At 39.7% G+C, this 288,358-nt stretch overlaps 1 long non-coding RNA gene, 6 other non-coding genes and 1 pseudogene across 7 annotated transcripts; 1 reads left to right on the forward strand and 7 right to left on the reverse strand.

Annotated features, from left to right (window-relative positions):
* Positions 1-73,526: 73,526 nt before the first annotated feature.
* LOC148580678 (uncharacterized) lies at positions 73,527-216,516 on the reverse strand. The gene is made up of 2 exons (XR_015883390.1): positions 214,707-216,516; positions 73,527-73,609 (listed from the first exon to the last, which is right to left on the reverse strand). It is a non-coding gene; the product is annotated as an uncharacterized LOC148580678 (long non-coding RNA).
* Positions 90,514-92,280, reverse strand: LOC148580679 (uncharacterized; annotated as a pseudogene).
* Positions 109,512-109,617, reverse strand: LOC148580680 (small nucleolar RNA R71). Its single transcript, XR_015898259.1, has one exon. It is a non-coding gene; the product is annotated as a small nucleolar RNA R71 (small nucleolar RNA).
* Positions 185,223-185,329, reverse strand: LOC148580681 (small nucleolar RNA R71). The gene has a single exon (XR_015896949.1). It is a non-coding gene; the product is annotated as a small nucleolar RNA R71 (small nucleolar RNA).
* On the reverse strand, positions 193,629-193,735 carry LOC148580682 (small nucleolar RNA R71). The gene has a single exon (XR_015896198.1). It is a non-coding gene; the product is annotated as a small nucleolar RNA R71 (small nucleolar RNA).
* Positions 209,615-209,718, forward strand: LOC148580683 (small nucleolar RNA R71). The gene has a single exon (XR_015899547.1). It is a non-coding gene; the product is annotated as a small nucleolar RNA R71 (small nucleolar RNA).
* A 35,979-nt stretch (positions 216,517-252,495) lies between the features above and the next one.
* Positions 252,496-252,603, reverse strand: LOC148580684 (small nucleolar RNA R71). Its single transcript, XR_015895540.1, has one exon. It is a non-coding gene; the product is annotated as a small nucleolar RNA R71 (small nucleolar RNA).
* A 16,152-nt stretch (positions 252,604-268,755) lies between these two features.
* Positions 268,756-268,863, reverse strand: LOC148580685 (small nucleolar RNA R71). The gene has a single exon (XR_015899668.1). It is a non-coding gene; the product is annotated as a small nucleolar RNA R71 (small nucleolar RNA).
* Between the last annotated feature and the right edge of the window lie 19,495 nt (positions 268,864-288,358).

Genomic DNA, 288,358 nt, shown 5'->3' on the forward strand with positions numbered 1-288,358 from the left:
ACGCCCAGGGTCTGGCGTGCCAAACCCCTTTGTGAATAAGTGATTCCTCTGTTTGGCCTGCCACGCCACGAACTCGAGTAGCACGCCCCAATGCTTCTTTGCTCTCTGAATGACACTGGCGTGCCACGCCTGGGATTCAAGTGGCACACCTAAGTGAGGAATAGTGAATGGCGTGCCATGCCTTCGATACCAAGTGGCACGCCCCATGTAATTGGCCTCCTTCACTCTCTCTGGAAACTTATACCAGCGTGCCACGCCTAGAGGCTGGCGTGCCATTCCCATGATCTTGCCTTAGTTCTAGTAGCTGGCGTGCCATGCCTTAGTCTTCAAGTGGCACGCCATAGTGAGATTCTTGGGTTGGCGTGCCATGCCTTCGACATCAAGTGGCACGCCCAGCCCTTTCTTTGGTTTCTTTGTGCATTGGTGAGCCACGCCTAGTCGCTCAAGTGGCACGACTAAGTGAGATTGGGAGGTTGGCGTGCCACGCCTTCGACCTCAGTGGCATGCCCAGTCTTCAATTGCCTTCAGCCCCTTCTCGGGATTATTGGACCAGCGTGCCACGCCATGCTGCTCAAGTGGCACGTCCATAAATTTGTGAACTCTTCATGCTTGGCGTGCCACGCTTGGATCCTCAAGTGGCACGCCCAAGTGACATTTTGGAGTTGGCGTGTCACGCCTTCGATACCAAGTGGCACGCCATAGTGAAAGTTGTTCCCGGAGTGGTGAGTTGGCGTGCCACGCCCTTTGGCTCAAGTGGCACGCCCATAGTAGCTGATGGGTTAGGCGTGCCACGCCCAACTTGGCGTGCCACGCCCCTTCAGTGTCCTCCATAGTTGCTCTCTGGTACTTTGTACTAGCGTGCCACGCCCAGTCCCTGGCGTGCCACGCCCCTTTAGTGTCCTCCATAGTTGCTCTCTGGTACTTTGTACTAGCGTGCCACGCCCAGTCCCTGGCGTGCCACGCCCACATGCATGGTTGAACTTCTCCTCTGGAATTTAGTACCGGCGTGCCACGCCTAGCTCCTGGCGTGCCACGCCTAGCTCCTGGCGTGCCACGCCAGTGCATTTTTGTGGCGTTTGCTCCCAAGTGGCACGCCAGTTTTACACGCCTAGCTTCTTGTTGCTTTCTTCCCATTTTTGATGCCTTTTTCACCTGAAATTCAGCACAAATCAACTCAAAGTAGTGTACCATAATATTCATCAAATAATGCATGAATTGTAGTGATCAAAGGAGATTTATACTCTTTTATGGTCCTCTTTATGCAAGAAAGAAGGGTAGATGATGCGAGTCATCAATTACAATCATAGAGAGAGAATAATGCACACAAGAATGGGAAATAGTGGTTAGAAGGTTGATGAGCGGATAATTTATACGCTTTTTGGCATTGTTTTTAGTAAGTTTTTAGTAGAATCTGGTTAATTTTAGGGATGTTTTCATTAGTTTTTATGTTAAATTCAAATTTCTGGACTTTACTATGAGTTTGTGTGTTTTTCTGTGATTTCAGGTATTTTCTGGCTGAAATTGAGGGACTTGAGCAAAAATCAGATTCAGAGGTTGAAGAAGGACTGCTGATGCTGTTGGATTCTGACCTCCCTGCACTCAAAGTGGATTTTCTGGAGCTACAGAACTCAAAATGGTGCGCTTCCAATTGCATTGGAAAGTAGACATCCAGGGCTTTCCAGAAATATATAATAGTCCATACTTTGCTCAGGTTTAGACGATGCAAACTGGCGTTCAACGCCAGCTCTTTGCCCAATTCTGGCATCCAGCGCCAGAAACAAGTTGCAAAGTGGAGTTCAACGCCCAAAATGGCATAAAAGCTAGCGTTCAACTCCAAGAATGACCTCTGCACGTGTAACATTCAAGCTCAGCCCAAGCACACACCAAGTGGGCCCCGGAAGTGGATTTATGCATCAATTACCTACTTCTGTAAACCCTAGTAGCTAGTTTATTATAAATAGGACTTTTTACTATTGTATTAGACATCTTTGGATTATCTTTTGATCATTTTAGATCTCTAGACCTCCATGGGAGGTTGGCCACTCGGCCATGCTTACCCTCTATTATCACTTATGTATTTTCATACGGTAGAGTTTCTGCACTCCATAGATTAAGGTGTGGAGCTCTGCTGTTCCTCAAAGATTAATGCAAAGTACTACTATTTTTCTATTCAATTCATCTTATTCCACTTCTAAGATATTCATTCGCACTTCAACCTGAATGTGATGAATGTGACAATCATCATCATTCCCTATGAACGCGTGCCTAACAACCACTTCCGTTCTACCTTAGACTGAATGAGTATCTCTTGGATCTCTTAATCAGAATCTTCGTGGTGTAAGCTAGATTGATGGCAGCATTCATGAGAATCCGGAAAGTCTAAACCTTGTCTGTGGTATTCCAAGTAGGATTCTGGGATTGAATGACTGTGACGAGCTTCAAACTCGCGATTGCTGGGCGTAGTGACAGACGCAAAAGGAGGGTGAATCCTATTCCAGCATGATCGGGAACCTCAGATGATTAGCCGTGCTGTGACAGAGCATTTGGACCATTTTCACAAGAGGAGGGGATGTAACCATTGAAAACGGTGATGCCCTTGTATAAAGCCAGCCATGGAAAGGAGTAAGACTGATTGGATGAAGACAGCGGGAAAGCAGAAATTCAGAGGAACGAAAGCATCTCTATACGCTTATCTGAAATTCTCACCAATGAATTGTATAAGTGTTTCTATCCTTATTTTCTGTTTAATTAGTATTATTTTTGAAAACTCCATAATCAATTATTATCCGCCTGACTGAGATTTACAAGGTGACCATAGCTTGCTTCATACCAACAATCTCTGTGGGATCGACCCTTACTCACGTAAGGTTTATTACTTGGACGACCCAGTGCACTTGCTGGTTAGTTGTATCGAAGTTGTGTCAAATTATGAATTGAGATTAGAGCACCAAGTTTTTGGAGCCATTACCAGAGATCACAATTTCGTGCACCAAGTTTTTGGCGCCGTTGCCGGGGATTGTTCGAGTTTGGACAATTGACGGTTCATCTTGTTGCTCCGATTGGGTAACTTTCTTTTCGTTTTCTTTTCAAAAAGTTTTCAAAAAATTTTTTTTCAAAAGATCTTTCAAAAAAATTTTCTCCTTTGTTTTCGAAAAAAAAAATTTAAAATAAAAATGTTTTCAAAAATATATTTTTCTTCAGAATTTTTAAGAATGAATTCTAGTGTTTCATGAAGCATGTTAAAGCCTGGCTGGCTGTAAAGCCATGTCTAATTCCTCTGTAGGGCATGTTAGGCTTGTCATGTCTGAGTTACATGCTAAAGCTTGGCTGGCTATTAAGCCATGCCTGACCCTTTGATTGGAGCTTTAGACTAAAGAGCATAAGATTCCTGGAATTCATATTAAAAAATTTTGGAATCCTTATTTTTCTTTTTCAAAATGATTTTCAAAAAAAATTAAAAGAAAATACAAAAAAATCATAAAATCATAAAATTCAAAAAAAAAATTTATTTCATGTTTCTTGTTTGAGTCTTGAGTCATGCTATAAGTTTGGTGTCAATTGCATATTCATTTTGCATTTTTCGAAAACTCATGCATTCATGGTGTTCTTCATGATCTTCAAGTTGTACTTGGTAAATCTTCTTGTTTGATCTTGATGTTTTCTTGTTTTGCATCTTTTCTTGTTTTACATGTGCATTTTTGCATCCATAGAGTCTAAACATGAAAGATTTCTAAGTTTGGTGTCTTGCATGTTTTCTTTGCATTAAAAATTTTTCAAAAACATGTTCTTGATGTTCATCTTGACATTCAAAGTGTTCTTGGTGTTCATCTTGACATTCATAGTGTTCTTGCATTCATCACATACTTTGATCCAAAATTTTCATGCATTGAGTCTTTTTCATGTTTTTCTCTCTCATCATTAAAAATTCAAAAATCAAAAAAATATCTTTCTTTTTTTCTCTCTTAAAATTTCGAAAATTAGATTCGACTTTTCTTTAAAAAATTTTTAAAATCTGGTTGTTTTTATGAGTCAAATCAAATTTTCAATTTAAAAATCTTATCTTTTTCAAATTTTTTTTTTCAAAAATCAAATCTTTTTCATTTTTCTTAGTTATTTTCGAAAATTATAAAAATATTTTTCAAAAATCTTTTTCTTAATTTTATATCATAATTTTCGAAAATAACATCATCAATTAATGTTTTGATTCAAAAAATTTCAAGTTTGTTACTTACTTGTTAAGAAAGATTCAAACTTTAAGTTCTAGAATCATATCTTGTGATTTCTTATGAATCAAGTCATTAATTGTGATTTTAAAAATCAAATCTTTTTCAAAACTAATTTCAATCATATCTTTTCAAAAATATCTTCTTATCTTATCCTTTTCAAAAATTTGATTTTAAAATATCTTTTCTAACTTCTTATCTTCTTATCTTTTCAAAATTGATTTTCAAATTTGTTTCAACTAACTAACTAACTTTTTGTTTGTTTCTTATCTTTTTCAAAACTACCTAACCAACTTTCTCTCTCTAATTTTCGAAAATATCTCCCTTATTTTCAAAAATTCTTTTTAATTAACTAATTATTTTAATTTTTTATTTTAATTTTCGAAAAAAAAATTACTAACCATTTTCAAAAACTATTTTCGAAAATCACTAACTCTTTTTCAAAAATAATTTTCGAAAATCCTTCTCCCTCATCTCCTTCTAATTATTTATTCATCTACTAACATCTCCTCATCTCACATCTCTGCTCTCCTCACCCTTGTGTTTCTTTCCTTACATTACATTCTTTGTCCCCTTCCTTTCTTCCACTCACACAGGGACCTCTATACTGTGGTATAAAGGATTCCTATTATTATTATTATTATTATTTTTTCTGTGCCCTCTTCTTTGTCATATGAGTAGGAGCAAGGACAAGAATATTCTTGTTGAAACAGATCCAGAACCTGAAAGGACTCTGAAGAGGAAACTAAGAGAAGCTAAATTACAACAATCCAGAGATAACCTTTCAGAAATTTTTGAACAGGAAGAGGTGATGGCAGCCGAAAATAATAATAATGCAAGGAGGATGCTTGGTGACTTTACTGTATCAAATTCCAATTTACATGGAAGAAGCATATCCATCCCTGCCATTGGAGCAAACAACTTTGAGCTGAAACCTCAGCTAGTTTCTCTGATGCAGCAGAACTGTAAGTTTCATGGACTTCCATCTAAAGATGCTTTTCGGTTCTTAAATAATTCTTACAGATCTGTGATACTGTTAAGACTAATGGAGTAGATCCTGAAGTCTATAGGCTCATGCTTTTCCCTTTTACTATAAGAGACAGAGCTAGAGTGTGGTTGGACTCTCAACCCAAAGATAGCCTGAACTCTTGGGATAAGCTGGTCACGGCTTTCTTAGCCAAGTTCTTTCCTCCTCAAAAGCTGAGCAAGCTTAGAGTGGATGTTCAAACCTTCAGACAGAAAGAAGGTGAATCCCTCTATGAAGCTTGGGAAAGATACAAGCAGCTGACCAAAAAGTGTCCTTCTGACATACTTTCAGAATGGACCATCCTGGATATATTCTATGATGGTTTATCTGAGCTATCAAAGATGTCATTGGATACTTCTGCATGTGGATCCATTCACCTAAAGAAAACGCCTGCAGAAGCTCAAGAACTCATTGACGTGGTTGCTAATAACCAGTTCATGTACACTTCTGAGAGGAATCCTGTGAGTAATGGGACGCCTATGAAGAAGGGAGTTCTTGAAATTGATACTCTGAATGCCATATTGGCTCAGAATAAAATATTGACTCAGCAAGTCAATATGATTTTTCAGAGTCTGAATGGAATGCAAGCTGCATCCAACAGTACTCAAAAGGCACCTTCTGAAGAAGAAGCTTATGATCCTGAGAACCCTGCAATAGCAGAGGTGAATTACTTAGGTGAACCTTATGGAAACACCTATAATCTATCATGGAGAAATCATCCAAATCTCTCATGGAAGGATCAACAAAGGTCTCAACAAGGCTTTAATAATGGTGGAAGAAATAGGTTTAACAATAGTAAACCTTTTCCATCATCCACTCAGCAACAGACAGAGAACTCTGAACAAAATACCTCTAATTTAGCAAACTTAGTCTCTGATCTGTCCAAGGCCACTATAAGTTTCATGAATGAAACAAGGTCTTCCATTAGAAATTTGGAAGCACAAGTGGGCCAGCTGAGTAAAAGGATCACTGAAATCCCTCCTAGTACTCTCCCAAGCAATACAGAAGAAAATCCAAAAGGAGAGTGCAAGGCCATTGAATTAATCACCATGGCCGAACCTGTGAAGGAAGGAGAGGACGTGAATCCCAAGGAGGAAGACCTCCTGGGACGTCCAATGATCAATAAGGAGCTCCCCTTTGAGGAACCAAAGGAATCTGAGACTCATCTAGAGACCATAGAGATTCCATTAAACCTCCTTATGCCATTCATGAGCTCTGATGAGTATTTGTCTTCTGAAGAGAATGAGGATGTTACTGAAGAGAAAGCTGCCAAGTTTCTTGGTGCAATCATGAAGCTGAATGCCAAATTATTTGGTATTGAGACTTGGGAAGATGAACCTCCCTTGTTCACCAATGAACTAAGTGATCTGGATCAACTGAGATTGCCTCAGAAGAAACAGGATCCTAGAAAGTTCTTAATACCTTGTACCATAGGCACCATGACCTTTGAGAAGGCTCTGTGTGACCTTGGTTCAGGGATAAACCTCATGCCCCTCTCTATAATAGAAAAACTAGGAATCTATGGAGTGCAAGCTACTAAAATCTCATTAGAGATGGCAGACAATTCAAGAAAACAGGCTTATGGACAAGTAGAGGATGTGTTAGTAAAGGTTGAAGGCCTTTACATCCCTGCTGATTTCATAGTCCTAGATACTGGGAAGGATGAGGATGAATTCATCATCCTTGGAAGACCCTTCCTAGCCACAGCAAGAGCTGTCATTGATGTGGACAGAGGAGAATGGATCCTTCAAATAAATGAGGACAACATTGTGTTTACAACTCAAGGATCTCTCTCTGCATACATGGAGAGGAAGCATAAAGAGCTTCTCTCAAAGCAGAGTCAAACAAAGCCCCCACAGTCAAACTCTAAGTTTGGTGTTGGGAGGCCACAACCAAACTCTAAGTTTGGTGTCAAACCCCCATATCCAAACTCTAAGTTTGGTGTTGGGAGGTCTCAACAAAGCTCTGCACATCTGTGAGGCTCCATGAGAGCCCACTGTCAAGCTATTGACATTAAAGGAGCGCTTGTTGGGAGGCAACCCAATGTTTATTTATCTAATTTTCATTGTTTTTTTTTCATGTTTTATTAGGTTCATGATCATGTGGAGTCACAAAATAAATATAAAAAATTGAAAACGGAATCAAAAATAGCAGAAGAAAAATCACACCTTGGAGGAAGACCTTACTGGTGTTTAAACGCTAGTAAGAAGCCTGTTTTGGGCGTTCAACGCTAGAACAGAGCATGGTTCTGGCGCTGAACGCCAGAAAGGGGCAGCATCTGGGCGTTTGAACGCCAGAAATGCACCCTGGAGAAGAGCTGGCACTGAACGCCCAGAACAAGCATGGTTCTGGCGTTCAACGCCAGAAATGGGCTACAAATTGGTGTTCAACGCCCAGAACAAGCACCAATCTGGCGCTGAACGCCCAGAGTTGTGTGCAAGGGCATTTTGCATGCCCAATTTGGTGCAAGGTTGTAAATCCTTGAACACCTCAGGATCTGTGGACCCCACACGATCACCTCAGGATCTGTGGACCCCACAGGATCCCCACCTACCTCCACTCACTTCTTCTCACCCCTCTTTCACACAATCCCATAAACACTCTTCCCCAAAACTCTTCACCAATCACATCAATCTCTCTTCCCTATCACCACTTCACCACTCACATCCATCCACTCTTCCCCATAAACCTACCTCATAAACTCCACCTACCTTCAAAATTCAAAATCAATTTCCCACCCAACCTCACCCTAAATGGCCGAAACTTACCCCCTCCCTTCCCTATATATAGCCCTCCATTCTTCCTCATTTTTACACAACACAACCCTCTTTTCTCTTCTTGGCCGAAAAACACCTCCCCCCTCCTCTCCATATTTTCTTCTTCTTCTTCATCTATTCTTTCTTCTCTTGCTCGAGGGCGAGCAAAAGTCTAAGTTTCGTGTGGTAAAAGCATAAGCTTTTTGTTTTTCTATTACCATTGATGGCACCTAAGACCGGAGAATCCTCTAGAAAAGGGAAAGGGAAGACAAAAGCTTCCACCTCCGAGTCATGGGAGATGGAAACATTCATCTCCAAAGCCCATCAAGACCACTTCTATGATGCTGTGGCCAAGAAGAAGGTGATCCCCGAGGTCCCTTTCAAGCTCAAAAGAAATGAGTATCCGGAGATCCGACATGAAATCCAAAGAAGAGGTTGGGAAGTCCTAACAAACCCCATCCAACAAGTCGGCATCCTAATGGTTCAAGAGTTCTATGCCAATGCATGGATCACTAGGAACCATGATCAAAGTAAGAACCCGAATCCAAAGAATTATGTTACAATGGTTCGGGGGAAATACTTAGATTTTAGCCCGGAGAATGTGAGGTTGGCGTTTAACTTGCCTATGATGCAACGAGATGAACGCCCCTACACTAGAAGGGTCAACTTTAATCAAAGGTTGGACCAAGTCCTCATAGACATATGTGTGGAAGGAGCTCAATGGAAGATTGACTCCAAAGGCAAGCCGGTTCAATTAAGAAGACTGGACCTCAAGCCTGTGGCTAGAGGATGGTTGGAGTTCATCCAACGCTCCATAATTCCCACTAGCAACCGATCTGAAGTTACTGTGGATCGGGCCATCATGATTCATAGCATCATGATTGGAGATGAAGTAGAAGTTCATGAAGTCATCTCCCTTGAACTCTACAAAATAGCCGAAAAGTCCTCCCCCATGGCAAGGCTAGCTTTTCCTCATCTTATTTGCCATCTATGTTACTCAACTGGAGCTTTCATAGAAGGAGACATTCCCATTGAGGAAGAGAAGCCCATCACTAAGAAAAAGATGGAGCAAGCAAGAGAGCCTATTCATGGAGCTCAAGAGGCGTATGAAGCTCATCACCATGAGATCCCGGAGATGCCTCAAATGCATTTTCCTCCACAAACCTATTGGGAGCAAATCAACACCTCCCTAGGAGAATTAAGTTCCAACATGGGACAATTAAGGGTGGAACATCAAGAGCACTCCATCATCCTTCATGAAATAAGAGAAGATCAAAAAGCAATGAGGGAGGTGCAACAAAGACAAGGAAGAGACATAGAAGAGCTCAAGGACATCATTGGTTCCTCAAGAAGGAAACGCCACCATCACTAAGGTGGATTCATTCCTTGCTCTTATTTCCTCTGTTTTTCGTTTTCTATGTTAAGTGCTTATCCATGTTTGTGTCTTCATTACATGATCATTAGTAGTTAGTAACTTTGTCTTAAAGTTATGAATGTCCTATGAATCCATCACCTCTCTTAAAATGAAAAATGTTCTAATTCAAAAGAACAAGAAGTACATGAGTTTCGAATTTATCCTTGAACTTAGTTTAATTATATTAATGTGGTGACAATGCTTCTTGTTTTCTGAATGAATGCTTGAACAGTGCATATGTCTTTTGAAGTTGTTGTTTAAGAATGTTAAATATGTTGGCTCTTGAAAGAATGATGACAAGGAGACATGTTATTTGATAATCTGAAAAATCATAAAAATAATTCTTGAAGCAAGAAAAAGCAGCAAAGAACAAAGCTTGCAGAAAAAAAATAGAAAGAAAAAGAAAAAGCAAGCAGAAAAAGCCAAAGCTCTTAAAACCAAGAGGCAAGAGCAAAAAGCTAATAACCCTTAAAACCAAAAGGCAAGGGCAAATAAAAAGGATCCCAAGGCTTTGAGCATCAGTGGATAGGAGGGCCTAAAGGAATAAAATCCTGGTCTAAGCGGCTAAACCAAGCTGTCCCTAACCATGTGCTTGTGGCGTGAAGGTGTCAAGTGAAAACTTGAGACTGAGCGGTTAAAGTCAAGGTCCAAAGCAAAAGAAGAGTGTGCTTAAAATGGCTTGCTTCCAATTGCGTTGGAAAGTAGACATCCAGGGCTTTCCAGAAATATATAATAGTCCATACTTTGCCCAAGTTTAGATGACGCAAACTGGCGTTCAACTCCAGCTCTCTGCCCAATTCTGGCATCCAGCGCCAGAAACAAGTTGCAAAGTGGAGTTCAACGCCCAAAATGGCATAAAAGCTGGCGTTCAACTCCATGAATGACCTCTGCACGTGTAACATTCAAGCTCAGCCCAAGCACACACCAAGTGGGCCCCGGAAGTGGATTTATGCATCAATTACTTACTTCTGTAAACCCTAGTAGCTAGTTTATTATAAATAGGACTTTTTACTATTGTATTAAACATCTTTGGATTATCTTTTGATCATTTTAGATCTCTAGACCTCCATGGGAGGCTGGCCACTCGGCCATGCTTACCCTCTATTATCACTTATGTATTTTCATACGGTAGAGTTTCTGCACTCCATAGATTAAGGTGTGGAGCTCTGCTGTTCCTCAAAGATTAATGCAAAGTACTACTGTTTTTCTATTCAATTCATCTTATTCTGCTTCTAAGATATTCATTCGCACTTCAACCTGAATGTGATGAACGTGACAATCATCATCATTCCCTATGAACGCGTGCCTGACAACCACTTCCACTCTACCTTAGACTGAATGAGTATCTCTTGGATCTCTTAATCAGAATCTTCGTGGTGTAAGCTAGATTGATGGCGGCATTCATGAGAATCTGGAAAGTCTAAACCTTGTCTGTGGTATTCCGAGTAGGATTCTGGGATTGAATGACTGTGACGAGCTTCAAACTCGCGATTGCTAGGCGTAGTGACAGACGCAAAAGGAGGGTGAATCCTATTCCAGCATGATCGGGAACCTCAGATGATTAACTGTGCTGTGACAGAGCATTTGGACCATTTTCACAAGAGGAGGGGATGTAACCATTGACAACGGTGCTGCCTTTGCATAAAGCCAGCCATGGAAAGGAGTAAGACTGATTGGATGAAGACAGCGGGAAAGCAGAAATTTAGAGGAACGAAAGCATCTCTATACGCTTATCTGAAATTCTCACCAATGAATTACATAAGTGTTTCTATCCTTATTTTCTGTTTAATTAGTATTATTTTCGAAAACTCCATAATCAATTATTATCCGCCTGACTGAGATTTACAAGGTGACCATAGCTTGCTTCATACCAACAATCTCTGTGGGATCGACCCTTACTCACGTAAGGTTTATTACTTGCACGACCCAGTGCACTTGCTGGTTAGTTGTATCGAAGTTGTGACAAATTATGAATTGAGATTAGAGCACCAAGTTTTTGGAGCCATTACCAGAGATCACAATTTCGTGCACCAAAGGTATAACCACACAATAGGCTCAAAACTCACATGCTTGTGTTCTTAGCTCAATCACTATGTTCCAAAATACATTCTTGAAGCAAGTTTATCAGAAAAAATTTTTCAAAACTGGTAGGGTACCCCGAAATTACAGTTTCTTGGGGAAGAAGTCATTATTTGACCAAGTAACTTTATAGAGACTAACTATCATGCAAAGGGTATTTATAAGCAAGACTAACTACAAGTGCGATGTACTAACAACTAAGCAAAAGATAAATCCATGGGTGTTGAAGGGAAGAGATTGTTACCCATGGAGGTCGGTCGAACGACCTCCCCACACTTAGAATTTAGCACAGTCCTCCATGCTACTTACAATGCGCAAAGGGTTGTCGGGACCGGAACCTTCACTATCCCCTTCATCAGAGCTCCCGTCACTTGGGTTTGAGGTGGATGTGAATATTTTGGGTTCCTCCATGCTAGAGGTAACACAATGCAGAAGCTTCTTGATGTAAGTGTATCGGCGTTGGTTGCGCCGCTCATATCTATCAATCTTCCGGTGTAGATCTTCTATCCTTTGATGGGTGGATCGTTGTGGTGGTGACGATGAGGTGAAAGAAATAGTAGATGGGAGGGCTATATCAAGGCTTGGGTTGTTCATAGGAAGCTGTAAGTATTTCCTGCTTGGGACCACATCGCCCTTAGCCGGAATTATAGCCTTCATGTCCATGGCTTCCCAAGGAACACCCACAGCAGCAACTAAATCAGATACCAATGCTGGAAATGACAAATTACCCCGGGCATGGACTTCACCCATCGCTTGCTTGATAAAAAGCGGAATGTTCACCGGTCTCTCCGTGAGAACACACCAAACAAGCAAGGCGAGATTCACCGTGAAGGACGACTTGTGGGTGCTAGGTAGCACATAGTGGGATAGGATCTGGGCCCAAGCTCTAGCTTCTACAGTGAGGAAACACGCGTCATTGCACTTGGGCCTCATCCGGAGTCGACCATGGGTCCAAAATGTCTCTGGTTCAGCAATGACTCGGAGGATCGAGTCCTAATCAAATCCAAACTTTTCTCGCTGACATAAGACCTCTTGGTAGCCATCCATGTCACTTGGTACTGGTAAGACATTAAGCACTTGCTGAATAGCCTCCTCTGAAACTAAGACTTGCTTCCAGCGCACGTACACCGATTGAAGAGAGGGAAGATGGTAGTTAGTGTAGTACTCTACCACCGACGAGAGGTTGACCTCTTGTGGTTTTCTTAGAAGAAACTCGCATCCTCACCGTTCAATGCGGGGTAGAATACAAGGAGCCACCTTGTCCGGCCAGGCAAGTAGATGGTCGGCATGATATTTCCTTTTAACCATGGCGGGGAACACAATTTCACAGAAGCGGTTGGGGAACCTTGAAGAATCCTTTGCCGGTTTGCTCTTCTCTGTTTCATCAATAGGAGCGGGCGCCCTCGCTTTCTTAGATAGGGGTTTGGCTCCTAATGAAGAGTGCGCCTTGGAGGTTAACTTTTGCGGTGCCCTCTTTGTGGCTGGTTTCCTTGAAGCTTTCTCCTTGCCTTTCTTAGTGGCCATCCTGAAAAAGAAAGGGAAAGAGGGAAAGTGTTAAACCTAAAGAATCATCTCAACAAAAAGATGCAAGTGAAAGATAGTGCCCAAAAGAAATAGTGAAATAAAGTAATCATAGAGGCATGTGTCATAACACTTGGCAAGGGATGCAAGAGAGAGTAAAGCATGCAATATGGCATGAGAAGAATAATCTCAAGCATCCATAACAAAGAGAAAGTCACGTTCAATGAGTATCTAATTAGCAAGTATAAAGCAAAGTGGATTCAATGTACTTAGAAGAGAACAAGTGAATGAGGAGGAAGCACCAAATTGAAGGTACGTGATTAAAATAAACCAAAATGGTATTCGTGCATTTCCTCGAACACTTGGTGTGCAGTTATCAAGCAATGAGCAATTATGAGGTACTTAACCAATTAGAAGCCCAAAATGAAATGTCAATCATCACACAACATCACCTACTAACAAAGATAATAAAAGACAATCAAGAAGATCTATTAAAGCAAATGAAAACTCAAATTCAACATCCATGGAAAACCAAGAAAAAGAAAAGGTAAACAAACAAGAATAAGTAGTATAATCATGCAACTAAAAGAGAAAATAAGTAAATCAAAAAGAAATATCTAACTAGAAAAGAGACTATGCAAAGAGAGTAAGAGATGAGATATAGAAGAAGTAGAACCTTGAAAAGTGTAAAAGAATCAAGGTAGAATTTTCTTTTTGTGAAAATGAGAAAGAGATAGAAGAGATGTAATGCCACTGGTGAGTGGTCACTGGTGGTAGCCTCGGCAACATCATTTATCAATTTCCAAGCTTCTCCTTCCGTCTTGTTTTTTGAGAGGGAACCACCACTAGAAGCGGTGAGCAATCTTCTATCTTCCATACAAAGACCTCCGGTGAAGTAACTAATGAGCAAGTGAGTGTTCAATCCATGGTGTGGACAAGATTCCAATAGCCTCTTGAACCGAGTCCAATACTAATACAAACTCTCTTGATCCCTTTGCATTACACTCGAGATATCCTTCCGGACGTAATCGGTCTTCTCCAGTGGGAAGAACTTATCTAGAAACTCTCTTCTCAAGAAATCCCAATTGGTCACAATCTCATCCGGTAGCGAATAAAACCATCTCTTTGCTTGTCCTTCAAGAGAGAAGGGAAAGGCAAAAGCCATAATAGCCAACTCATCGGCGCGATGCCTTCGAGCCGTAGAACAAGCAACTTGAAAGTCTCTTAGATGTCGGATGGGGACTTGACCCGGCAACCCATGATACTTAGGGAGGAGATGTATCAAGCTACTTTTTAACTCAAAATTTGGATCAAGGTTGGGATACCTTGCTTGCAACGGTTGAAGTATGAGATCCAGAGCTCCTTGCTCATGCAATGTGATCTGTCGTGGCTCCGCCATGTATGGTTCACCTGTAGGATGCAAAGATGTATTAGTAGTGTCAACAGAAGAATAGGAAGTAGTGGACTCCAAGTCACTCTCGGTACCGTCTAGTGATTCGGTATGTTCCTCAAGAGAGGCCGAAGTACTAGGCATATAGTCCAACCGCCGTCTAGCTTGCCGAGTGTATAACAAAGTTCTTTCAATCTTAGGGTCAAACTCAGCTAAGCTAGAATTTGGTTGAGACCGAGTCATCAAACTTGGGAGTCATACCACACATAAAAAAGAAATCTAAACTATAGCTAAGTATTGAAAGAAAGTAAACTATCTACAATATTTACATATTCACATAACCAATATCAAGGCACATGTTGCAAACATTCCCTGGCAATGTAACGTCCCGTCCAGCAAAATACCTTGCTTAAGTCAGGGTATTTCCACTAGAAAGAACATTACGTAACCTTCTCTAGTATTAACTACTTAATTATCGAGCCTTTGTATCGAGTTCGCGTTTCAGTTTTAAGAAAATTCCAGAAAATTTTGTTTTTTATTCATTAAAGTCATAATTCAAACATTCACAATTAATAATAATAACATAAATATGATTCATAATAATTCTTATACAAAAGAGACCAAATAAAACTCAAATACAATATACTAAACCTACCCCTCTATGTAAAATAAAATCTCAAAAGGATAATAGCGAGGGGACTCTATGAAAGCAATTAAAACCATAAAGAAAGCCTACTGATAGCTCGCAGCTTCAAATTGCTTCTTCAAACCTGTCCCTGAAAGGGTGGAAAATTTGGGGGTGAGAACCAAACCACATGTTCTCAGTAGAGGTCGAGAATGCCGTGAAAGTAAAGAATAAAGCGCAAATAGTTAATTTCATTTAGAGACATTGAAAAGAAAACTACTTTCATTCGTAGTATTCATCGCTCGCCTTATATAAACTTCTTTTGAAAACAAATGGCTCAACTTTCAAAAATCAAAAACCTTCTTTAGAAGCATCAATTAATTATCCAAAGTCCTAAACCCATATTTTACTTTATATACGTCTTAAAAGTTTTCCTAGACTGTATGAATGACTAATTTATTCCAAGCATAGGTTCATTAAGTCTATGCTGAACCAGCTTAATCTTTCATACTTTACTAAAATTCAAACACAAACCAATCACGGCCTTAGGCCCAAGCAATTCAATCAACACCCAATTCACTACAACCCAGCCAATCAGATACAAACCCAAGTAAAGAGATTCAAACACAATCAAGAGCAATTACATCAAGTATAGCAATTAGTAGTTAAACAGAATTATTCACATAGGCAAACCAATTACAATATACACACCCAAACAATGTCACATAGATGCATATGATGAATGTCTAGTCCTAGTACAGGCCATGAGCTCATGTGTCGGTTGGCTGCCTGCAATGCCGACATTTATCCGGTCACGAGTAATCCCGATTTCCCGAATACGATTTTCCGTTCGTAAATAAATGCGCATATGATAATAGCTGCTCATTTGAGACAGCCTCTGCTTACTTCAGGAAAATATATATACTCTGCTCTGCTCTGGGGAAGCGGAAAATGGCTGTAGGTAACTTAGTTTCCCTACAGAGGCTCTGGGTTGCATTAAGCAACTAATATATATTAAATATAGCTCTGGGTTGCATCAAGCAACTAATATATATAAATATAGCTCTGGGTTGCATCAAGCAACTAATATATATATATACAAATATCTCTTTACTCTGCTCTAGTTTCTCTTTTCTCTGCATCTCTTTACTCTACTCTAGTTGCTCTGTTCTCTGTATCTCTTTACTTTTCTCTGAATACTCTTTCATCTGTATCTATATTACTCTTTTTCTCTTTATCTCTTTACTCTTTTGTAATTGTAAATATGCAAGCGGGACAAAACCCACGTCCTTGCTAGCAACTTTATAAACCAAATATATTTTCTCAAAAGAATCAGTAAAGTTATTATCGTTAAACAAGTCTCAAGTATTCATTTTGATTAAGTCCTTTTACTTTTATAAAAATTTGGACATAATCTCCTTTAAAAATAGGACTTAGCCACCCTTCGGGTTCCTTCTTTCTCAACATTTCATCAGCCTCTTTCAGCAGTTGCCACAGCAATATATATTCTCAAAAACATTTGATAATAGTATAGAAAATCTATTTCTTAAATTCCATATCCAAAATAATTGCCAACACAACTTGGCAGCCTGATTTCCATTTTGTTTTTAAAATATTAAATGAATTCGGAATCACGTAAAATTTATATCCATGCGACCTTTTTGGATTAAGATTTCTATTAAACTAAACATCATAATTTTTTGCAGACTCTAGCTTCGGAAATATAAGCAAAATCGTGACTGCTCTGCAGTGTTTGAAAACCAGAAGACAGCAGCAGCATATAACATTCGAAATTTCATATAAAATCTAAATTAAATCCAACTACCTTCAAAACTAATATGGTTAAACATAACTTATCTAAATTTCTTTTTCAATTGGTTCCAGGGTCATTCCATTTTTAATGAAGGAGTTACGTAACTAGGAAGTTAGATAATTCTCTGCAGAATTCTGTTTTACAAATCATTGAACACAACCTTTTCGTAGTTGCATAAATCACTTATTAAAACATAGAAAACCCTGAAATTTAAATCACATATGCTAAACATACTTAATTTTCACCTCCAATTGGTTGCATCTCAATATCTATCCAGGATCAAAAGTTATAAACTCCCAAAGTTACTAATTTAAGAAAACAGAATCTGGCTTTTTCTGCGTAATGCATCATCCTTCAAAAATTCATATCTTTAAAACTACAAGTCCAATTGTTCTGAAATTTTACGGGATTAAAATAATAAAAATAGAGAAATCAAGTTGCTGCTGTGTTAAACGTTCTGCAGAAAAACCAGATTTGACATCCATAATTCAAAAATTTACCATAAATCATAAACTTAATGAAAAAGTCTCAAATTCACCAGTCCAACTCCCTATATTCCCAAGCTTAATCCAGACTTAGTCCCACGCAAATCCGATCATCATAGAATTAGTTATAGATTTTCAAAGTTTCTAATTTCATTTAAAGTAGTGCAGAAAATCAGATTCACGACTTAACTTTGAAAAATCATAACTAATGTTCCAGTTAAATGAAACCTTCAAAATTAAATCTCAACAATCACACTTAATATAATTTACTTAACATTTAAATTCTCATCATTTCAGTCACTATAGAGCCACTGATTCACTTTCAAAGTTGCTGTTTAATTTCAAGAGAATCTGATTTTCAGTAAACCATTTTGTATTCAAATTCCAACCCTTCAATGCCCCTCAAAACAAATTCCAAATCAACCACCACCCAAGTTCATTAACATTACAATATACCAAATAACAGCTCAGCGACAACAAACCCAACAATTAGTCATCAAACAATTCCCAATCCACATAATCAATCAATATCACTAATCAACAATTCCAAATCACAATCTCAACCATTCCAATCACAAATTTCAGCCATAATTCAATATTCACATAATCAATCAATTACTCACAGCTATTAAATCTATTTGCAGTTATTCAATAAACCTTGTAGGCATTCTTAAATTGAAATCGCTTTAAACCCCCTACCTCGATTAGCTAAATCGGAAGGAATTAACCACGATAAACCTGCTCTTTTTGAATTCATAGCAGCAGCAAAAATTCCAACATTATTGGGATGCGGCAGCAGCATCAACCATGATCACACTCCAACAACAACAATTTTGACAGCTCCAGCAGAACACAGCAACACTAAAACAAAGGTATCGGCTATCGTAATTAAAATAAGAATATAGCAGAGAAACAAAATTCTAAATAGAACAAGATGGAAGCATTACAGGATTATGAATGGAGGATCAGAGTCAAAATGAAGAAGATAGTGCAACAGTTTGTCTTCTCTAGCGATGAGGCGCAATGATAGCGGCGACCAGGAATTCCAAAGACAAACCCTAGTAGCAACGGCAGCGGTGCTGCCTCCTCCTAGTCGTCGTGTTCTACTTCGCTCATCACCTCGCTTCACGCGGTGGCGTTCTCCTCCTGTAGTGACTTGAACGGCGGCGGCTATCCCAAACAGAGACAGCGACAGCGACATCGTCTCCCCTTCTCTCCACGCGCAGCAGCTCTGATCGATGATGGTAGCAGCGACGGATGCACGAGGATGACGAAGTCGAAGCCTTCTTGATCATCCCAGCGTCTTCCTCCTATTCCCTTACTCCCCGACTCCCGACTTCTCCATCTCCCCTTCTCGATCTCTCTTCTTCCCCCTTCGAGCTCCGTTTTTTCTCTTCACTGTTTCTTTCCTTTTCTCTGAACGTATGTAGTGTGCGTTTTGTGAAATTAGGGTATCAATTAGGAAATTTGTGATCTTAAATTAAATTAGATTTTGATTTGATAAATTAGGGAAAAATATATACAAGTAATATAACAATTTTACAAAATATTCATGATAGGATAACAATTTAGAATTCAAATATAATGCTATAAAGATTACTTTTAAAACGCATGAGATTTTATCTATCAATCTATTAACGAGCTCAAATAATTATTTTTAATTTAAATCATAAGGTAAATATATTAATCACATTTTTATAAAATGTAGTTTAAACTCAATATTCAATTATTCAAATTAAATGATATAATTTTTTATTATTTTTCTATCACCGAAACTTTAATTTCAATTTACAAAATATCTAATTATAATAAAATTACTAAAACTTTAAGTATTTATAAAAATCCATTTAATCATTCCTAATAAATTAATCTCAAAGAGCTCAAACTAATAAAATAAACCATAATTTATCCATAATAGAAATCATTTAAATTATATAATTTTCAAAATACATAAAATAACCAATTATAAAAATTTACACAAGAATATTAATTGAATTAACTCAAAATATTAGTAAACTAATTTAATTACTCTCAATTGATTAATTTATAAAATAAGATATCAAATTAATAAAATAAATCGTAACTTTTTCAGAATAAAAGTTACTTAATTTAAATTGTACAATTCTTTCTTATTTTTCAATTACTAAAATTATACAAAATATTTCATTATAATTAGATTACTTAAAAATATTAATTGATTTAAAATAAAACTATCTCCGAATCTATTTAGTTGTTTCTAACAAAATAATTTATAAAATTACAAAATTTAAACTTAACAAGATAAAATCTAAAATTTATTTATATTTAGATTTTCAAAAATGCGGGATGTTACAGGCAACAGCGCCAAAAATTTGATGGTGGCGGAATACCATCGGTAAGGAATTTCACAAGATTTCTGCGTTGCAAGTATAGCCCTCAACCGACAAATAATCCGCGAATCAAATTTCGAAGGAATTGGTTGTCACAATTTCAACCCCAATAAAAGTAACCGAAGTATTCAAACCTCGGGTCGTCTCACAGGGAATGGGCAAACATGTGCATCAACATTGGTTAGAATTCCGGGGTTGCAAATCATGAGCAAGAAATTAAACTAAGAATCCTAACAAGCAAGTAATCTTGAAGTTTAAGAAACTAATTCAAATAACTAAAGCAAGATGTGAGCAATTCCAAACTAATAAGGTAACATCCAATATAAGTCTACTCTAAAAATAAACAAATAACTATGACTAAGACAAAGGAATTAGGATTTTTGGGTTTTCAAATATGAATGATAAAGCAACTCTTGGCTAGTCATGGGAATTGGGGTCACTATCCTTGTCTAATAACCATATCTTGACAATTATGGGGAACCAAACTCATTAAGTCTACTTCTATACTTGAAGTATGTTAAATAGTTTAGTTAACATCAACCCACAAGGTCCAACCTAGCTACCAATTAACTTAGTAGTAGGCTAGTGTCAATGGCTATCAAATTGATCACTAAAGGTTCCCAAATCATCAAATCCATTAGACCCAATGACTCAAGTTTACCCAATTCCCTTAGCCTAGGCCAAGAGTAAAGAGAACTACTCCATAATCAAAGGAAAAATTTCATCAAACACATGGTAAGCATCACTAAAAGAAATATTCAAAGTGCAATTAAATTGAAATTAACAAGTACCCACTAACAATTATCAACATACAATCACTCAAACAACACAATTAATCATGAAAATCATCAATGTAACATTAGCAATTCAAGATTCACAACTTTATGAAATGGGTATAAAATGACAATTGACAAGAAAACATAAAACTAACACAGGATCTAAACAAAATTATGCTAAGGAATTCAAATTAAGCAATCAAAACTAGTAATTAACAAGATCTATTACAAAATTCAACAAGAGAAGATCAAATCAAACAAGATCTGAAGAGGAACAAGGGTTTCTCTCTCTAGAAGAACAAAAACCAAAAACTAGCTAAAAATTGTGTCTAAGTGTGAATGAATAATCCCCCCTTTCCCCCTAGCATCCTTGGGTCTTTTTCATGCAGACCAGCTTAAATTTGGGCCTCTTGAGCCTCAGAAATTGCCAGGCACAATTTCCTTTAATGAGGTCACGTGCAGCTTATCACGCGTACGTGCCATGCGTGCGTGCGCGCCGATTAATTTTGTGATCCACGCGTGCCCGCCATGTATGCGTGCGCGACGGTGTGGATTTCCCTAATCTGTGCAGATGCGCTGATCTTTGCGCCCCGCTTCCAGCTGCCCCATCCACGCGTGCGCGCGAGGTGCGCGTGCGCGCGAGGTGCGCGTGTGCGCCCATGCTGAAATTTTCAAAAGCCAAATCTTCTTGTTCCTTCCTCTTGTGCATGCTTTCTTTCTCTCTTTTAGGCCATTCTTGCCCCATAAATTCTGAAATCACTCAACAAACATGTCATGGCATCGAATGGTAATAAAAGAGGATCAAAATATAGCAATTTTAAGGCAAAAGAAGCATGTTTTCCATCATAAAACAATATTAGAAAGAGAACACAAAACCATGCAATTCTTGTGAATAAGTGTGAAAAATATTGACAAAACTCCCCAAATTCTACACAATATAAACCACAAAATTGGGGTTTATCAGTCTTACCATTCCCCTTCACCCCTTTGTGGTTTTCGTGAGCATAGCATGATGACATGCTAATGTGTAAGTGTGGGGAGATTGATAAACCACAATTTTATGAATTATTTTGGATTAAATTGAGTGGATTTTGTCAACCCTTTTCACACTTATTCATGTAAATTGCACGCTTTGATGATTTTCTCCTAATTATGCTTTATGGCTTAAAACATGTTTCTAGGGACCTAAAAATGTTAATTCTTAATCCTCTCTTATTGTCATTTGATGTCGTGATGCATTTGTTAGGTGATTTCACGGTTTATAGGGCAAGAATAGCCTAGAGGATGGAAAAGAAGCATGCGAAAGTAGAAGAAACACAAGAAATTGAAGAATTGAGAAGCTGGTACTGATGCGCACGCATGGCAGACGCGTACACGTGACCAGGTGCGGCAGTCAAACGACGCGTACGCGTGGCTAGTACTTTAAATGAGTCTGCATTCTCTAAAGCTTTTAAGATCACTCTGTCTACTTTTCTCTGACTTATAGTAATATTAATAACATCTTTACTAGATAATATTCTTAATAAAATAATAATAAAAATAATATAAATAAGATATTTTAAATAGTAAATAAATAATATATATATATATATATATATATATATATATATATATATTCTAAAAACTTTGTTTATAAAATCATACTTTTAAACTTTTATCAATTACTTTCTAAATCACGAATCTTTTAATGTTCTATTTTTAACCTCAATATTTTATAAAATTATATTTAAATCCTCAATTATTTTCATATTTATAAAAATAGCCTGATCTTTTATAAAATACCCATTTTATCCCTAAACTTTACTAATTACCCAAAATACCCAAAAAATGTATATAGTTATAAAACTAACTTCAATTTTTATTAAATTACTATTTAATTCTCAAATATAAATCTTAGTTCCCTGATTATAACTTTATCAAAGAACTGAATCTCATTTCCAAAATTCTGTAAGTTTTCAGCTTGAGTTTTAAGTCTATTTTTTTAAGCTTTACTATTACCGATTTTTCTCAGTTTTTTATTTAATCTTTCAACTACCAAATCTCATCAATTTCCTCAAAAATATTATATCACAAAAAGTCCCAAAATCATTAAAACAACCACCGCTGAGCTATTTTTCAAAGCCAAACTAACAAATCACAAGCAACAACAATAATTTAACATAAACTCATTTAAACTCAAACAATTATCAACCAAATCAACATTCACTTATCAAATTCAAGTTCAATTATTCTAAAATATACAAAACCCTACCTCCGTATGAAATCAAAATAACAAAATCTTTGGAGAAGCTTTCTGACCGAGCTGCTGGAGAGGAAAATGTCATAAATCATCTGTGTCTCCTAGAACTCTAATTGGCCGAACTCAAGGGGAAGAGGAGCTACGTCACCGTCAACTTCTACCAAACAATAGTGATGCCAACGCGTAGAAGAGGAAGACATGAACACTTTTACTGGATAAGATTTTCGATTGGAGTTACAGATCACAAGAAATCGAAGCCAGAAGTTTTTGGAAAGTTCACAATTTCTTTCTTCTCTCTCTCGGTTCTATCTCTCTTGTACCACCCAAGAATGAAGCATGCAATGCTAATTAGGTGTTAATGATCATGTTATGGGAAATTTTACACATCGGGGTTTAGGTGTCATCAATATATAAATATGTATGTATAATTACAAGCTACATTTCTTTTCTTTCTTTTGGTTATATATATATATATATATATATATATATATATATATATATATATATATATATATATATATATATCGAGTGTAACGGCCTAGCCCCGAAGAAACGGCGCTTTTTCAGGATCAAACAGAATTTTTACAGAATTTTTAGGAATTTCTATGCATATAAGCACCTCCACTGCGCAGGTGCTGCGTCATCAAGCTGCTGAGTCAGCAGCTTAATTGCACAGGACACCTCTCCTAATCTAAGTAGGCACGTCGCGAAGAGTTGCGTTTTTGAGCCACTTCGGGCCCGAATTTCAAAATTCTGATTTCCGTGGTTAGTCTCTATGTGACGAGCCGGTCACAAATTTCGAGAGAAAAATTATATTAATATAATTTTTATATATTATTATTTTATTTAGAATATTATATTATTATCTTCTCTACTGTGATTAATGTTGATCTATGTTTAGTAATATAATAACTGAGTTTGAAATCTACCGGTAACGGATAATACCGGCATTCTTAGATGAACTTAGCACTGCTAATGCTTCATCATATATCTTTTATTCTTATGATTATCCAGTTACTCATGTCATTTACACTAAGTAACTTAATCTTTATCCATTAGTAGTGTAATTACTTAAGTTCTAATACATCTAGCTTTAGTAATTATCCTTTTCTGAGATATTTTGACAAGTAACTTTTGGATAATCATCATCCAAAAGCCACAGCCTCCCTAGGACAGCTTGGCTATCATTTTTGTTCTTGGAAAAGCTTAGAACACCATGAAAGAAAACCATGAAGCTTCCATGAACACCTGAGCTACTTTCTCCGTTCTTTCTCAAACCGAAACCCCTATCAAAAATCTAATCTTACCAAAGTGTTCACCTCTTCCTCATCTTCATTTCTATGTCACTTTTCATGGAGTAAATCAAGGTATGAAGGCTGCTCCTCCTCCTTGAAGATTCGGCCATGGTGGTTCCTTAAGTTAATGATGTTTTCTTCATGTTCTTTCTTAGGATCTCTTATTCAATCACCAAAAGCTCCAAGAAAACGTGATTTCTAGTTACCTTAAGGTGAGAAAAACCTTCTTTTCATCATCATGAAGCTTCAGCCTTCATGGTTTATAAGATTCTAAAGTTGTTTTTGATGTTAAAATAGGTGTAAAAGTGCTTCTGGAAGCTTGTTTTTGGTGCAACCTCGGACAGCAGCAAAGGAGGTAAGGTTTGGTAAATTAATCAATGATTGGCTGTGTTCTTGAAGTGTTAAACCAGATCTTATTGCTTGAGATTTGATTTTGGGTGTATGTGTGAGGGTTTGATCATGGAAACTTGTTGTTTAATGCTTGAAAATCATGTTTATGATGGTTTTGAAGTGGCTGTTGGTGCTGCTGGAAAACGTGACATTTCAGCCATGAAAATCATGATTTTTGATGCTTATTTGATGTGTATTTGATGGCTGAAAAGTTTCTCTTTGGTTTGATAAAAATCGGGTTCAAATCGGTTTTCGAAAAGATTGAAAAACTAGCTGAAAATCAAGCAGAAATCTGATGAACTTTTGAAAAAAAATATTTTTGGTTTTTGGAAGAACATGAAAACGTGTATTCAAGGAGTTTTGGGGTCAAAATGCAATTATTAAAAAGTTTGGGGTTGAAAATTAATTAATCAAAAGTTGAGGGGCTAAAGTGCAAATATTAAAAGTTATAGGGGTCAAAGTGCAATTTCCAAGAAGTCCGGGGTCAAAATGCAATTTTTGAAAGTTAAATAAAATATTATTATTTTAATAATAAAATATTAATATATTATTTTATTAATAATAATAATAAAATATTGATAAAAAGACAGTTTTCCCTGAAAGCCTCAAGAAGGCAGATTTGAGTCCAGAATTCTCTAATTTCCTTTACTAAACACCTAAGAAGAGGTATAAGAGAAGATATAGAGGTATATGAGGTAAAGAAACAAGATTTTGAAACCTGTGTTTAAGTTAAAAAGAAAAGGAGTTAAAAGTGATATAGCTGTGTACCTGACCTTACAGAGTAAACAGAGAATCGTAAAATGAGCATTCTGTGATGTTGTAATGCTTGATTTATGATGATTGCTAAGTGATGGAGAGTATGGTTATATGTGAATTATGAGCCTTCGGGCAATGCTTGTGAATGTTGTGCGGGGACGCCCGTATTGTGATGTTGCTTCCCAGATAGGCTGCGGTAGAGTAGTACCAGCCCTGCAAGCTGAATGCTTGGTAGAGGCCTGACTCGCATACCTGCGGTATATTGAGACCTGAGCAAATACCAGCCTTGCAAGTCGAGAGCACTTGGTAGAGGGTATGCGGTACTTAATCTGGGATTAAGTTCTGGGAAGGCCTTATCTGACTTGGAGGGTCGGATTGCGTCAGGTGCGGGTCGAAACCGACAAATGAGCTCATTACCTGCAGTAGGGACAGACATGCATCATACTTGTTTGTGCATTATTTATTGCTAATCTTCTTGTGTTCTTGTTCTATTCCTTGTTTGTTTGAGCATAACTGTGTGATTGCATACTAATGTGTGAATGTGCATTTACTTCCTATTTTCTCTCTTGTTCATGTGTTAGTTTATGTTGCTGTTATGTACATATTACTCTACATTTATTTATACTCCTATGACCACGGACATTACAAATGAACCTAACTGTAAACCCCGAGATTGATCCACCGTAAATCCACGAGGACCCAGTGCGTGGCGAGTATTACATCTACTGTGCGGTACCTTGTATCCGTAATTATGTAGTTCGTGGTAGACCTTTCCAGTACCCTATTAGGACAACATACTTTAATCCTGATGCACCCTATGACTTTCCTTTATCTTGGTTACACCCCGGTGGACCTGGGATACCTCATCCTGAGGAGCAGATGCCACCTCCAGCTGAACATCCTCCTCCACCTGAACCTCCTCTACCTGACGAGCCTATACCTGCCCAGCATATCCATGAGGCACCTCCTGCACCTTTTGTCCTTGATGAGTGGGGTGTTCCTGTGTTACCACCCGAGCTTGATCCTTTACCTGAGCCGATCGAGCCTCCTGTCTTTGATGAGCAGCAGGGACATGAGTATGATCAGATCATGGAGGCGCCACCTCCTTCTCCATACTGTATTTTGTTTGGTAGTTATCCTTTTATGGTTCCTGTGGCCAGCAGTGGTTCCTCTGCTATCACTCCGGTAGAAGAAGAGGACGAGGAAGAAGAAGATCCAGAGGAAGATCCTAACTTCATAGTTATCTCCTCTGACAGCGATGACGATGAGCCAGGCGAGGCGCCAGCAGGCGAGCATCACCATTCGCCCGGTGATTTTCCGTGAGGTACTCTAGGCCAGGATTGAGGAGACTTTTTGAGACGCCTGGTCTAACTTCAGTACATTAGAGTGTCTCCTTCACTTTTGTTAGCATGATTAGAGGGAATAGGCATATCATAGAGTTAGGCTAGCCTGGGTGCCAGCTTAGGGGCTTTTGGTCAGGCCAAGCCCTGGAGCGTCTTATGTACATATATGTATATACTATATGAATCACTGACTTAGGGGTGCTGTACTATAGCTCTATGCTTATATAACTGAGCCACTTTTGTAACATGATGTATATTATAGTGTGTTGTTCCATATTCTGTTATCTTTTGTCCTATGTATGTGAACGTTTAATTATCCCTTGATATATGGAAGGTATGCGACTTTAAATTATTCTTGTTAAAAAAAAATTTACTTGTAAAATTCGCGAGGGTTTTAACGACGTACAGGCTTATATTTATTAATTAATAATATAAAAAGGAAAAACAAGTTGGTGACATTCGATTTCTAGTATGATCTAGACATGCTAGAAGTTGGGTCGTTACAATTTGGTATCAGAGCAGTTCTTCCTGTTAGAGCATGGGGAATGGACTGAATCATGCTTTGTTGCATACTCTGTTGTGTGTCTCATGCTTATAGGGTATCTATGTCATATGTGTTGCATGAATGTCTTTGTGCTTTCATTCTGATAATGTTCATGCCCAACTTGAGGTATTAAGACTGATCACCTTGGTATTGATTGTTTGGTATGAACAGAATCAGGATACCTCCAAGGAGACGTAGCGATCGGGAAGGGTCTACTGTTAACAATCCGCCACGAAACTATGATAATCTGTTTACTGCGATTCACGCTATGGCTGAGGCTGTGCGTGAAACGGCGACTGCTACTACCCGAGCAGTTAACCGTCTGGGGGAACGTAATAGAGAGCGTAACAATGACCGTAATGGTGAGAATGGTGGGAACGATGATGGAGATAACATGAATCATGATAGGCCTATGACATTAGCTGCTTTCTTGAAAGTTAATCCACCGAAGTTCAAGGGTACGACTGTAGCAACTGAAGCTGATAATTGGTTCCGAGGCATAGAAAGGTCCTTGAGGGCACAGCATGTCCTGGAAGAACAGTATGTAGAATTTGCTACTTATATGTTGGAAGGGGATGCTCAGCACTGGTGGCAGGGCATTCAACGTTTACTGCAGCAAGATGAGGGTAATATTTTGTGGGATATTTTCAAAGAAGAGTTCTATAAGAAGTACTTTCCTAGAGCTACTCGTGAGGCAAAGGAGATGGAGTTGATGCAGTTGAAACAGGGAAGTATGTCTGTTGCTGAGTATACAAGGAATAGATAGGCCGCGACAGCAAGGACGTGTATTTGCTATGACTGCTGATGACGCAATGAAATCAGACTCCCTAATTCAAGGTTAGTGTTATGTCAAATCTCGACTCTTAACTGTACTGTATGACTCTGGTGCATCACATTCATTTATTTCTGAGACTGTTGCGCATGAGTTGGGATTAGATTTCACCATGTTAGATTATAATCTAATTGTTTGTACACCCACATCTCAAAATGCCTTAACTAGTCAAGTATGTCAACAGGTGCCTTTTGTTATTGAGGCTAGGACATTTATACATGACCTGTTTTGTTTGCCTTTGTGTGGTTTAGATATTATCTTAGGTCTAGATTGGTTGTCCAAGCATCATGTTTTCCTTGATTGTTTTAAATGGATTGCTACATTTCCATCATCTGAAATGCACACTGAACCAGTTGAGTCTTGTACTTTCTATTTGAATTCCCTAAGAGTTATTTCTAGTAATAGTGGGTTAGAGGGTTACGTTCTACTATCGGCTAGCTCAGAAACTAATGAACAAGACTTGGAGCAAATCCGAATGGTGAAGGAGTTTCCTGATATTTTTCTGGATGATATACCTGAGTTTCCACTTCAGAGAGAGATAGAGTTTAGTATTGATCTGGTTCCTGGAGCTGGACCAATTTCTATAGCACCGTATCGGATGTCACCGTTGGAATTAGCAGATTTAAAGAAGCAGTTGAATGAATTGCTGGGGAAGAAGTTTATTCGTCCGAGTGTATCACCATGGGGAGTTCCAGTGTTACTAGTAAAGAAGAAGGATGGTGGAATGAGGTTATGTGTGGATTATCGGCAATTGAATAAGATCACAATCAAGAACAAGTATCCACTCCCAAGGATAGATGATCTGATGGACCAGCTGAGAGGTGCGACAATATTCTCGAAGATTGATTTGCGGTCAGGTTACCATCAAATCCGGGAGAAGGAATCAGATATACCTAAGACTGCCTTTCGAACTAGGTACGGTCACTATGAGTAAACGGTTATGTCCTTTGGACTGACTAATTCTCCTGCTGTATTCATGGATTATATGAATCGCATTTTTTGTCCGTATCTAGATCAGTTTGTGGTAGTCTTTATAGATGATATCCTCATCTATTCCAAGACAGAAGAAGAACATGGAGAGCATTTGAGGATTGTGTTGCAAATATTAAGAGCACGAAAGCTATATGCGAAGTTGTCGAAATGTGAGTTTTGGGCGACAGAAGTGGCATTCTTGGGACATGTGATCACACGAGATGGAATAACTGTAGATCCTTTAAAGATCGAGGCCGTAGTACAATGGAAGCAACCCAAGACAGTTACAGAAGTTCGTAGTTTTTTGGGGTTAGCAGGATACTATCGGCAGTTTATCAAGGGTTTTTCACAGATAGCTTTACCTTTGACTCGCCTTACTAGGAAGGAAGTTCCATTTGAGTGGACAGAGAAGTGTGAAGAAAGCTTTGAAACTTTAAAGAAAAAGTTGACGACGGCGCCAGTTTTGGTGTTACCAGACCCACAGGAACCTTTTGAGGTGTATTGTGATGCTTCTTCTAAGGGACTTGGATGTGTATTGATGCAGCATAGGAATGTGGTAGCTTATGCTTCGAGACAACTAAGACCTCACGAAAGGAACTATCCGACACATGATTTGGAATTAGTAGCAGTGGTCTTTGCACTTAAGATTTGGAGGCACTATTTGTACGGAGCCCAATTTGAAGTCTTCTCTGATCATAAGAGTTTGAAGTATATCTTTGATCAGAAAGACCTTAATATGAGGCAGAGGCGATGGATGGAATTCTTAAAAGATTATGATTTTAAGTTGAGCTATCATCCTGGGAAGGCAAATGTAGTCGCAGATGCTTTGAGTCGGAAGAGTTTGGGCATATCCTGGATGATGATCAAGGAAGAAGAAATGATCTCAGCCTTTGAAAACTTAAAATTAGGAATGAGAGAGACATCAAGAGGAGTTGTTATGGCGCGACTACAATTAACATCTGACTTTAAGATAGCTATTCAGCAAGCTCAAGCCCAGAATTCAGGAATGCTGACATTGTTAATACGGATGAAGGCAGACCAGCCGGAAGAGGTATGCCAAGATAAATAGGGAATATGGAGATATAGGAACAGAATTTGTGTACCTGCTCAGGAGGACTTGAGAAAGAACATTCTGACCGAAGCTCATGAAAGCAGATTTTCTATCCATCCCGGAACGACTAAAATGTACCAAGATCTGAAGAAGATGTTCTGGTGGCCAGGAATGAAGAAAGATATAGCAACGTATGTTTCAAAGTGTCTCACTTGCCAGAAGATTAAGGTGGAACATAAAAACCACCTGGAACCCTGCAACCATTGGAGATACCGCAATGGAAATGGGAAGAGATTACGATGGATTTTGTTACTGGGTTACAAAGAACCTCTGCCGGGCATGATGCAATTTGGGTAATTGTAGATCGATTGACAAAATCATCGCATTTTCTACCAATTCAAATTGGTCACAGCTTGGAGAAACTCGCCCGGTTATACATTCAGGAGATAATACGATTGCATGGAATACCTTCATCAATTGTGTCAGACAGAGATCCAAGGTTTACTTCTAGATTTTGGGGAGCTCTACAGAAAGCTTTTGGGACGAAGTTGCACTTAAGTATAGCATATCACCCACAGACTGATGGACAGACAAAACGAACAATTCATACCTTGGAAGATATGTTGAGATCTTGCGTAATGGACCAACAGGGTAACTAGGACAAATACTTGCCATTGATTGAGTTTGCTTACAATAACAGTTATCAATAGAGTATCGAAATGGCACCATATGAGGCCCTCTACAGAAGAAAGTGTCAATCACCATTATGCTGGTATGACAAGGAGGAAGGCAGGATTTTGGGGCCAGACTTGGTACAAGAAACTACCGAACGGATTAAGCACATTCGAGAGAAGATTCAAACTGCCCAAAGTCGACAAAAGAGCTATGCAGATAATAGGCTTAGGCCCTTAGAATTTAACGAAGGTGACCATATCTTCTTAAGAGTGACACCTACGACTGGAGTAGGTAGAGCTCTTAGGACTAAGAAATTGAATCCACGATATTTAGGTCCTTTTCAAATTCTTAAAAGAGTCGGTCCAGTAGCATACCAAGTAGCTCTCCCTCCTTATTTGTCAAACCTTCATGATGTTTTTCATGTTTCACAACTCAAAAAGTATAATCCCGACGAAAGCCACGTTTTACAACCAGAGACAGTACAGCTGCGAGCCGACTTGACATATCAAACTCTACCAGTCAGGATTGTGGAACGAAGTGACAAACAGCTTAGAGACAAGACAGTATCATTGGTTAAGGTAGCATGGGGACAAACTAGAACTGAAGAGTACACATGGGAGCTGGAAGACAAGATGAGAACAGACTACCCGTTTCTCTTTTCAGGTAATTGAAATTTTGAGGACAAAATTTTCTTTTAAGAGGGTAGAATGTAACGGCCTAGCCCCGAAAAAATGGCGCTTTTTCGGGATCAAACAGAATTTTTACAGAATTTTTAGGAATTTCTATGCATATAAGCACCTCCACTGCACAGGTGATGCGTCATCAAGCTGCTGAGTCAGCAGCTTGATTGCACAGGACACCTCTCCTAATCTAAGTAGGCACGTCGCGAAGAGTTGCGTTTTTGAGCCACTTCGGGCCAGAATTTCAAAATTCTAATTTCCGTGGTTAGTCTCTATGTGACGAGCCGGTCACGAATTTCGAGAAAAAAATTATATTAATATAAAATTAATATATTATTATTTTATTCAGAATATTATATTATTATCTTCTCTACCGTGATTAATGTTGATCTATGTTTAGTAATATAATAACTGAGCTTGAAATATACTGGTAACGGATAATACCGGCATTCTTAGATGAACTTAGCACTGCTAATGCTTCATCATATATCTTTTATTCTTATGATTATCCAGTTACTAGTGTCATTTACACTAAGTAACTTAATGTTTATCCATTAGTAGTGTAATTACTTAAGTTCTAATACGTCTAGCTTTAGTAATTATCCTTTTCTGAGATATTTTGACAAGTAACTTTTGGATAATCATCATCCAAAAGCCACGGCCTCCCTAGGACAGCTTGGCTATCATTTTTGTTCTTGAAAAAGCTTAGAACACCATGAAAGAAAACCATGAAGCTTCCATGAACACCTGAGCTACTTTCTCCATTCTTTCTCAAACCGAAACCCCTATCAAAAATCTAATCCTACCAAAGTGTTCACCTCTTCCTCCTCTTCATTTCTATGTCACTTTTCATGGAGTAAATCAAGCTATGAAGGCTGCTCCTCCTCCTTGAAGATTCGGCCATGGTGGTTCCTTAAGTTAATGATGTTTTCTTCATGTTCTTTCTTAGGATCTCTTATTCAATCACCAAAAGCTCTAAGAAAACGTGATTTCTAGTTACCTTAAGGTGAGGAAAACCTTCTTTTCATCATCATGAAGCTTCAGCCTTCATGGTTCATAAGATTCTAAAGTTGTTTTTGATGTTAAAATAGGCGTAAAAGTGCTTCTGGAAGCTTGTTTTTGGTGCAACCTCGGACAGCAGCAAAGGAGGTAAGGTTTGGTAAATTGATCAATGATTGGCTGTGTTCTTGAAGTGTTAAATCAGATCTTGTTGCTTGAGATTTGATTTTGGGTGTATGTGTGAGGGTTTGATCATGGAAACTTGTTGTTTAATGCTTGAAAATCATGTTTATGATGGTTTTGAAGTGGCTGTTGGTGCTGCTGGAAAACGTGACATTTCAGCCATGAAAATCATGATTTTTGATGCTTATTTGATGTGTATTTGATGGCTGAAAAGTTTCTCTTTGGTTTGATAAAAATCGGGTTCAAATCGGTTTCCGAAAAGATTGAAAAACTAGCTGAAAATCAAGCAGAAATCTGATGAACTTTTGAAAAAAAATGTTTTTGGTTTTTCGAAGAACATGAAAACGTGTATTCAAGGAGTTTTGGGGTCAAAATACAATTATTAAAAAGTTTGGGGTTGAAAATTAATTAATCAAAAGTTGAGGGGCTAAAGTGCAAATATTAAAAGTTATAGGGGTCAAAGTGCAGTTTCCAAGAAGTCCGGGGGTCAAAATGCAATTTTTGAAAGTTAAATAAAATATTATTATTTTAATAATAAAATATTAATATATTATTTTATTAATAATATTATTTTAATAATAATATTATTTTATTAATAATAATAAAATATTGATAAAAAGATAGTTTTCCCTGAAAGCCTCAGGAAGGCAGATTTGAGTCCAGAATTCTCTAATTTCCTTTACTAAACACTTAAGAAGAGGTATAAGAGAAGATATAGAGGTATATGAGGTAAAGAAACAAGATTTTGAAACCTGTGTTTAAGTTAAAAAGAAAAGGAGTTAAAAGTGATATAGCTGTGTACCTGACCTTACAGAGTAAACAGAGAATTGTAAAATGAGCTTTCTGTGATGTTGTAATGCTTGATTTATGATGATTGCTAAGTGATGGAGAGTATGGTTATATGTGAATTATGAGCCTTCGGGCAATGCTTGTGAATGTTGTGCGGGGACGCCCGTATTGTGATGTTGCTTCCCAGACAGGCTGCGGTAGAGTAGTACCAGCCCTGCAAGCTGAATGCTTGGTAGAGGCCTGACTCGCATACCTGTGGTATATTGAGACCTGAGCAAATACCAGCCCTGCAAGTCGAGAGCACTTGGTAGAGGGTATGCGGTACTTAATCTGGGATTAAGTTCTGGGAAGGCCTTATCGGACTTGGAGGGTCGGATTGCGTCGGGTGCGGATCGAAACCGACAAATGGGCTCATTACCTATAGTAGGGACAGACATGCATCATACTTGTTTGTGCATTATTTATTGCTAATCTTCTTGTGTTCTTGTTCTATTCCTTGTTTATTTGAGCATAACTGTGTGATTGCATACTAATGTGAGAATGTGCATTTACTTCCTATTTTCTCTCTTGTTCATGTGTTAGTTTATGTTGCTGTTATGTACATATTACTCTACATTTATTTATACTCCTATGACCACGGACATTACAATTGAACCTAACTGTAAACCTCGACCTTACTAAGAACTCCCCAGTTCTTATCCCTTACACCTCTACAGATGGACACGGGAGTCCTATTCTACGAGATTAATCCACCGTACATCCACGAGGACCCGGTGCGTGGCGAGTATTACATCTACTGTGCGGTACCTCGTATCCGTAATTATGTAGTTCGTGGTAGACCTTTCCAGTACCCTATTAGGACAGCATACTTTAATCCTGATGCACCCTATGACTTTCCTTTATCTTGGTTACACCCCAGCGGACCTGGGATACCTCATCCTGAGGAGCAGATGCCACCTCCACCTGACCATCCTCCTCCACCTGAACCTCCTCTACCTGACGAGCCTATACCTGCCCAGCTTATCCATGAGGCACCTCCTGCACCTTTTGTCCTTAATGAGTAGGGTGTTCTTGTGTTACCACCCGATCCTTTACCTGAGCCGATCGAGCCTCCTGTCTTTGATGAGCAGCAGGGACATGAGTATGATCAGATCATGGAGGCGCCACCTCCTTCTCCAGACTGTATTTTGTTTGGTAGCTATCCTTTTATGGTTCCTGTGGCCAGCAGTGGTTCCTCTGCTATCACTCTAGCAGAAGAAGAGGACGAGGAAGAAGAAGATCCAGAGGAAGATCCTAACTTCATAGTTATCTCCTCTGACAGCGATAACGATGAGCCAGGCGAGGCGCCAGCAGGCGAGCATCACCATTCGCCCGGTGATTTTTCGTGAGGTACTCTAGGCCAGGATTGAGGAGACTTTTTGAGACGCCTAGTCTAACTTCAGTACATTAGAGTGTTTCCCTCACTTTTTTTAGCATGATTAAAGGGAATAGGCATATCATAGAGTTAGGCTAGCCTGGGTGCCAGCTTAGGGGCTTTTGGTCAGGCCAGGCCCTGGGGCGTCTTATGTACATATATGTATATACTATATTAGTCACTGACTTAGGGGTGCTGTACTATAGCTCTATGCTTATATAACTGAGCCACTTCTGTAACATGATGTATATTATAGTGTGTTGTTCCATATTCTGTTATCTTTTGTCCTATGTATGTGAACGTTTAATTATCCCTTGATATATGGAAGGTATGCGACTTTAAATTATTCTTGTTAAAAAAAAATTTACTTGTAAAATTCGCGGGGTTTTAACAACGTACAGGCTTATATTTATTAATTAATAATACAAAAAGGAAAAACAAGTTGGTAACATTCGATTTCTAGTATGATCTAGACATGCTAGAAGTTGGGTCGTTACATCGAGCATCTTCAAACCTCACTCCGGTGAATGGGTACCTAGGCTTCTCTTGCCTATAATGCAGAAAACTACATTTCCTTATGTTTAAGAACCTCTTGCCTGGCGCTTACGCCCCGCCTTATTTCAAAGAGGGGGCCTTATGGAGAAGGGATCTTAGGTATGATTTTCTTTTGTAATAACAATATATCTGCCACCAAGGGTCAAAGCGGAAAAGAGATAAGGTATAGCAGAAGGAAAGACGTCAATAAGAGCCAAACACAGCAAAAGAAAGCAGAGTCGACGACATTACGTCATCTTTAGGGGCGTCACCTGACAGGTTTAGTCATTTCGGTAAGTCTGAAAGTAGAAAGCTAGTAAAGTCTTGAAAACAAAAGTCTGTAATTGACTTTCCGATACATATGTATATAAGTAAAGTTCTTTTCCTTGTTCCCAAATGGCTTCGGCCACTTCCTTTCTTTTTTTTCTTATTTTTTTACTTTAATAATAATTTTCATATTTTTTTGAAATATCTCATTATAATAATAAAAATAATTTAAAAATCCTAACAGATTTTAAACTCAAGGTATCATAAAATTTAATTTAATTACTTTTAGGAGAATAATTTTCTTCAAATAGAATAATAAATTATTATTTAATTTTTAAAAAATCGGGGTGTTATACTGAGGATGCATGAGAACTACTTGGTATTCAAGGTTTTTAGACCTTCACCACTCTCTGGAGAAGGAGGTACTGACAGAGGATTAATGTTAGTAAAGAATTTCTCAATGAAATCGCGTTGCAAGTATAGTTTTAAACTGACATACAATCCTCAGTCAACGTCTCTCAAGGAATTCCAAGGAAGTGTACTTATTATTGGTTGTGGGAAAGTATTTTTGGGGTTTTTGAATGGTGAGCAAGGAATGTAAATAACAAGAAAATGAATTAACAACTAAGAAAAGTCCTAGCAAGGGTTGAGAATTGGAATTCCTATCCTGATTATCACCGTCAATTGTGATGGTAATTGCTTTTTGCTCTCACTTAGTTAACCTCTATCAATTGAAGGAAAGTCAAGTGAGCAAAATAGACTAAAGTTCACAAGTCCTAATCAAAGACTAGATTTAGTGAAGCTCAAACTAACTAGCAACTTTCAATCACTAACCAACAAGAGACTTTGACAATTCAAGAGTCTCCAAATTATGCAATCTAAGCCAAGAACAAAAAAATCTATTTTAAAATCCAACCAAATATTTTATCAAACACTTGGAAGACGGAAAATAAAAATATAGAAAATTAACAAGAAATAGTAAAATCTAATACTAACAATTGAAAGAAGACAATAACAACAAATTAAAGAAAGCAAAAATAAACATAAAATACCTCAAATAAATTAAAAGGAAATTAGAATCAACAAGGAGTCATGAACAATAAAATAACAAGGTAAAGGAAACAACATATAAAACTAAGAAAGCAAAGGCGCAATAACAAGGAATTAAAAGAGGAACTTGAATTAAAATGAGAAGTAGAACCTAAACCTAGATGGAATTGAAAATAAAAGAAGAAACCCTAAAACCTAGAGAGAGGAGAAAGCCTCTGATGGGTGAAAATGCGGATTCCACACCAAAACTCACCGGCAAGTGTACCGGGTCGCATCAAGTAACAATAACTCACTTAGAGTGAGGTCAATCCCACAGGGATTGATGGATCAAGCAACTGTAGCGAGTGATTAGTCTAATCAAGCTAACATTGAAGTGAAATTGAAGCAACAGAATATAATAGTAGTAAATTTAAAGTTACAGAAAGTAAATGAGCAGAAGCTTAAAGAGCAAGAAAAGTAAATTGGAAAAATCTTAAATGACAAGAAAGGTAAATTGCATAAAAAGTAAATGGGGCTGGGTGCTGAAATTAAAGAAAGTAATAGATCAGAACTCAGAAAGATTAAATTGCAGGAAAGTAAATTCAGATTTGCAGCAAGCTCAATTGTAAAGTTGCATAATGTAAGTGTGAAGAAGAGTAAATCAAGCTCAAGAAGACTTAGATCTGAAATCTCAAAGGGAAATTAACAATTCCAATGAAATAGCAAAAAGAAAAGAAAGCCAATAGCTCAATTGCTCTCTCGATCAAAACAGAAAGGAAATTGCAGAGGAAGAAATTATAGCAAAAGGTTGCAAAACCTGAAATTTCATAAATCCAAATTGACAATTGCAGAAAAAGTAAAAGTGTTTCAAAGAGAATTCTCTATTCTAATCCTACTCATATTACTCTCTAGCAGAGCCAGCCTCCCTCAATGAAGTAGAATTGATGCCTTTATATAGGCTTTAAATGATGAAAATGAAATTGAAATTGAAAATAAATTACAATTAAATGAAATTCCTAATCTAGCTATTTCTTGTGCCTTTGAGTAATGTCAATGAGTCTTTCTTGCTTTGACGCTTCAGTGGGCTTGAATTAATTGAGTCAGATTGCACTTATGGTGGCCTCTTTTGGTTTGTGAAGAAATGGATCCAAAATGGCACTTGATTTGAAAATGAACAAAGGGGCTAGCTCCCTGGGAAGCGCTCAGTTGAATGAGCAAATGTAGCACTCAATCCTTGGCCCAGGTTCTTCCCTTTGTCTCGTGCATGGCTCAATTCTACTTGTAGCAGTGGCGCTCAGTTAAGTAAATTAACTTAGCGCTTCAAGCTTGTACACGGTCCCCTCTTCGAGCCTTGCTTCTCCCAATTTGGCCAATTCCCTTTGTGAACATTGTAGCGCTCAGTTAAGGGAATTAACGCAGCGCCCCTTTGTGTGGAGAGAGCTCCTACCTTCGATCCCTCCTGGTTGCATTTTTTTACAATTACTCCATGAAGTAATGGCACTCAGTGAAGTAAAGTAACTGCGCGCCCAATGCCTTTGCTCCCTTGCTTGGTGTAGCACTTTTCTTGGTTCATCATGTGCCTAGTTCAAACCTTAGGTGCCCCAATTTGAGTGCTTTGCCTTACTTTTCTTGGTGACCCCCTCTTCGAGCCTTGGTGAGAGCATATTTGGTTGGTTTTTAGGCCTTAAAGATGCCTATCACTTGTACTTCAATTGTATGCCAAATATGGATCATAATATATCGTTGGAAAGCTCTGAATGTTAGCTTTCCACCACAACTAAAATCGCATCAATTTAAAATCCGTAGCTCATGTTATGGACCTTTGAAGGAGGCATGGTCATGCTATCACAAAGCTTTTAGAAAAGCCCAAAAAAGTTAAGTTAACTCTTTTAACTTAACGCTCTCTTCAAATTGAGTGCTGGTGCCTTGTTTGAGTGCTAATTGGTCATTGGCCATGCTTTTAAAAGCATGGCCTAAGGCATTAAAGTGTGTTCTAACTTCAAAGTGTGCCCCAAAACTCTTTTTTTCTCCTTTTTAGCTTAATTTGTTCTTTTTGCTTCTTTTTCTTCTTATTTCCTACAAAGTTTATCAAATCAAAAGATCAAAGAAATATAATATTTAAGCACAAAAGCATGCAATATTTAAGTACAAATCATCAATTTCTTGTATGAAAAATCATAGAAAAACATGACATGATGACATGTCATCAGCCTCTCTCTCTAGAATTCTACATCTATCTAAAACTAATGTGTGTAAATGAATGAAAAGTGTCTGTCCCAGCTCCATCCTCAGCCTCTTGTCTTTATTTTCGGGCTTGAAACTGGGCCAAAAGCAGCCCAGAATTTGCCGCCAGTGTTCTTGCTTTAGTGCAGCATGTGACACTAATCACGCGTACGCGTCAACCACGCATACGCATCGTTGAACTATGCTCAACGTCACGTGTACGCATTAGTCACGCGTGTCATGTGGACGACGCTCTTGGTCACGCGCACTGTAATAGCCTAATTTGCCTAAGCCTTACCTCGTGTCGTAAAGCAAATGTTAATCAAAGGTTACGACAGTTCTAAAGCTCATACATATACTATATAGAAAGAATTAATATAATCTAGAAGCCCAATGAAGGATATAGCTCAAAAATATGATTTGAAAAGCGCAAAACGTACTAACGGGGTTTAATATCATAAGAATCTAGCCACGGCTCATGGAGTTTATGCTGGCTAGCTATATATACAAACAAAATAGAATCTGAATTCAAAATAGCTAATAGAAGATTTTCTGTTTCAATACAAGCCTCTAGGCAAAAGCAAGATACAAAAGTAAGAGATATGTAAACAAAATAATCAAAAAGACCCCAAAAAGTATCTTGATCCTCTGCTTCTGTCACCATCCAAACAACTCACCGAGGTGGGTTGCGACCTGTATCTTAAAAAGAACAAAAAAATATGGTATGAGAACCGAAGGTTCTCAGTATGGTAATAGTGCCCAGTGATGTAAGATATAAGACCCCGGGACACCAAAGCATATATAAAACCTTAACATAACTTAAAAGCTTAACATAACTTAAGGGGAAATCTAACTTAAGGGATTTTCTAGTCTAACAGTCCTCCGCTGTCCCACAGCCTTCACCAACCTATCCTCCAAGCAATCCCATCGCCATCACCTTCCGAACCTCCTCAATCCAAGTAGAAAGAACAAGTAATATCAATGCAAGTAAAACACAAGTAGAAACATATAAGGCAAGTAATTCAAGTAAGCAAGTAGACATGTTATTCAATTTAGGCATACAATTACAAGTCGGCAAAGCAAACAAGCAATTAGAATATGCACATGATGAATTCCTACCCTATTGGCTGTGATATCACATTGTCGGTTCAACTGCCAACCTGACACATCTCTATGGAGATGTCGCCCTTCGGAGTCATCATTGGGAACCCCCGAGATATGGTGCTCGGATCACCGTCAGGATTTTGTGCCTGCACAGTCTATTGACCCGAAGGGATGCGAGTGGGGTACTCTTCCCACAGACCTCACATATCAACGTAAGCGGGATTAACCACCATTCTTACACCGCCGCCGCTACCTCGACAGGCGGGATTAACTGTCGTCCCTGCCGGGTGCATAACGTCTCAATAATCTCAGTATAAAATGATACATCAGTGGTTTTTCAGAAACATTTTTAGTATATAATGGATCCATCATCTCTTTTCGAGTCCTCGACTCATCTCGACCACCGTCAAATTCAACATTTCCATTCCGAACTCATTAGTTCGTCACTTTCTTAATTCATACATCTTTCGCCTTTCTCAGTCCCCCGAATCCATCCTCAGTACACCAGAAACCTAGCCTCCGTTCTCTAACTTTTCAAAGAAATACCAAATAAATTCTCCTAAGACCTTTCCCATGTTTTAATGCCCAAAAATAATCCCGAAAATCTTTAAATGGTGTCACAGAAGCTTACAAGCTTGTTGGGAAGGTGAAATAGTTGAAAACAAAGTTTAAGTTTGAAAAACAGGGCATGTGCGTACGCACCGGGGTGTGTGATGAGTTATTTTGTTGGAGAAACGAATCTCTCCCAAAACAACACAAATCTAACCGGCAAGTGCACCGGGTCGCATCAAGTAATAATAACTCACGGGAGTGAGGTCGATCCCACAGAGATTGAAGGATTGAGCAATTTTAGCTTAGTGGTTAATTTAGTCAAGCGAATCAAGATTTGGTTGAGTGATTTGTGATTTGCAGAATTTAAATTGCATTGAAAGTAAAGAGAATTGGTAATTGACATGAAATTAAAGAGAACAGGAAATAAATTGCTGAATCTTAAAGAACAAGAAATTAAATGGCAGAAACTTAGAGTGCCAGAAATGTAAATTGCGGAATCTTAAAGTGCAAGAAATGTAAATGACTTGAATTGTAAAGGGGATTGGGACTTGGATTTGCAGAATTTAAACAAGGAAAAGTAAATTGCATCAAACAGAAAAGTAAAAGAGTGTTTGGGTTGAATCGGATCTGAAGCAAAACAAGTAAATGAACATGAAAAGCAAAAACAGAATGTAAATTGGAATTTCAGATCTCAGGGGTCCAGAGACTAGAAAACCAGGTCTAGATCTCACTACCTTCCTTGATCCAACAAGAACAATTGCAAGGGAAAAGTAAATTGCAAAGAAAGTAGATGAAGAACAATTAACCGAAACTAAAATTCAATTAAGTAGTAAATAAACAGAGAGATCCAAGGATGAGATTGAAACAGAATTTCTTCAATTCTTCAACCCAAGATCCAAGACAATTGTAATTGAAATTGAAAGCAATAAAACTAAGAGGAAGAGAAGTGAATTCTCCTTCCCCAAGACTAAGAAATTAAAGATCACTCAATATCCAAAGCTCTCCGAAAACTATTATGAAAATTCAAAGGGAAAGCTCCCCGAAGAACTTGAATTCTATCCTATTTATACACTTTCTTCCAATGATCTTCAAGCCTTGAGTTGGGCCTTTGCTCTTGGTGGAATTGGGTTGAAAGAGGCCTTGGTTGATTGCTCTTGGAGTTTGAAGAGGATCCAAAATGAACCAATTGAACCGGGTTTGAGTTTTGCAAAAGTTGGACCAAAAGTTTGAGCAAAAGTTAGGGGCTAACTTTTGCCCAAACTTTTCATATCAGCACCCATATCCAGTTGATACCAACGTTGGTGCCAAAGTTAGGGGTCTAACTTTGGCCCCAACGTTGGCCTTACCTTGTGCACTTGTGGCGCCAACGTTAGCCACCAAGTTAGGGGCTAACGTTGGCGCAAACTTTTGGTGCCCAGGGAGGTTTTCTTCATGCCAACGTTAGCCTCAAAGTTAGGGGCTAACGTTGGCGCAAACTTTTGGTGCCCAGGGGTGATTTTCATGTGCCAACGTTAGCCTCAAAGTTAGGGGCTAACGTTGGCGCAAACTTTTGGTACCCAGGGAGTGATTTTCAAGTTCCAACGTTAGCCCAAAAGTTAGGGACTAACGTTGGGGCTAACTTTTCACTCAAAAGTTTGTGCAAAAGTTTGAGGCTAACTTTAGGTCCAGCTTTTTGCTTCCTGGTTCAATTTCACTTATTCCATTGTCTTCTCTTTACTCCTAGCTATTCCTTCTTGCTTCAACCTTTCTCCAAGATTTCTTCACCTATCATTAATCAACCAAACACATCAAAGCTATGCTTAAAATCATGAGATATTCATTCTTTCATAATATGTGACTGTTATAGTATAAAACCTCATGAAATAGCATGAATTCATACATGGTTGATTCAATCAAGGGAAACATGAAAATCTACCTAATTGGCTTGCTTGTAGCTCAAGAAAGTGCATAATTCTAATGAAAACAAAAGAAAAAGACTAGTTAAAATAGGCTAGGATGACTTGTCATCAGTGTGCGCACGCCGAGAGAAAATTTCAAAACGTGTGCGTACGCATAGAGGTGTGCGATGCACAGGCACCAAAGTTTACAATTCTATTCACTCACACAAGGTGTGCTAGCGCCCTCAACAGACTGCCCTTCCCAACGTGTGCATGCACACAGGTTGTAAAACTCCATTGGTTATGTGCGCGCACAAGCTGTGCTAGCGCTCTAAACAGGAAGCCTTCCACTTCATGTGCGTACGCACAAGGCTGTGTGTTGATTGCTCGATGGTCTAGAATTTCTTCCTAAAGAAAGGAATTACTTCGTTGTAAGTATAGCTCCAAACCAATAAACAACTCTCACATCAAATTAAAATATTGTGGTTTTGTCACGAATAACGAAACCCAATGAAAATTAACCGAAGTATTTGGACTCCGGGTCGTCTCTCTAGGATACAATGGAGTGCTCAATTATTGGCTATAAAGGGGTAAGGGGTTTTTTTTTGGTTCATAAGAGGGCAAGAAAAGTAAATTAAGCAAGTAAGTTAAGAAAGCAAGATAAAGAACTCTTGGCTAAGACTTAGGTAATTGAGATCGCCATCCTTGTCAACAAACCAATTATTGATAATCATGAGAGGCTAACCTATTAAGTCTACTTCCCAAAAGCTTTAAGTACGTAACATCTACTCCTAAGCTTGAAGTACGTCAAATAGGTTTGATCACATCAACCCTTAAGTCCCAACCTACCTTCTAATTAACTTAGTAGTGGGTTAGCGTCAATGGGTGTCAAATTGATCACCAAGGGTTCTCAAATCACCAAATTCATTATACCCAATATTTCTTCATCCGCGCAGACGCGTCATGTACGCGTGCGCGTCTCTATGTAAAACCACTTTTGCGCGTGTGCGCCTTGGACGCATGCGCGCCCTGTGATGCATTCCCAATCTTTGTTTCTTCATGCATTCTCCCCTTTGTATGCTTTTCTACTCATTTCTTCCATCCAATACTTGCCTTATGAACTTGAAATCACTCAACACACACATCAAGACATCGAATGGAATTAAAGTGAATCAAAATCACCAATTTAGGGCCTAAAAAGCATATTTTTACACTTAAGCACAATTCAAGGGAGAATTACAAAACCATGCTGTTTCATTGAATAAATGTGGGAAAAGGTGGTAAAATCCCCTAAAATAAGCACAAGATAAATCATGAAATCGGGGTTTATCAAATCTCCCCACACTTAAGCTAAGCATGTCCTCATGCTAAAATCAAGAAAGAAGCAAAGGGTATTAACATTTATTCAATGCAAACTAACTAAATGCAATCTATCTACATGATGCAATAGTTTAGTCAAAATAAATCATTCTTCAAGAATACACATACAAGCATAAGGGCTAAGACATTAGCAATCAAAGAAAACCACAATTGGATTGAATCGTTGAAAGAATTTAATAACTTGCAAGAAAAGCTGATCATGGGTGGAAACATGTAATTGAGCGATCGAACCCTCGCGGGATGTGTATCTGCTCTATGCACTCAAGTGTATGGGGTTGATTCACTCAATTCTCCCCTAATCATGCTTTCCAAGATTTGTTCTTCATCTAACAATCAACAATTACTTTATGCATGCATACAAATATCATGAGGACTTTCCCATTGGTTGTAATGTGGCTAGGGTCAAGGTAGGATACATATGGTCAAGTGAGCTAGAGATGTGAATCTTTGATTAACTTAAACTTTCCACCTAACCTATGACAACCTATACAATTCTAAACAAGCCTAGCTATCCATTCTTTACTTTTTCACACACTCATGTATTTCCTTTTGATTACCACACATATGCATTGATTATTATTAAACTTCAAACCTAGGGACATTTTGTTCCCTTTTTGTTGCAAAAAAATTTTTTTTTTCATAAGATAAAATATATACAAGCATCAATGCATATGGTTTACACATGATTAATACACGAGTATGTACCCAATTCTTGAAAATTTTTCAACAAAAACATAAACACACTTTTATCTCTACCCAATGTATCCAACTTTCCCAAAACCAAGTAATGAACACTCTCACTAGCCTAAGCTAATCAAAGATCCAAACAAGGGACATTTATTGTTTTTCACTTAAGCTTGTAATGTGCTACAATTATGAACAAATGGGTTAAGCATAGGCTCAAGATTGGTTAACAATGGAAGATAAAAGGTTAGCTATTTGGGTAAGTGAGCTAATTGAACAATGGCCTCAATCATATAAATGCATGTATACACAAATTAATGGAGATAAAGAATCAAACAAATCAAAGATTACAATCATAGAAAAAGAATAATGCACACAAGAATGAAAATAAGTGGTCATAGGATGTAATCACACAATTAGGCTCAAATCTCACATGCTTGTGTTCTTTTACTCAAAACATGATCCACAAGTGTATAATTCAAGCAAGTTCTAAAAAAAAAATTTCAACCAATTGGGTGGTACCCTAAAAATGAATTTCTTGAAAATTTTCATCATATTGACTAAGCTTATTCTAATGCAATGTTGTGATTTAGAATTTTTTTTTAAAATTTTAAAATTTTCCCTAGTTTACCCCTTTTTCAATCAATCAAAACACAATTCTTATATAAAAAAGGTTAACTAGATTTTTAACAATCCCAAAACATTTTTCTAATCACAATCAAAAACTAAGATGCAAAATATATATATATACTAAAAGTATGCAACAACCAAAACATGAGTATCCACAATAGCAAATATGTATAGTAATCCCAAAATAATCTAAAAAAATAAAGTGCAAAATAAAATAAAGTAGCATAAACTAGAAATAGATGTCCGAAAGTTCACCACATAAATGTAAACACCGGTCACGAATGATGACCTCCCCACACTTTAGAATTAAGCATCGCCCTCGGTGCTACTGCTGAAGCTCGGGATAGGGGTCAACAATCGCGCTGGGCTGTGGCTCAGGTACTAGCTATAGGACTGGGATCGGCTGTGGCTCTGGCTATGGCTGTGGAGTGTCCTGCTGAACCTCAGGAGGGTGCTGAACCTCAGTGGTGACCTGTGTCTCTAGAGGCGCATCCTGATGAGTCGGCTCCTCGTCATGCTCCTCACCATGCTCCTCCTCCTGGTCTTGCTCGTCGGAGGCGGGAGAGTCTGGGAGCGGCGCTAGCTCGATGCCCTGTGATACAAACACCTGGTCGATGCAGTCGAAACGTCGCATGACACGACGCTCGAGGCACTTCATGAAGCGAAGTAGGTGCTGCACCAATAGGTAAGTGGGCTCAGGTGCTGGTGGTGGTGGTAAGGATGCTGCAGCTGCTGAAGTAGAGGGGGAAAGAAATGGAACGTTGGGGATGAGAGGGGGGAGGTTACCACGTGAATGCGCTAGGGCTTCGCATCCCTGGTTAAATGGGATTTTTGAATACACGCATGCGCGCACCGTGCGCATCCGCGTAGGAAAGAAAATTAGGGATTGGCACAGAAGCGCCATATGCGCTTGCGCGTAGATAGGAAAATTGGCGATGGGCGCGGATGCGTACAATGCGCGTCCGCGCGGGTGTGATGGGCCAGAGGTACAAAGGGGGCCCAAAGTTGGCACAACTCTCGGGTCCTTTGGCCTGGGTGATGCTAAAACTCATCGACGCGTGGGCGCACTATGCGCGTTCGCGTGGATGGCTTGAGCTTATAAAATGGGCGCGGAGGCGCCAGGTGCGCCAACGCGTGGGTAAGGAAACACGAAGGGGCGCGGACGCGTACAACGTGCGTCCGCATGGGTTGAGGCACAGAGTTGGCCCAAAAGTGGCACAACTCTCTGGTCGTTGGCCCAGAGTTCCTAAACACCCAGCCAACGTGCGCGCACACCGTGCGCTTGCGCGTGGCTGTTCAAAAATTTTTTTTTTTCATGAGCATCAAAAAGAGCTCATAACCTTCCCATCCTTCTCTAAGATTCTAAAACTAGCTAAGATGCAAAATTAAACACACTTTTGAAATATTGGAGATTTTTCAAACAAATTAAGGAAACTTGCAATCCAAGCAAAAACTCAAATTCAAAGAATCATCCCTAATTAAAGCATAGAATGTTTAAACATCTTAGCAAGCAAAGCAAAATATACTAAGAAGTAAAGAAATTATATACAATGGAACCGAATTCATTCATTCATTATATCTACAAGAGAATGGAAAGAGTTTACCATGGTGGGGTGTCTCCCACCAAGCACTTTTAGTTTAAGTCCTTAAGTTGGACAATTGGGAGGCTTCTTGTCAAGGTGGCTTATGCTTGTATCCATCCTTGAACCTCCAAGAGTGCTTGTCCTTCAATCGGTTATCAGAAGTTCCAACCATCTTCACCAAACTTTGGTGAGGTTCTCTCCAAAATATGAGCTCCCAAAATTGATTGCTATGATGTGATCCAGGATCCCATATTTAGTCCACGCACCCATCTTCTAGTTGATCGCCTTGATTTCATCTGGGTGACGAGAAAGTAGAATTCTCTTGAAAGCACCAAACTATCCTCCTAGACCCATTTAATTAAGCATTGCACCAACCCATGCTCTTCAATTTTGAGCTTCCAACCATAATGAGTCTAGATTTAGAATGCCAACCACTAAACATCCTCCTCTTTCGCTTAATTCCACAAAACGCCCTAAGTTGGCCATTCGTCTTAAGCAAACCATACTCAAGTGGGATAATAAAGCTGAGAGTTAGAAGTTTTACCCACTCAAGTGAAGGATTGGATGGTGAACTAGGTGAAGGAATTCCCAAAGATCTTGATAAAGCATGCTCTACTCCCGTCCATCCTTTTCTAGAGGCTTCCACCACTTGGCAAGGTTTTTCAAGTTTCTTCTCTTGCCAAGCTTCCTCAAGTTCACATTCTTCTTCACTAATTTCTTCTATCTCTTTCCCATCACTTTCATCATAGATAGGAGGTCTCGTGAAGTCTACCTCATCATCAACTTTAAGCATTGTGGGGAAGGACTCTTCAAACTCGAAAGGATCATATGTTTGTGCAGGATCATCATAGATAGGGGGCTTGTTGCTTGGAACACTTCTTCCAGTTCTTCACTTACAATGGGTCTTGGAGGTTACATATCCTCCTCAACCTTGCTTTCTAGTCCACTGGGAGAAGGCTCAACAAGATCGTAAAGGGAATTGGTCAATGTGGGCAAAAAATCACTAGTGATGGAATCCAATTCCTGATCAATTTTCTTCAACTCTCCGTTTGCTTTCGCAACTTTACTCTCCTCTTTAACATCTTTTATGTGCTCAACATATCCTAAACATCCACCCACTACTTCCTTTTGTTTACTAATCTCTACCTTTTCCTCTTGTTGTACTTCTTGCTTCAACTCTTCTTCCTCATCATGGAGCTTCAAGTTCGCTCCCTCACTAGGCTCCTTGATTGTTTCCCCACATTCAACAATGGAGGTACTTAGGGTGCATGAGCTTAGGTGGGATGTTAACTGACTCACGGCTTCTACCATGCTAGCTATCCTTACTCTTAGCTCCTTAAACTTAGTTTCATCCTCCTCTTGTCGCCTTAAGATACGAGATTCAAGGTCTCTCAATTCTAATATGAAGGCTTCATCGGGAGGTGGTGGAAGAAGATAGGGTTCAATGTTTGAGGAAAGATTGTTGATGTTGGAAGGTGGTTCATATTGGTGGAATTCTTGAGGCCATGTATGTGGAATTTGTTGTTCTTGGAAGTATTGGTATTGGGATGGTGGTTATTCTAGATGTGGTTGATATGGTGGTTAATATGGTGGGTATGGGTTATGGTCATATGGGGGTGAATAGTGGTGTGAGGCTTGTGAGTATGGTGTATGGCTACATTGAGGAATGGGGTCATATGCATATGATGATTGTCGTTGACAACCACAATGAGGATCATCACACACATTGGATTGATACACATTAGGATCAGGATTATACCCATAAGAGTCCGAAAGAGGTTGTTGCCATGAAGGTTGTTCATAAGCTTGGGGTTCCTCCCATCCTTGATTTCCAAATCCTTGATGTATATCCTCATTGGAGCTTCCATTTCCTACAATATAGTTTGAACTACACTCATAGCCAAAAGGATGAGAATTCATAGTGAAAGAGAAAATAAAATCAAAGATTAATAGGAAATAAAGAAAATAAAATCCTAAACTAGCAAAAACTAGCAAACAAACCAAAATTTAAACTATTCACAATATATACAATAGCCAATAACATAGCACTATTGTGTTCCCCGGCAACGGCGCCATTAATTTGATTGAATCAGATTTGCTCGATGGTCTAGAATTTCTTCCTAAAGAAAGGAATTACTTCGTTGTAAGTATAGCTCCAAACTAACAAACAACTCTCACATCAAATTAAAATATTATGGTTTTGTCATGAATAACGAACCCCAATGAAAATTAACCGAAGTATTTAGACTCTGGGTCGTCTCCCTAGGATAAAATGGAGTGCTCAATTATTGGCTATAAAGGGGTAAGGGGGTTTTTTTTTTAGTTTATAAGAGGGCAAGAAAAGTAAATTAAGCAAGTAAGTGAAGAAAGAAAGATAAAGAACTCTTGGCTAAGACTTAGGTAATTGAGATCGCCATCCTTGTCAACAAACCAATTATTGATAATCATGAGAGGCCAACCTATTAAGTCTACTTCCCAAAAGCTTTAAGTACGTAACATCTACTCCTAAGCTTGAAGTACGTCAAATAGGTTTGATCACATCAACCCTTAAGTCCCAAACTCCCTACTAATTAACTTAGTAGTGGGTTAGCGTCAATGGGTGTCAAATTGATCACCAAGGATTCTCGGATCACCAAATTCATTATACCCAATAATTCAAATTTACCCAATTCCCTTAGCTTAGACCAAGAGTTAACAAAACTACTCAAAAACTAAGGAGAACATTTCATCAAACACATAGAGTAAAATAGAAATAAACATCATAAATTGCAAGAATAATAAAATCTACTAACTACTAATTGCAAGGAAAGTAGATTCACAACTCAATTCATCAATTAAAGAAACATCAACATCAAAATTTGCATTAAATGTAAACCAAATCCAACATGAGTTCATCATCATAAAAGAGAGTAAAATGAGAAATTAACATCACAAATAAGAGAATCAAAATGTGGAATTGAGAAATTATAAAAGAAACAAGATGACATCAAGGAATTAAACATGGATCTAAGACAATCTAACCATTAACCTAATTCTAGAGAGAAGAGGGAGCTTCTCTCTCTAGAAAACTAACTAAAGGCTCATGTTGGCTAAACTAATTGCTCTCCCTTTTCTTGGACTTCAATTCTGCATGAAATACACTCAGAAACAAGTTGGATTTGGGCCTGGGCAGCTCAGAAATTGCCCCCAGCATTTTGCATTTAAGTGGGCCATGTGAGAGTATCGGTGCGTGCGCGCCATGTGCGCGTGCGCGTCGATTTAGCTATTTCTTCATCCGCGCAGACGCGTCATGTACGCGTGCGCGTCTCTATGTAAAACCACTTTTGCGTGTGCGCACCCATTGATTCATTACCAATCTTTGATTCTTGATGCATTCTCCCCTTTGTATGCTTTTCTACTCATTTCTTCAATCCAATACTTGCCTTCTGAACCTGAAATCACTCAACACACACATCAAGGCATCGAATAGAATTAAATTGAATCAAAATCACCAATTTAGGGCCTAAAAAGCATGTTTTTACACTTAAGCACAATTCAAGGGAGAATTACAAAACCATGCTATTTCTTAGAATAAATGTGGGAAAAGGTGGTAAAATCCCCTAAAATAAGCACAAGATAAATCACGAAATCGGGGTTTATCATGCATGCGCACAGGTTTAAATTTTTACAGGGATGTCCGTGCGCATAAGGCCGTGCTTGCGCACATACCAAAAATTACAAAATTCTGTAACTTTGCACAATTTCAGATTTTGACGCCAAACTTCCCACAATCATATCTTCCTCTACCAAAATTGGATTTCCACAAAACTTAAACCATTTTAAAGCTTGTTCAATCATCTTTCATTTGGTATAAAAATCATTGAATTTCAAGTAAGGTAGCTCAAGATATGATTCATAGAAGTTCACTAAAATTTTCATTTTACCAAAAGTTCACAAGCTACCAATTTCCCAATTTTCACAATTCAAAGCAACCAAAACCACTTTATCTCCATCCTACATCAAACCTTACCATTTTCCATTCCTCAATTCACCCCTCCACCTTACGAGATCATCAATTCTCATTATCAAATACATGGTAATACACTCATATTTCCACCAATACATCAATCAAATATTAATTCACCCTTACCAACCATCATTATAATCAATTTCAAGCTAAATCTCCAATATCATGCTACCAACATCAACATTGCAATTTATCAACGTTCCAAATCATCAAATCATCATACATTATCATACAGCACTTCCATCAACATTGCTAAAGCTCATTAATTCATCATTCATCATTCATCATATCTTAACCAACTAAACAATCTATACAATCCAATCCTATCCTATGGATCCCTAGCTTAAGTGTCCACTGATGACAAGTCATCTTATACTAGTTTTACAAGAATTTTTCATTAAATTCGTTAGGTTTTATGCACTTTCTTGCACCATAAGTAAGTAATTAGAGTGAATTTTCATGGTTATCTTGAATCAATCAAACATCATATATTTTGGACAAAATCATAGGTTTTATGCTAGAATTCATTGATTTTATACATAATGGAAAGATCTAGTGATTTTGGTGGAGCTTTGATTAGTTGTTTAGTTGCTTGTAGGTGAAGAAATGGTGAAAAGAGGAATTTTTGGCACACTTTTGAAGTTTGGGCACGCTTTGAACCTTAGGCCACACTTTGAAAAGCGTGGCCCTTGAAAATTTAGAGTGGCGCAGCCAAGCTCTCAAGGCCAGCGCTCAATAGCCACAACGTAGAACCCAAGGGGAAGCACCAAATGGCGCAGAACATGCCAAGGCATAGCGCTAAAAAATTGAAGCACTATGCTCTCTTTTGTTCACTTTTGCGTGGAGTACCAAGCCCAGGGAGGAAAGCTCGCACAAAGTAAAGCAAGGCCAAGATTGGCACTCAAAAATGAGAGCGTAGCGCTCTCCTTTTCTTACTTTCTCGTGCCAATCCAAGGAACCAAGGCACACAATCACCTAACCAAGAGTATAGCGCTCAAAGAGTGAGCATAGCGCTCAACGAATGAGCGCTATGGCTAGGGAGCTTGGCAATTGACAAGGCAAGTGAGTGCTATGCTCACTATACCAAGCAGAGTGCTTTCCTGGGAGGATCTCTCACACCAAACCAACTTGAACCAAAGCCAAACTGGACCCATCCTTCTTCAAATCCATTTCTCATTCAAGGCCAACTTGGAAAAAGCCCACTCCAAGCTTTGAAGACCAAAATAGAAAGTGTATATATAGGAGTTAATTTGATTTGTAGAGGACTTTTACCTTTTTGCTGATTTTTTTTGTTTTACCTTTAAGCTAAATTTTAGTTTTCACTCTTGCTCTGAATTTGGGATTTGGGATTTGGATCTAGTTTTCTTTCTGCATTTTCTTTTCTTCTGCAATCTTTAATTTCTATTCTTGGAACTTGAATTGAGATTGAAGAGCTTCATTGATTCTAATTTTAAGAATCATCTTCCACCTCTCTTCTCAATTGTTCTAAGGATTGGATCTGAGTATAGTTTTCTATTTTCAAGTTCTTTCATCTACAATTCTACTTTTCTACTTTGGGTTTTTGGATTGAGGTTGAAGAATTCTATTGAATTTGAATCTGAGTTTCTTCTGCTGTTTTAACTTTCATTTTCCTTTGCAATTTATTTTCTACTTGATCAAGAGAGTAATCGAGAGTAAGATCTGCTTTCTAATCTCATTGCTCTTCTTCGATCTTCAATTTCTCTTTTAGAATTTCACAATTGATTTAAGTTTCTTGCTGTTTTGGTTCCTGGAAGCAATTTTCCATTTCTGTTCATGCTACTGAGATCTAGATCTGGATTCTTGCATCTCAAAGCTTTCTGATTTACTTTAGTTTGCAATTTCTTGTTCAATTACAAATCCCAGCACCCAAATCCTTTTCCTCTTCCAGCAAGTTACATTTCTCAGCAATTTAGATTCAGCAAATTTACATTTCTTGCACTTTAAGTTTCAGCTATTTAGTTTTCTTGCAATTTAAGTTTCAATTCATTTACTTTCTTGCACTCTAAGTTTCATGCAATTTAATCTTTTTGCACCTTTATTTACTTGCAATTTAGCTTCTGTCAATCAAAATCACTCAATTAATCAAATATTCACTTAACTAAATTCATCACCTAACTAAAATTGCTCAATCCATCAATTCCTGTGGGATCGACCTCACTCTTGTGAGTAATTACTACTTGATGCGACCCGGTTCACTTGCCGGTGAGTTTTGGTGTGGAATTCTGATTTTCACCCATCATGTTTTTGGCGCCGTTGCCGGGGATTGATTTAGATTGACAATGATTAAGTAAGGTGATAGTCTTGATTAAGCACTTTCTTTTTCTTTTTACAAAGCATACTAAATGTTTGAATTTTTGCTTAAGCTAACAACTAACTCACTCTAGCAGTAGAGTGTTTCCATTTTAGTTTTTGGTTTTGTGTTTATGTCAGGAGAAAGAAGAGGTGAATCTACATCTCTGAACTTGGACGAGAGAACCCTTCGAAGATTGAAAAGAGAAGCCAGAGGGAAATAAGTTATTGGTGAAAAAGAATTGAAGGAGGAAGAGCAAACAATAGATGATAACACTCCAGATCACACTGAGGGTATGGCCAACAACCATGGTCAACCTCAGAGAAGAGTTCTAGCCTCATATACTATTCCCAACCCAAAGTATTGTGGGAGCAGCATCCTAACTCCCAATATTAATACCAATAACTTTGAACTCAAGCCTCAATTAATCACCCTGGTTCAAAACAACTGTCAATATGGAGGAAGTGTTGCTGAGGATCCAAACCAGCATCTATCTATATTCTTGAGAATTTGTGACACTGTCAAAACAAATGGAGTCAATCCTGATATCTATAAGCTTATCCTATTCCCATTTTCGCTGAGAGATAAAGCCAATCATTGGTTAGAGACCTTCCCCAAGGAGAGCATTACTAGCTGGGATGATTTGGTTAGCAAGTTTCTAGCCAAATTCTATCTACCTCAAAGAGTCATCAAATTGAAAACTGATGTACAAACTTTCAGACAGCAAGAAGAAAAGTCATTATATGAGTTCTAGGAGAGGTACAAGGCTCTGATTAGAAGATGTCCAGAGGGAATGTTCAGTGAATGGGTTGAGCTGCAGAATTTCTATGAAGGCTTGTCCTTACCTTCAAGGAAAGCTTTGGATTATTCCTCAGGAAGATCTTTATAAATGATGAAAATTGTTCAAGAGGCACATGATCTCATAGACATGGTGGCCAACAATGATTATTTCTATTATTCTGAGAGGCAAGCAGCTCCAAAAAAAGGAGTATTTGAGCTTGAAGGAGTTGACACCATACTGGCTCAGAACAAGCTCATGCACCAGCAACTCCAACAACAGATTGAAACAATATCAAAGAAAATAGATGGATTACAACTTGCAGCAGTGAGCACAACCAACCAGCCATCAGTGGTTTGGGGACAGCAAGAGGAAAATTATGAGGAGCAGCCACCTGAACAAGTACAATACATGCATAATCAGAGTTCTAGATCAAATGACTTCCATGTAGACACTTATAATTCATTCTGGAGAAACCATCCCAATTTGAAATGGGGAGAGAACCAAAACTAGCAACCTTGGCAAAGAAATTCAAACCAAAATAATGTAAGAAACACAGACCATCAAAACACTAACCAAAATCCATACAGAAAACCACAAAACAACCAACCCCAATCTAACTACTATCCACCCAACCACTCATCCACTAACCAAAACAACCATCATTTATCTTCAACACCCCACAATCAACCACAGCCACCTCAGAAATTTCAGAGGATCTCCAACTTGGAGATATTGATGGAGAAGATGATGAAGCACCAAGAATTGACCAGCAAGAACCATGAAGCCTCATTGAGGAATTTAGAAAGGCAGATTGGCCAATTGTCTAAACACACAGTGGCTGAGAGACCAACCAATACATTGCCAAGTGACACCATTCCCAACCCCATGGAAGAATATAAAGCCATTCAACTAAAGAGTGGAAGAACTTTGGTAAATGAAAAGATGCCAGTTGAAAAAGAAGCCACAAAGAAGCCAATAGAGGATGACAAGGCCAGCAGCAGCAAAGAACAAGTGACAATTGAAGAAAAGAACCAAGAAAGGCTCAAGGAGAAGGATGAACCTCAAGCTTCAAAGAAAGGGAAGGAGGTCATGGAGGAACAGTCACAAGGACAGAAGACAATAGTGAAGACATACACTTCTTCCATTCCATATCCTCAAAAATTCGACAAAGAGCTGAGAGACCAACAGTTCCCTAAGTTCCTGGAAGTGTTCAAGAAGCTAGAGATCAACATCCCACTTGCTGAAACTCTAGAACAAATGCCTTTATATGCAAAATTTCTCAAAGAGCTCATCAACAAAAAAGGAGCTGGAATGAGAAGGAGACGGTCATTCTAACACAAGAATGCAGCACTGTCATCCAAAGAGGTCATCCTCCTAAGCTCAAAGATCCAGGAAGTTTCATCCTATCCTGCACTATAGGCAACAGAACATTGGACAAAGCTCTCTGTGACTTAGGAGCTAGTATCAATTTGATGCCCTTCTCACTAATGAAGAAGCTTGCAATAGAGGAAGTCAAGCCTACCAGAATATCACTCCAAATGGCTGACAGGTCACTCAAGATACCAAATAGGGTTGTGGAAAATCTATTAGTGAAGATTGGAGAGTTTATTTTTCCTGCTGACTTTGTTATCCTGGACATGGAGGAAGAGGGACACAATTCAATTATATTAGGACAGCCTTTCTTAGCAACATCAAGAGCCATCATTGATGTGGAGAAAGGGGAAATGACACTCAGGGTGCATGATGAGAAGATGATCATTAATGTCTTCAAGGCCATGCAATATCCTATGGAAAAGGAAAAGCACATGAGAGTAGAAATGATAGAAGAAGTGGAAGAAGAGCTACTGGAAGATGACAACCAGGAGGAACTAGAAGAGGAAATAGAGTTGGAACAAGAGTTCACAGAAGAGAAAGTGGTGGATATCTCCTTTGAAAGCAAGCCAGAGGAGAAGCCAAAACAAGAGTTAAAACCTCTCCCACCTCATCTCAAGTATGCATTTCTTGGAGAAGCAGAGGCCCTGATAGTAATCATAAACTCTTCCCTGAACAGAGAAGAAGAAACAAAGCTGATTGAAGTGTTGAAAGCTCATAAGACTGCCTTGGGGTAGACCATTGATGATATCAAAGGCATAAGCCCTGCCATTTGTATGCACAAAATTTTATTGGATGAAGATTCAAAGCCTGTAATTCAACCCCAAAGAAGACTCAACCCAACTATGAAGGAGGTGGTTTAAAAAGAAGTCATAAAGCTTTGGAATGCTGGGATAATCTTTCCGATCTCTGACAGCTCATGGGTGAGCCCGGTTCAAGTTGAACTAAAAAAGGGAGGAATGATAGTCATCACCAATGAGAAGAATGAGTTGATTCCCACCAGGACAGTGACTGGGTGGAGGATGTGCATAGATTATAGAAGACTGAATGATGCCACAAGGAAAGATCACTTTCCTCTCCCATTCATTGACCAGATGTTGGAAAGATTGGCTGGCCATGCCTATTATTACTTCCTGGATGGGTACTCTGGGTACAATCAAATAGTGGTGGATCCCAAGGATCAAGAAAAGACTTCCTTCACCTGTCCATTTGGTGTTTTTACTTACAGAAGAATGCCCTTTGGTCTGTGTAATGCCCTTGCAACTTTTCAAAGGTGTATGCTTTCTATATTCTCTGACATGGTGGAATAATTTTTAGAAGTCTTCATGGATGATTTTTCTGTCTTTGGCAATTCATTTAACACTTGCTTGCATCATTTGACTCTTGTTTTGAAAAGATTCCAAGAAACTAACCTGGTATTGAATTGGGAGAAATGTCATTTCATGGTTCCTGAGGGAATAGTTCTTGGGCATAAGGTTTCAAGAAAAGGTATAGAAGTTGACAAAGCTAAAATAGAAATAATTGAAAAGCTTCCTATTCCTGTTAATGTGAAATCAGTAAGGAGTTTTCCTGGACATGCTGGCTTTTACAGGAGGTTCATTAAAGATTTTTCAAAAATAGCAAAACCATTGAGCAATTTGCTAATGATTGATAGTCCTTTCATTTTTTATGACAATTGCAAGCATGCCTTCGAAACTCTAAAGAGAAAACTCATTACAGCACCAATCATCACACCTCTTGATTGGGAGCTACCTTTTGAACTTATGTGTGATGCAAGTGACTTTGCAATTGGTGCTGTATTGGGCAAAAGAAAGACAAGTTGCACCACGTTATATATTATGCTAGCAAGGTGTTGAATGACGCACAGAAAAATTACAACACCACTGAGAAAGAACTCTTGGCAATTGGATATGCATTTGATAAATTTAGCCAATACTTGATTGGTTCAAAGGTTATAGTGTATACTGATCATGCTGCTCTAAAGTATCTCATGTCTAAACAAGATTCAAAGCCAAGGCTTATTAGGTGGGTGCTACTGCTACAAGAGTTTGATATTGAAGTGAGAGATAGGAAAGGGAATGAAAACCAAGTAGCAGACCATTTGTCAAGAATATCACAAGAAGCTAATTAAGCTCCATACTTAGTGAATGAAAGCTTTCCAAATGAACACCTCCTACAAATCCAACAAGCTCCATGGTTTGCAGACATTGCAAACTACAAGGTTGGAAGGAAGAACCCTCAAGAATTCACCAAGCAATAAGTGAATAAGCTGCTCAATAAAGCCAAGAAATTCTTTTGAGATGAACTATTCTTATTCAAGAGGTGTCCAGATGGAATGATTAGGAAATGTGTTCCTGAGAGTGAGATGAGAGACATACTATGGCATTGTCATAGCTCAGCTTATGGTGGACATTTTCGACCAGAAAGAACAGCAGCCAAGGTACTTCAAATTGGATTTTATTGGCCAACCATTTTCAAGGATGCTAGAGAGTTTGTTCACCAATGCAATGAGTGCCAAAGAGCTGGAGGATTAACAAGAAGGAATGAAATGCCTCAGAACTACATCCTAGAAGTAGAACTCTTTGATCTTTGGGGAATAGATTTTATGGGCCCCTTTTCACCTTCATACTCTTTCAAATACATACTTGTGGCAGTAGAGTATGTCTCAAAGTGGGTGGAAGCTATAACAACAACTACATGCGATGCACAGATTGTTCTCCAATTCCTTAAGAAGCACATTTTTACTAGATATGGAGTGCCTAACGGTATTATCAGCGATGGTGGTAGTCATTTTTGCAACAAACAGATGGAGAAATTACTTCACAAATATGGGGTGATGCATAAAGTAGCCACATCATACCATCCACAAACCAATTGCCAAGCAGAGCTTGTAAATAGGGAATTGAAGAGGATTCTGGAGAAAACAGTGGGGAGTACAAGAAAAGATTGGGCCACAAAATTAGAAGATGCTCTCTGGGCATATAGGACAGCCTTCAAAACTCCCATTGAAAAGTCACCTTTTTAGTTGCTATATGGCATGTCTTGCCACCTTCCTATAGAGCTTGAACACAGAGCTTTCTGGACCACTAAACTCCTTAACCTTGATTTTCAAGCAGCAGGAGAGAAGAGGTTATTGCAATTAAATGAGTTGGATGAGTTTATACTGGAAGCCTACGAAAATGCTAAGATATACAAGGAAAAAGCTAAAAGATGGCATGACAAAAAGATCTCAAAGAAGGAATTCAAACCAGGACAGCAAGTACTCTTGTACAACTCCAGACTCAAAGTCTTCCCTGGCAAACTCAAGTCCAAATGGACTGGTCCCTACTTGGTGACAAAGGTTCTTCCCTATGGAAGCCTTGAACTGTTAGATGAAGCAACAAAGAGCAAATTCACAGCAAATGGTCACAGAGCAAAGCACTACTTGGGAGGCCATTTGGACAAAGAGAGGGAGAATCAGAAATTAAGCTGAGCAAGAATGAAGGATGTCAAGCTAGTGACATTAAAAGAGCGCTTGTTGGGAGGCAACCCAACCAAAGGTAGTTTTCTTCTCTTAACTATTTCAATAAGAAGGTTAAGTAGTTTTATCTGTATTGCAAGGAGCTAAGTTTGGTGTTGCACACCAATGCAATCTAAGAGAAAATGAAGGATGCTAAGTTTGGTGTTCTACCAAATATCTCATTTCAAATCACATTTCACCCTCTGCAATAACTGGTTACTAGCTCCAAGCAATCAGAGAAACCACTAAACCACTGTCTGTTTTCTATTTTTTAACTTCATTGCTTTAGCAAGGGCACAAGGTTTCGTATATGGTTGGTTTGTTTCATAGGAAACATTGGAAAGAAACTAAGTTTGGTGTTCACACACCAAACTAAGTTCAAAAGCCTACACACAATTTCTGCATACTAATCAATTGCCTAAAGGATTGGGAAACAAGCAACTTCTAAGGATTATGCAGGAAAACATTCACCCTTTGGAAGGATCTGCATCATCATCCAAAAGAGATACAACAGCGAGAAATGATAAGGACAGAAGAAGAGTAGAGAGACATTCCAACAGGTTGTATTGACACTTAATCCTTTTGCTGAAAAGAATGTTAACTTGGACATTCCTACATGTCTTGCTGAAGTGTTCAATTAGGTTTAAATATAGATGTCTGCTAAGCATTCTAGTATCTTTTTATGCTTGTTATCACTCATTTGCTTTAAATTCATGATTTGTCTCCTTTTATGCATCAATAAGAGAAAATGTTTGAAAAAGAAAGTGATTGTCCAATGTTGTAGAAATTAGAATTGAAATTTGTGGTGGTAAATGCTTGATTAAGATGATAAGCTCAATAATAAATGCTGCATAATAGGGTCTCCTTTGTAGTGTGAACTTGTTTGCTGTCATAAAACCTTTCATTAAGGAAATTTCCTAAAAAAAAATAAAGCAATGTAAGAAAGAAAAAGAAAAGAAAAGCCAAGAATTGGCAAAGAAACATATAATAAGGCTAGACACTAATAGCTTGGACCTTAGGACATATGTCTGTGGTGTTTTTGTACTAGGATATGCTTGGACAATTAGGTTCTGAGGAGTCTATTAAAACTTGGTAACTTGGATTAACTAATCTGGGATTACCAACCAAAATTCCACTATCAAGAGCAACCTAGTTACAAAGCATTTAGTTATCCAAAGAGATGCTGGGCATCAATGTTCCTAAGAGAATTTGTGAGCCAAGTGTCTGTAGTGAAGAAGTGTTGAGCAAAACTAAGCCAAAAGGCTGCTGCAACACTTGGCACTGAGTATCATTGAGAATAAGCTTTCCAAACAAAAAACAGAAGGAAAAATGAAAAAGGATCAATCAAAAAGCAAGGCATTGTGACAACAACTCTAGTGAACCCTCAAAAAAGCATTTCTTGTTCATCAGCAAAGAATAAATGAGCTGCATGTTTATCTGCATAAAACTCGCATAGTTCAAATTCTATTATCTGCTAAATAAGGACATGTATGCTTCTCTGTTTCATTTCATTTCTTCTCAATGTTCAATGCTTGCTTGGGGACAAGCAAGGTTTAAGTTTGGTGTTGTGATGACAAGTCATCTTATACTAGTTTTACAAGCATTTTTCATTAATTTCATTAGGTTTTATGCAGTTTCTTGCACCATAAGTAAGTAATTAGAGTGAATTTTCATGGTTATCTTGAATCAAACATCATATATTTTGCACAAAATCATAGGTTTTATGCTAGAATTCATTGATTTTATACATAATGCAAAGATCTAGGGATTTTGGTGGAGCTTTGATTAGTTGTTTGATTGCTTGTAGGTGAAGAAATGGTGAAAAGAGGAATTTTTGGCACACTTTTGAAGTTTAGGCACGCTTTTGTCCTTAGGCCACGCTTTTCGAAAGCATGTCCCTTGAAAATTTAGCGTGGTGCATCCAAGCTCTCAAGGCTAGCGCTCAATAGGCACAACATAGCGCCCAAGGGGAAGCACCAAATGGTGCAGCACATGCCAAGGCATAGCGCTCAAAAATTGAACCGCTATGCTCTCTTTTTTTTTTTTTGCATGGAGTACCAAGCCCAGGGAGGAAAGCTCGCACAAAGCAAAGCAAGGCCAAGAGTGGCCCTAAAAAATGAGGGCATAGCGCTCTCCTTTTCTCACTTTCTCGTGCCAATCCAAGGAACCAAGGCACACAATCACCCAACCAAGAGTATAGCGCTCAAAGAGTGAGCGTAGCGCTAAAAAAGTGAGCGCTATGGCTAGGGAGCTTGGTAATTGACAAGGCAAGTGAGTGCTATTCTCACTATACCAAGCGGAGCGCTTCCCTGGGAGGATCCCTCACACGAAACCAACTTGAACCAAAGCCAAACCGGATCCATCCTTCTTCAAATCCATTTCTCATTCAAGGCCAACTTGGAAAAAGCCCACTCCAAGCTTTGAAGACCAAAATAGAATGAGTATATATAGAAATTAATTTGATTTGTAGAGGACTTTTACCTTTTTGCTGATTTTGTTGTTTTACATTTAAGCTAAATTTTAGTTTTCACTCTTGCTCTGAATTTGGGATTTGGGATTTGGATCTAGTTTTCTTTCTGCATTTTCTTTTCTTCTGCAATATTTAATTTTTGTTCTTGGAGCTTGAATTGAGATTGAAGAGCTTCATTGATTCTAAGTTTGAGAATCATCTTCCACCTCTCTTCTCAATTGTTCTAAGGATTGGATCTGAGTTTAGTTTTCTGTTTTCAAGTTCTTTCATCTGCAATTCTAATTTTCTGCTTTGGGATTTTGGATTGAGGTTGAGTGATGTGTTGAAAACGAATTCCAACACCTAAAATCACCGGCAAGTGTACCGGGTCGCATCAAGTGGTAATTACTCACAAGAGTGAGGTCGATCCCACAGGGATTGATGGATTGAGCAATTTTAGTTAGGTGGTTAATTTAGTCAAGCAAACAAGTGATGATTTGAGTGAATTATAATTAACAGAAGCTAAATTGCATGAAAGTAAAGGGAGAGGGGAAATTGACAGAAAACTTAAATTGCAGAAGAGTAAATTGCATGAAACTTAAAGTGAAAGAAAGTGAAAAAGCTGAAACGTAAAGTGCAAGTAATGTAAATGAATGAAACTTAGATGGCAAGTGGTGCACGAAATTGTGATCATCAATGGTGCCATCAACATGGTACGCTCAATTGTAATCTCAACTTTTTATCACAACTTCGCACAACTAACCAGCAAGTGCACTAGGTTGTCCAAGTAATAAACCTTACGCGAGTAAGGGTCGATCCCATGGAGATTGTTGGTATGAAGCAAGCTATGGTCATCTTGTAAATCTCAGTCAGGCAGATATAGAATGGTTATGGAGTTTTCGAATATTAATAATAAAACAGGGATAGAAATACTTATGTAAATCCTTGGTGAGAATTTCAGATAAATGCATGGAGATGCTTTCGTCCCTCTAAACCTCTGCTTTCCTGCTGTCTTCATCCAATCAATCTTACACCTTTCTATGGCTGGCTTTATGTAAGGACATCACCGTTGTCAATGGCTACTTTTGATCCTCTCTGGAAAATGGTCCGATGCGCTGTCACTGCATGGCTAATCATCTGGAGGCGTCACCCTTGCCAATGGCTGCATCCTATCCTCTTGTGAATATGATCCAAATGCTCTGTCACAGCACGGCTAATCATCTGAGGTTCTCGATCATACTGGAATAGGATTCACCCTCCTTTTGCGTCTGTCACTACGCCCAGCACTCGCGAGTTTGAAGTTTGTCACAGTCATTCAATCCCAGAGTCCTACTTGGAATACCACAAACAAGGTTTAGACTTTCTGGACTCTCATGAATGCCACCATCAATCTAGCTTATACCACAAAGATTCTGATTAGGAGATCTAAGAGATACTCATTCAATCTAAGGTAGAACGGAAGTGGTTGTCAGGCACGTGTTCATAGGGAATGATGATGATTGTCACGTTCATCACATTCAGGTTGAAGTGCGAATGAATATCTTAGAAGCGGAATAAGTTGATTTGAATAGAAAAACAGTAGTACTTTGCATTAATCTTTGAGGAACAGCAGAGCTCCACACCTTAATCTATGGAGTGTAGAAACTCTACCATTAAAAATACATAAGTGAAAGGTCCAGGCATGGCCGAATGGCCAGCCCCCATAATCTAAGAACTAGGCGTCCAAAGATGTCTAATACAATAGAAAAAAGTCCTATTTATAATAAACTAGCTACTAGGGTTTACAGAAGTAAGTAATTGATGCATAAATCCACTTCCGGGGCCCACTTGGTGTGTGCTTGGGCTGAGCTTGAATGTTACACGTGCAGAGGCTCTTTCTGGAGTTGAACGCCAGGTTGTAACGAATTTCTGGCGTTCAACTCTGGTTTGTGACTTGTTTCTGGCGTTTAACTCCAGACAGCACCGTAGAACTGGCATTCAACGCCCTTTTACGTTGTCTAAACTCGTTCAAAGTATGGACTATTATACATTGCTGGAAAGCCCTGGATGTCTACTTTCAAACGCGATTAAAAGCGCGCCATTTTGAGTTCTGTAGCTCCAGAAAATCCATTTTGAGTGCAGAGAGGTCAGAATCCAACAGCATCAGCAGTCCTTCTTCAACCTCTGAATCTGATTTTTGCTCAAGTCCCTCAATTTCAGCCAGAAAATACCTGAAATCACAAAAAAACACACAAACTCATAGTAAGGTCCAAAAATGTGAATTTAACATAAAAACTAATGAAAACATCCCTAAAAGTAACTAGATTCTACTAAAAACATACTAAAAACAATGCCAAAAAGCGTATAAATTATCCGCTCATCAGCAAGAAATGTAAATAGCTGAAGCTTAAAGTGCAAGAAATGTAAATTTCTTGAAGAGTAAAGGGATGTGGGAGCTGGGATTCAGAATTCAACAAGATAATATAAAGAGAAACTAATTAGAGAAGTAGAGGATGAAATAAGTTGGAGAAGATCTAAACAGAAAAGTAAAATTGCTTGAACAACAAAATAGAAAGTAAACTTAACTCAATTGTGAAATTTAAAAGAGAAATTAAAGATCTCGGGAAATCAAAGAGACTAGAAAGCAGATCTAGATCTCAATTCCTTCCTTGATTCAATCAGAAAGCAATTTGAAGAAGAAAATGAACATCAGAAACAGCAGAGAAGAATTATGCAAAAGTTGTAGAAGACGAAAAGCAAAAGTTGTAGAAGCAAAAGTTGTAGAAGACGAAAAGTGAAAACAGCAAATGAAATTAGAATTATGCAGAAGAAAAGACAAAGATTAATTTCAGATCAACAATTGAAACAGAATTCCTTCAATCTCAATCAAAAATTCAAAACAGAAAATAGAAATTGCCAAAGCAAGAACAATGAGGAAGAGAGCTCAGCTCTCAATCCCAATTCCCAAATTCAAAATGAAAACTAAAATTGAGCTAAAGTGAAAACTAAAAAATGAGCAAAAGGTAAAACTAAAAAATATGAAAGAAGGTCCCCTCTAAATGAAACTAAGTCCTATTTATACACTTTCTAATTTTTGATCTTAGAATTTGGAGTGGGCTTTTCATTTGGTGAAGAATTGGATCCAATTTGATTTTTAATTAAAATTATGCCATAGTGCAGCTCCCAGGGAAGCGATCAGTTAACTTCACCAACAGAGCGCTCAAATTCTTGGCCCAGGTTCCTTAATTTTGTTGCGTGCCAAGCTTTTGGGTGCAGCCTCCATAGCGCTCAGTTAACAAACTTCACTAAGCACCCTTTGTTGTGGAATGAGGCTTCAACTTCGAGCCTTGGTGGAACCAATTCGGTGCCCATTTTCCTTGTACTAGCGCTCAGTGAAAACTCTTAACACAGCGCCCCTTCCTTGCTTTGGAGTGAGGCTCCAATTCGAGCCCTGATGGATGCATTTTGTGGCCAATTTCCTTGGCCCAAGTGGAGTGGTACTAGCGCATAAATGAGGTAAAGAGAACTGAGCCCTCCTTTATGTGCAAGGTTCGAACCTTGGCTCCTTCACTGCTTGGTGTAGCACCTTTCTTTTTGGATTGAAGCTCCTGTTTCAAACCTGGATGCTCCCATTTTTTAGTGTCGCGCTTTGCTTTTTCTTGTGCCAAGCCCACGAAAAAGTTAACTAAGTTAACTGAGCGCTATGATTTTTGCCTTGTGAATATTGGTTCCTTTGAGTGCTCAGTTACTTGTTTCAACGCACCACCCTTGCCTTTGTGCACTTGGCTTTGGTTGCTTGGTCTCTAGCGCTCAAATAGAGAGCATTATGCTCAATTAGTGAGCGCTATGCCTTGGCCTCTTGATGCGTGACGCTTTTGTGCCTTGGGTCACGCTTTCCAAAGCGTGGCCTAAGGTCCAAAGCGTGATCTAACTTCAAAAGCGTGCCAAAAATTCCTTTTTCCACCATTTTTTCACCTACAAGTAATCAAAACAAAAAATCAAAGAATCACCACATTCACAAGGTTTACAAATCATTTAAAAACCAACTAATTCTAGCTTAAACCTCATGATTTAGTGTTAAATAATTAATGGTTGATTGAATTGACATAACCATGCAATGTCACTCCAAATTACTTACTTATAATGTAAGAAAGTGCATAAAACCTAATGAAACAAGTGAAAAATGATTGAAAAGCTAGCATAAGATGATTTGTCATTACAACACCAAACTTAAATCTTGCTTGTCCCCAAGCAAGCACTCAACATAAGAGAAAATGAAATGAAACAGAGAAGTATACATGTCCTTATTTAGCAGATAATTGAACCTGGTTCATGGGATTTTATGCAGACAAATGTAGCTCACTTATTACTTGCTGATAGATAAAAAATGTTTCCTCAAAGGTTCACTAGAGTTGCTGCTATAATGCCTTGCTTTTGATTGATCCTTCTTAGCTTTTTCTTTCATTCCTTTGCTTAGAAAGCTTATTCTTTAATAAAGGCTTGGTGGCAAATGTTGCAGCAGCCTTTTGGCTCAATTTTGCTCAACATTTCTTCACCACAGACACATGGCTCACAATTTCTTCCTAGGAACATTGATGCCCATCATCTCTTTGGATTACTAAATGCTTTGCAACTAGGTTGCTCTTGATAGTGGACTTTCGGTTGGCAATCCCAGATCAATTGATCTAAGTGGCCAAGTTTCAAAATACTCCTCAAAACCTACTTGTCCAAGCATATCCTAGTTCAAAAACACCACAGGCATATGTCTTAGGGTCCAAGCTATTGGTGTCTAACCTTATTGTTTGTTTCTTTGCCCACTTTTGGCTTTTCTCCTTCTTTTTCTTTTTTATTTGGCTTCAGTGTTACTCACCAAGGTTTTTCCACTCCTCAGTTGGATGGCTTTGCATTCTTCTTTAGGATTTGAAATGGTATCACTTGGGAGTGAGCTTGTTGGCCTTTCAATCATTGCTTGCTTGGACAGTTGTTCAATTTGCCTTTCTAAGTTCCTCATTGAGGCTTCATGATTCTTGCTTGTTAATTCCTGATGTTTCATCATCTTTTCCATTAGTATCTCCAGGTTTGAGATTCTTTGAGTGTCTTGTGGTATTTGTGGCTGGTTATGAGGTGTTGAAGGTGAATGATAGGTGTTTTGGTTAGTGGTTGGGTTATTGGGTGGATAATAGCTAGAATTGGGGTAGTTGTTTTGAGGTTTTCTATATGGATTGGGGTTAGTGTTTTGCTGGTTGTTGTTGTTTGTGTTTCTTGAGTTGTTGTGGTTTGAATTTCTTTGCCATGGCTACTGGTTTTGATTATGGTTATCTCCCCATCTTAGATTTGGATGGTTCTTCCAGGATGGATTATAAGTGTCACCATAAACTTCATTTTGGCCTGAGCCTTGGTTGTGCACATATTGAATTTGTTCCTGCTGCTAATCTTCTTGGTTTTCTTCATTTTACCCCCATGTTAGTGATGGTTGGCTTGTATTCACTGCTGCAACTTGGAGGCTATCAATTCTCTTAGCCATCTTCTCAAATTGTTGCTGGATTTACTGCTGCATCACCTTGTGTTGAGCTAGGATAGTGTCCACTCCTTCTAACTCCAGCACTCCCTTTTTTTGAGCTGGTTGGCGTTGCCTTTGATGAGCAAAGAAGTATTGATTGTTTGCCACCATATCAATGAGGTTTTAGGCTTCCTCTACTGTCTTCATTAATTGTAGTGAGCCTCCTACTGAATGATCTAGTGCTTCCTGAGCCTTCAGGGTCAATCCTTCATAGAAATTTTGAAGGACGTCCCATTCATTGAACATTTCAGGGGAACATTTTCTAATCAGGGCCTTGTATCTCTCTCATGCCTCATAGAGAGATTCTGCATCCATTTGTGTAAAGGTTTGGACTTCTGTCTTGAGCCTGATGATCCTTTGAGGTGTGTAGAACTTGGCTAGGAACTTATTAACTAGATCCTCCCAGCTAGTGATGCTTCCTTGAGGGAAGGCTTCAAGCCATTGAGCAGCCTTGTCCCTCAATGAGAATGGAAACAGCAACAGTTTGTATATGTCTGGATGCACACCATTGGACTTCACTGTGTCACAAATCCTCAAAAAGGTGGATAAGTTTTGGCTTGGATCTTCCAGAGGGCTTCCTCTATATGAGCAATCGTTTTGTACTAAGGTGATGATTGGGGCTTCAATTCAAAGTTGTTTGTATTGACATTTGGGGTAAGGATGCTACTCCCACAATGCTTTGGATTAGCAAATGTATATGAAGCCAAAACTCTCCTCTGGGGCCGACCATTGTTGTTGGCCACTCCCACTGTTGGATTTGTTGGATTTGTTGAATGTTCCTCCATTTCTTGAAATTCTTCTTCAAAAGGCTCTTCTTCTCCAGCAATTCCTTTCCCTCTTGCTTCTCTTCTTAGTCTTCTAAGAGTCCTTTCGTCGTGGTCACAAAAGGTAGGGATCTCTCTCCTTGCCTCTAACATACAATAGCATGAAAAACAAACACAGAACCAGAAAACAAAAGCATTTCACTCTACTGATAGAGTGAAGTTAGTGTTAGCTTAAGCAAAAATTCAAATAGTTAATATGCTTAGTAAAAATAAAAAGAAAAGTGCTTAATCTAGACCACCACCTTACTTAATCATTGTCAATCTAGATCAATCTCCGGCAATGGCGCCAAAAACTTGATGAGTTGAAAACGAATTCCAACACCTAAACTCACCGGCAAGTGTACTGGGTCACATCAAGTAGTAATTACGCACAAGAGTGAGGTCGATCCCACAGGGATTGATGGATTGAGCAATTTTAGTTAGGTGGTTAATTTAGTCAAGGAAACAAGTGATGATTTGAGTGAATTTTAATTAACAGAAGCTAAATTACATGAAAGTAAAGGGAGAGGGGAAATTGATAGAAAACTTAAAGTGCAGAAGAGTAAATTGCATGAAATTTAAAGTGAAAGAAAGTGAAAGAGCTGAAACTTAAAGTACAAGTAATGTAAATTACTGAAACTTAGATGGCAAGAAATATAAATAGCTGAAGCTTAAAGTGCAAGAAATGTAAATTTCTTGAAGAGTAAAGGGATGTGGGAGATGGGATTCAGAATTCAACAAGAGAATATAATCAGAGAAGTAGAGGATGAAATAAGTTGCAGAAGATCTAAACAGAAAAGTAATATTGCTTGAAGAACAAAATAGAAAGTAAACTTAGGTCAATTGTGAAATCTAAAAGAGAAATTGAAGATCTAAGGAAATCAAAGAGACTAGAAAGCATATCTAGATCTCAATTCCTTCCTTGATTCAAAAAGAAAGTAATTTGTAGAAGAAAATGAACTTCAGAAACAGCAGAGAAGAATTAAAACCCAATCCTTAGATCAATTGAGAGGAAGAGTGGAAAATGATTCTCAGAATTTGAATCAATGGAACTCTTCAATCTCAATTCAAGATCCAAAACAGAAAAGCAAAAGTTGCAGAAGAAGAAAAGTGAAAACAGCAAATGAAATTATAATTATGCAGAAGAAGACAAAGATTAATTTCAGATCAAGAATTGAAACAGAATTCCTTCAATCTCAATCAAAAATTCAAAACAGAAAATAGAAATTGCCAAAGCAAGAACAATGAGGAAGAGAGCTCAGCTCTCAATCCCAATTCCCAAATTCAAAATAAAAACTAAAATTGAGCTAAAGTGAAAACTAAAAATGAGCAAAAGGTAAAACTAAAAAATATGAAAGAAGGTCCTCTCTAAATCAAACTAAGTCCTATTTATACACTTTCTAATTTTTGATCTTAGAATTTGGAGTGGAATTTTCATTTGGTGAAGAATTAGATCCAATTTGATTTTCAATTAAAATTGTGCCATGGTGCAGCTCCCAGGGAAGCGTTCAGTTAACTTCACCAACGGAGCGCTCAAATTCTTGGCCCAGGTTCCTTAATTTTGTTGCATGCCAAGCTTTTAGGTGCAGCCTCCATAGTGCTCAGTTAACAAACTTCACTAAGCGCCCTTTGTTGTGGAATGAGGCTTCAACTTCGAACCTTAGTGGAACCAATTCGGTGCACATTTTCCTTGTACTAGCGCTCAGTGAAAACTCTTAACTCAACGCCCCTTCTTTGCTTTGGAGTGAGGCTCCAATTTGAGCCCTGGTGGATGCATTTTGTGGCCAATTTCTTTGGCCCAAGTGGAGTGGTACTAGCACTCAATGAGGTAAAGAGAACTGAGCCCTCCTTTATGTGCAAGGTTCGAACCTTGGCTCCTTCACTGCTTGGTGTAGGGCCTTTCTTTTTGGATTGAGGCTCCTGTTTCGAACCTGGATGCTCCCATTTTTTAGTGTCGCGCTTTGCTTTTTCTTGTGCCAAGCCCACAAAAAAGTTAACTAAGTTAACTGAGCGCTATGAGTTTTGCCTTATGAATATTGGTTCCTTTGAGCGCTCAGTTACTTGTTTCAACGCAGCATCCTTTCCTTTGTGCACTTGGCTTTGGTTGTTTGGTCTCTAGTGCTCAAATAGAGAGCGTTACGTTCAATTAGTGAGCGCTATGCCTTGGCCTCTTGATGCGTGACGCTTTTGTGCCTTGGATCACGCTTTCCAAAGCGTGGCCTGATGAGTATTTTGGTGGAAAAATAAATTTCTCCCAAAACACACAAATCTAACCGGCAAGTGCACCGGGTCGCATCAAGTAATAATAACTCATGGGAGTGAGGTCGATCCCACAGGGATTGATGGATCAAGCAACTTTAGTGAGTGATTAGTTTAGTCAAGCTAACATTGAGTGATTTGAGTGACAATTGAAGCCAACAGAATGTAAATTTGCAGGAATTATAAAGTGCAGAAAGTAAATTGCATTGAAGCTTAAAGAGCAAGAAATACAAATTGCAAGAATCTTAAATTGCAAGAAATGTAAATTGCATTAAATGTAAAGGGGAGTGGGTGCTGGAAATTAAAGAGAGCAATAGATCAAAGCTTAGAGAAAATTAAACTTGCAAGAAAAGTAAATTAGATCATGAACAGAAATGTAAAATGCAGAGCACTTGCAGGAGAATTAAATTGCTTGAAAATAAATTGAATTTACTGAGAACAGAAAGCAATGAGAACCAAAGATCAAAATCAAACTCAATGTAAATTCAATTGTAAACTTGCAGCAAAGGAACTTGTAATAAAGGAGAAATTAAAATTGCAGAAGAAGAAGAACAAGAGAAATCTTAGACCGAGAGGGAAACAGAATTCCTTCTCCCCTCAATCCAAGATTCAAATTCAAAGAAAGAAAATCAAAAAGAGAGCTCTGTATTCCTAATGCTCCCTCGTGGAGCTCGCCCCCTAACAAATATGAAAATGATGCCTTATATAGGCTTTACCAAATGAAAATGAAAATGAAAATGAAATTAAAAACAAATTACAATTAAATGAAATTCCTATTTTATCTATCTCTTGTGTCTTTGAGTGATGACAATTGGGCCCTTGCTCTTGATGGAATTGGGTTGATAGAGGCCTTGGTTGATTGCTCTTGGAGTTGGAGAGAGAACCGAATTGAACCGGGTTGGAATCATGAACCGGGTTGGCCACCCCATACTATTATACATTGTTGGAAAGCTCTGGATGTCTACTTTCCAATGCCATTGGGAGCACATCATTTGGAGCTCTACAGCTCGAGTTATACTCCGTCGAAGGTGCAGAGGTCAGTTGGCCTCACTGCAGTTTGCCACCATGTTCGTTTATGCTCATTGCAGGGCAGTTTTCTCCCTCAATTTTAGTGTCCACCATGCAGTGCCATATATGCTTGGAAAGCTCTCGATTCCTACTTTCCATTGCTTTTTGAATCACCTCCTTTGGAGCTCTGTAGCTCAAGTTATTCTTGTTGGAAGTATACCCCTTGCACACTCATGGCGCCAACGTTAGCCAAAAAGTTAGAGGCTAACGTTGGCGCAAACTTTTGCTCCCCCTTTGTATTGTTCATGTGCCAACGTTAGCCCAAAAGTTAGAGGCTAACGTTGGCGCAAACTTTTGGTGGCCAGGGGGTGTTTTTCTCATGCCAACGTTAGCCACAAAGTTAGGGGCTAACGTTGGCGTAAACTTTTGGTGCCCAGGGGTGATTTTCATGTGCCAACGTTAGCCTCAAAGTTAGGGACTAACGTTGGCGCAAACTTTTGGTACCCAGGGAGTGATTTTCAAGTTCCAACGTTAGCCCAAAAGTTAGGGGCTAACGTTGGGGCTAACTTTTCACCCAAAAGTTTGTGCAAAAGTTTGAGGCTAACTTTAGGTCCAGCTTTTTGCTTCCTGGTTCATTTTCACTTATTCCATTGTCCTCTCTTTACTCCTAGCTATTCATTCTTGCTTCAACCTTTCTCCAAGCTTTCTTCACCTATCATTAATCAACCAAACACATCAAAGCTATGCTCAAAATCATGAGATATTCATTCTTTCATAATATGTGACAATTATAGCATAAAACCTCATGAAATAGCATGAATTCATACATGGTTGATTAAATCAAAGGAAGCATGAAAATCTACCCAATTGGCTTGCTTATGGCTCAAGAAAGTGCATAATTCAATTGAAAACAAAAGAAAAAGGCTAGTGAAACTAGGCTAAGATGACTTGTCATCATGGCCTAAGGTCCAAAGCGTGCTCTAACTTCAAAAGCGTGCCAAAATTTTCTTTTTCCACCATTTCTTCACCTACAAGTAATCAAAACAACCAATCAAAGCATCACCACATTTACAATGCTTACAAATCATTCAAAAACCAACTAATTCTAGCTTAAACCTCATGATTTATTGTCAAATAATTAATGGTTGATTGAATTGACATAATCATACAATTTCACTCCAAATTACTTACTTATAATGTAAGAAAGTGCATAAAACCTAATGAAACAAGAGAAAAATGCTTGAAAAGCTAGCATAAGATGACTTGTCATCATTCAGGAATTCTATTGAATTTGAATATGAGTTTCTTCTGCTGTTTTAACTTTCATTTTCCTTTGCAATTTATTTTCTGCTTGATCAAGAGAGTAATCGAGAGTTAGATATGCTTTCTAATCCTATTACTCTTCTTCGATCTTCAATTTCTCTTTTAGAATTTCACAATTGATTTAAGTTTATTGCTGTTTTGGTTCCTGGAAGCAGTTTTCTATAACGACCCAATTTTCAATATGTCTAGATCATAACGGAAACTGAGCGCTACCAATTTGTCTTCCTAATTAATATCTATTATTTATCATATGAGCCTGATTCGTTGTTAAAAGCGTAGTTAATTTGTGAGGTGTATATTTTTTTTGAAAACGTTTGAATTAATAAACAGAATCATTTATAATCAATTCACAAATAATAACAGATAAAATAGTTATAAACAACCACACACATAAATACATCACAAGTAGTTGACAACATTCGGTAATTCAGCCTTTATTATAATATAAACTGTTAGTTAGAACACCCCTAGATATAGCTAGATAATAACTATATACATATACATACATACAATATCTCAGGTCCTGACCTGTTCAAGAGGTCTCTAAGCTGGCACCTAGGCTAGCCTAGACTCTATACTCACCTAGTCCCTCTAAACTACTAAACTAAGGGAAAGTACGTTCTAAGTCTTCAAAACTCAAGTCAGGTGGAACGTCATCAAAAGGTAGAACATCATCTGCTACTCCTCTGCAGGATCAGACATTGCCATAGGACGTCTCTCTGGTACCTCATGAAGTAGCCACACAACAGGAGTCTCGTACACAGGATTTAGGTTAAAGTTCACGTACAAACGGGGTGTAGACATTGGCTGGTCTCACAGTATATACATATAAATAGAAAACGAGATTCACCCTAGACTCAGAAGACTACCTAGGGCGGAATTCTTTTTAGGAACGATCGTCAGCGAACTACGGAAGGGTACTCATGCTTCCATCTGAAGGGGAAAGGGAGAGAGAAGGGGTAAGAACTGGGGAGTTCTTAGTAGGGCCGGGGTTATTAGTTATGTTCATTTATTTGGGGTCGATTAGTAGACGAATAACATAATATACCGAAGCAGTAAACAGAAGATAAAGACAGAAAGAGAAAGTATAGACAACAGAAAGCAGAACACAAACAAAAGAATACAAGAAAATAAAACACAGAAATAGCATACAAGCAGACAAACATAAAGAAGTAGATCACACACAGAAAGGAATGCAACAGAGAATGATGCGCAGACAAGAATGATGCATATCTAGCCCTAGCGCAGGCCATGAGCTCATGTGTCGGTTAGCTGCCCGCAATCCCGACATTTATCCGGTCACGAGTAATCCCGATTTTCCGGATACGATTTTTCGTTCCTAAATAAATGTGCATATAATAATAGCCGCTCATTTGAGACAACCTCTACTTACTGCAGGAAAATATATATATACTCTGCTCTGCTCTGGGGAAGCAGAAAATGGCTATAGGTAACTTAGTTTCCCTACAGAGGCTTTGGGTTGCATTAAGCAACTAATATATATTGAATATAGCTCTGGGTTGCATCAAGCAACTAATATATATATAAATATAGCTCTGGGTTGCATCAAGCAACTAATATATATATAAATATAGCTCTGGGTTGCATCAAGTAACTAATATATATAAATATCTCTTTATTATATTACTCTTCTTTTTATATCTCTTTACTCTATTCTGGTTTCTCTTTTCTCTGTATCTCTTTACTCTGTTTTAATTACTCTGTTCTCTGTATCTCTTTTCTCTTCTCTGATTACTCTTTTCATCTGTATTATATTACTCTTTCTCTCTTTATCTATTTACCTTACTCTGGTTACTCTATTTTTTGTGTTTCTCTACTCTGCTCTGATTTATCTGCTTAACGTATGTATTTAAAACTTATGTAAATTTCGGTATGAATAGTTAGCCTGTCCCAAGTATAGGTTCATTAAGTCTATACTGAAACATTTTAACTTTTCATATTATACCTAACCCTAGTCACAACTCAAGTACTTACTAAGTTACCCTAGTTCGTTCACTAGTCTCTGTCTGTTTTTCTGTCGTTAAAATTTTACAGACTTCTTCTTTGGTTTTTATCTTTTCTTTAACTTTTTATCTTTTATTTATCTTTGCTTCACTAATATGTTATTACCACTCCCTAAGTGTTTTATGAAGGTAATTATGAGATTCTGCACTTAAAGTTGTCTTTCTAAAGCTTTTACAGAAAACTGCCTTTTTCGCATTATTTTATTATTTTAATTAAAATATTATTTTTAATTAAATATTATTATTTATTATTTTATTATTAAATTTTCGAAAATTACCTTGCCTTTACCTTTTAACCTTTAAAATTAACATTTTACCCCAGTAACTTTTAATATTTCTACTTTAACCACCCTAACTTTCAGAAATTACAAAATAACCCCTCAAACACCAAAATATTTACTTCCTTGCCCTTTATAAGATCTAAAAGGTGTTCTTCAATGTTCTTCACCACACTCAAAGTGTTCTTCATGTTCTTCGTATATTCTTCAAATTCTTTCTCTGTTTTTACCCGTTTTTCAATCATTTCAGCAACCGATTTTTACCAAAATTCAAAATAAATTCCCAGCCACTAAAATCCCATTTTTTCTACATGATTTTAACACAAATTGAACCCCAATTTAGGGCCTAGGGTTTCTTTTACCAGCAGCCACAAGAACACACATTCATAGCTTGAATTTCATCAAATTTCTTCAAATTTTCACCAAAATTTCAACAAGAATTACTCATACAAACAATCAATTTCAAGCACAGCCAAACCATATCTTAATCACACAACTCAAACATAATCAATCAAGATTAAATTTGTCAAACCCTACCTTGATTTGCTGCTCCAAATCCGGTTACTCTTTGAAGTGTTCTTAAAGCACTTTTTCCTCCTAAAACACATCAAGAACAACTTTAAAACTCTAAACCATCAACTAAACGAACTTCAGAAGCATCTTAGGAAGGTTATCCTCACCTTAAAAGTGTAGGAAATTAAAGATCTTTGTCCCACAAGTCAAGCTAAGCAAGAGATCTAAGGAAGAACATCAAGAAAACACTTGTTTAAGCATGTTTCCTTGAAAACCGAATTGAAAGGGGAAAGGAACAGCCATCTTACCTTATTTTTATCCTTGATATGTTATATGGTTATGTAGAGGAAGAAGAGAGGATCATTTTGGTGACGGAATTTTGATTTGAGTTTTAGTTCAGAAGAAATCAAGCTTTGAAGAATAAGTGTTCATGAAAGTTTCTCTCTTTTCTCTCTTGTTATTTTCGGCCAAAATGATGAAATGAGACAACCTTGGAGGTCTTGGGGGTGTAAGGTGAGTTGTGATTGGTTGGCTTGGAGGTGGGTTAAAATAATATTAAAATATCTCAGGTGTATAACTACTAAAACTAGATGTATTAGAACACTCGTAAAAACATCTCTAAAAATTATTTTCTGAGCTACTAGCATAAATGACACTAGTAACATATTTATTATGATAATAGAACATGGATCATGAGGCCTTAGCATTGCTAAAGTCATCAGAGAGTACTAGTGCTAAGCTGCACCAGTAAACCGTAAACCCGGTTAAACCAATTTCCTGTTTTTAACTAAAACAGACCAGGTAACCTTATAATATCATTCAAGCATTTTCTAATACTAATATAATGATAATATTATACTATTATCTCTCTCCTCTCGTTAATCAATCCCGGTTCGTCAAACAGAGACTATTTACGAAAATCAAAATCAAAACTGCCAACCGATACGGTTCAAAAACTAGGTTCTTCGCGATTGCATTATCGAGCTTGCCTCAGAAGAGGTTCTAGCTTAAGGATGACTTAATGACAATTAGGATTGAGATGCTTGATGATATATCAGAGGTGTTCCCTTTACTGATCTTCTGGAGAAATCCGTACTTTCAGAAAAGATCTCACGTACTCGAAAATCAGGGTTGTTACATTTTCCATTTCTATTCTTGCTACTTAGATCTAGATCTGGATTCTTGCATCTCAAAGCTTTCTGATTTACTTTAGTTGCAATTTCTTGTTCAATTACAAATCCCAGCACCCAAATCCTTTTACTCTTCCAGCAATTTACATTTCTCAACAATTTAGATTCAGCAAATTTACATTTCTTGCACTTTAAGTTTCAGCTATTTACTTTTCTTACAATTTAAGTTTCAGTTTATTTAATTTCTTGCACTCTAAGTTTCATGCAATTTAATCTTTCTGCACCTTTATTTACTTGCAATTTAGCTTCTGTCAATCAAAATCACTCAATTCATCAAATATTTGCTTAACTAAATTCATCACCTAACTAAAATTGCTCAATCCATCAATCCCTGTGGGATCGACCTCACTCTTGTGAGTAATTACTACTTGATGCGACCCGGTTCACTTGTCGGTGAGTTTTGGTATGGAATTCTGATTTTCACCCATCATCCATGAATAATATATATTACATAGATGAAACCGAAACCATACCTTGGCCGATTCCTAATATGCCAAAAACCCAAAATGAGCACAAGTTGAGCTTTCAACCACAATCCAAGCTACCAATCAACTCCAACAAGCATTAACTCAATTTCAAAGGCTTCCAAACTCACAATAATCAAGCTATATACACACAAATCATAACTAATCAACCTAGGGATCATAATAATTAAAATTTCACAAGAGTTCAATACCTCTTACCTTGCCCAACAGTTTTGGAAGTCAAACCCAATGGTAATCAAATGCTAGAGTGTACCTAAACACCCCAAAATCACAAAATCTTACTTAATTCAAAACCCAAAAACTCAAAATTCTTAGGGTAGGAAACTGGATAGATAATCTCGAGAAACTTACCATAAGGCTTAGTTGGAAGTGTCGGGCTTGGCAAGAGCTTCTTGTAGCTGCTAACGGTACGCGAATCGGAGCACCGTAGCTCGAGATATCGCAGATTAAAGTTGTAGGTGAATAGTATTTTAATGGAATCCTCACTCTCTTCTTCAACCTCACTTCAGCTGTGTTTTTTTGTTTATGTGGCTTAAGGGGGTTCACTTAATTGCTTATATATGTTGGGCTTGGGCCCAACTTGGGCCCGGTCCAACCCGTTAGTATTTTTAGCCCGTTCGGCCCATCTTTGGGCCAAACCATTAAAATTAATGCCCGGTTTTCTATTTCTAATATTTTTCTAAGGTTTTTGACTGTTTTTACTATTTCTCACCCAGTACTGGGAAGACTTGAACCGGTTTGACCGGTTCAGCTGCCGGTTCGCAGTTTTTCTTGGTTTTTTGCAGAAAATACATTTTATGACTCAGAAAAACCTACTGAATCCAAAAATCATATTTAAATCCTTAAATTCTCACTCTAAATTTTTGTAACCTAATTTGGGAAATATTAATTAACTAATTAGGTAGTTATTTAGTCGCGGTTCTTACATTCTCCCCACCAAATAAGAAATTTTGCCCTCAAAATTTAGTGATTACTTGAGAATAGCTCGGGATAATCCTTTTGCATCTCAGACTCCAATTCCCAAGTATGCTCTTCGACTCCTGATCTCTTCCAAGCAACCTTAACCAATGAAACTTCCTTTCCTCCCAACTTCTTCACACTAGTGTCGTCAATACGCACCGGTGTTACTTGAAATGTCAAGTTCTCCCTCAACTCGAGCGACTTAGGCTCTAACACATGAGCTGCATCCAACGTGTACTTATAGAATTGTGACACGTGGAATACGTCATGCAAGTTAGACAGATGAGGTTGCAAAGCTACTTGATATGCCACCGGCCCGAATCGCCTCAGAATCCCAAACGGTCCAATGAACCTCAGATTTAACTTCTTTGTTTTGATCGCTCTTCTAATCCCGGTTGTCAATGTAACCCTCAGGAACACGTGTTCTCCCACCTCAAATTCTAACAGTTTCCTTCCCTGACCTACATAGCTTTTCTGTCAGCTCTGCACAGTCAAAATCCTTGCACGAATGTTCTTAATATTCTCAGTAGTCTCAGCTACTAAATCAGGACCCAAAACACTTGCTTCACCGGTTTCATACCAACAAAGTGGAGATTGGCACTTCCGTCCATACAAGGCTTCATATGGAGCCATCCCAATGCTCGCATGAAAGCTATTATTGTACGCAAACTCCACTAATGGCATGTAACGGTCCCAACTTTCAGGTTGATCCAATACACACGCCCTCAGCATATCTTCTAATGTCTGAATAGTCCTTTCCACCTGTCCATCCGTCTGTGGATGATATGCGGTGCTGAGACATAGCCTCGTACCGAAAGCTTTTTGAAAAGCTCCCAAAAATCTTGACGTGAATCGGGGATCATGGTTTGACACTATGCTTGGTGGCACACCATGCAACCTTACTATCTCCTTGATGTACAATCTCGCTAACTCCTTCATGAATGGATTATTGTGTGGTTTAGAATTCACAATAAATTCTTGTTGTAAGTATAGTTTCTAAACCAATCAATAATCTTTTCATGCAAAAATTTTTTTGTCACAAGTACAAACCCCTAAATTTATAAACCGAAGTATTGAACGTCGGGTCATTTTCCCTAGAAATTGCAAACAAATGTTCTTGTTATTGGCTATGAAGTATATTTGGGGGTTTTTTAGTTAAGGAACAAGGAATGTAAATTGCAAAAGAAATAAACTAACAACTAAGAAAGCTCTTGGCAAGATATGAGAACTAGAAGTCCTATCCTAGTTATCTTCCTCAATTGTGACCACAATTGTCCATTGCTAGCACTTAGTTAACCTCTAATCATGGAGAAAAGTCAAGTGGATGAATCAACTTGATTCCACAAGTCCTATCCAACTCCCAAGGGAAAGACTAGCTTTAGTGGTATCTAAATCAATTAGCAATTTCTAATTATCAATCTACAAAGGAATTAGATAACACAAGCATCACTAATTACTCTACCAAAGCCAAGAGGAGAAAATTCTATGCTAAAATCCAACCAAGCATTTCATCAAACACTTGGAAGGCAAAAAAGGAAGCATAGTAAATTGATAACAAAAATAGAATCTAACAACAATAGAATGTAAGAAATCAACAACAACAATCAAAGGAAACACAATTATTATGAATTACCTCATATTGAATTGAAAGAAAATGGAAGAAACAAGAGTAAATCTACAACAAAATATAGAAGCAACATAAAAGAAATTACAACAAAAGAATAGAGGAATCATGAATGTAACAACATAGAATTGAGAAGAAGAAGAAGAAAGCATGAATTGAAACCTAGATCTAGATTATTAAACTAAACCTAATCCTAATTCTAATCCTAAACTAAACTAATGATCAAAAGTGTGTTAATTTCCCTTCAATCCTTGGCTTAAATAGCATCAGAAATGAGTTGGATTGGGCCCACAAGGCTTTAGAATTCGCTGGCCACGAGTTGCATTAAGTAAATTATGTGGCACCATCGGCACGTATGCGTACTGTGCGCGTGCACACCCCTATCCGCGATGCAACTGTAGCAAATCTTATATCATTTCGAAGCCCCGAATGTTAGCTTTCTAATGCAACTAGAACCGCATCATTTGAACCTCTGTAGCTCAAGTTATGATCGATTAAGTGCAAAGAGGTGAGCTTGACAGCTTTTGCGATTACTTCATTTCTTCATGAGTTCTCCATTTTTACATGCTTTTCGTTCATTCCCTTGATCCAATCTTTGCCTCCTAAATCTGAAATCACTTAACAAACATATCAAGGTATCTAATGGAATCAAAGGTAAATCAAGATTAAACAATTAAGGACCTAAAAGGCATGTTTTCACTCTTAAGCACAATTAAAGGAGAATTTACAAAACCATGCTATTTCATTGGATAAATGGGACAAAGGTTGACAAAACCCTCTAAATTCAACACAAGCTAAACCCTAAATATGGGATTTATCAACCTCCCCACACTTAAACTAAGCATGTCCTCATGCTTAAACCAAGAGAAAGCAAAGGATATCAACATTTATTCAATGAGGTCTAACTAAATGCACCCTACCTTTATGCAACTATCTACATGAATGTAACTAAATGCAAAATGATTCTACCTACTTGGTTAAAAATAAATCAATCCTCCAAGACATACATGCACAAGTAGGGCTAAGGTCCCATGACGACTCATGAATCCTACCGATTTAAATATCAAAACGAAGTTCAAGTAGACTTGAAAGAAGAATGCTCATGAAAGCCGAGAATCAAGGAATTGAGCATCGAACCCTCACCGGAAGTGTTTGCACTCTAGTCGCTCAAGTGTGTAGGGTCGATTCTCTCAATTCTCCCCTAATCATGCTTTCTAAGATTTGTTTTTCTTCTAACAATCAACATATATTTCATGCATGCATACAAGTATCATGAGGTCTTTTCTTTAGATTGTAATGGGGCTAGGGTCAAGGTAAGGATGCATATTTGGTCAAGTGAGCTTGAAATTTGAATCTTTGATAAGCTTAAACTTCCCACCTAACCTATGACATCCTATACAATTTCAAAGCTAACCTAACTACCCATTTTTCTCACTTTTTCACATACTCATGTATTCCTTTTCATTTCACAACACTTATGCATTGACCCTTATTGAGCTTTGCTTTGGGGCATTTTGTCCCCTTTTATTTCTTTCTTTTTTTTTTGTTTCTTTCTTTTCTATTTTTTTTCTTTTCTTTTCCATATTATTTTTCTTTCTTTTCCTTTTCCTTTTTCTCATTTTTCTTTCTATATACAATATCATCAATGTATAAGGTTTTACATTCGTTACACATGAGCATGTACCCATTTCCCAATATTTACAACAAAATTACAAAACTACCCTTTTATTCACCCAATGTCCCAAGATTTTCCACACTTAAATGACACACACACACTAGCCTAAGCTAATCAAAGATCCAAATTAAGGACTTTTATTATTTTTTGCTTGAAGGCTTGTAATGTGCTAAAATTAAGAACAAGTGGGTTAAGCGTAGGCTCAAATTAGCTAAAAATGGAAGTTAAAAGGTAAGGCTATTTGGGTAAGTGAACTAATGAAACAATGGCTTCAATCATATAAATGCATGAATACACAAAATAATGGACATAGAGAATCAAACAAATCAAAGATTACAATCATAGAAAGAGAATAATGCATACAAGAAGGAAGAATAAGTGGTTATAAGATGTAACCACACCATTAGGCTCAAATCTCACATGCTTGTGTTCTTAGCTCAAAAACCATGTTCTAAAATAAATTCTTTCAAGCAAGTTCAACCAAAAATTTTTTCAAATTGGTAGGGTGCCCTAAAACAATTTTTTGGAAAAGAAATCATCACTCTAACTAAGTAGTCCTAATCATAAAAGTAAGTGGTAAAAATATGTACAAATTCTACCTAACATGCAACCTAATATGCAATGCAACCACTAACTAACATTGGTGTTGGAAAAAAAATTGTTACCCACGGAGATCGGTCGGACGACCTTCCCACACTTAAAGATTGCACCGTCCTCGGTGCATGCAAAGAAGAGCAAGGTGGATGGGTTGCTACAACTGATGAGCTCCTTCAAAAGGTTGTGCAAATGACTTGTTTGTTGCCCCATTTAGAAACTTTCCTTTTTTCCTTTTTGGTGGCCAACCTAAAAAGAGTGAAAAAGAAAAAAAATTAAGCCTATAACAAAGATATCAAAGCAAAGAGAACATAGGTGGGGGCTAATGCTAAATAAGGGTAAGGTTCTCACTACATGGTAGCTACAACATGTGAGAGAGAAAACAATATAGGCAAAGGGCATATGAACTAACACTTGATGCAAGAGTAAAATCAAAGCATGAAGAACATATTGAGCATCAAGTTCAAATAAAAAAGAGTGGGTCATGAAAAATAATATTAGGTCATATTAATGCATAAAGTCACAAGAGTCATACAAGATTAAGCATTGATTTAAAAGTTTCATCACCCAACAATATCAAACAAGTCAAGAGGCACCAAAATAATGCAAGAAATTCTCAACGATTGAATAGGAAAATTCAACACCATTATTAAAATAAGAAACTTAAAAAAAAAGAAAATTATAACAAGCTATAAAATCAAAAGTAAAATGCAATGAATGAAAGTAAGTAATTGCAATAAAAGAAAATGGAAGAAAAGAAAAAAAATTTTTTAGTATTTTATTTATTTATTTTATTTTATTTTATTTAAAAAATTTTTTTCAAGAGAGGAAGAAGAAAGGTAGAAAGAAAGAAGAAGAAAAGAAGAAAGAAGAAGAAAGGAGAAAGGAGAAAGGAGAAAAAACAGGGTGCAAATCCACGCGTAAGCGCCATGCGTGCTTACGCGTGGATGCGGCAGGAGCAATCCGCGTGTAAGCGCCATGCGTGCTTACACGTGGATTGAGATTACGCTCCCAGCACAATTCCAGCACAATAGTCGCACAACTCTCGGGTTTTTGTACTAGGAGTTGCGGAAGTGCAAATCCACGCGTACGCACCATGCGTGCTTAAGCATGGATTGAATTTTTTTTATTGAAGCATAGAAATAGAATTTGACACTCTCCTAACCTATAAACACTCTAACGCAACCAAAATTTAAATTCAACAAAAATCCTTAAGTTTTTGAAAAAATTTTCAAAGTCAAAACAAACACAACTTGCACTTCAAGTAACCTACTTTAACAACAATCTAAACTAATCAAAACACACTATAACAACCTATTAATGAAAACAAAATGTATAAGAGTATATTAAAGAAGAAAACTACCTATGATGGCAACTCAAATCACTTATTAAGTATATGTACAAGAGAATGGAAAGAGTTTACCATGGTGGGGTGTTTCCTACCTAGCACTTTTAGTTTAAGTCCTTAAGTTGGACATTTGGGAAGCTCATTGTCATGGTGGCTTATGCTTGTACTCAACCTTGATTCACCAAGGATTTTTGCGCCTCAAATGGTTAACAGAAATTCCAACCTTCTTCACCAAGTTTGGATGGAGTTCCACCCAAGATATGAGCTTCCTTAGTTGGTATTTATGCGTCGATCCGGGGTCCCATATCTTATTTTCGCACCCGACTTCTAGTTGAGCTTCATGAACATTTCGTTTTAGGGTGGTTGGCAAGTAAAACAAGAAGAATTTTCCCTAGCAAAGCACGCCTTCTTTCTAGACCCATGTAAAGTAGCTTTCATCCAATCATAGTTCCTATATCTTGAGATCTTGACCTCAATGAGCTTAATTCCTAACTTCCAACCACTACACAACTCCTTTCCACTCTTAGTTCCACAAAGAGCCCTAAGTTGCCCATCCGTTTCAATCAAACCATATTCAAGGGGGTAAGTGAAGATTAAGGGTGAGAGTTTTACCCACTTGAATGGTGTGTTGGACGGTGACTTAGGGAGGGGAACCTCCCCACACTTAGACAATGCAAGGTCTGTTTCCTTTTGCTCTTCTTTGTGCATTTCCACCTCTTGACAACCCTTTTTAACTTCTTTTTGCTTGTCGACCTCTTCCAATTCCTCTTTATCATCAATCAAATCAAACTCGGAAGGTTGTGTGAGATCTTCTTCCGCATCAACTTCACACTCATTGAGAGAGTCTTCAACAAGGTTACTGTACAAGATGTCTCTGGTACGGGTTGAGAGATGGATCGGGAACCTGCGGGTTGAGGCGGATGCCGGATCGCTTGACCGGAGCAATGGGGGGGAGATACCTGCAAAGACACTCCGACGCTCAAGTCAGAATGGATCTGAGAAGTATAAGGTGTGAGGAATAAATGAACACCTGGAGGGATTTGGATCCTCTATTTATAGGTGATGATGGACATCTTATCTTATCTTACCTGACTAAGATAAGGGAGACGTTTTGAATTCGAAAGTTGGTTAGGAGTTCCAGAGGGCCGGCTTCGGGCCTTCTAGAAGAGCGGGGTGGGTTGGACCCGGCTAGCCGGGTCAGGGTTTGATCCCGGATCATGGATCCGTGGATTCATAACAGTTGCCCCCGCAGCAGGAGAGCGAGTAAAGTCGGTTTCTCGCTGGGAGATGTGGTTTTGACCGCGAGCTAGGTCTTTAGTTCTTTTTCGGGTAGTCGTTTGGTTTTCGATTCCGGGGTTATTAGGATCCGTGGATTGGATCCATAATAGTTGCCCCCGCAGCGTAAGGACGATCAAGGTCGGTCTTTGTTGTTGGTGAGGTATGGTCTTGGTCGTTTCCTCGGTGCCTCGGTAATGATTTTTGTGTTTTGGGGCTCAGTTCATTTTTCGCACCGTTTGTTTGGTGCGATCCTTTCGTTTCCTTGTGCCCATTTAATTATTCGAGGCGTGTTTTTTGGTTTCTCGAAGGAGCATTTATTGTAGGGGATACATTTCCGTTTTTGCCCTTCTGTGCCATGCTTATTCCTTGGGTATTTTTGTCTTTTCCCTTTCAGGGTTTAAAACCGTTTTGGTTCCCATTTTCCTTTCTCTTGTTGCTTTTTCTGATTCAAAGTGTACAAGAGTACTTTCCCTCTGTTCTGGCGCTGTTCTGCGTTCCTGATTGTGCTTTTGGTTGTGCTATTGTCTTCCTGCCTCCCAAGGATATTTTTGAGTTTCGCTCCGCACTGTCAGGTTAGTCTTCTTCTTTCTTTACTTGTTTTGTTGTCATTTTGTTCCTGTTTGCTTTTGCATTTCTGTGTTAGTGGATTGGGGTTGTCTTTCCCTTTTTTTTTTAGGTGATGGGTTTCATAGGAGGGATGAGCACCGCGGTGGGTTAGTGATATTCCTTGTAGTTCCCCATTTTCATTTTCTTCCGTGTACTTTGGGCTGATTGGTGGTGCTCATCAATGTTTTAGGTATGGCACGTCAAAGGTCCGAGGGTGTGAGGACTCTGGTGATGCCAGCCAGGGGTGTCCCTGCCCTATACTCCTGGGTGACTAGTGATGTGTGGGGGACGCCGTCGCGGATGACGGAGGCAGACCTCCAACGGCTTCGTGATGAAGGAGCCGTTTGCGGGGGTGGTGACGCCGAGCGTTATTATGAGTTTTCTGTCCCGGGGGTTGATGAGAGAGTTTGTTACACTAACTTGGACTCACCGACCGTTCCGGATTGGCTGTGGGTGTTTGAGGCAATGTTCACCCATCTTGGCGAACGGCTGCCCTTTTCCCCTTTCGTTCAACAATTGTTGAGCCGATGTTCCGTGGCGCCGTCCCAGCTTTATCCGAACAGTTGGGCGGCGATCCGGACCTTTGAGCTTGTTTGTGAGTTTTTTGAGCTTTCGGTGTCTGTGAATGTGTTCCCTTTCCTCTTCTTGTGCACCCTTCCTACCAAGGAGGGAAAGCACAAGAAGGGGTATATGTCTTTTAGGGCTCAGCCTCATCGTCGGGTTTTCGGCCTGTATGAAGATTCTTTCCATGGGTTTAAGTGTGGGTATTTCAAGGTTCATCCTGCGGCGGGGCATCATCTGTTCTGGCTGACTTTGGAGGGTGGGAGGCGGTTCCCCACGTATTGGAATTTTGGGGCGGGGCCGTCCGTTCATACCCGGGTGACGCAGGATTTTTTGACTGCAGAAGATCGGGATGTTGCTCTCATTTTATGGCAGTTGTTTGGGGAGCGTCCTCTAAATCCCAGGGATGTGATGAGGGACCCGATTGCTTGTCGGGCCTATGTCGGTGTGTGATTTTTTTTTTTTGCATTCCGAGTTTGGTACTTATGCTTTCTTCTTCTTTTAATTACTTTGTAGTTGAGATGGTTGGAGGTTTGACAACTCTTGCACGGTTGAAGGCTCAATTATCTCAGGGGACTTCTTTTGGCGGTACTTCCTCCACTCCGAACTCACGACCTACTGATGATACGAGAGCCGTTGTTGAGGATCTCGTGTTGACCGAAGGTGGTACCGACGGGTCGGGTCAGGGTGTGGAGGCTGATGATGATGTGGTTGTGGTATCGCCGGAGGGTGCTTCCCGGAAGCGGAAGTGGTCGGAGGACTTTGATAGCAAGAATATGATGGAGGGGGAGGGTGCGGTCCGGTCCGTGATGGATCGCCGCTTTGACGCTCCTGCTTTCATTGATGAGTACCTAATGCCGTGCACGGAGGATTTCTTTCATGATTGTAATGTGACTTTCTAGGCTAAGTTCCACTATCGTACTCTCCTCCGCTCCGCTGTGATTGTTTGGAAGATCGAGCCTGTGATGGCTCAGGTAGGCCTTCTGGATAAGAAGTTTCGCCAATCCCAGGCCGAGGTGGCGAGGTTGAAGGGGTTGCTTGCTGATTCTGAGTCGGCGAGGGAGCGGGCAGTGAAATCTTCCAAGGAGTCTGGTGCCGAGATCCTTCGCCTTTCTGAGGTTGAGACTTCTCTTTTGTCTCATCTTGGGGAAGAGCGGAGGAGGGCTTCGGATGCCGAGTACTGGGCAGCCGTGCTCTTGGCTGATGTTGGTACGCTGAAGGGTGAGGTGGATGGTTTAAAGGCGGAGGTCATGGTTTTGAAAGAGGAAAAAGCTGTGTTGCTTGCCGATGTGAAGGAAGCTGTTGCTGCTACCGAGGAGACAATGAGAGCTCAAGCTTTGGTGTTGGCGCCTGGTGCGGACATGTCTGTGATGGGAGCTTTCAAGACTGTCCGTGATGGCGAGATTGTCGACCTTGAGTAGTTGTTATTATGAACTTTGTTTTGGTTTCTATTTTTATGGATTTTGGCTGTGTGACCGTGTAACCGTGACTTGAAGTTCGTTTTATGTTTTTATGGAATTTGGCCGTGTGGCCGTGTGATCGAGACTTGAAGTTCATTTTACGTTGCTTGCGCCGTTTGGGCCTTTTTGTATATTCCGTTTTAAGCTGTTCTTTCTTTATCACCTTTGTTTGGGTTAGTGGACCGTCGTGAGGTCAAATTTTTGTGGATATCTGTATCTAGGGCCCGGGGGGTGATCGGTCCCCCAGTTTTGGCCGTGTGTTTATTCTGTGTTTAGGAAAATAGCTTTGATAGAATTTTATTGATGGTTGGGCCTCATTAAAACCCTCCGTTTACGGCGGGAAAGAGTACCCTGGATCAATACTTAAAAGAAAAAATAGGAAAATTTACTGTACAGAAGACTAAGGTAAATAAAATAAAGCAGGAAACAAATAGGGAAATTACAAAGTTAAGGGATGACCTAGGGGGTCAGCCTAACTGTGGTATCGTCGCAAGTTGGCAGCGTTCCATGTCCTCGAGACTTTGTCGCCGTTTAGCCGTTCGAGCTTGTATGCTCCCTTTTAGATTACCGCCTCGATTCTGTATGGTCCTTCCCAGTTGGGTGTGAGTTTTCCTTCACCCAGGGCTGGAGCTCCGATGTCGTTTAGTCGTAGGACGAGGTCGTCGGGTACGAATTCTCTTCGGACAACGCCGTGATTGTACCTTAGGCTAATTCTTTGTTTTAGGGCTAGTTCCCTGATGTGGGCTATGCTTCTTACCTCGTTGGTGAGGTCTCGCTCTGCTTCTTCGTCGTGGCCCCCGACCGTTCTCCTTGGGCTAGGGTCTCCTGTCTCTACCGGGATGACGGCTTCCACGCCGTATGTTAGTCGAAAAGGGGTTTCCCTGGTGGCCGTTTGGGGGGTTATTCGATACGACCATAAGACTGATCCGAGTTCGTCGGCCCACAGCCCCTTGGCTCCGTCGAGTCGCTTCTTTAGTCCTTTGACAATTATTTTATTTGCGGATTCCACTTGCCCATTTGTTTGGGGGTGCTCTACCGAGCTGAAACGGTGGGATACATGCAAACCTTCTAGGAATTATCTGAATTTCTTATCGGTGAATTGGGTTCCGTTATCCGAGATGACGATCTCGGGGATCCTGAACCGGGTTATGATCTGTCGCCAAAGGAATTTTCGGCATTGGGTCGCCGTGATGGAGGCCAGGGGTTCGGCCTCGATCCATTTAGTGTAATAGTCTATGGTGACGATGAGATACCGGAGTTGACCGGGTGCCGTAGGGAAGGGCCCGACGAGGTCGATCCCCCAGGTGCCGAATGGATGCTCTGCCGATATGATGCTGAGCTGGTGCGGGGCGGCCTGATGGATGTTGGCGTGCCTTTGGCATTCATCGCAGTTTTTTACCAACTGCATGGAGTCCCGGATAACCGTGGGCCAGAAGTAACCTGCCCTGATGATTCTTTGGGCTAGGGTTTTACCTCCGATGTGGTGGCCGCAACAACCTTCATAGATTTTGCGGAGTATGTACTCCGTGTCCCCGGGTTCGACGGATTTGAGCAGGGGTTGCGAGAATCCGCGCTTGTATAGGTGTCCTGCGATAACTGTGTAGTTGGCGGCTTCCCTTTTTATCCGTTTTCCCTCTTTGGGGTCTTCTGGTTGTGTTCCGTCGAGGAGGTACTGCAGGATAGGGTAGGTCCATGATCCTTGGCTGGAGAATGTCAGATAAGCGTTAGTCGTTGTCGATATGGATGGCGACTTGACGACTTCCTGAATTAGTGATTTGTTGCCGTGTCCTGGTTTGGTACTGGCTAGTTTGGAAAGTAGGTCTGCCCTGGCATTTCGTTCCCTAGGGACGTGTTGTATGGTGACGTGTTTGAATCCTTCTTTTAGTTCGTTTACCTTGGCGAGGTATTGTTGGAGTAGGGGATCTCACGTATGGTAGTCTCCGTTAATTTGGGAACTGACTACCTGTGAGTCGGTACTCACTTCCAGGACCTTTTCTTCGACTTCCTTGGCTAGGGCTAGGCCTGCCAGGAGGGCCTCATATTCTGCCTGGTTGTTTGAAACTGGGAACTCGTATCGTACTGTTTGTTCGATCGTGATCCCGTTTTGACTTTCGAGTATAACTCCGGCGCATCCATAGGTGACGTTTGATGAGCCGTCGACGTGTAGTTTCCACGATTCGGGGGTGGAATTTCCCGGGGTCATCTCGGTGATAAAATCGAACATAGCTTGTGCTTTGATGGCATTTCGGGGTTCGAACTTGATCTGGAAATCGGATAGTTCGATGGACCACGCTAGTCGGGTTTTTGTAGTACCTGTTTGACCGCTTGGTCAGTTCGGACTGTCACTGGGTGAGCCTGGAAGTATTGTCGCAGGCGCCGGAAGGCCGTGAGGAGTGCGAAAGCTAACTTTTCTAGACGTGAGTAGCGAGTTCCCGCATCTTGCAAAACTTTACTTGTAAAGTATATGGGTTTTTGTTCTTTCTTCTTATTTTCGCGGATGAGTGCCGCTGCGAGTGCTTCTTCCGTTATGGAGAGGTATAAGTAGAGGGTCCCCCCCGTTTGGGGTTTGGCGAGAACTGGCGGTTCTGCTAGGACTTTCTTGAAATGTTGGAATGCTTCCTCGCATTCCGTTTCCCATTTGAAGGGGGCTCCTTTCTTCATCAGTTTGAAGAAGGGGATTGCTTTTTGAGCAGATGCTCCGAGAAAGCGGGATAGCGCCGTCAGTCAGCCGGTGAGCTTTTGGATGTCGTTAAGGTTTTTTGGGTTTGTCATCTCAAGGACGGCGTGACATTTCTCCGGGTTTGCTTCAACTCCGCGTTATGTGATCATAAAGCCGAGGAACTTCCCTGCCTCCATCTCGAAGGCGCATTTTGCCGGGTTGAGTCGCATTTAGTGCTTTCGTAGGGTGTTCATTATGACCTTAAGGTCGCTGATGAGTTGTTCACCAGATTCGGTCTTGGCGAGCATGTCGTCTATGTAGACTTCTAATTTTGTTCCCAACAGGTTCTGGAATATCTTGTTGACGAGCCATTGGTACGTGGCTCTGGCGTTCTTCAGGCTGAAGGGCATGTCTGTGTAGCAGTATGTCCCGTCGGAGGTGATGAATGCTGTTTTTTCCTCGTCGGGTCGGTGCATAGGTATTTGATTATAGCCGGAGTATGCGTCCATGAAGCTGAGGTACCGGTGTCCGGATGCGGCGTCTACCAACCCGTCAATGTTTGGTAGGGGGAAGGCATCTTTTGGACAGGCTTTATTGAGGTCCGTGTAATCGACGCACATTCGCCATTTCCCGTTGGATTTCTTAACTAGCATGACATTCGCCAGCCACGTTGTGTAAGGTAGTTCCCTGATGAAGTTTGCTTCGAGCAGGGCTTTTACTTATCTTTTGACCTTGGCTGCTCGGTCTGGGGACATTTTTCGTCTCCTTTGTGCTACAGGTTTGGCTTTGGGATCTACGGTTAGCCGGTGAGACATTAGGTCACGGTCTATTCCGGGCATGTCGACAGGTGTGAACGCAAACAGGTTCCTGTTTTGTCTTAGGAACTGGGAGAGATCTTCTTTGAGATCATATGGGAGATTCCTGTTGATGAAAGTGTATTCGTCCTTGGTTTGCCCTACTTGTAGCTTTTCCATGTCACCTTCGGGTTCTGGCCTGGGATGGCCGTCTTGCCGGGCGTCCAGGTCGGCTAGGAATATCCCAGCTGTGTCGCGGGATTTTTTTCGTAAAGCTAAGCTGGTGTTGTCGCATTCTGCCACGATTTCCCGGTCTCCGTGGATGGTACCGATGGAACCATCTTCCGTTGTGAACTTCATAAGGAGGTATTTGGTAAAGATGACGGCGGAAAAGTCATTGATTGTTTTTCTTCTGAGGATGACATTGTAGGCAATGGAGTCTTTTAGTACCATGAACTCGGATAGAATCGTCTTCCTTTGGTTGCCGGACCCTATGGTAAGGGGGAGGGTGATGGAACCGTCTGGTCTGAGGAAGTTGTCACCGAGTCCCGTGACGCCGTTGTGGTGCGTTTGGAGGTTGTTGTTGTGGAGCCCGAGTTTGTCGAAGGCTCCTCAGAAGAGGATATTAGAGTCTGCGCCGGTATCCACCAGTATTCTTCGTACCAGTCCTGTTCCGATTCTTGCCGAGATGACGAAGGGTGCGTCTTCGGCCGAGGTGCCGTGCTGGCAGTCCTTGGGTAGGAAGGTTATCGTGTTGTCGGCAGTGTTAGTTGGGGTTTGGGTTTCAACGGCCAAAATTTTGAGGTCCTTTTTTAGTGTTGATTTTGACTTGCCTGATACATCTTTTCCCGTGATAATGTTTACTATTATGGTAGGGTCGTCATCCATGCTTTCCCTAGGCGGGTGTTTTTGCGATCTCGGGTTGCGTCCTTCTCTCTCCGGCGACCTGTCTCTTTCTACTCGTTTTGGTTCTCTGATGATTTTGGCAAACTCTTGTAGCTTGTCGTCTCTGATGGCTTGTTCGAGGGCATCTTTAAGGTCGAAACAGTCTTGTGTCCGGTGCCCGTAACCTCGGTGGTAGTCGCAGTAGAGGGTTTTATTGCCGCCCGTTCTTTATTTAAGTTTCTGGGCTTTTGGGATGATACATCGGTCTGCCATTTGGTGGTATATTTCGGTAATTGGGGCTGTTAGGGGTGTGTAATTAGAGAACTTGCCGATTCTGGGTGGTCGGTTTATGTTTGTTGTTTTGGGGTAGTCCCTTTGAATTTCTCTGTGTGGTGGGTTATGCTGGGGTGCGGGTTTGCCGTGTTGGGCATTGTTATGCTGTTGCTTGTTGGCCGCGACGACCTGGCTGACGTCCTTGTCGTTGATGTAATCCTTGGTGACGTTCTGGATCTCGTGCATTGTCCATACTAGTTTGGTAGTAAGGTGCTTGCGAATATCTTCGTTCATGAGCCCGTTGGTTAAACAGAGGGTTGCGACGGAATCTGTGAGTCCGTCGACCGTTAAGCATTCGTCATTGAAGCGGTCGAGGTATTTCCTTGTGGATTCGTCTTGTTTCTGTGTGACCCCTAGTAGGTTGATGGGGTGTTTAGCTTTAGTAATTCTGGTTGTAAATTGGGCCATGAACTTTCGCGAGATATCGTGGAAACTGGTTATGGATCCGTTAGGGAGGGCGTTGAACCATTTGATTGCCGGCCCGGCTAGGGTTACCGGAAAAGCTCTGCATCAGACAGCGTCAGCTGCGCCTTCTAAGTTCATTCTGGCCTTGAAGGCCGTTAGGTGTTCCTGAGGATCTTTGGTTCCGTCATACTTCATGTCCGTGGGTTTGTCGAAACCTTTGGGGAGTTTTGCTTTTAAGATTCTTGCCGTGTAGGGGGTGGCTCCCATTATTGTGTGATCGTTCCTTGTACCCTTGGTTTCTCGGTGTCGTCGGTCGTCGTCCGTGTGAACGGGGTCGCGGGAGATACTGCGGTCGTATCTTTTGCTGTGTCGCCGTTCTAGCGATCTGTCGCATCTTTGGTAATGCGAGGTGCTTCTATTGTATCTTTTGGCATGTCGCTGTTCTGGCGATCTGCCGTGGCGAGACCTGGATCTGGAGGTCGCGTGACTTCCATATTTGGCATTGTGCTTTTCTTTGGTGGTGATTTGTCCCTCGAGTTCCTGTACTCGATGGTAGAGTTCTTGGATTATTTGGGCTGACCTGTCCTCTAGGTTCTTGGGATGTCGAGTTTTGGTGATGACGGGGCCGTCTTCTTTGTTATGGATGACGCTTGCTATCCTTCCATGGGGTATGGCTTCTTGGTGTTCAGGAGTAGGGTTTCTTGTTCTCGTGTCGTCTTGGCGGCGGATAGAGTACTCTTCAAATCCGTCCGCCATTCTGGCTTGACCGGTGCCGGTCCCACAGACGGCACCAATGTACAAGATGTCTTTGGAACGGGTTGAGAGATGGATCGGAAACCTGCGGGTCGAGGCTGATGCCGGATCGCTTGACTGGAGCAATGGGGGGGAGATACCTGCAAGGACACTCTGACGCTCATGTCATAATGGATCTGAGAGGTATAAGGTGTGAGGAATGAATGAATACCTGGAGGGATTTGGATCCTCTATTTATAGGTGATGATGGACATCTTATCTTATTTTATCTGACTAAGATAAGGGAGACGTTTTGAATTCGAAAGTTGGTTAGGAGTTCCAGAGGGCCGGCTTCGGGCCTTCTAGAAGGGCGGGGCGGGTTGGACCCGGGTAGCCGGGTCTGGGTTTGATCCTGGGTCATGGATCTGTGGATTCGTAACAGTTACCAATAATGCATGGTGTGGAGTTGCCTTCAATAGCTACATATTCATGCCCCAAAGGAGAGGATTCCACTTTTGATAAAAATTCATTGATGATTGAATCCATCTCTTGATCAACCTTTTCATATTCTTCAATTTTGATAAGCTCCGGAGGTTGTTGGGATTCACATGGCGGTGCCGCATTTCTTAAATCTTCAACCACTTCTTCCCTTTCTTCAATGACCCTAGGCTTCTCTAATTGCTCCAGCACAAAGCTTGACTCTTCCTTCTTCTCCACTGGGATTTCCAATTTCTCCTTCATACTTTGCTGAACTTTTGGTTTTTCACATGCGGCCACGGAGAAACCTTGAGTATTCAAACATTGGTCGGCCAAAGTGTGTACTACCTTAGTCAAATTAGTCACAAACTCTAGGGTGTTCCTTTGCATATCCGCTTGGCTTTGAAATAGCAAGGTGAGAGAATCATCTATTGGGGCTTGGGGTGGATAAGAGGGTTCATTATTTTGGAGAAAAGTTTCATAGTAGGAAGGTGGTTCTTCTTGGTAGGGGTATGGAGATGGTGAGTATTGAGGTAGTTCTTCATAGTAGTCATGATAAGGTTGTGGTGGTTCGAAAGGTTCTTGCTGATTGGTCGCATGACGTATATAGATCATAGGAAGGTGTTTGGTAATGAGAGGCTAGTGAGAATGGTTGAGGTTCATGTTGCAGAAAAGAATCATAGGCATATGGTGGTGGTTGATTGTCATAAAAAGATTCACCATAGTCATTGAATTGACATATATTAGGATGGTGATTATACCTATAAGCATCCAGAGGTTGTTGCCAATAGGAGTGATCAATTCCTTGAGGCTCTTCCCATCTTTGTTGGTTCCATCCATAATGAGTGTCATCATTGAAGTGCACATTTCCTACAACACAATTAGAACCAAACTCATAGCCAAAGTGAGAATTCATGATAACAAAGACAAAAATAAAAAGCATAAGAACAAGGAGATAAAATCTAGCTACTAAATCAAACAAGCAAACTATTCACAATATTCACATATGTACAATAACCAATAACATAACACCATTGCAATTCCCCAGCAACGGCGCCATTTTGATGAACAGATTCTTGTGTGGTTTAGAATTCACAATAAATTCTCATTGCAAGTATAGTTTCTAAACCAATCAATAATCCTTTCACGCAAAAATTTGTTTGTCACAAGTACAAACCCCTAAATTTATAAACCGAAGTATTGAACCTCGGGTCGTTCTCCTGAGGAATCGCAAACAAATGTTCTTGTTATTGGCTATAAAGTATATTTGGGGGTTTTTGAGTTAAGGAACAAGGAATGTAAATTGCAAAAGAAATAAACTAATAACTAAGAAAGCTCTTGGCAAGATATGAGAACTAGAAGTCCTATCCTAGTTATCCTCCTCGATCGTGACCACAATTGTCCATTGCTACCACTTTGTTAACCTCTAATCATGGAGGAAAGTTAAGTGGATGAATCAACTTGATTCCACAAGTCCTACCCAACTCCCAAGGGAAAGACTAGCTTTAGTGGTATCCAAATCAATTAGTAACTTCTAATTACTAGTCTACAAAGGAATTAGATAACTCAAGCATCACTAATTACTCTACTAAAGCCAACAAGAGAAAATTCTATGCTAAAATCCAACCAAGCATTTCATCAAACACTTGGAAGGCAAAAAAGGAAGCATAGTAAATTGATAACAAAAATTGAATCTAACAACAATAGAATGTAAGAAATCAACAACAACAATTAAAGGAAACACAATTATTATGAATTACCTCATATTGAATTGAAAGCAAATGGAAGGAACAAGAGTAGATCTACGACAAAATTAGAAGCAACATAAAGGAAATTACAACAAAAGAATAGAAGAATCATGAATGTAACAACATAGAATTGAGAAAAAGAAGAAGAAGAAAGCATGAATTGAAACCTATATCTAGATTATTGAACTAAACCTAATCATAAATCTAATCCTAGAGAGAAGTGAGAGCTTCTCTCTCTAAAACTAGCTTTCCTTCCAAAACTAACCTAAACTAAACTAATGATCAAAAGTGTGTTAATTCCCCTTCAATCTTTGGCTTAAATAGCATCAGAAATGAGTTGGATTGGGCCCACAAGGCTTTAGAATTCGCTGGCCACGAGTTGCATTAAGTAAATTATGTGGCACCATCGGCGTGTACGTGTACTGTGCATGTGCGCGACCCTATCCGTAATGCAACTATGGCACATCTTATATTATTTCGAAGCCCCGGATGTTATCTTTCCAATGCAATTATAACTACATCATTTGGACCTCTGTAGCTCAAGTTATGATCGATTAAGTGCGAAGAGGTCGGCTTGACAGCTTTTGCGATTCCTTCATTTCTTCAAGAGTTCTCCATTTTTACATGCTTTTCGTTCATTCCCTTGATCCAATCTTTACCTCCTAAATCCGAAATCACTTAACAAACATATCAAAGCATCTAATGGAATCAAAGGTAAATCAAGATTAAACAATTAAGGACCTAAAAAGCATATTTTCACTTTTAAGCATAATTAAAGGAGAATTTACAAAACCATGCTATTTCATTGGATAAATGGGAGAAAGGTTGACAACACAAGATAAACCCTAAATATGGAGTTTATCACTCGTCCTTAGAACAGTTCACTCGAATAGGCAAAAAATGAGCAGATTTGGTTAAGCGATCCACGATCACCCAAACTGCATCAAATCCCGACCTAGTCCTCGATAATCCGGTCACAAAGTCCATCACAATTCCTTCCCACTTCCACTGAGGAATCTCAAGTGGCTGTATCATTCTCGATGGTTTTTGATGATCTATCTTCACCTTCTAACACGTCAGGCACTTGGATACTACTGTAGCTACATCACCTTTCATTCCAGGCCACCAGAACATCTTCTTTAAGTCATAATACATCTTTGTACTTCCGGGATGAAGAGAAAACCCACTGTTGTGAGCTTCTGGCAACAAATCTTACCTCAAACTCCCGATATCCAGTATACAAATTCTCCCCTTGTATCTCCAAAACCCTTCATCATCCTTAGTAAACTCTCCATGCCTCTTCTCACCAACTGGTTGAAATAACTACTGAAGCTTTTGCTCATCTTGCTGAGCCTTCTGAATCCCTTTTTTAAATGTACTCAAGATCTGCAACTGATTCAAGCAAGCTCTTCCGACAACTTCACCAATATCTAGCTTAAAATCCACAAACTTATCCACTAGTTCCTCTTCCTTGATTCTCATCTAAGTAATTGTCAAGGACTTTTGACTCAATGCATCTGCTACCACATTTGCCTTTCCTAAGTGATAACTTAGTTCAAAATCATAATCCTTTAAAAGTTCCATCCACTTCCTCTGACGCATATTGAGATCTTTCTGATTAAAGATGTATTTGAGACTCTTATGATCAGAAAAGACGCTAAACATCAATCCGTACAAGTGGTGTCTCCAAATCTTCAATACGAACACAATGGCCGCTAATTCCAAGTCATGAGTTGGGTAATTTAACTCATGCGGTCTCAGCTGATGCAATGCGTAAGCCACCACATTCCGGTGTTGCATCAGCACGCAACCCAAACCCTTCAAAGAAGAATCACAATATACTTCAAACGGTTCATGTAGTTACGGTAAAATCAAAACAGGCGCTGAAGTTAACTTCTGCTTCAAAGTTTGAAAACTTTCTTCACACTCTGATGTCCACACAAAAGGCACTTCCTTCCTTGTCAACTTTGTCATCGGCAGTGCTATCCGGAAAAATCTTTCAATAAATCTCTGGTAATATTCGGCTAATCCTAAGAAGCTCCTAACTTTCATCACCGTCATTGATCTTTCCCATTCCATCACCGCCTCTACTTTCGAAGGATCTACGACTAATCCTCCCTTGCTCACCACGTGACCTAAGAACTATACTTCCTCCTTCCAGAACTCACACTTCGACAACTTAGCATACAATTTCTGCTCCTTTAAGATTTGCAATACAAACTCAAGTGTTCCTCATACTCCTTTGTCGTCCTGGAATAAACTAAGATGTTGTCTATGAAAACCACCACGAATTTGTCCAGAAAGGGACGAAGACTCTTCATGTAATCCATAAAAATAGCACGTGCATTCGTTAACCCAAAGGACATCACCACAAACTCATAGTATCCATAGCGCGTCCTAAACGCAGTCTTAGGGATGTCATCCTCCTTCACCTTTATCTGATGGTAACCGGATCTCAAATCGATCTTGGAAAACACTCCAGCTCCTTGCAATTGATCCATCAAGTCATCTATCCTTGGCAGTGGGTACTTGTTCTTCATAGTCACTTTGTTCAACTGTCGATAATCCACACACAATCGTATTCCTCCATCCTTCTTCTTCACCAATAAAACTGGCGCTTCCCATGGAGATACACTCGGTCGAATGAACATCTTGTCTAGAAGCTCTTCCAACTGATTCTTCAATTCAGCCAGCTCTATCGGAGCCATTCGATACGGCATAATCGACACTGGTCCGACTCTCGACACCAATTCAATCGCAAATTCAAAATCTCTCTGAGGTGGAAATTCTGGAATATCTTTTATGAACACCTCCAGAGAGTCTCTAACTACCGTAATTGGATCTAGTTCCTGATTATCACCTAACGTATTCGCAGCCAATAGAATATAACCCTGACACTCTTCCCCACTTCAGTGCATTATTACCGAGTTCAAGTAGTAACCCTCAGCTATCACCGCTCCCTTTTCTCCTTCTGGCATAAAATAAATTGACCACTCAAAGCAATCCAACAAAACTCGGTTCTTCGACAACCAATCAAACCCCAAAATTATCTCCAACCCAACCATTGGTAAACAGATCAAATCATTTACAAAGTCTCAACCCTGAAGCTTGAAACCTACTTATCTACAACCTGACCTAGTCATAACTATCTGATGTGGAGTATGTACATGCAGATCAAATACTAACTCTGACACTTTCAAGCCTAGTTCCTCAACCTTAGCAAACAAAATAAACGAATGTGAAGCTCCAGTATCATACAATGCAATCAAGTCTTTATCACCTATAAAACAGTTACCTCTCATCAACGGATCTGCCTTAGAAGCATTCTTGGCATTCACAGCAAATACTCGCCCTTGGTGCTGACTCTGACCCGCATTCGGGTTCTTCCCACGAGTGCAATTCCTCGCAAGGTGACCAGGCAAGCCACAGTTGAAGCAACCATTTAAACCAATCTTGCAAGAGTAATATGGATGAAAATGCCCACAACGCACACAAGTCAAATTCGGAGAAATCATACTCTGATTTCCTCTCCCTTTGGCATACTGAAACTGATTCTGAGTGTTCTTTCTGAAGCCTCCTTGTCCTTGAGGTGCATATCCTCCTCTGTTGAAATTCTGACCCCTTGGATGAAAATACTTGCCACGTCCTCGACTAGTGTTTCCTCCGTGAGTTTCCTTGGATGAAGCTACCATTATCGCATATTCCTCAACCATCCTCGCTTTGCTCACCAACTCAGAGAAGGTGCAAATCTCCATAGGAGTGATGAGTCCATATTTGATGAGATATTTTGGCTTGATTTGAGTGAATTTCATCACATAAACCTACACTTAAGCACCAAAAGAGTATACTTTTGTGTTTGATCCCTAAAGTGAACCTAAATGTGAAAACATGCTTTTTTGTGCTTAAATCAAGCAATTTAATTCCACTTTTATTCCATTTGATGCCATGACATATTTGTTGAGTGATTTCAGATCAAAGAGGCAAGAATGGATATGCAAAAGTGGAAGGAAGCATGTACAAAGGGAGAAAACATGAAGAAAATAAGGAGGAAGCATACAACCATGCGTGTGTGCACACAACCCTACGTGCATACGCACAAGAAGGAAATCAGTGTGCGTGCGTGCGCACAACACTCTGTGCATACGCACAAGTGGAAATTCAGCGAAGTGTACGTACGCACAGGTACCAGCACGTGACTTCAATTAAAAGTCACGTGGCTCGTGATTTTGGGGCTCTTTTGGCCCATTTCTGATGGCTTGGATGCTGAAATCAAAGGCTATGAAGGAGCAACAACACATAACAAAGGGAGCTCACTTTGGATTAGAAAATGCATTAGGAGTAGGAGTAGAGTAGAAATTCTCTCTTAGATTTAGTTAGGGTTTGTAGCATTTTATACTTCAAATTTTGATTTGGGATTATAGAAATTTTATTGTAAGTATTTCTTTAATTCTCTCTTTTATTATACCACTTGTTCTACACTTTCTTTTATTTTCATCTCTCTTGTCAATATATACATAGTTTTACAATTTTGGATTTCCATTTGGTCAATTTGATGTTTGATGATTATTGCATGTTTGTTTGAGTTGCTTTTATTGATTTTGAGCATTTATGATTCACAGCTTTCATTAATTTACCAAATTTGCCATGTTTTATTTTTATGCCCATTATGTGTTCGACGAAATGTCAATTTTGATTATGGGGTAATTTTCACCCCTTGGCTTGGGGAAAATGAGTATATGGATTACTAGAGCCATAGTGTCCAACATCTAGTGATAATTCTTGGGTTGTTAGTTGTTATTATTTCCACTAATGCTAGCTTTTTACAAATTAATTTGGTAAGTTAGTTAGGATTTGTGGGTTGATAACAATTATGCTCACTTAACTTACTCTTCGATGTTAAGGGTAGACTAAGTGAGATTAATCCATCATAATTATCATAGTTGTGGTTATGGGAAGGAAGGGATTCCATAACTCATCCCAAGTCAAGGTTTCATTTATGTTTTGAACTACTTTTCCATCACTTTATAGCATTACTTGTCCATATTACATACATAGATCTTTCATTCCTTTATTGCTTTATTAATTGCAATTTTGTCTTGTTCTTTTATTTCTTTATTTATTTACTTGAATCATTGAAAAACCCTTGCTTCTCATAACCAAAATTGCATGCGCTCATCAGTATTAGTCCCTAGGGAGAACGACCCGGGAGTTAAATACTCTCGGTTTATATTTGCTTTGAATTGTGACAATCTTTAGAATAATAATTTGATTATTGGCCAATTGTTGGTTTGGAGCTATACTTGCAACGAAGATCTATTTGGAAAAAATCCTAACCTACAATTTGGTCACTCATCAAATTTTGGTGCCGTTGCCGCGGAACTAGCGTCATAAGTGCTATATTTTTGTTGTTGTAAATATGTGAATAGTGTGAATACATACTTTTTGGGTTGTTTTCTTGTTTTTGCTATTAATTAGGATTTTGTTTCTTTTGTTACTTGATGTCTTTAGTTTTTATTTTCTATTTTCTCTATGAGTTATCACCCTCTTGGTTTGGAGTTTGGTTGTGATTATTTTGTAGGGCTTGATAACTTTAATTTTGGAGGAAATCATGGGATTGGATCATCAATTTTGGGAGAAGCAACCTCCTTTATATTACAATGAGCCATACCCTTCCCGATGCACATACCCAACCCTGGGATATGGTGGATTCCACTATGACTATATACCTCCACCACCATATACCTATGACCCCTATCCTTAACACAACCCTCAATCACTATATTTTCAAACACCACATCAATACCATCATCCACCTTCTTACGCATCACCTCAAGATACTCATCAACATGAACTACTTCCCACATATCCAACCTTCTTCCCAACCAATGAACCTTCCATCTTACCTAATTATGAAGCTTTCCCACCCTTGGCCCAAGAGACACAAGACCTTCAAGCCTTTCTCCAAGAGCAAGAAGGATTTTGAAGGACACAAGGGCAACTCATGGCTACCATAGCCGAAGCGGTAAACCGCTTGACTCTAATTCACTCATCCGATCAAGGCATTCCTCTTGAGGAATGTAAATGATCAACTAAGGCTTGTAGTGAAGAAGAGAGCATGGAGCCACGAGGGAAAGAGGACGGGTTGGAGCTTGAAGTGCAACAAGAGGGAGAAAGTGAAGTATGTGAATCGTAGGAGAGAAAAGAGGAGTTGAGGGAGATTGATCAAGATGAGGATTCCATTATTGATGATTTTTTGTCCTCCTTGATCAATCCCCTTAAGGATCCTAATGAGCCTCTTCACACTAAAATTGAGAGCGACATGGAGGTAGGCTTTTCACAACCTCCATGTTATGATATGAGTGATAGGGAAGAGGAGGAAGAGGTTGGTGAGGAAAAGAGTTGACAACTAAGAACATATTGAGTGGGTGGCAATTTCACCTATGAACTTCATTGGCCCCCATCAATATGCTATCTTGGAGACGGATTATCAACTCAAGGTCCTTCTTGGGTTGGTACGTGGTGGAAAAAGGAGTGCGCGTTGTGATAAACCCCGTTTTTAGGATTTATCATGTATAGATTTTGAGGGTTTTATCAATGATCTTCCACACTTATTCAAATAAAAATGTATGATTTTGTGTTCCTTTCCCAACTTTGCTCCTTAAATGAAAACATGCTTCTTTTGCAATAAAATTGATATATCATAATCCTCCTCTATTACCATTCGATGCCGTGACCCGTTTGTTAAGTGGTTTCAGAAGTTATAGGAAAAAAAATGGCCAAGGGGGATGAAGGAAGCAAGCATGAATGGAAGGAGCATGGAAAGATTAGAGTTTTGGAATTTGGGCATGGGCGCGCACGCGCACCGTACGCGTGCGCATGAATGTGCATCTTCAGAGCCAGCTGGATGGAGCCAAAACGAGAAGCCGGTGCGCTTATATGGCTGGGCCAGAAATCCTTGGACGCGCGCACGTACTGCGCGCCTGCGCGCACACTCGCACAAAGCCCTAGGGATGCGTACGCGTACTGTGTGCGTACGCGCCGATGGCCGCACGTGATTTTTAAGAAGAAAATGTGACCAGCAATTTCAGGCAGTTGCAGGCCCTGTTTTGGGGGGTAGAATTCTGGAGGGAAAAGCATAAGAAGACCAAGGATTAGGGGAGTTGAGACAGTTAGACATTATTCTAGATATTTTTGGGTAGTTAGTTATATTTTGCTTTTAGAGAGAGAAATTCCAACTTCTCTCTAGGATTTTACTTTCTCCATTGCAATTCTCCTTTGAATTCTTGGTGAGATCCATTGCTAATACACTTTTTCTTTGATACAAGTTGCAAATCTATTCTTCTTCTACTCTCAATTAGTATTCTTTTGATTCTTTCATTTAGATATAGATTTCTGACCTTGTTACTTTGACTTTTGGTTAATGAATTGAGGAATTTTATTCAATTGCTTGATTGTTGATGATTGCTTGGATTAGATAGCTTTAATTCAATTCTTTTCTCTCAATTTCATCATGTCTTCTATGATTGCCTACCAATTGTTTGTGAAAATGACAACCCTAGCTCTGGAGTAGATTTCCCTCACTTGGCTTAGGGGTTGAGCTATTGGAGACACTTGAGTAGTGGACAACAATTGTTGATTAGGAATTGAGAATTGCTAATTGACTTGGAGTGCAATAAAGCTAGACTTCCCTAGGGTGAGACTAGGACTTGTGACTCAAGTTAGTTATTTTCACTTGACTTTCCTCCATTATTAGGGGGTTAACTAGGTAAAGCAATAATCAATTGTCATCACAATTGAAGGAAACTACAATGATGGAACTTCCAATACTCATCCTTAGCCAAGGCTTTTATCCTAATCAATTATTGTTTACATTTGTTTAGCTTGAATTCTTGTACCAACTCTCAAAACCACAAAAGACTTCCTAATCAATAATGTGCATTCTAAGGTAATTCCTAGGGAGAACGACCTGGGACTAATACTCTCGGTCATAGATTTTAGAATTGTTTGACGCGATATTTTCATGTCGGTTAGACTATACTCACGATTGGATTCATTGCTAATTTCTATACCGGCATAAGAATTTCGTTCATCAGGTTGCCAAAGGAGTCCAAGGATCTTCAAGAAAATCAATTCAAGAGTTGCAGTTCAAGTGGGGTGTAGAGCACAATTGCGTGATTTCCGGAGAGTGTTGGGGTACTTCAAGGGTAAATTGAGACCTTGTCTATCCGACTTGGAGCATAGAGATCAACAAGAAGAAGAATGGGAAACTAGAGTGTAGGATCCCGGAGGACCTATGAAGTGCAAGCTTGGATGGAGGATCGAGGAGGAATGGAAACACAAGCCACCCTAGCTAGAGTCTCCTCAATAAATCTAAATTAAGGACTATAAATCAAAGTGCTAGGTGGAAGACACCCCCACCATGGTAACATCTTTCTTACCCTTTCTCTTTGTTTATAGTCTTCGTTTATTGCATTTTTGTTTATTTTGGTTAGCTTAGGATTAGTTTAATTTTGAATTTAGTAGGTTGGTTTAGGTATGGATCATGATTTTGTGAAGTTTTGAATGTTTGGGGTTGAATTTTGGTTGAGCCAAGGTTGAGTGCATTAGATTTTGAAAGAAAAATTTTTAGAAAAATAGGGCATGTGCGTGCGCACACCCTTGTGCGCACGCACACAACAACAAAATTCTACACACTAGGCATATGCACCCACCTGTGCGTATGCACACTAGCCTATATGCCCTCTGTTGAGAGTGCTCGCACGCTATGTGCGCGCACATCTCCCTCTGTTTTGCGCTCTGTGGGTGCGCACCTCCCTGTGCGTACGCACACGTCCTTACACTCTCTCTAGTGGGAGCGCTCGCCTGCCCTGTGCGTGTGAACCCCTTTCCTTTTTGCTTTTGAGTGTACACACAGACCTGTGTGAGCACGCACACATGATCCTTGTAAAAAAAAGTGTTTTGTGCGCGCACACAGGTTTGTACGTGTGCACACTTCTATATCCCCGTCCTGTTCGGAGCCCTCGCACATATTGTGCGAGCGCACACACCCCCTGTTCCGCCTTGTGTGCGTACAGACACATACCTATGCGTACGCATAGGTGCTGTTTTGGTTATTGTTTGTTGTGCTATTTTATATCAATTTTGCTCTTTCGCTTGCACAACTTCAATATCCAATAATTCCTACATTCAATTCACTCTTGTTGCAATTGCCTAAGCTTGCTTGTATTTAATTGATGCTCATCTCTTAGTTACATCTTAGGCCATTTAATTGAGGAACTTATTCTTACTTTTTGATTGTGTGGATGCCATTTTAACCAGCCGTTGTGTGTATTCTAACCGCGCGCATAATCGGAATACACACATGGCTCATCTTTTCATCATACCACATCACTATGCAAACTTTCTCAATTAGATGCTTATGTGATTTTTTCTTTACCTTTTTTGTGCTACTTGCCCTATGATTCCTAATTATACTTTATTCCTTTTTTATGAGGATGAGACATAGAGGCAAGGAGCCGAGAGAAGAGAAGGACACCGTGGACGAAGATGCCGAGAATATTTTGGACTTGGCAAATTCAACACAACCCAAGCCCCCGCATCCGCCAACCGAAGGTGGAGTGCTCTAGAGCCATTCTCCCCAGATTGTGTTCGTGCACGGAGGACCGTACAATGCTTAAGTATGGGGGAGGATTCGTCATTTCGGGGTGTAAACATTCTTTTCCGAACACTTTGCACTTTATTTTTGTTTCTTTTTTATTATGTTCTTGTAGATATTTGGAGTGTTTTCATTGTTGCATTGAACTTTCTTCTAGTATATATATACATCACAGTTCATCCATAGTTATTGCATGTTGCATTTTTGCATCTTTTTCTTAGTATATATTTTATAGATAGAAGTTGTGATTGTATGATGTGAATAGCAAGTGCCTAGTTCAATTTTGTCCTAATTGTTCATGTTAATTTTTGCGATGTTGAAAATTAGGAAGAGAACTAGGAAAATTTTGAAAAATTGCATCCATCACATCACACATACATATAGGAAATAATTTTGGTGAAAAATAACAAAGATTTCCAAGAATTTTGTTTTTAGGGCGTTCTATTGAATTGATTTGGAAAACTATTTTTACACTTGCTTGAATGATTTTTTTTGGAACATAGAAGAGAGATAGAACAAAACAACCTTGTGAGTTGTTGAGCCTTAATGAGTGGTTACACATTTTAACCACTACTTTTGTTCATTGTGTGCTATGCTCCTTCTATGATTGTGATCTTGGTTTTGCTTGATTCCTTATTTCCAATGTTTGATGTTTTGTTTGCATTTAACATGATTGAGGCCATCTTTGAGTTAAACTCACTCACCCATATAGCCTAACCCTTATATCTACCTTTGTAAGCCAATCTTGAACCTTTTAATCCCCTTTGTTCTAATTGTAACCACATCAAAACCCTAAGCGTAAAACCATGGAATGACCTTGAATTGCGTCCTTGATTAGCTTAGGTTGAAGAGTGAGTTTCATTTAAATGTGGGGGAATTTTGGGAAACATTGGTAGTAAATGAAAAAGTTTTTATTGGGTATGCTTTGAAAGAGAAAAATTTTGGAAAATGGGTGCACATTCATGTATCAATTTTCTTTAACCATATGCATTTGTCATAGAAAAAGAAAAGAAACGAAAAAAATGAAATGAAAAAAAAATTTAGTAATAAGATGGGAACAAAAGTTATCCCAAAAGAAAAAAAGAAAAAAAAAATATATATATATATATATAAAGAAATGCATATGTGAATTCGGATGAAAAAGATGCATGAATGTGTATAAAAAGGGAATGGAAGTTAGGTTGCATAGTTTATTATTTGGTTAATATAGGTTGAGTGGGCCACTTGAGCTAATTAAAGATCCAATTCCTTAGTCCACATAGCCATATTTATCCTACCTTAACCCTAACCCATTACAACCCTGTAAAGACCCCATGATACTTGCACTCACACATCACATATTTGTCGATTGTTAGATGAAAAGCAAATCCTTGAAAGCATGATTAGGAGGAGACTTGAGTGAATTGACCCTAAACACCGAGTGACTAGAGTGTATACACACCAAGTGAGGGTTCAATTACTCAATTCTATGTCTCCACCTCTCTTATCATGCATTCTTGTAAGTTGCTTCATTTTGATGAGTTGAATCAATTCTTTAGATTTTGATTGCATTGAATTAATTCTTTGCTTAGCCCTATATGTTTATATACTTGCTTGGGAATTTGATTATTTTCTCTCACCAAATCAATAGGAACCTATAGATAGTATAGATAAGTATAAATAGTATATAGTATACTTGCATGCATATTGGAAATTGATGAGTATAAATAGTATATAAGTTGTTTCCCTTTGATCATTCTCCTTGTTGGTTTAGCATGAGGACATGCTATTATTTAAGTATGGGGGAATTGATGAGTCCATACTTGATGAGATATTTTGATTTGATTTGAGTGGATTTCATCATATAAACCTACACATAAGCACAAAAAATAGCAAACTTTTGTGTTTGACCCCTAAAGTGAACCTAAATGTGAAAACATGCATTTTTATGCTTAAATCGAGCAATTTAATTCCACTTTTATTCCATTTGATGCCATGACATGTTTGTTGAGTGATTTCATATCGAAGAGGCAAGAATGGATATGCAAAAGTGGAAGGAAGCATGTACAAAGGGAGAAAACATGAAGAAAACAAGGAGGAAGCACACAGCCATGCGTGCGTGCGCACAACCCTACGTGCGTACGCACAAGTGGAAATTTAGCAAAGTGTGCGTACGCACACATCTATGCGTACTTACAGGTACCAGCACGTGACATCAATTAAAAGTCACGTGGCTCGCAATTTCGGGGCTCTTTTCGCCCATTTTTGATGGATTGGATGTTGAAATCAAAGGCTATATGAAGGAGCAACAGCACATAACAAAGGGAGCTCACTTTAGATTAGAAAATGCATTAGGAGTAGGAGTAGAGTAGAAATTCTCTCTAAGGTTTAGTTAGGGTTTGTAGCATTTTATACTTCAAGTTTTGATTTGCGATTATAGCAATTTTATTGTAAGTATTTCTTTAATTCTCTCTTTTATTAAACCACTTGTTCTACACTTTCTTTTATTTTCATATCTCTTGTCAATATATACATAGTTTTGCAATTTTGGATTTCTAGTTAGTTAATTTGATGTTTGATGATTATTCCATGTTTGTTTGAGTTGCTTTTATTGATTTTGAGCATTTATGATTCACAGCTTTCATTAATTTACCAATTTCGCCATGTTTTGTGTTTATGCCCATTATGTGTTCGATGAAATACCAATTTTGATTATGGGGTAATTTCCACCCCTTGGCTTGGAAAAAATGAGTATATGGATTACTAGAGCCATAATGTCCAACATTTAGTGATAATTCTTAGGTTGTTAGTTGTTATTGTTTTCACTAACGCTAGTGATGAATCCGTATTTGATGATGATTTTTGGTTGAAATTGAATGGATTTCATCATATAAACTTATACTTATTCCACTAAATAGCATGCATTTGAACTTTCCTCCTTATTTGTTCTTGATTATGAAAACATGCTCTTTTGTGCTTAATTCGATTAATTTTATTCCATTTACCTTCCATTCGATGTCTTGATGTTATTTGTGAGTGATTTCAGAGGTATAAGGCAGGAATGGCTTGGAGAAAATGGAAGAAGAGCATTCAAAGTGGAGGAAGCATGAAGAATTAAAGGAGAAGAGCTCAGCCTAGTGTGCGTATGCACAGACCTGCTTGCGTACGCACATCCATCAAATCAGAGCCACGCTTGTGCGTGAGCCGCACCGCGCGCGTCGGGCGTCCATTCAAGCATCACCTAGTGTGCGTGCGCACAACCTCCTGTGCGTATCCATGGGTAGAGATTTTTGGCAGAGTGTGTAGACGCACACGTCTGTGCATCCGCACAGGTGGACGCACATGCCTTCATTAAAATTTCACGTGACTCGCGATTTTGGTGGTTTGGGGGCCTATTTCTGAAGCCATTTACCTCATAAGGAAGGGAAAATGAAGACCATACCATAGGATAACATTAGTGTAGCTTAGGAGGAGTAGTAGATAGCTTTAGTATAGTTTTTCTTTAAGTTTTTCTTAATCTCTACTAGGGTTTGTACTAGGGTTTTTACATTCAAGTGCCATTTCCATTTTGATCTTGGATTTTGCTAGTTTCCATTGTAAGTATCTATTGTTATTACTCTTTATAGTTACATTGTTCTTACTCTTTCTTATAATTGAAGTTATAGTTCAATTTTACTTCTCTCTTGCAATTTCTATTTCTTTTTATGAATTTGATGATTGATGATTATTACATGCTTTCTTGAGTCTTTATTGTTGATTGAGATTATTTGTTGCTTTTGGTTTCAAGCTTTTTCTCATTTTTCCCATATTTAAGGTTTTTGCCCACCAAGTGTTTGACAAAATGTCAATTAGGATCTTGGGCTAGTTTTCTATCTCTTGGCTTTGGGAAAATGAGCAATTGGATTCCTAGAGTTTGAATGTCCAACATTTAGTGATAGTTTTGGATTGTTACTTGTTCTTATTCCCATTAATGCTATGTTGTTGCTATGGCAATTAGCAAGCAATTTAGGATTTGTGGGTTAAGAACACTTATGCTCATTTAACTTACTCTCCGATGTGAGGGTTGATCAAGTGAGATTGATCCATATTAGTTGTCATAGTTGTGGTTCCAACAAGGAAAGGACCCTTAGCTCACTCCAAGCCAAGATACCTTTTATGCTTCGATTTCTTCATACACATTTACATTAATTCCTTTTACATTTTACTTGTCTATATTTCATAGTTGCTTAATTAATTCCTATATTAGTTCATTTATTACAATTTTGCATGTTATTTTATTACTTTATATGTTTATCCCTTTATTGAAAACCCCATAATCCTCACAACCAAGATTACACACTCATTGGTCTCAAGTGTCCTTGGGAGATGACCCTGGGAATTGAAACTCCCGGAATTGAATTGGTTTTTTGAATTGTGACATATCCTTTGGATCAAACATTTGACTTGGGGATTAATCGTTGGTCTAGACTATACTTTCAACGATAGGATTCTAATTTGTGAAAACCTAGATCAACGGTGAATCACACCCGTTCTATCAAATTTGGCGCTGTTGCCGAGGAATGACTTTAACTGCAACGAGTGCTATAATTTTGGTTGTTGTGAATATGTGAATACTGTGAATATTTGGTTTTTGTTTGCTACTTGGCATTAATTTGTAGATATTGTTTCTATCTAGCTAGTCTTAGTAGTTGTTAATTATTTGGTTTGTTTATGTTTATTTGCCCATTCTTGTTTTGCTTTTCATAATTGCATGCTTCTATTGCTTCCTCAGTTGAATGACACGGTCGATTCCAAACCCGAGCCTGGCCCCTTTTGATCTGGATATAGAAAGAACTTTAACTCATATTAGGCAAGCTCGGCACCGGTTAGCATTTGTGAATAGTGAATCGGTCTTGCTTGAAGAGCACTCCAATTCACTATCACCATCAATCCGTGACCATCATTATTCTATTAATGAGGAAACCTTATATTCATCTGTAGGGAGTGCTAAAATCTCTTTGAGTGACTCAGGTGACAACACCATGGCGGATCCACCTCGTAGAATCACCTTAAGGGAAGCTGGAGCTCCTGATATTAACTTGCAACCGATACAAATCCGGTATCCGGCTTTGGATCCAAATTTTGAGCTTAAGACCGGCACAATCAACTTACTCCCCAAGTACAATTGACTACCCGGAGAAGACCCTCTTAATCATCTTAAGGATTTTCAAGTTGCATGCTCCACTACGAGAAGACATGGTGGAGATGAAGTAGTAGTTTTGGTGTTCACTTTCCCTTTCTCTTTGGAGGGAAAAGCGAAAGAATGGTTTTATACTCAACCAGGAGATGTGATTTCCAATTGGGAATTATTGCGTAAGGAATTTCTGGAAAAGTTCTATCCACCACAAAAGATGGACAAGCTGCAAAAGAAAATCTCTTGCATTATGCAACGAGATGGGGAGACTCTTTATGAGTACTGGAGAGATTCAAGAAGTTGTTGGAAGCTTGCCCTCACCACCGTATTGACGAGTTGGTACTTATTAGCTATTTTTGTCAAGGGATGAATCCCCAAGATAAGCTTTTTCTAAATGCCTCTAGTGGAGGATCCCTCACCAAAAACAAGACCGCCGAGGAAGCTTGGGAGATTATAGCGGACTTGGCGGACTCCACGCAACACTCAAGGGCAAGAAACCCACAACCAAAAGCTTTAAGTGAAGTTTCTCCTTCCAGAGATGCCATTTTGACCAAGACCCTCGGTGAGATGACATTTTTGTTGAGACAAATCACCCAAGGGCAACAAATTTCCCAAGCCTTGATATCTCCTCCACCTCAACCTCCAAGAATTAAAGGACCACCAAGATCATGTAGTATTTGTGCTTGTAACAACCATTACACTGATGAGTGCCCTTAACTCTAAGAGGACACTACATTAGCGGTAGCCAATCCATACCCATAAAGACCCAACTACAATCAACATGGAGGAAGTCAAAACCAAGGGTTCCCTTATGTTGGACATTTGGGAGGCTCCTTGCCAAGGTGGTTTATGTTTGTATCCATCTTTGAACCTCCAAGGGTGCTTGTCTTTCAATCGGTCATTAGAAGTTCCAACCATCTTCACCAAGCTTGGGTGAGGTTCTTTCCAAGATATGAGCTCCTAAAATTGATTTCCATGTTATGATCTAGGGTTCCATATCTTAATCTTCGCACCCATCTTTTAGTTGATCGCCTTGATTCCGTCCGGGTGACAAGAAAGCCGAATTCTCATGAAAGCACCAAACTACCCTCCTAGACCCATTTAATTGAGCATTACACCAATCCATACTCTGCAATTTTGAGCTTCCAACCATAATGAGCCTAGATTTACAACGCCAACCACTAAACATCCTCCTCTTTCACTTAATTCCATAAATCGCCCTAAGTTGGCCAACCGTCTCAAGCAGACTAAATTCAAGTGGATTAATAAAGCTGAGAGTTAGAAGTTTTACCCACTCAGATGAAGGATTGGATGACAACCTAGGTGGAGAAGCTTCCAACGATCTTGATAAAGCACACTCCACTCCCGTCCATCCTCTTCTAGAGGCTACCATCACTTGGCAAAGTTTTTCAAGTTCCTCCTTGATAAACCCCAGTTTTTTGGTTTATATTGTGTAGAATTTGGGGGTCTTGTCAATATTTCTCGCACTTATTCACAAGAAATGCATGGTTTTGTGTTCACTTCCTAATATTGCTTCATGATAAAAAATATGCTTATTTTGCCTCAAAATTGCCATATTTTAATCCTCTTCTATTGCCATTCGATGTCATGATGTATTTATTGAGTGAATTCAAGAATTATAGGGTAGGAATGGCCTAGAAGAGAGAAAGAAAGCATGCACAAAAGGGAGGAACATGAAGATTTGGATTTTGGGAAAAACAGCATTGGCGCACACGCGCACTCCATGCGCATGCATGGATGAGGATGGCTGGAAGCGGCGTGCAAGGATGGACGCATCTGTGCGGATCAGAGGATTCCTATCGACGTGCACGCACACTTGGCGCGCACGCGTGGATCACAAAAGCAATCGGCGCGCATGCACGCATGGCATGCACGCGCGGGAAGCTGCACGTGACCTCGTTAAAGAAAATCGTGCCAGGCAATTTCTGAGGCTCATCAGGCCCAAATTCAAGCTGTTTTTGCATGGAAATGACCCAAGGATGCTAGGGGAAAGGGGGAATCAATCATTTTACACTAAGACATAATTTTAGCTAGTTTTTGGTTCTTTGTTCTTCTAGAGAGAGAAACCCTTGTTCCTCTCTAGATCTAGTTTTAATTTGATCTTCCCTTGTTGAATTCTGAATTGGATCTTGTTAATTACTAGTTTTGATAGTTTAATTTGAATTCCTTAGTATAATTTTGCTTAGATCTTGTGTTAGTTTCATGAATTCTTGTCAATTGTCATTTTATACCCATTTCATGAATGTTGTGAATCTTGACTTGTTGATGTTACATTGATGATTACTATGATTAATTGTGTTGCTTGAATGATTGTATGTTGATAATTGATAGTGGGTACTTGTTAATTTCAATTTAATTGCAATTTGAACATGTCTTTTATTAATGCTTACCATGTGTTCGATGAATTATTTACTTTGATTATGGAGTAGTTCTCTTTACTCTTGGGTTAGGCTAAGGGAATTGGGTAAACTTGAGTCATTGGGTCTAATGGATTTGATGATTTGGGAGCCCTTAGTGGTCAATTTGATAGCCATTGATGCTAACCTTATATTAAGTCAATTAGTAGTGAGGTTAGAACTTATGGGTTAATGTTGACCAAACCATTTGACGTACTTCAAGTATAGAAGTAGACTTAATGAGTTTGGTTCCTCATAATTATCAGGATATGGTTATTAGACAAGGATGGTGACCCCAATTCCCATGCCTAGCCAAGATTTGCTTTTATCATTCCTATTTGAAAACCCAAATTCTTAATTACTTGACTTATTTATAGTTATTTGTTTAGTTTAGAATAGAATCATATTGGATGTTACTCTGTGATGCACGGAAAACTTGTCTCACAATAAATTCCCTTCGGCAAGTGTACCGAATTTGTCGTCAAGTAAAACCCACAATAGAGTGGGGTCGAATCCCACAGAGATTAATGGATTAAGCAATCAATGGTTAATTGATTATCCTAGTTAGACGATTCACATTTGGATGATGAGCAGCAGGAATTGTAAATTTACAGAAAAGTAAAGAAAGCAATAAAGTGCAGAAATAAAAATGGCAAGAAAAGTAAATGTAAGAAATAAAATGAACATTGGGATCAAGAGATATTGCAATCCTCCGGATCATGTTCATTCTCATCTCTTCCTCAATCAATGCACTCATTGATCTCCTTGGCAATTTTAATTGATCGAATTACAATTCCTTGTAATTCAATCTCTCAAATCTTGATCAATAGCCAATTCCTTGGTCAATTGCTCATGAGAAGAGATGAAGTATGGTCACTGATTATACCACATGCATTTCCCAAATCAAGTGTTGAGAGGATTATAGTCACATATCCATCCAAACCCAATTTGGTCTAGCATGAGAAAGTATTTCTAGCATGATCTCTTCATTCCTCTTTCAAGGTTCAGAAGAGATCCAAGTTTGAATAGCCTCTTTTCCAAGATACTACCCAATTGGATGAAGATCGAAAGCTTTCAAGTAAAATCAAGAGAAAAGAAAGAAGAAGAAGAATAAGAACTACAATTGATCCATTGAATCACAATAGAGCTCTCTAACCCAATGTAAAGAGTTAGTTGATCATTGCTCTACAAAAATAGAATAGAGAGAAAGTGCAGAAAAGTAAAGATGAAGATTCAAACTGAAATTGAAAATTCAACATTCATAAAATAAAAATTACAACTAAAAGAAAGAGAAAGAAAAGTGTGTGAGGGAAGGGAGTCCAAAGACCCCTCTTCAATCCCCTATTCCAGAATTGTCCAGATCCCCCCCAAGATGTCCTTTCAATGTAAAGACTAAGGCCTTTATATAGACTCTCCTAAATTACAAAATGAAATTAAAAGCAAATTACAATTAAATGAAAATTCCTATTCTAGATGCTTCTTGTGGTCTTGATTGGTTGACAATTGTGGGCTTCCTTGCTTTAGCTTTGAAGTGGACTTGAGAGAGAAGTGAGTCAAGTTATGGTCCAAGTGCTAAAGTTAGTGCTAAAGTTAGCCACACTAACGCTATAAGTGTGGCGTTAGTGCTAAAGTTATTGTGGCTAACGTTGCACTTGCTGCCCAATTGGTGTTTTTGGGGCTTAAAAGATACCTCTTGTTTGTGCTCCAATTTCATGCCCACTATAAAGTATTATATATCGTTAGAAATATCTGAATGTCAGCTTTCTAACGCAACTAGAATCACCTCAATTGGACCTCTGTAGCTCAAGTTATGCTCCTTTGAAGTGGACATGGTCACTGGCATAGTTGCTAGCGTTAATGGAAAACTTGAGTGCCAATAACGCTAGCGATCATGGCTTCATTATTACCAGTTTCTGAAGCTCAAACTTAGTGTCCACCCCACACAATTATATATTGTTAGAAATCCCTGGATGTCTACTTTCCAATGCCTTTGGAAACGCATCATTTGGAGCTCTACAACTCGAGTTACACTTCTTGGAAGGTGAAGAGGTCAGCTGGCCTTACTACAGGTTGATACCATATTCATCTTTGCACTTTCGGGGCAGGTTTTCTCCCTCAAATTTAGTGTCAACCATATAGTGCCATATATGCTTGGAAAGCTCTTGAATCCTACTTTCCAATGCCACTGAAATCACCTCATTTGGAGCTTTGTGGCTCAAGTTATGTGTGTTTGAAGAAGGCATGGTTAGGCTGCCAGGTGGGACTTTTGCCCACGTTATACGTGGCTCATAGTGGCTTGTGTGGGCATATTCCAACGTTAGTGACAATGTTGGGTGTCACTAACGTTGGCGATCACCTCCCTTCTTCACGTTAGCTTCCACGTTAACTAGGTTAACGTGGGAGTTAACGTGGCTTATTGGTGCTTGTGTGGGTTCCTTCCAACGTTAGTGACAATGTTTGGTGTCACTAACGTTGTCGACCACCTTGTTTCTTCACGTTAGCTTCCACGTTAACTAGGTTAACGTGGGAGTTAACGTGGCTTATTGTGACTTGGCCAACGTTAGTGATAAAGTTGAATGTCACTAACGTTGGCTTCCCCTTTACTTCTTAACGTTAGAGGGCACGTTAACTAAGTTAACGTGGCAACTAACGTGACCACTTATGAGCTTGGTCCAACGTTAGTGATAATGTTAAGTGTCACTAACATTGGCTCCATTTCCTTTCTTCAAAGTTAATGCCACTAACTTTTCTCACTAACGTTAGGGCTTTCCTTCCTTCCACGTTAGTGCCCACGTTAGTGTGACTAACGTAGCCACTAACGTGGCTTCTTCTCTTCTTCTTTTGGCCTAAAATCAATCAAACAAAGTGCATCAAAGTCTTGCTCTTAATCATGGGATCATGCATCATCCAATTTATCATATAATTCATGCAAAATTCTCATGAAATCATGTAAAGTGCACAATGTATGCTTGAATCAAGATGTAAGTGAATATCTATCCAAAACTAGCTTATTTTCCAAGAAAATGCATGAAACTACCTTAAAAACAGTAAAGAAAAGGTCAATGAAATTGGCCAAAATGCCCTGGCATCACTCTGTTGATTTGGAATTGCTCATGTCTTGCTTAGTTATTTGAATTAGTTTCTTGCATTGTAAGAATGCTTGCTTGTTAAGATTCCCATTTATTTTCTTGCTCATGACTTGCAACTCCGAAATTCTAACCAATATTGAAGCACATGTTTGCCCATTCCTTGTGAGACGACCCGAGGTTTGAATACTTCGGTTGTTTTTATTGGGGTTGAACTTGTGACAACCAAATCCCTTCTAAATTTGATAATCGAGGCTTGTTGTTGGTAGAGCTATACTTGCAATGTAACTTTACTGAGAAAATCTTTATCGACATAGTCCACGAGCGCACATCACTCCTCTTGCCAAGCTTTCTCAAGTTCACATTCTTCTTCACCAATTTCTTCTATCTCTTCCCCATCACTCTCGTCATAGATAGGAGGTCTAGTGAAATCTACTTCATCATCAAGTCCAAGCATATTGGGGAAGAACTCTTCAAGCTCGAAAGGGTCATATGTTGATGCGGAATCATCATATGCGGAATCATCATAGTAGGCCTTAGAGGTTGCACATCCTCCTCAACATTACTTTCTAGCCCACTGAGAGAAAACTCAACAAGATCGTTAAGGGGATTGATCAATATGGGCAAAAAATCACTAATGATGGAATCCACTTCTTGATCAATTTCCTTCAACTCTCTGTCCACTTCCGCAACATCACTCTCCTCTTTAACATCCCTTCCAGACTCCGTGGAAGAGGGCTCTTCAACTTGAGATTCCTTTATGTGCTCAACATATCCTAAACATCCACCCACTACTTCCTTTCATTCACTAATCTCTACCTCCTCCTCTTGTCGTACTCCTTGCTCTAACTCCTCTTCCTCACCATGGAGCTTCAAGTTCACTTCCTCACTAGGCTCCTTGATTGTTCCTCCACATTCAACAATAGGAGTACCTAGGATGCATGAGCTTAGGTGGGATGTTATGTGACTCACGGCTTCTACCATGCTAGCCATCCTTGCTCTTAACTACTTAAACTTATTTTCATCCTCCTCTTGTCGCCTTAAGATATAAGATTCAAGATCTCTCAGTTCTAACATGAGAGTTTCATCGGGAGATGATGGTGGAAGAGAGGGTTCATTGTTTGAGGAAAGGTTGTTGACCTCCTCCATTAACCGGAATTATAGCCTTCGTGTCCATGGCTTCCCAAGGAACACCCGCAGCAGCAAGTAAATTACATACCAATGCTGGAAATGGCAAATTACCCCGGGCATAGACTTAACCCATCGCTTGCTTGATAAGAAGCGGAATGTTCATCGGTCTCTCTGTGAGAACACACCAAATAAGCAAGGAGAGATCCGCCGTGAAGGACGACTTGTGGGTGCTAGGTAACACATAGTAGGATAGGATATGGGCCCAAACTCTAGCTTCTACAGTGAGGAACTGTACGTCAATGCACTTGGGCCGCATCCGGAATCGACCATGGGTCCAAAATGTCTCTGGTTCAGCAATGACTCGGAGGATCGAGTCCTAATCAAACCCAAACTCTTCTCGCTGACGTAAGACCTCTTGGTAGCCAGCCATGTCACTTGGTACTGGTAAGACATTAAGCACTTGCTGAATAGCCTCTTCTGAAATTCAGACTTGCTTCCGGCACACGTATATCGATTGAAGAGAGGGAAGATGGTAGTTAGTGTAGAATTCTACCACCCATGAGAGGTTGACCTCCTGTGGTTTTCTCAGAAGAAACTCCCATCTTCGCCGTTCAATACGGGGTAGAATGCAAGGAGCCACCTTGTCTGGCGGGGCGAGTAGATGCTCGGCATGATAGTTCCTTTCAACCATGGCGGGGAACACAAGTTCACAAAAGCGGTTGGGGAACCTTTAAGAATCCTTGCCGGTTTGCTCTTCTCTTTTTCATCAATAGGAGCGGGTGCCTTCGCCTTCTTAGAGAGGGGTTTGGCTCCTAGTGCGGGGTGCGCCTTGGAGTTCGACTTTTGGGGTGCCCTCTTTGTGGCTGGTTTCCTTGAAGCTTTTTCCTTGCCTTTCTTGGTGGCCATCCTGAAAAAAGAAGGGAAAGAAGGAAAGCATTAAACCCAAAGGATCATCTCAACATAAACATGCATGTGAAAAATAGTGCTCAAAAGAAATTGTGTCACAAAATGATTATAGAGGCATGGGTTACAATACTTCGCATGGGATGCAAGAGGGAGTAAGGCATGCAATATGGCATGAGAAGAATGATCTCAAGCATCCATAACAAAGAGCAGGTCATGTTCAATGAGTATCTAATTAGCAAGCATACGCTCTAAGCAAGCAAAGTGTACTCAATGCACTTAGAAGAGAGCAAGTGTATGAGGAGGAACCACCAAATTGAAGGTATATAACTAAAATAAACCAAAAAGGCATTCGTGTATTTCCTCGAACACTTGGTGTGCAGTTATCAAGCAATGAGCAGTTATGAGATACTCAACCAATTAGAAGCCCAAAATGAAATATCAATAATCACACAACATCACCTACTGAGAAAGATAATGAAAGGCAATCAAGAAGATCTATTAAAGCAAATTAAAACTCAAATTCAACATCCATGGAAAAGCAAGAAAAAAGAAAAGGTAAACAAACAAAAAGGAAGTAATGTAATCATGCAACTAAAAGAGAAAATAAGTGAATCAATAAGAAATGTCTCACTAGAAAAAAAGAATATGCAAAGAGAGTGAGAGATGATATATCGAAGAAGTAGAACCTTGAGAAGTGTAAAAAAAAACAAGGTGGAGTTTTCTTTTTGTGATAATGAGAAAGAGAGAGAGAGGATGTAGTACCACCAGAGGTGGTGGTGGTCGTCGGTGAGTAGCCAGAGACGGTAGTGGTGGGTTGTGGAGGAGAAAGAAGAGAAGAGAGGTGATGGAGAAAGAAGAAGAAAGAAACAAGAAAGAAGGTGGGAGAGGAACAAAAGCAGGGCGCGCTGGCTTTAAAACTGGTTCGCGTGACTGACGCGTGCGCGCACGGTGCATTGGCGCGTCGGTGAGGGTTGAGTGAGGGACGCGTACGCATGAAGATAGTTGGGCTCCTGGCACAGAGTTGGGACAAAGTAGGCCTAACTCTCGGTTTATTTGTACCAATGCAGCACAGGTGGCGCGGACGCATGCCTGAATGAGTTGGCGACCGGCGCGGAGACACCAAGTATGCCTGCACGTCAGTGCGGGCATAGAATAGGCACAAATATGGCACAACTCTCTGGTTTTTATACCAGAGAGTTCATATTGCACAACCGACGCACGCGCGCACAGTGCGCTTGTGCGTCGATGGCTAAGTTGCAAGGGGCGCGCAGGCGGCATACACGCTGGCGCGTGGGTGCTTGGCATGAAGTGGGCACAAGGTAGGCATAACTCTCGGGTTTTTAGACCAGGAGTATGAAATGCACCTCCGGCGCGCGTGCGCACAGTGCACTCGTGCGCGGATGCTCGTGCGCGGATGCCCATTTTTCCTTGTTTTTTTTTAAACAACATAGAAAGGGCTATTCTAACAAATTCTTGGCAGGTGTTTAATCTAGTAGTCAAGAAAACACTCACAAATTCATGCACTATTCAAAATATAGCATTCTCTCTACTTCAACAATTTGTCCATACCAAAATGATAAAACCTATATAAACATCCTAGTTATCCAACAAGATCAACAAAGTAGCATTCCTATGCAATCAATAACATTAAGAAGTCACAAAATGTACAAAAATCTAGAGCTAAAAGCAAGAAGGTATACACATGGAAGATCTTACCACGGTGGGGTACCTCCCAGCAAGCACTTTTCTTTAACGTCCTTAAGTTGGACGGTCAGTCGCTCAAGCTTCTCCTCCTCTAGGTGCATCCATTAGTAGGAACACCTCTAGCTCTTTTGGGAGCTTGTAGCCATGGTACTTCTTCGCTCTATGTCCATTCACCTTGAAAGTTGCGTCACTTTTAGGATCAAACAATTCCACCACCCCATATGGCTTTATCTCCTTCACCTTGAAGGGTCCTTCCCAACTAGAATGGAGCTTGCCAGGCATGAGTCTAAGCCTCGAGTTATATAGGATAACCTCATCACCTTCTTGAAAATCCTTCTTCCGGATGTGATGGTCATGAAATGATTTAGTCTTTTCCTTGTAGATCCGGGCATTCTCATATGCTTCGTTTCTCAAACACTCGAGCTCTTCTAGCTGTAATTTCCTGGCCACACCCGCCTTGGTTAAATCCATGTTGTACTGCTTTACCGCCCAATAGGCTTTATGCTCAATCTCCACCGGAAGGTGGCATGCCTTCCCATAGACGATCCAGAAGGGACTCATCCCAACGGAGTCTTGTAGACCGTCCTATACGCCCATAGTGCTTCTCTTAGCTGGAGGCTCCAATCCTTCCTTTGTTGACTTACCACTTTCTCCAAGATTCTCTTAATCTCCTGGTTGGACACTTCTGCATGTCCGTTGGTCTGTGGGTGATAAGCAGTTGCAACCTTATGCAATACCCTATAGTGCTTGAGTAGTGCCTCTACTTTCCTGTTACAAAAGTGGGATCCTTAGTCGCTCACGATTGCTCGTGGTGACCCATAACGGCATACAATGTTATTTCTAATAAAAGAAATGACGGTATTGGCGTCATCAAGGTGGGTAGGTATTGCTTCTACCCACTTTGACACGTATTCAACCGCTAACAGAATATATAGATACCCACTTGAGTTAAGAAACAGTCCCATAAAGTCAATTCCCATACATCAAATATCTCACAGAACAACATAGGTTGTTGAGGCATCTCATCCCTTTGGGACGTGTTTCCTGACTTCTGACACTAATGGCAAGACATACAAAACCGGTTAGCATCCTTAAATAAGGTTGGCCACCAGAATCTACAATCCAACACCTTTTTAGCTATCCGCTGTGGGCCAAAGTGGCCACCACATTCGGATGAATGGCAAGCTTCAAGAATGGGTTGGATATCAGATTCTGCAACACATCTTCGAATTACTTGGTCCATTCCCCTCCTCCATAAGTGAGGGTCATCCCAAATGTAGTATTTGGAATCACTCCTTAACTTGTCTCTTTGGTGTTTAGAAAAGTTAGGAGGGAAGATTTTTGCAACCAAGTAGTTCACCATTGGTGCAAACCAAGGAATGCTACCTGACACAGCATGCAACCTATCCAATGGGAACGAGTCATCGATCGGAAATGGGTTAAATTTTAAATTCTCAAGGCGGCTTAAATGATCTACAACTAAGTTTTGAGACCTACTCCGGTCCCTAATCTCAATGTCGAATTCTTGCAAGAGCAAGATCTAACGTATGAGTCTAGGTTTTGATTCATTCTTTGTCAATAAGTACCTCAAAGCTGCATGATCCATGTATAGCACTATCTTGGACCCTAGCAAATAAGATCTGAATTTATTTAAAGCATGAACAATAGCTAGGAGTTCCTTTTCTGTAGTGGTATAGTTGGATTGTGCTGCATCCAATGTTTTAGAAGAGTAAGCAATGACATAAGGGAGCTTACCATCGCAATGTGCAAGCACGGCACCTACAGCATGGTTTGACGCATCGCACATTATCTCAAACGGTAGCGTCTAGTTGGGGCCTCGCACAATCGGTGCTGTGGTAAAAACTCTCCGTAGCTCTTTAAATGCTCTCACACATGCATTATCAAACTCAAAGTCAACATCTTTTTGGAGTAGGCGCGACAATGACAAAGTAATCTTGCTGAAATCTTTAATAAAGCGCCTGTAGAATCCTACATGTCCCAAAAATGAGCGGACCTCCCTCACAGATGAGGGGTGAGGTAAAGTGGTGATAACATCGACCTTGGCCAGGTCTATAGAAATGCCTTCACTAGATACTACATGCCCCAACACTATACCTTGTCTTACCATAAAGTGACATTTTTCAAAATTCAAGACAAGTGACGAACGAGATTTTTGCCAGTAAAGAATATCATAAGAACAGTCGCGTTGTAGATATAGTTTCTAAACCAACAAAAATCCCTTTCGTGCAAACGTTCTGGTTGTCACAAGTAACAAACTCCTTTGAAATTGATAACCGAGTATTCAAACCTCGGGTCGTCTTCTCAAGGAACTGCAGGGAAGTATGTTCTTATTATTAGTTATGAAGATTGTAGAATTGGGGTTTCAAGAAGGAGGAACAAGTAATTTAATGACGAATAAATTAAATGGCAATTAAAAATAGATAAATAACTGTAAAATAAACTTTTAGCAAGGTATGAGAAATTGGAGGTCCTATTATTAACCTTTGTTAACCTTTACTAAGATAAAGGAAGGACAAGGGATTAATTGGTTTGATCTTCGAATCCTATTTATTTCCTAAGAAAAGATTGGGATTATGAAAGTTCAATTAAATTAACAAAGATAACAATTATCAATCACGTTGAGTTTGACAACTCTTGAGTTACTCATTTCTTAACCAAGACCAAAAGGAGAAAAATAAATCTACTTGGAATAAAAATGTCTTCAGAGTAAAAGTGACAATAGCATGAATAAGAGTAATTGATATTTTAACTGAAATACCTCAAATAACATTAATAAAAGAGTAATCTATAACATGAAAGGATTCACAAAGTAGATTCCAAAAGTGAATAAAAGGAATATTGAACCTGATCAAAAGAGATAATCCTGAAACTGAATGAAAAAATCCTAAATCTAAATCCTAATCCTAAAGAGAGAGAGAGAATCTCTCTCTAAACTAAATCTAATTCATAGAAAGTAAAAATTGGCGAGCTCCCTCTGAATGGATGCATTCCCTCACTTCATAACCTCTGGTCTATGCCTTCTGGACTTGGATTTGGGCCAAAAAGGGCTTCATAAATCGCTGGGAGCATTTTCTGCAATTTCTGGTGCGTGGCCTCTGTCACGCGTCCGCGTGGGTCACGCGGTCACGTCATTCGGAGCTTTTCTTGCCACGCGGTCGCGTCAGTCATGCGACCGCGTCATGTGCGTTCTGCTTAAGGCGCGCGGTCGCGTCAGTCATGCGGCCGCGTCGCTACTTCTTCGCGCTTGGCACGCGATCGCGTCGTCCATGCGATCGCGTGGATGCCAGTTTCTTCAAGGACTCCATTTTGTGCTTTCCTTCCATTTTTGTATGTTTCCTTTCCATCCTTTGAATCATTCCTGCCTTAGAAGATCTGAAACTACTCAACACACTGATCACGGCATCGAATGGAATTTAAGGTGATTAAAAGAATTAATTTAAAAGCATAGGACACACGTTTTTCATATACATCACATAATAAGGAAGGAGAAGTAAAACCATGCAATTAATATGAATAAGTTGGTGAAGGATTGAATAAATCTCTCAAATTAGGCACAAAATACATCATAAAATATGGGTTTATCAACCTCCCCACAATTAAATAATAGCATGTCCTCATGCTAAATCCAAGGTAATAAGTAAGGTTAAAGTGATGGGATGTCATGCAATGCAATCTAATCTAAATGCAACTACCTAAATGCATCATGCAATTCTAATTTATTCACTCATATATAAAGCTTACAGGTTGTTAAATTAATTCACATCCTCAAGGAGTCATATATATATAGCCAAGCCTTAGATATTCAATAAGCACTTTTACAATTGAGATGGGAGAAAAAGCATTTTATGAACTTGCAAGACAATTAGATAATTCAAACAGAGATAAATGTTAATGAGCTATTGAACCCTCACTGGATTTGTGTTTACTCTCTAGTCACTTAGTGTTTATTTGGTTAATCACTCTATTCCTCTTTTTATTCTTCCTTTCTATAACTTTGTTCTTTATCTAACCAATCAACAATTATAGAATACAGTCATACCAAAAATCATGAGGTCTTTAATTAAGGTTGTAATGGGGCCAAGGTAAAGGTAAGGATATATGTATAAGGCTAAGTGAGCTAATAAATGAATGCTTAATTAGACTAAGATCTCACCTAACATACATACTTAGTAAAACAAAATTTTTTTACCTATTTTCCCATTTTTTTTCCCACTTTTGGATGTTACATGCTCATGTTTCAACTTTTATTCTTATTCCATGTGCATTGCTTTTATTTTTACATTTGGGGAATTCTTTTGTATCCCCTTTATTAAATATTGAAAAATAAATTTTTTTTAATGTACATGGTAATTTAATCACTTTGATTTCTCATGAGCATGCTTCCCAAAATTTCTTATTTTGAGTTATTTTTATTATTTTCAATTTTTTCTACCTCTTATTTTTATCATCCATGTTCCCAATAGGTTTCTCACATTTTAAACTATTCATGATTTTCAATCTTAAGCTAACCAAGGATTCAACTTGGGATTTTATTTTGTTTTTCTGCTTAAGGCTAGTAATGTGGCTAATAGAATAAAAAGGGCATTTAAAAGCTCAAGGGGGTTAACAAGGGTGATGTAAAAGGTAGGCTATTTCGGGATAAGTGAGCTAAAATCAAATGATGGCCTCAATCATTCTTTTGGTATGTATCTATATTCTATATTATATATTCTATAATTGGACATATAGATTAAAACAAAGTAAAGAACATCAGAATATAAAAGAAGGGCAGAACACACAGGAATAAAAATTATGGTTTAAATGTAACAATACAATTAAGCTCAAAAACTCACAGGCTATGTGTTCTCTAGCTCAAAAATCATTTATCACTTATGTATGTCATGCAGGTTTAGTTAAAAATTCTCATTATTCTCAATGTAAAACTTATATTGAATGGCTTTAAAGTTCTAGTGCTTCTCCTTGATGAAGTGTTGTTAACTAACATGTAATGCTATATATACAAGGTGTGGGTTGCTTTGATTCTGTTAAAGTCTCTAGTTTACTTCCTTTTTCTTTTCAATTTTAACTAAGCTATCTTATGCTAAAAAGGGTAAACTATACTAATCAATCCACAATTTCTATAACTAATAAGTTAGAATTGTAACTAAGTGGCTAAAATATGGACTAAAAATGCAAAATGCAGAAATAGAGTAAAAATACATAAACAGTAGCAATGTATAAAGACTCAGAAAATAAAAATAAAAATAAAGAGAAAAATACAGAAAAATATCCAAAATAAAAGAAAAAGAGTCTGTAGTGGTTCACCAAAATAATACATCAGAGATGGCGACCTCCCCACACTTAAAATGAAGCATCGTCCCTGATGCTCACTCAAGCAGGGTGTGAAGGGGTGTCATCACTGGAAGGGATGGTAGCTGGTGTCTCTGTGTTGTCTCTGTGGTGGCTTCACCTCGTTTCCTTTTGCCGGAAGTGGCCTTGCCTTTTCCCCTTCTCTGGGAATCTGACATCCTAAAAAACAGAAAACCAGGATATAATAAAAATAGGAAGGGAAATAGGCAAATAATCAAAGAAAACACAAAGTGGCAAAGGAGCAATAGGATAATGAATATGAGTTAGGTAATATGTGCATTTAGGATTGTATAGGAGTGAAAAGTCTGAAAAGAAGAAATTACAATCCAAAATGTAATTGAATGCAAGTTAAAGAGAAAAATTAACATCATGCCTTGGTTATAATGTTAAAAGAAAGTGAAAGAAAAGCAAAAAAAGAAGTTTTGAAAAGGTTAGGTTAGTTAGAGTTAAAATTAGTGGGTTAGTGAAAAATGGGTTAAAGTAAGAGGCATAATGAAAATAGTCCAAGTAACAAGTAATCACAGGTAGAAGCTATAGGTAACTCATATTCAAACAAGTAAAACAGTTTGATGATGATTCAAATACAGATAAAGAAAGCAAAAATAGGAATCAAACATCAAAATTGCGATTTATGAACCAGGAGATCAAAGAAAATAAGAATGCGTGCCTAAACATTCATGAATTGGTTTGGTGAAATTATGGAAAGCACAGGTGAAAATGCCAAAACCAAGACATGAATAGAGATATTTTACAGAAATTTGGGCAGCATTCTGGCTAAAATAGGACTTTCCCGGAAAATAAACAGCAATCAAGCAGTTCATATGAATCCAAATTAAGGCTTGCAATTACATATACGGAATAAAAACATGAAAGTTCAATGTAAAGAGCAGCAAATGCAGGAAAGTACAGCATATGAACATGAACATAGCAACAACAGAATTGCAGATTTGATAAAACAGAAACAAGAAGAGTGCAAATAAACAGACCTAAATCCACTAACCACATCCTAGGCTACCTAACAACCTAAAATCCACTACAACATGCATATCTAACTATCCTAACATGAACATAAACGGAAAAATAAGAATAAACTACGAATGGATAGAAGGGTGACGTATTGCGAAACCTGGAAGGCGAAAGAAGGAAGTTGGGGTACAGAGGTGGCTGGGGGTGGTGGCGGTGACGTCCGACGCGGCAGCTGGCGGCGGTGACGTCCGACGCGGCGGCTGGCGGCGGTGGGCACGGCAGTTGCTGTTGTTAGGGGGTGGGGGCTTTGGGAAGGGTAATGGGAGAAATAGGGGAGAGGGTTGGGGGTTGCGGGTGGTGGTGGGAGGCTGCGCGGTTGGGACGGTTGGCGGCGGTGGGTGGTGGCGCGGAGGGGAGCAATGGCGGGGGAGGAGGTGGAAATAAGAAGGAGGAAAAAAGAAGGGGGAAGGAGGGAGGGGGTGGGTGGCAGCGGCGTCTGGGTGGTGGAGCGGTGGTGGCTGGGTGGTGGTGGTTGAGGGTTGGGGGAGAAGAGAGGGAGAAGAAGAGTTGGGGGAGGGGAGTGTCGCGACTGATGGGGTTTCGCGTGACTGGGGGGTTATATTTTTGAATCCACGCGGCCGCGTAGAGCACGCGGTCGCGTGGCTAGAGCGAAAAAGGTGGTTGATGCGATCGCGTGGATGACGCGATCGCGCGGAGGGCGAAAAGAGTAAATGACGCGATCGCATGGGGCAGGCGATCGCGTCGCTAGAATTTGTGCAAAACGCACGAATCCAGCATCGTTTCAGCGCAACTCTCTGTCTCTTTGGAGGTGTTCGTGCAATCCATGCGACGCGGTCGCGTCGCTCACGCAGTCACGTGGGATTGATTGTGTGCAAGTGACTCGATCGCATGGGGCATGCGATCGCGTGGGCCATTCTATGCTAGATGCACAATGGCCGCACGATTCCAGCCCAACCCTCTCGGACGTTGGATCCTTACGCCGATTTCCAGGTCACGCGGCCGCGTGGATGACGCGATCGCATGGGGCATGCGATCGCGTCGCGCACCCTCTTTTTTTTTATATGCAGAATGCGGAATGCAATATGCAGAATGTAGTGCTTAATGTGAATGCTATGCATGATTCCAGGTTCAATAAAATAAAATAAAATTCAAAAACAAACAAAACTAAATAAAATTAAAATTGCAAAAGAAACGATCATACCACGGTGGGTTGTCTCCCACCTAGAACTTTTAGTTAAAGTCCTTAAGTTGGACATTTGAAGAGCTTCCTGTTATGGTGGCTTGTGTTTAAATTCATCCAGAAATCTCCACCAGTGCTTGAATGCCAATAGCCTCCGGGGTCCCAAACTAGGCATGTAAAGCTTCTGAGCAGCTTCAAACAGATTTTCAGGCTCCCGGGGTGACGAATGTCAGAATAGATTCCAGGATCCCAAGCCTTGTTTTTAAATCTGCCTCCGTCTTGATCTCCATGTTTCCATCCGGGCGGTTTAAAAAGTAAATTCTTACCATGGTAACCAAACCTTTTTCGAGATCCATTCGATTGATTTTGATGCCAATCCGTGCACTTCGAGTTGGAGCGTGGAACCTTATTGAACCTTGTGCACCAGCTCTGAGCACGAGCCATTTCCCTCTTACTCTTAAAGCCGCAGAGAGCTCTAAGCTGGCCATCTATTTCAAGTAAACCATATTCAAGTGAATAAGTAAAGTTAAAAGTTAAGGATTGTACCCACTTGAAGCTTGTATTGGGTGGTAATGGCCTTGGGGAAGGTGTTTCTGGTGGTTCTGTAAGTTCTGCTCCCTGGTAATCTTCTGTGAATTCCTTCACTTCTTTGCAAGGGTCTTCAAACGCATCATCACCCTGGTCAAAGTCTTCTATGTCTTCCTCATCACTTGAGTCATAGATTGGAGGTTGAGAGAAATCTACTTCTGCATCATCCTCGTATTCATTTGGGAAAGATTCGTCGATCTCAGAGAACTCACTTGCAGATGCAAGTTCATTACTAAGAGAACTTGACTTGTGACTATCATCATCAAGAGAATTTGCTTCTTGGATTATTCTGTCTGATTCTTCATAAATGAATTGCCATGGGGATTGTGCGCTATCCTCCTTAGCATTAACTATAATGTCCTTGACGGATTTCTCTTCAGTTCTAGATTCCCATAGAGGTTCTGCATCTCCTAGATCTTCAACCAACTCTTCTTCTTGTACAATGACAGCTTCTTCTACTTGTTCTAGTATGAATTCATTCTCTGTCTTGTCCACTGGAGTTTCTAGTATTTCCTTCATGCTACGCTCGTCATTAGATTGTCCACATGGGGCTGTGGTTGGTCCTTGAATGTTCGCGTGTCTAGAAGCTAATTGAATCACTGCTTGCTCCAGTTGTCGAATGATTGTTTGAAGTTTATTTACTGTTGTCTTGAGGCAAACCTCTGATTCTCGGAGTGATGGATTTGGATATGAAACATAGGGAAGTGGTGGTGCTTGGGAGTGATTGGATTGGAACTGGGGTGGAAAAGGATCATAGGGTGGCGAATGGTGAAAAGAAGCTTGTGAGTGTGGTGGTTCGAGGTTATGTTGAGAGGATGGTCTATAGGCACGAGGTGGGCCTTGTTGGTAGTCACAAGGTTGTCCACCATATCTTTCAGCTGGGTATGCATTGTAGAATGGTCATTGTCCATGATATCTTGGAGGGTGTTGTTGCCTAAAGAGTTGATTAGATCCTCTTGGCTCCATCCATCCTTGATTGGTCTGACCTTGATACATATTCCTGCTGCAACTTCTATTTCCTTCAACAAAGTTAGAACCAAACTCAAAGCGAGAGGGGTGAGAATTCATGGTAGCAAATAAAAATAAAAAGGAAAAACAAAAATAAATAAACAAGCAAAAGAAAAATATTTACAATAACCAATAATAAAGCACACATTAGCAGTTCCCCAGCAACGGCGCCATTTTGACGAACGAGATTTTTGCCAGTAAAGAATATCATAAAAATAGTCGCGTTGTAGATATAGTTTCTAAACCAACAAAAATCCCTTTCGTGCAAACGTTCTGGTTGTCACAAGTAACAAACCCCTTTGAAATTGATAACCGAGTATTCAAACCTCGGGTCGTCTTCTCAAGGAACTGCAGGGAAGTATGTTCTTATTATTAGTTATGAAGATTGTAGAATTGGGGTTTCAAGAAGGAGGAACAAGTAATTTAATGACGAGTAAATTAAATGTCAATTAAAAATAGATAAATAACTGTAAAATAAACTTTTGGCAAGGTATGAGAAATTGGAGGTCCTATCCTAGCTATCCTTATCAATGATGATGATGGTTGAATCTTAATTCAACTTTGTTAACCTTTACTAAGATAAAGGAAAGTCAAGGGATTAATTGGTTTGATCTTCGAATCCTATTTATTTCCTAAGAAAAGATTGGGATTATGAAAGTTCAATTCAATTAACAAAGATAACAATTATCAATCACGTTGAGTTTGACAACTCCTGAGTTACTGATTTCTTAACCAAGACCAAAAGGAGAAAAATAAATCTACTTGGAATAAAAATGTCTTCAGAGTAAAAGTGACAATAGCATGAATAAGAGTAATTGATATTTTAACTGAAATACCTCAAATAACATTAATAAAAGAGTAATCTGTAACATGAAAGGATTCACAAAGTAGCTTGCAAAAGTGAATAAAAGGAATATTGAACCTGATCAAAAGAGATAATCCTGAAAGTGAATGAAAAAATCCTAAATCTAAATCCTAATCCTAAAGAGAGAGAGATAATCTCTCTCTAAACTAAATCTAATTCATGGAAAGTAAAAATTGGCGAGCTCCCTCTGAATGGATGCATTCCCTCACTTCATAACCTCTGGTCTATGCCTTCTGGACTTGGATTTGGGCCAAAAAGGGCTTCAGAAATCGCTGGGAGCATTTTCTACAATTTCTGGTGCGTGGCCTCTGTCACGCGTCCTCGTGGGTCATGCGGTCGCGTCATTCGGAGCTTTTCTTGCCACGCGATCGCGTCAGTCATGCGACCGCGTCATGTGCGTTCTGCTTAAGGCACGCGGTCGCGTCAGTCATGCGGCCGCGTCACTGCTTCTTCACGCTTGGCACGCGATCGCGTCGTCCATGCGATCGCGTGGACGTCAGTTTCTTCAAGGACTCCGTTTTGTGCTTTCCTTCCATTTTTGTATGTTTCCTTTCCATCCTTTGAATCATTCCTGCCTTAGAAGATCTGAAACTACTCAACACACTGATCACGGCATCGAATGGAATTAAAGGTGATTAAAATAATTAATTTAAAATCATAGGAAACATATTTTTCATATACATCACATAATAAGGAAGGAGAAGTAAAACCATGCAATTAATATGAATAAGTGGGTGAAGGATTGAATAAATCTCTCAAATTAGGCACAAAATACATCATAAAATATGGGTTTATCAACAAGGTTAGTGTCAACGCATCTAGCTAAGACCTTGGCCAAGTTCTCTAAGCAACAATCAAATGAAGTTCCATAAAGACTAAAGTCATACACCGCTGAAAGGTAGCAGGTGCATTACATGGTCCAAATGGCATCCTTTTGTAGCAAAGGTGCCAAAAGGGCAAGTGAATTATGTCTTTTCCTGATCCTCAGGGGAAATGTGAATCTGGAAGTAACCAGTGAATCCATCAAGAAAACAATAATGGGATTTACCCGCCAAACGGTCCAACATCTGATCGATAAAGGGAAAATGGTAGTGGTCCTTCATTGTGGTAGCATTCAATCTTCTATAATCGATGCACACTCGCCACGCGTTTTGTACTCTCTTGGTGACCACTTCACCGTCATCCTTTTTAACCGCAGTGATGCCCAATTTCTTGGGAACAACCTGGACCAGACTCACCCACTCACTGTCAGAAATTGGGTATATGATACCCGCATCAAGTAGCCTAGTGACCTCCTTCTTTACCACATCAAGGATGGTCGGGTTGAGCCTCCTTTGCGGTTGCCTAATCGGCCGAGCTCCCTCTTGGAGAAAGATACGATGCATGCACTTGCGGGGGTCAATCTCCACAATACCTAGGCTCCAACCAATTGCCTTCTTGTACTTTCTTAGAACATCTAGGAGCTTTCCTTCTTCTTCACTAGAAAGCTCACTAGCAATAATGACAGGAAACTCTTGGTTGTCCTCTAAGAAAGCATACTTCAAATGAGATGGAAGAGGCTTCAGTTCACTCTTTGCCTCAAGCTGAGGTTCCTTTTCATCAAGCTCACGGGGTTCATTCTCAACAACTTTCTCTTATTCATCCTCGTGATCATCCATCTCTTCAACAATAGGGTAGCATAACTTGTTGTAGTCTTCTTTTCACACTTCCGCTACTACTTCATCGATTATATCACATCGAAGAATGGAATGCTCTTCGGAAGGATGCTTCATGGCTTCCTCCAAATTGAACTTGATAGTCTTGTCTCCAACCTCAAAGGAATATGTGCCGGTGAAGGCATCTAACTTGAATTTAGAGGTCTTAAGGAAGGGTCTACCAAGTAGAACGGAGAATGAGTGATAAACCCATATTTTATGATATATTATGTGCTCACTTTAAGTGATTTATTTAATCCTTCACCCACTTATTCATGTAAATTGCATGGTTTTACTTTCCCTTCCTTATTATGTGATGTATGTGAAAAACATGTTTCCAATGCTTTAAAAATAATTATTCAATTACTTGTTATTACCATTCAATGTCGTGATTTGTGTGTTAAGTAGTTTCAGATCTCCTAAGGCAGGAATGACTCAGAGGATGGAAAGGAAACATACAAAAATGGAAGGAAAGCACAAATTGGAGTTTTTGAAGAAACTGGCAGCGACACGAACGCTTGGACGACGCGGCCGCATGCCCAGCGCGAAAAGGCAGCAACCCGAACACGTGACTGACGCGGACGCGTGCCTTGAGCAGAACGCACATGACGCACACGCGTGACCGAAGCAAACGCGTGACAAGGAAAACTCCCAGATGACGCGACCGCATGACCCACGCGGACGCGTGACAGACGCCACGTGCAGAAACTGCAGAAAATGCTACCAGCAATTTCTGAAGCCCTTTATGGCCCAGATCCAAGTCCAGAAAACACAGATTAGAGGTTATAAAGTGGGGGAATGCATCCATTCAAAGAGGTCTCCAATTATTCACTTTTCATAATTTAGATGTAATTTTTAGAGAGAGAGGTTCTCTCCTCTCTCTTAGGTTTTAGGATTAAGATTTCTTATTATTTCAATCTAGTATTTAATGCTCTCATTTACTTTATATTTCTCTTTTACTTTCAGATACTTTAATGCTCTCATTTAATTACTTATGTTGCCAAATTGGCTTATGAACCATTCATGTTAGGATTTTCTTTATTTAATATAAATTGAGGTATTTCAAATTATCGATTCTTATTTACCTTTTTATATCCTTGGCTTTAATTGATTAACTGAAAATTCTTGAGTCATTAAACTTATTGTGATTGATTGTTATGTTCGCTAATTGAATTGAATTCGACTAACTCTAGTCTTTCCTTAGGAGTTGGCTAGGACTTGGGAATCTAACTAATTAGTTCACTTGATTTTTCCCTTGCTTTCGTAAAGGTTAACTAAGTGGGATTAACTTCAATTCTCATAGGAGTAACTCGGATAGGACTTCCGAATTTTCATACCTTGCCAAGAGTTTATTTTATAGTTATTTATTTTACTTGTCATTTAAATTACTTGTTCCTTACCTTCGAAACCCTCAATTTACAAAACTCATAACCAATAATAAGAATATACCTCCCCGCAGTTCCTTGAGAAGACGACCCGAGGTTTGAATACTTCGGTTATCAATTTTTAAGGGGTTTGTTACTTGTGACAACCAAAACGTTTGTAAGAAAGGACTTTTGTTGGTTTAGAAGCTATACCTGCAACGAGGATTTATCTTCGAATTTCTAGACCACGCAAAAGTTCTCTCTTCAATGAGCTTCTATTTTCTGTTGGAGGCATTTCAAGGATGTAAAAGTCAACCGGAAAGACCAAGTCCTTGATTGCCACAAGTACATCTTCTACTATTCCCATCACAGTGATCACACTTTTATCGGATAAGGCAAACTTCACCGCCGACTTCTTTAATAGAGCTAAATTCAACCGCACAAAGATAGAAAGCAGCATGATGCTTATTGATAAACCCAATATTTAGGGTTTATCTTGTGTTGAATTTAGAGGGTTTTGTCAACCTTTCTCCCATTTATCCAATGAAATAGCATGGTTTTGTAAATTCTCCTTTAATTGTGCTTAAGAGTGAAAACATGCTTTTTAGGTCCTTAATTGTTTAATCTTAATTTACCTTTGATTCCATTAGATGCCTTGATATGTTTGCTAAGTGATTTCAAATTTAGGAGGCAAAGATTGGATCAAGGGAATGAATGAAAAGCATGTAAAAATGGAGAACTCATGAAGAAATGAAGGAATCGCAAAAGCTGTCAAGCCGACCTATTTGCACTTAATCAATCATAACTTGAGCTACAGAGGTCCAAATGACGTGGTTCCAGTTGCGTTGGAAAGCTAACATCTGGGACATCGAAATAATATAATATTTTCCATAGTTGCATCGTGTATAGGGGCGTGCACGAACACAAAACGCGTACGCGCCGATGGTGCCACATAATTTACTTAATGCAACTTGTGGCCAGCAAATTCTAAAGCCTTGTGGGCCCAATCCAACTCATTTTTTATGTTATTTAAGCCAAGTATTGAAGGGGAATTAACATACTTTCACACATTAGTTTAGTTTAGATTAGTTTTGGAGGGAAAGTTAGTTTTAGAGAGAGAAGCTCTCACTTCTCTCTAGAAATAGGATTATGTTTTGGAGGGAAAGTTAGTTTATTTTCCTTGCCATTTACTTTTCATACCTCTTATCTCAAAAACCCCAAACACAATTCATAGCCAATAACAAGAACATTTGTTTGTAATTCCTAGGGAGAACGACCCGAGGTTTGAATACTTCTGTTTATAATTTTAGGGGTTTGTTACTTGTGACAACCAAATTTTTGTATGAAAGGATTATTGTTTGGTTTAGAAACTGTACTTGCAACGAGAATTCATTTGTGAAATTCTAAACCATACAAAAGTCTAATCATCAAAATGGCGCTGTTACCGGGGAATTGCAATGGTGTTGTGTTATTGGTTTTTGTATATATGTGAATAGTGTGAATATGTTTGCTTTTGTTAGTTTTTGCTAGTTTTAGGATTTCATTTTCTTGCTTCTTATTTGATTTTGCTTTCATTTTCTCTTGCTATCATGAATTCCCACTTGGACTATGAGTTTGGTTCTAATTGTGTTGTAGGAAATGTGAACTTCAATGATGACACTCATTATGGATGGAACCAACAAAGATGGGAGGAGCCTCAAGGAATTGATCACTCCTATTGGCAACAACCTCCGGATACTTATAGGTATAATCACCATCCTAATACATGTCAATTCAATGGATATGGTGAATATTCTTGTGACAATCAACCACCACCATATGCCTATAACTCTTATCCGCAACATGAACCTCAACCATTTTCACAAGCCTCTCATCACCAAACACCTTCCTATGATCCATATCTATCACATGACCAATCACCCATACCATATTCTTATGACCATTATGAGCAAGAACCTTTAGAACCACCACAACCTTATCAAGAGTACTACCAAGAACCACCTCAATACACACCATCTCCATACCCTTATCAAGAAGAACCACCTTCCTACTATGAACCCTCTTTCCAAAATAATGAACCCTCCTATCCACCCCAAGTCCCAATAGATGATTCTCTCACCTTGCTACTTCAAGGACAAGCGGATATGCAAAGGAACACCCTAGAGTTTGTGACTAACTTGACCAAGGTAGTGCATACTTTAGCCTACCAATGCTTGAAGACTCAACGTGCTTCCGTGGCCACATATGAAAAAGCAAAAGAAGAGCAAAGTATGAAGGAGAAATTGGAAAACCAGGTGGAGAAAACCTGCTTAATACCCTTGCTAACTTAAGCATCGGAGTCCCTTGCAGGTACCCACACCCTCCGGTGGTGAAGGATCGGTAGTGCAGCAAAGTTCAACAAGTCAGACACGATAGCTCCGGCCTCCACTCACAGCCGGATACATCATCTCCGATCATCACAGAAGATCTCGTCCGAGATCGACTTACAGTTTCGGGTAACCCTCGGAACATTGGCACCGTTACCGGGGAACCTGGAAGTCATCCCATTACCATGGCGGATGACCATGACAACGACCACGATTTAGATCTAGAGGACAGAACGCCGCACAAAAACGCGGACACTACACCAAAGGATACCCCCGTATCTAACGGGAACAAAGACTCACCAAATCCGGGAGCGATAGAGGCGCTTCAAGATCATTTAAAGCAACTTGAAAAAGAAGCCCAACATCAGCGAGAAGCTGGGAAAGATCTACAAAGGGAAAAAAGGCGACGCCAAGAATTAGAAGATAAACTTCTAAAACTCGAAGCCGATCTCAAAGCCAAAGCTACTCGATCCACCCCTGAGGACAACTCTCGCAAGGATCAAGATCCATTCACTAGGGAGATCATGAAAACCAAAATCCCTAAGGACTTCAAACTTCCGGATATGACTTTGTACGATGGCACTACAGATCCCGGCCATCATCTCAGCAATTTCAGAAGTAGAATGTATCTCACCGATGCCTCAGATGCAATTCGCTGCAAAGCCTTTCCAACTACTTTAACAAAGATAGCAATTAGATGGTTCGATAAACTACCTCCTAGGTCCATCTCAAGCTTCAACGACTTAGCCAAGAAGATTCTGGCCAGATTCTCCATCCAAAAAGATAAGGCTAAACACGCCCCAAGTTTATTAGGAATTAATCAAGGAGATCGGGAAAGTCTTCGCAGTTACATGGAAAGATTTGACAAAACATGCCTAGACATACAAAGCCTGCCAACAGAGGCTGCCATTATGGGCCTCATCTATGGCTTGCGAGAGGGACCTTTTAGTCAATCTATATCGAAAAAACACCCCACATCTCTGAACGAAGTGCAAGAGCGAGTGGAGAAGTAAATTAACATGAAAGAAGATTGACATGGAGAAAACTCAAAAATCCGGATCCACCTATCCCTCCCGAGATACGGATAAAGAGTCCAAAAAGAAGAAAGATTGACATGGAGAAAACTCAAAAAATACCACAATTACACCCCTCTTCGGGTGTCCCTTGTGGATGTCTACAGAGAAGTTTGCCACATTGAAAAAATACCCCCAGCTCGACAACTCAGAGGCAAAAAAGGAGGAGGTAATCGGACCGAATATTGTGAACACCATCGAATCCGCGAGCATTCCACCAACGAATGTTTTGACTTAAAAGATGTCATATAAAAATTAGTAAGAGAAGGGAAATTAGATCGGTACCTGGCTACCCGGGACGATGAACAAAGAAAAAGAAGAAGAGATGAAGATGTCGGACGAATCGAGCGATCACCTCGTACACCAGAAAGACACGTCCACATGATACACGGCGGATTTGCGGGAGGAAGAATCTCAAAGTCATCTCGCAAAAGATATCTCAAAGCAGTATATCATATTGAGGGGAAAGAGGAACCACTCGACATCCCCGCGATTACTTTCACTAAAGAAGACCCGTCTGGTATCATGTTAGGACACGATGATACCATGGTCATCACTATTATACTGGCAAACCCAAATCTCCATCGCACACTGATAGACCAAGGGAGTTCCGCCGACATCTTGTTCAAAACTGCCTTCGACAAGCTCAGCCTGCAAGAAAAAGAACTTAGAGCATATCCAAATAGTTTGTTCAGCCTGGGAGACACCCCAGTTCAACCACTCGGATACATCTCACTGCACACAACCTTCAGAAAAGGAAACCAATCCAGAACACTCAAGAGAGACTACATCGTGGTCGACATGAGTTCAGCCTACAATGCCTTAATAGGTCGGACAACATTGAATCAACTCGGCGCAATAGTCTCAACTCCACATCTATGCATGAAATTCCCAACTGTAGAAGGGATAGCTACAATAAAAGTAGATCAGAAGATGGCGCGTCGCTGTTACAACGAAAGTCTAAACTTCAGAGGCAGAGGAGAAGAAGTCCACACAATCGAACTGGGGGGAGTTCAGAGGCGAGAAGAACTTTGCCCACAACCCAAAGGCGAAGTAGAGAAAGTCCAGATCGGAGACATTCCGGATAAAATGACTAATATTGGTATGATTCTAAGAGGAGACATAAAAGAATTACTCGTACAGTTTTTACGAGATAACATCGACCTCTTTGCATGGAAAGCTGCAGATATACCAGGCATAGACCCCAAATTAATGTGCCACAAGTTGGAGGTCTACCCAGGGTCTCGGCCAGTACAACAGCGACGAAGAAAGCTCGGACCAGAACGATCCCAAGCTGTGGAAGAGCAGGTACAAGCTCTATTGGAGGCAGGATTCATAAGAGAAGTCAAGTACCCACTATGGCTAGCTAATGTCGTCTTGGTGAAAAAAATCGAACGGGAAGTGGCGAATGTGCACCGACTACACTGATCTCAACAAAGCCTGCCCAAAAGATCCTTATCCATTCCCAAGTATCGACGCTCTGGTAGATGCCTCCTCCGGATATAAATACCTCTCGTTTATGGACGCATATTCGGGATACAACCAAATCCCAATGTATCCACCCGACCAAGAAAAAACTTCATTCTTAACCCCAAAAGCAAACTATTGCTACATCGTCATGCCTTTTGGTCTTAAAAATGTGGGAGCTACTTATCAGAGATTAATGAATAAAATCTTTACCGATCACATCCGAAAAATCATGGAAGTCTATGTGGACGACATGTTGATAAAGACACAAAGTGAGGAGACGCTATTATCCGACCTGACCCAAGTATTCGACACTATAAGAAGGCATGGCATGCGACTCAATCTTGCAAAATGCACCTTCGCAGTAGAAGTTGGTAAATTCTTGGGTTTTATGCTCACACAAAGAGGAATAAAGGCTAATCCGGATAAATACCGGGCTATACTCGACATGAAGAGCCCGACTTGTGTCAAAGAGGTACAACAACTCAACGGGAGGTTGGCAGCCTTGTCCAGATTTCTAGCTGGATCGGCAATAAGATCTCTCCCCTTCTACGCTACTCTAAGGAAGGGAAAAAAGTTCGAATGGACAAAAGAGTACGAGCAAGCCTTCCAAGATTTCAAAAGATTCCTGGGACAACCACCCATTCTAACTCGGCCACGGGAAGGAGAACCACTCACATTGTACCTCGCAGTAGGAAGTCGGGCAGTAGCTTCAGCACTAGTTCGAGAAGACGACAGTGGGCAACAACCCGTATACTTCATCAGCAAAGCATTACAAGGGTCTGAGCTAAACTACCAAAAAATAGAAAAGTTTGCATATGCCCTTATACTGATATCTCGACGACTTCATCAATATTTCCAAGCCCACACCATCAGAGTTCGGACTAACCAGCCCATAAAAGAGATTTTGCAGAAAACAGACCTAGCAGGCATAATTTTGCAATGGACAGTCGAGTTGTCCGAATTTGATCTTCAATTCGAAGTTCGGACAGTCATCAAGTCACAATACCTGGCCGACTTCATCACAGAATTTACGGACACCCCGGAACCCCCCACAGAATGGAGTCTCTATGTGGACGGTTCCTCAAATAAAATCGGAAGCGGCGCAGGTGTGATAATTGAAAGCGACCAAGGAACCCAAATCGAACTCTCCCTCAAATTTGGGTTCCCTGCCTCAAACAACCAAGCAAAATATGAGGTACTACTAGCTGGTTTAAAGCTGGCTAGAGAGGTTGGAGCTCAAAAGCTTATCATCTTCAGTGATTCGCAAGTCATCACTTCACAAATAGTAGGAAGCTACCAAACCAGAGATCTCACCATGAAAAAATATTTGGACGAAACTAGAGAACAGCTCGGACAACTAGGAGAATATGAAGTCCGTCACATTCCCCGAGAACAGAATGCTCGAGTTGACGCACTCTCAAAACTAGCCAGCACCAAACCAGGGGGCAACAACAGAAGCCACATCCAAGAAATGCTGCATGCTCCATCAATCTCGGAAGAAGAAAAAATCCTATCCATAACAAGTCAGGATCAAGGATGGATGACCCCCATAATTAACTATCTCAAAACAGAAACACTCCCCACAGATGAAAAGGAGGCAAAGAGGTTAAAACGGGAGGCACAACACTACACTATCATAAATAATACCCTACAAGAGAGGGATTTCAATACCATTGTTAAAATGTGTGCTGACTTCCAATACAAGGGAAGTTCTAGAAGAAATACGCAGTGGCATTTGTGGCAACCATCTCGGAGCACAAGCACTTACCAAAAAAGTACTCCGGGCAGGATTTTATTGGCCAACTCTACAAAAGGAGGCCACAGAGTTCGTAAAGACATGTCCACCATGTCAAAAACATGCCAACTTTCACATCGCCCTGCCAGAGAAAATCATCAGCGTAACCTCACCTTGGCCATTTGCAAAATGGGGACTCGACCTTCTCGAACCCTTCCTGCAGGGATCGGGACAAGTTAAATTCCTCATAGTAGGGGTAGACTATTTCACAAAGTGGATCGAGGCAGAACCCCTAGCCAACGCCACTGCTCAAAGAAGTCGAAAATTCCTATATAGGAACATTGTCACAAGGTTCGGGGTTCCATACTCCATCACCACAAACAATGGCACCCAATTCACAGATGCAGTGTAACGGCCTAGCTTTTAGCCTCGAAGAAACAGCGGTTTTTCGGGATCAAAAGGAAATTTTATGGAATTTTTAGGAATTTTAGTGCATATAAGCACCTCTGTTGCACAGGTGCTGTGTCATCAAGCTACTGAGTCAGCAGCTTGACTGCACCAGACACCTCTCCTAATCTAAGCAGGCAGGTCGCAAAAAGTTGCGTTTTTGAGCCACTTCGAGTCCGAATTTCAAAATTCTGATTTCCGTGGTTAGCCTCTATGTGACGAGCTGGTCTCGAATTTCGAGAAAAAAATTATATTAATATAATATTCATATATTATTATTTTATTTGGAATATTATATTATTATTTCCTTTGCTGTCGTTAATGTTGATCTATGTTTAGTAATATAATAACTGAGCTAGAAATCTACCGGTAATGGATAATACCGGCATTCTTAGATGAACTTAGCAATGCTAATGCTTCATCATATATCTTTTATTCTCATGATTATCATGTTACAAATATCATTTATACTAGTAATGCTCATGCTTATCCTTTAGTAGTGTAATCTGATGTATCTAGTTTTAGTAATTATCTCCAGAATGATATTTTATTATTAAACTCTGATGAGTCAGCACCCAGTGACACGTGGCTCTCCCAGAGTTAGCCACCACATGTTTCCTTTCTTTCTCTCCAAGCAAAGCTTTCTTAAGGAAAAAGTAAGAAACACTTATATTCTAATACATCTAGCTTTAGTAATTATCCTTTCTTGAGATATTTTTTACACCAAACTTTAGGATAATGCTTATCCTAACCCCACAAATCCCTAGGCTCATCATTACCATCAACTTTTCTTCCAAACAAGCTAGAATTTTCGAAATTCTTGAGAGAGAAATGGAAGAACTTCCATGAAAACTTCCATGAAAGCTTCAAGCTTCTTTCTTCGTTCTTTCTCAAATTAAAACCCCTATAAAAAATCTAATCCAACAAAAATGTTCATCTCCTCCTCCTCTTTATTTCTATGACAATTTTTAAGGAGTAAATCAAGGTATGATGGCTGCTCCTCCTCCTTGAAGTTTCAGCCATGGTGGAAACTCAAGCTAATGGTGTTTTCTTCATGTTTTCTCTTCGGATCTCTTGTTCAACCACCATAGGCTCTAAGTAAACGTGATTTCTAGTTGCTTTAAGGTGAGAATAACCTTATTTTCATCATCATGAAGCTTCAGTCTTCATGGTTCATATGGTTCTAAAGTTGTTTTTGATGTTAAAATAGGCGTAAAAGTACTTTTGGAAGCTTGTTTTTGGCTCAACTTTTGGCAGCAGCAAAGAAGATAAGGTTTGGTAAATTAATCAACGATTGGCTGCGTTCTTGAAGTGTTAAATCAGATCTTGTTGCTTGAGGCTTGATTTTGAGTGTTTGTGTGATTGTTTGATCATGAGATCTTGTTGTTTAATGCCTGAAAATCATGTTTTTGATGGTTTTGAAGTTGTTGTTGTTGCTGCTAGAAAACGTGGCTTTCCAGCCATGAAATTCATGATATTTGATGTGTTTTTGATGTGTATTTGATGGCTGAAACATTGCACTTTGGTTTGGTCAAAATCAGGTAAAAATCGGTTACCGAAAAGTTTGAAAAACTGGTTGAAAATCAAGCTGAAATTTGATGAACTTTTAGAAAAATGTTTTTGGCTTTTGGAAGGATGTGAAAATGTTTATTTGATGATTTTGAGGTCAAAATGCAATTATCAAAATGTTTGGGGTTGAAAGTTAATTAAAGAAAAGTTAAGGGACCAAAGTGCAAATATTAAAAGTTAAGGGGTCAAAATGTAATTTCCAAAAAGTTCAGGGGTCAAAATGTAATTTTTGAAAGTTGAATAAAATATTATTATTTTAATATTAAAATATTAAAAGTATTATTTTATTAATAATATTATTTTATTAATAATAATAAAATATTGATAAAAAGGCAGTTTTCTCTAAAAGCTTTAGGAAAGCAGTTTTGAGTCTAGAATTTCCTAATTCTCTTTATTAAATACCTAAGGAAAGATATAAGAAAGGGTATAGAAGTATGTAAAGTAATGAAACAAGATTTAGAAGCTTGTAATCATGTTGAAAAGAGAGGGAGTTAAAAGCTAAATAGTAGTGTGCTGTTGTAATGTTGTGATGTATACAGAGAATTATGAAATGAGATCACTGAGATGTTGTGATGCTTGATTTATGATTGTGGAAAGATGATAAAGAAGATAACAAGTGCAGAATCAAAAGTCAAAGAGAAGAGAGGAAAAGAGGATAAAGATAAAGAGTTAAGTCTTATGGCATGATATTCTATTGTATGTTCATCTGCTGCTTTTTTATTGGCCCTAGAGGTCCTGTAGGCCGAAGTTCACCTAAAGAGCATTGTTATTCCTGTAGGCCGAAGTTCACCTACAGTGAATATCAATTGTGTATCTCAGGGTGTTGCTCCTATAGGCCGAAGTTCACCTACAGAGAGTTTTGATACCTGTAAGCCGAAGTTCATTTACAGGGACGCCATTTCTGTAAGTCGAAGTTCACTTACAGAGGTTCCATTTCTATAGGCCGAAGTTCACCTATAGAAAGTTGTTGTGTTGCGATTGAACTATTCCTGTAAGCCGAAGTTCACTTACAGGAGTGCTATTTTCTTGTATTCTTTGTTGTGTTCTGCTTTCTGATTTTTTAATTTCTTTATTTATCTGTATCTCCTGTTTACTGCTTCTCTGTATTCTACTATTTGTCTGCTAAACAACATAGAATTAATGAACTTAACTAATAACCCCGGCCTTACTAAGAACTCCCCAGTTCTTACCCCTTCTCTCTCCCTTCTCCCTTCAGATGGAAACCTGAGTACCCTTCTGTAGTTCGCTAATGACGTTCCACCTGACTTGAGTTTTGAAGACCTAGAATGTACTTTCTCTCACATTAGTAGTTTAGAGGGACTAGGTGAGTGAAGAGTCTAGGCTAGCTTGGGCGCCAGTTTATGGACTCCTTGAACAGGTCAGGGCCTGGGATGTTGTATGTATGTATGTATGTATGTATATATATATATATATATATATATATATATATATATATAAGGTTATTATCTAGCTATATCTAGGGGTGTTCTAACTAAAGATCTATGATCTAATAAAGGCTGGATGACTGAATGATGTTAGTTGTTTGAGAGGTATGAATTTATATAAATATGTGTTTACTTTTGGCTGCTTATCTTGTTGCTACTTATGATATCATCTATGTATGTTCATGCCTGACAACTTAAATGGTTTGAAAAAAAATTTACCCCGCAAAATAACAACACTTCAACAATGAGTCAGGCTCATATGATAAATAATAGATAATAATTAGGAAGACAAATTAGTAGCACTCAGTTTCCGGTATGATCTAGACATTCTGAAAATTGGGTCGTTACATGCAGGCTTCAGAAAGTTAGTGGCCAACTTGAACATAAAACACCAGTTCACTTCCGTAGAACATTCCCAAGCTAATGGACAAGCCGAAGCTGCCAACAAGGTCATATTGGCCAGACTAAAACGAAGATTACAGGACGCAAAGGGAGCCTGGGCTGAAGAGCTCCCACAAGTTCTATGGGCATATCGAACAACGCCGCATTCCACCACAAAGGAATCACCCTTCCGATTAGCATACGGAATGGAGGCAATGATCCCAGTAGATATCGAAGAAGGATCGCCTAGAGTGATCTATTATAATGAAGAAGCCAACTTCTAACTTCAAAGGGAAGAACTCGACCTACTTCTGGAAGTCCAAGAAAAAGCTCAAATCAGGGAAGAAACACTAAAGCGTCGAATGGCTTCGAGATATAATCAAAAGGTAGTACCACGAGGTTTCACTGAGAATGATCTCACCCTAATCCGAAATGATATCAGAACAACTCGACCTGGAGAAGGAAAGCTGGCAGCAAATTGGAAAGGACCCTACCGAGTCGTAGAAGTACTTGGGAAGGGCTACTACAGACTATCCGAACTCGATGGACGAGAGCTTCCTAGATCGTGGCACGCCTGCAACCTAAGAAGGTACTATAGTTAGGGATGATAAAGGATCTTGGCATAAGGTACACTCTTTTTCCTGAAAAGGATTTTTTAATGAGGCATCAAGCCAAGACCTACAAATTATCCGACTTAAAGTGATAAAAAACTCCTGCATGTAGATATTTTCATTTTCTTTTGAATAAAATATGTTTAGATATTCTACAAATTCTCAAGACGCATTAATCTGAAAGATTCATCGTCCGATTATAAGGCAATAGATCGGCAGAAAGGGAAAAAAAATTAACTACACGATCACGATAAAGACCAACAGAGATGAAAACCAAATTCATCAAAAGGTCGACCAAGAGAGGATTGAACCCAATTTCTACAAATCGGCAAAGACGAAAATAGAATAATACAAGAAGTTATCGAAAGTGATCCAGAGAAAGGACCTGACAAGGTCTTAATAAAATGGATTGCTAAATAATAACTTAAAGACTGGACGATGTCAAGAAGTCGGACCAGTCGCAGTAACCAAAGTTATCAGTAAGTCCTTGGAAAGAGGTCTGGCCAACCCTATAAAAGAGGATTGCTATAACTTAGAAGAGATCGACATGACGAAGTCGGTCTCCTACAAAACATAAAAGTTATAAAAGTAATCCATGAAAGAGACCTGAACAAGGTCCAAGAAAGAGGATTACAAAAATAACTTAGAAGAGATCGACATGACGAAGTCGGTCTCCTACAAAACATAAAAGTTATAAAAGTAATCCATGAAAGAGACCTGAACAAGGTCCAAGAAAGAGGATTACAAAAATAACTTAGAAGGGCCCAACATGATGAAGTCGGCCCAAAACATAAAAGTTATAGAAGTAATCCCTGAAAGAGACCTGAACAAGGTGCAAGAAAGAGGATTACAAAAATAGCTTAGAAGGGCCCGACATGACGAAGTCGACCAAAAACATAAAAGTTATAGAAGTAATCCCTGAAAGAGACCTGAACAAGGTCCAAGAAAGAGGATTACAAAAATAACTTAGAAGGGCCCGACATGACGAAGTCGGCCCAAAATATAAAAGTTATAGAAGTAATCCCTGAAAGAGACCTGAGCAGGGTCCAAGAAAGTGGATTACAAAAATAACTTAGAAGGGCCCGACATGACGAAGTCGGCCCAAAACATAAAAGTTATAGAAGTAATCCCTAAAAGAGACCTGAACAAGGTCCAAGAAAGAGGATTACAAAATAACTTAGAAAGATCCGACATGAAGAAGTCGGCCTCCATAAAATGCTAAAGTTATAAAAAGTAATACCTGGTAGAGACCTCATAAAAGGCCCAAACAAAACAGGATTACTAGAAATAACTTTAGAAGCCTCAAAGCAATCAAAACCACAAGCAGGAAATACAAGAGCAATCCAAAGAGGTTGAGCAACAAGGCTCCAGCACTACCAAAAACTTAAGATGGGTACCAAGGTAGATAAAGACCGACATGATATTAAAGACATGAAGTTATAATAAGAACAAGCTCAAAGAGGCTACCTAAGTTAGCCCCAAGAACTTGGAAGCTACTTTTTGTTTTTCAAAAGAAAAAAAGTTGCTAAACAAGCAACTAAAAGAGTGTCAACAGTCATTAAAATACCATTTACAAAAATAAAAAGTTCAAAAGCCCGCAGACAGGGCCATACGCAGATATACCAAAAATAACTAAAGAGGATCCAGAGGTTTCCCAGAAGCTACATCAACATGGGGCGAAGGACGACGAGTTTGGAGGGGCACAGCATCCACTGTCCCATCCTCCCAGTTCAAGATTTGACAGTCAAGTTCTGACTCAATTCCGGCTGAAGGAGCTGAAGAAGTCGGCACGACAGAAGCCTTGGCAGCAGGCGCAGGAGGAGGTTCAACATCATCATCATCAGGGTCGTCAGGGACAATCTTACCGTCCCTCACAACATTGTCAAGACTAAAGAGAGTAAGGTCGTGCTCGGGTGCCAGAACCCGAACCTGCTCCCTTAAGTTCTCATAAGCAGTTGTCACGCTGCCCACAAGGTGACCCTGAAGCTCGGTATAATCATCCCGGGCAGTCTCCAAATCACCCCTGAGACGCACCACTTCTCTATAGGCTGAAACATAACTATATTTGTGCCTCAACGCTGTGTCTTCAGCCAACTTCACAGAAGCCGCCAAGGCCACAGAACTAGCCTTTTCACCCTCTAATTCTTTCTCCACCTTTGCTAACTTTACCTCTAGCTCCTCCTTCAAACCCCTTATTCTATCAAACTCCGACTTAGCCTCCATCATGAAAGATTTTGTAGCATGAACCGGCATACCCTAAGCTGTTCAAAAAAGAGCCGCACCCATATGAGCCATCTTCACACTACTTCTAGCTATGAACTCTAGGTGATGAAGAATGGACACATCATCCATTGAAAGATCTCCATAAGGGGCAATCTGCTGGTCGAAAAATTTGAAAGCATCAAAATCAGGGGCATCAAGGTTAAAGGGCTCAGATGTTTTTTGCTTTTACGGAGGAGGAGCGCCAGAAGCAGCAGCTGAAGTTTGTGGAGGGTCAGCCAGACGAACCCGGGGAGTAGGGATCACCCTCTTCGGCCCAGGCGAACTCGGCACGGGTGGCTTCACCTGAACCTGAGAAGATCCCTCTCCTACCACCTTGGCCGACATGTTTTTAGCAGCAGCAGCCTTCGTTGCCTTCTTGAAGGCCTTCATGGAGTCATTATTTTTAGACATCTCTGAAAAACAGAATCAACCACAGTAATGGGTTACAATCACAAAAAGAGGAAGCAAAGCTAAAAACAAGGATAAAAACAAGTCACACAGTACCCAATGCATTTCCAACTAGGGACGGGTCCCCCAGAGACCTTTTGGTATCAAGATGGGGAGGTTCCCCCCATATATCTTCAAGAACAATTACAAAAGCCCGCTCAACCTCGTGAAGCATCTCCCAAGTATAACGAGATACTGTCACATTCTTTTGCCATTCTAGAGGAAAAGCAGGCTCATCATTCTCATCAAGAAAAAAGGGGCGGGCCCCTTCAACAGCTCAAACTTTAAAGAAGTAGTTCTTAAAGTCCTTAAAAGACTCATCGTACATAGCAAAAACTTGATGTCCCTGGGCAGATCTAAAAGAAACCCAAGAAGCATTCTTTTTGGAAGAAGCCCTGGGCTTGGCCGAAACAAAAAGATAGAGGAAAAAAGTCTGAGAAGGTGTGACACCTAACTCTTGACAAAGCAGCTGAAAGATCTTGACAAAACCCCAGGAATTCGGATGAAGCTGGGACGGGGCAATGTTACACGACCACAACAAGTCGGTCTCAAAAGCAGTAAAGGGAAAGGTAATGTTTAACTGGCTGAAGAAATATTCATAGGCATAGAAGAAGGGACGCTCCCCCTCGACCGAGGTTAGAAAACAAACCCTCTCATCAGAGTCAGGCGCTACAAGCTCATAATCCCTCTCCTAGGCACCACTACCACAAACCCTATGATGTTTTCTCAGCTCTACACAGAACTCAGCATCCACCACAGAACACACATTAAGACAAGGGAGTCCAGTCAATCGGACATCCCCTCAGAAACTTTAGAAGACATCTTTACAATATTTTGGCGAGAAGACATGGCCAACTAGTCCTACAACCAAAGAAAAGACGAATTAATAAAATTACTCAAGAACAGACAAATAACTCGGACGGCAAAAATAAAACAGCAGATTTTAGACTCAGCAGTAAAAAGGAAAGCCCCAGGACACAACTCAAAGGACCAGGGGCATCCTTTGGAGGCAATAACAGAATGAAGACCCACACCATCTCCCAACAAAAGAAAGCAACCCTTTTTCTTTTGGCATTGAAGTTTTTTAATAAAGTCATCAAAGGAAAATAGCAGCTCAAACAAACGACAAAAAACAGATATCAAAGATGCAACCTTTTTCCTGAAGAATTAAAAGCCGAAGCCATTATCCCAAAAAAGCAACAGCAAGTACAGTAAAACGGGTAAAACCCTAGGAAAACCCTAATCATCAGGAGGAATACTAGAAACATGCATCATAGCAACCAAACGTAACAAACGTGAAAAGGAGCAAACTTTCCAGCACGCATTCAAACAAAATCAAAGCTTTACCAAAGGATCAAAAGAAAAGCGACGAAAAAAGTCGAGAAGCAGAAGGAAGAACCAACCTGGAGAAAGGAGAAAAGCTCTGAAGAAAAAGCTGAAAGGCGCAGTGAAGTGATGAAAATCGTCCCTCGAAGCAGAGCACCAACAAAATACCAAGACAAAGCGTCACAGAGAAAAAACGAAAATGCAGGACAAAAGCAGAGAAAAGAGGGGAAGTTACAGAAAAGAGAAAACCGTCTCTTGGATACGAAATTCAAAATAAAAGAACCAAGAGAAATGGGACATTAAAAGCCAATCAATGAGAGCATTAAACCCTCACATGTTTCCAAAGCTAGAGCGCTAAAGTAAGAGCGCGCGCCTTTAAAAAACAAAACGATTCGCATTCAAAAGAAAGAAGAACACCCTACAAAGAAGAAATCAACAAAATGCTCAAGGTTCGGCTTCATCAGGAAGGATAGAAGTCGTCAGAATTAAGACTCGACCTCAAGGAGAAGACCGAGCTCGAGCAGGGGCACTGTTCATACCCAGGGTCGAGTTGTCCGACCCGGGATAGTCTACAGACAAAGCGACCGACCTCTTCAGGTCAAGACAACCTGAACTCTTCTCAAAGGCAGCCTAAGCCTACAGAGAGAAGGGCGGTTCCCTTGAAGATAAGCTGACCTCACAAAAAGATAAAGATAAGATAAGATAACTAACTTATCTTATCTAAAAAGGTCACTCCACACCATTATAAATACACTGGAGCACCCAGGTATAACTCATACTCTGATTCTACTAAAAACCTGCTTAATACCCTTGCTAACTTAAGCATCGGAGTCCCTTGCAGGTACCCCCCACCCTCTGGTGGTTAAGGATCGGCAGTGTAGCCAAGTTCAACAAGTCGGACACGACAGCTCCGGCGTCCACTCACAGCCGGATACATCATCTCTGATCATCACAGAAGATCTCGTCCAAGATCGACCTACAGTTTCAGGTAACCCTCGGAACAGGTGTCAAAACAAAGTGTGGGATCCCGGATCGCACAAGGAAAATCAAATTTGGGAGCTCATAGCTTGTGCGGAACTCCATCAAGGCTTGAAGCTATTAACTTTGAAGAATGGAGCTTATTGGAGATTCAAGCATTGGTGGATGTTCAAAGATAGCTTCAAGCACGAGCCTCCTTGATAAGAAGCTCCCCATAAGTCCAACTTAAGGACAATAAATAAAAGTGCTAGGTGGGAGACACCCCACCATGGTAAACTCTTTCCATTCTCTTGTATATATACTTAATAAGTGATTTGAGTTGCCATCATAGGTAGTTTTCGTCTTTAATATACTCTTATACATTTTGTTTTGATTGATAGGTTGTTATAGTGTGTTTTGATTAGTTTAGATTGTTGTTAAAGTAGGTTACTTGAAGTGCAAGTTGTGTTTGTTTTGACTTTGAAAATTTTTTCAAAAACTTAAAGATTTTTGTTAAATTTCAATTTTGGTTGCTTTAGAGTGTTTATAGGTTAGGAGAGTGTCAAATTCTATTTCTATGCTTCTATAAAAAAAAAAAAAACAGAGCGCCATCCGCGCGTACGCACACTGCGCGCGTACACGTGCATCAAGCATTTTTGCCTATCCGCGCACACGCGCCATATACACCTACGCGTGGATTGAGAAATTCCACCCCAAGCTAAAAACCCGAGAGTTGTGCGAACGCTGCGTGCGCATTGTACCTTTGGCACAAAACCACTCGCGCGTACGCGTACATGACGCGTACGCGTCACTCTCAAAAAAAAAAAAAACCATCGACACGCGCGCGCCATACACATGTACACACGGATTGCCCCTGCTGCATCCACGCGTAAGCACGCATGTCGCTTATTCGTGGATTTGCACCCTGTTTTTCTCCTTTCCCCTTTCTCCTTTCTTCTTTTTTCTTCTTTTCTTCCTCTTTCTTTCTACCTTTCTTCTTCCTCTCCTGAACAAAAAAAAAAAATTTAATAAAAAAATAATAAATAAATAAATAAATAAATAAATATATAAATAAAATACTAAAAAAAATTTTTCTTTTCTTCCATTTTCTTTTATTGCATTTGCTTACTTTCATTCATTGCATTTTAATTTTGATTTTATAGCTTGTTGTAATTTTCTTTTTTTTTAGTTTCTTATTTTAATAATGGTGTTAAATTTTCCTATTCAATTGTTGAGAATTTCTCGCATTATTTTGGTGCCTCTTGACTTGTTTGATATTGTTGGGTGATGAAACTTTTAAATCAATGCTTAATCTTGTATGACTCTTGTGTCTTTGTGCATTGATATGACCTAATATTGTTTTTCATGACCCACTCTTTCTTATTTGAACTTGATGCTCAATATGTTCTTCGTGCTTTGATTTTACTCTTGCAACAAGTGTTAGTTCATATGCCCTTTGCCTATATTATTTTCACACTCACATATTGTAGCTACCATGTAGTGAGAACCTTACCCTTATTTGGAATTAGCCCCTGCCTATGTTCTCTTTGCTTTGATATCTTTGTTATAGGCTTAATTTTCTTTCTTTTTCTCTCCCTTTAGGCTGGCCACCAAGAAATCAGGGAAAGGAAAAGCTTCGAGATGGGACAACGAACAAGTCATCCACACAACCCTTCGAAGAAGCTCATCAATTGTAGTAACCCATCCACCTTACTCTTCTTTGCATGCACCGAGGACGATGCAATCTTCAAGTGTGGGGAGGTCGTTCGACCGATCACTGTGGGTAACAATTTCTTTTTCAACACCAAAGTTAGCTAGATGTTGCATTGCATGATAAGTTGCATGTTAGTTAGAATTTTTATATATTTTTTCACTTCTTTTTATGCTAGGACTACTTGGTTAGGGTGATGATTTCTTTTCCAGGAAAATTGTTTTAGGGCACCCTACCAATTTGAAATATTTTTGGTTGAACTTGCTTGAAAGAATTTATTTTGGAACATGGTTTTGAGCTAAGAACACAAGCTTGTGAGATTTGAGCCTAATGGCGTGGTTACATCTTATAACCACTTATTTTATCTCCTTGTGTGCATTGTTCTCTTTCTATTATTGTGATCTTTGATTTGTTTGATTCTTTATGTCCATTATTTTGTGTAGTCATACATTTATATGATTAAGGCCATCATTTCATTTAGCCCACTTACCCAAATAGCCTTACCTTTTATCTTCCATTGTTAGCCGATTTGAGCCTATACTTAACCCACTTTGTTCATAATTTTATCACATTACCAGCCTTAAAACGGAAAACAATAAAAGTCTTTAATTTGGATCTTTAATTAGCTTGGGCTAGTGTGTGTGGGTGTCATTTAAGTGTGGGAAATCTTGGGACATTGGGTGAATAAAAGTGTAGTTTTATATTTTTATTAAAATTATTGGGAATTTGGTACATGCTCATATATTGATAAAATGTATAGACCTTATGCATTGATATTCTTGTATATAGTTTGAAAGAAAGAAAGAAAAAACAAATGAGAAAAATAAAAGAAAATGAAAAGAAAAGAAAAGAAAAAAAAAGAAAAAGAACAAAGAAAAAGAAAGAAATAAAAGGGGACAAAATGCCCCAAAGCAAAGCTCAATAAGGGTCAATGCATAAGTGTTGTAAGATGAAAAGGAATACATGAGTATGTGAAAAAGTGAGAAAAATGGGCAGTTAGGTTAGCTTTGAATTTGTATAGGATGTCATAGGATAGGTGGGAATTTAAGCTTATCAAAGATTCAAATTTCAAACTCAATTGACCAAATATGCATCCTTACCTTGACCCTAGCCCCATTACAACCTAAAGAAAAGACCTCATGATACTTGTATGCATGCATGAAATATATGTTGATTATTAGAAGAAAAACAAATCTTAGAAAGCATGATTAGGGGAGAATTGAGAGAATCGACCCTACACACTTGAGCGACTAGAGTGCAAACACTTCTGGTGAGGGTTCGATGCTCAATTCCTTGATTCTCGGCTTTCATGAGCATTCTTCTTGCAAGTCTACTTGAACTTCATTTTGATATTTAAATTGGTAGGATTCATGAGTCGTCATGGGACCTTAGCCCTACTTGTGCATGTATTTCTTGGAGATTGATTTATTTTTAACCAACTGGGTAGAATCATTTTGTATTTAGTTACATTCATATAGATAGATGCATATAGTTTAGGTTGCATTTAGATTAGTTCATATTGAATAAATATTGATACCCTTTGCTTTCTCTTGGTTTAAGCATGAGGACATGCTTGGTTTAAGTGTGGGGAGGTTGATAAACCCCATATTTAGGGTTTATCTTGTGTTGAATTTAGAGGGTTTTGTCAACCTTTCTCCCATTTATCCAATGAAATAGCATGGTTTTGTAAATTCTCCTTTAATTGTGCTTAAGAGTGAAAATATGCTTTTTAGGTCCTTAATTGTTTAATCTTAATTTACCTTTGATTCCATTAGATGCCTTGATATGTTTGTTAAGTTATTTTAGATTTAGGAGGCAAAGATTGGATCAAGGGAATGAACGAAAAGCATGTAAAAATGGAGAACTCATGAAGAAATGAAGGAATCGCAAAAGCTGTCAAGCCGACCTCTTCGTACTTAATCGATCATAACTTGAGCTACAGAGTTCCAAATGACGCGGTTCCAATTGCATTGGAAAGCTAACATCCGGAGGTTCAAAATGATACAAGATTTGCCATAGTTGCATCGCGGATAGGGGCACGCACGCACACAGTACGCGTACGCGCCGATTGTGCCACATAATTTACTTAATGCAACTTGTGGCCAGCGAATTCTAAAGCCTTGTGGGCCCAATCCAACTCATTTCTGATGCTATTTAAGCCAAGGATTGAAGGGGAATTAACAGACTTTCACACATTAGTTTAGTTTAGATTAGTTTTGGAGGAAAAGTTAGTTTTAGAGAGAGAAGCTCTCACTTCTCTCTAGAATTAGGATTAGGTTTTAGATCTAGATCTAGCTCTTCTTCTCTCTTATAATTTTCCTTTTCCTTCCTTAATTGTTCTCTTGTAGTTGTAGAATACTTCTTCTCTTGTAATTCCTTTGTATTGTTAGTTGTAGTTTATGAACTTTCTTTTGTAGATCTACATTTCTTCTTCAATGCAATTGGTAAGTTCTTTGTTGTTTCATAATTGTTTTCCTCTTCTATTGTTGATCTCTTGTTATTCTAATTAGATCTCTCTTTGATTCTTACAATTCATGTTGTTTACTTTTATTGCCTTCTAGGTGTTTGTTAAAATGCTTCTTTTAGTTATGAGTTTGCTTTTCTATTGTTTTGCCTTTCTATTGTTAATCTCTTACTTTTGTAGTTGTAGATTCCTTTAATTCTTGCAATTTACTATGCTTTTCTTTTGTGCCTTCCAAGTTTTTGATGAAATACTTGGTTGGATTTTAGAGTATATTTTTGTGCTCTTGGCTTGGGAAGGTAACTTAAGAACTCTTGAGTTACTAATGTCCAAGTGATTGACGATTGGGAGCCATTAACTCTAGATCTCACTAATTGAATTGGTGGAAAACTATGACTTATGGACTTGGATTGATATAGCTCATTTGACTTTCCTTTATTAGTTAGAGGATGACTTAATGGGGTTGATCCTTGCCAATTCTCATGTTGTGGTTAGTGATTAGGATAGAGATCCTTGACCACCAAACCTTGCCAAGACCTTTCTGGATGTTAGTTTATTTTCCTTGCCATTTACTTTTCATGCCACTTATCTCAAAAACCCCAAACACAATTCATAGCCAATAACAAGAACATTTGTTTGCAATTCCTAGGGAGAACGACCTGAGGTTTGAATACTTCGGTTTATAATTTTAGGGTTTTGTTACTTGTGAAAATCAAATTTTTGTATGAAAGGATTACTGTTTGGTTTAAAAACTATACTTGCAACGAGAATTCATTTGTGATATTCTAAACCATACAAAAGTCTAATCATCACTTATGCAAGCTCCTAGATCACACATACAGTCATGAAAAGTGCACCCACCAATACAACAATACACCAAACATGGTCCAGGGTCACCACATTTTTTTGGAATAGGCTCCATCAAGGAAGAAATTGAACTACCCAAGGATAATGTCTCCAACTCTCCTATTCTATCCTTGTGTGTACACAAATCTTTCAAAAATTTTACATACTTTGGAATTTGTTGGATAGCATCAAGAAGTGGGGTGGTTACCTCAACCTTCTTGAACACTTGAAGCATGTTCAAATCAAATTCCGGGGTCTTCTTTGCTTTCTTCACCATGGAAGGGAATAGAATAGGAATGGACTCATCCACTATAGCTTTCCTCTTGGGTTCCTTAAAGCTTACTACTTCTTCCTCACGCCTTTTGTCTACCTCCTCTTCTTCATACGGGGCTCAACAACCATTTCTTCCTCATGAATATCCTCCATGACCCTAGGAGGTATCTCCTCCAATGTAGTCCCCGACCATAGAGTGATGACGTTGAGACCACCCTTGGGGTTTGGAAGGGGTTGGGATGGAAGGTTAGAAGAGCTTGAGGGTTGGTTGGTGTTGTTGTTGGAGGAGGGCATGGACATCTTTGAAAGCATGTCGGCAAGGTTGGCCAATTGAGCGCGCAAGGCATCAAATTGAGCCTTGTTGCTCTCGTCCCGTTTCTCATAGCGGCTCTAAGCTCATCAACTTGATTGGTGGAAGATGAAGAGGTTTGGTTGGATTGTTGTCTATGGTGTGGTGCTTGGTATTTGGTGTAGTTGCTTTGGTTTTGGTTGTGGTGATTTTGGTTGGCTTGGTGGTTGTTGTTGTTATGGTGGTATTGGGATGAAGATTGGTTGTTATTGTGATGATAAGAAGAGTTGTTCCATCTTTGGTTTTGATTGCTCCCTTGTACATTATCCATCCACCCTTGATTTTGATTACTACCATGAGAGTAGTTGTTTTGGCCATGAGAAGGATAGGGCAGACGGTTGTTGTAATTCACATTGGCCACGACAAGGGCATGCTCCTCTTGAATTTGATGGCATTGATCGGTGTAATGTGTGGTGCTAGAGCACAAACCATAAATCCTATGAGGGCCTTCAAGTTGAGCAACTGGGGGTGGGGCTTGGATGGCTTGGATGGAGTAGTATTCCTTTTGATCTTTTTGTATTTGGGTGAGGATGATGGTCATGTCCCCAATCGCTTTGGTTAAGCTTGCTTCGGAAGGGGATGGTTCTACCACACCCTTGAGAGGATTACTTCTCACCCTTACATGTTGTGTAGCCTCGGCAACATCATTTATCAATTTCCAAACTTCTCCCTCCGTCTTATTTTTTGAAAGGGAACTACCACTAGAAGCGGTGAGCAATCTTCTATCTTCCACACAAAGACCTCCGGTGAAGTAACTAACGAGCAAGTGAGTGTTCAATCCATGGTGTGGACAAGATTCCAATAGCCTCTTGAACCGATTCCAATACTCATATAAACTCTCTTGGTCCCTCTGCATTATACCCGAGATCTCCTTCCGGACGTAATCGGTCTTCTCCAGTGGGAAGAACTTATCTAGAAACTCTCTTCTCAAGAAATCCCAATTGGTCACAATCTCATCCGGTAGCGAATAAAACCATGTCTTTGCTTGCCCTTCAAGAGAGAAGGGAAAGGCAAAAACCATAATAGCCAACTCATCGGCTCCATGCCTTCGAGCCGTAGAACAAGAAACTTGAAAGTCTCTTAGATGTCGGATGGGGTCTTGACCCGGCAACCCATGATACTTAGGAAGTATATTTATCAAGCTACTCTTCAACTCAAAGTTTGGATCAAGGTTGGGATACCTTGCTTGCAAAGGTTGAAGTATGATATCCGGAGCTCCTTGCTCATGCAAAGTGATCCGTCGTGGCTCCGCCATGTATGGTTCACCTGTAGGATGTAAAGATGTATTAGTAGTGCCAACAGAAGAATAGAAAGTAACGGACTCCAAGTCACTCTCGGTACCGTCTAGTGATTCGGTATGTTCCTCAAGAGAGGCCGAAGTACTAGCCGTATAGTCCAACCGCCGTCTAGCTTGCCGAGTGTGTAACAAATTTCTTTCAATCTCAAGGTCAAACTCGGCTAAGCTAGAATTCGGTTGAGACCGAGTCATCAAACTTGGGAGTCATAGCACACATACAAAAGAAATCTAAACTATAGCTAATTATTGAAAGAAAGTAAACTATCTACAATATTCACATATTCACATAACCAATATCAAGGCGTATGTTGCAACCATTCCCCGGCAACGGCGCCAAATATTTGATGGTCACGGAATACCGTCGGTAAGGAATTTCACAAGATTTTTGCGTTGCAAGTATAGCCCTCAACCGACAAATAATCCGCGAATCAAATTTCGAAGGAATTGGTTGTCACAAGTTCAACCCCAATAAAATTAACCGAAGTATTCAAACCTCGGGTTGTCTCACAAGGAATGGGCAAACATGTGCATCAACATTGGTTAGAACTCCGGGGTTGCAAGTCATGGGCAAGAAATTAAACTAAGAATCCTAACAAGCAAGTAATCTTGAAGTGCAAGAAACTAATTCAAATAACTAAAGCAAGATGTGAACAACTCCAACTAATAAGATAACATCCAATATAATTCTACTCTAAGACTTACCAAATAACTATGACTAAGACAAAGCAATTAGGATTGTTGGGGTTTTCAAATATAAATAATAAAGCAACTCTTGGCTAGACATGGGAATTGGGGTCACTATCCTTGTCTAATAACCATATCTTGACAATTATGAGGAACCAAACTTATTAAGTTTACTTCTATACTTGAAGTATATTAAATGGTTTAGTCAACATCAACCCATAAGGTCCAACCTAGCTACTAATTGACTTAGTAGTAGGCTAGTGTCAATAGTTATCAAATTGACCACTAAGGGTTCCTAAATCATCAAATCCATTAGACCCAATGACTCAAGTTTGCCCAATTCCCTTAGCCTAGGCCAAGAGTAAAGAGAACTACTCCATAATCAAGGGAAACATTTCATCAAACACATGGTAAGCATTACTAAAAGACATACTCAAATTACAATTAAATTGAAATCAACTAGTACCCACTAACAATTATCACTATACAATCACTCAAACAACACAATTAATCATGGAAATCATCAATATAACATTAGCAATTCAAGATTTACAATATTCATAAAATGGGTATAAAATGACAATTGATAAGAAAACATAAATCTAACACAAGATCTAAACAAAATTATGCTAAGGAATTCAAATTAAACAATCAAAACTAGCAATTAACAAGATCCAATTCAGAATTCAACAAGGGAAGATTAAATCAAACTAGATCTAGATAGGAACAAGGGTTTCTCTCTCTAGAAGAACAAAAACCAAAAACTAGCTAAAAATTGTGTCTAAGTGTGAATGAATGATCCCTCCCTTTTCCCCTAGCATCCTTGGGTCTTTTCCATGGAGAACCAGCTTGAATTTGGGCCTCTTGAACCTCAGAAATTGCCAGGCACAATTTATTTTAATGAGGTCACGTGCAGCTTGTCGCGCGTATGCGCCATGCATGCGTGCGCGCCGATTGATTTTGTGATCCACGTGTGTGCGCCATGTACGCGTGCACACCGGTGTGGATTTCTCTAATCTGCACGGATGCGCCGATCTTCGCGCGCCGCTTCCAGCTGTCCATATCCACGCGTGCGCGAGGTGCGCGTGCGCGTCCATGCTAATATTCCCAAAATCCAAATCTTCATGTTCCTTCTTCTTAAGCATGCTTTCTTTCTCTCTTCTAGGCGATTCTTGCCCTATAAATTCTGAAATCACTCAACAAACACGTCACAACATCGAATGGTAATAAAAGAGGATCAAAATATAGCAATTCTAAGGCAAAAGAAGCATGTTTTCCATCATGAAGTAATATTATGAAGAGAACACAAAACCATGCAATTCTTGTGAATAGGTGTGAAAAATATTGACAAAACCCCCCAAATTCTACACAATATAAAGCACAAAATTGGGGGTTTATCAAGGGATAATTCTAATCAAAGGTGAAACCAAGCCCCACAAGCTCAACCTTACCCAAGCCAACAAGCCTACTATCATCAAGCTCCTCAAGGTCAACCGTGATACCAATAATCCTACCAACAACCTTCACAATCTCAATCTCAAGGGAGGTATCAACATCCAAATAGTAGACCTAACCCTCCTCAAGGCAATCAAGGTCCTCCTCCTTATCAACCCTACATGAATGACACATTCCAAACCTTTCTGCAAGAGCAACGGGAATTTCGCAAGAAACAAGAAGCGTATATGGCTACAATTGCCGAAGCACTCACCCGTTTGACTCTTTCCCCTCCGACTACACAAAATTCCCAACAAGCCTCAACTTCTAGTGGTTTGCCCTCACAACCTCAACCGAATCCTAAGGAAAGCATCAATGCAATCACCCTTAGGAGTGGCACTAAGTTGGATGAAATTGGTGTTGTGCCTACAAATTCGAGTGAGGAAACCCACAAGGAAGAGGTGGGAGAGGATATGGGAGTGATGAAGGATGAGGAGGAACCGCTCAAGTCCAAGGAGCCCAAGAGGAAAAATCCGATTGAAGAGCCTATGCCCATTCCATTCCCAACTTTGGCAAAGAAGGCCAAGAAGCAAGAACAACTTGACCCCAGCATGGTGGAAATTTTTAAGAATGTTGAAGTCACCGTCCCTCTATTTCAAGCCATTCAACAAGTGCCCAAATATGCCAAGTTCCTCAAAGATGTTTGTACCTGGTGCAAGCAAAATCGTCGGTTAGGAATTCCTACTCGGTAAAGGAGAAATAACCTCGTTGCAAGTATAGTTCTCAACCAACAAGTGATGCTCGATCAAAGTTTACAATTTCTAATCTAAACCGAGAGTCTTTCAACCTCGGGTCATCTTCCCTAGGAACCAATGCCAATAAGTGCACAATTTTGGTTGTGAGAAAGCAAAGGGTGTTTTCAATAAAGAAGCAAGCAATAAAGAAATAAAAGAACAAGACAAAATTGCAATTAATAAAGCAATAAAGGAATAAAAGAACTTTGTATGTAATATGGACAAGTAATGCTATAAAGTGGTGGGAAAGTAGTTCAAGACATAAATGAAACCTTGACTTGGGATGAGTTATGGAATCCCTTCCTTGTCATAACCACAACTATGATAATTATGATGGATTAATCTCACTAAGTCAACCCTCAACATCGGAAGATAAGTCAAGTGAGCATAATTGTTATTAATCCACAAGTCCTAGCTAACTTACTAATTACCTTAGTAAAAAGCTAGCATTAGTAGAGACAATAACAACTAACAACCCAAGAACTATCACTAAATGTTGGACATTATGGCTCTAGTAGTCCATAAACTCATTTTCCCAAGCCAAGGGGTGGAAATCTACCCATTAACCAAAATAGGCATTTCATCAAACACATAGTGGGCATAAACATGAAACATGGTAAAATTGGAAAAATAGTGAAAGCTATGAACCATAAATGATAACAAGCAACCAAAGCAACTCAACAAACATAAAATAAGCATCAAACATCAAATTCAATAACTAGAAATCCGAAATTGTAAGACTATGTAAATATTGACAAGAGAGAGTAAAATATATGAAAGTCTAGAACAAGTAGTGTAATTGAAAGGGAAATTAAAGGAATACTTAAAATGCAATTGCTATAATCCAAAATCAAACTTGACATATAAAATTCTACAAACCCTAATAAAAACCCTAAGAGAGAATTTCCTAATCTACACTACTCCTACTCCTACTATGTGTTTCTACCCTCCAAGTGAGCTCTCCAAGCTAATGTGTTGAATTCCCTTCATATAGCACTTGATTCCAGCCTCCAAGCCTTCAGAGATGGGCCAAGAAAGCCTCAAAATCGCCCCCAGCGTGCTGAATTAATGAAGTCACGTGACTGCATCGACGCGTACACGTGGGTCACGCATACGCGTCATTTGGTGAAATATGCTCCCACGCATACGTGTGGGTCACGCGTACGTGTCGCCAAACTTGCGCGCCTGTGCGTACGCACGCATCACTATGCACACACATGGAAACTGAGTCTCCCAAAACTTTATTTCTTCCTGCTTTCTCCCTTTTTGCATGCTTTTCCATCACTTCTTCCATTCATATTAGCCTTGTAAACCTGAAATTACTCATCAAACACATCAAGGCACCTAATGGAATGAAAGTGGAATAAAATTGGTTAAATTAAGCAAAAATAGCATGTTTTCATAATTAAGCTCAATTTAAGGAGAAAACACAAAAGCATGCTATTTGGATGAATAAATGTGGGTTTTTGTGATGAAATCCATCCAAATCAAACCAAAATATATCGGAAAATATGGACTCATCATTTCCCCCACACTTAAACAATAGCATGTCCTCATGCTAAACCAATCAAAGGAGAGGGATAAAAGGATAAGCAACTTATTCAATGCAACTACCTATATGCATGCAAGTATGTATATACTATATATACCTATCTATCTATCTATAGTATCCTATGGAATTGATGAAAACAAACAATCACATTTTCAAGCAAGATTATAGACATACAGGGCTAAGCAAAAAAATGATTCAATGCAATCAAAAATCTAAAGAATTGATTTACTCATAAAAAAATGAAGCAACTTGCCAGAATACATGATCAGAAAGGTGGAGACATAGCAAATGCATATGGTTAAAACAAATTGATACATGAATGTGCACCCATTTTTCCCAAATTTTCAATGAATACCCATAACAACATTTTTTTCTCTACCAATGTTTTTCAAAATTTCCCCCACACTTAAACGACACAAACTCCTCAACCTAAGCTAATCAAAGATGCAATTCAAGGTCATTCCATGGTTTTACGCTTAGGCTTTTGATGTGGTTATAATTTGAACAAAGGAGATTAAAAAGCTCAAATGGATTAACAAAGGTAGATGCAAGGGTAAGGCTATATGGGTGAGTGAGTTTAGTTCAAATATGGCCTCAATCATGCTAAATACAATCACAACATCAAATATTAGAAATAAAGAATCAAGCAAAACCAAGATCACGATCATAGAAGAGATATAACACACAATGAACAAAAGTTATGGTTATAATGTGTGTTCCGAGGGTTACCTGAAACTGTAGGTCGATCTCGGATGAGATCTTCTGTGCTGGTCGGAGATGACGTGTCCGGATGGTGGGTGGCGGCCGGAGCTGTCGTGTCCGACTTGTTGGACTAGCTGCACTGCTGATCCTTCACCACCGGAGGGTGGGGGGTACCTGCAAGGGACTCCGATGCTTAAGTTAGCAAGGGTATTAAGCAGGTTATTAGTAGAATCAGAGTATGAGTTATACCTGGGTGCTCCTGTGTATTTATAATGGTGTGATAGTGACCTTTTTAGATAAGATAAGTTAGTTATCTTATCTTATCTTATCTTTGGTGAGGTCAGCTTATCTTCAAGGGAACCGCCCTTACCTCTCTAGGCTTGGGCTGCCTTTGGGTTTGGGTCGTGTCCCTCTATTTGGGCCCTTATTGGGCCTCTGTAGCGTTTTAGCCGAGTTCTTTGTGAAGAGGTCGGACATTGGCCGAGCTCTTTGTGAAGAGGTCGGACATTGACCGAGCTCTTTGAGAAGAGGTCGGATAGTCTGACCTGAAGAGGTCGGTCGGCTTGTCGCTAAACATCCCGGGTCGGACATCTTGACCCAGGGTATGAACAGTGCTCCTGCTTGAGTTCGATCTTTCTATGAGATCGTGCTTTTCAGAGCTTCGATCTCTTTGGAAGTCGTGCTCAAGCATTTGTCTGTCTTGTTTCTTCATTGCTTTGCAATCTTTGCAGATTTTCTAGAGGTTTGGTACTTCACAGTCCATCCTCTTTTGAGTGATAGTGTGGGTTTTCTACCCTTGCCTTCTGGATTACGTGTTGACAACCCTCTGCTTTGGTGAAGTTATCCTTGCGGCTTGATATCCGGGCTCTTAGTGACTTATCCGATGACTTTTTAATGTTCTTTGTATAGAACCTTTTTTATTCTCGGATGACGTTCGTAGCCCTGTTTGAGATTGTGCCTTTTTTGAGCGGAGTTGTATCCCTTTTAGCTAAGCACATTTGAGCCTTAAGTTGTTTCCCAACCTTTTGGCTTGTTATTTTTTGAGATTGTACTTGCGCTTCTTCTTAGCTGACGTCGACCTGTACGACTTTTCCCCTGCTTGAGTTCGGATCTTTCCGTGAGATCGTGCTTTCAGAGCTTTCTTGGACCTTGTTCAGGTCTCTTTCAGGGATTGCTTTTATAACTTTTGTGTTTTGGGCCGACTTCATCATGTCGGGCCCTTCTAAGTTATTTTTGTAATCCTCTTTCTTGGACCTTGTTCAGGTCTCTTTCAGGGATTACTTTCATAACTTTTATGTTTTGGGCCGACTTCGTCGTGTCGTGCCCTTCTAAGTTATAGTAATCCTCTTTTATAGGGTTGGCCAGACCTCTTTCCAGGGTTTACTTATAACTTTGGTTTACTGGTCCGACTTCTTAACGTCGTCCAGTCTTTAAGTTATTATTTAGCAATCCATCTTATCAAGACCTCCTCAGGTTCTTTCTCCAGATCAGTTTCGATAACTTCTTGCATTATTCTATTTTCATATTTGCCGATTTGTAGAAATTGGGTTCAATCCTCGTTTGATCGACCTTTAGATGAATTTGGTTTTCATCTCTGTTGGTCTTTTATCGTGATCATGCAGTGAATTTGATTTTCACTTTCTGGCGATCTGTAGCTTTATAATCGGGCGATGAATTTTGCTTTCACTTTTTTGCCGACCTTGTCGAAATCGCGCGATGAATTCTGCTTTCATCTTTGCCGACTTTATCGTGATCGGGCGGTGAATTTGGTTTTCACCCCGCCGACCTTGTCGTGATTAGGCAGTGAAATTTTGCGCTCAGATTAATGCGTCTTGATTGAGTAGTGGATTTGGTTTTCACTTTGTCGACCTTTGTCGAAATCAAACAATGAATTCGGTTTCCATCGTGGTCGGGCGGTGAAGTTGGTTTTCACCTTGCCGACTTGTCGCTTTGTAATTGGACGATGAATTTGGTTTTCATCTTGCCGACTTTGTCGTGATCGGGCGGTGAATTTGGTGTTCACCTTGCCGAACTGCCGTAATCGGGCGTCTTGGTAGGAAACTTTTTTAGGGAATCTGCAATCTTTTAAACAATAAAATGAAGATAAGAGTGTGTACGTGTTAGTACTTACCCTTCTAGGTCGGACAATCTCTTAGATCTCGGCCAGGCACCCTTTTTAGATTACAGGCATGCCATGACCTTGGTAGCTCTTACCCTTCGAGTTTGGACAGTCTGTAGTAGCCCTTTCCAAGTACTTCTATGATTCGGTAGGGTCCTTTCCAGTTTGCTGCCAGCTTTCTTTCTCCAGGTCGAGTTGTTCCGATATCATTTCAGATTAGGATGAGGTCGTTGTTGGCAATGCTTCACTGTGTTACCTTCTGATTGTATCTTGAGGCCATTCAACGTTTTAACGCCTCTTCCTTGATCCGAGCTCTCTCTCGGACTTCTGGAATTAGGTTGAGTTCTTTCCTTTGGATTTGGGAGTTGACGTCTTCATTGTAGAGGATCATTCTAGGGGATCCTTCTTCGATCTCTACCGGGATCATTGCCTCCATTCCGTAAATCAATCGGAAGGGTAATTCCCCCGTGGTGACGTGTGGAGTTGTCCGATATGCCCATAGGACTTGTGGGAGCTCTTCTGGTGGGGCTGTAGGGAAGTTCGCATGCTTTTGATGTAAAGCTTTGACTTTGTATTTGGGTTTTTGCTCTGAAGAACTTTGGTTTTTTATGCAAAAAGTTTGCATCTTTAATCGTTTGTTGTGACTTTTCTTTTGTCGTTCGCCTTTGATAAGAATGTGTGCTTTGCTTAGGGTTTGGTTGCTGTTCTTGTTTCTTTTCATTGTTGCCTGACTCCTTTTCTACCTTTTGTTTGAGAGGTGTTCGGACTGTTTGGGTATAGATTGTCGACTTCTTTTCTCTGTGTTCTTGCCCTGTTGTTGCCTCCAAAGGGTGTCCTTGGACTTTCGTGTGAGTCCTGGGGTTTCCCTTTTACTGCCACGTCTGTCACTTGATGTTTTGCTGTTATTGTCCGAGTTGTTTCCTTATTTGCCCGAGTTGTTTGGTAGTAATCCCATAGTCGACCTATGTCTTTGAGATGTCTACTAAGATCCCGGACAGCATGTCTGATTAGCTGGATTTCATAGTTTTAATGCGTGTTACTGTGGCTGACCCTGAGTACATTCCTTATACCGCCTTCGAGATCGACTTGTTGTGGTCTTGTAATGTAGCCTGGATAAGGCTTCTGTTATTGCCCCCTGGTTTGGTGTTGGCTAGTTTTGAAAATACATCAGCTCAGGCATTTTATGTGTCGAACTTCATTTTCCCCGATTTTGTCCGAGTTGTTGGTGCTGGCTGGTTTTGAAAATGCATCATCTCGGGCATTCTATGGGTCGGACTTCATTTTCCCCGATTTGTCCAACCTGTTTTCTGTTTTTGTCCAGGGTCCCCCGAATTGTCCGAGATGTTCTCTGGTTTTGTCCAGGGTCCCGATTCTTCCAGCTAAGTTTGTTTTTTGTAGGATGCCTTTTATTGGCTAGTTGGTCCGTACTCTGATAGTGTGAGCTTGAAAGTATGGGTGGAGTCATCGAGAAGTGAGTATGAGGGCGTAGGCGAACTTTTTCTATCTTTTGATAGTTTAGTTTGGCCCCTTGTAGAGCTTTGCTGATAAAGTGGACGGGTTGTTGCCCACTTTCGTCTTCTCTGACTAATGCTAAGGCTATTGCCCGACTTTTCACTGCGAGGTATAATATGAGTTCTTCACTTTCCCGTTGTTGGGTAAGAATGGGTGGTTGCCCCAAGAATTTTTGAAATCTCGGAAGACTTGTTCGTACTCCGTTGTCCTATTCAAACCTCTTTTCCTTCCTTAATATATACCTCTTTGAGATGTCTTTTGCGAGATGATTTAGAGATCCCTCCTCCTGCGAATCCTCCATTTATCATATGAACATGTCTCTCAAGAGTGTGAGGTGGACCTTCAACTCGTCTGACCTCTTCGGTGTGAGGTGGATCTTCAACTCGTCCGACCTCTTTGGTGTGAGGTGAACCTTCAACTCGTCTCTTTGTTGTGAGGTGGACCTTCAACTCGTCTGACCTCTTTGTTGTGAGGTGGACCTTCAACTCATCTAACCTCTTTGTTGTGAGGTGGACCTTCGACTCGTCCGACCTCTTTGGTGTGAGGTGGACCTTCAACTCGTCCGACCTCTTTGTTGTGAGGTAGACCTTCAAATCGTCCGACCTCTTCGGTGTGAAGTGGACATTCAACTTGCCCGACCTCTTCGGTGTGAGGTGGATGTTCAACTCGCCCGACCTCTTTGGTGTGAGGTGGACCTTCAACTCTTCTAACCTCTTTGTTGTGAGGTAGACCTTCAACTCGTCTGACCTCTTTGGTGTGAGGTGGACCTTCAACTCGTCCGACCCCTTCCTTCTTTTTGCTTTTGATAGGGCGAGGTGGTGAGATCTTCTCAGTGCTGCATATTTCTTGGTAAACCTCCATAAGGGACACCCGAAGAGGGGTGTAATTGCGATATTTTCTAGGCTTCTCAGGTTGATCTTCTTTTTTCTTGGACTCTTTATCCTTGTTCTGTGGTGGGTTAGGAGAATTCGATTTCTGAGCTCTCTCCTAGTCGAGAGTTCTCCTCCATGTTGATGTATTTCTCTGCCCGTTCCTGTACCTCGTTTAGAGATGTTGGGTGCTTCTTGGATATTGAGTGGCTAAAATGTTCTCCTCGTAGGCCATTGATGAGACCCATGATATTTGCTTCTGTTGGCAGACTTTGTATGTCCAGGCACGCTTTGTTGAATCTTTCCATGTAGTTGCGAAGACTTTTCCGATCTCTTTGCTTGATCCCTAGCAAGCTTGGAGCATGTTTGGCTTTATCCTTCTGGATGGAGAACCTGGCGAGGAACTTTTTTAGCAATGTCGTCAAAACTTATGATGGATTTTGGAGGCAAACTGTCGAACCACTTTATTGTAGTCGGGAAGGCTTTGCATCAAATGGCATCCGAGGCATTGGTGAGATACATTATGCTTCTGAAATTGCTGAGATGATGGCTTGGATTCGATGTGCCATCGTATGGGGTTATGTCGGGAGCTTTGAAGTCCTTTGGGACTTTAGCTTTCATGATCTCCTTGGTGAAGGGATCTTTGTCCTTGTGGGAGTCGTCATGGTGACTGGGTTGAATGGTTTTGGCTTTGAGAACAGCCTTGAGCTTTAGGAGCTTGTCCTCTAGCTCTCGTCGTCGCCTAGTTTCTCTCCGGAGGTTTCTCTCAGCTTCTTGTTCCAGCTGTTTAAGGCGATTCTGTTGTTTACGGATAGCTTCCAAAATTTATGTGTTTGGGGGTTGCTTATCTCCCCCGTTTTGAGGTGTATCTTTGGAGGTGGCGTCCGTGTCTTTGTTTGGCATTCTGTCCACCAAACCAGAGTTGTGATCATTGTCGTGGTCATCTGCCATGGTGATGGGATGACTTCCAGGTTCCCCGGCAACGGTGCCAATGTTCCGAGGGTTACCTGAAACTGTAGGTCGATCTCGGATGATATCTTCTATGCTGGTCGGAGATGATGTGTCCGGCTGGTGGGTGGCGGTCGGAGCTATCGTGTCCGACTTATTGGACTAGCTGCACTGCTGATCCTTCGCCACCGGAGGGTGGGGGGTACCTGCAAGGGACTCCAATGCTTAAGTTAGCAAGGGTATTAAGCAGGTTTTTAGTAGAATCAGAGTATGAGTTATACCTGGTTGATCCAGTGTATTTATAATGGTGTGACAGTGACCTTTTTAGATAAGATAACTTAGTTATCTTATCTTATCTTATCTTATCTTTGGTGAGGTCAGTTTATCTTCAAGGGAACCGCCCTTATCTCTGTAGGCTTGGGCTGCCTTTGGGTTTGGGTCGTGTCCCTCTATTTGGGCCCTTATTGGGCCTCTGTAGCATTTTGGCCGAGCTCTTTGTGAAGAGGTCGGACATTGACCGAGCTCTTTGAGAAGAGGTCGGATAGTCTGACCTGAAGTGGTCGGTCGGCTTGTCGCTAAACATCCCGGGTCAGACATCTTGACCCAGGGTATTAACAATGTGTAACCACTCATTAAAGCTCAAAGACTCACAAGGTATTTTGTTCTTTCTCTCTTCTATGTTCCACAAAAATTCATTCAAGCAAGTTTGAAAAAAAATTTCTTAATCAATTCAATAGAATGCCCTTGAAACAAAATTCTTGAAAACTTTATTGTTCTTCACCAAAACTTATTTCCTATATATATGTATGTTGTGATGAATGCAAATTTTTCAAAATTTCCTAGTTCTATTCCTAATTTTCAACAAGCAAAAATTAACATGAACAATTAGGATAAAAAATGAACTAGGTGCTATACTATTCACATCATCCAATCACAACTTCTATTTATAAAATATATATCATGTAAAAGATGCAATATATATATATATATATATATATATATATATATATATATATATATATATTAACTAGAGTAAGGATGCAGTAGTTAAAAATACTAACAAATATCTACAAGAAACATAATAAAAGAAAACAAAAATAAAGTAACATGCAGAGTGTTCGGAAAGAAAGTTTACGCTCCAAAAATAGCGAATCCTCCCTCACACTTAAGTGTTGCACAGTCCTCCATGCACGAACATAATTCGAGGAGAATGTCTCTAAGTTCCTCCACCTTCAGTTGGCGGATGCGCGGGCTCGGGTTGCTGTATACACATGTAAACAACAAATGGAGGAAAAAAATCATATGAGTGTGGTACAGTAAAAGATAATGTGTGTATTCTAAGTGTGCGTACACTTTAGAACAGACACATTAGTTGGGTAAAGCGGCATCCACGCAAACAAAAGGCAATAGCTTGTGTTTCTCAATTGAGTTACCTAGGTTGCAAGTATGGAATAAGCAAAACTTAAGGTACAAGCAACCCTAGGTAACTACAAAAGTGAATTGAATCTCTGAGAGATTGCTTATTGATATTGTGCAAGTGAAAGCGCAGGATGATAAAATAGCACAACAAATAATAACCAATGCAATGAAGAAAAGAAAACTACTTATTCATCATGAAACACAAAGAAAGAGTCACATGGGATATGTACTTGTTACAAAAAGTGATACACTTGATAGCAATCAAGTAAAGTCACTCAAACAAATGCCAAGCATTAACAAGGAGCAAGTACCAGTCATGTCATAAATTTAACATAAAGATCACGATGAACAAGCAATTTCAACTCAATTCACTTAATTCCATATGCACTTACATAATTGTCCTAGTGGTGCAATCAAAACATGAGTATCCAAACCCATTAGGTACTAGTAAATTAAGGGAAAGTATAAGTGCATTGGTGGAAACTTCAAGCAACAAGCAACCCAATCAATATCAACAAACACTTGCAATTTACTCAATTAACAAGTAAGTAAACGAAGAATAATATAACTACTAAGACGAAAATGAGATGCAATGCAAACACATTAAAATAAGTAGAAAAGAGGGCAAAGACAAGATAAGGGACGGGTGGAGAAATGAAAGGATTTAAAGAAGTAGAAAAAGAGAAGATAGAAATAGTTGAAAACAAGGGAGCGACCAACGCGTAAGCATCGCTGACGCGTGCGCATGGAGTGCGCGAAGAAGAAGATCGACGCGTACGCGTAATGGACGCGTGAGCGTGGAACGGAAAAAAGCAGAGCGACGCGTACGCGTGATGGACATCCAACGTTTTTGATAGGTTTTATGTACTTTCTTGAGCTATAAGTAAGAAAATTGGGTAGAAATTCATGTATTCCTATATACATTCAACCATGAGTGATTTGATGCAATTTCATGATGATTTATGCTATGATTACTTGTATGCAAAGAATGATAAGAATTCTCATTATTTTAGCAAGGATTTGATGCATTCATTGGTTGATGATAGGTGAAGGAAAGCATGGAGAAAGGTTGAAGAAGAAGCATAGAAAGGATGACGAGGAAGCAACGTTGGTGGCTAAGTTGGACCACCAACGTTGCCTTAAATGTTGGAAGAGAAACAGAGCACTTTTCTGCATGGTGGCTGATGCTCACGTTTTAGGTAGCATTGGACATCCAACATTACCCCCAACGTGGTGATAAAAACTTCGATTCTGGAGCTGAATGAATTTTGAGTGGCGCGTACGCGTCTATGACACGTACGCATAAACAAGTAAAATTTTATATCCGCGCTGAAGCGTGCATCACGCGTACGCGTAAATAAGTATTTTTGACCCTTTTGCGCGAAAGCGCACAGTACGCGTACGTGCCAAAACCGAACATTGGAGGTCTAACGTTGCCTCAAACGCTATCTCCGACATCCGCGATGCCAACCCAGAAATTGGAGTTGAGAATTTTGAATTGACGCGTACGCGTCAGTGACGCATACGCGCGGATGAAAAAATACCAACGTATGCGTAAGCGAACAGTACGCGTACGCGTGAAAACACCAACGTTGGAAGGAATGTTGGAGGTCCAATGCTGAGGCGAACGTCCCTTGCTTTGTTTTTAACTGAAAAACAAAAATCTTGCATCCACGGGCACGCGTGAAGCGCATGGTGCGCATACGCGTGGGTTAGCTGACGTTGGCCCTCCAACGTTGAGTCAAACGCCAGTGACAACAAGCTTTCTGGTTTCGCCGGTTTATTTTAAATGGTGTTTGAGTCAACGTTGGCCCTCAAACATTGACTGAAACGTGAAGCATCAGGATTCAAATTTTACACAGATCTCTTCTCAACACCAAGGGCAACCAATTGGAGCCATCTTCAACCCAATCCCATCAAGGCCAAAAGCCCAATTCAAGGCTTGAAGATCAATGGAGGAAAGTGTATAAATAGCTTAGAATTTAAGTTAGAGGGACCTTTTTTTCGAATTTTGGAAATTTTACACTTACTGCACTTTTAATTTCAGAATGTATTTTACAATTCCAATTTCTATTTTGAGAGCTATGAACAACTAAACCCCTTTCATTGGGTTAGGGAGCTCTATTGTAATTCAATGGATCAATAGTAGTTTTCATCTTCTTCTTCTTTCTTTTCTCTTGATTTTTGTTAGAAAGCTTTCGGTCTAAATTCAATTGGATAGTTGTCTTGAGAGAGAAGCTATCCATAATTAGAATTCTTCGGAGCCTTGAGAGAGGAATGAAGAATTCATGCTAGAATTACTTTCTCACATTGGATTAGATTGGGGTTTGGATGGATATAGTGACATGTAATCCTACCAACACTTTGATCTATGAATTTGTGTGGTATAGTTAGTGACCGAACTTCAACTCTTCCCATGAGCAATTAAATCAAGACATTGGGCAATTGTTCATGCTTAGAGAGATTGGTGAGCCAAGACATTGGGATACAATCATCTAAGATTGCCAAGCAATGAAAATGAATGCATTGATTGAGGAAGAGGTGAAAATGATTTGATCCGGAGAATTCAATATCTCCTAAAACCCAATTAACCCCCATCTCTGATCTACCTGATGCCAGGGCATTTCGGCCAGTTTCACTGACCTTTTCTTTACTGTTTTAGGGTAGTTTCATGCATTTTCTTAGGAAATAAGCAAGTTTTGGGTAGAATTTCAATTACATCTTGATTCAAGCAAACATTGTGAATTTTATATGATTTCATGAGAATTATGCATGAATTTAATGACAAATTGGATAATGCATGATTCATAACTTGGATTAGAGCTTTGATGCACTTTATTTGCTTGATTTCAGGACAAAGGAAGCAAGGAAAAGCCACGTTAGTAGCCACGTTAGTCTAACTAACGTGACTACTAACGTGGAATGGAAGCTAGCTTGCAACGTTAATGAGAAAAGCGATCGCCAATAACGTCTTCGAAGCCATCATAGCCCACGTTAATTACCACGTTAACTACATTAACGTGGTAGTTAACGTGGAGGAAAAGGAAGCTCCAAGCGTTAGTGGTAAAAGTAAGTGCCACTAACGCTCCAAAAGGGCAATTGGCCACGTCAAGAGTCACGTTAACTCAGTTAACGTGAACTCTAACGTGGAAGAGGAAGATAATGCCAACGTTAGTGACACTCACCTTTGTCACTAACGTTGGAGATGGCAATCCTCACCATGTTAGTGGCCACGTTAATGTAATTAACATGAGGCACTAACGTGGGAAAGGGGCGTTTTAGAGCATTAGTGAAAAAGGTAGGTGTCACTAACACTCTCGAAGATTTGGCAAGCCTACGTTAAAGGTCACGTTAACTTAGGTCACATTAACTATACTAACGTGAACTTTAACGTAGGGAGAAAGGGGTACTCACAACGTTATTGGGAAAGGTAAACCCCAGTAACGTTTGCGAAGGGCCAAGAGGCAACGTTGGTGGTCACGCTAGTTCCACTAACGTTGAAGTTAACATGGACCATTTTGGGTTAGGAACGTTAGTAAAAAAGGTGATTGTCACTAACGTTCTCGACCCCACATTTTCACTTAACGTTAACACCACTAACGCCCTAAGCTAAAGTCCATGCTTATTGCACACTTTCTCTGCAAGTGAAGCTGAGCCCACTAAAGATGATAACTGCTTCAACTCAAGATCCAAAGGCCCATATCCAAGACTGGAATAGCCAACTAGAAGATCAGAAGAGTAGTATAAATAGGAGTAGTTTTGAACTAGAGAGAAGCTTTTGGATTGGAAGAACCACTCTCTGTATAATTTTACTTTCTCTGCAACTTCTAGTCTTACTTTTAGAATGCATTCTCCATCTTTGTTTTCCATTCTCAGAGCTATGAACAACTAAACCCCTTTCATTGGGTTAGGGAGCTCTGTTGTAATTTGTTGGATCAATAATAGTTTTCATTATTTTTCTTCTTCCTTTTCTCTTGATTTTACTAGAAAGCTTTCAATCTTCATCCAATTGACTAGTTATCTTGGAAAAGAAGCTATTCATACTTGGATCTCTTCGGAACCTTGGAAGAGGAATGAAGAGATCATGCTAGAAATGCTTTCTCATGTTGGACCAAATTGGGGTTTGGATGGATATAGTGACATATAATCCTACCAATACTTTGATTTAGAAATATAAGTGGTATAATCAGTGACCATACTTCATCTCTTCTCATGAGCAATTGGACCAAAGAATTCGCTATTGATCAAGATTTGAGAGATTGAATTACCAAGGAATTGGAATTCAATCACTTAAGATTGCCAAGGAGATCAATGAATGCATTGATTGAAGAAGAGATGAAAAATGAACTTGATCCGGAGAATGCAACATCTCCTAAACCCAATGACTTCCCCATTTCTGATCTCACCCATTCTCTTTAATTTCTGCAATTTACATTCGTGCTGAATTGCCCATTCCCATTTAAGATTCTGCAATTTACTTTCCGTCATTTATATTCAGCTCTTTATGTCCAACATTTACATTTTCTGCTATTTACTTTCCCGCCATTTGATTTTCTGCAACTCTCATATCAAATTCTGCTTAGCTCAACTAGAACATTCCTCTAATTAATGTTGATTGACCAATCAATCCCTGTGGGGTTCGACCTCACTTTATTGTGAGTTTTTACTTGACGACAATTCGGTATACTTGTCGAGGGAAATTGTTGAGATACAAGTTTCCGTTCATCAAGTTTATGGCGCCGTTACCGGGGGTTGATTTTGTATCAACAATGATTAAATTGGTGGATAACTAGATTGAGCAATTTTTTTTTGTTTGATTTAATTTCATTTGAGTAATTCACTTTCAGTTTAGCTGTTTTCTTCCTTTTCCCCTACCCTTTTCTTAGTTGTTTACAATTCAGTTTACTAACCCACTAACTGTTTGATATATTGCATTACTCACACTAACAGCATTTCTAACAAGAATACTCTCTGAATCTACCCCTTCTTGCTTGGCCTTGTTGGTTGTATGATAGGTAGAAGAAGCGGGGCTTTAACTTCCTTTGATTCTGAACCTGAAAGGACCTTCCTTAGATTAAGGAGGGAAGCAAGAGGAAAGAGAGTAGTTGGTATGGAGGAAGAAGAGGAGTATTTTGAACTAGACATGGATGAGAATATAGAAAACCATCATAAAGAAGAGGCTCACAACCATGGCAGAGAAGGCCCAGTGCATCATGCTGGGCAAGAGAGAAGAGTTCTGGGATCTTACATCAATCCAAACCCAGGAAACTGTGGAAGTAGCATCCAAAAGCCAACTATACATGCCAATAACTTTGAACTTAAGCCACAGCTCATCACCCTTGTTCAGAACAACTGTTCATTCGGAGGAAGTGTCCAAGAAGACCCCAATCAACATCTAACCACCTTCCTGAGGATCTGTGATACTGTGAAGTCTAATGGTGTTCATCCTGACACCTATAGACTGCTTCTATTCCCCTTCTCACTCAAAGACAAGGCATCTAAATGGCTGGAATCCTTCCCAAATGAGAGCTTAACAACTTGGGAATGTGGTGAACAAGTTCTTGGCGAGGTTCTATCCTCCTCAAAGAATCAACAGGTTGAGAGCTTAGGTTCAAACTTTCAGGCAACAGGATGGTGAGACTCTCTACGAAGCATGGGAGAGATTTAAAGACTTGACAAGAAGGTGCCCGCCAGATATGTTCAATGAGTGGGTACAGCTACACATTTTTTATGAAGGCCTTTCTTATGAATCAAAGAAGGCAGTAGACCACTCATCAGGGGGATCTCTGAACAAGAAGAAAACCATTGAAGAAGCCATAGATGTCATTGAGACTGTAGCTGAGAATGACTACTTCTATGCCTCTGAAAGGGGCAACACTAGAGGAGTAATGGAGCTAAACAATGTGGATGCACTATTGGCCCAGAACAAGTTGATTACCAAGCAGCTGGCTGACCTTTCCAAGAAGATGGAGAGGAACCAAGTAGCAGCAATCACCACCTCATCAGCAACTCAAGAAGCAGTAAATGCTGAGGCAGAGGGTGATTAGGAACAAGCAAACTACATTGGAAACTCACCCAGGCAGGCATATGATCCATACTCCAAGACTTACAATCCTGGTTGGAGGAACCACCCAAACTTTTGGTGGGGAAACCAGCAAGACCAAGGCCAAGATCAGAGACGTCATAACCCCAACAACAATTCAGCTCACCAACATTCTACACAGAGATCATATCAGCACCTACCTAACAACACACCTCAACATCCATACCAAAGCCAGAATGGCCCTTCTCATCACTCCAACTCCAACCCACCATCATCCGAAGACAGACTCTCAAGGATTGAGACTCTACTTGAAGTCATATGTAAGGAAGTCCAGGACATTAAAGTGTTTCGAGAGGAAGTACAGTCCAATATTCAGAATCAAGATGCCGCCATCAAGAAACTTGAGACACAAATTGGCTACCTATTCAAGCAAATTCCCAGCCATAACCTGTGCAATAACACTGATCCAAACCCAAGAGAGGAATATTAGGCCATCACCCTCAGAAGTGGGAAGGAATTAAAAGAAATTCCTAAGAATTCACAAGAGAAGAACTCAAACGAAAGGAGAGAGGAACGAGATGAAGTCCAAATTTCCATTCCTAGTTTATAGCAAAAAGGAGAAATACTGAAGCCAGACGTCCCAAAGGCTCCATACCCTCAGCAATTAAAGAAGAAGGGGGACGACAAATAGTTCTTAAGATTTTTGGAAATCTTTAAGAAACTACAAATCAACATACCCTTTGCTGAAGTAATAGAACAAATGCCGCTCTGTGCCAAGTTTTTAAAGGAATTAATGACTAAGAAGAGAAGCTGGAAGAGCAATGAGACTGTGATACTAACCAAAGAATGTAGTGCCATCATTTAGCATAAACTACCCTAGAAATTGAAGGATCCTGGGAGTTTCCATATCCCTTGTATTATAGGGAAAATCATAGTGGAGAAGGCTCTGTGTGACTTAGGAGCCAGCATAAATCTGATGTCAGTAGCTATGATAAGAAAAATGAGGATTGAGGAGGCTAAGCCAACAAAAATGGCCCTACAACTGGCAGACCGATCGTTCAAGTTTCCTCATGGCATAGTAGAAGATTTGCTAGTAAAGGTAGGAGATTTCATCTTCCCAGCAGACTTTGTAGTGCTGGACATGCAGGAGGAAGCCAAGGCCTCCATCATCTTGGGAAGACCGTTCTTGGCCACTGCTGGAGCTGTCATTGACGTTCAAAAAGGTGAAATCACCCTGAGATTACACAATGAAAAGATGACATTCAATGTGTTCAAGGCCATGAGTTACCCACCAGAACTATTGGGAGAATGTATGAGGTTAGATTCACTGGAAGATGCAGTACAGGAGATTTTTGAAGAAGAAAAACTTGAAGGGTTAACAGAGGAGGAATCAACATCTAGCGAAGAGGCTGCAACAGCAGAGATTCATATACAGGGTGCACCAAAGGAAGAGAATGAAAAGATAGAAGCACCCAAACTTGAACTCAAAGCACTGCCACCCACTCTCAAATATGCATACTTAGGAGAGAGTGAAAGTTACCCAGTAATCATAAACTCATCCCTTAGCCGAGATCAAGAGGATGAATTACTCCAAGTATTGTGAAAGCATAAGGATGCCATTGGATGGACCCTCGCTAACCTGAAAGGAATCAGTTCGGCCATATGCATGCATAATATACTATCAGAAGATGATGCCAAACCAACCATTCAACCCCAAAGGAGGCTGAATCCAGTCATGAAGGAAGTGGTACAGAAAGAAGTTATGAAGTTATGGCATGGAAGGGTAATTTACCCGATCTCCGATAGCCCATGGGTCAGCCCCGTGCAAGTTGTCCCAAAAAAGGGAGGAATCACTGTAGTCCCCAATGAGAAGAACGAACTAATCCCTACAAGGACCGTCACAGGATGGCGGATGTGCATAGACTGTAGAAAACTCAATGAAGCTACAAGAAAAGATCATTTCCCCTTCCTTTCATAGATCAGATGCTGGAAAGACTTGCAGGACACGCATATTACTGTTTTCTCGATGGTTATTCAGGATATAACCAAATAGTGGTTGATCCTAGAAACCAAGAGAAAACCTCATTCGCTTGCCCATATGGAGTGTTTGGCTACAGGCGCATGCCATTTGGGCTATGTAATGCACCTGCAACTTTCCAACACTGCATGCTCTCCATTTTCTCATATATGATAGAAAAATTCATTGAAGTCTTTATGGATGACTTTTTGGTATTCGGAGACTCCTTCCCTAATTGCCTAAATCACTTGGCCCTGGTATTAAAAAGATGTTAAGAGACCAACTTGGTCTTGAACTGGGAGAAATGTTACTTTATGGTGACAGGGGGAATAGTTCTTGGCCATAAGGTTTCTAACCAAGGCATTGAGGTAGACAGAGCTAAGGTGGAACTCAGTGAAAAATTACCCCCACCAAGTGATGTAAAGGCAATTAGGAGCTTTTTAGGGCATGTTGGCTTTTACAAAAGGTTTATTAAAGATTTTTCAAAGATAGCCAAGCCCTTAAGCAATCTCCTTGTATCTGATACACCATTTGTCTTTGATGAAAAATGCATGCTAGCATTCGAAAACTCGAAAAAGAGGCTGTCCTCTGCCCCTATCATTTCCCCACCTGATTGGAACTTACCATTTGAACTGATATGTGATGCATCTGATTTTGCAGTAGGGGCAGTGTTAGGGCAGAGGAAAGATAACTTAGTCCATGTGATATACTATGCCAGCAAAGTCCTCAATGACACTCAAAGAAATTACACCACCATTGAAAAGGAGTTGCTGGCAACAGTTTTTGCATTTGACAAGTTTAGATCATACCTCATTGGTGCCAAAGTGATTGTTTTCACAGACCACACAGCACTTAAATACTTGTTTGCCAAGCAGGAGTCAAAACCAAGACTGATAAGGTGGATCTTATTGTTGCAGGAATTCAATATTGAAATTAGAGACAAGAAAGGAGTGGAGAATAAGGTAGCCGATCACCTATCCAGGATCCCTCATGACAAAGGTGGAATACATGATACAAGTGTGAATGAATGTTTCCCAGATGAGTAGTTAATGACGGTTCACAAAGCACCCTGGTTCGCAAACATTGCCAATTTCAAGGCAACTGGGGCTTTACCTCCAGAGATCAACAAATATCAAAAGAGAAAGCTCATTAATGACGCAAAATATTTTGTCTGGGATGAGCCATATCTCTTCAAGAAGTGTTCAGATGGAATCTTGAGAAGATGTGTTTCAGAAGAACAAGGAAGAGAGGTCCTATGGAACTGCCATGGCTCATGCTATGGAGGCCACTTTGGAGGGAAAAGAATTGCAGCCAAGGTGTTACAAAGTGGATTCTTTTGGCCCACCCTTTTCAAGGATGCCAAGGAAGTAGCAAAGAACTACAATGAATGCCAAAGAGCTAGAAACCTACCCAAAAGAAATGAGATGCCACATAATTTCATTTTAGAGCTGGAACTGTTTGACGTATGGGGAATCGATTTCATGGGACCATTTCCAACCTCATATTCAAACAAGTTTATCTTGGTAGCAGTGGATTACGTTTCCATGTGGGTAGAGGCTTTTGCAACCCCAACAAATGATAACATAGTGGTCATAAACTTCCTCAGAAAGAATATCTTTAGCCGGTTCGGAGTCCCACGAGCACTCATCAGTGATGGAGGAAGCCGTTTCTATAACAGACCACTAGAAGCTCTTCTCCTACGATATGGGGTGAAACATAAGGTTACCACACCTTACCACCCCCAAACAAGTGGGCAAACCGAGATATCTAACAGAGAGCTAAAAAGGATTCTGGAGAAGACTGTAGGAGCATTAAGAAAAGACTGGGCAAAGAAGCTAGATGATGCTCTTTGGGCATACAGAACGGCATTCAAAACACCTCTTGGAATGTCCCCATACCAACTGGTATATGGAAAAGCCTGTCATTTACCACTGGAGCTGGAACATAAAGCCCTCTGGGCTCTCAAGCTACTAAATTTTGATAGCATTGCTGCTGGTGAAAAAAGAGTCTTGCAACTTCAAGAAATGGAGGAGTTTAGATCTCAAGCATATGAAAATGCCAAAATCTATAAAGAAAAGGCAAAGAGAAGACATGACCTCAATCTGACACCCAGGAGCTTTGAAAAGGGACAGCAAGTGCTCCTCTACAACTCCAAATTGAGACTTTTTCCTGGGAAACTCAAGTCAAGGTGGTCAGGACCCTTTCTTGTCACAAAAGTCTCACCATATGGACACATAGTAATCATGGAGGAAAGTTCGAAGAGGACTTTCACTGTGAACAGACAAAGCTCAAGCACTACATGGGCAACATGGGGCAAAACCCCAAAATGAAGTATCATCTCAATTAATGGAGGAATCGTTGAGCTAGCGACGCTAAAAGAGCGCTTCTTAGGAGGCAACCCAACCTAAGGTAGTTTCCTTTTCATTGTCATTTCAATAAAAATCACAAGTAGTTTTCCCTGTATCGTGAGAAGCTAAGTTTGGTGTTACACACCAAAACAATACAAGAGTGAATGTGTAATTCTAAGTTTGGTGTCCCACCAAAGATTTCAGTTAGAATCACACTACACTCCTTCAATGGCAAATTGCTAGCTCCAACCAATCAGGGGAACCACTTAACAGTAGTTTAGTTTCTAGTTAATAGTTATTTCGTTAATAACAACACATGAGGTTTTCCGCATGTATTCAATCTGTTATACTAGGCAAGGAACTAAGTTTGGTGTGCACACACTAAACTTAGTTCGGAAATTCACAATGCATACATGCATGATAACTATTTCTCAAGTGCTTTGGGAACAAGCAACTTCCAACAACTTTGCAAAAATCTTCTAGAGAAATGGTGCACTATCATCCAAGGAGGTGAAGAAGGATGCAAAAACTATGGATGATGACAAAGGGATAACTAGAAGCCACCACCCGAAGGTTGTATTATTACTTGACTCCATATACTTGGAATGCAAAAAAAATTGGAAGTCCGAATGTGCCCTTGATTAATAATTACTCTTTAGTTTAAATCATTAGAATTTAATGCCTGTTTTCCTTGCGTTTGTCACATGTGTGCTGGTCCAAGTTACCTGCTGCATTTTAACCTTGCTTACTTGTATGCTTGTCCTTTTGAATCAAATAAAAAGAGAATGTATGCTATGAAAGACCAGAGTGAGGTTCATATTGTGGAGTAAGTTCCTAAGTTTGTGGTGTGGTAATAGATTAGCTAAGTTAGTTCACCAACAAGGTAGGAAGGCAACTATCTGTCCTGAAGTCATATGCTTGAAACACACCCCATGAGACTAGCTAAACAACAAGATCCTAATAAGAAAAAGGAAAAGAACAATAAGAGTTGAAAAAGAAAGAAAAGTAATAAGAAATAAGGCTAGGCACCAAGGCCTTGAATCTTGAGGGATGTGTCTGTGGTGCTCTTGTACCAAGGATCTACTTGGATGAATAAGTTCTTAGGAGTGCTTCATCACTTGGTAACTTGGGTTAACTAACCCGGGATTATCAACTGAAAATCCACTATCAAGAGCAACCTTGCTACAGAACATTTAGTAACCCAAAGAGGTGCTGGACACCAAGGCCTCAAGGAAAGAAAATAACAAACCATGTGCATGTGGTGTGCATGTATGGGGGAGAGAGACTTGAGGGAGTAAGTCCTTAGGGGTGTTTCAACACCTAGCACCTTGAACTAACTGGTTCGGGAGTGTTGGCTGAAAGCTTATTTTAAAGAGTCGCCCCCTCACAGAGCACTTAGCCTAAGGATGCAATAAACCTTGAAAAGACAAAGGGGTCAATAAATAAAGGTCTCAAAGGGTGCAATCAAGTGAGTATTCCAGGGCATGATAAAGGTCTGAAAGCCAGTAAAGGAATGAACCTAAATTGCTATGGATGAAACCCCATAAAAACAAGGACATGACTTCCACATTAATGATTCATTTCTCTTGTCATTTCATTCATCATTCTCTTGTTCCGGTACTTGCTTAGGGACAAGCAAGCTTTAAGTTTGGTGATGTGATGCCAGGGCATTTCGGCCAGTTTCACTAACCTTTTCTTTACTGTTTTAGGGTAGTTTCATGCATTTTCTTAGGAAATAAGCAAGTTTTGGGTAGAATTTCACTTACATCTTGATTCAAGCAAACATTGTGAATTTTATATGATTTCATGAGAATTATGCATGAATTTAATGATAAATTGGATGATGCATGATTCATAACTTGGATTAGAGCTTTGATGCACTTTATTTGCTTGATTTCAGGACACAGGAAGCAAGGAAAAGCCACGTTAGTCTAACTAACGTGACCACTAACGTGGAATGGAAGCTAGCTTGCAATGTTAATGAGAAAAGTGATTGCCAAAAACATCTTCGAAGCCATCATAGCCCACGTTAATTACCACGTTAACTACATTAACGTGGTAGTTAACGTGGAGGAAAAGGAAGCTCCAAGCGTTAGTGGTAAAAGTAAGTGCCACTAACGCTCCAAAAGGGCAATTGGCCATGTTAAGAGTCACGTTAACTCAGTTAACGTGAACTCTAACGTGGAAGAGGAAGATAATGCCAACGTTAGTGACACTCACCTTTGTCACTAACGTTGGACTAAGCCACTATGAGCCACGTTAGTTACCATGTTAATTATAATAACGTGGAAGCTAACGTGGAGGAAAGGAATGATGAACCAACGTTAGTGACACTCAACTTTGTCACTAACGTTGGAGATGGCAATTAACACCACGTTAGTGGCCACGTTAATGTAATTAACGTGAGGCACTAACATGGAAAAGGGGCATTTTGGAGCGTTAGCAAAAAAAGTAGGTGTCACTAATGCTATCGAAGATTTCGCAAGCCTACGTTAAAGGTCACGTTAACTATACTAACGTGAACTTTAACGTAGGGAGAAAGGGGTACTCTCAATGTTATTGGGAAAGGTAAACCCCAGTAACGTTTGCGAAGGGCCAAGAGGCAACGTTGGTGGTCAAGCTAGTGATTGTCACTAACGTTAACACCACTAACGCCCTAAGCTAAAGTCCATGCCTACTGCACACTTTCTCTGCAAGTGAAGCTGAGCCCACTAAAGATGATAACTGCTTCAACTCAAGATTCAAAGGCCCATATCCAAGACTTGAAGAGCCAACTAGAAGATCAGAAGAGTCATATAAGTAGGAGTAGTTTTGAACTAGAGAGAAGCTTTTGGATTGGGAGAACCACTCTCTGTATAATTTTACTTTCTCTGCAACTTCTAGTCTTACTGTTAGAATGCATTCTCCATCTTTGTTTTCCATTCCCAGAGCTATGAACAACTAAACCCCTTTCATTGGGTTAGGGAGCTCTGTTGTAATTTGATGGATCAATAATAGTTTTCATTATTCTTCTTCTTTCTTTTCTCTTGATTTTACTAGAAAGCTTTCAATCTTCATCCAATTGAGTAGTTATCTTGGAAAAGAAGCTATTCATACTTGGATCTCTTCAGAACCTTGGAAGAGGAATGAAGAGATCATGCTAGAAATGCTTTCTCATGTTGGACCAAATTGGGGTTTGGATGGATATAGTGACATATAATCCTACCAATACTTTGATTTGGAAATACATGTGGTATAATCAGTGACCATACTTCATCTCTTCTCATGAGCAATTGGACCAAGGAATTGGCTATTGATCAAGATTTGAGAGATTGAATTACCAAGGAATTGGAATTCAATCACTTAAGATTGCCAAGGAGATCAATGAATGCATTGATTGAAGAAGAGATGAAAAATGAACTTGATCCGGAGAATGCAACATCTCCTAAACCCAATGACTTCCCCATTTTTTATCTCACCCATTCTCTTTAATTTCTGCAATTTACTTTCATGCTAAATTCCCCATTCCCCATTTAAGATTCTGCAATTTACTTTCCGTCATTTATATTCAGCTCTTTATGTCCAGCATTTACATTTTCTGCTATTTACTTTCCCGCCATTTGATTTTTTGCAACTCTCATATCAAATTCTGCTTAGCTCAACTAGAACATTCCTTTAATTAAAGTTGATTGACCAATCAATCCCTGTGGGATTCGACATCACTTTATTGTGAGTTTTTACTTGACGACAATTCGGTATACTTGCCAAGGGAAATTGTTGAGAGACAAGTTTCTGTGCAACACTACCCATTCAATTTTACTTTTTGCATCTTTACTTTCATGTTTAACACCCTGATCCTATTTAATTTTCAGCAATTTAAGATTCTGTCATTTAATTTCTAGCCATTTAATTTCTGTTCATTTACTTTCTTGCAATTTAAGTTTCCCTCCAATTTTAATTTCTGCAATCCCAATTTTAATTATGATTTTGCTCAACTAGCACAATTCCAGAGTTATAATTGCTGGATTTACCAATCCCTGTGGGATTCGACCTCACTCTTTTGTGAGTTTTTACTTGATGACAATCCGATGCACTTGCCGGAAGAAATTTTTTTGAGAGGCAAATTCCCGCGTATCAAGTTTATGGCGTCATTGCCAGGGATTGGTTTCGTATTGACAATTACTAAATTGAAGGATAACTAGATTGAGCACTTTACTTTTTCCTTTGAGTAATTGAATTTTAATTCCAGTTGTTCATTTAATTTCTGCACTTTTAGTTGTTTTTCTTGAATTTTATCTTACTGCTTTACTTTCCAGCAAGCTAACCTACTAACTATTTGATAAATTTCTCTAACCAAGCTAACTATACTCTATTTTAGTAGACTCTACACTTGCTGTTTCTTGTACTTGTTCATTGTATGACAGGTAGGAGAAAGGAAACTTCAACTTCCTTTGATAGTGAATCGGAAAGAACCTTCTTAAGATTAAGGAGGGAAGCAAGAGGAGAAAGGGTTGTTGGTGCAGAAGAAGTGGAGGAATACTTTGATATAATCATGGAGGATGATATGGAAAACCATCATGAAGGAGAGGTGAACAATCATGCCAGAAGAGGTGGAGCTAACCCAGCTGGACAAGAGAGGAGAGTTCTGGGATCATACATCAATCCAAACCCAGGAAACTGTGGCAGCAGCATTCAAAGGCCAACTATCCATGCTAATAACTTCGAATTGAAACCTCAGCTCATAACTCTTGTGCAAAACAATTGTTCTTATGGAGGAAGTGCCCAAGAGGATCCTAATGAGCATCTCACTAAATTCCAAAGGATATTAATGCCAGGGCATTTTGGCCAGTTTCACTGACCTTTTCTTTACTGTTTTTAGGGTAGTTTCATGCATTTCTTTAGGAAATAAGCTAGTTTTGGGTAGATATTCATTTACATCTTGATTCAAGCATACATTGTGCACTTTACATGATTTCATGAGGATTTTGCATGAATTTAATGACAAATTGGATGTTACATTTCCCATGACTTGGACTAGAACTTTGATGCACTTTATTGCCTGATTTCAGGACAAAAGAAGCAAAGAAGAACCACATTAGTAGCTACGTTAGTTACACTAACGTTAACACTAACGTGGAATGGGAGTAACTTGCAAAGTTAATGAGAAAAGTCATTGCCAATAACGCTCTCGAAGCCATCATTACCCATGTTAAGAGTCACGTTAACTAAGCTAACGTGAACTTTAACGTGGAAGAAAGGAAATGGAGCCAACGTTAGTGACACTTAACATTATCACTAACGTTGGACCAAGCTCATAAGTTGCCACGTTAGTTGCCACATTAACTTAGTTAACGTGGCCTCTAACGTTAAGAAGAAAAGGGGGACACCAACGATAGTGTCATTCAACTTTCTCACTAACGTTGGCCAAGTCACAAGAAGCCGCGTTAACTCCCACGTTAACCTAGTTAACATGGAAGCTAACGTGAAGAAACTAGGTGGTCGACAACGTTAGTGACACCAAACATTGTCACTAACGATGGGATGAACACACACTATCCCCAACGTTAACTCCCACATTAACCTAGTTAACGTGGAAGTTAACGTGAAGAAGAAAGGTTGTCGACAACGTTAGTGACACCAAACATTGTCACTAACGTTGGAAGGAGCCAACACAAGCCACAATGAACCACGTTAACTCCCACGTTAACTTAGTTAACGTGGAAGCTAACGTGAGGAGAGGGATGATGAGCCAATGTTAGTGACATTCAACTTTGTCACTAACATTGGAGATGGCTAGCACAGCCACGTTAGAAGCCACGTTAACCTAGTTAACATGGACTCTAACGTGGGAGCTAAGGGGCACATTGAAACGTTAGTGACAATGTTAAGTGTCACTAACGTTCTCGAAGGTTGGCAAGCCTACGTTAAAAGAGCCACGTTAACTAAGTTAACGTGGACTCTAACGTAGGGAAGGGGGAGGCTTCTCAACGTTATTGGGAAAGTTGAGTCCCAATAACGTGCACAAAGGACAAAGAGGCAACGTTAGTGGCAATGTTTGTGCCACTAACGTTGAGGTTAACGTGGCTCTTACTTGGGTGAGGAACGTTAGTGAAAAAGTTGAATGTCACTAACGTTCTCGAACCCATATTTTCACTGAACGTTAACACCACTAACGTCCTGAGCTAAAGTCTCTGCCCACTTCACACTTTCTCTCTACAAGTAAAGCCAAGCCCAATGAAGAAGAGAACTGCTTCAAACTCAAGATCCAAAGGCCCATACCCAAGACTTGAAGAGCCAACTAGAAGAACAGAAGAGTAGTATATATAGGAGTAGCTTTGAATTAAATTGGGAGTTGGAAATTATAGGGAGCCTCTTGGCATAGAATTAATCTCTGTATTTTACTTTCTCTGCACTTCTATTTTCATCATGTATTCGCCATCTTTGTTTTCATTTTCCAGAGCTATGAACAACTAAACCCATTTCATTGGGTTAGGGAGCTCTGTTGTAATTTAATGGATCAATACTAGTTTTCATTATTCTTCTTCTATCTTTTCTCTTGATTTTACTTGAAAGCTTTCGATCTTCATCCAATTGGGTAGTTATCTTGGAAAAGAAGCTATTCAAACTTGGATCTCTTCTGAACCTTGAAAGAGGAATGAAGAGATCATGCTAGAAATGCTTTCTCATGCTGGACCAAATTGGGTTTGGATGGATATGTGACTATAATCCTCTCAACACTTGATTTGAGAAATGCATGTGGTATAATTAGTGACCATACTTCATCTCTTCTCATGAGCAATTGACCAAGGAATTGGCTATTGATCAAGATTTGAGAGATTGAATTACAAGAAATTGTAATTCGATCACTTAAGATTGCCAAGGAGATCAATGAGTGCATTGATTGAGGAAGAGATGAAAATGAAATTGATTCGGAGAATGCAACATCTCCTGAGCCCAATGAACTCCCCATTTCTGATCTTATCCATTCTCTTTAATTTCTGTCATTTACTTTTATGGGCAATTCCCCCATTCCCATTTACAATTCTGCAATTTACTTTCAGTCATTTACTTTCAGTTCTTTAATTCTAGCATTTACTTTTTCTGCCATTTACCTTCCCGCCATTTTATTTTCTGCAATTCTCAACTCAAATTCTGGATTCGCTCAACTAGAACATTCCTCTTATTAAAGTTGCTTGATCAATCAATCCCTGTGGGATTCGACCTTACTCTATTGTGAGTTTTTACTTTACGACAAATTCGGTACACTTGCCGAAGGAAATTTATTATGAGACAAGTTTTTCGTGCATCAAGTTTATGGCGCCGTTGCCGGAGATTGATTGTGCATCAACAATGATTAAATTGGAAGATAACTAGATTGAGCATTTTTGTTTTGTTTGATTTAATTTTCTGTTTGAGTAGTTTACTTTCTGTTTTAGTTAATTTCTTCCCTTTCCCCTACTTTTTCTTTGTTATTTACAATTTATTTCACTAACCCACTAACTATTTGATATATTGCATCACTCACACTAACAGTAATTCTGACAGATATACTTTCTGCACCTATTCTCTTTTCTTGTACTTGTTGGTTGTATGACAGGGAGAAGAAGCGGGGCTTCAACTTCCTTTGATTCTGAACCTGAGAGAACCTTCCTTAGACTAAGGAGGGAGGCAAGAGAAAAACGTGTAGTTGGTGCTGAAGAAGAAAAGGAACACTTTGGGGAATACTTTGAACCAAACATGGAAGAAAACATGGAAAACCATCATGAAGAATAGACTCACAACCATGGCGGAAGAGGTCGAGCAAATCATGCTGGGGAGGATAGAAGAGTTCTAGGCTCTTACATCAATCCAAACCCGGGAAACTGTGGAAGTAGCATTCAAAAGCCAACCATCCATGCCAACAATTTTGAACTAAAACCACAGCTCATCACCTTTGTTCAGAACAACTGTTTGTTCGGAGGAAGTATCCAAGAAGACCCCAATCAACATCTAACCACCTTCCTGAGAATGTGACACAGTGAAGTCTAATGGTGTTCATCCTGACACCTATAGACTGCTCCTATTTCCATTCTCACTCAAGGATAAGGCAACCAAGTGGCTGGAGTCTTTCCCAAAGGAGAGCTTGACAACTTGGGAAGATGTGGTGAACGAATTCTTAGCAAGATTTTACCCCCCTCAACGAATCAATAGGCTGAGAGCTGAGGTCCAAACTTTCAGGCAACAAGATGGTGAGACTCTATATGAAGCATGGGAGAGGTTTAAAGACCTAACGAGGAGGTGCCCACCAGATATGTTCAATGAATGGGTGCAGCTGCACATTTTATATGAAGGGCTCTCTTATGAGTTAAAGAAGACCGTAGACCATTCATCCGGAGGATCTTTGAACAAGAAGAAGACCATTGAGGAGGCCATAGATGTCATTGAAACTGTAGCAGAGAATGACTATTTCTATGCTTCCGAAAGAGGGAACACAAGAGGAGTGATAGAGCTAAACAATGTAGATGTTCTGCTGGCCCAAAACAAGCTCATTACTCAGTAGCTGGCTGACCTCACCAAGAAGATGGAGAGGAACCAAGTAGCAGCAATCTCCACTTCATCAACAACCCAAGAAGGAGTGAATGAAGAAGCAGAGGGAAGTCAGGAGCAAGTCAACTACATTGGGAATTCACCTAGGCAAAACCATAATCCATACTCCAAGACCTACAACCCTGGATGGAGGAATCACCCAAACTTTGGGTGGGAAAATCAACAAGACCAAAGCCTTGATCAAAGACGCCCAAATCCCAACAATGCAAGCCACCAACATTTCACATCTGGACCATATCAACACCCCAATAACAATACCTCTCCACATCCACATTAAAACCAAAATAACTTACCTCATCCTTCCACCTCTAATCACGATCTGCAATCATTTGATGACAGACTCTCAAGGATTGAGAATCTACTTGAAGGCATAGGCAAGGAGATTCAAGACAACAAGGTGTTCAAGGAGGAAGTGTGAGCCAGTTTCAAGAACCAGGGAAACACAATCAAGAGGTTGGAATCTCAAGTGGGGTATCTCTCTGAGCAAATTCCCAAACCCACAGATGGATTCCCAAGTGACACAGAGAAGAATCCGAGAGGTGAAACAAGGAAAGTAAGATGGGAAGATTGCAAGATGGTCACTATAAGTGATAAGGAGACTGAGGACAAGCCAAGCAAGCTGTCAGAATAACCTGAAGATACCTCAGTAGAGAAGAAGGAAAAAGATCATCAAGAACTAGAAATCTCACAACAGGAGCTGCTGAGACTCTATGCACCTTTTCCCCAACTGCTCAATGGTGCTGTGGAGAAGAGAATATACTCAAGCTTTCTAGATTTGTTTGCATCTCTGCATGTCAACATACCATTCATCAAGACTATTCAACAAATGCCCGCATACATCAAGTATATGAAGGAGCTGCTTCCCAGGAAAAGCTCACTCAAGAGAGGCCAAACTATAGTGATGAACAAGGAGTGCAGTGCCCTCATTCAACCACAGTTGCCTACGAAAAGAAAAGATCCAGGGAGTTTTCATGTCCCCTGTGCCATAGGGGAAACAATGTTTGATAGAGCACTCTGCGATTTGGGAGCAAGCATCAACTTAATGCCCTTATCCCTGGTGAAGAGGCTGCAGATCAATGAGATATTGCCCACAGATGTAGTCATCAGGCTGGCCGACAAAACTCAAAAACAAGCAATAGGGGTGGTGGAAAATGTGTTGTTAAAGGTTGGGAAATACTTTCTTCCCACAGACTTTGTCATCTTGGACATGGAAGAGAGTCACACTCACCCAATCATATTGGGAAGACCATTCCTAGCTACAGCCAGAGCACTCATAGATGTGGAGCGAGGGGAGCTAATATTGAGGATCCATGATGAACGACTCAGCTTTAATGTCTTCAAACTCTCACAAGAAGCAGACCAAGAAAACAAAGAACCAAGCAAAGATCATAATGAGATGCTGACAGAGGAAGCAAGCACTGAAGCACAACCAGCCTATCTGGGAAAGCCCTTTGTTGATAAACAAGGAAATAAGCAGTTGTCAAAACTCAAGGAAAAGCTGGAGGAACCTAAACCACCAGAGACATGTGAAGACAACAACAAAATCCCCTTAGAAGAAGAATTCACCAAGAGCAAGGAAACATCAAAAGGGACAAAGAAGAAGGTACCAAGGGGGTGGAGGAACAAAAAGATCCCTACGGAAGACTTCTCTCCAGGAGATAAAGTGATCTCAGTTTACTTCCCAGATATTCCCCCTAATCTCCCCACTGTACCATCTCAGTTACCTAAGGTCTTCACTATCAACAGAGTTTTCCCCTTGGAACATGTAGAGATCATTGATAGAACCAATGGATATAAGTCCAAGGCAAGAGGGGAGGACTTGAAGCATTATCAACCTCCCTGATGAAGGAGAAATGTCAAGCTAGTGATGCTAAAAAAGCGCTTCATGGGAGGCAACCCATGTTTTATGAGCTTTTACTAGTGAATAAGTCAATATTCATGAATTCCAAGCCAAACTTGACAAACACTTGGTGAAATCCTTATATTGCAGTATATAGTGAAGAACAAGTTTGGTGTTCAAAGCGTGCCAAGAAAGCATGAATGCAACTGAAAGCATGCTAGTCTTGGAGCTTTGAACAGAACTTTTCATCACAGTGCTCCAAACTAAGTTTGGTGTCACCCCATGGTGCCACCTATGTGCATATAAGGATACACAGTTAGTTTGTTAGTTGGAGTTAATGAATAAACAATCTAATCTTTTCTTCCTTTTATTATTCTAGCCGTAAAATTTAAATTGATTTTTTTTATGATATTAATTCTTACTTTTCTTATTTGATCATTATAGGAAAAAGGAGCATTGAAGGATATTGATTGGACAATTAAAGGAGAAAGGTTCAACCACTTCATGAAGAGAAACTACACACTTGTCTCAAGAAGGAATGCATTGGAAAATGTTGCCATGCAACATTGAAGAAAAGAGACTCTTGAAGACCGAACCAATAACCCTCACTAAATGATGATCCTTGTCCTTTCTCCATGCACAACCCCTACCATCCATCAAGCAACCATTCCATCAATCCACACCCTCCATTCACTCACAATCTCCCTATATAAGTGAGTTCTAGTGCACACTTACCCCTCACACTCAAATTCCTACTCTCCACACTCCACACTTTCGGCGTCCAAAACCACTTCATCACACCTCATCCTAACCAACCAAATTCTTCATCCATCCTTACCTTCAAATCCCCTCACACAGCAACTCAAATTTATGACATCATCAAGCTCCAAGAGGCAAAAAAGGAAGGAACCAATGGAGAGCATTCCTTTCGATGAGAAGAGATTCAAAACTGCCTTCCATGAATGAGAATTTGAGCGGATCAAGCTCAAAAAGATACTGCTCGAGTTAACCTTCCAATTCAATGAAGACGAATGCCCACAGATTCGGGAGAAGATTGAACAAAGAGGGTGGCAAAGGCTCACTAATCCAGAAGGGAAAATCAATACGAACCTCATCAAAGAGTTCTATGCAAATGTGATCAGAGAAGATAAAGCCAGGGCCCCAACCTTCAAAAGCTATGTAAGAGGAAAGGAGGTGGACTTCAGCCCAGTTGCTATAACAAGAGTTCTTCACCTGAAATCACCACACTTTGATGAGCCCAGTTATCATGCAAGGATAAGTAGGAGCCCAGACAATGATGAGCTCACTGAGATCGTGAATGACATCTGTGTTATAGCAGCTGACTGGGAGAGGTATGGAGATGGGAGACCCCGGTTCATCAAGAGGGGAGACCTTAGCCCGGAAGGCAAGGGGTGGTTTGAACTCGTGACGAGATCCATCCTTCCAGCTGCAAATAATTCAGAAGTAAATATTAATCGAGCAACTATGGTACATTGCCTAATAGAAGATGGAGAAATCAATGTGCATGAACTTATAGCTGAGGGAATTCAAGATTCGGCTGAGAAGCTTGAATCAGGTGCCAGACTTTGGTACCCCAGCACCATTCTCCGATTGTGCACAAAGGCCAAGGTAATCTTTGAGGATGGTAATCCAGACTGGGTGCACCCTGGGAGGCTAATGACGATCCAACGTCTGGAATATACTACACCTACTCAGCAACAAAGAAGGCCACAAATAGGAAAACTAAAGGCAAAAGAAGGAGCTCACCAAGAGGAGTCTCATAAGGAAGAATATCAACAAGAAGAGCATCCTTACCCAGCCGACTTGAATATGAATCACCTTCTAAAAGCCATTGAAGATTTGGGGATGAGACATATGGAAGGACAAGAGCAAATACTAAACCTTCAGTCCAACTGGATGAGCCAACAAGAAGAGTGGCAGAAACAACAAATGGAGCAGCAACAGGAACAATACTCCCAGCTCACTCAAGCCATTCATCAAGTTACTGAGAGGCAAGAACGTCAAGATAAGCATTTGCAGGAACTCAATCAGCGACAAATAGCTCAGATGAAAGCATTTAATGAGTTCACTGTACTTAATGAAGGACGGCAACTACATAGGGAGGAGTTCAACGTAAACACTCAAGCCAAGTTGAACTACATGTCTAGTAATATGCATCATCTACACTATGCCATCCCTACATATGATGAGGTCCAAAAAGATTTTGTAGAACAAGAAGAGAGGAAGGTGAAACAGCAGAAGGAAACACTCAAGAAGAAGATGGAAGATGGTGGTTTCTGGAAGAAGCTGCTTGGAAAAGGCAAGGGAAGTGGGAGCACAAGCAATCAAGAAAAACACCAAGAGGACAAGCAAGAAGGAGAGCATGGACATCCACAAGAGTAAAAGGTGATGGAGTTCCTTCTTTGGTCCATCTTTTTCTATGCTTTGAATAAGGAAGATCTTGTATGAAATAGAACTTGCTTCCATGTTAAGTTTGAACTTTTTTTTTCTTTATTTCTATCTTTTAAGTTTTGAGTTGAAGAGGTCTATGCTTGCTGGTCTTTATGTCACTGCACCCATACTTTGCTTACTTGTATGTTTGTTCCTTTAAATCAAATGAAAAGAGAATGAGTGTTTTTAAATACCAGAGATGAGTTCATACTATGGAATAAGTTCATGAGTTTATGGTATAGTCATAAGTTAGCTAAGTTGGTTCAACCATAAGGTGGGAGGACAACTATTTGTCATGAATACTATGCTTGAGACACACCCCATGAGACTAGCTAAATAAGAAGATCCTAATAAGAAAAAGGGAAAGAACAATAAAGGTTGAAAAATAAAAGGAAAAGAGTAAGAAATAAGGCTAGGCACCTATGGTTTTAATCTTGAGGCATGTGTCTGTGGTGCTCCTGTGTGAGGGATCTACTTGGATGAATAAGCTCTTAGGGGTGCCTTATCACTTGGTAACTTGGGTTAACTAACTCGGGATTATCAGCTGAAAGTCCACTATCAAGAGTAACCCTCAATACAGAGCATTTAGTAACCCAAAGATGTGCTAGACACCAAGGTCTCAAGAAAAGAAAATAAATAAACTATGTGCTTGTGGTGTGTATGTATGGGGGAGAGACTTGAGCAAGTAAGTCCTTAGGGGTGCTTCAACACCTAGCACCTTGAACCAACTGGTTCGGGAGTGTTGACTGAAAGCTTATTTTAAAGAGTTGCCACCTTACAGAGCACTTAGCTTAAGAACAAAAATAAGCCCTGAAATAACAACAAAAGGATCAATGAATAAAAGTCTCATGGGATGCAACCACCGTGAGTATTCTAGGACATGATAAAGGTCTGAAAGCCAGGAATGAACCTAAGTTGCTATGCATGAAACCACCATAAAACCAGGGACATGACTTCCACAAGAATGACTCATGTCTCTTGGCATTCCATTCATCATTCTCTTGTTCCAGTACTTGCTTAGGGACAAGCAAGCTTTAAGTTTGGTGTTGTGATGCCAGGGCATTTTGGCCAGTTTCACTGACCTTTTCTTTACTGTTTTTAGGGTAGTTTCATGTATTTCCTTAGGAAATAAGCTAGTTTTGGGTAGATATTCATTTACATCTTAATTCAAGCATACATTGTGCACTTTACATGATTTCATGAGCATTTTGCATGAATTTAATGACAAATTGGCATTTCCCATGACTTGGACTAGAACTTTGATGCACTTTATTGCTTGATTTCAGGACAAAGGAAGCAAAGAAGAACCACATTAGTAGCTACGTTAGTTACACTAACATTAACACTAACGTGGAATGGGAGTAACTTGCAAAGTTAATGAGAAAAGTCATTTCCAATAACGCTCTCGATGCCATCATTGCCCACGTTAAGAGTCACTTTAACTAAGCTAACGTGAAATTTAACGTGGAAGAAAGGAAATGGAGCCAACGTTAGTGACACATAACATTAACACTAACGTTGGACCAAGCTCATAAGTGGCCACGTTAGTTGCCACGTTAACTTAGTTAACGTGGCCTCTAACGTTAAGAAGAAAAGGGGGACGCCAATGTTAGTGTCATTCAACTTTCTCACTAACGTTGGCCAAGTCACAAGAAGCCACGTTAACTCCCACGTTAACCTAGTTAATGTGGAAGCTAACGTGAAGAAACTAGGTGGTCAACAACGTTAGTGACACCAAACATTGTCACTAAAATTGGGATGAACACACACTACCCCCAAGAAGCCACGTTAACTCCTACGTTAACCTAGTTAACGTGGAAGTTAACGTGAAGAAGAAAGGTTGTCGACAATGTTAGTGACACCAAACATTGTCACTAACGTTGGAAGGAGCCAACACAAGCCACAATGAGCCACGTTAACTCCCACGTTAACTTAGTTAACGTGGAAGCTAACGTGAGGAGAGGGATGATGAGCCAACGTTAGTGACATTCAACTTTGTCACTAACGTTGGAGATGGCTAGCACAGCCACGTTAGAAGCCACGTTAACCTAGTTAACATGGACTCTAACGTGGGAGCTAAGGGGCACATTGAAACGTTAGTGACAATGTTAAGTGTCACTAACGTTCTCGAAGGTTGGCAAGCCTACGTTAAAAGAGCCACGTTAACTAAGTTAACGTGGACTCTAACGTAGGGAAGGGGGAGGCTTCTCAACGTTATTGGGAAAGTTGAGTCCCAATAACGTGCGCAAAGGACAAAGAGGCAACGTTAGTGGCAATGTTTGTGCCACTAACGTTGAGGTTAACATGGCTCTTACTTGGGTGAGGAACGTTAGTGAAAAAGTTGAATGTCACTAACGTTCTCGAACCCATATTTTTACTGAACCTCAACACCACTAACGTCCTAAGCTAAAGTCTCTGCCCACTTCACACTTTATCTCTGCAAGTAAAGCCAAGCCCAATGAAGAAGAGAACTGCTTCAAACTCAAGATCCAAAGGCCCATACCCAAGACTTGAAGAGCCAACTAGAAGAACAGAAGAGTAGTATATATAGGAGTAGCTTTGAATCAAATTGGGAGTTGGAAATTATAGGGAGCCTCTTGGCATAGAATTACTCTCTGTATTTTACTTTCTCTACACTTCTAGTTTCATCATGTATTCTCCATCTTTGTTTTCATTTTCCAGAGCTATGAACAACTAAACCCCTTTCATTGGGTTAGGGAGCTTTGTTGTAATTTGATGGATCAATACTAGTTTTCATTATTCTTCTTCTATCTTTTCTCTTGATTTTACTTGAAAGCTTTCTATCTTCATCCAATTGGGTAGTTATCTTGGAAAAGAAGCTATTCAAACTTGGATCTCTTCTGAACCTTGAAAGAGGAATGAAGAGATCATGCTAGAAATGCTTTCTCATGCTGGACCAAATTGGGTTTGGATGGATATGTGACTATAATCCTCTCAACACTTGATTTGGGAAATGCATGTGGTATAATTAGTGACCATACTTCATCTCTTCTCATGAGCAATTGACCAATGAATTGGCTATTGATCAAGATTTGAGAGATTGAATTACAAGAAATTGTAATTCGATCACTTAAGAGTGCCAAGGAGATCAATGAGTGCATTGATTGAGGAAGAGATGAAAATGAAATTGATCCGGAGAATGCAACATCTCCAGAGCCCAATGAACTCCCCATTTCTAATCTTATCCATTCTCTTTAATTTCTGTCATTTACTTTTATGAGCAATTCCCCCATTCCCATTTACAATTCTGCAATTTACTTTCAGTCATTTACTTTCAGTTCTTTAATTTTAGCATTTACTTTTTCTGCCATTTACCTTCCCGCCATTTTATTTTCTGCAATTCTCAACTCAAATTCTGGATTCGCTCAACTAGAACATTCCTCTGATTAAAGTTGCTTGATCAATCAATCCATGTGGGATTCGACCTCACTCTATTGTGAGTTTTTACTTGACGACAAATTCGGTACACTTGCCGAAGGAAATTTGTTATGAGACAAGTTTTCCGTGCATCAGATATGTGACATGGTTAAGTCTAATGGTGTTCATCCTGACACCTATAGATTGCTACTGTTTCCATTTTCTTTGAGGGACAAAGCATCAAAATGATTGGAATCATTCCCAAAGGAAAGCCTGACAACCTGGGAAGATGTAATGAACAGATTTTTGGCAAGGTTCTACCCTCCACAAAAGGTAAATAGGCTAAGAACTGAAGTGCAAACATTCAGACAGCTGGATGGTGAGACCATTTATGAAGCCTAGGAGAAATTCAAGGATTTGTCAAGGAAATGCCCCCTGACATGTTTAATGAGTGGGTACAAATTCATATCTTCTATGAAGGGTTGAATCATGAATCAAAGAAGGCTGTAGACCACTCATCTGGAGGTTCACTTAACAAGAAGAAGACCATTGAGGAAGCCATTGATGTGATAGAGACAGTGGCTGACAATGAGTATTTTTATACCTCAGATAGGAGCAACAACAGGGGAGTCTTAGAATTGAATCAAATGGATGCAATCCTGGCTCAGAACAAGATGATCACCAAGCAACTTGCTGAATTGACCAAGCAAATGGAGAAGAATCAGGCTACAGCTATCCACACTCAACCATCACCCCAAGAAGAGTTGGAGACAGAAGAAGGAGTTAACTGGGAGGAAGCTAATTACCTTGGGAATTCATCTAACCAATGATCCTTACTCCAAAACCTATAACTCTGGTTGGAGAAACTACCCAAACTTTGGGTGGGGGAACTAACAAAACCAAGGCCAAGACCACAGACCTCATAATCCAACCCAGTACAACTACTCCACACACCAAAATTCTAACCAAAGACCATATCAGACCACACAAAATACTTATTCACACCCACCACATCAAAACCATAACAACCACTCTCAACACCCCAATTCAAACCAACTGTCACCACGTGAGAATGATAGAATGGCCAGGATGGAAGCCATGCTTGCAAACCTTTGCAAGGAGTGTGAGGACATAAAGAAATTCAAGGAAGATGTGAGAGGGAGTATAAAAAGCCAAGGAGAGGTTATTAAGAATCTAGAAGCTCAAGTCGGACATCTTTCACAGCAAATTCCGAAGTCCACTGATAGTTTCCCAAGTGACATAGAGAAAAATCCAAAAGGGGAAATGAAGAAATCCTGGAAGAAGACACCAGCAAACCAACAGAGCACAGCCAAGGAAACTCCCAGAGCAACATCGAGAAAAAGGAACAAGGAACTGGATCTTCATAAAGAAAAGACTCAACAAGGAAGGAAACTTTGAAGCCTTATGTGCCAAAGGAACCATTTCCCCAGAGACTCAAGGAAGATGAGAAAGAAAAGTCATATTCAAGATTCCTAGACATGTTTGCATCTCTTAGTGCCAACATTCCCTACCTCGAAATCCTCAAACAGATGCCTACTTGTATCAAGTGGATGAAGGAGCTACTAGCCAGGAAGAGCAACCTGAAAGGTGGCCAAACAGTGGTGATTAACAAGGAATGCAGTGCTCTCATTCAGAGAGACGTACTCCTGAAGAAAAAAGATCCAGGGAGCTTTCATATTCCCTGTATCATAGAAGAAACAAAAATTGACAGAGGATTTTATGATCTAGGAGCTAGCATAAATGTGATGCCTCTATCTCTAATGAAAAAATTGCAAATCAATGAGGTGAGATCCACTAATGTAATCATACAATTGGCTGATAAAACTCAAAAGCAGGCTGAAGGTATAGTGGAAAATCTATTGGTGAAGGTGGGAAATTACTTCCTCCCCACAGACTTTGTTGTTCTGGACATGGAGGAAAGTTACCTCCATCCAATTATTCTAGGGAGACCATTTATAACTACTGGTCGAGCACTCATTGATGTAGAACAGGGAGAGCTGATACTGAGAATACATGAAGAGCAGCTCACTTTTCAAGCCTTCAAGCTCTTGCATGAATCTGAACAAGAGAACAAGGAATTAAAGCAAGAATACATTGAGAGTCCCCTAAAGGAGAATAGTAATGAACCACAAGGCCAGCATTTGAAGCTTACCTCGATGGATAAATAAGTAGCTGAAGAGAAGAAGCAACCAAATGAGTTCAAGGAAGAGCTGAAGCCACAAGAGTTGAAAGAAGCAGCTAACAAGGAACTCCCTGACACAACAAGAGTCAATGGGGCACTACTAGAAGAAGAGAAAAGAGTTGTGAAGAGACCACCAAGGGGTTGGAGAAGCAAGAAGGTTTCTCTCCTGGAGACAAGGTGATATCAACCCACCATCCACTAATCCCACCCCATCTTCCCACCATTCCATCTCAGTTACCTCAAGTGTTCATTATCAGAAAGGTCCTTTCCCTGGAGCATTTAGAAATCATCAAGGAATCAAGTGGAGAAAGCTTTATAGTGAGAGGAGAGGACCTCAAACATTATAGTCCACCCTAGTAGTAAACCAACCGTTAAGCTAGTGACGCTAAAGAAGCGCTCCATGGGAGGCAACCCATGATTTAATTTCTTTGTTTTTAATGTTTCGGTTTGAATAATAATTGTTGCTCTAACATGTATCCGAGATCGTTTAGACAATTTTGACAATTATCATGACATTGAGAAGCATATGATCTAATTCTAAGTTTGGTGTGCCTACTGGCACACTAAGATACCTTTCAAAAAATGATGATAATAGTGCCAGTTTGACATTTGTTTCCTGGAATATATAGCCAAATATTAAATTTGGTGTTCTATATATTGCAAGCACAAGTCATGAGAATCAAAGTTTTCTTGAGTTTTGAAGGTCATGAAAGTGCAACCATGGTTATAATTTTTAGTTCATGTTTAGAAATAGCAAAATAAAGTTTTCTCAGGATGGTTTAACCAAAAATTGACACTAATTTCATTGAGATTTCAATGACAACACTTGAAGGAAGTGACACTCTTAACCATGTGACCAAACACTAAGTTTGGTGTCCTCCAGGACGATATATGGTGGCACCAAAAAGAGTCACGGTTGGTTAAATAAGAATGAGGAATGATAGTCAATGTTTTAGTTTTAAATATTAATTGTCTCTTACCACCACTTGTTAGTACTCACTCATTTTGTCTTGTTATGATGGTTAGGTGAGCAGAGAACTATTTAATGAAAACAATAAGACAAAGAAGGGTAAGGCTAGCATGAAGACAAAAGTGGATCACATGGCTTGAAGGGTGAGTCTGCACATCCTTGGAAGAAGCACTTGGAAGACCGAAGAGATGTGCTTCATGAGGAGGCAACTTTTGTCTTTATTCAATTTTACTTGCAAACCCTTCATTTGTAAACTTGCCCAAGGAATCCTAGCCATCCATTCTTCATTAATGTTTACTATAAAAAGCCTCACTTGAACTGTGCATGTGAACCAAAATCTCACACTTCTTGTACTCTGGATATTCAACTTTTGTGTTCTCTAAAACTAAAGCCTAGAAACCGTGTCCTTGTGCAACAAAGCACCCTTGTTCACTTGCTTTCATAACACTACCTTAACTTCAAATACTTCCCATCCAAGAGTGCATCACACCAACCAATTCTCTTCATAAAACCCTTAACCTCAACTCGGCCAACCATCAAGGGAAGCATGGCTTCTTCTTCAAGTTCTAAAAGAAGAAGTGGAAAGGAACCCATGGTTGAAGAAGGTGAAAACGAATATGATCGATGGAAGTTCAAATCATGGTACCATCAAATGCAACTTGGGTGGATGAATGACAAAAAGATATATCCAGAAGTCCCATTCCAGCTACCTGATGATGGGTGCCTAGAAATAAAAGCTAAGATCAGAAAGAGAAAGTGGGAAGAGCTTACCTCACCAATCACCAAGATTAACGCAAACATCATAAGAGAGTTTTATGCTAACACACCAAGGCTTGATATGACTGAAGCCCCAACTTACAAGAGCTATGTACGGGGAGTGGAAATGGAGTTTAGTTTGAAGACCATCATGAAGGTCTTAGGACTTAGGACAACCCATTTTAATGAGGCAGGATACCATGAAAGGGTAAATGGAAACCTAGATTATGATAAAATCTCTAGTGATATCTGTGTGGTGAATGCTGACTGGGAGAGAGACAATCAAGGAAGGCACAAGTACTTGAAAAAGGGAGATCTCATCCCTGAAGCAAAAGGCTGGTATGAGCTGATAAAGAGGTCAATTCTTGGCACAGTGAACACCTCGGAGGTTAACAAGCAAAGGGCAATCATGCTACACTGCATAATAGTGGGGGGAGAGATAAAGGTCCATGAGATAATTGCAAATGGCATTCAAAAGGTTGCAGAAAAAACTCTGCTGAAGCCTGGCTCCATTATCCAAGCACCATTATGAGGTTATGCATGAAGGCCAGAGTACCCCTAGAGGATGCACACCCAACATGGCTATATCCAGGCATGCCAATAACCCTCGAAAGGATGATGAATGTCATAGAGGCACAACAGAGTCGAAGACCACAAAGGAGGAGAAGGAGAGAAGAACCACAGGAGGAAGCAAGACAACAAGAAGAACAGGAAGAGCAATAATTCCAACCACAAAACAACATCGACATGGTGCGAATGCAAGAAGCAATTGAAAGGTTATCAGAAAAGTACATGGGAATTCAAGAGCAGCAGGAAGAATTTCATTCATAGTACATGGGAACTCAACAAAGACAAGAGGAGCTTCAGTTGAGAATGATGACTCAATAGAGAGACTATGAGTCAAGATCCTTAACTATGCAAAGGGAACAAGCTTCACATTTTCAAGAATCTTTCAACCAACTTGCCCAACTTGAAGTTGAGAACATGAGAGCTTTCAAGGAGTTCACGACCCTTCAAGATGCAAGACATGGAGTTCAAGTTGATTACAATATAAATGGCCAAATCTAGCTCAACTACATTGGGGAACATCTGCATAGCATGGACCCAGCATATCCAATTTACGATGAATACTTCAAGGAAAGGTGCGAAAGAGAAATAGACAAAGCAATACGCCTTAAAAACAGAGTAGAAGAGACAATGAAGAAAGCTGGATTCTGGCAAAAGCTAAAAGGAAAAGGCAAGGGAGAAACTAGTAAGCAAGCAAGCGAAAAGAAGAAAAAAGACAAACAAGATAAAAAATGAAAGGTGGACTCGCTCCTTGGTTATTCCCTTCAATAAAGAAAGAACATGTCTATTTTTGTTAATTTTAGTTTAAGCTGTTCTGCATCCTGTTATGTTTAATCTTTGCAATAAGTTTGCTAGCCTAGATATGTGTGCTCTCACTTTCACTTGTTAAATGCTTGTCTTGTCCCCTGAGTCTGGCCGAATGTGAATTTAAAGTGGAGGGGGTGGGTTTGAAAATTTTGAAAAAGATATGCTAAAAGATATGATTTGTAAAAAAATAATTATGATATGCAAAAGATGTGGTTTTAAAATTGAAAAAATAAGAGAGAGATTTGAAAAAGATAAATCTAATTTTTGAAAAGATAGTATGATGATTTGGAAAAGATTTGAAAAGAAGTTGAAGAAGAATGAAGAAAGATTTTATAATTTTTTTTTTTTGAAATTGAAATTGAAAGATGATAATTTGTGACGTGTTTATGCAAGAAATTATGGATGAAATCATGGAAATTTGAAAAAAATTGAGTTGGAAAACAAAACTTCTTCTCCTCCACAATCCTGGCGTTAAACGCCCAACTGCTGCTTGTTTTGGGCATTTAACGCCCATCTGTAGCTTCTTTTGGGTGTTTAACGCCCAGTTGTAGCTTTTGGCTGGCGTTAAACGCCAGAAATCTTTTATTACTGGGCATTTTCCTGAACGCCCAGGATGCTGTAAGTTTGGCGTTAAACGCCCAGAATGGTAAACGCCCAGTAAAAGCTTCTTTTGGGCATTTAACGCCCAAATATACCTCTTACTGGCGTTTTCTTGCCAATGAGCTCCTTTTCCCTATTTTGTGCTCTGAATCCTTCTGTAGCTCTGTGAACTTATGCAATTGATTTTTTACCTTGAAGATTATTTACATTAAACTCATATAATTATTATTTAAATAACAAATAAGCTTTGCTAATGGCTGGATTGCCTCCCAGCAAGCACTTCTTTATTGTCTTTAGCTGGACCTTGCTGAGCTTTTAATCTAGCCTCAGCTTTGAGCATTCTTGTTCAACATTGCCTTTAAGATAATGCTTGATTCTCTATCCATTAACAATGAACTTTTTATTAGAATCATTGTCTTGAAGCTCCACATAGCCATATGGTGACACACTTGTAATCACATATGGTCCTTTCCACCGGGATTTCAGTTTCCCGAGGAATAATCTAACCCTAGAGTTGAACAGCAGAACCTTTTTTCCTGGTTCAAAGACCCTGGGTGACACTTTCTTATCATGCCACCTTTTTGCTTTCTCTTTGTAAATCTTAGCATTTTCGAAAGCATTGAGTCTGAATTCCTCTAGCTCATTCAGCTGGAGCAATCTTTTCTCTCCAGCTAATTTGGCATCAAAGTTTAGGAATCTGGTTGCCCAGTAGGCCTCATGTTCCAGTTTCACGGGAAAATGACAGGCCTTACCATACACAAGTTGGTATGGAGAGGTCCCTATAGGAGTCTTTAATGCTGTTCTGTATGCCCACAGAGCCTCATCCAAGCTTCTTGCCCAATCCCTTCTACGGGTAATTACAGTCCGTTCCAGGATTCTTTTTGGTTCTCTATTAGAGACTTCAGCCTACCCATTTGTCTGTGAATGATATGGAGTTGCTACTTTGTGGCTAATTCCATATCGGACCATAGCGGAGTAAAGCTATTTATTGCAGAAGTGAGTGCCCCCATCACTGATTAGTGCTCTAGGGACACCAAACCTGCTGAAGATATGTTTTTGGAGGAACTTCAGCACTGTCTTAGTATCATTAGTGGATGTTTCAATGGCCTCTACCCATTTGGATACATAGTCAACTGCCACCAGAATGTAAGTGTTTAAGTATGATAGTGGGAAAGGTCCCATGAAGTCAATACCCCATACATCAAACAACTCAATCTCTAGGATCCCTTGCTGAGGCATGGCGTAACCATGAGGCAGATTACCAGCTCTCTGGCAACTGTCACAGTTACGCAAAAACTTTCGGGAGTCTCTATGGAGAGTAGGCCAGTAGAAGCCACATTGGAGGACTTTAGTGGCTATTCGCTCACCTCCGAAATGTCCTCCATATTGTGATCCATGACAATGCCATAGGATCTTCTTTGCTTCTTCTCTAGGCACACATCTACGGATTATTCCATCTGCACATCTCTTAAAGAGATATGGTTCAGCCCACAAGTAGTACTTTGCATCAGTAATTAATTTTTTTGTTTGTTGCCTGCTGTACTCCTTGGGTATGAATCTTGCAGCTTTATAGTTTGCAATGTCTGCAAACCATGGTATTTCTTGAATGGCAAACAATTGCTCATCCAGAAAGGTTTCAGAGATCTCAATAGAGGGGGGGACGCCCCTTCTACTGGTTCTATCCGTGACAGATGATCAGCCACTTGATTTTCTGTCCCTTTTCTGCTCTTATTTCTATATCAAACTCTTGCAGAAGCAACACCCATCTTATGAGCCTGGGTTTTGAATCTGATGCACGAAAAACTTGTCTCTCAACAAATCTCCCTTCGGCAAGTGTATCGAAGTTGTCGTCAAGTAAAAACTCACAATAGAGTGAGGTCGAATCCCACAGGGATTGATTGATCAAGCAACTTTAATTAGAAGAATGTTCTAGTTGAGCGAATCCAGAATTTGGGTTGAGAGTTGCAGAAATTAAAATGGCGGGAATGTAAATAACAGAAAAGTAAATGCTAGAATTAAAGGACTGGAAGTAAATGACTGAAAATAAATTGCAGAATTGTAAATGGGAATGGGGGATTTGCTCATAAAAGTAAATGACAGAAATTAAAGAGAATGGGTAAGATCAGAGATGGGGAGTTCATTGGGCTTAGGAGATATTGCAATTCTCCGAATCAAGTTCATTTTCATCTCTTCCTCAATCAATGCACTCATTGATCTCCTTGGCAATCTTAAGTGATTGAATTACAATTTCTTGCAATTCAATCTCTCAAATCTTGATCAATAGGCAATTCCTTGGTCAATTGCTCATGAAGAGATGAAGTATGGTCACTGATTATACCACATGCATTTCCCAAACCAAGTATTGAGAGGGTTATAGTCACATACCCATCCAAACCCAATTTGGTCCAGCATGAGAAAGCATTTCTAGCTTGATCTCTTCATTCCTCTTTCAAGGTTCAAAAGAGATCCAAGTTTGAATAGCTTCTCTTCCAAGATAACTACTCAATAGGATAAAGATCGAATGCTTTCAAGTAAAATCAAGAGGAAAGATAGAAGAAGAATAATGAAAATTAGTATTGATCCATCAAATTACAACAGAGCTCCCTAACCCAATGAAAGGGGTTTAGTTGTTCATAACTCTTGAAAATGAAAACAAAGATGGAGAATACATCATAAAACTAGAAATTGCAAAGAAAGTAAAATACAGAGAGTAGTTCCCTTTTTCCCAGCCTCCAGAACTTCTTTACAATTCAAAGCTACTCCTATATATACTACTCTTCTCAGCTTCTAGTTTACTCTTCAAGTCTTGGGCCTTCGGATCTTGAGTTTGAAGCAGTTCTTTTCTTCATTTGGGCTTGGCTTTACTTGCAGAGAAAAAGTGCTAAGTGGGCAGAGACTTCAGCTCAGGACGTTAGGGGTGTTAATATTTAGTGAGAATATAAGTTCGAGAACGTTAGTGACACTTAACATTGTCACTAACGTTCCAATGCACCCCTTTGCCTTACGTTAAAACCCACGTTAACTAGGTTAACGTGGCTTTTAACGTTGCCTTGTTAATCCTTCGAGAATGTTAGTGACACTCAACATTGTCACTAACGTTCCAGTGTGCCCCTTCTTGTTTCACGTTAAAGCCCACGTTAACTAGGTTAACGTGGCTTCTAACGTGGTCCTTGCCAAACTTCGAGAACGTTAGTGACACTCAACATTATCACTAGCGTTCCAATGTGCCCCTGGGTCTCACGTTAGAGTCCACGTTAACTAGGTTAACGTGGCCTCTAACGTGGCCATCTTTAGCCATCCCAACGTTAGTGACAATGTTGAGTGTCACTAACGTTGGCTCATCCTTCATTCCTCATCGTTAGCTTCCACGTTAACTAAGTTAACGTGGAGGTTAACGTGACTCTTGGGGGTTGTGTGGTTGCTTCAACGTTAGTAACAATGTTGAGTGTCACTAACGTTGTCGACAACTCTTCATCCTTTACGTTAGTTCCGACGTTAACCAAGTTAACGTGGGAGTTAACGTGGTACTTTGCACCATAGGCTAACGTTAGTGACAATGTTGAGTGTCACTAACGTTGGCTTCTCTTCCCCCCTTAATGTTAGAGGCCACGTTAACCTACACGTTAACTAGGTTAACGTGGCTTCTAACGTGGCCACTTATGAGTAATTGCCAACGTTAGTGACAATGTTAAGTGTCACTAACATTGGCTCAACTTCTCTTCTCCACGTTAGAGTTCACGTTAACTTAGTTAACGTGACTCTCTAACGTGGGCATTGATGGCTTTTTGAGAATGTTATTGGCAATCACTTTTCTCATTAATCTTGCAAGTTACCTCCCCTTTTCTTGCTTCCTTTTTGGTCCTGAAATCAAGCAATAAAGTGCATCAAAGCTCTAGTCCAAGTCATGAGTAATGCAACATAATATTTGTCACTAAACTTATGCAAAATCCTCATGAAATTATGTAAAATGCACAATGCATGCTTGAATCAAGGCATAAGTGAATAATTACCCAAAACTAGCTTATTTCCTAAAGAAATGTATGAAACTAACCTAAAAACAGTAAAAAGAAGGTCAGTGAAACTGGCCTAGATGCCCTGGCATCACAACACCAAACTTAAAGCTTGCTTGTCCCTAAGCAAGTACTGGAACAAGAGAATGATGAATGGAATATCGAGAGGAATGAGTCATCCTTGTGAAAGTCATATTACTGATTTTATGGTGGTTTCATGCATAGCAACTTAGGTTCATTCCATTACTGGCTTTCAGACCTTTATCATGTCCCTAAACACTTACTTTGTTTATATCTCATGAGACTTTTATTCATTGATCCTTTTATTGTTATTTCAAGGGTTATTTGTGTTATTTAGGCTAAGTGCTCTGTAAGGGGGCAACTCTTTAAGATAAGCTTTCAGCCAACACTCCCGAACCAGTTGGTTCAAGGTGCTAGGTGTTGAAGAACCCCTAAGGACTTACTCCCTCAAGTCTCTCCCCCATACATACACACCACAGGCATATAGTTTATTTATTTTCTTTTCTCGAGACCTTGGTGTCCAGCACCTCTTTGGGTTACTAAATGCTCTGTAGTGAGGGTTACTCTTGATAGTGGATTTTCAGCTGATAATCCCGGGTTAGTTAACCCAAGTTACCAAGTGATAAAGCACCCCTAAGAGCTTATTCATCCAAGTAGATCCCTCACACAGGAGCACCACAGACACTTGCCTCAAGATTAAAACCATTAATGCCTAGCCTTGTTGCTTACTCTTTTTCTTTTGTTTTTCACTTCCATTGTTCTTTCCCTTTTCTCTTCTTAGGATCTTGTTATTAACTTAGTCTCATGAGTATATCCATAGTCAAGTATTCAGGATAGATAATTGTCCTCCTAGCTTGTGGTTGAACCAACTTAGCTAACTTATGACTACCCCAAAGATTCATGAATGCACCTCCACATTATGAGCTCTACTCTGGTCTTTTAAAAACATAATCATTCTCTTCTTCAATTAATTTAAAGGGACAAGCATACAAGTAAGTTAAGTGATGGTGCAGTAACATAAAGACTAGTGCACATAGACCTATTCAGAACTTAAAAGACAGAATTTAAAAAGGGTTCAACTAAGAGTAACTATAAATCAGAAGTGCATTCGAGCTTCCAACTTTCAACAATTCTGAGTACAATGGAATTAGGGAACAATACAACCTTCGGTTGATGATCTCTGGTCCCCCTCTCTCTTTGTCATCATCCTAGTTTTTGCTGCCTCACTTCTTTGGGTGAAGTTGCATCATTTCCTTATAAGATTCCTGCAAGGTTACTGGAAGTTTCTTGTTCCCAAAGCACTTGAGATATAGTTAGCTTACATATATACTTGTGCCTCTTGAACTCAATTTGGTGTGTGAACACCAAACTTAGTTCTTTGCCCAGTACAAGACATTGCATATATGCAGAGACCCTCATATCTTGTTATCAATAAAGCAATGATCACCTATAGTCTATCTACATCTAAGTGGTTTCTCTTGATTGGATGGAGCTAGCAATGTTCTTTTGGAGTGGAGTGTAATTCTAACCAATGTCCTTTAGTGGAACACCAAACTTAGAACTACACTATCACTCTTGGATTGTTCTGGTGTGGAACACCAAACTTAGCTCCTTACAATACAGGGAAAACAACTTTGTGATTTTTATTGAAATAAAGATGAAAGTGAAACTACCTGAGGTTGGGTTGCCTCCCAACAGAGCACTCTTTTATCGTCGCTAGCTCGACGAGTCCTTGATTACTTGAGGTGGTACTTTACTCTGGAGTTTTCCCCCATGTTGCCCAGATAATGCTTGAGTCTTTGTCCATTCACTGTAAACGTCCTCTCTAAACCTTCATCCGTGATTTCGATGTGGCCATATGGTGATACTTTTCTAACCATGAAAGGTCCGGACCACCTTGACTTGAGTTTTCCTGAGAACAGCCTTAATTTAGAATTATAAAGGAGTACTTGCTGCCCTTTTTCGAAACTCCTGGGTGCAAAATGCATGTCATGTTTTCTCTTTGCCTTCTCTTTATACATCTTAGTGTTTTCATAGGCTTGTGACCTGAATTCCACCATCTCTTGTAGCTGCAAGATCCTTTTTGCACCAGCAGCAATGCTGTCAAAATTTAGTATCTTGATGGCCCAAAGAGCTTTGTGTTCTAGCTCCAATGGTAAATGACAAGCCTTCCCGTAGACTAGTTGATATGGAGACATTCCAAGTGGAGTTTTGAATGCTGTTCTGTATGCCCAAAGAGCATCATCCAACTTCTTCGACCAATCCTTTCTAGATGCACCCACAGTCTTTTCCAGGATCCTCTTCAGCTCTCTGTTGGACATCTCAGTTTGCCCACTTGTTTGAGGATGGTAAGGTGTGGCTACTTTGTGTTTTATCCCATATCGTAAGAGGAGAGCTTCTAGTGGTTTGTTACAAAAGTGGCTCCCTCCATCACTGATGAGGGCTCTTGGGACTCCAAACCGGCTAAAGATATTCTTCCTGAGGAAGTTCATGACTACCTTGTTATCATTAGTTGGGGTTGCAATAGCCTCTACCCACTTGGAAATATAATCCACTGCTACCAGGATGTATTTGTTTGCATATGAGGTTGGGAATGGTCCCATGAAATCAATCCCCCATACATCAAATAGTTCCAGTTCCAAGATGAAATTTTGTGGCATGGCGTTTCTTTTGGGCAGGTTTCCAGATCTTTGGCATTCATTGCAGCTTTTCACTAGTTCCTTGGCATCCTTGAAAAGGGTGGGCCAAAAGAATCCGCTTTGTAACACCTTTGCTGCAGTTCTGTCCCCTCCAAAGTGCCCGCCATAGCATGAACCGTGGCAGTTCCACAGGACTTCTCTCCCTTCCTCTTCCGAAACACATCTTCTAAGAATTCCATCCGAACATTTCTTGAAGAGATATGGCTCGTCCCAGACAAATTATTTTGCATCATTCATGAGCTTCCTCTTTTGATGTTTATTGATCCCTGGGGGTAATGCCCCAGTTGCCTTGAGATTTGCAATATCTGCGAACCATGGTGCTTTGCGAACTGTCATCAACTGCTCATCAGGGAAGAGCTCGTTCACATTTGTATCATCTTCTCCACCTTGCTCATGAGGGATTCTGGAGAGGTGATCTGCCACATTGTTCTCCACTCCTTTCTTGTCTCTGATTTCAATATCAAATTCCTGCAACAGTAAGATCCACCTTATTAGTCTTGGCTTTGATTCTTGCTTGGCAAACAAATACTTAAGTGTTGTGTGATCTGTAAAAACAATCACTTTAGCACCAATGAGGTATGATCTAAATTTGTCAAATGCAAAAACTATTTCTAGCAATTCCTTTTCAGTAGTGGTATAATTTCTTTGAGTTTCATTAAGGACTTTGCTAGCATAGTATATCACACGAACTAGGTTATCTTTCCTTTGTCCTAACACTGCCCCAACTGCAAAATCAGATGCATCACACATCAATTCAAATGGTAGGTTCCAATCAGGTGGGGAAATGATAGGAGCAGAGGATAACCTCATTTTCAAATGTGCAAATGCTAGCATGCATGTTTCATCAAAGATGAATGGTGTATTAGATACAAGGAGATTGCTTAAGGGCTTGGCTATCTTTGAAAAATCTTTAATGAACCTTCTGTAAAAACCAGCTTGCCCTAAAAAACTTCTAATTGCCTTGACATCACTGGGTGGGGGTAGTTTTTCAATAAGTTCTACTTTAGCTCTATCAACCTCAATGCCTTATTGAGAGACCTTGTGACCAAGGACTATTCCTCCTGTCACCATGAAGTGGCATTTTTCCCAGTTCAAGACCAAATTGGTCTCTTGGCATCTTTTCAATACCAAGGCGAGGTGATGTAGGCAACTAGGAAAAGAATCTCCGAATACCGAGAAATCATCCATAAAAACTTCAATGAATTTTTCTATCATATCTGAAAAGATAGAAAGCATGCAGCGTTGGAAAGTTGCAGGGGCATTGCATAATCCAAATGGCATGCACCTATAGGCAAACACTCCATACAGACAGGTAAATGAGGTTTTCTCTTGATCTCTTGGATCAACCACTATTTGGTTATATCCTGAATAACCGTCGAGAAAATAATAATATGCGTGCCCTGCAAGTCTTTCCAACATCTGATCCATGAATGGAAGGGGAAATGATCCTTTCGTGTAGCCTCATTTAGTTTCCTGTAGTCTATGCACATCCGCCATCCTGTGACGGTCCTTGTAGGTATGAGCTCGTTCTTCTCATTGGTAACCACAGTGATCCCTCCCTTCTTTGGCACAACATGTATGGGGCTAACCCAAGGGCTGTCCGAAATTGGGTATATGACTCCTCCTTGCCAAAGCTTTATAACCTCTTTCTGTACCACTTCCTTCATGATTGGGTTCAGCCTTCTTTGGGATTGAATTGATGGCTTGGCATTATCTTCCAACAGTATTTTATGCATGCATATGGTTGAACTGATTCCTTTCAAGTCAGCAAGGGTCCATCCAATGGCATCCTTATGCTCCCGCAGCACCTTGAGTAGTTCGTCCTCTTGATCTTGACTGAGAGATGAATTTATGATCACTGGATAGTTTTCATTTTCTCCTAGATATGCATATTTGAGAGTGGGTGGCAATGCTTTGAGTTCAGGTTTGGGTGCTTCTGATTTTTCGTTCCCTTCCTTTGGTGCATCTGGTATATGTATTTCTGCTGTAACTACCTCTTCACTTGATTCAGATTCTTCCTCCACCAATCTCTCGTTTTCTTCAGGTTCATCTTCTTCAAATTTCTCCTCCACTTCATCCTCAAGTGCATCTAACCTCATGCATTCCCCCAATTGTTCCGGTGGATAACTCATGGCCTTAAACACATTGAATGTCATCTTTTCATTATGTAATCTCATGGTGAGGTCACCCTTCTGAACATCAATGATAGCTCCAGCAGTGGCCTTCCCAAGATGATGGAGGTCTTGGCGTCTTCCTGCATGTCCAGCACCACAAAATCTGCTGGGAATATGAAATCTCCCACTTTTACTAGCAAATCCTCTACTATCCCGTGAGGGAATTTGAACGACCGGTCTGCTAGTTGTAGAGCCATTTTTGTTGGTTTAGCCTCCTCAATTTTCATCTTTCTCATCATAGCTACTGACATCAAATTGATGCTGGCCCCTAAGTCACAAAGAGTCTTTTCTACTGTGATTTCTCCTATAATGCAAGGGATCTGAAAACTCCCAGGATCCTTTAGTTTCTGAGGTAGTTTATGCTGAATGATAGCACTGCACTCTTCAGTTAGTATCACAGTCTCATTGTTCTTCCAGCTTCTCTTCTTAGTCATTAGCTCCTTCAAAAACTTGGCATAAAGTGGCATTTGTTCTATGGCTTCAGCAAATGGTATGTTGATTTGTAGCTTCTTGAAGATTTCCAAAAATCTCAAGAACTGGTTGTCATCTTCCTTTTTCTTCAATAGCTGGGGGTATGGAGCTCTTGAGATGTTCAGTTGGGGTATCTTTTTTTCTTTCTGCAGACTTGGCGTGTGGGATTGCATTCCATCTTGCTCTTCTCCTTTTTCATTTGAGCTTTCTTCTTGTGGTTTTTGGGGATGTTCCTTCAGTTCCTTCCTACTCCTAAGTGTGATAGCTTGACACTCCTCCCTTTTGCTTGAATGGGCATCATAGCAAAAATTGTGGTTAGGGAGCTGCTTAAACAGATAGCTGATTTGTGTTTCCAGTTTTGTGATGGCAGCATTTTGATTCTGCATGTTTGACTGCACTTCCTCTCTGAATGCTTTACTGTCTTGAATGTCTCTGCATATTCCTTCGATGAAGGTTTCGATCTTAGAGAGCTTGTCATCGATTGATGAGTGGTTCAGATCAGATGTGCTGTTTTGGTTTTGATGAGTGTGTGGAGAAGTGTTGTTGTGGGGGTGTTGAGATGTCCTCTGGGTGAATTGCTTTTGATCTTGCTCACTTTCCCTCCCAAAGTTTGGGTGGTTTCTCCATCCAGGGTTGTAAGTCTTGGAGTATGCATCATAATTTTTCCTTGGTGAATTCCCAATGTAGTTGGCTTGCTCCTGACTACCCTCTGCTTCTTCATGCACTCCTTCTTGTGTTGTTGATGAAATGGAGATTGCTGCTACTTGGTTCCTCTCTATCTTCTTGGTGAGGTCAGCCAGTTGCTGGGTAATGAGCTTGTTTTGGGCCAACAGAGCATCTACATTGTTTAGCTCCATCACTCCCCTTGTGTTCCCTCTTTCGGAAGCATAGAAGTAGTCGTTCTCTGCTACTGTTTCAATAACATCTATGGCTTCCTCAATGGTCTTTTTCTTGTTCAAGGATCCTCCAGATGAATGGTCTACGGCCTTCTTTGACTCATAAGAGAGCCCTTCATAAAAAATGTGCAGCTGCACCCATTCATTGAACATGTCAGGTTGACACCTCCTTGTTAAGTCCTTGAACCTCTCCCATGCTTCATATAGAGTCTCACCATCTTGTTGCCTGAAAGTTTGAACCTCAGCTCTCAGCCTATTGATTCATTGAGGAGGGTAGAATCTTGCTAAGAATTTGTTCACCACATCTTCCCAAGTTGTCAAGCTCTCCCTTGGGAAGGATTCCAGCCACTTGGCTGCCTTGTCCCTGAGTGAGAAGGGAAATAAGAGCAGTCTATAGGCGTCAGGATGAACACCATTAGACTTCACTGTGTCACATATTCTCAGGAAGGTGGTTAAATGTTGATTGGGGTCTTCTTGAATACTTCCTCCAAACGAACAGTTGTTCTGAACAAGGGTGATGAGCTGTGGTTTAAGTTCAAAGTTGTTGGCATGGATTGTTGGCTTTTGGATGCTACTTCCACAGTTGCCTGGGTTTGGATTGATGTAATAGCCCAAAACTTTTCTATCCTCCCCAGCATGATTTGCTCCACCTCCTCTGCCATGGTTGTGAGTCTCTTCTTCATGATGATTTTCCATGTTTTCTTTCATGTTAGGTTCAAAGTATTCCTCAAAGTGTTCCTCCTCTTCTTCAGCACCAACTACACGTTTTTCTTTTGCCTCCCTCCTTAGTCTAAGGAAAGTTCTCTCAAGTTCAGAATCAAAGGAAGTTGAAGCCCCGCTTCTTCTCCCTGTCATACAACCAACAAGTACAAGCAAAGAAAATAGGTACAGACAGTATTTGTGTCAGAGTTATTGTTAGTTGTGGGTGATGCAATATATCAAACAGTTAGTGTGTTAGCAAACAGAATTGAAAATAACAAAGAAAAACAAATGCGTAGAGAGAGAAGGGAAGAAGTTTAACTAAAACAAAAAGTAAATCACTCAAACAGAAAAAATGAAATTCACAAAATAAAAATGCTCAATCTAGTGATCTTCCAATTTAATCATTGTTGATGCACAATCAATCCCCGGCAACGGCGCCATAAACTTGATGCACGAAAAACTTGTCTCTCAACAAATCTCCCTTTGGCTAGTGTACCGAAGTTGTCGTCAAGTAAAAACTCACAATAGAGTGAGGTCGAATCCCACAGGGATTGATTGATCAAGCAACTTTAATTAGAAGAATGTTCTAGTTGAGCGAATTCAGAATTTGGGTTGAGAGTTGCAAAAATTAAAATGGCGGAAATGTAAATAACAGAAAAGTAAATGCTAGAATTAAAGGACTGAAAGTAAATGACTGAAAATAAATTGCAGAATTGTAAATGGGAATGGGGGATTTGCTCATAAAAGTAAATGACAGAAATTAAAGAGAATGGGTAAGATCAGAGATGGGGAGTTCATTGGGCTTAGGAGATATTGTAATTCTCCGGATCAAGTTCATTTTCATCTCTTCCTCAATCAATGCACTCATTGATCTCCTTGGCAATCTTAAGTGATTGAATTACAATTTCTTGCAATTCAATCTCTCAAATCTTGATCAATAGCCAATTCCTTGGTCAATTGCTCATGAGAAGAGATGAAGTATGGTCACTGATTATACCACATGCATTTCCCAAACCAAGTATTGAGAGGGTTATAGTCACATACCAATCCAAACCCAATTTGGTCCAACATGAGAAAGCATTTCTAGCTTGATCTCTTCATTCCTCTTTCAAGGTTCAAAAGAAATCCAAGTTTGAATAGCTTCTCTTCCAAGATAACTACTCAATGGGATGAAGATCGAAAGCTTTCAAGTAAAATCAAGAGGAAAGATAGAAGAAGAATAATGAAAATTAGCATTGATCCATCAAATTACAACAGAGCTCCCTAACCCAATGAAAGGGGTTTAGTTGTTCATAGCTCTTGAAAATGAAAACAAAGATGGAGAATACATCATAAAACTAGAAATTGCAAAGAAAGTAAAATACAGAGAGTAGTTCCCTTTTTCCCAGCCTCCAGAACTTCTTTACAATTCAAAGCTACTCCTATATATACTACTCTTCTCAGCTTCTAGTTTACTCTTCAAGTCTTGGGCCTTTGGATCTTGAGTTTGAAGCAGTTCTTTTCTTCATTTGGGCTTGGCTTTACTTGCAGAGAAAAAGTGCTAAGTGGGCAGAGACTTCAGCTCAGGACGTTAGGGGTGTTAATATTTAGTGAGAATATAAGTTCGAGAACGTTAGTGACACTTAACATTGTCACTAACGTTCCAATGCACCCCTTTGCCTTACGTTAAAACCCACGTTAACTAGGTTAACGTGGCTTTTAACGTTGCCTTGTTAATCCTTCGAGAACGTTAGTGACACTCAACATTGTCACTAACGTTCCAGTGTGCCCCTTCTTGTTTCACGTTAAAGCCCACGTTAACTAGGTTAACGTGGATTCTAACGTAGTCCTTGCCAACCTTCGAGAACGTTAGTGACACTCAACATTGTCACTAACGTTCCAATGTGCCCCTGGGTCTCACGTTAGAGTCCACGTTAACTAGGTTAACGTGGCCTCTAACGTGGCCATCTTTAGCCATCCCAACGTTAGTGACAATGTTGAGTGTCACTAACATTGGCTCATCCTTCATTCCTCATCGTTAGCTTCCACGTTAACTAAGTTAACGTGGAGGTTAACGTGACTCTTGGGGGTTGTGTGGTTGCTTCAACGTTAGTGACAATGTTGAGTGTCACTAACGTTGTCGACAACTCTTCATCCTTTACGTTAGTTCCGACGTTAACCAAGTTAACATGGGAGTTAACATGGTACTTTGCACCATAGGCCAACGTTAGTGACAATGTTGAGTGTCACTAACGTTGGCTTCTCTTCCCCCCCCTTAACGTTAGAGGCCACGTTAACTAGGTTAACGTGGCTTCTAACTTGGCCACTTATGAGTAATTGCCAACGTTAGTGACAATGTTAAGTGTCACTAACGTTGGCTCAACTTCTCTTCTCCACGTTAGAGTTCACGTTAACTTAGTTAACATGACTCTCTAACGTGGGCATTGATGGCTTTTTGAGAATGTTATTGGCAATCACTTTTCTCATTAATCTTGCAAGTTACCTCCCTTTTTCTTGCTTCCTTTTTGGTCCTGAAATCAAGCAATAAAGTGCATCAAAGCTCTAGTCCAAGTCATGAGTAATGCAACATAATATTTGTCACTAAACTTATGCAAAATCCTCATAAAATTATGTAAAATGCACAATGCATGCTTGAATCAAGGCATAAGTGAATATTTACCCAAAACTAGCTTATTTCCTAAAGAAATGCAGGAAACTAACCTAAAACCAGTAAAAAGAAGGTCAGTGAAACTGGCCAAGATGCCCTGGCATCACAATCTTGCTTTGTAAGTAGATATTTAAGAGCAGCATGGTCAGTGTACACAATCACTTTTGATCCTACTAAGTGTGATCTAAACTTGTCAATGGCATAAACCACTGCAAGCAGCTCCTTTTCTGTGGTTGTGTAATTTTTCTGAGCATCATTTAAAACACGGCTAGGGTAATAAATGACATACAGAAGCTTGTTGTGCCTCTGTCCCAATACTGCACCAATGGCATGGTCACTGGCATCACACAGTAGTTCGAATGGCAATGTCCAGTCTGGTGCAGAAATAACTGGTGCTGTGACCAGCTTAGCTTTCAGAGTTTCAAACGCTTGCAGACACTTTGTGTCAAACACAAATGGCGTGTCAGCAGCTAGTGTAACATCCCTTCCAGCAAAATACCTTGCTTAAGTCCGGGTATTTCTACTAGAAAGAACGTTACGTGACCTTTTCTAATAATAACTACTTAATTACTAAGCCTTTGTATCGATTTCGCGTTTTAGTTTTAAGAAAATGCCAGAAAATTTTGTTTCTTATTCATTAAAGTCATAATTCAAACATTTACAAATAATAATAACAATCACATAGTATTATTAATAGTAATTCTTATACATAAGAAGTCATATAAACCCAAATACAACACCTACCCCTCTGTTAAAATAAAACCTTAAACGACAAGAGCGAGGGGACTCTATGAAAGCAATTAAAACCATAAAGAAAACCTACTAATCACTCGCAGCTTCAAATTGCGTCTTCAAACCTGTGTCACTGAAAGGGTGGAAAATTTGGGGGTGAGAACCAAACCACATGTTCTCAGTAGACGTCGAGAATGCCGTGAAAGTAAAGAATAAAGCGCAAATAATTAATTTCATTCGGAGACATCTAAAAGAAAATTAACCTCCTTTAAAAGCATTAGTTAATTATTCAAAATCCTAGAACCTTATTTTTTTTATAAAACTCTTAAAAGTTTCCTAGACTGTATGAATGACCAAACTGTTTCAAGCATAAGTTCATTAAGTCTATGCTGAACCAGCTTGATTTTTTCATACTTTACTAGACGACAACATAAAAGAAGTTACCTACGTAGTATAAATTATCATCCTGCTCCAAGCATAGGTTCATTAAGTCTATGCTGAACCAGTCAGATACTTTATACAGAACTAGACCTCAAACGTACCAGTCACGGCCTCAGGCCCAAACAACTCAATCAACATCCAATCACCACAATCCAAACAATCAGTTACAAACACAGGTAATGAGGTTCAAACACAATCAAGAGCAATTACATCAAGTATAGCAAATTAGCAATTAAACAGAATTATTCACTTAGGCAAACCAATTACAATATACATACCCAAATAATGTCACATAGATGCATATGATAAATGTCTAGTCCTAGTACAGGCCATGAGCTCATGTGTCGGTTAGCACCTACATTCCTGACATTTATCCGGTCACGAGTTCACGATTTCCCGAATACAATTTTCCGTTCAAATAAATTCGCATATAATTATTAGCAGCTCTATTGAGATAGCCTCTGCTTTCTACTCGCAGGAAATATACTCTTGGGAACGGAAAATTGCTGTAGGTATCCTAGTTTCCCTACAGAAGCTCTTGGGTTGCTTTAAGCAACAGATAAATAAATATTATCTCTTGGGTTGCTTCAAGAAACAAACAAATAAACAAATATCTCTTGGGTTGCCTCAAGCAACAGATAATCATACAATAAGTACTTTACTCTTTCCTTTTTCTTTCATAATTGCAAGTACGCAAGCGGGACAAGACCCATGCCCTTGCCAACAATCTCGTATACCAAATAATCTTTTCTTAAAAGAATCATTGAAGTTATTATCATTAAATAAGCCTTAAATATTGATTTTGATTAAGTCCTTATACTTTTATAAAAATTTGGACATAATCTCCTTTAAAAATAGGACTTAGCCACCCTTACGGGTCCCAACCAAACAATTTACCAAACTCTTTTCAACCTCTCCAATATCAAATCAATTCAGAATCAAACAAATTCCAACATTGAATCAGCCCTATGACGCTAAGGTTCATCTTTAATTTTATGAACTCATAACTCTCACTTAGACATTCTCAGCACTCTATCTTCTTTTCTGTTTTTAGTATAGCAAATAAACTTGGAATTGTGCAAACTTTATGTCCAGGCGTTCATCTTGAAATAAGCTTTCTAACAAACCAAAGATCATAATTTTCTGATTTCTCTAGCCTTAGGAATAGAGGAAAAACCGTGACTGCTCTGCACTGCATAAAACCAGAAAAACAGCAGCAGCATGTGATATTCAAAATTCAATATAAAATTCAAGTTAAATCCAATGACTTTAAAAATTAATATAATTTAACTTTACTCATCCAGGTTTCTTTTCCAATTGGTCTCAGGTTAATATCATTTTTAATGAAGAAGTTATATAACCTAGAATTTGACTAATTTTCTGCAGAATTCTGTTTTAAAACTTAATGAACTTATCTTCTTCCAAGTCCCATAACTTACTCATTAAAACATGGATAGCCTTGAAATTTAAGTCACATATGCTAAGCATACTTAATTTTAACTTCCAATTGGTTTCACCTCGATATCTAACCAGGTTCAAAAGTTATAAACTTCCAAATTTACTGATTTGAGAAAACAGAATCTGGCCTTTACTGCATAATGCATCGTATTTCAAAAATTCATATCTTTTAAACCGCAAGTTCAACTGTTCTGAAATTTTACGAAATTAAAATAATAGGACTAAAGTTTCATTTAAAATTGGTTTCACTTCAAAATTCAATTCGGAACATTTACAGCAGAGCCAACAAGTTACTGCTGTTCCGAAAATTCTGCAGTAAAAATCAGATCCCACAACCATTACTCAAAAATTCACCATAAATCCTATATTTAATGAAAAGATCTCAAACTCTCCAATTCAGTCCCAATTATTCCCAAGTTTAACCAGGACTTAGTTCAACACAATTCCGATCACCACAGAATTAGTTACAGTCTTTCAAAGTTACTGTTTTCACTTAAAGGTAATGCAGAAAATCAGATTTTACGGCTTAACTTTGAAAAATCATAACTAAATCTTTAGTTAATACGAAACCTTAAAATTTAAATCCTAACAACTACACTTGTTAAAGTTTACTCAGATTTTAATCTCATACCATTTCGATCACTAGCAAATTACTAGGCCGTCCTCAAAGTAACCATTCTATTTTGAAAACCAGATTCTTAATAATAGTTTAGTCTTTTAGGCCCTAATTCTTCAACAATTCTCAATCCAATATCAAATATATCAAATGATTATCTTAGTCTCAACCATTTATATATAATCAGTCAAAACAACAATCCTCTACTAATCTCAAGTCACTTTCACAGCCATAGCAATATACCAAACAACCATTTCAACAACCAATAATCAATAATTCAATCATCTACCACACATAATTACAATCAATTCAATCACAGCACCAAGCACAATCGCAATCACAATCCAACATTCATATAATCAATTAATTACTCACAACTATTAATACTATTTGCCGTTATTCAGTAAACCTTATTAGCATTCCTAAATTAAAATCATTTTAAACCCCCTACATCGATTAGCCGAAATTCGATAATTAAGCACAGCCAACCCCTCTTTCATCTTAATTCGTAGCAGCAACTGACTCGAACCAAGCTAGCAATAGCAGCAGCAGCAGCAACTCTTACAGTTCTTTATTATCACCAACACTATCACCTTTGATAGTTTCATCAGCAAACAGGGAAGGCATAGCAGCAGCGTTAAACAGAGACATAGGTTTTCCTTACTCATAACAGAGAAGACTAAGAAATAAAATGGAATCAGAGTAAGGATTAAAGCTTACGGGTTCAAGAATAGGAGAATCAGAACCAGAACAAGAAGGCTGGTGCTGTTTTAAACTCTGGTGACAGTGCACGACTCACCAACGACCCTGACAGCGGCGGAGGTCCTTTCACCCTCTCCTCTGCGTGTATTCTGCGATGGTGACAGCTTGGAGTGGACTCCACCCATGACCAGAGGCACGGCGGCGCAGCCTCAGAAGTAGCTATGAGGCTAGCAACAGCAAGACAGTTCGATGGTGATGAAGGCACGACGGAGGCACAGCGGCGCTACTCTTCACACACGAGCTCCCCTCTCCTCTGGTATGTGATGACAGTGGCGCTAATCGAAGCTCCATGGACGGCGGCGACAGAACCCTACCAGTGGCAGCGGCGGATCGGTCGCGTTGGAGGCACAGCGACGTCCCCTTCCTCTCGGCCTTGGCTCGCGTTACGACGTCGTCTTCTCTTCTCCATGGCAGTGTTGACGGTGGTGGAACGGGCTCGGCGTGACGACCTGCTGGACGGTGGCAGTGCGCGATGAGGACGACGGCAGCAGCAGTCAAGCGCGACAGCAACGGCGTCTTCTTTCTCTTCTTCCCGCAAATCTCTTTCTCTGCTCTGCGTTGTGTGACCGTTGGGGTAAGGAAGTGTGGCTGGTAGCTGCTGAGGGTTGGAGGAAATTAGGTTAGGGTTTCTAATTTTCAATTTGGGAATTAGGGTTTGAAATTAGGATTTTATAAAAGAATATAGATAGATATGAATAGATATTTTGATAAAATTGAAAGGTACAGTAATTTTAAAACCAAATATACTCTCTTAAAAATATTTAAAAACATTATTTATCAACATATTGCTAAGTTGAATTGATTATTTCTAATTTAAATTATAAAATAAGCATATTAATCACATTTTTATAAAATATAGTTTAAACTCAAAACTAATTATTCAAATTAAATAATATAACTTTTTATTATTTTTCTATCACCGAAACTTTAATTTCAATTTACAAAATATCTAATTATAATAAAATTACTTAAACTTTAAATATTTATAAAAATTCATTTAATCATTCCTAATAAATTAAACTCTAGCAGCTCAAACTAATAAAATAAACCATAATTTATCCATAATAGAAATTATTTAAATTAAATTATATAATTTTCAAAATATATAAAATAACCAACTATAAAAATTTACACAAGAATATTAATTGAACTAACTCCAAATATTAGTAAACTAATTTAATTACTCTTAATTGATTGATTTATAAAATAAGATATCAAATTAATAAAATAAATCGTAACTTTTTCAAAATAAAAGTTACTTAAATTAAATTATACAATTCTTTCTTATTTTTCAATTACTAAAATTATACAAAATATTCCATTATAATAAAATTACTTAAGAATATTAATTGATTCAAAATAAAACTATCTCCAAATCTATTTAATTAGTTCTAATAAAATAATTTCTAAAATTATAAAGTTTAAACTTAATAAGATAAATTCACAATTTATTCATATTTAGGTTTCCAAAAACGCGGGATGTTACATTCTATCCAACTTACAAAAATTTTCACCCTCGAAAATTGATATAAAATGAAGAAAAGATTTATATTCACATCCCCTTTTGAATATTTTAAAGGTTCAAAGAAAATCGTATCACATAAACATAGAAGAAAATATACTAAGTAATGCAAGAGTTGATAAAATAACTTAACACAAGAAAAATTTTAAAATCCAAAATCAAATAGACACAATATTCGTTCACAACTTTTAACAAAGCATGATCACTTCCTCTAATCGCCTCAAAACTCCATAACTCCTTATAACTTCGTAGACTGACCAGATTCACTTTTCGTACGCACAAATCGTGTCCCTAGGAACTAGTGCATATAAGGAATACGAAACATGAGAAGAGAAAGACAAACGGCACGAAAGGTTTATGCGAGAAATTGGAAGAATACTCAAGTTTGCAATTGCACAAGATAGTATTTCGCAAGGTTTTGAAGGAATATGTGAGATCGTTAACAAACAAGGATATCTATAAGCAATGAAATGGAGCATAAAGGGAGTTAATTCAAAGCTTAGGAAGAAATTTTGAATCGAATAGTTTCAATGTGAACATCATTAGGGAAAATAGTACAACAATTTTGAACAACTTCAATTTGAAATAGAGGGAATTAGTTTATCTTTTTCAAAAGAATATATATAAATCTAACATTTTTCAATGTACTAAACTTAGTATAAATAATATGTTATATCAATTTAATTTTTAAATCAAAACAAATCATGCAGGGTTTGTAAATTAAAGCTTGTTTGAGGTTAAAGGCAAAATATTTTCTTTAAAAATCTTGGAGGATACTTAAGTACATAATTAGGTAAGAATAGCTATAAAATTATAATAAAGTTGGAAGAAAATTAGCTTTTATTCAAAGAATAAATTCTAAAATGAAATTTTCTATAAATCAATAAAAGATAAGTGGTATATCACAATTAAACAAAATTAAACTATATAAAGAAGTTTCAGAGTTTATGTAAGAAAGTCTAGGCTGAATTAAAAACAATCCCATTAAAATTTAAGCAAGGGTTGTAGATACAGTAAAGTAAGAAAAGATTTAAATTGAAATTTTTCTCGAAGAGAATCTGAAACAAGTACTCAAGAAGGAAATTTTAAGAAATAGTATGCTGCACCGAAATAATTCCGAAGAGCAAGGAGCATAGAGTTTGTAAGGTAAGGATAAATGTTTCAAAAGATTCAAACAACAGCCAGATACAGAGTCAAGCAAGGACATGCACGAATAATAATACAAGGTTAGCAAGAAAGAGATCAGAAACTAGAAATTCCAATACAAATAGTAGAGAAAGAGATAACGCTAAGCATGAATAAAGAGCATACGTCGAAACGGAACTAATCTCTAGAATTTAGTTTCTAACATCCCCAAAACCTCGTAATTTGCATTAACCTATCATTTCTATTTCGTCTATGATAACCCATTAGTGTTCCATATACATAAATCATTAGTATTCAGTTTGCCAAACTTGATACCATGAGGTATGCAAAGGTAAACTAATAGCATTAATCATCAGACAGTCATGCATATAAAACAAAAACTCTCGTCACCAAGACAAGTCTTAAGGCATGACAGACACTCAGAGTATGAAATGAAGCATAGTCAGTCCATTCCCAAGGCTCTATAGGAAAGACTGCTCTGATACCATATTGTAACATCCCTTCCAGCAAAATACCTTGCTTAAGTCAGGGTATTTCTACTAGAAAGAACGTTACGTGACCTTTTCTAATAATAACTACTTAATTACTGAGCCTTTGTATCGATTTTGCGTTTCAGTTTTAAGAAAATGCCAGAAAATTTTGTTTTTTATTCATTAAAGTCATAATTCAAACATTTACAAATAATAATAACAATCACATAGTATTATTAATAGTAATTCTTATACATAAGAAGTCATATAAACCCAAATACAACACCTACCCCTCTGTTAAAATAAAACCTCAAACGACAAGAGCAAGGGAACTCTATGAAAGCAATTAAAACCATAAAGAAAACCTACTAATCGCTCGCAGCTTCAAATTGCGTCTTCAAACCTGTGTCACTGAAAGGGTGAAAAATTTGGGGGTGAGAACCAAACTGTAACAACCCTGATTTTCGAGTACATGAGATCTTTTCTAAAAGTACAGATTTCTCCAGAAGATCAGTAAAGGGAACACCTCTGTTATATCATCAAGCATCTCAATCCTCATTATCATTATGTCATCCTTAAGCTAGAACCTTTTATGAGGCAAGCTCAGTAACGCAGTCATGAAGAACCTAGTTTTTGAACCGTATCGGTTAGGAGTTTTGATTCGGTTTTTCGTAAATAGTCTCAGTTTGCCAAACCAGAGCCGATTTATGAGAGAAGAGATATAATAGGATGATATTATCATTATATTAGTATTAGAAGCTTCTTGAATAATATTATAAGGTTACCTGGTCTGTTTTAGTTAAAAACAGGAAATCGGTTTAACCGGGTTCACAGTTTACTGGTGCAGCATAGCACCGGCACTCTCTGATGACTTTAGCAATGCTAAGGCCTCATTATACATGTTTTATTCTCATATTAAATATGTTACTAGTGTCTTTTATGCTAGTAGCTCAGAAAATAATTTTTAGAAATGTTTTTACGAGTGTTCCGATACATCTAGTTTTAGTAGTTATACACCAGAGATATTTTAATATTATTTTAATCCACTTCCAAGCCAACCAATCACAACTCACCTTATACCCCCAATACCCCCAAGGCTGCCTCATTTTCTCATTGTGGCCAAAATTGAAAGGAGAGAAAAGAGAGAAAACTTCATGAACACTTAATCTTCAAAGCTTGATTTCTTCTGAACTAAAACTCAAATCAAAATTCCGATTTCACCAAAATGATCCTCTCTTCTTCCTCTACATAACCATATAACATATCAAGGCTGAAAATAAGGTGAGATGGCTGTCTTCCTCCCTCTTCAATTCGGTTTTCAAGGAAAACCATGCAAAACATGTGTTTTCTTGATTTTTTCCTTAGGAATCATGCTTAACTTGACTTGAGGGCCAAGAAATGTGAATTTACAGCAAGTCTAAGGTTAGAAATCACTTCCTAACATGCTGAGTGAGATTTGGTTAGTTGAGGGTTTTTGGATTTAAAGTTGTTCTTGATGTGATTTAGGAAGAAAAAGTGCTTAAGGACCACCTGAAAGTCTAACCGAATTAGGAGCAGCAAAACCAGGTAGGGTGTCACGAAATTAATCTTGATTATTTGTGTTTGAGTTGTGTGAGTGTTGTATAAATTGGCTGTGCTAAAAATTGGTTGCATATATGATTGATTCTTGGTGAAAATTTGGTGAAATTTTGATGAAATTTGATGAAATTCAAGCTTTAAAGTTCATGTTCTTGGGCAGCTGGAAAAATGAAACCCTAAGCTTAAATTGAGGTTCAATTTGAGTTGAAATCATGTAGAAAAGATGGGGTTTTAATGGCTGCTAATTTATTATGAATTACAGTAAAAATCGGTTGCTGAAAAGACTGAAAAACGGGTAAAAACAGAGAAGGAATCTGAAGAATTTATGAAGAACATGAAGAACACTTTGAGTGTGATGAAGAACAATGAAGAACACCTTTTTGATTCATAAAAGGGCAAGGAAGTAATTAATTTGGTGTTTGGGGGGTTATTTGGTCATTTCTGAATGTTAGGGTGGTAAAAGTAGAAATATTAAAAGTTACAGATGGTAAAAAGTGAATTTTAAAGGTTAAAAGTAAAAGTAAGTTAATTTTCGAAAATTTAATGATAAAATAATAAATAAATAATAAAATATTAAATAATAATATTTAATTAAAAATAATATTTTAATAAAATAATAACATAATGCAGAAAAGGCAGTAAAGCTGTAAAAACTTTAGAAAGACAACTTTAAGCACAGAATCTCACAATTACTTTCATAAAACACTTAGGGAGTGGTAAAAAAATATTAGTGAGGCAAAGAAAAATAAAAGATAAAAAGTTGAAGAAAAGATAAAAATCAAAGAAAAAGTCTGTAAATTTTTAATGACAGAAAAACAGACAGAGACTAGTGAACGAACTAGGGCAACATAGTTAGTCCTAGAATTGCGAATAGGGTTAGGTATTATATGAAAAGTTAAACTGTTTCAGTATAGACTTAATGAACCTATACTTGGGACAGACTAACTATTCATACCGAAATTTACATAAGCTTTAAATACATACGTTAAATAGAGAAATCAGAGCAGAGTAAAGAAACACAGAAAATAGAGTAACCAGTGCAGAATAAAGGGATACAGAGAAAAGAGTAATCAGAGCAAAGTAAAAAGACAAAGAGAAAAGAGTAATGTGATAAAGAGAAATGGTTTGAATTAAGATGTTGTAAAAGTAAAAGCTGTAGAGTTTGTATAACATGATTGAACAGAGAAAGAAAGAGGTACTGCATAAGAATGTGAAAGTGATGATGAATAATGAGAATGATATTGAATGATGATAACGAGAAAAGAGTAATATAACAAAGAGAATAGAGGAGAAGAGTATAAAAATAAAGACTTAAGCCTTGTGGCATGGTATTCTATTATATGTTCATCTGATGCTTTTCTATTGGCCCTAGAGGTCCTGTAGGCCCAAGTTCACCTACAGTAAGTTGTTATTCCTGTAGGCCGAAGTTCACCTGCAGTGAATATCAATTGTGTATCTCAGGGTGTTGCTCCTGTAGGCCAAAGTTCACCTACAGAGAGTTGTGATACCTGTAAGCCGAAGTTCACTTACAGGGGCGCTATTTCTGTAAGCCGAAGTTCACTTACAGAGGTGCTATTTCTGTAGGCCAAAGTTCACCTACAGAAAGTTGTTGTGATTAAACCATTTCTGTAAGCCGAAGTTCACTTACAGAGGTGTTATTTCTGTAGGCCGAAGTTCACCTACAGAAAGTTGTTGTGTTGTGTTTAGACTATTCCTGTAAGCCGAAGTTCACTTACGAGAGTGCTATTTCTGTAGGCCGAAGTTCACCTACAGAAAATAAGCCATATCTAGGACTAGTTCCTAGGTAATGTCGGGCTGCAGGGTGTAAACCGACACGTGAGCTCATGGCCTACATAGGATAGACATGCATCATACTTGGTTGCGCATTTCCTCTGTTATGATTGTTGTTTGAATGTATGCTTTCTTTGTTTTCATTCTATTCTCTGTGTCTGTGTTTTGTTTTCTTGTATTCTTTTGTTTGTGTTTTGGTTTCTATTTTCTCTATTTATCTATTTCTTCTATCTACTGCTTCTCGGTATTCTGCTATTTATCTGCTAAACAACACGGAATTAATGAACTTAACTAATAACCCCGACCCTACTAAGAACTCCCCAGTTCTTACCCCTTCTCTCTCCCTTCCCCCTTCAGATGAAAGTAAGAGTACCTTACAGTAGCTCGTTGATGATGGTTCTGCAAAGAGGATTCTGCTCTAGATAGTCTTCTGAGTCTAGGGTGAATATCGTTCCCTATTTATATGTATATACTGTGTGACTAGCCAATGTCTACACCCCGTTTGTTCTTGAACTTTAACTTAAATCCTGTGTACGAGACTCCTGTTGTGTGGCTACTTGATGAGGTACCAGAGAGACGTTATATGGCAATGTCTGATTGTGCAAAGGAGTAGTAGATGATGTTCTACCTTTTGCTGATGTTCCACCTGACTTGATTTTTGAAGACTTAGAACGTACTTTCCCTCGCTTTAGTAGTTTAGAGGGACTAGGTGAGTATAGAGTCTAGGCTAGCCTGGGCGCCAGCTTAGGGACTTCTTGAACAGGTCAGGGCCTAGGATGTTATATGTATATATATGTATATATATGTATATAGTTATTATCTAGCTATACCTAGGGGTGTTCTAACTAAAAGTCTATACTTAAATAAAAGTTGGATCACTGAATGTTGTTGACTGCTTGTGATGTATTTCTGTGTGGTTGTTTATAACTGTTTTATCTGTTATCAGTTGTGAATTGATTATGAACAATTCCGTCTATTAATCCAAATGTTTTCAAAAAAAAAAAAACCCGCAAATTAACTACGTTTTTAACAACGAATCAGGCTCATATGATAAATAACAGATAATAATTAGGAAGACAAATTGGTAGCGCTCAGTTTCTGGTATGATCTAGACATATTGAAAATTGGGTCGTTACACAAACCACATGTTCTCAGTAGAGGTCGAGAATGCCGTGAAAGTAAAGAATAAAGCGCAAATATTTAATTTCATTCGGAGACATCTAAAAGAAAATTAACCTCCTTTAAAAGCATTAGTTAATTATTCAAAATTCTAGAACCATATTTTCTTTATAAAACTCTTAAAAGTTTCCTAGACTGTATGAATGACCAACCTGTTCCAAGCATAGGTTCATTAAGTCTATGCTGAACCAGTTTGATTTTTTCATACTTTACTAGACCACAACATAAAATTAGTTACCTACGCGGTATAAATGATCATCCTGCTCCAAGCATAGGTTCATTAAGTCTATGCTGAACCAGTCAGATACTTTATACAAAACTAGACCTCAAACGTACCAGTCACGGCCTCAGGCCCAAACAACTCAATCAACATCCAATCACCACAATCTAAACAATCAGTTACAAACACAGGTAATGAGGTTCAAACACAATCAAGAGCAATTACGTCAAGTATAGCAATTAGCAATTAAACAGAATTATTCACTTAGGCAAACCAATTATAATATACACACCCAAACAATGTCACATAGATGCATATGATGAATGTCTAGTCCTAGTGCAGGCCATGAGCTCATGTGTCGGTTAGCACCTACATTCCAGACATTTATCCGGTCACGAGTTCACGATTTCCCGAATACGATTTTCAGTTCAAATAAATGCGCATATAATTATTAGCAGCTCTATTGAGACAGCCTCTGCTTTCTACTCGCAAGAAATATACTCTTGGGAACGGAAAATTGCTGTAGGTATCCTAGTTTCCCTACAGAAACTCTTGGGTTGCTTTAAGCAACAGATAAATAAATATTATCTCTTGGGTTGTATTTAAGCAACAAATAAGCAAACAATATCTCTTAGGTTGCCTCAAGCAACAAACAAACATCTCTTGGGTTGCTTCAAGAAACAAACAAATAAACAAATATCTCTTGGGTTGCCTCAAGCAACAGATAATCATACAATAAGTACTTTACTCTTTCCTTTTTCTTTCATAATTGCAAGTACGCAAGCGGGACAAGACCCATGCCCTTGCCAACAATCTCGTATACCAAATAATATTTTCTTAAAAGAATCATTGAAGTTATTATCATTAAATAAGCCTTAAATGTTGATTTTGATTAAGTCCTTATGCTTTTATAAAAATTTGGACATAATCTCCTTTAAAAATAGGACTTAGCTACCCTTACGGGTCCCAACCAAACAATTTACCAAACTCTTTTCAACCTCTACAATATCAAATCAATTCAGAATCAAACAAATTCAAACATTGAATCAGCCCTATGACGTTAAGGTTCATCTTTAATTTTATGAACTCATAACTCTCACTCAGACATTCTCAGCACTCTATCTTCTTTTCTGTTTTTAGTATAGCAAATAAACTTGGAATTGTGCAAAATTTATGTCCAGGCGTTCATCTTGAAATAAGATTTCTAACAAATCAAAGATAATAATTTTCTGGTTTCTCTAGCTTTAGGAATAGAGGATGAACCGTGACTGCTCTGCAGTGCGTAAAACCAGAAAAATAGTAGCAGCATGTGATATTCAAAATTCAATATAAAATTCAAGTTAAATACAATGACTTTAAAAATTAATATAGTTTAACTTTACTCTTCCAGGTTTCTTTTCCAATTGGTCTCAGGTCAATATCATTTTTAATGAAGAAGTTATATAACCTAGAAGTTGACTAATTTTCTGCAGAATTCTGTTTTAAAACTTAATGAACTTATCTTCTTCCAAGTCCCATAAGTTACTCATTAAAACATGGATAGCCCTGAAATTTAACTCACATATGCTAAACATACTTAATTTTCACTTTCAATTGGTTTCACCTCGATATCCAACCAGGTTCAAAAGTTATAAACTTCTAAATTTACTGATTTGAGAAAACAGAATCTGGCCTTTATTGCATAATGCATCGTATTTCAAAAATTCATATCTTTTAAACCGCAAGTTCAACCGTTCTGAAATTTTACGACATTAAAATAATAGGACTAAAGCTTCATTTAAAATTGGTTTTGTATCAAAATTCAATTCGAAAAATTTACAGCAGAGCCAACAAGTTACTGATGTTCCAAAAATTCTGCAGTAAAAATTAGATCCCACAACCATTACTCAAAAATTCACCATAAGTCTTATATTTAATGAAAAGATCTCAAACTCTCCAATTCAGTCCCAATTATTCCCAAGTTTAACTAGGACTTGGTTCAACACAATTTCGATCACCACAGAATTAGTTACAGTCTTTCAAAGTTACTGTCTTCACTTAAAGGTAATGCAGAAAATTAGATTTTACGGCTTAACTTTGAAAAATCATAACTAAATCTTCAGTTAATATGAAACCTTCAAATTTAAATCCTAACAACTACACTTGTTAAAGTTTACTCAGATTTTAATCTCATACCATTTCGATCACTAGCAAATTACTAGGCCGTCCTCAAAGTAACCATTCTATTTTGAAAACCAGATTCTTAATAATAGTTTAGTCTTTTAGGCCCTAATTCTTCAACAATTCTCAATCCAATATCAAATATATCAAATGATTATCTTAGTCTTAACCATTTATACATAATCAGTCAAAACAACAATCCTCTACTAATCTCAAGTCACTTTCACAGCCATAGCAATATACCAAAAAACCATTTCAACAAGAAATAATCAATAATTCAATCATCTACCTCACATAATTACAATCAATTTAATCACAGCACTAAGCACAATCACAATCACAATCCAACATTCATATAATCAATTAATTACTAACAACTATTAATACAATTTGCAGTTATTCAGTAAACCTTATTGACATTCCTAAATTAAAATCATTTTAAACCCCCTACCTCGATTAGCCAAAATTCAATAATTAAGCGCAACCAACCCCTCTTTCATCTTAATTCGTAGCAGCAACTGACTCGAACCAAGCTAGCAACAACAGCAGCAGCAGCAACTCTTACAGTTCTTTATTATCACCAACACTATCACCTTTGATAGTTTCATCAGCAAACAGGGAAGGCATAGCAGCAGCGTTAAACAGAGACACAGGTTTTCCTTACTCATAACAGAGAAGACTAAGAAATAAAATGGAAGCAGAGTAAGGATTAAAGCTTACAGGTTCAAGAATAGGAGAATCAGAACCAGAACAAGAAGGCTAGTGCTGTTTTAAACTCTGGTGACAGTGCACGACTCACCAACGACCCTGACAGCGGCGGAGGTCCTTTCTCCCTCTCCTCAGCGTGTATTCTGCGATGGTGACAGCTTGGAGTGGACTCCACCCATGACCAGAGGCACGGCGGCGCAGCCTCAGAAGTAGCTATGAGGCTAGCAACAGCAAGACAGTTCGATGGTGATGAAGGCACGACAGAGGCACAGCGGCGCTACTCTTCACACACGAGCTCCCCTCTCCTTTGGTATGTGATGATAGTGGCGCTAATCGAAGCTCCATGGATGGCGGCGACAGAACCCTTCCAGTGGCAGTGGTAGATCGGTCGCGTTGGAGGCACAACGACGTCCCCTTCCTCTCGGCCTTGGCTCGCGTTACGACGTCGTCTTCTCTTCTCCGTGGCAGTGTTGACGGTGGTGGAACGGGCTCGGCATGACGACCTGCTGGATGGTGGCGGTGCGCGATGAGGACGACGGCAGCGGCAGTCAAGCGCGACAGCAGCGGCGTCTTCCTTCTCTTCTTCCTGCAAATCTCTTTCTCTGCTCTGCGTTGTGTGACCATTGGGGTAAGGAAGTGTTGCTGGCAGCTGCTGAGGTTTGGAGGAAATTAGGTTAGGATTTCTGATTTTCAATTTGGGAATTAGGGTTTGAAATTAGGATTTTATAAAAGAATATAGATAGATATGAATAGATATTTTGATAAAATTGAAAGGTAGAGTAATTTTAAAACCAAATATACTCTCTTAAAAATATTTAAGAACATTATTTATCAATATATTGCTAAGTTGAATTGATTATTTCTAATTTAAATTATAAAATAAGCATATTAATCACATTTTTATAAAATATAGTTTAAACTCAAAACTAATTATTCAAATTAAATAATATAACTTTTTATTATTTTTCTATCACCGAAACTTTAATTTCAATTTACAAAATATCTAATTATAATAAATTTATTTAAACTTAAAGTATTTATAAAAATCCATTTAATCATTCCTAATAAATTAATCTCTAGGAGCTCAAACTAATAAAATAAACCATAATTTATCTATAATAGAAATTATTTAAATTAAATTATATAATTTTTAAATATATAAAATAACCAACTATAAAAATTTACACAAGAATATTAATTGAACTAACTCCAAATATTAGTGAACTAATTGAATTACTCTTAATTGATTGATTTATAAAATAAGATATCAAATTAATAAAATAAATCGTAACTTTTTCAAAATAAAAGTTACTTAAATTAAATTATACAATTCTTTCTTATTTTTCAATTACTAAAATTATACAAAATATTCTATTATAATAAAATTACTTAAGAATATTAATTGATTCAAAATAAAACTATCTCCGAATCTATTTAATTAGTTCTAATAAAATAATTTCTAAAATTATAAAGTTTAAACTTAATAAGATAAATTCACAATTTATTCATATTTAGTTTTCCAAAAACGCGGGATGTTACAGCTAGCAGATTCCTCAGAGGTTTTGCAATTTTTGAAAAATCCTTTATAAATCTCCTATATAATCCTGCATGCCCCAGAAAGCTTCTGATTGCCTTAATATTAGCAGGTGGTGGTAATTTTTCAATTACTTCCACTTTAGCTTGATCCACCTCTATTCCCTTGTTTGAAATTTTATGCCGAAGGACAATTCCTTCAGTCACCATAAAGTGACATTTTTCCCAGTTTAAAACTAGGTTGGTCTCTTGGCATCTTTTTAGAACAAGTGCTAAATGGTTAAGGCAGGAGCTGAATGAGTCTCCAAATACTGAAAAGTCATCCATGAAGACTTCCAAAAATTTCTCTACCATATCAGAGAAGATAGAAAGCATGCACCTCTGAAAGGTTGCAGGTGCATTGCACAGACCAAAAGGCATCCTTCTATAGGCAAACACTCTAGAAGGACATGTGAATGCTATTTTCTCTTGGTCCTGATGATCTACTGCAATTTGGTTGTAACCTGAATAGCCATCCAAAAAGTAGTAATATTCATGACCTGCTAGTCTTTCTAGCATCTGGTCTATGAATGGTAAAGAAAAGTGATCCTTCCTGGTGGCTGTATTGAGCCTTCTATAGTTAATACACATACGCCACCCTGTAACTGTTCTTGTAGGAACCAGTTCATTTTTTTCATTATGAACCACTGTCATGCTTCTCTTCTTGGGGATAACTTGGACAGGGCTCACCCAGGGGCTATCAGAAATAGGATAAATAATCCCAGCCTCCAGTAACTTGGTGGCGTCTTTCTGCACTACCTCCTTCATGGACCACCCAAGAGCTGTCTTGTGTGTCCTTAGCACTTGAAGTAGTGCTTTCTCTTCCTGTGGATTTAAAGCAGAGCTTATGATCACCGAAAAAGTGTCACCTTCTCCCAGAAATGCATATTTCAGGGATGGTGGTAGTGGTTTGAGCTCGGGTTTAGGAGGTTTCTCCTCTTCCTGAGGAATTTTTAGAGGCTTTGTAATTTCCTCTGATTCCTCCAAATTAGGCTGAACATCCTTAAAGATGTCTTCTAGCTCTGATTCGAGACTCTCAGCCATGTTGATTTCCTCTACCAGGGAGTCAATAATATCAACACTCATGCAGTCTTTTGATGTGTCTGGATGCTTCATTGCCTCAACAGCATTTAGCCTGAACTCATCTTCATTGACTCTTAAGGTCACTTCCCCTTTTTCGACATCAATGAGAGTTCGTCCAGTTGCTAGGAAGGGTCTTCCTAGAATGAGAGTTGCACTCTTGTGCTCCTCCATCTCCAGCACTACAAAGTCAGTAGGAAAGGGAAATGGCCCAACCCTGACAATCATGTCCTCAATTATGCCTGATGGATATTTAATGGAGCCATCAGCAAGTTGAAGACATATTCGGGATGGTTTGACCTCTTCAGTCAAGCCAAGCTTTCTAATTGTGGATGCATTGATTAGATTGATACTTGCCCCAAGGTCACATAAAGCTGTCTTGGTACAAGTACCCTCTAATGTGCATGGTATCATAAAGCTTCTGGGATCCTTAAGCTTTTCTGGTAAGCTTGTTAGGATGACTGCACTGCATTCTTTAGTGAGAAAAACTTTTTCTGTTTCTCTCCAATCCTTCTTATGACTTAAGATCTCTTTCATGAACTTAGCATAAGAGGGTATTTGCTCGAGTGCCTCTGCAAACAGAATCTTTATTTTAAGAGTCCTGAGATAGTCTGCTGTTCCGAGGGTTACCTGAAACTGGAGGTCGATCTCGGACGAGATCTTCTGTACTGGTTGGAGATAACGTGTCCGGCTGGCTGATGGCGGCTGGAGCTGTTGTATCCGACTTGTTGGATTTACAGCACTGCTGATCCTTGGTCACCGAAGGGTGGGGGGTACCTGCAAGAGACTCCGATGCTTAAGTTAGCACGGGTATTAAGCAGGTTTTATGTAGAACCAGAGTATGAGTTATACCTGGGTGCTCCAGCGTATTTATAGTAGTGTGGGCTGACCTTTCTGATAAGATAAGTTAGTTATCTTATCTTATCTTATCCTGTTTTGGATGAAGTCAGCTTATCTTCAAGGGAACCGCCTTTATCTCTATCGGCTTGGATTGCCTTTGGATTTGGGTCGTGTTCCTTTATTTGGGCCCTTTATTGGGCTTTCCTGTTGACTTGGCCGAGCTCTTTTAGAAGAGGTCGGGTAGTCTGATCTGAAGAAGTCGGCCGCTTTGTCGCCAATCATCCCGGGTCGGGTACCTCGACCCAGGGTATGAACAGTGCCCCTGCTTGAGCTCGGTCTTCTTTTTTGAGGTCGAGTCCTTTGACTTCGATCCTTCTTTAGTGAAACCGAGTTCAAGCATTTTGTCGACTTCTTCCTTTTGTAGACTCTTTTTGAATGTAGAACGTTTTCCTCTAAAAGCGCGCGCTTTTATATCAGCACTTTGTTTTTTGGGAATGTGAGAGGGTTTAATACCTTTATTAATTGGTATTAATTGCCCCGTTTTTTCTTGGCTTTTATTTTGAATCTCTCAATCAAAAAACGGTTTCTCTTCTTCGCTCTTCTTCGTAACTTCTTCCTTTACTCTTTCATTTTTTGTTTCTTTCGTAGTTCCTTCCCACAACGCCTGTTCTGCTACTGCTTTCTGAGGAAGAGGGGTGATTTCTAGATTTCTCCTTCTATCTTCGCAGTTTTCCGCTTCGAGGGGTGGCTTTGGTGCTTCTTCTCTTCAGCTTCCTTTTTATTTTCCAGGTTCGATTTTCTTCCTCTGTTTCTTTATATGTCTATTTTTTGAATTTTTCTCAGAGAAATTTTGAATCTTTTCTGCTTTTACTGTACCTGATGTGTTCTGGGATTTCTTCGTTTTTGGTGTGAATCTTTTTTCTTTTCTTGTTGCCTGAATCTAAAAATTGGGGCTTTTGCATGTTTGTTGTTGTTTCTGCTTGCGCCTTGTCGATGGTGGTTTTGCTTGATTCTGAAAAAGTTTGTGTCTTTGGTGATTTTCTGCTGGGCATTTTTGATTTTGACAATGCTTTGGCTGATAGACTGTAGAAAGGTAGTGACTTTGTGTTTTTTACTTCCTTTGTTTTCGTTTGAAACCTTATTTTCTCCTTTTTTGATGAGTGCCGGGACGTAAGCTGTAGAATTTTCTTGAAACCTTGCTTTATTACTGCCTCCAAAGGATGCCCCAGGGCTTTGTTTGAATCTTAGGGTTTTCCTTTCCTGTTTGTTTGTCTGTCGAGTTGTTTTGCCCCTCATCCGAGATGTTTTGTTAGTAATCCACTCTTCTTTTCTTATTGTAGGATTTAGTTGGCCTCATGTCTTCTCGCAATAACGTTGTAGAGATGTCTTCCCAGGTTCCCGAGAGCATGGCCGATTGGGTGGACTCGATGGTTCTTATGTGTGTCTCTTTGGTTGATTCCAAGTTTTGCGCGCAGCTTAGGCAGTTTCACAGGGTCTGTAGTAATCCTGGTGATGAGAAGAATTATGAACTTGTCCCTCCCTCTTCTGAGGAGAGAGTTTGTTTCTCTACTCGGGTTGTTAATGATCGCCCTTTTTTCTATGCTTATGACTTCTTCTTTAGTCAGCTGGGTATCACCCTTCCTTTTACTGAGTTTGAGACCGACCTGTTATGGTCCTATAATGTTGCTCCCTCTAAACTTCACCCTAATTCCTGGGGTTTCATTAAAATTTTTCATTTGTTGTGTAATGGTTTTGGTATCCCTGCCTCGCAATCTCTCTTTTTCTACTTATTTGTCTTGACAAAGCCTGGTGTAGTAAAAAAGAAGGCAGCGTGGGTCTCCTTCCGATCTTCCCAGGGAAAGAAGGTCTCTTCCATGTTTGATGAATCGTTTCGCGATTTTAAGAACTATTTTTTCAAGGTCAGAGTTATTGAAGGAGCTCAGCTCTTTTTCCTGGATGAGAATGATGAGCCCGCCTTTCCCTTGGAATGGCAAAAAGATGTGAGAGTGTCAAGATATACGTGGGAAATGATGGATGAGGCTGAGCGAGCTTTTGTAACTGTCTTGGAAGAACACTGGGGTCAGTCCCCCTATCTTGATACAAAGAAATTTTTAACCAATCCCACTCTTCTTCAAACTGAGCTGGGTATTTTGCGTTTCCTTTGTTATCTGTTTATATTGCTTGTGAATGCCTTTCTGACTTGTAGCTCAATTTTTTACTGTTGTGTCTTATTTGCAGAGGCGATGAAGAATAATGAATCCATGAAGGCTTTTAAGAGGGCACAGAAGGCGACTGCTACCAAAAATATCTCGGCTAAGGCGGCCGGGGAGGGATCTTCCCAAGTGCGTGTGAAGCCATCCATGCCGAGTTCTCCTGGGATGAGGAAGGTGATCCCTACTCCCCGAGTTCGTCTGGCTGACCCTCTTCCAACTTCTGTTGCTCCTTCTATCGCTCTTCCCAATAAGAAACAAAAAACAGTTGAGCCCTTCGACCTCGATGCCTCTGACTTTAATGCTATTGAATTTGTAGATCAGCAAATCGGCCCCTATGGCACCCTTTTTATGGACGATGTGTCCATCCTTCATGATTTGGAATTTATGACCCGAAACAGCATAAAGATGGCGTATATGGGGGCTGCTCTGCACCGAACTACTCAGAACCTACCTCTCCATGCCACCAAAGTATTTATGGAGAAGGCAAAGCAAGAGTTCGACCGGATGAAGGGGCTGAAGGAGGAGCTCGAGGTGAAGGTGGCCAAGCTGGAAAAAGATCTAGAGAACGAGAAGGCGAGTTCCCTTTCTCTGGCAGCTTCTGTGCGGTTGGCCGAGGACACGGCAATGATGCATAACGATAGTCACGTTACGTCCTATCGGGAGGTGATGCGCCTGAGGGGGGAGCTGGAGAGTGCCCGGGAAGATTATTCTGAACTTCAAGGTCATCTTGTTGGCAGCGTGACTGCTGCTTATGAGAACCTGAAGGAGCAAGTTTGGGTTATTGCTCCCAAGGCCGACCTGACCCTCTTCAGCCTGGATAATATTGTCAAGGATGGCAAGATTGTCCCTGATGACGAGGATGATGATAATGTCGAACTTTCCCCTGTGTCCTCTGCTAAGGTGTCGACTTCTACTGTTCCTACCGAGGTCAACCCTCCCACCTCTGATCCTGACTGCTAGATCTTAAACCGAGATGACGGTACTGTGGATGCTGTTCCTCTACAGACTCGCCCTCCGTCTCCTGCTAAAAAGTCTTCTGACCCTTAGCTTCATTTATTCTGGATATTTATATAGTTGGCCCGGCTTGTGGGCTTTTTAAACTCTTTATGTTTTGTTAACTGCTGACACTTTCTTGTTGCTTGCCTAGCAACTTTTATTTTTGAAAAACAAAAGGTAGCGCACTTAGCTTTTTAAGGTAGGTTTTGGTGGCCTCCAAGGCTTTTTTATCATGCTTTTTGTGGTTGATTTGGTATCTCTTCTGTTTTCTGAGAATGTTGGAACCTTGCAGCTCGACCTTTTTGGATTTGCTTTGTACTTTTGTAGCTTGAATCCTTTGTGGTTGTGGTTATGTGGGTCTAACTTGTTTTTCGGTTTTTTCGCTCTTGCTTGTATTTTTGTCGATCTATAACCGATTTCTTCAAGTTAGTCTTTCATGTTGTTTTGGTAGTCCTGTTCCGGTTTTCTCAGGGGTTACCTTTGTAACTTGCTTTGTAGTAGGGCGACTTCTTTACGTCGTTCTTTTCTATGTTTTTTGTAATCCTCTTTCTTGGATCTTTGTCAGATCTCTTTCAGGGATTGCTTTTATAACTTTTTAGTAGTAGGAGTCCGACTTCGTTATATCGGTCTCTTTTAAGTTATTTTTGCAGATAACTTTTTAGCAGTAGGAGTCCGACTTCGTTATATTGGTCTCCTTTAAGTTATTTTTGCAAATAACTTTTTAGTAGTAGGAGTCCTACTTCGTTATATCGGTCTCCTTTAAGTTCTTTTTGCAAATAACTTTTTAGTAGTAGGATTCCGACTTCGTTATATCGGTCTCCTTTAAGTTATTTTTGCAAATAACTTTTTTGTAGTAGGAGTCCGACTTCGTTATGTCGGTCTCCTTTAAGTTATTTTTGTAGTCCTCTTTGTTGGACCTGTGTCAGGTCTCTTTCAGGGACTACTTGTATAACTTTTTAGTTTTGGACTGACTTTGTTATGTCGGGCCCTTCTAAGTTAAAGTAATCCTCTTTAATAGGGTTGACCAGACCTCTTTCCAGGGTTTACTTATAACTTGGGTTGACTTGGTCCGACTTCTTAATGTCGGCCAGTCTTTAAGTTATTATTTTAGCAATCCGTAAGACCTCGTCAGGTTCTTTTTTAGATCACTTTCGATAACTTCTTACATTATTCTGTGTTCATCTTTGCCGATTTATAGAAAGTGGTTGTCATCTCTAGATCGTCCTTTGGGTGAATCGCGTTTTCACCTTTATCGGACGGTTATCTTTATCGTGATCGTGTAGTGAAATTATTTTTTTCACTTTCTGCCGATCTGTTGCTTTATAATCGGACGATGAATACTTCAGATTAATGCGTCTTGAAATCTTGTAGAATATCTAAAATATATATTTATTCAAAGGAAAGTGCAAATATGTACATGTGGGAATTTTTCATCCTTTTATGTCGAATCGTGTTTGAGTCTCAACTTGGTGCCTCATTAAAAAACCTTTTCAGGAAAAAGAGTGCATCCAATGGTGAGATCTTTTACTTTTCTAGCTGTAGTACCTTCTTAGGTTGCAGGCGTGCCATGATCTGGGAAGCTCTCGTCCATCGAGTTCGAACAGTCTGTAGTAGCCCCTTCCGAGTACTTTTACAACTCAGTAGGGTCCTTTCCAGTTTGATGCCAACTTTCCTTCTCCTGGTCGAGTTGTTCCAATATCATTTCGGATTAGGATGAGGTCGTTCTCCGTGAAACTTCTTGGCACTACCTTTTGATTATATCTGGAAGCCATTCGACGTTTTAGTGCTTCTTCCCTGATCCGAGCTCTTTCCTGAATTTCAGGTAGTAGGTCGAGTTCTTCCTTCTGAAGTTGAGAGTTGGCCTTTTCATTGTAGTGGACTACTCTGGGTGGCCCTTCCTCGATCTCTACTAGGATCATTGCCTCCACTCCGTATGCTAGTCGAAAGGGTGATTCATTTGTCGTGGAGTGTGGCATTGTTCGATATGCCCATAGGACTTGCGGAAATCCTTCGGCCCAAGCTCCCTTTGCATCTTGTAGTCTTCGTTTTAACCCTGCCAATATGACTTTGTTGGCAGCTTCGGCCTGTCCATTGGCTTGAGGGTGTTCGACGGAGGTGAACTGGTGCTTTATATTCAAGTTGGCTACTAGTCACCTGAAGCCTGCATCTGTGAATTGAGTGCCATTGTTTGTGGTTATGGAGTATGGAACCCCGAACCTCGTGACAATGTTCCTGTATAGGAATTTCTGACTTCTTTGAGCGGTGGCATTGGCTAGGGGCTCTGCCTCAATCCATTTTGTAAAATAGTCTACTCCGACTATGAGGATTTTTACTTGTCCTGATCCCTGGGAAAAGGGTCCGAGAAGATCAAGTCCCCATTTTGCAAATGGCCAGGGCAAAGTTACACTGATGAGCTCTTCTGGCGGGGCGATGTGGAAGTTGGCATGTTTTTGATATGGTGGACATGTCTTTACAAATTATATAGCTTCCTTCTGTAGGGTTGGCCAATAAAATCCCGCTCGAAGTACTTTTTTGGCAGGAACTCGTGCTCTGAGATGATTGCCGCACATGCCGCCGTGTACTTCTTCTAACACTTCCTTTGTGTTGTTGGTCGGCACGCATTTAAGTAGTGGTATTGAGATCCCTCTTTTGTACAGGATGTTGTTTATAATAGTGTAGTACTGTGCCTCCCTTTTTAATTTTTTTGCCTCATTTTCCTCCGTGGGGAGCGTCTCTGCTTTGAGGTAGTTAATTATGGGGTCATCCATCCTTGGTCTTGACTTGTGATGGCTAGGATTTTTTCTGCTTCCGATATTGACGGGTTCTGTAGTATTTCCTGGATGAGGCTTCTATTGTTGCCCCCTGGTTTGGTGCTGGCTAATTTTGAGAGTGCGTCTGCTCGGGCATTTTGCTCGCAGGGTATGTGGTAGATTTTATATTCCCCGAGTTGTCCGAGCTGTTCCTTGGTTTTATTCAAATACTTTTTCATGGTGGGATCTTTGGCTTGATAGCTCCCTGTTATTTGCGAGGTGACTACTTCTGAATCGCTGTAAATGTTGAGTTTTTTAGCTCCAACCTCTGTAGCCAGCTTTAAACCGGCTAATAACGCTTCGTATTCCGCCTGGTTATTTGAGGCTGGGAACCAAAACTTGAGGGAGACCTCAACTTGGGTTCCTTGGTTGCTTTCTATTATCACGCCTGCGCCGCTTCCAGTCTTATTTGAAAAACTGTCCACGTAGAGATTCCATTCTGTGGGGGTCTCCAAGGCATCTGTAAATTCTGCGATAAAATCGGATAGGTACTGTGATTTAATGGCCGTCCGAGCTTCATATTGGAGGTCGAATTCTGATAACTCGACTGCCCATTGTAAAATTCTGCCTGCTAAATCTGTTTTCTGCAATATTCTTTTTATGGGCTGGTTGGTTCGAACCTTAATGGTGTGAGCCTGGAAGTACGGGCGAAGTCGTCGAGATGTTAGAATGAGAGTATAGGCAAACTTTTCTATTTTCTGGTAGTTCAGCTCGGATCCTTGTAGTGCTTTACTAATGAAGTAGACGGGTTGTTGCCCACTTTCGTCTTCTCTAACTAGTGCTGAGGCTATTTCTCGGCTTCCTACTACGAGATATAGTACGATTGGTTCTCCTTCTCGTGGTCGAGATAAGATAGGCGGTCGTCCTAAGAACTCCTTGAAGTCTTGGAAGGCTTGTTCGCATTCTGTCGTCCATTCGAACTGTTTTCCCTTCCTTAAAGTAGCATAGAAGGGGAGAGGTCTTATTGCTGCCCCTGCTAGGAATCTGGATAGGGCGGCCAATCTCCCGTTGAGTTGCTGCACTTCTTTGACACAGGTCGGGCTCTTCATGTTGAGTATGGCTTGGCATTTATCCGGGTTTGCTTCAATTCCTCTTTGTGTGTGCATGAAACCTAGGAATTTGCCTGCTTCTACCGCGAAGGTGCATTTTGCCGGATTAAGTCGCATGTCATGCTTCCTTATGGTGTCGAACACTTGAGCCAGGTCAGACAATAATGTATCTTCGCTTTGTGTCTTTATCAACATGTCGTCCACATAGACTTCCATGATCTTTCCAATGTGGTCTGAGAAGACTTTATTCATCAGCCTTTGATAAGTAGCTCCTGCGTTCTTGAGACCGAAGGGCATTACGATGTAGCAGTAATTTGCTTTTGGCGTTAAAAACGAGGTCTTTTCTTGATCTGGTGGATACATGGGGATTTGGTTGTATCCTGAGTATGCATCCATAAATGAGAGGTATCTATATCCGGAGGAAGCATCTACCAGAGTGTCGATACTTGGGAGTGGGTAAGGATCTTTTGGGCAGGCTTTATTGAGATCGATGTAATCGGTACACATTCGCCACTTCCCATTTGATTTTTTCACCAAGACGACGTTGGCTAGCCATAATGGATACTTGACTTCTCTTATGAATCCTGCCTCCAGTAGTGCCTGTACTTGCTCTTCCACCGCTTGGGATCGCTCTGGCCCAAGTTTTCTTCGTTTCTGCTACACTGGCCGAGATCCCGGATAGACCGCCAACTTGTGGCATATTAGCTTGGGGTCTATACCTGGCATATCTGTGGCTTTCCATGCGAAGAGATCGACATTATCGCGTAAGAATTGTATCAGTAATTCTTTTGAGTCTCCTCTTAGGATCGTTCTGATATTAGTTGTTTTGTCCGTGGTGTCTCCGATCTGAACCTTCTCTATCTCGCCTTCCGGCTGCGGACGGAGTTCTTCTGGTCGCTGAACTCCACCAAGCTCAATTGTATGAAACTCTTCTCCTCTGCCTCTGAGGTTTAGACTTTCGTTATAACAGCGGCGTGCCATCTTTTGATCTGCTTTTACCGTAGCTATCCCCTCTGTAGTTGGGAATTTCATGCATAGATGTGGAGTTGAGACTATTGCGCCGAGTTGATTGAGTGTTGTCCGACCTATTAGGGAATTGTAGGCTGAACTTATGTTGACCACGATGTAGTCTATCTTGAGGGTCCTGGATTGGTTCCCTTTTCCGAAGGTTGTGTGTAGTGATACGTATCCCAGTGGTTGTACCGGTATCTCCTAGTCCGAACAGACTATTCGGGTATGCTCTAAGCTCCTTTTCGTCTAAGCCAAGTTTGTCGAAGGCTGTTTTGAATAAGATGTCGGCAGAACTCCCTTGGTCTACTAATGTGCGGTGTAGATTGGCATTTGCCAGTATGATAGTGATGACCATGGGGCCGTCGTGTCCCGTGATAATGCCGGATGCGTCCTCTTTAGTGAATGTTATCGCAGGGATGTCGGGTGCCTCCTCCTTTCCCTCGACATGATATACTTCTTTGAGATATCTTTTTCGGGATAATTTGGAGATCCCGCCTCCTGCGAATCCCCCGTGTATCATGTGGACGTGTCTTTCTGGTGTCCGAGGTGATCGCTCAGCTCGTCCGTCATCTTCGTCCCTTCGTCTCTTTCTTTGGTCATCATCTCGGGTAGCCAGAAAGCGATCTAATCTTCCTTCTCTCACCAATTTCTCTATGATATTCTTTAAGTCGAAGCACTCTTTGGTGGAGTGCCCTCGAACTCGGTGGTATTCACAATATTCCTTCCGGTTTCCTCCTCCTCTTTTGCCTTTGAGTGGTCGTGCTGGGGGAATTTTCTCCGTATGGCAGACTTCTTTGTATACATCGACCAGGGATACTCTGAGAGGAGTGTAATTATGGTATTTTTTTATTTTTTCCCCTTGTTAATCTTCTTTCCTTTTGGATTCCTTGTCTTTGTCTCGGTAGGAGGCCCCAGATTTTGAGGTTTCTCCCAGCCGAGCATTCTCATCCATGTTGATGTATTTTTCTGCTCGCTCCTGTACTTCGTCTAAGGAGGTGGGGTACTTCTTTGATATAGATTGGCTAAAAGGTCCCTCTCGTAGGCCATTGATGAGTCCCATGATGGCGGCCTCTATTGGTAAACTTTGTATGTCCATGCATGTTTTGTTGAATCTTACCATGTAGTTGCGGAGACTCTCCCGATCTCCTTGCTTGATCCCTAGTAAACTGGGTACGTGCTTGGCCTTATCCTTCTGGATGGAGAATCTGGCCAGGAACTTTTTGGCCAGGTCATCAAAGTTTGAGATGGACTTTGGAGGTAAGTTGTCGAACCATCTGATCGCTGTCTTCGTGAGGGTTGTTGGAAAAGCTTTGCAGCGAACGGCATCTGAGGCGTCGGTAAGGTACATTCTGCTTCTGAAATTGCTGAGATGATGGTTGGGATCTATGGTGCCGTCGTACAAAATCATATCCGGGAGTTTGAAGTCTTTTGAAATTTTGGTTTTCATGATTTCCCTGGTGAATGGATCTTGTTCTTTGCGTGAATTTTCCTCAGGAGTAGTCCGAGGAGTTTTCAATTTGAGATCGGCTTCTAATTGCTGTAGTTTTTCTTCCAATTCTCGATGTCGCCGTACCTCTCTTTGTAGATCCTTTCCGATTTCCCGTTGTTGTTGGGTTTCTTTCTCAAGTTGTTTCAAGCGATCTTGAAGTGCCTCTATTGCTCCCGGATTTGATGAATTTTTGTCTCCGTTGGATTCCGGGGTATCTTTCAGTGTGGTGTCTGCGTTTTTGTGTGGCATTCTGTTTTCTAGATCTGAATCGTGGTCATTGTCATGGCCGTCCGCCATAGTGGTGGGATGACTTCCAGGTTCCCCGGCAACGGCGCCAATGTTCCGAGGGTTACCTGAAACTGGAGGTCGATCTCGGACAGGATCTTCTGTACTGGTCGGAGATAACGTGTCCGGCTGGTTGATGGCGGCCGGAGCTGTTGTATCCGACTTGTTGGATTTACAGCACTGCTGATCCTTGGTCACCGAAGGGTGGGGGGTACCTGCAAGAGACTCCGATGCTTAAGTTAGCACGGGTATTAAGTAGGTTTTATGTAGAATCAGAGTATGAGTTATACCTGGGTGCTCCAGTGTATTTATAGTAGTGTGGGCTGACCTTTCTGATAAGATAAGTTAGTTATCTTATCTTATCTTATCCTGTTTTGGATAAAGTCAGCTTATCTTCAAGGGAACCCCCTTTATCTCTATAGGCTTGGATTGCCTTTGGATTTGGGTCGTGTTCCTTTATTTGGGCCCTTTATTGGGCTTTCCTGTCGATTTGGCCAAGCTCTTTTAGAAGAGGTCGGGTAGTCTGACCTGAAGAGGTCGGTCGCTTTGTCGCCAATCATCCCGGGTCGGGTAGCTCGACCCAGGGTATGAACATCTGCAAAGCCGGCAAATTGTTTATTTCCTACAGAGGCAGGTTGAGAAGCCTTCTTGAGGGGGTCATTATCAGCACTTACAGGTGTCTGATCCCTCAATGGCGTTTGAACGCCAGGGTTGGACGTGGATTGGGCGTTTAACACCAGATTCCAACCCTTTTCTGGCGTTTGAACGCCAGAACCGGACATGGATTGGGCATTTAACGCCAGTTTTCACCCTTTTCTGGCGTTTGAACGCCAGACTTATTCCTCTTTGGGCTCTTACTGTCCTCAGAGGGATTTTGGGTAGCAGGTTGCTCATCCTCTATCAGCTGTTCCTTTCTTGGCTTTCTGCTGCTTTAAGTTGAGATATTTAATGTTTTTCCACTTCTTAATTGAGCTGCTTGGCACTCCACTGTTATCTATTTTGATAACTGCTGTTTTGTCTGATTCAATTGTGATTTCATATCTTTGTTAGCAATTTTGGTTTCTTGTAGCATCTCTTTAAATTCTGCTAACTGCCTTGTTATAGATGATAGTTGCTGATTGAGTTCAGCAACTTGTTCCTAAGGACTAAAGTCAATTGATACTGCCTTAGCTTCTTCTTTCATGGAGGATTCATTACTTATGTATAGATGCTGATTTCTAGCAACTATATCAATAAGCTCTTGAGCCTCTTCAATAGTCTTTCTCATGTGTATAGATTCACCAGCTGATTAGTCTAAAGATATCTAAGCTTTTTCTGTAAGCCCATAGTAGAAGATTTCTAATTGCACCCACTCTGAAAACATTTCAGAGGGGCATTTCCTTAGCATCCCTCTGTACCTCTCCCAGGCATTATAAAGGGATTCATCATCCACTTGTTTAAAGCCTTGGATGTCCAGCCTTAGCTGTGTCATTCTTTTTGGAGGGAAATATTGATTTAGGATTTTGTCTGATAACTGTTTTCATGTTCTTATGCTTGCTGTGGGTTGGTTATTTAACCACCTCTTAGCTTGATCTTTTACAGCAAATGGAAACAGTAACAGCCTGTATACATCTTGATCTACCTCCTTGTCACGCACTGTGTCAACAATCTGCAAGAACTACGCCAAAAACTCAGTAGGTTCTTCCTGTGGAAGACCAAAATACTGGCAATTTTGCTGCACCATGACAATGAGCTGAGGATTTAGCTCAAAACTGCTTGCTTTGATGGGAGGTGTTCATACCCTGGGTCAAAGCTGTCTGACCCGGGATGTTTAGCGACAAGCCGACCGACCTCTTCAGGTCAGACTATCTGACCTCTTCTCAAAGAGCTCGGCCAATGTCTGACCTCTTCACAAAGAGCTCGGACAAAACGCCACAGAGGCCCAAGTAGGCCCAAACGAAGGAACACAGCCCAATCTAAAGGCAGCTAAAGCCCAGAAAGATAAAGGCGGTTCCCCAGAAGATAAGATGACCTCACTTAAAGATAAGATAAGATAAGATAACTATCTTATCTCCAGAAAGGTCACTCTACAACAATTATAAATACACTGGAGCACCCAAGTATAACTCATACTTTGATTCTACTAAAAAACCTGCTTAATACCCTTGCTAACTTAAGCATCGGAGTCCCTTGCAGGTACCCCCCACCCTCCGGTGACCAAGGATCAGTAGCGCAGCCAGTCCAACAAGTCGGACACAATAGCTCCGGCCGCCACCCACCTGCTGGACACGTCATCTCCGACCAGTACAGAAAATCTCGTCCGAGATCGACCCACAGTTTCAGGTAATTCTCGGAACATTGGCGCCGTTGCCGGGGAACCTGGAAGTCATCCCATCACCATGGCGGACGACCGTGACAACAATCAAAACTCTGGTTTGGCAGACAGAACGCCAACAAAAACACAGACGCCACCTCCAAAGACACACCTCAAAAGGGGGGAGATAAGCAACCCCCAAACACAAAAATTTTGGAAGCTATCCATGAGCAACAAAATTGCCTTAATCAGCTGGAACAAGAGGCTGAACATCAACGGGAATCCGAAAGAAACCTTCGGAGAGAAACAAAGACAACGTCGAAAGCTAGACGATAAGCTCTTAAAGCAAAAAAGCCGATCTCAAAACCAAGACCACTTGATCCAGTCATGAAGACAGCCCCCACAAAGATCAAGACCCATTCACCAAGGAGATCATGAAAGCTAAAAGTCCCAAAGGACTTCAAAGCTCCCGATGTGATCCCATACGACAGCACATCGGATCCAAGCCATCATCTTAGCAATTTCAGAAGCAGAATGTATCTCACTGATGCCTCGGACGTTATTCGATGCAAAGCCTTCCCGACTACTCTAACAAAGCATGCCTGGACATGCAAAGTCTGCCAATAGAAGCAGCTATCATGGGTCTCATTATTGGCCTGCGAGAAGGACCTTTCAACCACTCACCCAACATCTTTAAACGAAGTTCAAGAAAGGGTGAAAAAATATATCAATATGGAGGAGAACTCCTGATTGGGAGACAGCTCAAAAACTAGATTCTCCTAACCCACTACGGGACAAGGATAAAGAGTCCAGGAAGAAAGAAGACCAACCCACTGAGAAACCTATGTCTTGTGGATGTTTAACGAGAAATACGCAACACTGAGAAGATCTCACCATCTCGCCCAATCAAAAGCAAAAAGGAGAAAGAGGTCGGACGAGTTGAAGGTCCACCTTACACTAAAGAGGTCGGACGAGTTGAAGGTCCACCTCACAACAAAGAGGTCAGACGAGTTGAAGGTCCACCTCACACCAAAGAGGTCGGGCGAGTTGAAGGTCCACCATACACCGAAGAGGCCGGACAAGTGGAACATCCACCTCACACCAAAGAGGTCGGACAAGTTGAACGTCTACCTCACCCCCCTAAGAGACGTGTTCATATGATAAATGGAGGATTCGCAGGAGGTTCGATCTCCAAATCATCTTGCAAAAGACACCTCAAAGAGGTATATTAAGGAAGGGATAGAGGTTTGAAAAGGACAATGGAATGCGAACAAGCCTTCCGAGATTTCAAAAATTCTTGGGGCAACCACCCATTCTCACTAAACCCCGGGAAAGTGAAGAACTCATATTATACCTCGCAATGGGAAGTCGGGCAATAGCCTCAGCACTAGTCAGAGAAGACGAAAGTGGGCAACAACCCATCTACTTCATCAGCAAAGCTCTACAAGGGGCCGAACTAAACTATCAAAAGATAGAAAAAGTTCGCCTACGCTCTCGTACTCACCTCTCAATGACTCCACCCATACTTTCAAGCTCACACTATCAGAGTTCGGACCAACCAGCCCATAAAAGGCATCCTACAGAAAACAAACTTAGCTAGAAGAATCCTATAGAGGACAGCTCGGATAATTGGGGGGACCCTGGACAAAACCAGAGAATATCTCGGACAATTCGGGGGACCCCGGACAAAAACAGAAAACAGCTCGGACAAAGCGGGGAAAATGAAGTCCGACACATAGAATGCCAAAGATGATGCATTTTCAAAACCAGCCAACACCAACAACTCGGACAAAATCGGGGAAAATGAAGTCCGACACATAGAATGCCCGAGCTGATGCATTTTCAAAACTAGCAAACACCAAACTAGAGGGCAATAACAGAAGCCTCATCCAGGCTACATTACAAGACCACAACAAGTCGATCTCGAAGGCGGTATACGGAATGTACTCAGGGTCAGCCATAGTAACACGCATTAAAACTATGCAATCCAGCCAATCAAACATGCTTTCTGGGATCTTAGTAGACATCTCAAAGACATAGGTCGACTATGGGGTTACTACCAAACAACTCGGGCAAATAAGAAAATAACTCGGACAATAAGAGCAAAATATCAAGTGACAGACGTGGCGGTAAAAGGGAAACCCCAGGACTCACACGAAAGTCCAGGGGCACCCTTTGGAGGCAACAACAGGGCAAGAACACAGAAAAAAGAAGTCGACAATCTATACCCAAACAGTCCGAACACCTCTCAAACAAAAGGTCAAAACAAAAGCTAGAACTTTTGTACAAAAGGAGTCAGGCAACGATGAAAAGAAACTGGAACAGCAACCAAACCCTAAGCAAAGCACACATTCTTCTCAAAAGCGAATGACAAAAGAAAAGTGACAACAAACGATCAAAGATGCAAACTTTTTGCAGAAAGAACCAACGTTCTTCAAAGCAAATACAAAGTCAAAGCCTTACATCAAAAGCATGCCAACTTCCCTATAGCCCCACCTGAAGAGCTCTCACAAGTCCTATGGGTATATCGGACAACCCCACACTCCACTACAAAGGAATCAGCCTTCTGATTAGCTTACGGAATGGAGGCAATAATCCCACTGGAGGTCAAAGAAGGATCACCCAGAGTGATCCACTACAGTTAAGAGGCCAACTCCCAACTTCAAAAGGAAGAACTCGTCCTACTTCCAGAAATCTGAGAAAGAGCTCGGATCAAGAAAGAGGCGTTAAAACGTCAAATGGCCTCAAGATACAATCGGAAGGTAATCTAGCAACAACGATCTCATCCTAATCCGAAATGACATCAGAATAGGTCGGTCAGGAGAAGAGAAGCTAGCAGCCAACTGGAAAGGACCATACCAAGTTGTTTAAAAGAACTGGTGAAAGGTTGCTATAAAGTGTCCATCCTCGAGGGGTAAGAGCTACCAAGGTCATGGCATGCCTGCAATCTAAAAAGGGTGCCAGGCCGAGATCCAAAAAGATTGCCCGACTTAGAAAGGTAAGTACTAACATGTACACACTCTTATCTTTATTTTATTGTTTAAAAGATTGCAGATTCCCTAAAAAGTTCCCCATCAAGACGCCCGACTACGGCCGGTCGGCAAGGTGAACACCAAATTCACCGCCCGATCACGACAAAGTTGGCAAGATGAAAACCAAATTCATCGTCCGATTACAAAGCGACAGGTCGGCAAGGTGAACACCAAATTCACCGCCCGATCACGACAAAGTTGGCAAGATGAAAACCAAATTCATCGTCAGATTACAAAGCGACAAGTTGGCAAGGTGAAAACCAACTTCACCGCCCGACCACGATGAAAACCGAATTCATCGTTTGATTTCGACAAAGGTTGACAAAGTGAAAACAAAATTCATTACTATACCAAGACGCATTAATCTGAAATGCAAAATTTCACTGCCGGATCACGACAAGGTTGGCAGGGTGAAAACCAAATTCACCGCCCAATCACGATAAAAGTCGGAAAAGATGAAACCAGAATTCATCGCCTGATTTCGACAAGGTCGGCAAAAAAGTGAAAGCAGAATTCATCGCCTGATTATAAAGCTACAGATCGGTAGAAAGGGAAAAACAAATTTACTGCACGATCACGCAACAGAGATGAAAACCAAATTCATCTAAAGGTCGACCAAACGAGGATTGAACCAAACTTCTACAAATCTGTAAAGATGAAAACGGAATAATACAAGATGTTATCGAAAGTGATCTGGAGAAAGGACCTGACGAGGTCTTAATGAATTGCTAAATAATAACTTAAAGACTGGCCGACGTTAAGAAGTCGGACCAAGTCAACCCAAGTTATAAGTAAACCCTGGAAAGAGGTCTGGCCAACCCTATAAAAGAGGATTACTCTAACTTAGAAGGGCTCGACATGACGAAGTCGGCCCAAAACATAAAAGTTATAAAAGTAATCCCTGAAAGAGACCTGAACAAGGTCCAAGGAAGTGGATTACAAAAATAACTTAGAAGGGCCCGACGTGACGAAGTCAGCCCAAAACATAAAAGTTATAAAAGTAATCCCTGAAAGCTTCCTGAACAAGGTCCAAGAAAGAGGATTACAAAATAACTTAGAAAGAACCGACATGAGGAAATCGGCCTCCTTTTGTACGCTAAAGTTACAAAAACTAATCCCTGAAAGAGACCTGAACAAGGTCCAAGAAAGAGGATTACAAAAATAACTTAGAAGGGCCCGACATGATGAAGTCGACCCAAATCACAAAGTTATAAAAGTAATCCATAAGAAGAGACCTGACAAAGGTCCAAATAAAATGGATTACTAGAAATAACTTAGAAGCGACCGACATGAAGAAGTCGGCCCAAGACAATTAAAGCAACAGAGTTATAAAAAGTAAATCCATAAAAAAGAGATCCGGCGAAGCCTAATTAAAAATGAATTACTAAAAATAACTCAGAAAGAATCGACAAGCGAAGTCGACCAACGAAAGCTACAGAGTGGACTGACAAGAGAAGTTGGACCAACAAAAGCTACAGCTTGGACCGACAAAAAGAAGTCGGACCAACGAAAGCTAAAGAAGGATCGACAAAGAGAAGTCGGACCAACAAAAAAAGTGCGCTAAAAGGGACATAGCTCCACCCAAAAAGCCACGGCTCCACGACAAGGCTATCGACATTGTTCAGTCTAACTAAAAAGGTTCTACCAAGAACACTAAAAAGTTGTCGGACAAGTTAGCCCCAAAGGTCATCCCGCCTAAACAGAAGACGGACTAAAAAAAGATCTAATCAAAAAGAGGTTGGATAGCAAAGTACCAACACTCTATAAACATCTCACAAAGTCCAAGGAAAGGTCAAAAGACCAAAGCAAGAAGTACTTCACTGAAAAGTACGAAGTCTTGAAAAAAAAGACACTACTTAAAAAGCCAAAAGCACAGGCTCAAAGACGGAGCTAAATAGTCATCCAAACAAACTATAAAAAGGTTCCCCACTGGAACACTACCTAAAAAGTTGTTGGATTATGACTAAAAAGCCCGGGCAGTGAAGACAAACAAGTCGGAAGAAAGGCTGAAAAGCCCTCTCAACAAACAAAAAAGGGCAATACCAGACGCGCACAAGGAGAAACTACTCAAGGTCGACCAAAGTCAGGATGCTTGAGCACGACTGATGAGCGGATAATTTATACGCTTTTTGGCATTGTTTTTAGTATGTTTTTAGTAGAATCTAGTTACTTTTGGGGATGTTTTTATTAGTTTTTATGTTAAATTCACATTTTTGGACTTTACTATGAGTTTTTGTGTTTTTCTGTGATTTCAGGTATTTTCTGGCTGAAATTGAGGGACTTGAGCAAAAATCAGATTCAGAGGTTGAACAAGGACTGCTGATGCTGTTGGATTCTGACCTCGCTGTACTCAAAGTAAATTTTCTGGAGCAACAAAACTCAAAATGGCGCGCTTTCAATTGCGTTGGAAAGTAGACATCCAGGGATTTCCAGCAATATATAATAGTCCATACTTTGGCCGAGTTTAGATGACGTAAAAGGGCGTTGAACGCCAGTTCTACGCTGCTGTCTGGAGTTAAACGCCAGAAACACGTCACAAACCAGAGTTGAACGCCAGAAACACGTTACAACCTGGCGTTCAACTCCAGAAAGAGCCTCTGCACGTGTAACATTGAAGCTCAGCCCAAGCACACATCAAGTGAGCCCCGGAAGTGGATTTATGCATCAATTACTTACCTCTGTAAACCCTAGTAGCTAGTTTAGTATAAATTGGACCTTTTACTATTGTATTAGACATCTTTGGAAGATCCTGGATTGTATTTTTGATCCTGTGATCACGTTTTAGGGGCTGGCCATTCGGCCATGCCTGGACCTTTCACTTATGTATTTTTAACGGTAGAGTTTCTACACTCCATAGATTAAGGTGTGGAGCTCTGCTGTTCCTCATGAATTAATGCAAAGTACTACTATTTTTCTATTCAACTCAACTTATTCCGCTTCTAAGATATTCATTCGCACTTCAACATGAATGTGATGAACGTGACAATCATCATCATTCCCCCACGAACGCGTGCCTGACAACCACTTCCGTTCCACCTTAGATTGGATGATTATCTCTTGGATCTCTTAATCAGAATCTTCGTGGTATAAGCTAGATTGATGGCGGCATTCATGAGAATCCGGAAAGTCTAAACCTTGTCTGTGGTATTCCGAGTAGGATTCTGGGATTGAATGACTGTGACGAACTTCAAACTCGCGAGTGCTGGGCGTAGTGACAGACGCAAAAGGAGGGTGAATCCTATTCCAGTATGATCGAGAACCTCAGATGATTAGCCGTGCTGTGACAGAGCATTTGGACCATTTTCACAAGAGGATAGGATGCAGCCATTGACCACGGTGATGCCTCCAGATGATTAGCCATGCAGTGACAACGCATCGGACCATTTTCACAGAGAGGATGAAAAGTAGCCATTGACAATGGTGATGTCCTTACATAAAGCCAGCCATGGAAAGGAGTGAGACTGATTGGATGAAGACAGCAAGAAAGCAGAAGTTCAGAGGGACGAAAGCATCTCTATACGTTTATCTGAAATTCTCACCAATGATATACATAAGTATTTCTATCTTTATTCTCTGTTTATTTATTATTATTTTCGAAAACTCCATAACCATTTGATATCCGCCTGACTGAGATCTACAAGATGACCATAGCTTGCTTCATACCAACAATCTCTGTGGCATCGACCCTTACTCACGTAAGGTTTTATTACTTGGACGACCCAGTGCACTTGCTGGTTAGTTGTATCGAAGTTGTGAATAAAAAACGATTTATTAAGACGTGCGTACAGAGTTTTTGGCGCCGTTGCCTGAGATCACAATTTCATGCACCAAGTTTTTGGCGCCGTTGCCGGGGATTGTTCGAGTTTGGACAACTGATGGTTCATCTTGTTGCTCAGATTAGGTAATTTTCTTTTTGTTTTATTTTCAAAAATTTTTCAAAAATCTTTAAAAAATTTCTCATCTGTTTTCGAAAAAAAATAAAAAATTCTTTTCAAAAATTTTTATTATGTTATTCAGAATTTTTAAGAATGAATTCTAGTGTTTCATGAAGCATGTTGAAGCCTGACTGGCTATAAAGCCATGTCTAAATTCATTTGGACTGGGGCTTCCAACCCAACATTATCAAGAGCACGCTAGTTGTTGCTAATCCACCTGCTGCTGTTCCAGATCCAAAAGATTTACATGCTAAAGCTTGACTTGCTATTAAGCCATGTCTAACCCTCAGATTGGAGCTTTAGAATAAGAGTGCAAGATTCCTGGAATTCATATTAAAAATTTTGGAATCCTTATTTTCTTTTTCACACTAATTTTCGAAAAATATAAAATAAAAATACAAAAAATTAATAAAATCATAAAAAAAATCAAAAATATTTTGTGTTTCTTGTTTGAGTCTTGAGTCAATTTCAAGTTTGGTGTCAATTGCATACTCGTCTTGCATTTTTCGAAAATTGCATTCATGCATTGCATTCATCATGATCTTCAAGTTGTTCTTGATAAACCTTCTTGATTGATCTTCATATTATATTGTTTTGTGTTGTGTGGTATTTTTCATATGCATTCTTGAATTCTTAGTGTCTAAGCATTAAAGATTTCTAAGTTTGGTGTCTTGCATGTTTTCTTTGCATAAAAAATTTTTCAAGAATAAGTTCTTGGTGTTCATCTTGACATTCATAGCATTCTTGCATGCATTCATTGTTTTGATCCAAAAATTTTCATGCATTGAGTATTTTTGTTGTTTTTCTCTCTCATCATAAAAGTTCAAAAATAAAAAAAAATATCTTTCCCTCTTTTCTCTCATAAATTCGAAAATTTGAGTTGACTTTTTCAAAATTTTTAAAATCTAGTTGCTTCTTATGAGTCAAATCAAATTTTCAATTTAAAAATCTTATCTTTTTCAAAAATCATATCTTTTTCATTTTTCTTATTTATTTTCGAAAATTTTAAAACTATTTTTCAAAAATCTTTTTCTTAATTTCATCCCCTAATTTTCGAAAATTACAATAACAATTAATGTTTTGATTCAAAAATTTCAAGTTTGTTACTTACTTGTTAAGAAAGATTCAAACTTTAAGTTCTAGAATCATATTTTGTGATTTCTTGTGAATCAAGTCATTAATTGTGATTTTAAAAATTAAATCTTTTTCAAAACTAATTTCAATCATATCTTTTCAAAAATATCTTATTATCTTATCTTTTCAAAATCATATTTTTTTCAAAAATTTGATTTTAAAATATCTTTTCTAACTTCTTATCTTCTTATCTTTTCAAAATTGATTTTCAAATTTGTTTCAACTAACTAACTAACTTTTTGTTTGTTTCTTATCTTTTTCAAAACTACCTAACTAACCCTCTCTCTCTAATTTTCGAAAATATCTCCCTCTTTTTCAAAAATTCTTTTTAATTAACTAATTGTTTCAAAATTCAATTTTAATTTATTTCTTCTTTTAATTTTCGAAAATCACTAACCATTTTTCAAAAATAATTTTCGAAAATTCTCTTTCTTTCTCATCTCCTTCTATTTATTTATTTATCTACTAACACTTCTCTTCATCTCACATCTCTGCTCTCCTCACCCTTGTGTTTCTTTCCTTACATTACATTCTTTTCTTCTTCTTTTCTTCTACTCACACAGGGACCTCTATACTGTGGTAAAAAGGATCCCTATTATTATTATTTTTCTGTTCCCTCTTTTTCATATGAGCAGGAGCAAGGACAAGAATATTCTTGTTGAAGCAAATCCAGAACCTGAAAGGACTCTGAAGAGGAAACTAAGAGATGCTAAATTACAACAATCTAGCAAGCACCTTTCAGAAATTTTCGAACAAGAAGAGGAGATGGCAGCCGAAAATAATAATAATGAAAGGAGGATGCTTGGTGACTTTACTGCACCTAATTCCAATTTACATGGAAGAAGCATCTCCATCCCTACCATTGGAGCAAACAACTTTGAGCTGAAACCTCAATTAGTTTCTCTGATGCAGCAGAATTGCAAGTTTCATGGACTTCCATCTGAAGATCCTTTTCAGTTCTTAACTGAATTTTTGCAGATTTGTGATACTGTTAAGACTAATGGAGTAGATCCTGAAGTCTACAGGCTCATGCTTTTCCCTTTTGCTGTAAGAGACAGAGCTAGAGTGTGGTTGGACTCTCAAGCCAAAGATAGCCTGAACTCTTGGGATAAGCTGGTCAAGGCTTTCTTAGCCAAGTTCTTTCCTCCTCAAAAGCTGAGAAAGCTTAGAGTGGATGTTCAAACCTTCAGACAGAAAGAAGGTGAATCCCTCTATGAAGCTTGGGAGAGATACAAGCAACTGACCAAAAAGTGTCCTTCTAACATGCTTTCAGAATGGACCATCCTGGATATATTCTATGATGGTCTGTCTGAATTAGCTAAGGTGACATTGGACACTTCTGCAGGTGGATCCATTCATCTAAAGAAAATACCTGCAGAAGCTCAAGAACTCATTGACATGGTTGCTAATAACCAGTTCATGTACACTTCTGAGAGGAACCCTGTGAGCAATGGGACGCCTCAGAAGAAGGGAGTTCTTGAAATTGATACTCTGAATACCATATTGGCTCAGAATAAAATATTGACTCAGCAAGTCAATATGATTTCTCAGAGTCTGAATGGAATGCAAGCTGCATCCAACAGTACTCAAGAGGCATCTTCTGAAGAAGAAGCTTATGATCCTGAGAAACCTGCAATAGCAGAGGTAAAGTACATGGGTGAACCCTATGGAAACACCTATAACCCCTCATGGAGAAATCACCCAAATCTCTCATGGTAGGATCAACAAAAGCCTCAACAAGGCTTTAATAATGGTGGAAGAAATAGGTTTAACAATAGTAAACCTTTTCCATCATCCACTCAGCAACAGACAGAGAACTCTGAACAAAATACATCTAATTTAGCAAACTTAGTCTCTGATCTATCTAAGGCCACTGTAAGTTTCATAAATGAAACAAGGTCCTCAATTAGAAATTTGGAGGCACAAGTGGGCCAACTGAGTAAAAGGATCACTGAAATCCCTCCTAGTACTCTCCCAAGCAATACAGAAGAAAATCCAAAAGGAGAGTGCAAGGCCATTGACATAGTCAACACGGCCGAACCTAGAGAGGAAGGGGAGGACGTGAACCCCAAGGAGGAAGACCTCCTGGGACGTCCAGTGATCAATAAGGAGCTTCCCTCTGAGGAACCAAAGGAATCTGAGACTCTTCTAGAGACCATAGAGATTCCATTGAACCTCCTTATGCCATTCATGAGCTCTGATGAGTATTCCTCTTCTGAAGAGAATGAGGATGTTACTAAGGAGCAAGTTACCAAGTACCTTGGTGCAATCATGAAGCTGAATGCCAAATTATTTGGTGTTGAGACTTGGAAAGATAAACCTCCCTTGTTCACCAATGAACTAAGTGATCTGGATCAACTGACATTGCCTCAGAAGAAACAGGATCCTGGAAGGTTCCTAATACCTTGTACCATAGGCACCATGATCTTTGAAAAGGCTCTGTGTGACCTTGGTTTAGGGATAAACCTCATGCCCCTCTCTGTAATAGAGAAACTGGGAATCTTTGGGGTGCAAGCTACTAAAATCTCATTAGAGATGGCAGACAATTCAAGAAAACAGGCTTATGGACAAGTAGAGGACGTGTTAGTAAAGGTTGAAGGCCTTTACATCCCTGTTGATTTCATAGTCCTAGATACTGGGAAGGATGAGGATGAATCCATCATCCTTGGAAGACCCTTCCTAGCCACAGCAAGAGCTGTGATTGATGTTGACAGAGGCGAATTAGTCCTTCAATTGAATGAGGACTCCATTGAGTTTAAAACTCAAGGACATCCTTCTGTAAACATGGAAAAGAGGCACAGTAAGCTTCTCTCAAAACAGAGTCAACCAGAGCCCCCACAGTCAAACTCTAAGTTTGGTGTTGGGAGGCCATAACCAAACTCTAAGTTTGGTGTTGAACTCCCATATCCAAACTCTAAATTTGGTGTTGGGGAGTCTCAACAATGCTCTGAACATCTGTGAGGCTCCATGAGAGCCCACTGTCAAGCTATTGACATTAAAGAAGCGCTTGTTGGGAGGCAACCCAATTTTTATTTATCTAATTTTATTTTTATTATTATTTCATGTCTTATTAGGTTCATGATCATGTGGAGTCACAAAATAAATATAAAAATTGAAAATGGAATCAAAAACAGCAGAAGAAAAATCACACCCTGGAGGAGGATCTTACTGGCGTTTAAACGCCAGTAAGGAGCATCTGGCTGGCGTTCAACGCCAGAACAGAGCATGTTTCTGGCGTTGAACGCCAGAAACAAGCAGTATCCTGGCGTTTAGACGCCAGAAATGCACAGTGAAGAAGAGCTGGCGCTGAACGCCAGAAACAAGCATCTGGCTGGCGTTCAACACCAGAAATATGCTGCATCTGGGCACTGAACACCCAGAAAAAGCATCAATTCGGCGTTTAAACGCCAGAATTGCATGCAAGGGCGTTTTACATGCCTAATGGGTGCAGGGATGTAAATCCTTGACACCTCAGGATCTGTGGACACCACAGGATCATCTCAGGATCTGTGAATCTCACAGGATCCCAACCCACCTCACCCTCTCTCTCTCCATTCATGATCATCCCTTCTGTTTTCCATTCACCACTCACATCCATACACACATCCCTCCATCTCCTCCATACATTCTTCTTCTTCTATTCTTTCTTCTTTTGCTCGAGGGCGAGCAACATTCTAAGTTTGGTGTGGTAAAAGCATAAGCTTTTTGTTTTTCCATTACCATTGATGGCACCTAAGACCAGAGAAACCTCTAGAAAATGGGAAGGGAAGACAAAGGCTTCCACCTCCGAGTCATGGGAGATGGAAAGATTCATCTCAAGGGTCTATAGCTCAGTGGTAGAACATGTGGCTGCAAATCAAGAGATCCTTGAGATACCTCAGGGGATGCACTTCCCTCCACATAATTATTGGAAGCAACTGAGGATAGAAATACCAAAAATCACTAGGGATCAAGCCACAAAGGCAAGGAAGAGATATAGAAGAGCTCAAGGACATCATTGGTTCCTCAAGAAGAAAACGCCACCATCACTAAGGTGGACTCATTCCTTGTTCTTAAATTCTCTGTTTTTCGTTTTCTTTATGATTAAGTGCTTATCCATGTTTGTGTCTTATTACATGATCATTAGTATTTAGTAACTTTCTCTTAAAGTTATGAATGTCCTATGAATCCATCACCTCTCTTAAATGAAAAATGTTTTAATTCAAAAGAACAAGAAGTACATGAGTTTCGAATTTATCCTTGAACTTAGTTTAATTATATTGATGTGGTGACAATACTTTTTGTTTTCTAAATGAATGCTTGAACAGTGCATATGGCTTTTGAAGATGTTGTTTAAGAATGTTAAATATGTTGGCTCTTGAAAGAATGATGACAAGGAGACATGTTATTTGATAATCTGAAAAATCATAAAAATGATTCTTGAAGCAAGAAAAAGCAGCAAAGAACAAAGCTTGCAGAAAAAAAATAGCGAAAAAAATATAGAAAAAGAAAAAGCAAGCAGAAAAAGCCAAAAGCTCTTAAAACCAAAAGGCAAGGGTAAATAAAAAGGATCCCAAGGCTTTGAGCATCAGTGGATAGGAGGGTCTAAAGGAATCAAATCCTGGCCTAAGCAGCTAAACCAAGCTGTCCCTAACCATGTGCTTGTGGCGTGAAGGTGTCAAGTGAAAACTTGAGACTGAGCGGTTAAAGTCAAGGTCCAAAGCAAAAGAAGAGTGTGCTTAAGAACCCTGGACACCTCTAATTGGGGACTTTAGCAATGCTGAGTCACAATCTGAAAAGGTTCACCCAGTTATGTGTCTGTGGCATTTATGTATCCGATGGTAATACTGGAAAACAAAGTGCTTAGGGCCACGGCCAAGACTCATATAGTAGCTGTGTTCAAGAATCATCATACTGAACTAGGAGAATCAATAACACTATCTGAACTCTGAGTTCCTATAGATGCCAATCATTCTGAACTTCAATGGATAAAGTGAGATGCCAAAACTATTCAAGAGGCAAAAAGCTACAAGTCCCGCTCATCTGATTGGAGCTATGTCTCATTGATATTTTGGAAATTATAGTATATTCTCTTCTTTTTATCCTATTTGATTTTCAGTTGCTTGGGGACAAGCAACAATTTAAGTTTGGTGTTGTGATGAGCGGATAATTTATACACTTTTTGGCATTGTCTTTAGTATGTTTTTAGTAGAATCTAGTTACTTTTAGGGATGTTTTTATTAGTTTTTATGTTAAATTCACATTTCTGGACTTTACTATGAGTTTGTGTGTTTTTCTGTGATTTCAGGTATTTTCTGGCTGAAATTGAGGGACTTGAGCAAAAATCAGATTCAGAGGTTGAAGAAGGACTGCTGATGCTGTTGGATTCTGACCTCCCTGCACTCAAAGTAGATTTTCTGGAGCTACAGAACTCCAAATGGCGCGCTTCTAATTGCGTTGGAAATTAGACATCCAAGGCTTTCCAGAAATATATAATAGTCTATACTTTGGCCGAGTTTAGACGACGTAAGAGGGCATTGAACGCCAGTTCTACGCTGCTATCTGGAGTTAAACGCCAGAAACACGTCACAAACCAGAGTTGAACGCCAGAAACACGTTACAACCTGGCGTTCAACTCCAGAAAGAGCCTCTGCATGTGTAACATTTAAGCTCAGCCCAAGCACACACCAAGTGGGCTCCGGAAGTGGATTTATGCATCAATTACTTACTTCTGTAAACCCTCGTAGCTAGTTTAGTATAAATAGGACCTTTTACTATTGTATTAGACATCTTTGGAAGATCCTGGATTGTATTTTTGATCTAGTGATCACGTTTTGGGGGCTGACCATTCGGCCATGCCTGGACCTTTCACTTATGTATTTTCAACGGTAGAGTTTCTACACTCCATAGATTAAGATGTGGAGCTCTGCTGTTCCTCATGAATTAATGCAAAGTACTACTCTTTTTCTTTTCAACTCAACTTATTCCGCTTCTAAGATATTCATTCACACTTCAACATGAATGTGATGAACGTGACAATCATCATCATTCCCCCATGAACTCGTGCCTGACAACCACTTCCGTTCCACCTTAGATTGGATGATTATCTCTTGGATCTCTTAATCAGAATCTTCATGGTATAAGCTAGATTGATGGTGGCATTCATGAGAATCCGGAAATTCTAAACCTTGTCTGTGGTATTTCGAGTAGGATTCTGGGATTGAATGACTGTGATGAACTTCAAACTCGCGAGTGCTGGGCGTAGTGACAGACAAAAAAGGAGGGTGAATCCTATTCCAGTATGATCGAGAACCTCAGATGATTAGTCGTGCTGTGACAGAGCATTTGGACCATTTTCACAAGAGGATAGGATGCAGCCATTGACCACGGTGATGCCTCCAGATGATTAGCCATGCAGTGACAGCGCATCGGACCATTTCACAGAGAGGATGAAAAGTAGCCATTGACAATGGTGATGTCCTTACATAAAGCCAGCCATGGAAAGGAGTGAGACTGATTGGATGAAGACAGCAAGAAAGCAGAAGTTCAGAGGGACGAAAGCATCTCTATACGTTTATCTGAAATTCTCACCAATGATATATATAAGTATTTCTATCTTTATTCTCTGTTTATTTATTATTATTTTCGAAAACTCCATAACCATTTGATATCCGCCTGACTGAGATCTACAAGATGACTATAGCTTGCTTCATACCAACAATCTCCGTGGGATCGACCCTTACTCACGTAAGGTTTTATTACTTGGACGACCCAGTGCACTTGCTGGTTAGTTGTATCGAAGTTGTGAATAAAAAATGATTTATTAAGACGTGCGTACAGAGTTTTTGGCGCCGTTGCCTGAGATCACAATTTCGTGCACCAACAATTTCCCCAAAGAGATCGAAGCTCTGAAAGCACGATCTCACGGAAAGGTCCGAACTCAAGCAGGGGCAAAGTCGTACAGGTCGACATCAGCTAAAAAGAAGCGCAAGTACGATCTCAAAAAAGAACAAGCCAAAAGGTTGGGAAACAACTTAAGGCTCAAATGTGCTTAACAAAAAGGGATACAACTCTGCTCAAAGAAGGCACAATCTCAAACAGGGCTACAAACATCATCCGAGACTAAAAAAGGTTCTATATAAAGTACACTAAAAAGTCATCGGACAAGTCACTAAAAGCCCGGATAGCAAGCCGCAAGGATAACTTCGCCAAAGCAGAGGGTTGTCAACACAAACTTAAAGCAAGGCGTGATCCAGAAGGCAAGGGTAGAAAACCCACACTACCACTCAAAAGAGGTTGGATTGTGAAGTACCAAACCTCTAGAAAATCTGCAAAGATTGCAAAGCAATGAAGAAACAAGCCAGACAGATGCTTGAGCACGACTTCCAAAGAGATCGACGCTCTGAAAAGCACGATCTCACAGAAAGATCAAACACAAGCAGGGCACTGTTCATACCCTGGGTCAAAGCTGTCTGACCCGGGATGTTTAGCGACAAGTCGACCGACCTCTTCAGGTCAGACTATCCGACCTCTTCTCAAAGAGCTCGGCCAATGTCTGACCTCTTCACAAAGAGCTCGGACAAAATGCCACAGAGGCCCAAGTAGGCCCAAACGAAGGAACACAGCCCAATCTAAAGGCAACTAAAGCCCAGAAAGATAAAGGCGGTTCCCCAGAAGATAAGATGACCTCACTTAAAGATAAGATAACTATCTTATCTCCAGAAAGGTCACTCTACAACCATTATAAATACACTGGAACACCCAGGTATAACTCATACTCTGATTCTACTAAAAAACCTGCTTAATACCCTTGCTAACTTAAGCATCATAGCAGGTCTCAACGAGCCTTTTCCACGATGCACTTCCAGTAATGGGAGGACTTGTCTTTGCCCTTATACTCTAAACATAAGGAAATTTCCTGGTTCAAGCTCCTAACTCATTTACGCTTTTGCTTTTGGCATAGAGCTATAGGAATGCTGCTTTTAGGCGTGATCTATCTCTCTGCTTTTCATAGCGGTTTTCTTTACCTTGAATCCAGTGAAAGATGATTCTCTTCCTATTCCTCATAGGTTGTTTTATAACATCATAACATCCTGACTTTAGTGCCCTAGGTTACAACTTTAACATGATAGCGTCAAGATCACAAATCGTCGGGCAAGTTCTCCTCCAGGCTCTCCTCTGACCACGAGTGGCGTACTCTGATATGAACCCGTCCTTGAGGTAATTGTAGAAATCAGAATACCAAGGTTCCCATCGTCCTCGTAATCTTCCTCGTCTTGACTGGTGATAGTTCATCATGTTCCAACTCTCGATAGTCTTCATCCAAGAAGATGAATGAGTCCCGTTCGACGGAAGGGCTCCTCCTCATTAAAGGGGCTGGGATGCCCAATCTCTCGATGACAAGCGACTCTGTACTTCGGTGTACTAGCATGTGTACTAGAGCGGCTGAGTCTTTATTCCATAAGGGCTAGCGAGCTTTATTCCATAAGGGCAAGCGATTGTAGATTCTCGGAACATGGGTGAAGGTGATCTCCCTAAAGCGCTTGATCAGGTCAATGGCAAGTTCTTGGTACGATATGAGTTGGGGCTCTTAGGTCTTCCATTCTCCCCCCTTACTCACCTCTGAATCTATAAAAAAAGCCTTTACCTTTTTCATAATAAGGTAAGCATCCAGCTCTTGATCCAGAGCTACTGCTTCAACAATCAACTGAGCTCAGGAAGTCAGGTTAAGACGTCGACTTATACAGGGTCTTGCCCGAGGAGATGAAAAAGAATTCCTGTCTTTAGAAGTCAATCCCATTAAACTACACTTGTACGCTTGACATGAAAAGTAGAGGCAAGCGGAGTCAAAGGCCTCACCTCAACTGGATAGAGGCTGCTCCTGGAAGCGGAAGAAGAAGTCCAGTATTGAACGGCAGGACTTGAAGCAGACCGGACACTCTCGCCCCACATGCTAATCTTCCGGTCCACTGATCTACTGCATCGGAGAGCATATCGCCTTACTAATAAAGGGGCTTTCCCCACAGATAGACAGGGTTCACTCCTCTCATGCTGGCAAGTCCTGCTATTGTCTTATAGAGATAGAGAGTCAAATATAGTATCTAAGATCAAGAGATATGGAATAAAAGTAAACAAGCACCTTTCTTACCCGGCTAAGCGCTAACGAGCAATCAATAACACTCCTCTCCCAGCGGATGCGCTAACGCGCAACGGCTTTCGCGCTAGCGCGCCCCCTTCCTTTACTTTAGAAGCCGTTGCTTGTTCGGGAAAGCTACATAGTAACCTATCGCTTTGCTCTTCGATCTCGCTACTCGCCCCTATTCGATAAGTAAAGGAGAGGGCTTAACGCTCCTGCGCTAAAAGCATCAAACTGGATTAGATATAAGCCTTTACCCGAAAGAGATGAAAGCCAATGGAAGAAGCGTATGAGTTGAAAGCAAAGAATGAAACTAATCAAACTAATGAGCTGTTAGGGGAGCAGTACACTAGAGGTAAGATTCTCTCAGCAAGACTGAAAGGAGAGGAAGCTCAGAAGTGAGTTGATAGGTAATGATCAATCCTGCTGTGTTTCTGGCATTGGTTCTGTCAAAATCAAGATGCACGACGTTGTAGTAAGAACTTTTACTGAGGTGCGGCATGTTCCAGATATGTCAAAGAACCTTATTTCGTTGACCACATTGGATCTCGGTGGTTGTCTGTTGGCGGTGATGGTGTTTTAAAGGTTGTAAAAGGCGCTCCAGTTGTGATGAAAGCTCATCAAGTTGGTAGCCCCCTAATGGTTTAATACGTGTTACAAGGATCTACCGTTATAGGCACTGCTGCTGTATCTTCCTCCATGTCTGATTCAGAAGTCACTAGACTATGGCATATGAGGCTGGGACATATGAGTGAGAAGGGTTTGACATTGTTAAGCAAGAGGGGTCTTCTTTCTGGTCAGAGTACATCCAAGTTGGAGTTCTGCGAGCGTTGTCTCTTTGGCAAGCAAAAGAGAATCAGTTTCAACTCAGGGCTTCACAGAACTAAAGGTACTCTTGATTACATACATTCTGATCTTTGGGGCCCAGCACGTGTTCCTTCAAAAGGTGGTGCTCGGTATATGCTTACCTTCATTGATGACTACTCCAGGGGTTTATTTTATGAAAAAAAGAGTGATGTGTTTGTCACTTTTAAGCAGTGGAAGGCTTTAGTTGAAAAACAAACAGGCAAGAAGATTAAACGCCTTCGCACTTCTAATAGGTTAGAATTTTGTGATGGTGATTTCCACAAATTCTGTAAAGATGAAGGCATTGTTAGGCATCTTCCACACCTTATCTTGCAGAGGCACTCCACAACAGAATGGTGTCGCTGAGCGGATGAATAGAACTTTACTGAAGAAAGTTCGTTGCATGCTATCTAATTCTGGCTTATCCAATGATTTTTGGGCGGAAGCAGCTTCTACAGCTTGCTACCTAGTGAATCGTTCTCCAAATGCTTCTATTGACTGCAAGACTCCAGAATAAGTATGGTCTGGCCTCAGGTCTTGGACGACCTCGAAACTGCTGAGCGAGGAACCCCTTTCTCTAGCTCCTCCTCCAGAAGCCCATCAAAGGTGGGTCTGTAGGTAGTGATGTTCCTGCACCTTCTATTCCCGCCTATTGAGGCCGTTGACTCTGTAAAGGAAGAACAACAATGAATCCTGCTTCCTTGTGTAGTTCCAGCTGATCCAGTCGATTTAGAAATCCCTTATAGGGCGATATCCACCAAGCCAGCAGCATACCTTTCAGAACCAAAGTGACCCCTACTAGATGCGGCAAAATCCACCAACGTCAGGGATGGTAGCTAAAGATCGGAATAGAAATCCAGTGTGAGCTAACCGAATTTACCCTGCTTCATCTATCGTTAGGGCTCGGTGAGAATCTTACCTACCTTCCTTTTCCCCTGTTGTCTTGTCTAGCTATAAAATAGAACTTCTCTAGCGCCTCAAAGAAAAAGGGCTCCGTAACTCCTTTCACACTAAGCTAATTCAAGTGCACTAAGCAAAATGAACCCTAAAGCTTCAGCTGCTATCCGTGACAAGGTGGTATCAGAGCCTTGCTTCGAGGAAGCCTGGTTCGAGCTTGGTTCGTGGGAGCGAGACTACTTGTGGGCAAGCATGTCTGGCATGACTGAGGAAGTTGCTATCAACATGTAGGGAAGGGGAATCCCAACCTCCTCAGCAGGGAAGCAAGAAGGGACGAGGTCATAGTAAGTGCTGAGGACCTTGCTTGCTAGTCTATCTGTGAAAGTAAGTTTCTGCATTGGAGGCTGAACATCTACGAGCCAGCCGTCTTCAAGACATTACGTGAGAAGGAGAAATGCTGGTAGTACCTCTTCACAAGAGGATCAGACCAGATCCAAAATAGCGTATGAAATGATTATGGTCTATCTAGTACCAATGACTCCGCGATGATTACATCCCAGCAAATGGAGGAGCAAGTTATGGAACAAGCAACAGCTTTCGCTTCTTCAATAGTTTAGGGCGGGGTCAATTATGGGGCAGAAAGGTCAAAGATCGACGGGAGTGGGGTTCGGGTCTGTCTGTCAATCAAGTAAGCAAGCCGGGCTGCTACGCCGTGTTTTGGATCGGACGGGTATCGTTCCTATGCCCCCAGTTGCATTTGGTAGGCAATCCAGCGGCAGGAGATCACCCAATGACTTCCTAAAAGAAAGGAAAGACCGCAAAGACCGATAGGGAGAAAGGGGGTACTGTCCTCTATTTAGGAAGAAATGCACGCCGACGAGGCAAGTAGACCGAGACGCCCTAGGAGACCGAAAAGAGAGCTTGGACAGTCAATGAGATCCTTTGGCACGATCGTAGACGACCGATTCGAACGAAGCCGATAGAGGGGATAGATGAGGACCGAGACGAGTACGCATCTAAGAAAGTAGAAAGCAGCTCAAACGGTTCTTGCTTGAGAAGAAAACAAAGAAAGCAACTGTTCCTGAGCCAGAGGAAATCCAAGATAAGGACTTTCCTCCAAGTGAAAGCAAAAAATTGAATAGAAAGGACGGCAGCATTGCATGTGAGATTCCATACGAAAATCAGCAGGAAATGGTCGACTGCCAGAATAGAATCCTATCGAACTATTGGATTTCTCGATATATTCTTAACACACTTGTTTCGTTCGAGTTGTAGCTTACATCGTGGGAAGAAAGGGGGCAATATCAATAGAAGATATTGATTTATATTAGTCCATGCGTGCCACGTTCAGCTATAGATGGATGACTTGATTCAATGGAGACTGGATTCCGCCTACCAATATTTCCAATAGTTAGAATCCTTATTACTAGAACTGGCTCGGAGTCCCTTGCAGGTACCCCCACCTTTCGGTGACCAAGGATCAGCAGCGCAGCCAGTCCAACAAGTCGGACACAACAGCTCCGGCCGCCACCCACCAGCCGGACACGTTTTCTCCGACCAGTACAGAAGATCTCGTCCGAGATCGACCCACAGTTTCAGGTAACCCTCGGAACAGGAGGTATACAGATGCTACTCCCATATGCAGCAATAATGGGGTTAGCATATGACCCCAAAGTCCTTCTGAACTGTTCATTTCCATTTAGGTCGATGATGGATAAAAAGGAATTGATATGAATTGCAAATAAAATATATTCTTGTTTTTATTTTATTTAAGTAGAAATAAACTGAATTATTAAAAATAAAATAAAAACAATAAGATAAAATAAAAGAATTAGAAATTAAAATATAAATTTTGAAAACTAAGAGAGAAATAAATTTGAAAACTAAAATAATTACTTAATTAAGAAGATTTGAAAAAACTTTGGATATGATTTTTGAAAAAGATTTTGAATTTTGAAATTTCAAAACTAAGATAAGATAGAATAAAAAGTTTTAAAATAAAAATTTGAATTTTTAAGGGAAAATTCGAAAATTAATTAGAATAAAGAGAAAATATATTTTTGAATTTAATGAAGAAAGAGAAAAACAGTAAAAATGACACCAAACTTAAATTTTTAGATCAAAACAAAGAAAACAAACAGGAAAACTTTGAATATCACAATGAACACTAAGAACAACTTTTGAAAAATTTTTAAGAAACAGGAACACAAAGGACACCAAACTTAAAATTTTTTTTTATATTTTGAGCACTAATAATTCGAAAAAAATTGAAAGAAAAATAAAATCATGCAATTGACACCAAACTTAAAATATGGAACTAAACTCAAACAGAAAAACTCAATTATTAGTTTATAAAAATTTTCAAAAAATTTAAAAAGAGAAAATAAGGATTTAAAAAAAAGTTTCAACCAAAAACAATAATAGAAGACGCAATTTTAGTGACTCTAAACTAAAAAGATAAAATTTCCTAATCTAAGCAACAAAATAAACCATCAATTGTCCAAACTCGAACAATCCCCAGCAACGGCGCCAAAACATGGTGCACGAATTGTAAATCACACTTTTCACAACTCGTACCACTAACCAGCAAGTGCACTAGGTCGTCTAAGTAATACCTTACATGAGTAAGGGTCGATCCCACAGAGATTGTCGGCTTGAAGTAAGCTATAGTTATTTTGTAACTCTTAGTCAGGAAATTAATAGTAAAAATGGTTGGGTTTATGAAGAGTAATTAGAATAAAATAAATAATACTTGTTATGCAGTGATGGAGAACAGATTAAGGTCTTGGAGATGCTCTGTCTTCTGAATCTCTGCTTTCCTACTGTCTTCTTCTTCACGCACGCAATGCTCCTTCCATGGCAAGCTGTATGTTGGTGGATCACCGTTGTCAATTGCTACCATCCATCCTCTCAGTGAAAAAAAGTCCATGTACATGGCTAATTATCTGTCGGTTCTCACTTGTGTTGGAATAAGATCCATTGATCCTTTTACGTCTGTCACTACGCCCAATACTTGTGAGTTTGAAGCTCGTCATAGCCATCCCTTCCCGGATCTTACTCAGAATACCACAGACAAGGTTTAGATGTTCTGGATCTCAAGAATGCTACCAGTTGATTCTAACTTTTACCACGAAGGCTCTGGATTCAGGGATTTGAACGCTCTGTTGTCAGGGGAGGCAATCAAACTCCAGAACCAGGAACCCAAGAGATATGCACTCAAGCTATTACAGATAGAACTTAAGTGGTTGTCAGGCACGCGTTCATAGGTTGAGAATGATGATGAGTGTCACGGATCATCACATTCTTCATGGTTAAGTACGAGTGAATATCTTAGAATAGAAGCAAGCGTGTTGAATAGAAAATAGAAGTAATTGCATTAATTCATTGAGACACAGCAGAGCTCCTCACCCCCAATCATGGAGTTTAGAGAGTCATGCTGTAGAGATACAATGTAAAACATGAAAATTTCATGAGGTGCAAAATAAATCTCTAAAAGTAGTTTTTATACTAAGCTAGTGACCTAGGTTTACAAAAATTGAGTAGACTAAGATAGATAGTGCAGAAATCCACTTCTGGGGCCCACTTGGTGTGTGCTTGGGTTGAGCATTGAAGCTTTCATGTGTAGAGACTTTTTTTGGAGTTAAATGCCAGGTTGTAGCCTGTTTCTGGCATTTAACTCTGGTTTGCAACTTGTTTCTGGCGTTTAACACCAGAATAGGGTAAAGACTTGGCGTTAAATGCCAATTTGCATCATAAAAACTTGGGCAAAGTATGGACTATTATATATTCCTGGAAAGCCCTGGATGTCTACTTTCCAACGCAATTGAGAGCGTACAAATTGGGCTTTTGTAGCTCCAGAAAATCCATTTCAAGTGCAGGGAGGTCAGAATCCAATAGCATCTACAATCCTTTTTCAGCCTCTAAATTAGATTTTTGCTCAGGTCCCTCAATTTCAGCCAGAAAATACCTGAAATCACAGAAAAACACATAAACTCATAGTAAAGTCCAGAAATGTAATTTTTGCATAAAAAATAATAAAAATATACTAAATAGTAGCTAGATTCTACTAAAAACTATATGAAAATACCCCAAAAAGCGTATAAAATATCTGCTCATCACCTACGGTACGCGTACGTGCCAAAACCGAACGTTGGATGTCCAATGTTGCCTTAAACACTGCCTCCAACGTCCGCAATACCAAGCCTAGAAATTGGAGTTGAGAATTTTGAATCGACGCGTACGCGCCAATGATGCGTACGCGCAGATGAAAAAAATACCAATGTACGCGTAAGCATACAGTACGTGTACGCGTGAAAACGCCAACGTTGGAGGGAACGTTGGAGGTACAACACTGAGCCCAACGTCCCCTGCTTTGTTTTTAACTGCAAAATAAAAATCTTGCTTCCACGCGCACGCGTGAAGCACGCGTACGCGTGGATGAGCTTTTTTGACCCTTTTGCGCGGAAGCGCACGGTGCGCCTACGCGTGGGTTAGCAGACATTGGCCCTCCAACATTGAGTCAAACGCCAATGACAGCAAGCTTTCTTGTTTTGCTAGTTTGTTTTAAATGCCGTTTGAGTCAACGTTGACTCAAACGTGAAGCATCAGGATTTAAATTTTACATAGATCTCTTCTTAACACTAAGGGCAACCAATTGGAGCCATCTTCAACCCAATCCCATCAAGGCCAAAAGCCCAATTCAAGGCTTGAAGATCAATGGAAGAAAGTGTATAAATAGCTTAGAAATTAAGTTAGGGGGACCTTTTTTTCCCAATTTTGGAAATTTTACACTTACTGCACTTTTAATTTCAGAATGTATTTTACAATTCCAATTTCCATTTTGAGAGCTATGAACAACTAAACTCCTTTCATTGGGTTAGGGAGCTCTATTGTAATTCAATAGATCAATAGTAGTCTTCATCTTCTTCTTCTTTCTTTTTCTCTTGATTTTTGTTAGAAAGCTTTCGGTCTTAATTCAATTGGATAGTTGTCTTGAGATAGAAGCTATCCATAATTGGAATTCTTTGGAGCCTTGAGAGGAATGAAGAATTCACACTAGAATTGCTTTCTCACATTGGATTAGATTGGGGTTTGGTTGGATATAGTGACATGTAATCTTACCAACACTTTGATCTATGAATTTTTGTGGTATAGTCAGTGACCGAACTTCAACTCTTCCCATGAGCAATTAAATCAAGACATCGGCCAATTGTTCATGCTTAGAGAGATTGGTGAGCCAAGACATTGGGATCCAATCATCTAAGATTGCCAAGTAATGTCAATAAATGCATTGATTGAGGAAGAGGTGAAAATGATTTGATCCGGAGAATTCAATATCTCCTAAAACCCAATTAATTTCCCATCTCTGATCTACCCATTCAATTTTACATTATGCATCTTTACTTTCATGCTTAACTCCCTGATCCCATTTAATTTTCAGCAATTTAAGATTCTGTCATTTAATTTCTAGCCAATTAATTTATATTCATTTACTTTCTTGCAATTTAAGTTTCCCACCAATTTTAATTTCTGCAATCCCAATTTTAATTTTGATTTCGCTCAAATAGCACAATTCCTCAATTATAATTTCTCGATCTACCAATCCTTGTGGGATTCGACCTCACTCTTTTGTGAGTTTTTATTTGATGACAATCCGGTGCACTTACCGGAAGGAATTTTGTTGAGAGGCAAATTCCCGCGTATCAAGTTTATGGCGCCGTTGCCGGGGATTGGTTTTGTGTTGACAATTACTAAATTGAAGGATAACTAGATTGAGCACTTTACTTTTTCCTTTGAGTAATTGAATTTTAATTCTAGTTGTTCATTTAATTTCTGCACTTTTAGTTGTTTTTCTTGAATTTTATCTTACTGCTTTACTTTCCAGCAAGCTAACCTACTAACTATTTGATAAATTATTCTAACCAAGCTAACTATACTCTGTTTTAGTAGACTCTACACTTGCTGTTTCTTGTACTTGTTCATTCTATGACAGGTAGGAGAAAGGAAACTTCAACTTCCTTTGATAGTGAACCGAAAAGAACCTTCCTAAGATTAAGGAGGGAAGTAAGAGGAAAAAAGGTTGTTGGTGCAGAAGAAGAGGAGGAATACTTTGATATAACCATGGAGGATGATACGAAAAACCATTATGAAGGAGAGGTGAACAATCATGTCAAGCTAACCCAGCTGGACAAGAGAGGAGAGTTCTGGGATCGTACATCAATCCAAACCTAGGAAACTGTGGCAGCAGCATTCAGAGGCCAACTATCCATCCTAATAACTTCGAATTGAAACCTCAGCTCATAACTCTTGTGCAAAACAACTGTTCTTATAGAGGAAGTGCCCAAGAGGATTCTAATGAGCATCTCACTAAATTTCAAAGGATATGTGACACGGTTAAGTCTAATGGTGTTCATCCTGACACCTATAGATTGCTACTGTTTCCATTTTCTTTGAGGGACAAAGCATCAAAATGGTTGGAATCATTCCCAAAGGAAAGCCTGACAACCTGGGAAGATGTAATGAACAAATTCTTGACAAGTTTCTGCCCTCCACAAAAGGTAAATAGGCTAAGAATTAAAGTTCAAACATTCAGACAGCTGGATGGTGAGACCATTTATGAAGCCTGGGAGAGATTCAAGAATTTTACAAGAAAATATCCCCTTGACATGTTTAATGAGTGGGTACAAATTCATATCTTCTATGAAGGGTTGAATCATGAATCAAAAGAAGGCTGTAGACCACTCATCTGGAGGTTCACTTAACAAGAAGAAGACCATTGAAGAAGCCATTGATGTGATAGAGACAGTTGCTGACAATGAGTATTTTTATGCCTCAGATAGGAGCAACAACAGGGGAGTCTTGGAATTAAATCAAATGGATGCAATCCTGGCTCAGAACAAGATGATCACCAAGCAACTTGCTGAATTGACCAAGCAAATGGAGAAGAATCAGGCTGCAGCTATCCACACTCAACCATCACCCCAAGAAGAGTTAGAGATAGAAGAAAGAGTTAACTGGGAGGAAGCTAATTAACTTGGGAATTCATCTAGAAAAACCAATGATCCTTACTCCAAAACCTATAACTCTGGTTGGAGAAACACCCAAACTTTGGGTGGGGGAACCAACAAAACCAAGGCCAAGACCATAGACCTCATAATCCAACCTAGTACAACCACTCCACTCACCAAAAATCCAACCAACGACCATATCAGACCACACAAAACACTTATTCACACCCACCATATCAAAACCATAACAACCACTCTCAACACCCCAATTCAAACCAACTGTCACCACATGAGAATGATAGAATGGCCAGGATGGAAGTCATGCTTGCAAACCTTTGCAAGGAGTGTAAGGACATAAAGAAATTCAAGGAAGATGTGAGAGGGAGTATAAAAAGCCGAGGAGAGGTTATTAAGAATCAAGAAGCTCAAGTAGGACATCTCTCACAGCAAATTCCAAAGTCCACTGATAGTTTTCCAAGTGACACAGAGAAAAATCCAAGAGGGGAAATGAAGAAGGTGAGATGGGAAGAGTGTAAGGCGGTGACTCTTGCAAATGAAGAAATTCTGGACGAAGACACCAGCAAACCAATAGAGCACAGCCAAGGAAACTCCCAGAGCAGCATCGAGAAAAAGGAACAAGGAACTAGATCTGCACAAAGAAAAGACTCAACAAGGAAGGAAACTTTGAAGCCTTATGTGCCAAAGGCACCATTTCCCCAAAGACTCAAGGGAGATGAGAAAGAAAAGTCATATTCAAGATTCCTAAATATGTTTGCATCTCTCAGTGTAAACATTCCCTACCTCGAAATCCTCAAACAGATGCCTACTTGTATCAAGTGGATGAAGGAGCTACTAGCCAGGAAGAGCAACCTAAAAGGTGGCCAAATGGTGGTGATGAACAAGGAATGCAATTCTCTCATTCAAAGAGACGTACTTGATGAGCAGATAATTTATACCCTTTTTGGCATTGTTTTTACATAGTTTTTAGTATGTTTTAGTAACTTTTTATTATATTTTTATTAGTTTTTATGCAAAAATCACATTTCTGGACTTTACTATGAGTTTATGTATTTTTTTTATAATTTCAGGTATTTTCTGGCTGAAATTGAGGGACCTGAGCAAAAATCTGATTCAGAGGCTGAAAAAGGACTGCAGATGCTGTTGGATTCTAACCCTCCTGCACCCAAAATAGATTTTCTAGAGCTACCAAAGTCCAATTGGCGTGATCTGAATTGCGTTGGAAAGTAGACATCCTAGGCTTTCTAGCAATATATAATAGTCTATGCTTTGCCCGAAATTTGATGACCCAAATTAGTGCTAAAAGCCAGCCTAAAACTTTCTGGCGTAAAGCGCTAGAACTGGCACTAAAACTGTCGTAAAACGCCCAAACTGGCACCCAAGCTGGCGTTTAACTCCAAGGACAGCCTATGCACGAAAAAGCTTCAATTCTCAGCCCAAGAACACACCAAGTGGGCCCCAGAAGTAGATTTCTGCACTATCTGCATTGAGTTACTCATTTTCTGTAAACCTAATTTACTAGTTTACTATAAATAGCACTTTTTACTATTGTATTCATATCTATCTCTAGACGTTTAGTCCTTAGACCTTTGGAATGGAGGCATGGTTCACTTATGTATTTTCTACGGTGGAGTTTCTACACCCTATAGATTAAGGTGTAGAGCTCTACTGTTCTTCATGAATTAATGCAATTACTACTATTTTCTATTCAATCATGCTTGATTCTATTCTAAGATACTCACTCGTACTTCAATCTGGAGAATGATATGATCCGTGACACTCATCATTATTCTCAATTCTATGAACGTGTGCCTGACAACCACTTCCGTTCTATCTGAGCTCAACGTAGTCATTGGGTGACAGCTTGAGTGCGTATCTCTTGGGTATCTAATACACGGACCGAGTCCGTGAGATTAGTATCTTCGTGATATAGGCTAGAACCAATTGGCAGCATTCCTGAGATCCGAAAAGTCTAAACCTTATCTTTGGTATTCCGAGTAGGATCTGGGAAGGGATGACTGTGATGAACTTCAAACCTACGAATGTTGGGCGCAGTGACAGTATGCAAAAGGATCAATGGATCCTATTCCGATGCTAGCAGGAACCGACAGATGATTAGCCATGCGGTAGCTGTGCCTGGTATTTTTCATCCGAGATGAGAAATCTGACAGTTGATTAGCCGTGCATAAATTGTAGAGGACCATTTTCATTGAGAGGATCCTATAGCTTGCCATGGAAAGGATCACTCATGGTTGGAAGAAGACAATAGAAAAGCAGAGGTTCAGAAGCAACAAAGCATCTCCAGACGCTTATTTGAAATTTCCACCAATGAATTACATAAGTAACTTTATTTAATTTTATGTTTTATTTATCTTTTCATTATCAAAACCTCATAACCATTTAAATCCGCCTGACTGGGATTTGCAAGATGACCATAGCTTGCTTTAAGCTGACAATCTCCGTGGGATCGACCTTTACTCACGTAAGGTTCATTACTTGGACGACCCAGTGCACTTGCTGGTTAGTTGTGCGGAGTTGTGAAAAGTGTGAATCACAATTTTGTGCACCAGTACTCCTGAAGAAAAAAGATCCAAATAGCTTTCATATTCCCTGTATCATAGGAGAAACAAAAATTGACAGAGGATTTTGTGATCTAGGAGCTAGCATAAATGCGATTCCTCTATCTCTAATGAAAAATTGCAAATCAATGAGGTGAGATTGATAAATTACAATTTTGTGATTTATATTGTGTAGAATTCGGAGGTTTTGTCAATATTTTTTCACACTTATTCAAAAGAATTGCATGATTTTATGTTCCCTTCCTAATATTTCTCCATGATGAAAAACATGCTTATTTTGCCTTAGAATTGCTACATTTTGATCCTCTTTTATTGCCATTCAATGCCGTGATGTATTTGTTGAGTGATTTCGGGATTTATAGGGCAAGAATGGCCTAGAAGAGAGAAGGAAAGCATGCACAAGAGGAAGGAACATGAAGACTTGGATTTTGGGAACTTCAGCATGGGCGCGCACGCACACTTCACGCGCACGCGTGGATGTGGATAGCTGGAAGCGGCGCACAAGGATGGTCGCATCCGCGCGGATCAGAGAAATCCCACCGACGCACACGCATACCTGGTGCGCACGCGTGGATCACAAAAGCAATCGGCGCGCATGCGCGGAAGGCTGCACGTGACCTCATTAAAGGAAATCATGCCTGGCAATTTCTGAGGCTCATCAGGCCCAAATTCAAGCTGTTTCTGCATGGAAAAGACCCAAGGATGCTAGGGGAAAGGGGGGATGAATCATTTTACACTTAGACACAATTTTTAGCTAGTTTTGGTTCTTTGTTCTTATAGAGAGAGAAATCCTTGTTCCTCTCTAGATCTAGCTTTAATTTGATCTTCCCTTGTTGAATTTTGAATTGGATCTTGTTAATTACTAGTTTTAATTGTTTAATTTAGATTCTCTAGTATAATTGTGTTTATATCTTGTTTTAGTTTTATGTTTCCTTGTTGTTTGTCATTTTATATTCATTTCATGAATCTTTTAGATCTTGATTTGTTATTGTTACATTGATGATTTCCATGATTAATTGTGTTATTTGAGTGATTGTATGTTGATCATTGTTAGTGGGTACTTGTTAGTTTCAATTTAATTGCAAATTGAAAATGTCTTTTATTAATGCTTACCATGTGTTTGATGAAATATTTCCTTTGATTATGGAGTAGTTTTCTTTACTCTTGGCATAAGCTAAGGGAATTGAGTGACCTTGAGTCATTGGGTCTCATTGAATTGGTGATTTGAGAACCCTAGGTGATCAATTTGATACCCATTGACACTAACCCACTACTAATCTAATTAGTATATAGGTTGGGACTTATGGGTTGATGTGATCAAATCTATTTAAAGTACTTCAAGCCTAGGAGTAGACAATACGTACTTAAGGTTTTTGAGAAGTAGACTTAGTGGGTTGGTACCTCATAGTTGTCAATGTTTGATATGGAGACAAGGATGGCGATCTCAATTCCCATGCTTAGCCAAGAGTTGCTTTTATCATTCCTATTTGAAAACCCAAAAATCTTGATTGCTTTGTCGTAGTTATAGTTACTTGTTTAGTTTAGAATAGAATTACATTGAATGTTACTTCATTAGTTTGGAATTACTTAAATCTTGCTTTAGTCAATTGAATTAGTTTCTTGCATTCCAATCTTGCTTGTTAAGATTCCTAGTTTAATTTCTTGCTCATGACTTGCAACCCCGGATTTCTAACCAAAGTTGAAGCACATGTTTGCCCATTCCATGTGAGACGACCCAAGGTTTGAATACTTCGGTTATTTTTATTAGGGTTGAACTTGTGACAACCAAAATCCCTTTCTAAATTTGATACTCGAGGATTGTTGTTGGGTAGAGCTATACTTGCAATGGGATTTTATTGAGAAATTCTATACCGACATAGTCCACGAGGCGATCAAATTTTTAGTGCCGTTGCCGGGGAATGGTTGCAACATATGCCTTGATATTGGTTATGTGAATATGTGAATATTGTAGATAGTTTACTTTCTTTTAATACTTAGCTATAGTTTAGATTTCTTTTGTATGTGTGCTATGACTCCCAAGTTTGATAACTCGGTCTCAACTAAATTCTAGCTTAGCCGAGTTTGATCCTGAGATGGAAAAAACCTTGTTACACACTCGGCAAGCTAGACGGCAGTTGGACTATACGGCTAGTACTTCGGTCTCTCTTGAGGAACATACCGAATCACTAGACGGTACCGAGAGTGACTTGGAGTCTGCTACTTCCTATTCTTCTGTTGGTACTACTAATACATCTTTGCATCCTACAGGTGAGCCATACATGGCGGAGCCATGACGGATCACTTTGCATGAGCAAGGAGCTCTGGATATCATACTTCAACCTTTGTAAGCAAGGTATCCCAACCTTGAGCCAAACTTTGAGTTGAAGAGTAGCTTGATAAATCTACTTCCTAAGTATCATGGGTTGCCTAGTCAAGACCCAATCCGACATCTAAGAGACTTTCAAGTTGCTTGTTCTACGGCTCGAAGGCATGGAGCCAATGAGTTGGCTATTATGGTTTTTGCCTTTCCTTTCTCTCTTGAAGGGCAAGCAAAGATGTGGTTTTATTCACAACCGGATGAGATTGTGACCAATTGGGATTTCTTGATAAGAGAGTTTCTAGATAAATTCTTTCCACCGGAGAAGACCAACTATATTCGGAAGGAGATTTCGGGTATAATGCAAAAAGACCAAGAGAGTTTGTATGAGTATTAGATTCGGTTCAAGAGGCTATTGGAATCTTGTCCACACCACGGATTGAACACTCACTTGCTCATTAGTTACTTCACCGAAGTTCTTTGTGCGGAAGATAGAAGATTGCTCACCTCTTCTAGTGGCAGTTCCCTTTCAAAGAACAAGACGGAAGGAGAAGCTTAGAAATTGATAAATGATGTTGCCGAGGCTACACAACATGTAAGGGTGAGAAGTAATCCTCTCAAGCTTGTGATAGAACCGTCCCCTTCCGAAGCAAGCTTAACCAAGGCGCTTGGGGACATGACCACTATCCTCACGCAAATACAAAAAGATCAAAAGGAATACTACTCCATCCAAGCCATCCAAGCCCCACCCCAAGTTGCTCAACTTCAAGGCCCTCCTAGTGTTTATGGTTTGTGCTCTAGCACCACACATTACACCGATCAATGCCATCAAATTCAAGAGGAGCATGCCCTTGTTGTGGCCAATGTGAACTATAACAACCGTCCGCCCTATCCTTCTCAAGGCCAAAACAACTACTCTCATGGTAGTAATCAAAATCAAGGGTGGAGGGATAATGCACAAGGGAGCAATCAAAACCAAAGATGGAATAACTCTTCTTCTCATTACAACAACAACCAATCTGCATCCTAATACCACCACCACAACAAAAACCACCAAGCCAACCAAAATCACCACAACCAAAACTAAAACAACTACACCAAATACTAAGCGCCACACCAAAGACAACAATCCAACCAATCCTCTTCATCTTTCACTAATCAGTTTGATGAGCTTAGAGCCTCTATGGAGAAACGGGACGATAGCTACAAGGCTCAATTCGATACCATGGGCGCTCAATTGGCTAATCTTACCAACATGATTTTGAAGATGTCCATGTCCTCCTCCAACAACACCAACCAACCCTCAAGCTCTTCTAGCCTTCCTTCCTAACCCCAACCAAATCCCAAGGGCGGTCTCAACACCATCATTCTACGGTCGAGGACTACTTTGGAGGAGATACTTCCTAGGGTCATGGAAGACATTCATGAGGAAGAAGTGGTTGTTGAAGCTCCACATGAAGAAGAGGAGGTAGACAAAAGGCATGATGAAGAAGGAGTAAGCCTCAAGGAACCCAAGAGGAAAGCTATATTGGATGAGTCCATTTCTATCCCATTCCCTTCATTGGTGAAGAAAGCAAAGAAGATCCCGGAATTTGATTTGAACATGCTTCAAGTGTTTAAGAAGGTTGAGGTAACCATACCTCTTCTTGATGCTATCCAACAAATTCCAAAGTATGCAAAATTTTTGAAAGACTTGTGCACACACAAGGATAGGATAGGAGAGTTGGAGACATTATCCTTGGGTAGTTCAATTTCTTCCTTGATAAAACCTATTCCAAAGAAATGTGGTGACCCTGGACCTTTTTTGGTGTCTTGTTGTATTGGTGGGCACACCTTTCATGACTGTATGTGTGACCTAGGAGCTTGCGTAAGCATGATGTCACTTTCTATCTTTGTGCGGTTGAATTTAGCTCCATTAAAAAAGTTGGCGGTGAACTTTGTCTTAGCCGATAAGAGTGTGATCACTGTGATGAGAATTACAGAAGATGTACTTGTGGCGATCAAGGACTTAGTCTTTCCGGTTGACTTTTACATCCTTGAAATGCCTCCAACAGAAAATAGAAGCTCATCCTCCGTTCTACTTGGTAGACCTTTCCTTAAGACCTCTAAATTCAAGCTAGATGCCTTCACCGGCACATATTCCTTTGAGGTTGGAGACAAGACTATCAAGTTCAATTTGGAAGAAGCCATGAAATATCCTCCCGAAGAGCATTCCGTACTCTGATGTGATGTAATCAATGAAGTGGTAGCAGAAGTGCAAGAAGAAGACCACAACAAGCTATGCTATCCTATTGTTGAAGAGACGGATGACCAAGAGGATGAACAAGAGAAATTTGTTGAGAGTGAACTCCATGAGCTTGATGAAAAGGAACCTCAGCTTGAGGCAAAGAGTGAATTGAAGCCTCTCCCATCTCACTTGAAGTATGCTTTCTTAGAGGACAACCAAAAGTTTCCAGTCATTATTGCTAGTGAGCTCTCTAGTGAAGAAGAAGAAAAGCTCTTAGATATTCTAAGAAAGTACAAGAAGGCAATCGGTTGGAGCCTAGCTGATATTGTGGGGATTGACCCTCGCAAATGCATGCATCATATATTTCTCCAAGAGGTAGCTAGGCCGGTTAGGCAACCGCAAAGGAGGCTCAACCCGACCATCCTTGTTGTGGTAAAGAAGGAGGTCACTAGGCTACTTGATGCGGGTATCATATACCCAATTTCTGACAGTGAATGGGTAAGCCCGGTCCAGGTTATTTCCAAGAAATCGGGCATCACTGCAGTTAAAAAGGATGATGGTGAAGTGGTCACCAAGAGAGTACAAAATACGTGGCGAGTGTGCATCGATTATAGGAAGTTGAATGCCGCTACAAGAAAGGACCACTACCCCTTGCCCTTTATCGATCAGATGTTAGACCGCCTGGCGGGTAAATCCCATTATTGCTTTCTTGATGGATTCACTGGTTAATTCCAGATTCACATTGCCCCTGAAGATTAGGAAAAGACAACATTTACTTGCCCTTTTGGCACCTTTGCCTACAAAAGGATTCCATTTGGACTATGTAATGCACCTGCTACTTTTCAGCGGTGTATGACCAGTGTCTTTTCCGATCTAATGGAGAATTATCTGGAAATCTTTATGGATGACTTCAGTGTTTATGGAACTTTATTTGATTGTTACTTAGAGAACTTGGCCAAGGTCTTAGCTAGATGTGTTGACACTAACCTTGTCTTTATGGAGGTCCACTCGTTTTTAGGACATGCAGGATTCTATAGGCACTTTATCAAAGATTTCAGCAAGATTGCTTTGCCATTGTCACGCCTACTCCAAAAGGATGTGGATTTTGAGTTTGACAGTGCATGTGTGAAAGCGTTTGAAGAGCTAAGGAGAGTTCTCACCATGGCACCGATTGTGCGAGGCCCCAACTAGACGTTGCCATTCGAGATAATGTGCGATGCGTCAAACCATGCTGTAGGTGCCGCGCTTGCATAGCGCGATGGTAAACTCCCTTATCTCATTGCTTACTCTTCTAAAACACTAGATGCAGCACAATCCAACTATACCACTACGGAAAAGGAACTCCTAGCTATTGTTCATGCTTTAGATAAATTCAGGTCTTATTTGCTAGGATCCAAGATAGTGGTATACACGGATCATGCAGCTTTAAAGTACTTATTGACAAAGAATGAGTCAAAACCTAGACTCATATGTTGGATCTTGCTTTTGCAAGAATTCAACATTGAGATTACGGACCAGAGTGGGTCTCAAAACTTAGTTGCGGATCATTTAAGCCGCCTTGAGAATTTGAAATTTGACCCATTTCTGATCAATGACTCATTCCCATTGGATAGTTTGCATGCTGTGTCGGATAGCTTTCCTTGGGTTGCCCCAATGGCAAACTACTTGGTTGCAAAAATCTTCCCTCCCTACTTTTCTAAAAACCAAAGGGACAAGTTGAGGAGTGACTCCAAATACTACATTTGGGATGACCCTCACTTGTGGAAGAGGGGAGTGGACAAGTAATTCAAAGATGTGTCCCAGAATCTGAAATTCAACCCATTCTTGAAGCTTGCCATTCGTCCGAATGTGGTGGCCACTTTGGCCCATAAAGGACAGCTAAAAAGGTGTTGGATTGTGGATTCTGGTGGCCAACCTTATTCAAGGATTCTAACCAGTTCTATGTGTCTTGCCATCAGTGTCAGAAGTCAGGAAACACATCCCAAAGGGATGAGATGCCTCAACAACCTATGTTGTTCTGTGAGATATTTGATGTATGGGGCATTGACTTTATGGGACCGTTTCCCAACTCAAGTGGGTATCTATATATTCTGTTAGCGGTTGACTACGTGTCAAAGTGGGTAGAAGCAATACCTACCCGCCTTGACGACGCCAATACCGTTGTTTCTTTTGTTAGAAATCACATTGTATGCCATTATGGGTCGCCACGAGCAATCGTGAGCGACCAAGGATCCCACTTTTGTAACAGGAAAGTTGAGGCACTGCTCAAGCGCTATGGGGTATTGCATAAGGTTGCCACTGCTTATCATCCGCAAACCAATGGACAAGCGGATGTGTCCAACTGGGAGATTAAGGGAATCTTGGAGAAAGTGGTCAATCTACAAAGGAGGGATTGGAGCTTCCGATTAGGAGATGCACTACGGGCATATAGGACGGCCTACAAGACTCCGTTAGGGATGAGTCCCTTCCGGATCGTCTATGGTAAGGCATGCCACCTTCCGGTGGAAATTGAGTATAGAGCCTATTGGGTGGTAAAGCAGTGTAACATGGATTTCACCAAGGCGGGTGTGGCCAGAAAACTACAACTAGAGGAGTTCGAGTGCTTGAGGATGGAGGCATATGAGAATGCCCGGATTTACAAGGATAAAACTAAAGCCTTTCATGATCATCAAATACGGAAGAAGGATTTCCAAGAAGGTGATGAGGTTCTCCTCTACAACTCGAGGCTGCAATTTATGCCTAGCAAGCTCCGTTCTAGATGGGAAGGACCTTTCAAGGTGAAGGAAATAAAGCCCTATGGAGTGGTAGAATTGTTTGACCCTCAAAGTGACACAACTTTCTAGGTGAATGGACATAGAGTGAAGAAATACCATGGCTACAAGTCACCAAGAGAAGTGGAAGTGCTCCTACTTAAGGATGCACCAAAGGGAGAGGAAGCTTAAGCAAAGGACCGTCCAACTTAAGGACGTTAAAGAAAAGTGCTTGGTGGGAGGCACCCCACCGTGGTAAGATCTTCCTTTTCTATGCTTTCTTGTTTTTAGCTTTAGATTCTTGTGAATTTTGTGACTTCTTGATGTTGTTGATTGCTTAGGATTGTTAGTTTTATTGTTCTTGTTGGATAGATAGGATGTTCATATAGTTTTCATCATTTTGGTATGGATGAATTATTGAAGTTAGAGAAAATGCTTTGTCTTGAATGGTGCATGAATTTATAAGTGTTTTCTTGCCTACTAGCTTGAACACCTGCCAAAAATGTGTTAGAATAGCTTTTTCCTATGTTGTAAAAAAAAAAAAAAAGCAAGCAAGGAAAATGGGCATCCGCACACGCCGGAGGTGTATTTCTTACTCTTAGGCCAAAAACCCGAGACTCATGCCCTCTTTGTGCCCATTTCGTGCTAGGCACCTACGCGCCAGCGTATGTGCCGCCTGCGCGCCCCTTGCAATTTGGCCATCGACGCGCAAGCGCACTGTGTGCCCGCGCGCCGATGGCGCTATATGAACTCCCTGGTACAAAAACCAGAGAGTTATGCCATACTTGTGCCTAGCCTGTGCCCATACCAACGCGCCCGTGAACTGTGCGCATCCGCGCCGGTTGCCGATTCACTCAGGCACGCATCCGCGCACTGTGCGCGTCCACGTGCCTGTGCTGCATGCCAACTCTGTTACAAATTACCCGAGACTTAGGCCAACTTTGTGCCAACCTTGTGCCAGGGGCACAGCTATATTCACGCTTACGCGCCAATGACGCGCATGCATCCCTCGTTCCATCCTCATTGACGTGCCAGCACACCGTGCACGTGCGCGCCGGTCGCGCGAACCAATTTTAAAGCTGCGCGCCTCGCTTCTACCCCTCTCCCACCTTCTTTCTTATTTCTTTATTCTTTCTTCCCCATCACCCCTCTTCTCTTCTTTCTTCTTCTATACTTCACCACCGTCTCCGGCTACTTACCGGCAACCACCACCACTTTCGGCGGCCCTACATCTCTTCTATCTCTTTCTCATCTTCACAAAAGAAAACTCCACCTTGTTCTTTTACACTTCTCAAGGTTCTACTTCTTCTACATCACTTCTTTTACTTTCTTTGCATAATCACTTCTTCTAGTTAGATTTTTCTTATTGATTTACTTATTTTCTCTTTTAGTTACATGATTATACTACTTGCTTTTTGTTTGCTTACTTTACATTTTTTTGTTTTTCCATGGATGTTGAATTTGAGTTTTAATTTTCTTTAATAGATCTTCTTGTTGTCTCTCATTGTCTTTGTCATGTAAGTGATGTTATGTGATGATTTTTCTTTCATTTTGGATTTCAAATTGGTTGAGTATCTCATAATTGCTCATTACTTGATAATTGCACACCAGGTGTTCGAGGAAATGCACGAATGCCATTTTGGTTTATTTTAATCATGTATCTTCAATTTGGTGCTTTCTCCTCACTCACTTGTTGTCTTCTAAATGCATTGAGTCCACTTTGCTTATTACTTGCTAATTAGATACTCATTGAACAGGACTTGCTCTTTGTTATGGATGCTTGAGATTATTCTTCTCATGCCATTTTGCATGCTTCACTCCCTCTTACATCCCATGCCAAGTGTTGTGACCCATGTCTCTATAATTACTTTGTTGCAATATCTCTCTTGGGCACTATCTTTCACTTGCATGTTTTTGTTAAGATGATTCTTTGGGTTTATTGCTTTCCTTTTTCCCTTCCCTTTTTAGGATGGCCACCAAAAAAGGCAAGGAGAAAGCTTCAAGGAAATCGGCCGCAAAGAGGGCACCCCCAAGGTCAAACTCTAAGGCGCACTCTTCATTGGGAGCCAAACCCCTCTCTAAGAAGGCAAAGGCACCCGCTCCTATTGATGAGAATGAGAAGAGCAAACCGGCAAAGGATCCTTCAAGATTCCCCAACCACTTCTGTGAACTTGTGTTCCCCGCCATGGTTGAGAGGAACTATCATGCCGAACATCTACTCACTCCGCCGGACAAGGTTGCTCCTTGTATTTTTACCCCGCATTGAACGACAAGGATGGGAGTTCCTTCTGAAAAAACCACAAGAGGTCAACCTCTCATGGGTGGTAGAGTTCTACACTAACTACCATCTTCCCTTTCTTCAATCGATATACGTGCGCTGAAAGCAAGTCTCAGGTCAGCAAGTGCTTAATGTCTTACCAGTACCAAGTGACATGGATGGCTACAAAGAGGTCTTACGTCAGCGAGAAAAGTTTGGTTTTGGTTGGGACTCGATCCTCCGAGTCATTGCTGAACCAGAGACATTTTGGACCCATGGTCGATTCAGGATGAGGCCCAAGTGCATTGACGTACGTTTCCTTACTGTAGAAGCTAGAGCTTGGGCCCAGATCCTATCCCACTATGTGCTACTGATAAACCACTATTTCATGGTTTATAATGTGTTTAATTGTGTGGTTTTATCATGATCTTTACCCACTTATTCATATGATTAGCATGCATTTATATTTCCTTCCTAAAATTATTACATGAATGAAAACTTGTTTCTCAGAGACTTTTAATTATGTATTTTAATTCTCCTTTATTCCATTCGATGTCGTGATCTGTGTGTTAAGTGTTTCAGGCTTTATAGGGCATGAATGAGTTGGAGATTGGAAAGGAAGCTTGCAAAAATGGAAGGAACACAAGAAATTGAGGAGATGACCAGCGAGAAGTGACGCGGTCGCATGGCTCACGCGACCACGCAAAAGAGAGGAAATCACAGTGACGCGGCCGCATGGCTCACGCGACTGCGCGGATTGGCATAGCACAAGTGACGCGGAGGCGTGGACGACGCGCTCGCGTGGCAGGGCAAAACGCCGAATGACGCGCCCACATGAATGACGCGATCGCGTGACGTGCGCGATCTGCATAATCTGCAGAATTCGCTGGGGGCAATTTTGGGCCCTGATTTGACCCAATTTTCGGCCCAGAAAAGCGGACTAGAGCCAGAGAACATGCAGAGACCAAAAACAACATTCGTTCTACACAATTTTTAGTTTTTAGATCTAGTTTTACTCCTCCTCTAGGTTTTCTCTGTGCACATTCATAGTTTTTAGGATTTTATTTCTATTGCTCTTTGCATTGGGATATTGATTTCTAGTTCGTTTTCTTTACTTGGCTCTTACTCTTCCATGTCCTTTAATTTACTCAATTTCACTATTGAATTATTTTTAGAATTTATTAATACAAGAATTACTTTTATTTTTAATTGATTTCTTTGATTTTTATTTATCATGTCTTTCTTTAATTCCCTTTTCTATGTTATGAATTCTACATTCACAATGAGCGAGTAGTTCCCTAACTTGATAGGGAGTTGATTGAAAGGAACCCTTGAGTTGGAATGCTCAAAAAGAAAAATTGTAATTGGGTTTATTGTTGGATTGCCCTCTAGTCACTCACACCAATCCCTTTTAATTGAGTGGGTTGGAACTTGTGAATAGAAGTAGCATTCCAACTTGTTTAACTTTCCCTTACCTAGTAAGGGATAACTAAACAGGACAACCTTCAATTGTCAATTAATCTTGAGAGTACTCCAACAAGAATAGGGCTTCCAGCTAATCTACTCCCAGTCAAGGCTTTTATTTAATTTACATAAATTCTCTAATTTAATTTCTTGTTATTCAATTCAAACCATTTTGAAAACATCTGATTAATAAAATAGCACACCTTTCTGCAACTCGTTGGGAGACGACCTTGGATTCATACTCCCAGTATTTTAATTTTAATTTTTTGTGACACCCTTCTAAATTGATAAGCGGATTTCTGGTTGGTTAAGAACTATACTTGCAACGCATATCTTATAACAATTCTTGACTCGCCAATTTCCGCCATGTCAATTTTTGCTGCCGTTGCCGAGGAGTTGCAATAGAGTGCTAAAGTTATTAATTGGAATTTATTTATTTGCATTTTATTTTATCCTGCTACTATGTGCTGCTTGTTTCTTTCGTTAGATGACGCATTCACTTCCTGATCCAAGCTTGCCAATATTCGATCCTGAGATTGAAAGAACTATTTCACAAATAAGGCAAGCTCGGTGTCGGTTAGTCCTCTTTGAAGGCGGATCCGAAACATCACTTGAGAAAGAAACTAGCCCCCGTTCTACTGATTCGGTTGATTTACATGCAAGTGACATGGCAGTAGCTAGAAGAGTTACTATCCAGGAGGCAGGAGCCCCTGATCTTTCAATGCAACCGTTTCAAGCGCATCACTGATAAACCACTATTTTATGGTTTATCTTGTACTCAATTGAGTGGTTTTTATTAACTCTTTACCCACTTATTCATACTATTTGCATCATTTTATATTTCCTTCCTAATTATGTGCTATGATTGATTATATGTTTCTTTGGCCTTATATTTGCTTATTATTAATCCTCTCTTATTACCATTAGATGCCTTGATATGTGTGTTAATTTATTTCAGAGATTACTGGGCAGGAATGGCTCAGAGGATAGAAAAGAAGCATGCAAAAGTGGAAGGAATACAAGAAGTTGGAGAAATTGCTAAGCTGTCCAGCCTGACCTCTTGGCACTCAAACGGCTATAACTTTAGCTACAGAGGTCCAAACGATGCGGTTCCAGTTGCGTTGGAAAGCTAACGTCCGGGGCTTCGATTTCATATATAATATACTATAGTTCCTCTGACGCTAGGTGACGCGACCGCATGACACATGCGGCCGCGTCGCAGTGACGGAAATCAGCGCATTAAAATTCGAACCCAGCGAATTCTGGACTGTTTCTGACCCAGTTTGTGGCCCAGAAAACACAGATTAGAGGCTATAAAGTGGGGGAATGCATCCATTCATGAGGAGGGCTTCCACAATTCACTTATCATGTTTTAGATGTAGTTTTAGAGAGAGAGGTTCTCTCCTCTCTCTTAGGATTAGGATTTAGGATTTCTCTTAGTTTTAGGAGTGACTCTCAATCCCAGGTTCAACATTCTTTTTACTTTATAATTCTCTTTTTACTTTCAGATGCTGCAATGCTTGTATTAGATATGTTGCCCAATTGGCTTATGAACTTTTCATGTTAAGATCCGTATATTTTATTTAACATTATTTGAGGTATTTTCAGATTTAAGATTGCTTTGCTCTGTTTAAGATTGCTTTCAATTTAATTTAGATATTTTTCTCCCTTTTGGCTTTGGTCAAGTGATTGGTAATACTTGAGTTATCAAACTCAGCAAGTGATTAAAATTGGCAGATTCTGCTTGAACTAAACTTGCTCTAACACTAGTCTCTCCACAGAAGTTAACTAGGATTTGAGAATCAAGCTAATCAGTCCACTTGATTTACCTTCATAGTTAGAGGTTAACAAAGTGGGATTAAAACCCAATTCTCTTCACACCTGATAAGGATAACTAGGATAGGAATTCCAGTTTTTATACCTTGCCAAGAGATTTTATTATTATTATTTTATTTTACTTGTCATATAACATATTCCCACCTTACTTCCAAAACCCCCAATTTACAATCTTCATAACCAATAATAAGAACATACTTCCCTGCAATTCCTTGAGAAGATGACCCGAGGTTTAAATACTCGGTTATCAATTTCAAAGGAGTTTGTTACTTGTGACAACCAACACGTTTGTACGAAGGGATTTTTGTCGGTTTAGAGACTATATCTACAACGCGACTGTTTTTATGAAATTCTTTACTGGCAAAAATCCTAACGTCAAAATGGCGCCGTTGCCGGGGAATTGCAAACGTGTGCCTTATTATTGGTTATTGTAAATATTTGCTTTTTACTTGTTTATTTGTTTTTATTTTTGTTTCTATTTTTTTGCTTTTTCGTAAATTAAGAGGTTATTTGTTTTTATTTAGTTATTAAAAAAAAATTTTCAAAAATTTGTTCTTGGTATTCATCTTGATCTTCAAGTTGTTCTTCGCGTTCATCTTGACCTTCAAGCTGTTCTTAGTTGTTGTTTTTTTTTTCGTTTTGATCTAAAAATTTGAAATTTGGTGTCATTTTATTGTTTTTCTCTTTCCACATTAAATTCAAAAATATTTTTTTTAATTATTTTTTCGAAAAAAAAAATTTCAGATTTTTATTTTTAAAATTTTTATCTTATCTTATCTTATTTCAAAAATCAAATTTCAAAATTTTCAAAATTTAAATTTAAAAATTTTCAAATTTCAAATTTCAAATTTCAAAAATTCAAATTTCAAAAATTTAAAATTCAAATTTTAAATTTCAAAATTTCAAAATTTCAAAATTTCAAATTTCAAAATTTAATTTTCAAATTCAAAATTTAAATAACCTTTTAATTTAAATTTATTTTTATTTTCATTTTTAATTGCTACTATGAACTCTCACCCCTTTGGCTATGAGTCTGGTTACAATTATGTTGCAGGAAGAAGAAATTGCAATGAGAACATGCATCAAGGTTGGAACAATCAAAGAGGGGAGGAGCCACAAGGATTTAATCAACCCTCATGGCAACAACCACCTCCAATGGACTATCAACAACCACCACCATATGCCTATAAATCCTTTCCTCAACATAACTTTGGACCACCAAACTCACAAGCCCCTTTCCACCATTCACCTCCACATGACCCTAACCCATATCCACCATACCAACCACCTTATGAACCAAATGAACCATACATAGATCCACCCCAAACCTCCATGGAGAAAGCACTTGCCGATCTAAACTCTACTATACAAGCTCTCTTCACCCAAATCAGACCACCGAATACCTTCAACAACCAACCCTCAAGCTCTAGTGCACTTCCTTTTCAGCCACAGAATGATCTCTCCATCCCATCACCACCATCTATGGAAGAGCACCAACATCCATCAATCCAAGAGCAACATGATCCCAATAATGCTATTGACATTGAACAAGAGAGAAGGGATCATCTCCGCGAATCCATACTTCATAAGGAGCTAGAGGAGGCCCTAAAGGTGAAGGTAGTAAAGACCCTTGATGATGAAAGAATAGTTGAAAAGAGTCATCATGGAAAGAAAATCATCAAGGATGAATACGATTTTATATTAAAACTACTGGACAAAGCAGTAATTATTAAAGAGGAAAAAGTGGTTGAAGACTTGTGAGATGCTAAATCTCCATGGGAAAGTCAAGACATAGAGCCTCTTTCCAAGACAGTTGCATTTGATGTTGAGGAGGGTGTACAACCTCCAAGGCATACCCTGGTTGAAAACTTGGAAGAGGTTGAAACTGAATAAGCTTGCAAAGAGGTGGAAGATGTCAAAGAAGAGCACAAGGAAGTGGAGCTTGCAAGTTCATTAGAGACTCCTCCCCCTAAGCTGCCATCATCCTTCACAACATTCAAGTGGGTAAAATTCATATCCCTTAGCTTTCTAATTCTACTTGAATATGGGCTACTGGAGACAGATGGTCAACTTAGAGCTCTTTGTGGCATTAAGAGTAAGAGGAAGATGGTTAATGGTTGGAACTGTCAAGCAAGGTTCAACATGGTTGTGTGCTCAAAGTTTAAAGGTTGGTGTAAAGCTCAACTGAATGGGTCTAGGAAGTTGTTTGACCGCTTTAGTGAGAATTCAGATTGCTTGCCACCCGGATGGAATCATGATGATCAACAGAAAGACGGGTGCAAAGGCAAGGTCTGGGACCCCGGAATTCAATCTAGAAATCAGCACTCTTGGGGCCTGGTCACTTGATTTAACTTACTTGAAGGCTTTCTGCGCCTAGTTTGGGACCCCGGAGGTTACTGGAAGTACAAACACTGGTGGGGATTCCTGGATGAATACAAGCACAAGCCACCATAACAGGAAGCTCACCAAATATCCAACTTAAGGACTCTAACTAAAAGTGCTAGGTGGGAGACAACCCACCATGGTATGATCGTCCTTTTTCATTTTTATTTAGTTTTATTTGTTTTTGAATTTTATTTTATTTTGCTATATTGAACCTGGAATTTTGCATCACATTCATATTAACACTGCATTCTGCATTTTTTAGATTACAAAAAAAAAAAAAAGCGAGCACTCGACGCGACCGCATCAGCGACGCGTCCACGTCGCAAGGAGATGGGAGATAATATTAATATGAACAGAGAGTTTCGCAGGAGCAGCGCTGGAGGCGTGCGAATGGCACAAATCACCCCACGCGACCGCGTCGCCAATGCGTCCGCGTCATATGGGAATAATGGCCTCTCACGCGACCGCGTCACCCACGCGGCCGTGCGCCGTGAAAATCGACGTAAAAAGGGTGCTTGGCCGAAAGTTGTGCTGGAGTTGGGCTGGACTCGTGCTGGAAGCCCAAGCCTCCCACGCGAACGCGTGCCCCACGCGTCCGCGTCATATTGAAGATAAGGCCACTCACGCGATCGCATGCCCCACGCATTCGCGTCACCCAGAATTTTGGCAAAAATAGTTTTGAACAGAGAGTTGTGCGACCGCGAGGCTGCACTCGCGCCACTAGCACAAATCAAGTCACGCGATCGCGTGCCTCACGCGTCCGCGTCACCCAACCTTATCGCGCACCACGCGACCGCGTCACCCATGCGACCGCGTTGCCTGCGCCGCACAACATATCCAGATCAGCCAATTTTCTTATCTCTTCTTCTCTAATCCTTATTTTTCTTATCTTTTCTTATTTCTTTCTTCTTCCTTTCTTATTTTCCTTCACCTCCATTCTATTTTATTTGCATATTTCATTTATTGCATCTTAATTTTGTGCATATTTTTATTTTCTTTTCTAAAATTAATTATTTTTCTCTTGGTGTTAAAATTTTCTTATTTCACTGTTGCAATTTTCTCTTGAATTATTTTGGGTGCTTCATGACTTGTTTAATTTTGATTGAGTAATATTATTCAAATCAATGCCAATCTTTTATATCTGTATTACTTTTGCATTGACATGAATTTATATTATCTCTCCTTTCCCACTCTCTTCCCTATGTTGCAAATTTTTGCACTCTTGATCTGCCATGTACTTCTATTGTTTTCTCACTTGCATGTTGTAGCTACCATGTAATTGAGACCCTTATCATTTGGCATTAACCCATACTTCTTTTATTTTCT

This window comes from Arachis ipaensis, chromosome B10 (genome assembly GCF_059453495.1).
Source record: "Arachis ipaensis isolate K30076 ecotype BB chromosome B10, ASM5945349v1, whole genome shotgun sequence".
NCBI lineage: Eukaryota > Viridiplantae > Streptophyta > Magnoliopsida > Fabales > Fabaceae > Arachis > Arachis ipaensis.